This window comes from Ictidomys tridecemlineatus, chromosome 4 (genome assembly GCF_052094955.1).
Source record: "Ictidomys tridecemlineatus isolate mIctTri1 chromosome 4, mIctTri1.hap1, whole genome shotgun sequence".
Taxonomy (NCBI): domain Eukaryota; kingdom Metazoa; phylum Chordata; class Mammalia; order Rodentia; family Sciuridae; genus Ictidomys; species Ictidomys tridecemlineatus.
Window position 1 is genome coordinate 184,880,368 of NC_135480.1, and position 288,358 is coordinate 185,168,725.

Genomic DNA, 288,358 nt, shown 5'->3' on the forward strand with positions numbered 1-288,358 from the left:
CAGTCTCTCCAGGGTTCTTCTGCTGTTCTCTGTGCAAATAATGAACATTCTGGGGTGCCAGCAACCTAAAGTGACACCCAAAATTGTCATCCTTTGAGATGCTTAAAGTTCTCCTTCAGTCTTTAAAGAATTCCGACTCTTCTGAATTGCATATTAGTATATCCATAACAGCCAAGGCATGAAATCCACAGAGATATCCATAAATGAAAGAATGGATGAAGAAAATGTGGCACAAATACAATATGGAATATTATTCAGCCATAAAAAAAATAGTGAAATCTTGTCATTTGCAACAATGGATGGAACTGGAGGAACTCTTATGTTAAGTGAAGAAATCAGGCACAGAAAGACAAATATATGTGATGTACCAACGAGGGGGCTCCTGGGAATCACTGGATGAAATGAGGGCGATCTCAGGGTTCTGCATGTTCCCATTCATATGTGGAAGTTAAAAAAAAAAAAAAAAAAAAACTTATTTCACTGCCAGGCGCTATGGCACACACCTGTAATCCCAGTAGCTCTGGAGGCAGAGAAAGGAGGATCGTGAGTTCAAAGCCAGTCTTAGCAAAAAGAGAGGTGCTAAGCAAGTCAGTGAGACCCTGTCTCTAAATAAAATACAAAATAGGGCTGGGGATGTGGCTCCGTGGTCAAGTGCCCCTGAGTTCCATCCCCAGTACTCTCCCACCAAAAAAAAAGTTATTTCACAGAAGTAGAATAGTGATCACTAAAGGCTAGAAAGGGGAAGGAAGAGCAGGGATAGAGGATAACCAAATGCAGTTAAATAAGAAGAATAAGTTCTAACATTCTACAACATAGTAGGGTGACTAAAATTCACAAGAAACTATTGTATATTTTATAAAGAACTAAAAGAGTTTGGAGATTCCCAACACCAAGAAATGATAAATTTATAAGAAGAGGAAAATGATAACTATTCTCATTTGATCTTTATATGCATACATGTATTGAGTTATCACACTGTCCTCTATAAATATGTATAATCAATGTGTGTTAATTGTAAAAAAAAAAAAAAAAAAAAAAAAAAAAAAAAAAGCCTCCAGTAGATGTAAGGACTGGTTGCTGGGTTTCCACAATGAAGAACACCTCAAGCACAGCGTGAAGTTTTTGTCTATAGCACTATTGAAAATAAATATTAGCCCACTTACTCAATATGTTTTATAATACGATTGCTTTCATAACTGTTTTTTTAAATACCCTTTTGAGTTCTATGTAGAAAAAGAAAAGAATCTTTTTTTTTTTTTTTTTGGTGGTGCTGGGGATTGAACTCAGGGCTTAGATGCATGCAAGGCAAGCACTCCACCAACTGAGCCATATCCCCAGCCCAAAGATTAGGTATTCCAGACCTGGCCCACATCAACCTACTGGCCACCATATCCAATGCTGTCTACCTTATTTTAAAACATCCATTCAAAATCTCCTCTTTTGCTACACCATTCACTCCAGCAAATTAACTTAGATTCAGCAGGATTGCCCGGCTCCTTACCACCAGTAACCTGTGTGTTCACGGGCCAAACCAGCTTAGCAGACACAAATAGATTCTCATCAAAATAATATTTCAGTAGATATGACTCCATTTTGTTCTTCTAACACTTACAGGACCCTGAGATTGCCCTCATTTCACCCAGTGATTCCCAGGAGTCCCCTCAATGGTACGTCACAGGTATTCACTGCCCCATTTTGTCTTCTTCCACCAAGACTGTGCCTTGGTCCTCCCTTACGGAGTCAAAAGGCCTCCACAGTGCTCATTCCAAGCTGTATAAGGTGCTCCAACATTGGTTCAGGGCACACTGCAACACCTGTAGTGCCACAGATTTGACTAACGCTGGAGTCCTGGAGTTGCCAAAGAAACATTTTGTTTCCATAGTCTGAAATGTGCTGAAGTCAAACTATCTCTATGCAGATTTGTACTACTACTACTACAATTGTACTGAAGTTGTGTTTATTCTTCTTTGTAGCTTTCTCTGTCTCCAGAATTTAAATATGGATCCTTAGAGGGCTGATCCAAGGGAGAATTCCGGATACCATGGGTGAAGGTGAGTAGATAATCCTTACCTATGAAATCTACAGGTCTGGTGCAGGAAAAACCATGTTGAGCTCTAGAGAGTTCTTTTCCAAGAGGCTCCTCTGCATGCAAATAGAACACAGGGGCTCCTCAGGTATCCAGTAAACCTAATCCAGTCTGGCTTTTAGAGGGAATGCAGATGTGGCTCAAACCCTCACGGCCACATCTACCACTTAACAACCTTCTATATGCCCTTGTGCCGAGTTCCCTTTTGTAGTACTTTGAAGACTCCTGAGGGTGGAATATTATTTTCTCCATTTTGAAAATGAGAACAGAAGCTCATCTATTCATGATCTTCACCAGAGCTCCTCTCTGAGGCTATAGAAGTATGGACAGTGCAGGGTTCACACCAATCCAGGGCTGGATGTTGTGTTAGACAATGTGGCAGGACCCAAATATGCCCCAAGGAACTGAGATCGTAGAAGGAGAAATGAAACCAAAACACAAATCATACTATTAGATAGTACAGTGTTATCCAACTGATACAGAGTTCTGGGATATGCAGAGGTGGACATGGAAATTCTTTCATAAAAAGTGATTGCGATGGTGAATCTCAGTGTTCCTGCCTAAATGACCAAATGATACTCATTCATTTATTCAACAATAGAAATTGACTGTCTACTCTGGGCTAGAAACTATACTAACACCAAGGACATGACCATACCAGGAACAAGGAAACTCATGGTCTCCTACAAAAAGAATTAATTCCAACTGCATTGGTTTGTTAGTGCTGCCATGACAGATTACCGCAAAGTGGATGGCTTAAAACAATAGAATTATTCTTTTACTCTTCAGGAGGCCTAGAAATTCAAAATCAAGGTGTTGGTGCAAGTCTGCACCCCGTCCCCTCTGGGTGGTTGCCAGCAATCCTTGACATTCTTTGTAGCTGTGTCTCTTTAATCTCTGCCTCTACCACCATATGATCTCCTTCCTGTCTATCCTCACATCATCCCCTGCTCTTTGTGACTTCACATGGCCTTCTTATAAGGAGACGGGTCATTAGATTTAGGGTCTGTATTTCAGTATGACCCATCTTAACTAATTATGTCTGCAAAGACTGATTTCTAAATAAGGTTGTGTCCTGAGGTTCTTAATAGACATGATTTTGGAAGGAAGGACACCCTGTAATCCAGTACATATATGTTTGATGAAACTCAACAAGTGCCAAATAGGGAAATACAGAGCTGTGGGGGAATGTGAATTGAAACTCAAAAAAGGCGAGAGTTCAGAATCCAGGAAGACAGCAAGTTGGTAAATGCTCTAAAGTTCACTTGCAAGTAGACAACTTCATCTCTTCTCTCCAAAGACATGCACCAGAATCTTCTAAACGATTTCTCTAACTCATCATTTGTCAAGCCAAGCCCCTACACTACCTCCTCCATGAAGTCTTTTCTGATCTCTCTGTACAGATTAATTACTGCTCTCTCTGTACTTCTACTGCTGCCACAACAACTTTATTTAGAGGAATGGGAGCTAGCATTATAAGTGTCTTCCATGCACCGGGAATATACTAGTCACTTTCACGTATCCTGTAAAGGGGGACCCCATTTTTAGACGTGGAAAAACTGAGACTCAACAGTTAAGTGACTGAGCCAAGAAGACACAGTGCCTGGTCTGTCTGGCCCTCAAGGTCATGCATCCTGTTTCAATGCACAGGCTTCCTGAATCTAAGAGCCCCGGTATTGTCTTAGACTTCTCCTTCCCAGGCCTGCGGTGAGCTAGCTGAGAAGAGGACTGTATTTACTCCTGCAGCATGGAAGAAATGCTGTTAGAACACAGCTGAATGATCTGTCACACTGAATGCCCACAGGACTTCCGAGGGACCGTGAGCTCACCCATAGCTTTCCGCATCCTCAATGTACCTCCCTACAACCCTTCTTTCATCCGGGGAGAAAACCAGACCAGCTGGGAGTGTTTGCACCAAGAAAAAAAAAATCCATCTCAAAGCAAACATTCTTCCAGTCCCTAAGGATTCCTCATAAGAGCTTTCCACTGCACCCGCTCACAGGGCAGACAATGTGCTAAACCAGCTGTTTAACACAAGAGGCTCCCCATCCCCAGAGACCTGAGACAAGCTCCTGAGACGCGCGATACGTCTCCATTAGCCAAGCAACCAGCTTTGGGTGTACTTTCTAATTCCATATTCTCGTGTTCATTAGCTGCAAGCCTGCCAGAAACTCAGGGTACCAGCTTCCCCAAACACAAGAGGGAACTGCTTCCCTAGATTCATACAGATCTGCTTTTCCAAGGACTCCACGCCACTGAGGCTCGTCACCGCCATAACCTATATGACTTAGCTGCAGCGTGCACAGAGATGCCAAGGCTGAGTCAGCCGAGCAGGGTGAGTAAGCAGGAGCAGGCATAGCTAGGAGGGACAGGCGGATGGAGAGCCCAGCATCCAAGTCCTGATGTCCAGGGAGTGGGGGGCAAAAGAAAGAAAATATGGTACCACAGGGAAGAGCTTAGACTACACTTAGGACTGGTTTTTAATCCAGCCATTGTCACTCAGCAAATCTCTGACCTTGGATAACTTACATAACTTCTTATGCCTCAGAGACAATAAAAGAACCTCCAGATTGTTCTGCAGACAGAATGAGATAATGCTTATAAAGTTCTTAGCACATGGTCTGGTCCATGGTAAACTATAATTAATGCTCTTTGCAGGCTAATTTCAGCCTCGAAGGGAAGACAGGGGCTGGGCTGGTAGACAGTGATGTCCTATCTGAGGTGTCCTTACAGAGAATGGCAGCTCTCAGACACTGGGTTCTCTTTCCAGTCTGCAGTAATGTCCAAATTAATCAGTGTTGGGTCAAGGCCTGGATTATCCAATATAGTAGCCACTAGCTGCATTTGGCTATTGAGCTTATGCACATTGAGAAGTGGATTCAGTATAGAATCCACACTACATTTCAAAGAGTTAGCATGAAGAAAAGTGTAAGTCATCTTCATAATCTTTCTTATATCACCTACATGTTGAAATAATAATATAGTCAGCCCCTCATATCTACAGTTTCTGCATCTATGCATTAAACCAACCATGAATCAAAAATATTTTTTTAAAAAGCATCTGTTCTGAATATGTATGGACTTTTTTCTTGTCATTATGCCCTAAAGAATACAGTATAACAGTTATTTACATAGCATTTACATTGTATTAGGTATTATAAGTAATCCAGAAATGATTTAAAGTATTCAGGAGGATGTTCCTAGGTTATATGCAAATACTATGCCATTTTATATAAGGGACTGGAGCGTCCATGGATTTTGTTATCCTCAGAGAATACTAGAACCAATCCCCTGTAGATATGAAGGGATGACTATTCTTTTATTATATTGAACTAAATAAAATATATCATTAAAATGTCACCTGTTTCTTTTTACCTTCTTAAATTAGGCAACTAAAAAAAAATTAAAGTTATACTTGTGGCTCAAGGCTCATAGGTTTGGCTCCCATTATGTCCCTATTGGACCATGTTGGTTTAGGCCTGCACGTCTTCCAGCCAATGGATTGAACTGAGGGGTTACTGTAGTTGAAATGTGTGTGTCCCCTCCAAAATTCATGTTGATTCATGCTGCATTCACTCCAAAGAAGCAGTGTTTAAGAAGTGGGGCCATTAGGAGGTGATTAGGGCATGAGGATCTCTCCCTTGTGGGGGATTAAGGCCCTTATAAAAGAGGCTTCACTTAGTATTCAGTCCTTTACCCTTTACCTTTTACCACATGAGGTCACTCATCCATCCCCTCCAGAGGACACAGCATTCTGGGTACCAACATGTTAACAGAAGTCATCCAGATACTGAAACTGCTAGCACCTTGATCTTGGACTTCTAGACTTCAGAACCTTGACAGATATATTTCTGTTCTTTATAAGTTATCCATCCCCAGGTATTTTGTTATAGCAGTACTAACAGATTAAGATTGGAACCCAGCTCACATGAGTTAGGAGAGGTGGAGAATAATCAGGAAACCAAGGCAGGAAGGATTACAAGCTATCACACATGCCTGCATATACCTGGGTTCACCTGCACCCCCTGGACACAAGGATAACAATGATAGCAATGGACGCAGATGAGACCTCTCCTCTTGGTAGGGAAAAACCCCTAACTAAAGGCCAAGCCTATTCAGGGATGGCCCTATAAATGGGTGGGACTGAGCCTATAAGTTTCGGGACCTGCACCGGACAGGGCTGAGGCCTTCAGAAGTAGAGAGTCACTAAGTCTGGGATTTTTTAGAAACCTGACAACAGGTGAGCACCTTTTACTCCAGGTTTTCTCCCTTACCCATCATTAGCAGAGATAAGGAATCAAGATACCTCCCTCAAAGGAATTCACACACAGCTCAGTGCTCTGGATTGCAAGAGAAAGCCAGAAGAGAGGAGAGAAGCAGAAGAAGCCGTGGGGGGAAGACTTTCAAAATATTGAGCATGCCTTCAAGCCAGGCTAGCTACAGTCAATTTCTATCGTGGACACAAGAATAGTTCTTGGAGAACTCAGTCTCCTTGAAAACATGACTGCAGTCAGAACCATAAAAAGGTTCTACCATGTTTCAAGAAGCTCCTGGTGCCCCTTCAATCTCTTAGTCCACAACAGCCTCCGAAATGTGGTTAGATAAAATCTAAACCCACGTCTCCAAGAAGAATGACAACCAAATCTATCTATTTATTAGCTCTAAAAGTGAGAGTTTTTTCAGGAATGTGTGTGTTGTTCTTAAATGAATGAGGGTGAATGGTTTTGCCAGATAATTTCCCCAGCTTCAAAACTGATAATTTAGTATCTGACCTTGCCTCCATGAACTTGAATGAAGGAGACATATGAAAAGAACAGGACACCAAAAAAGAAAAGGTTCCTCAGCATCGAAGAGTTTAGTGATGAACTATGTTCTTGGCCTTGGCACTGAAATCAGGACTAGAATCTCACTTCTTGGCCTCATTCATCTGACATTGTCTTTGTGGACACAGTATGTATTCAGGTACAAGTGGCACGAAGAGACTCTCAGATTCAGCAAGGCAGCCTGATCCCTGAGGGTGATGTGGATTTTAAAGGATCAGATGGCTGTGACTAAAACTCACACTTTTTTTAAAAAAAAATTTTTTTTCCATTTGTTCTAATTAGTTATACATGAAAATAGAATGCACTTTGGCACATTGTACATAAATGGAGTTCAATTTCTCATTCTTCTGGCAGTACATGATGTAGAATCACCCTAGTCGTGTAGTCATATGTACATAGGGTAATAATGTCCCATTCATTATGCTATCCTTTCTAATCCCATGCCCCCTCCCCTCCCTTTACTCCCCTCTACCTAATCCAAAATAATTCTGTTCTTCCCAGCCCCACCTGCTTTATCATGAATTAGTGTCTGCATATCAGAGAAAACATTTAGTCTTTGGTAAAACTCACACTTTGGTTACTTCTACAAGATATGAAGAAGTCTTTTGAAACCTTTGTAAAGCCTTGAAGCTACCCCCGTGGCGCATCTCAACCCATCTCACAAAAACTCCATTGCAAGGCTGGGGTTGAGGCTCAATGTAGAGTGCTCGCCTAGCCCATCCAGGGTACTGGGTTTGATCCTCAGCACCACATAAAAATAAAATAAAGGTATTTAAAAAATACTCCATTGCCTTTGACAGTCTGCGCCCTGTGTGGCTTTGCCTGCTTACTGAAACAGCGTGAGTGACTCACCTCTGTAACCAGGTGTCCCACTGTCAGCCCACTTCTCATGAACAGACCGGAACCCAGACAAAGTGGAGAAGTTTCTCTGTACTCCTGAGCCCCCTGGGTTCCCTTCACCTCATGCTGCAGCCCACCTCTTTGTGTAAACTATTCATGGACTTGACTGGCTGCTACACTAGCTCACTCTTGCATGTGTCTGTCTGTTCCAGGTCACAGGACCGGACACTTCATGAATGTGTGTTAAATTAAAATAAATAAATAAATTAGTGTCTACAGCTTTGAGCTTTTCCTTTCTCACCACACCCTTGCACTCTGTTTACAGTAAGTGGTACCAAGTCATGTAGCAACTCATTTAGTGGTAAAGCTGGATTCGAGCAAGCCACTTAAGAAGCAGCCTGGGAGACAGACTCAGAAGAACAGCGAGACAGCACATCACATAGCCTTTTCACTATAAGACACGACAGTCCATGGCTTCCCACATAGAAAATGGATCATACAAGAGACAATGGAAAAAATGGGGTCAGGCCAGGTTCTGAGCAGTGTTGGTCAGGTGAATCAGACATGTCCAAGTTCAGGGCACGCTTTAAAAGATGTAGACATGATCCAGCCTTTTCCGGAAGCACTTTCATGATCATGACATCAGTGATGTTAATAACAACAACATTCCCTTATTATTTTAATACTTGTGTCTGAAGTCCCTGCAATGTTTCAGACACTGCTCTGAGTGCCCGGGGACACAGCAGTGACACAACAGCTAAGTCCTTCTTGCTCTCATGAACTCAGGGAGAGCATGTAAGGAAGCACATTTATCTGGTATGCCACACAGGAGTGGGAGTGTCGGGGGCTGCGATTCTATACAAGATGGCCAGGGAAGTTCTCAGAGATGTGGTGATATCTTAGCAGAGACCTGAGAAGAACATTCCAGAACAAACAAGTACAAGCATGCTCTGCATCGTCAGGAAGGTGTTACTGGAGCTGAGGGAACCAGGAAGAAGAGAAAAGCCCCAAATCAGAGGACGACAAGAACAAAGTGGACACCTCACTGAGCTCTTTCATTACAAGACATCCTAGATCTTTGCATTCCCACGTGGAAAAGGATAATAGCGTGCCTCATGGTTGTGTGTACAAACTTTAAAAACAACAACCCCAACAATAAAACTTGTCAGCAAAACCAGTACCTTTAGAACACTCCCTTACCAAGCCCTAGACAAAATGATAATGTCAGCAGAGTTTATTTTTGACTCTTACTAATAAGTGTATTTCCAACGTGCATGTCCCTCTTGCAAGCAAAATGCCACATTCTACAGTTTGGTCTGCATAAAGTGATGTCCAACTTTACAGCGGAGGCCCGGGTTTTATTGGCTAGTGCTGGACTGTGTCCTGCTCTTAACTATATTTGTCCACTTACATCTCACAATAGCCTTATGAGGTAGAGCTAGGGCCATACAATAAAATACGATTCAGGTGATTTTCCTCCAAAATCATAGAATTCTTTGGGCTGTTCTGTCTTTACCTCCATACAAAGAAAAGAAAGAGACTAGCAGTAGGTTCTCTAAATGAGTGCTAGGAGATTGAGAAGAAGGTTGGTCCTGTGATCTAAACCTTTAGAAAACTTGTAAGACTCATTTAGTCCTCAAGAGCCTTTGAAAATTAAGATGAGATAAAATCTTCCAAGATTACCAGGGATCAGGGAGCTGAACAAGAAAATGACCCGAATACAAGGTTTCCCAAGGCTCTTTCATTCATTTATCTTATTCATTCATTCATCTCACCCCTTTAACATTGGATGACTGCTTACTTTGCTATAGATATTTTCCTCCTGAAGTTCTAATCTCCTGTTAATAGTGTGGCCCCTGATAAATTCTAACTTTTCTAACAAAGATCACATGGAATCACACCCTCATTGGTCCATAGATTTGGGTTTGACAAAGAAAGTGGTTGTTATTTGATCATTGTACAAATTACCTAAACTGTGTCCTCAGAGGCTAGAAGAAGATAATAATATCAGTCCTTCCTCATAGTTTTTGTTACAGCGATAAGACATGGTGTCTGAAAGTATCTGTTACCCAGTTGGATTCAAGAATTGTTAGCTGAATCTGAATTTATGGGCAAAATCTCACATTAGGGTGTCCTGGTCCATTTTCTGTTGCTTTATCAAAATACCTGAGACGGAGGAATTGATAAAGAAGTGTATTTCTTACAGTTCTGGAGGTTGGATCAAGGGGTCACCTCTGTGAGGGTCTATGTGCTGTTTCAGGACAGGCCAGAAGGGACCACATGGTAAGAGAGCAGGAAAGCTCTTCCCTTTCTCATCAAGTCACTAATCCCATCATGGGGGGTCCCATCCTCATGACCTTGACTAGTCCTAATTACATTCCAGAGCCCATCTCCATATAAAGTCACCTATGAATTTAGGGATCAAGTCTCCCACATATGAACTTTTGGGGGATATAAGTCTACTGCATAAGTCTACTACTGATCTTTAGAGCAAAATCTAGAATGTGAAGGAAAAGGAAACAGAAGCTGCAGAAAGCTTGGGTAGTCTCCATTTTTCTGATTACTTGTATGGACATTTGGGAGAAATTCTGTCTTGACAGTACCACCAGGATGAGGATCACCCCCCAGAACCTTGAATATGACTGTGGCTGAGAGGAGGTGCTAAGGCTGTGACGTATTGGTGAGTGTGATAGATGTTGGAGAACCTGGACATTTCAACTCTGAAAGCAGTAGTCGATCTTTTGAGAGATGGATATTTGAAAACACTTTCAGTGTTTTCCCTTTCCTCTCCAAGCAAAGCCCACAAAAGCTGACTCATTTATGCAAATGTAATGCAAATACCTAGGCATGGTTCTTGGAAACCCGGTTTGGAATAGTTTCATTAGTCAGCCTCTAAAATGGAGATGCTCAAAAGCTGTAAGTGAGAGAAAGCAAAATTGTTTTCTATGATCTAAGCAATAGAATTTTTGTGTGCAGGGAAGTACATCAGGGTATCTTTAGGCTGAGCTGTATTTGTTCTGTCTTTCTTCTATTTCTTAAGAACTGTTTTGCTGGTTCCCAAACAAGAGCTGCTATGGTCCCAGACTGAAAAAAAAAAAGAAAAAAAGAAAAGAAAAAAAAAATAGGCAAAGCAGAAATTAAGATAGGAGACTCAAAATGCAAGCAAATTCACCAAAAAGAATTGAAACCAACTGGCTTTCCAAAGGAAGACTTAATTTCTGGCAGGTAGGCACCAAGGTAACTAAGGAAGGGTAAAGCCTGCCTTCTTTAAATAATTGCTTTCTATAGCTCAAGCAGCATTTGACCAACTCACAGTTACCTGTCCTCGTGGAGATGTGCTTGATCTTATATGAGATGTGCTCACAGAAGGATCTAGAGCCAACATACATAAGGAATATAAGAGGAGTTACCATGAGATCCCTCCTTAGACTAGAAAAAAAAATTACAAAGATGAACTGACCTTGAACTGATGAAATCCCCCAGACTGGCATATAGACATATTATGTCCATTCTTCTAAGGACACCTATCTTATCGGATGAGGTACTACCCTTAATGACCTTTTTTAACCTAAATTATGTTATACATAATGCTACATCAGGATAGAGAACACAGATTCTCAACTTTAAATATGAAAGAATGGCCAGGCATCGTGTCTGTCCCATGCCTGTAATCCCAGAGGCTCGGGAGGCTGAGGCAGGAGGATCAGGAATTCAAAGCCAGCCTCAGCAAAACAAGTGAGGCTCTAAGCAACTCAGTAAGACACTGTCTCTAAATAAAACACAAAATAAAACTGGGGATGTAGCCTGGTAGGGTCCTGTGTCCCAGAGTTTAATCCCTGGTATCTCCCCCCACCAAAAAAAAAAAAAAAATGAAAGATAACAGTAACATAGGTCTATGAATACACCAAAAAGCAATGAATGGTACACTCTGGATGGGTGATTGTATGCTATGTAGATTTTATGTTAATAAAGCTGTTGAAAAAAAATGGAAGCGATTTCTTTCATGTAGCTAAAAGGGACAGAGATAACAAAAGACACTCCTGCCCACTACTATGATATATATGCATTTCTTTATGACTCTTGGGCTTATTTGGTATCTTTGGTAAGGGCCATGAAGTTTGGGTTTAAAGGCTGGTGGAAGAGTCTGCTTTTTACAGGATGACTGGTCATGGACAAACAGAAATAGAAAACTGGACCTTATAAAGCAGGCCATAGGAAGACGAGACATTCTTCCATCACTTTGTTTCACTGTTTTAATCTTGGATATGCTGGAGTTAAGACCATGAGAGCAGAGGCGAATGGCAGGACACCAGGGCGTCAGCACAGGCAAACGTCCCTTCATAGACCCCACGCTAGAGATGCACAGAAAGATCCTGCAGACCAGGGACCTCGCCGTGACTGTGTTCTATCAGGCATCTCTGACCTTCTACTAAAGTCTTATTCGTGAGTCCTCCTCTCTTCAGCTGGTTGAATATGGGTACAAAAAAAAATAATGTTACATTTCCTCAAAACTCACCTATTCCTCCCCAGATCTTTATTAGACACTGTTAGCATTGTCGGCTCTGACTACCAGAAAAATACACAGACTAGACACACCGATTTTCCCAGAGTTCTGGAGGATAAAAGTCCCTAATCACAGAACAAACAAATCTGGTTTCCTGTGAGGGGTCTGAGATCTCTAGGGTCTCTTCCCATTCTTCTAAGGACACCTATCTTATCGGATGAGGCACTACCCTTAATGACCTTGTTTAACCTAAATTACTTCCTTAAAGTATATGGGGCACTAGGGCTTCAACATACAAATTTGGAGGAAAGGGATCCAATTTAGTCCACTACACTATTATTTTTTCCATTTGTTTTAGGTCGCTTTTTCCCTACTGTGACTAAAAGACCCAACAAGAACAATTTTAGAGGAAAAGTTTACTTGAAGGCTCATGTTTTTAGAGGTCTCAGCGTGTGGACAGCAGACTCTATTCCTTGGGGTTCGAGGTGAGGCTGAACCTCATGGCAGAAGAGGGTCAGAGGGAAGTAGGTCACATGATGATCAGGAAACAGAGAGAGACTCTATCAGATACCAAATATATACCCCAAAGCCATGCCCCCAATAACCCCCCTCCTCCAGCCACACCCTACTCACCTTCTGTTACTACTCTGTTAATCCCTTTCAGGGGATTAATTCACTGATTGGTTTAAGAGTCTCATAACCCAATCATTTCTCCTCTGAACCTTCTTGCATTGTCTCACATGTGAGCTTTTGGGGGGACACCTCACATCCAAACCAAAACACCACTCTACACCTGCCAAAACTGAAGCTCAGAAAAATGAAGCTATTTGGTCATAGACAAAAAGCTAGAGTTTAACCCAGGCTGTCTCATGGAAGAAGCACATCTTCGTGTTCTTCGTTTATGCCGTCACAGCGAGCGAATGCATTTGTGTACTTTGGCTGACATGTTCTTTGGGGAACAGGACCCTTGCCAAACTTGGAGATTCAGGGTCAGAGTTGATTAAGAGACCTACTAGTCTCATCTGCATGATACAAGAGGAAGTGAGGGGAAAGGGAAAAAAAAGGGGGGAGAAATGAATTACAGTACATGGGGTAGAGAGAGAAGATGGGAGGGGAGGGGATGGGGATAGTAGAGGATAGGAAAGGCAGCAGAATACAACAGACACTAGTATAGCAATATGTAAAACAGTGGATGTGAACTGATGTGATGCTGCAATCTGTATACGGGGTAAAAATGGGAGTTCATAACCCACTTGAATCAAAGTGTGAAATATGATACGTCAAGAACTATATAATGTTTGGAACAACCAACAATAAAAATTAAAGGAAAAAAAAAAAGAACAATGGTAATTCAGACAGTCAAGATTCCAAAGGTTTTAATGTTAATGATGGCCACATGAAAAGGGGTAAAGCTGGGAACTTCTGATCAAAGTCATCTTTACCTTTCAACACAGATAAATACCATTCAGGCCAAAGACATCACAGAGTTCCTTGCTATTACCATAAACAGACCTGCCTATCCCAGAGAGCTCCAGGCTCTACCAGACCTTTCCTCTACTCCCCTAATTTCTCCATGTCCTATTTCCTCTTCCAGACATATACTAGGGGTAAACTAATAATTTTTAAAATACCCACTGGTAATAATGGCTAACCTGTCTTCTAAGGATATTCATTCAACAACTGTTGATTGCCTTCCCTATTATAGATCAGATATTATTCTAAGCAGCAGCAACAGAGGAGTTAATGTCAGAAAGATCCTTGTCCTCAAAGAAAGACATCCTAGTAAGGCACTTATATAATTGTGAGGGTCTTAATGTTCTTAGAACATTGGAACAGGAATGGCTGTGCCTTATCACTTAAGGAGAACATCTCTACCACCAAATCCATCACAAGCAGTGTGATAAAGTACAACAGGATCCACAGCCATGATTACAGGACCTGGTTTCAAGTTCTGGCTTCACCTCTTTCATTTATTCATGTAATATCCATTCTGTCCCAGGAATTATGCTTGATGCCTATGATACAGAAATGAGACAGAGACAGACCATTGAAATGCAATGTGTGTGGGTTGGGGATATGGCTCAATTGGTAGAGTGCTTGCACAAGGCCCTGGGTTCGATCCCTAGCACCATAAAAAATAAAAGCTTGGAACTATTTGATTGTATCTCCTAGGCCTTTTCAACTCTACCAATACAATTTCATGAAATGCAATGTGTGAGTGCCACAGAAGAATCACCACACCAGTGCTTTGGAGGTTCGGTGGAGGGAACAGTTTGGTTTCTTTGCCAAAACGGAGACAGCTTCACAGAAGCCATGAAATTTAAGCTCATGATGGAGCTAGTGTTTTCCAGGTCGAGAAAGTAAGATTGCTCTAAATCACTGTATTATAAATAGAGACAGATAGCATTAGGGACACAAAATAATAATAATCATAATGTCAGCATGGCCAATGAGAATTTCAGGCAGGTGGGAGAAGTCTACAGAAGATGTATGGGCCAGATATGTCTGTATTTCTAAGATCATTTCATAAACTCAGCTCTATACCTTTGTATTTTAATAGCACAGAGAACCATAAATAAAATTTACCTCTATAAATACTTCTATTCTCAGGGTATACATACATATGTATCTAGGTGTATATTGGAGCTTATAAAATGTAATAAGATGTAACAGTACTGAGATGCTTTCTACTTGACATTTGGGTGATTGGATTTTACCAACAGGTTTTTTTTTTTTTTTAAACTTTGAATTGGGATATTACCCTCTCATCAAGACTTAAAAATTAGCCTGAAATGACATAAAATGGAACACATCTAAATTTTCATCAGGAGATTATACACTTGTACTTTTGAAATCTTCAACTCTCAGATCAGTTGCTTGAAACTCATGGTGACTATTCTTAAGCTGAAGAGCTACATTCATCCAGAAAATTCCTGTCCAACAAACCTATACCCATCCTTCATAAAGAGTTTGGAGAAATGATAAAGAATAAATGCATTATTCTGTAGCCTTAGTGCTATTTGCCCAGTAATTGAGGATTTCTGCCTTCCAGGCACATGGTAGTATAATGGTCCCTTCAAGAATGATTCTAGATTCTCTGAATCTTTTTTTTTTTTATATACCTTCTTTCAAGATGATCAATGATACTAGCTGCTTGATCAGCCTGGTTCCAGAGAAGGGACAAGGCAGATCAGATACTAAGCCACTCTGTAATGAATACACAGAGCAAGTGAATAATAAACCTTTGTTGCTATAAATCACTAAAATTGGGGGAGGGTGTTTGTTACCAGGCATAATCTAGCCTGTGCTGACTCATAAGTTTCACACAGTTGGGAGTTGAATCAACTGTATTTTAAAAGTTGACTGTTCCTGTATCAAGCACAGAACACACACCATATGCTAGAATATGCTACATAGTTTTTTTCCCCCCATGCTTAATAGAGAGGTAGGTATCACTTATAAATGATAAAACTGAGGCTCAAAACATGAATAGTAGGGTCAAAATACAAATAGTTCCTATTCCAAATTTGGCTTCCTTCATACTATACGCTATTTCTTGTCCTACCATTTCTAGGGTAAGATGTGGTCTTGGCAAATGTAACCTGGATATCCCCTGAGGCTCGACTCTCTAGACCTTGAACCCCATCTCAGCACTTTATGAAAGGTCAAATCCCTCCCCCCAAAGTTGGATTTTTTTAAAGTCTAATTTTGTAAATGCATTTTTATTGATTGATTAATTGGGACAGGATCTTGCTATGTTGCCCAAGCTGGTCTCAAATTCCCAGGCTCCAGCTTCCTGAGTAGCTGGGACCATGGGTGTTTGCCACTGTGCCTGGCTTTCCCCACAAGTTTTGCAAATTTCCAGGGAATGAATGAGTCCAAACTCTAACCTGCCTCCTGGAATCCCCAATTCCTCATTTCAATCCTGCACAATGTAAAACCAGGGTTAACACTGAGTCCCTTCCCCCTTACCACAGAAACACAACCAACCGACAGTAAATCAAAAAAAAAACAAAACAAACAAAAACCCCACCTTACTGGGACACATACATACACACAGAACATCAGGTAAAGGTGTCTGAGAGGACATCCTTAGGTCACCTCTCCCTAGTTCCTACTTCTTTAACAGTCAAACTTCTTTTAACAGTCAAACTCAGCAAGATTATAACCCTTCCTCTTAAGTGAAACTACCCACCTTATCAACTGATTGTGGTTATTTTGATTTTTTTTTTGTATAAAATTTAAAGATGTTTCTTTTCTATCTTCCCCAGTATTTGGCCTAGCTACTCCACATATGCATATGGAAACAGATTTAAGGTAAAGCCTGTTTGGTTTCCTGACTCGATGCCATCCACCATCAGCTATGTCATGAGACCTATGCCAAGCAGAGTAAGAAAGGAAAGATACTTAGCTTCTGTTTTAGTCAGCTTTTTCACTGCTGTGACTTAAAGATTCTAACCAGAACAGCTGTAGAGGAGAAAAAGTTTATTCGAGGGCTCACAGTTTCAGAGGTCTTAGTCTCTAGAAGTCTGGCTCCATCCCTCAGGGCTGAAGGTGAGGCTGAACATCATGGCGGGAGAGTGGGGCAGAGGGAAGCAGCTCCCATCTCTCTCCAACTCTCTACACCAAGTGGAGACAGAGGTCTTCCCTTGCCAGATTCAAATATGTACCCCCAAACCACGCCCCCAATTGGTTAATTGATTAATTCCTCCAGCCACACTCCACCTGCCTCCAGTTACCATTCAGTTAATCCCATCATGGTTTAATTAACTGATTGGGCTAAGGCCAACCATTTCTCCTCCAAACCTTCTTGCATTGTCTCACATGTGAGCTTTTGGGGGACTCCACATCTAAATCATAACAGCTTCAAACTGAAAATCCATGATTATTATACATAAAATTGCTTGGAAACCTCCCAAACTCTCATCTATATTGTAGTATTTGTGACAGTACCATGAATTTAATGAGGAGCTGATGTGGTCAAGTAAGGTCTCAAGGAGATGCTAGGTACTGAAATGTGCAGGATTAAATGGATACATAGGGCTTGGTAGATATAAAAGATGGGAAGGTTTAATCCAGGCAGTGGATAGGGCCTGGATTAAAGGGTATCAGCTGAGACAAACTGGTGGGGGAAGGCTTAAGCATTGCTGGAGACACTCAAGCATCTTCTAGGCCACCAGGCCTAGCAGTGTGTAGCAATTAAAAAAGTAGAATGTGATTCAAATCCAAGGGTTTGTTGTTTTGTTTTTTTTTTTTTATCCCAAACCCAAGACTCTTTCATATTCTAGTTGTTCTCACATGGTGATCCCATAAAACAGAAGTTTATCATGAGCTAGATTGAGGAGTCCTGGCTCTAAATCTGGTCTTTCTCTAATTGTTGAAGAAAAATACTAATGAATAACATTTATTGAACTTCCAGTTTCTCTTCTTTAAATTTTTTAATTCTTTTATACAAGTTTCTGTTTGTTGACAACAAAGCAATAGCAACTTAATGAAGAAAAGAAGAAGCAGTGTGCCCTTTTAGTTTTTCTGTTCGTTTGCTCTTCATGAACAAGTAGTCAAGAAAGTAGAAACCCAGGCTTTGGGGTCAACTCTGCCCAAATTCACATCTCTGCTTGGCCACCTATGAGCTGTGTGTCTTTTCCTGAGAATTTTTTTTAACCTTTTGATGCCTCAGTTTCCTAACTATAAATTTGGGGTGCTTTTAACACCACTTCACAGGGTTGATGTAATTAATTAATAAGATCTATTATGTACAATAAGTATACACTATACATAAAATGCATTAGGAACTGTTCTACCATGAACAAACCTGATAATAAAATAATAATAATTAATAATAATAATAATAATAATAATATTTAACACTTGCTAAGAACTTAGTAACTATCAGGCACTGATTTATTTTTTCAAAAAAGGTCTGTTTTTCCGTTTTGGGTTTTTTTTTTTTTTTTTTCCTGTCTCCTTGATGTTACAGTTGTTCCTAATGTATATAATGGAAAGAGATAAATCATTTCATAGTGTTCCGATGTGAGCTCCAACAACTATCATTCTCTTCAACCTGAGAATGTTTGAGAAGCCTGCATTGCTCATCAAGGAGGTTGATGTCATTCTTTCACGCAAACTTTCATAACAATAACTTTCCATCCAAATTTCAAAACAGAACATTTGCTTCCAGTTGGATGAAAATCCTTATTCAGAAGCCAACAGGCCATCCAGAATTCATTGACTGTTCTAGGGTATGCTAGATAAGGAGGAGAAGCCCTAGAGGAAATGCTGTTTGGGGGTTTCCTGATGGGGTGCAATGACATACTGATATAGTTCTTGAATGCAATACAATTCAGTGCTGGAGTCATGAGCAGAGCTTCTTCCTGTGGCTTCAAATCCTGCCACTTCTAATTACAAAATGAGTTACTATTAAAATGGGGAAAACTAAACAACAGGCATTGCATACCCATTTCTCTACTTAAACAAAATTATCTTGATGTTACCCTGAAACTGAGTACATCCTGTGTTCAAATGGTTACTTTGGACCCCAGAGTCTTTGTCAGTTATTTCTCTTCACAAAACTCATGTGCTGGGATGCTGTCATTCAATCCTCAACCAAGCAGATAGGGAACTTCCAGGAAGACATTCTCAGGCATTCTGCTTTATCTAAAGAAGGCTATAAAAGTAAATGAACAAATTATTAAAGCAGCACTTCTCCTTGAGCCATTAGTCATCGTTTAGCGATTGACATTTTACAAATAAAATCAGTGCCCTGGTAAGGCAAAGCTCACAGAGGTGTCCCTTCTGCTTCCAGATTGCAAATTTGAGAATTGATCAATGTACATATTTCAAGATTATCCTGTATATAAAAAAAAAAGCCACCAACCAACTCCTGTAAGGGTCCCACTTACTTGAAATAATGTGGTCATTTTTAATGAGCCAAGAAAAATCTTTACATCATCAATGAGGCTGTGTGATTTAGTATCTCAGAAATCAAGGACACAGCTTCACTGGGGAGTACTTCCTACAAAGCATAAAGAAACGCTTTAAAACAACTGACTTCCTAGATCAAGAAAAGCATCCATCTCAGAATCCCTACAGTTAACTTCAGATCCAACAAGCCCACCCGAGCGGCAGAGACTCACATTAAAACTCCACTCACAAAGTTAGCAGTGTGAAGTGCAAGTTCCCAAAAAAAGGCAGGTGGGGACAACTTTGGTAGATCACACTCAGCAGAATCCATCAGCTAGGAATCCAGAACATCATTTGTGGCACCCATAATTCCTCGTCATCAAGAGTTCTTGGTTATTCAAAAATAGCAAATGCCAAGAGTAAGAGCATAGATCATATTTCAAGAGTATAAGGGTATGCTTTTTAAAAATTTTTTTTTTTTTGGTACCATATATTGAACCCAGAGGCTCTCAGCCACTAATCCTCATATCCAGCCCTTTGTTTTTGTTTTGTTTTGTTTTTAGAGAGAAAGAGAATTTTTTTTAAATATTTATTTTTTAGTTTTCGGTGGACACAACATCTTTATTTTATTTTTATGTGGTGCTGAGGATCGAAACCAGCGCCCCGCACATGCCAGGTGAGCGCACTACCGCTTGGGCCACATCCCCAACCCAGCAGCCCTTTGTTTTTTTATTTTGATACAGGATCTCCCTAAGTTGCTTAGGGCCTCACTAAATTCCTGAGGCTGGCTTTGAACTTGCAGTCATCCTGCCTCAGCCTCCTGAGCCACTGGTATTATAGGCATGCACCACCATGTGCAGCTGGTAAACTGCTTTTGATAAAATCTTAATAGCAAAGTTTGCTAATTCTAAAGGCTTCAGATGAAGGGTTTTTAAACAAATATTACTTACTACTCTCATAACGACTTTGCAAGGTGAATGTCATTACCGTGTCTTACAAACAAAACAACTAAGGATTAGGAATATTGGCTAAACCAGGAAGCAAAGACAGGTTTGCCCAACACCAGGCCTAATGCATTTCCCTGCATACTGGACTACTTCCCTAATGCGTGCATGGTGCTTTTCTGTATATTAATTGCTTTATTTGTTCTAGTCAACAGTCCCCTGATTGTAGGTATTACCGAGATTCAAGAAACCAAGTGACAGCAAACGTTACACAGGGAATGTCAATTCTCTTCCAAGGACACCACAATGCACTTTCCCAAGAATTAGCGACAGAGTCCGTCACCAACCAGGAGAGAGAGATTCAAATTGAACTGAGTTGTGGGGGATTCTTAATCAGACACATTCCATTTAACTTTTTTCCAAAGTCGGTTGCCATGGTTGTTAAGACCAGCAGGCATTCCTTGAGATTACAAAAATCTCACAGCTGACGATGCTAGAAATTGTGTGGTCAGGTGTTATTACAAGAAGAGCGAAACCAAAACCTATTTTTATAATTTATAGAAATGGGTTTCAGGTCTCAAGGCAACCATTGTATTTGGGATGGTATTTAAATATTTTAGTGATGTTTACTATTATTATAAAAGAAGCGCATTATCTTTACAGGAAAAAAATTATTAAACATTATTAGAAAGAAAAGAGGGGAAATACATAATTCCACCACCCCAAGTCAACCACAACTAACAGTTCATTTTACAGTTTTGCTTTTTAAAAATAAATATAGTATTATAAAGATTTATATATTTTTTGCAAAGTTGTTATCATACTGTATATATAACCTTAGGGTGTTACCTTTTTCGTTGAACACTATAATATGGGCATAACTAGCACTGGATTGCTGGCTCTTAATAGTCTACTGAGCATAATGATTATGATTTATATACTTTTCTCAGTTTGATAGTCCTTTCTGGTTTTCCAACGATTGTTATTATAAAGAACATTGCAACAGGTCTTCATGTATGAAGTTTTCTTTTTCAATATTTAGGCTTATTTCATTTCATAGACACCCAGAAATAAGAGCAATGATCATTTTGATGGTATATATTGTCAAATTATTTTTCTAAATATATGCATTTCACACTTGTAGTGTCATTTGAACATCCCGATTTTAGTAACTTGACAGAACATTTGCCAAGATAGTCTCTGAGAAACTGTATGAGTTTGTGCCATTCATTCTGAATTTAACCATGTTACTCATTCATTCTCATGGTGGAAATTGTCTTTTGGTCCAAAGGAAATAAAAATTAGTTATTTTCAAACATAGTCACCATATCTTAAAGCCTCCAATGCCCATCTAATCATCCCCATCCCCTGGCTGCTGCCTAATAATTGGCACTGTAGAAGATGCAGCTGCGGCACCCTCTTGAGTAGCACCCACATACGGTCTCTTGGATCCCTGGCTCTGGATGTCCTGGTGGTGAGGACTTTGCAAAGCCTAGCCTTGTCCAAGTTGGTCAACAGCTGATCTGTGATGAAGCAACTGTCGCTTGTGAAAGGCCATTTCAGGTTACATGTCTTCCCTTTGGAAATTTTCTCTTCCCCATAAAATTCTCCAGTGTCAGGATCACTTGGAGGAAATATACCTCAAAAGAAATGAAACCAGGACTTTGCTGAGTCCTCCAAAAAGAGAGCTGATACAGATATCCATGGAGAGATAGAAAACTTTTTTCTCACCAGAAGCCTTGTCTGGGCTGAGGAGTAGGGAATGTTCCCAGAATAGGAGAATAGAAGCATTGTCTCGACTGAGGAAAGGAAGATGGGGGGCGGGGAGGGTCTGGGGAAGAGATCAAGAGTCAGAGACTGAATTGGAAGCAGAAAGAGGGGAAGTTTTTTCATGTCTTTGGGTAGAGGAATAATTGAAAAAAAATTAATATATTCTGCTGAATGACAAACTATAAACTTCTGGGCTTGCTCTTCAAGAAAAAATAGTAAAGACCCACCCACTTTATTTTCTAGTCTTCCAGGGCTAAATTGCAGCTGTTTGGGGTGGAGAGTGAGAATGGCAGAGGGTTGCTCTTCTGAGTCTGTTTTATGTGTCACCTGGCAGGGACAGGTCTCAAGGTGACTCATCTGTATTTAAGTTGCATAAATATTCTTCTAGCAAATCACTTTGAACTGATTCGGTCTTCAAGGTTCATGCAGTTTGGATGTTGTTAATGATCCTGTCAACTTTGGCCCTGGGTCCTCTCATATTCCACCCCTCCCTTCAGATACATTCACTTGTGGAATCTAGAATCTCTCCTGCTGTATTGACCACCATCTCCAACCTCCATCCCCATTTTTGCTCTTCCTTTTGAGATATATTCTACATGTTCCCATGGCACTGCCAGCACTGCCTGGTGACTGGTGTTAGGCTCAGACAGTTTAGCTTGACCAGGGCAATTAATGCCAGTTTATGCAGCAGAGAGAGCATACCAACCACACAACCAAGGAAAGATAAATTCATGAAAAGCTTTTCATTCCCTGATATCCTTTTCCCAAATTATAAAGCAGACATGAAAATCTAGAATCCAGGTGTTAGAACTTCAATGTCATCTGCTTAAGCTATGACATCAATATTTTACCCACCCCCACCTGGACCACTTAATAGAGGTAGAATCATATCTTATTGAAGTTTAGTTTCCAGGGGTTCAGGTTAAAAAGAAATGTACATAGTAAAAGAAAATTACTCTTGCAAATCCCTTAAGTCACCTGTAAAGTATTAAAAATATAATCTTTCAACAAGTTTAGAAGCCCAACAAACCCACTTTTTTTCTCTAGTGTTAAAACAGATCAGCAAGACTTCGATTGAGAACTAGAGAAAATCACTATCATATGGTATTGGCTATATTGTATAAAAATATAAATTGCGAAGGGAAAAGTAGAGGGAAAGGGGAAATATTGGAGAATGATATTGCCAAATTATATTTTAATGTCATATGCATGTACAAATATGTAACAACAAATCCCATCATTCTTACAAATTCTTACAAATTCATGCCATCATAACATATAATTGTAATGCACCGGAAAAAAATCGGGAAAATATACATATACAGTGTCTTGAGCTCTAGATATAGAATCAGCATGTGAGACATTGCCTCTAGAAGAGTCACATGATAAATTGGAGCCATAGGAACACCAGATTCATGGCTTCCAACTCACATTTACTCTGAGGTATATATTTCAATGAGTGAAAATAGGGACAAAAGATCTATGCATTATGGTAGCTATGATATATCTATTTCCAAAGTAAAGCAAGAACCTTCAGCCTGTTTAGAGCTATTCATTCCAGAAATACATGACACAAGCCTACTCTGTACCAAACTTCACACTGGATACTGCAGTACTTAGATAGAGGGAAGAACACATATTCTCTAGGAGCTCATTGCCTGGTGAGGAAGAGACAGACACTTGAGCTACTATTGATAAATCAGTTCACCAACACAGTATACACACCCACCGAGGTGCAGGCATGAATTTGTAAGAAGCAGTGGGAGGCCTTATTAATCTTACCTCGATGGGTGATAGTGGCAGTCACAGAAGCCTCTGAGAAGAGGTTCCTTAATGATAAATTTATAATTCTCAGAACAGAAAAAGGGAGATGCTGCCAGCTGCTGCTCTAAAAGTAAGGGACATATAATCCATGCTATGGTTTCTCCAGAAGCAAAGCTTGCCATCTTCTTAGCACTGTTTGCTCATTTGTTCACTTCCCCCTCCCCACTAAATTTTTCAAGCACTGTGCTATAGAAATTATACTACGGCTCTAGAGTTCCTGAGCCTGGGTGCCTTTTGTATATTTTTCAATTACCCAAGCACTCTAAATCTTAATTAACTCCTCTCCAAAATGTGGATAATACCTATATCTTGGGATCTTTTTTAATTAATTGAGATGATACATCCCAAGTACTTAACATAGTGCCTAAAACAGAATAAATGCTCAACAAATACACCTGTTATCAGTCACTGTGCTAAATATTTGAAGGTGACTAGGAGATTTTTTAGGGGAAAAATAGGGAAGGAAAGAGGATTTTTAGGCAGAGGGAAAATCGTATGAGAAAAAAAACAGTATTAAGAAAGCATGTTAAGATAACAAGATGATTCGGTTTGGTGATTGTGTGGAGCGTGTGATTGTGGGGAGGGACCAGTAATGAGATTGGAAAGATAAGTCGGGTCCAGATTGTGTAAGGTTTTGTAAACCATATGAACCAGCTTGAACTTTACCCTGCAGGCAAAGAGAGACAATGGAGGTTTTTAGGTAGAGAGGCACCACTGGGGCACTTATTTGTTTGTTCATTCATTCATTCATTACAGTACTGGAGATTGAACCCAGGGCCCTTTACTTCTGAGGTACACCCCCAGTCCTTTCATATTTTCTTTGAGACAAGTTTTCGCTAAATTGCTGAGTCTGGTCTCAAACTTGCAACCCTCCTGCCTCAGCTTCCCGAGTAGCTGGGATTCCAGGCATGAGCTACCACTTCTGGCTGTTTTAGGGAAAATGTTCTGGCATCAGAATGTGTGAGAGGGTGGAGAAAGGCAAATCCAGGACTGGGGTTGTGGCTCAGTGGTAGAGTGCTTACCTACCATGACTGAGGCACTGGGTTCGATCCTCAGCACCACATAAAAATAAAATAAAGACATTGTGCCCACATATAACTAAAAAATAAATAAATATAATATATATATTTATATTATATATATATATATATTAAAGAAAGGCAAATCCAGAAGCAGGGATATTAGTAGGAAATGTTTGCAATAATCTTGGCAAAAAACAAAAAACAAGGTGAGGTTATGACTGAGAACTGTATTGAAAGAATAGAATGGGGGGGGGTATTTCTTGAGTAGGATTAGCATGACAAAATGCTTGACAGGATGTGAGGAACAAGGGAAAAGGAAGATTCTAGAGTGACTCTAGCTGGAGTAAGACATGGAAAGGAGAGGCAGATGAGATTTTGTTGTTCGGGTGAACAGCATGCGTATATAAGACCTGGTGGTGAAACTGTCCAACTGGGCAGTTGGAAATTGGGTCTGGAGTTCACTGCAAGCTCTGAGCTGGAGATGTAAATTTGGGAGACAGTAGTGAGCAGGGAAAGCTCTGGGAATGGTTCCAAGAAGGGGAGTTGAACATGCTATCTTCTTGGTCTATTGCATTACTTTCCCTGGAATTCACTCTTCTGAAATGAAGTGAAGCGTAATCTGTGTCACATGGCTTCCAAAAATAATATCTCCAAGCCCTCCTAGAGCTATTCAACTTTCACCATGTTTTTTATTATACAAAATGCAACCATGCTTAAGTCACCTCATTGTCTAGTGCAGAGGAATTGTCTTATGGCATCAAATTCATCAACAGAAAAATGTTTCTTGGACCTTGGGGACTTTACTACTTCTTGATAGAAACCATGGCTATTTAGCAGTTGTTTTTTTTTTTTAATTTTGTTGTTGTTTAGTTTTTTTGGGGGTGGAGATTTTGTATGGGGATTGAACTCAGGGGTACTTAACCACTGAACCACATCCCAAGCCTAGTCTCAAACTTGCAGACAGAGTCTGGCTAAGTTGCTTAGGGCCTCACTAACTTGCTAAGGCTGGCTTTGAATTTATCTTCCTCCTGCCTCAGCCTCCCAAGCAGCTAGAATTACAGATGTACACCACTATGCCCAGCATTTTTTTTTAATTCAAGAATAAACTCATCTTCAGAAAGTAACTGCATCTAAACTAAGAAACCTATCTTTTTAATTTTTTTACAGAAATCAAAAATTTCACCACCCTTTCCAATTTGTCTTCTTCTCATGTTTAACAGGAGGAGATTAACCTACACAGGTAAGTCAAAGCCATTTATCATGTTCCACGTCCACAATGATTTACATGACTTTTCTAGGACAAGAATTAATTGCAAAACACATCTCTAAGGGGTTAAGGCTGATCCTAGTTCCATCTCAAGCATCCACTCTTTGAAAGAAATGGATGACCAAACATTCATTTTTTAACAATAGATCACCATTTATTTATCTTGGTTGACTGTAAAAGAATTTGTGAGTAAAGCATTAATAGAGAACTATTGTGTCTCATCGTTCTCAAGTTCGATGAAGGGACAAAATAAAATGCAGAATACCAAGGGTGCCCTCAATCTAACTGAATGGCAAGATCAACCAAATTGGTTTGGTGATTTCCTTACTGCTCAATTTACCATGTCTTGTTAACAATAAGATTCAGTTATACCAAATCACCAATAGATCATAAAATTACAATTTGGGGGGGTTGGGGTTGTGGCTCAGCAGTAAAGCGATCACCTTGCATGCACGGGGCCCTGGGTTCGACCCTCAGCACCACATAAAAGTAAATAGGTGAAGTAAAGATATTGTGTCCAACTACAACTAAAAAATAAATATTTTTTTGATTACAATTTGGAAAACCCAGGTTCACATCTCAGCGCTGACCTTGAATAAATCAAGCAAGTGTTCCATGGGTTCATCATCCCTATTTGTAAACCCTGAATGTAGCATTAATCTTACAAATATTTTTAAGCATGAGTGGGATAATATATATGAAAACACTCAGCAGAGTACCAAGTAAGGATTTGACCCAAATGTCAATACGGGATCAATAAAAGAGTTTGGGACATAAGATTATGGTCTGCTTATGCCAGGTGTTGAGTCTTTTCTCTAATGCCATCATGGGATAAAACTATTGAGGTCATAGATCCTGAATCACATTAGTTGGAAATCATATATGACCCATCTTTATATTGACCATCAGCAAATACATTCCTATTTGGGTGACCAGAAAATTCAGGACTTTGAAGAAGTAGTTGCTCTTCTGATTGTGATTTTTCAGGTATTCCACAAAAGCACATACATTTACCATAATGTGGAAAAAAAAAAAATCATCATCTGGTCAGACACCTGCTTAAGTGAATTTGTTGTTGTTGTTTCTGCGCTTGTGGAACTTGAGACAGAAAAGGTGGAACCTCCTTCAGATTTAGTAAAGTTTTGGGTAAAATACTAGTTGCCTCTAAGAGACTAAACTGGAGTTGTCTTGGTATTGTAACACAGCATGCGTGACCAGTATCTTGCATAATTTTAAATCTATGTCTATTTCCTATAAAATTTGACTCTAAAATTTTGTCAAGGGAAAAATTCCAAAGGAGTTTCACCGAATACAAAGAACTGAAGAGAGCAACTAGGCAAATAAACCCGTTTGCAAAAGGTCAGAGGATATTTAAGAGAACTTGCCAAGGTAAACAGCATAGATTCAAAGGTAGAAAAAAAAAAAAAAACTTATAATGGATTGCTATTTTAGAATTGGATCTCACAGCCCAATAGATGTCACTCGCCTTGTGTATTATAATAAAATAAGCATACATTTAGCAGGTACTCACCAATGGGAAATCCATTTCTGGGGCCCACCTGACATTCACACCACAGCTTGTTACTGATATAAAGAAAGATTAATGTACCTGGTCACACAGAGCCAATGGAGGAGGTTTGAGCTTGCATCTTATTCATGACCAAATCCTCTCCAGCCAACCATGCGACTTCCTGGAACCATCTGTGAGAAGCTGTGGACTTTGCCATCCTGGGCCATTTATCCAGGCATGATGTTTAATTAGTGCACACAAAGTTGATGCGAAAGGCTTGGCAGCTCATCCCCTCACCCCTGTTGGGTTCATTGCCTCATTAGAAAAGCCCTGGATGGCTGACCAGCCAGACAAAACTAACAAGCACATTTTTCACCATCTACAGTAGCAGTAACTAACATTTTTATAAAGATTTAAGATTTACAAAGTGCCCTTATATACACCATGCTCTCTATTACAGTGTAGCAGACAGAGGACCAGACCTTGGATTTGAAAGTTTCTAGTCTATGTCCCTATTCTGCCATGATGTGACCTTGGAACAAGTCTTCTCTTCTCCATGCATCTCAGTTCTCTTCCACTGCAAACAGTGTTAATAGTGCCTGCATCTCAGAGAGCTGTCTGGATTAACTGAGGTAGTATATATGAAAATAACTACCCCTCTCCAGGCATTCAGTGGTTATTGTTTTGACTCCATCTGCTTCCTTCCAACTTCTCCAACCACTTAATTTGATAATCAATCTGAAATTTGATTATCTGTACATCTGAAAAGATGGTGGCCCCAGCTAGATGCTCTGAGTAGACTGGATAGTCAATGACCATAGAAGTTAACTGAGAAGACCACAATAGGAAAGTCAGGCAGGAAAGTCAGAAGAGACACAATGTCAGCTAGGTTGACAGGTCTTCAGGTAAGATCTCATTGGCAAACCAGACCTCCTGGAAATTATTTTCCACCTAAGCATGATTCTTGTTAGTTGCTGAGCCAACATGGTTATGCTGTGTCCATGTGACCAAAAGAAACACTTTAGACAAAACACAAAAGAATGTTAAAATTGACTCTAGAGTAAAAACCTCTCGCCTCTTGTATCTTTTCTTCTTCTGTGTTTTATTTCAAAACTCCAGGAGTGGAGTCTTGAGCTCCCCCAAGTAAAGGGGGTTGGGGTTCACACAGGAACTATATTTGAAGGAAAGCAGTGATTACCTCTCCTATCTTTCACAGTCAAATAAATATTTACTAAGTAAGGACACACAGCATACATTAAAATTAATGCTTCGCGCCGCTTTGGAAATGTCTGTCATATCTGTCAATGTTTCCATAGCTCCATGACTGTGAATGGCTCTGCTGTGAGAGCTGCCATTTTCCTGATGGTGCTCAGCGGGAGGCTGGGCCTGATTACACACTCGGAGCCAGAGGACGGGCAGCTAAGCATATGAAAGCTCAAGGGAGAGAGGAAGAGCTTATAAAGTTAGCGTTCAGTGAGGTCTGTGGCCGCCCTTCAATATTTTCAGAGAGCAATTTAATGGTGATTTCAAATAAAGAAAAGGATCCGCACCTAATAGGGACTATCTGTGTTTAGAGACTATTAACAAAAGAAAACTGGGGAAAATTGACAATCATCTTCACTTGGTTAAATAGCCTATGCAGAGTTATGTCTTCGGTGTGTCAAGTTGTCACCAGCCCCAAGGGCTTAAGAAGGGGAGAGTTTGCACTTAAAAGATATTGATGTGTGTGTTTCCCCAAGTGTCATTCATCCAATGCCTGTGCAGCGTAGAGATATTTGGACTTGGATAATTTTATTTTGTTGCTCTTCCCTCCTCTAGGAACAGTGTCAGTTCCTGACACTAATCTGGCTGCTGAAATGATGGCTTCCCGTTTCATTAATGGTATATTTATGATCCCTTTAAAATGCCAGTGATCTCCTCTTCTTGGAAAATACACACAACCATTAAGAAAGCCACATTTTTCAGCTGTTGCTCTTTTCTTTGGCACATCAGGTCCTCCCGCAGCTACGGTCACCAGAAGATGGAAGGAAATGTGACTAGTTATTTTGGGACAGCAGGAGAAACAGATCTGGGGAATATGGAAATGGAGAAGGCAAGAGGTGAAGTAGAAAGAGCAAACAGAAAGGTATGTGTTACACAGTTGACTACATTTTCCCAAGTATTCAGAAATAAATTAGTGACATTCCTGAATGTGCTGGAATGTCTTGCTTCATTCCAGCTGTGTTTTCTCTGTGACTCATGCGCTAGGGTCCCATCCTTCAGCTCTAATATATGGGTAGTCTGGTTTAACATCAGGGGTAGAGTCCTAGGTGATTTTTTTTTTTGTATGTTTGCTTTTTTGTTTTTGTTTTCTTTTCTTAGAAATACACTCCAGAGACGTAGATGGAACTATCTATAGCTCAAGGGTAGAGCACTTGCCTAGGATGCACGAGGCCCTGGGTTCAATCCCTAGCATTGCAAAGAAAGAAAGACGAGAAAAGAAACACTCATTTCTTTCTGTTAGGAAGAAAGCCAGTTCTCCCTATCAATATTTTCATCAGCAGGACATGCTGTCCCTTAAGAGGTATTTTACATCATAAAAATGAGATTGGAGAATCGTCACAGAGGCCCTATCACTAATGTTTTTTGACATCACCTGGTTATTTGGAACATTTTTATTATTACAGTATAAATGGGGAAAAAAAAAAAAAGCTTGCATTATGAATTCCAGCCTTCAGAATCAACATAGGCCTTGATTAGGTTTCCCAGAGCAGAACTTGAGAGGAAGATTTTTGTATGGATGACTTACTGAAGAAACGCTCTCTAGAGAAATGGCAAAGAGTGGGGAAATCAGAATAGGAAAGGGGAAGAAGCAGGAGGGTGTATGATCAGGGGAAGTTCCAGCCTCATCTAGAACCTGTGAGGGCTTCTGGGAGATAAAGAATGCTGCCATTTGGACCATTTTCAGGCAAAAGAGCTGAGATTTCATACTGCTGTACCAGCAAACTATGGGCTCCAGGAGGTCCCTGGGGCGTGTAAACTAGCAGGCACACTGGCTCTTGGAAGGTCTAAACAAAGAATGTCCAACAGCTCAAAGATACTTCTCTCACCAAGGTCACAAGTATATATAAGCTGTGAGGAACAATGTGTCCAGGACCTGTGGGAGGGTTTCCAACAGGCTCTGCAGGGAGCACTCATAACATCCACTGTGATCTATGACCTTTATTTACTCCCTAAGTAGTTATTTAATGCCTACTATGTGCTAGCTACCAGACCAAGTGCTGGACTTTCAAAAGTGAAGAAATTATTTCCTAAAAACGTCCAACACCAAAATAAAAATATTTTCTTCAAACAAAAATATTTCACCAGGCATGGTAGCCCACACCTGTAATCCCAGCAACTTGAGAGGCTGAGGTAGGAGGATCACAAGTTCAAGGCCAACCTCAGCAAATTGGTGAGATACTGTCTCAAAAGAAAAGAAAAAAAAAAGTTAAAAAGGCTGGGAATATACTCAGTGGTAAAGTACCCCTAGAGTCAATCCCCAGGACCTCTCAAAAATAAAATAAAAAATAAATGTCAATGTTTCACCTCGAAATGAATTTAAAAAGTAACAGTGAAAAAAAGGAACAAAGGAAACGAAAAGGTCAACAACTAAAGAAATGATTACTCCTCCAGACAAAGGGGTCATTAAAAGATGATGCTTCAGTGGTCTCTTGAAGACCTGTGAAACCACAAATAAGCACAGAGCACCTAGGGGTGGGCAAGCTTCGGAGGGTGTGATCTTAAACAAGGAGAATTGCAAATCCTCCAGGAGGGAGGAAGCTCTGCTCAGACTCTGCATTACTGTGTTTTTCTGAGACATTCATTAAATATTCACCCAGGGTTTTAGTCAGCTTTTTTGCTGCTGCGACTAAAAGACCCAAAGAGCACAACTGTAGAGGAGGAAAAGTTTATTTAGAGCCTCAAGGTTTCAGAGGTCTCAGTCCGAAGGCAGCAGGCTCGATTCCTGGAAGTGAGGCTGGCCATCGTGGAGGAAGAGCGTGACCCAGGGAGAGCAGCTCACAGGATGATCAGGAAGAAGAGACAGATACAATCCAGATACAATCTATATACTCCAAAGCCACACTCCCCCCCAAAATGACCGACCTCCTCTAGTTACCACTCAGAAATCCCATAGGAGATTAATTCACTGATTGGGTTAAGGCTGTCACAACCCAATCACTTCTCCTCTGAACCTTCTTCCGTTGTCTTACATGTGAGCTTTTGGGAGACACCTCATATCCAAACCATAACACCCAGAAAACATTTTCTGAGAACCGGGTCTATCCCAGGAACAGGAACAGGCACTGGGGATACAAAGTCAAAGAACAGCCTCCACTCCCTGAGGGGCCCTCATCCTGGGAAATTCATCATCTCCCACCCTAGAAATTCAGATTCACCACCAGAAAAACAAGGTTTACAAAGCCTTGGCACCAATCTACACCCAAGAATAATAAGAACGGGGAAAAAAAAAATGAGCTCAACGGAAATGTATCCAACAATGAAATCTCAGAAGCTCCCACAACAAAACCAATGAGCATTTTCCTCCTTGAGCCACAGACTTGAACTTAACTTTTCGAATGAATATTACTTATTCCCAATGAAGGACCTAACGTGTCTTAATCTATGGCTAAGAAATGAAAAGTAAATTGATCTTAAGCTCCCTGTGATGGTGCTACAGGCACCCAAGCAAAACCACAGATGAGGAACTCTCAGAATGAAGGATGGGGACACCAGAGGTGGACCTGACAGTCAGCAGAAAATGAATAAGGAAAGGAAATAATGTGGAGGAAATCGAGTCCTAGTTCACTCTCACCTCCTATCCTCTGCCCCAGTCTACCAACTTCCTGGCCAGTCCAAATTTTGCCCAGGCTTTACCAGCTAGTCAGGTTCTACCTCTTTGATGAAAAAGTCCAACCCTTTAATAGTTCTTCTGCCAACAGTATTCATTGAGCTCTTTGAAAATCATCTGGTTAACTTAACGGTCTCTCAACCCCAATTAGCATGCAAACTCTCTGATGATAAGAATTCTTCTTTCCTCCTTTTCCATCTGTCCAGCTGAGCGCAAGGCAAATGAGAGAAGTCGGAAGTCCTACTCGCTGGTGGAGGAACCGCAGTCTCCTCCAGCTCCAGGTGTGCTCTCAAATTCTGAAGGACAAAGCAAAATGTGGGTGGGTGTAGGGAGAGATTCTAGGACGGCAGCAATGCAGATGAGTCATCAAGATTAGGAAGATTAGCACGGAAATGAAGTAGGCGATGAGGCTGAGATCAGAATCCAACTCCTGTGAAAAAGACGCCAACCCCAATCAAAGGGTTAAAAAGTGGGGTGGAGGGCCACAGGGCAGGAATCAATTCAGGGAGTAAGTCAAGATCAGAGCTGGCAGGGACTGAAAGGCAAGGAGGCAGAGCAATAAAATTTGAAAGTTGGGTCCAGGCCACACTGTGTAGAAGGCGCTCTGCTAAGGTCAGCCCCTTTTGATAATGAAGTCGCCACTCAGTAATCAGGGCTGAATTGTATTGATGGCCACCCAAGAGTTGAGAAGCTACGTGTCTCCATAGCTTATATAAAATTCCATTTTGGAGAATGAGAAATCTTAAAGACTCTATCAGCTCAGTTCTCCTATTTAACCTGCTGAAAAGATTACAGAGACTGTGAAATAACTGTGCCAAGGAGAAGGAAGGACACGTGCTTTCGGTATGTGAACAAGTTATAAAGATATTTCTTTTGCTTCAAATAAGTCTCTTTGACCCCTTCGTAGGAATAAGGGTAAAATTTGGTGGAGATAAGCTGAGAGTAGGGGACAAAATACTTAAGGACACAAAAAAGTGAATACTCAGATCAGCACCCTCTGCAGAACTGCCTGTGTGGATGGACACCTTCCCCAACTGCACTGTCCACTCACTGCCATGTCCTCGAGCCACATGTGGTTATTGAGCACTTGAGGAATGGACAGTGTAAATGAAGATGAGAAGAACCTTTTATTTCCTCTAATTCTAAATAAACGAAATAGGACCAGGTGGCTGGTGGTTTTCCAAATTGGACAGTGATGTACTAATTATCATCTTTTAAGAATGAAGAAAAGGGGGCTGGGATGTGGCTCAAGCGGTAGCGCGCTCGCCTAGCATGCGTGCGGCCCGGGTTCGATCCTCAGCAGTACCACATACCAACAAAGATGTTGTGTCCGCCGAGAACTAAGAAAAAATAAATAAATGTTAAAATTCTCTTTAAAAAAAAAAAAAAGAATGAAGAAAAAACAACAAAATAATAAGGTGGAGGGAAGAGAATAGAGCAGAAAATAATGAAAAAGAGAGAGAAAGTAATGGGAATGAGTAATAAAGTGGGTCGGCAGAAGGAAAGAGTGAACAAGATCATCAGCAAGATCTGTTTTTATTAAAGAGAAGATACAGCAGATCTAAGACCAGAGTTAAAGTCACTTAGCTAGGCGAGTTAGATGGGCAGGAGGCCTTGTCTCCAATCTGGAAGAACACTGAGCTATGAATTCCTCCCATGTTCAACTTCCAGGCTCCTAAATGAGGCCAAGTGCAGTGACTGTTCCAGTTTTAGATGAGGCCAGGACTATCTTATCACTAAGAATCACTTTATATGATGCTATTTCCCAAGGAATGGTATTCTTGTTCTTTGAAAGAAGCTCTGACTGGGTGAGTCTTAAACCTCACAAAAGAACTCTATAGAAAACAACACTCTGGAGGATTCTCTCTGTCTGTTCTACCCTCTAAAATAAGACTTCTTGCCTAGGCATTTCTCAGGTATTCAATCTTCAACTCCTCATCTTTGGTGCTGGGGATTGAACCCAGGGCCTCATGCATGTGAGGCAAGCACTCTACCAACCGAGCTATATCCCCAGCCCTGTGATCCTGGTTTTCAAGACTGCTTTCAGATGGGGGCTCATCTGGGATCTTCACGGAGAATTATCCACCTCTCAGATGACTTTACAACCTGTTCTTTCTGAACCAGACTTTTACTGTGGACCCCTTCACTGACCCACCCACAATATTCCTAAAAGGAAAACTGAAACTGCTTGCCCCGTGTCACCCCCTCTCAGCCTGAAGCAACCAGAGCAGTTATCTTCCATCTCCCCTAATAGGAGTAAGGGTTCCCTCAAATCAGAGGGGGGGATTGAGACTGGGGCATAAGGACAGTCAATATAGATAATGATTAGGTCAAGGAGATGGGAGCTATTTCAGAAGGAGATAAAATGCTACCACCTGCTGAGCACTTTCCCTTCCTCCCACCTGGTGCCCAGGGGAATTGGCCTCTGGGGAATTGTTCCTTCCAGCAGGAGTTGTTAATGAATGCCCCCTGGGTGGCTTCCTTCCTGCCTTTCTGGGCAGATATGGAAAATAGGAAAGGCACACCTGGACAGCTCTTTTCCTGCCTTTGGCCACTTGAGCAAGATAAGAGAAGAAGAAGAAAGGAAATCTAAAATCTACAAAATGGGCAGGACATCCCCACTCCCTTGGGCACCAGCTCTGGACCCTCCTCTGTGAGGGACTCCCCACTTCTACCCTTTAAATAAAACTTTTTGCTTAAAAAAAAAAAAAAGAAAGAAAGAAAGAAAGAAAAGAAAAGAAAAGAAAAAAGAAAACAAACACTCATTCCTGAGTGCATTTCCCTAATTTGTTGAATGTGTACATGTTCCTACCATTTTCTCTGTCCACATATAGAAGAGCAGATGATTTCCCAATGGTGAAATGAGGAACTCTCCCCACAGACACATAGTTCAAACAAACCCATTCACCAGTCAGAGACATTTTCTGAACAATGGAAATTCCAAAGGTGGAGAAGAACCTGCAGAAAAACAAGAAGAAGTATGCTTTCTTTTCTCATTAAACATAAGAAGCTCCTCCTAGATCAATCATTGTGTTTTCCCACACTTTCCCCTTAAGTAGGCTATGCTTATATATTACACTACCAATGCTATCCAGTGGAAGAAAGATAACTAATATCTTCACAAAGCTAAAATGTATAGGAAAATTTTCCACACCAACTATCTCTTTGATCCCCAGATCAACCTTATTTTACAGAAGAGACAACCAAGACTAAGGAGGAATGATGGTCTACACAAGGTTTCACTGAAGCTGAGTAGGAGAGGCAAGAGTAACCCGAATTTCCTTCAGCCAAACCATACATGGGAACACATAACCCAGGACCTGATTCATAGGCAATTGCTTCCTTTCTTCCTCAAGATCTTGCAATCAACAAAATCCATGTTTCTCAGACCAACAGAGAGTTTCCATTCTACAATACCTAAAAAGAACTAGCAGATAAGCAGAGAGTCTTCAGTGCATTAAGATACTGTTAGATCTGCTAGACTGTGAGATACAAATCTAGTAAATCTTAGTCAGATTCTTAAATTTCCAGAAACTGTTGGCCTCTGACATAGATACCAACACTCTTTTTATCTTATATCCAGAACAAAAAAAAAATGACTTGACCCATTAATATTTTAAATTTACTAGTTGTTATTCTCATGTAGTACTCTTTCCTCCTCCTCCTCCTTCTCCTCCTCCTCCTTCTCCTCCTCCTCCTCCTCCTCCTTCTCCTCCTCCTCTTCCTCCTCCTCCTCCTCCTCCCCCCTCCTCCTCCCCCTCCCTCCTCCTTTCAAATGCAAGGGTTTATCCTGAAAGAATTCAACACTGAAAACAGTAGTTTTCAATTTTGTTTATTTGAATGTGCATTTAAAGAATTTAAGTTTTCTCCATTCATCACAAGGAAGAACTGTGGACTGCCCTGGCCGGACATAAATTTCTGATCTTTATTCATTCCTGGCCTGCTGTTGGCAATTCTGACCCCTCCTCACAGCAAATAACACCCTGCTTCAGGCCACAATGCACAACTTGCTCAACTCAAAGTACCTTCTGACAGAAGTCACTGTAATGCATGCATGTAGTCAGCTGTAGCAAAAATAAGCCTTGCACTCGAATCAAATTTAGTAGTACACCAGGGAAGGATTCATGATATATCTGCCATTCTCAACACGACAATTGGGAAACTGATCTGGCTAAATAGATTTGTAAACAACTAATTACAGTACAGTCTGAGGGGATTCTAAAAAAGAGTCAACACAGAAGATGGAACAATTAAGTCTTCCAGAGGGGTGACCAGAGAAGGCATCTCAGAGGTGGAGACTTTTGAACTAGACCTTGAAAGGCAAGTTGAAGGCAAACCGGAGGAGAGGATTCAGGTGGAGGTGATTGAATGGGTGAAGGCACAAGTGACAAGGCACTTCCTGCTGTGCTCACAGGGAAGCTGAACACTCCTTGCAATAGATAAGAATCTCAGCCAGTTCTTGCCCAACAATGAGAAGAGGGCTTTATAAGGCTATCTACAAACTTCAAGGTAAAAATGACAATAATTATTATTCCTAGACATATAAAACACCTCAACTTTATTTATTTTTATTTTTTTACAGTACCCCAGCCCCTCCTCACACTTTAAAAAGAATTATTGAGGGCTGGGGTTGTGGTTCAGTGGTAGAGTGCTCACCTAGCACATGTGAGGCCCTGGGTTTGATCCTCAGCATCACATAAAAATAAATAAATATGAGCTGTTTGATGCAAGGCTGATATTCCACTTAGACTTTAAAAAAAAAAAGAATTATTGAATATTACAGAGCTGGTATTTATAACAACTCCTATTATTTATGTTATACTGATGAAAAAAAAATGAACTTCAGAAAGATTAGGTGTCCTGCACAGCAAATATTCTGTTTCATTTTTGAGAAAAATGTTCTTTTCATCAGAGCACCAGCATCTTCCTTTGAGTATCTCATAAACTAAAGGTCATGGGTAAATTAGTATGCATATTTACGAACAAACACAGCACAATTACTGGGTAAATCAAAAATTCGAGAAAGTATTATTTTTCCTTTCCAGCTTATATTCTTCCAAACTGTGCCCTTCTAATTTTAAAACAAAAATTAGAAACATTTTGAATGTGTTTAAGATGTAAGTGATAACAACTCTCTGAATTTTAAGATCGTTCTTTATTTTATATTGAAGAACTTTTTTTTCCCTTTCTTTCTTAACTCTAAAGTAATTTATACTCATTTCATAAAATTTGAAAGGAGAGGGCTGCGGGTGTAGCTCAGTGGTAGAATGCATGCCTAGTATATGTGAGACCATGGGTTCAACCTCAAACACCACCATAAAAAAGAAAAGAAAAAGGAGGAGGAAAAGGAGAAGGAGGAGGAGGAAGAGGAGGAGGAGGAAGAGGAGGAGGAGGACAGCAGGAAGAGAAAGAAAAAAAATTAGGGTAGAAAAGGTTCACTTTAATCCAATCTCCACTTAATATTTTGTTGTGTGATTTCTATTGTTTTATGCATATACATATTCACATATATATGTACCTTATAGGCCATCGTTTTCTTTCTCAGATTATTCATCAACAAAGGTGAAAGAAAAGACAAGTGAACCATCTGAATTATGTCAAACACTGCAAACTAAATGAGTCACAAACTAGGATCGCTAAGATTATTCCAAATTTCACTATTGGAGCAAACAGGAGAACTTGGTTGGCCCAGTTTAACTGAAGATATCTGAACACTAAGAATGAGAAGAGATTTGCTGGTCTTTCTTAAATCCAGAAATCCCAGTGGGTTATACTCATGTGAATGGTAAGGAGATTGATTTAAGACATGATCTAAAAAAGTCACAGTTTCATAGTTCCAGTAAGGACAGTTCATGAATCTAAGACTCCAAAATGTTTTAACTACCACTTGCTGGTCCCCATGACCTAATCTGAGTAATATGTCTACACAACCCAAAACATACAGCTTGTGTTAAGATATAAGTGTGAATGATGATATCTAGGACTGAGAGGATGGTTGTTGGCATGAAGAAGGGTGGTCAGTAGAAAAATTGGAAAGCAAGAAGATACTCCTAGAGTCAGCAAAAAGAGGCAGCTAACTTGCCCTCTCATCTATGCTCACTACAAAGGATAGACTCATAGAGAGTCATTCAGGACACTCTTCTGAAAGGTACATGATCATCCCTTGAAACAAATGGTAAGGTAGTCCACAAATGGTCTCATCTATCCAAATTGGATACCCCTCCCTTCACCACGCCTGGGTGGGAATGATTGCTACACATGTCCCATCTCTGTGCTTATACCACCACTGAGCATCACCTAACTTCTTCAATTAATAATACTCTCAACTTCAGGATCAGGTTCCTAATGAGTAAAGGTCAGATCCTTATTATACTTTACAGCAAAGTTCCTGGCACCAGTGGTTGCATGAGAAAAATGTTTTCATAGGATTCGTCTGTTGAGAACATTCCCCATGTTCTATAGAGGTCAGTTCTGGAATTTTAAAATTCCAGTTTTTATTCATCTGCATGTGTTATTTTCAATCACAAAATAAGCAGAAATGTCTGGATCTCCATTCTGCCAAGCATTGTGCCAAGTTCCGGGAGAAACTACAATAAAAGAAAGTGCTGGGCTAGGACTGTGACTCAGAGATCAAGCGCTCATCTAGAACGCGTGAGGCACTAGGTTCCATCCTCAGCACACATAAAGTAAAATAAAGACATTATGTTCAACTATAACTAAAAAGTAAATATAAAAAGAAAAGAAAAGAAAGTGCCATTGCTGATCTCAACACACTTGCAGTCTTATTAAGATGCACATGTAACCAGAGCCAAGTCAGGGGTCCAAGATTAAATGCTGCACAGTGGCGAGGCTGAATTTGTGATAAGAGGAGAAGACACTGAGGGCTTTGGGCAGAGTAGTCGGATGGAGAACATACTGCAGTTAGAACAAGTTCAAGTCCTGGCAACATTGCTTTGTAATGGAGTGACCTTGGCAATCTCTTGGAGCCTTTGAACTGGATGGCTTTGTCCCCTTCCTGCCATAAAGTTCTATAACCCTCCATGACTCATCCTGTGATACAATGAAGACAAAATCAACTTTGTATAGGGAGAGAGGAACAAAAGGGCGCTCAAGATATCAACAGTGTGAATTAGGGGGAAAAAATGTGGTAGATTGCATGTAGCAGGGAAGACCCTGAGGAGATGATAGCAATGCCTTTGATTGAGAGTTAAGAAAAATGGACTATTACCAAGACCAGGGTTCCCACTGCCTTCCCTCCCAACCTCAGATCCTCCCTTAATACAATAATTAAACACCAGATCTCTCTGACAGCCATCCAGAATGCTAAATAGAGAGTTCAGAAGGGCTCTACTCTGAGAACTTAAGCTTATTGCCTATAACAACTCTACTCAAACTAGGTGAAGAATTTATTGAAATAACTCAGGAGAATCCTATCAGACCCAGTTATAGAATACACCAGCCAGGCCTCATGTGACCAGGAAGGTCATCAGGCACCTATTCAATTCCATCTAACCCTCTGAACCACATGTTTGTTTGTTTTTTTGTTTTTTTCCCAAAGCTATAAGTCTGCATTGTTCTTCTCTTCCTATATAACATCTTGGTCATTCTTGCCCAATATACAATATGGCCATAGCAGGGACTCTGCCCCTAATTCTACATGAAGATAATATTTCAGTACTCGACATAGTTTTTGTGACTCATTTCAAATTCTATGGAAAGCGTGTGACTGACCAAAAACCAGTCGATGGATCTGTAAGCTCTAAAATTTCTCAGTTACCAAAAACCAACAGAACGTGTAATGCCCAGTTCTCCCCTTTCCAGGGCTAGAGTAAACAGGTTATCTAGCTAAATAGAAGAATGTATCTAGGACAAGCAAGTCACCTACTGTCTTTGCGATAGGCCACTAATGTATGATAGCTTAGATATTTTATAGCTCAAAAAGATTATGTGAGCTAAACTAGTGTTCTACCGTTTCTAACAGTGTTTAGAAGAAAACATGCACCAAGTTTTCAAGATGCTACAACTTTTGTAACAAAATCTGTTTTTTAGATTGGGGGCTATCTTCATATAGTTTCTACCAACTGACCATGATGGTGAAATAAAGGAATTGTCAGACTGTCTCAGTTTGATTCCACAAGGACGTTCCTTCATACCATAAAACCTCTAGCACTTTTGAAGTATACAAACAGATGCCTTCGTGTGGAGAACAAAGGCCAATCATCTAGAAAATCATTTACTTATAGAGTGGCAGATGAAAAGCTGAGTAGAAAGTAAGAGGACCAACCTCTACGACACTAAGGAGAACTTCAAGACGAGAAGACTAACCTTTGTTTGATGTCAATCATATGCCACAAATTATACCAAGGGATGGTGTGCATTTCCTTATTTAATTCTCATGAAATGTCAGAGGAAGATATTGCTCATCCTATTACCCAAAAGAAACTGACACTAAGGGAGGACAACTAACTTATGCAAAGGTGTGACAAAACCAATATTCAAAACAGAGTCCATCTGACTCTAAAGCACAAGCCTGCTCAAATCTCTCACTCACAATAGACAGTATAATGGTTTTGGACACAGACTCAGACCAAACTATGGATTTCTGACCATTCTTACTACAGGGGAAAAGTGATCCTGAAAAAGATGAGGGCTATTTAGAACATACCCCCAAAAAACTGTTTGAAGGATTGTGTTAACATATGTGAAGTGCTTACGAAGAACCATGACACATCTAAAGCTCCTCACCCTTCATTTCAGCATATTCAATTGGGATTCCAGCTCTTCAGATGTCTTCAGTTGAACTGGGTCAAGGTATCTTTGCCATATGCTATTTGCTCTAATAATGACATTGGGAGCAATCCTGGTTTATGGCAAGTTCAGTATGCAGAGTTTTATATAATTCAAATGATCTGCTTTGTCTTTTCTCCAGCCTCTGCTGATGAGCAATCGGAGAAAGAAATTATCAGCAAATGATGTACACGCATACCTACAAATATGTGTGAAAGCAAAAAGAACACATCAAATTTGTTATTATCACCCCCACATTATTTTGGATGCTGTGATCCATGAGCAGATGATGAATATTATGAAAGGGGAAAGTTATTTGCCTAGATCTGATTAGGGGCACACAAAAGTATTTGCAAACTACAAAACTTATCTAAATGTTGAAGGAAATGTAAAGAAATCCTGGTAAATATACTTACCTAAGGAAAAATGCTGAAAACTTATCAGCACAGACATTTTAGAAAGAAGGCGGACCAAATGCAGAAGAAGAAGTAGAAGGAGGAATAAAATATGCTATCAGAGTGATGGCCCTAGGGGAATAAACCAAGTAACCTAATAGGTGTTTTCCATCTTTGAATTCTATGACTAGAATAGCAATGAAGGTTTTAGCTCAGAATTGGGATGCTGCAGACAACTTAGGAAGTCTATAGAAAAAAGCTTTTATATTACCTACCCACACCGTCTCTGGCTTAAACTAGTACCGGCTGACTTCTATTTTCGTAAGTGCTCATTCGCCATAACAACGTTTTTTACACCCTGTGTGCGATCATCATGCACACACACATACAATTACAGCTCCAGATACATGAGCATTTGTGTGCAGATAGATTTTGAAAGGTAATGTTCATCCCAGATGCATTGGTTCTCTGATTTACATTCAATACATGGAGAATATAAGCATATTTCTTTTAGAAGGGAAAGGGGGGGAAAAACCAGTGACTGATATAGGTTGGAATTTATGGGTCAGATATTAATTCCCTGAATATTTCAGTGAGTGTTATACTTGTAACGTTCAATGCTTATCTCAAATGATAGTGGGTATTGTGGGAAAGAAACAGTGGGGGGCAGGGAGAGAAAGCCATAACTTCCTTCAGAGTTCATTACCAACATTATTTGGCCTACCATTAAAATTATTATGATTATGTCTTTAAAGGTAAAAATATGTTCATACTGATCACATTAATTTCCTGATGGTAATGAGTTTGAATTACAATGTGAAAATATTGAAACTAAATAACCACTAATGCTCTTGAAAAAGATTATTAAGAGCAGGAGATTTCTCCAGATGGTCTAGAAATAATGCCACAGTTACATAAGGTGTGGGTCAAATTCCATGATCTTAAGTTCAATTGAAGTGTGGTTTTGTGCTACTTTCTTATAACATTATATGAGTAGATGAATATAATATTAAATGATCAGATCTTATAATGTAAAATTAATAGATTATTACCTGGGGCTTTTTCATCTTTTGCAAACTGATATTTGTTTCTGAAATGGAATCTAACCCACATAAACAAATTCGTATTTATGAGTGTGAATCTGATACGGCAGAAACCCTTTCAAAGCTCCAAACCACATGTTCTTTCCATTACTAAACACTTTCAAGGATATGCACTCAGTGCATGTAGAAGTTATTTCCATTGACTATGGCATCAAATTCTAACATACGAATCTTAAACATAATGAATTATTATAAAAACTAACTGAAACTGTTGCATTTAAAGGTACTCATTGTGAAATGTATGGGCACATGGAAAAAATACCTGAATAACTATTTCAGCATGTAATTCCCTTGAACAAGAATCCTTCATGTTGAAGATGATTATTACATATGCAGCCTTTTCACTATTTCTTTTCTCATTGTCATCTAGTGACATTAAAATAACTTTCTTGCATACAGTCTCCCACCTTGGATTTTTCCCCAAGTTAAAATGCTTGAGTTTAGAAAATCACAGGGCTCTTATTACACAGAGACTCTCATTGTACAAGTTAGACCTAGATAGCATCGTCCTCTGCAGGCACCAGCCAGATACTGTGCTTAGAGTCTGTGCAACCTTTATTCATAGTACATTCCATTTTCAACTAATAGTTATTCATTGTGCCAGACACTGTTCTGAATGTTTCATGTGGCTAAAGACAGAACAGCAGTCAAGTAAGGAGTAGAGGAGAAACTTTACATTCCTGAAGCAGGTTCTGATTATACAGTACTTTCTTTGTTAACAATAATTGCTTGTTACCTTATGACACTATACTTTAATTAGAAATGCCTATACAGGGAAATGCTAACTAGGTCTTGCACCTATTATCAAATATGACATATGTCAAAATTGCAAGCAGTTGTAGAAATGCACACTGATAATAAAAATGATAATAATAATAAAATAATAATATGTGCCACTTGTTGCTTAGCATGTGCCTGACACCATGACAAATACTTTATATTTAGTCATGAGATGATCAGTTCTCCAAGATGAGGAATCATGTACATGTCCTGTTTATGGCTACCACCCCAGTATCAGGCCAATTATAAATATTCAAAAATGCTTTTGCTAAAGAAATGAATAAATGAATCTATTATTTCATTGAATGCTCAGGAGATAGGGATTGTTAACCTCTCTTTGTAGATGGTTAAACTTAAATGCAGAGAGATGAAGTATTCAGGGCAAAATTGGGATTTAAATCTAGTTCTTATTGATGCTAAGATGTGTGGATGTAACAGTACTCTGTAGTAAAGTTTCCTGCCTGGTATTTGGGGTCCTAAGTCACACTTTCTCATTAAATCAAACATATTCTTGATTAAACTATATGTGTGGTTCTCTTTTGTTTGATAAATATGCTTGATCACCTACTATGATTTCTAATCTTTCATGTCATCCTTTTAAATACTTACTCAGTGTTTATTCTGAACACTTATAATTAAATTTCAGACTAAATGTATCTTAACTCCTCTCCCTTCCACCCCCAAGATTCAATGATTTCATTACAAGAGGAAGCAGTCTCCTCAGGGATGAACATGTGATCGTAGTCATCCCAATCACCGTCTTTGCATTGATACCTGGTGTACTGTGGAGGCGGCACTGAGGGAGGCAAACCTTGGCTCAAGTTGCCATTCTCCTACTTTTCCAGCTCTGTGGCCTTAATAGGTAACTGCTGAGAGTCTAGATTCTTCAAATGCAAAATGAGAACAATTGAAAGAAATATTATAAAATTGCAAAGTTACTGACAGAGTGGCAGATTGGAGGCTCAGTCAGTAACTGATTCCTTCAGAGAACCTGTTAAAAGTATGAGAGCAACTAGAACAATCAGAAGCAGACCAACCCTCAGGTGTGTGGTAGTCATGCCTCTCCTGGAGAACACCACCAAGGAGGCAGGCAAGGGTATTCATCTGGGGGACTCTGGAGGAGGAACTGCTGCTGGCTCTGGTTTACTGAGAGTCAAACTTTTGCTCTTCTGCAGAGAAGGTGCTCAGAGGGATGATCTCTCAAATGAAATGTAGAAAGGGAGAATCACATCTTGAATCTGGGCCTGAGTGTGACTCTTCCTGGGAGGCCAACCGTCAACTCAAGTAAGGGAAGTCTCAGGAGTTGAAAACTGGTAGAGGGTCAAAGGTTTGGGATTAAATAATCTCTGAGGTTCTATCCAGCAATTGCATTTTATGATTCCAACCTCTGACCAATTTACAGGAGTAATTTATTTTTTTTTTTTTTTTTTTTTTTTTTTAAAGAGAGAGTGAGAGAGAGAGGGGGACAGAGAGAGAGAGAGAGAGAGAGAGAGAGAGAGAGAGAGAATTAACATTTATTTATTTTTTCTTAGTTCTTGGCGGACACAACATCTTTGTTGGTATGTGGTGCTACTGAGGATCGAACCCAGGCCGCACGCATGCTAGGCGAGCGCGCTACCGCTTGAGCCACATCCCCAGCCCTACAGGAGTAATTTAAATGGTCTCAAATGCCCTGTATGTGTATCAAAGCAGAACACCGTGGTGTTGAGGGAAAGAGGGAGAGAAGAGCTAGTTAGCAACACCCATTAGAGTGCAAAGCCTCTAATGCTGGTGAAATGATTTTGAAGGGAGTGAGGGAGCACAGCCAAGCAGACTTGAGAGGCACTGCTCACACCCTCTCCCCGGCATTCCGAGAGAAGAATATATTCTCCGCTTCATCAATATATGAGAGTGCGGCCTCAGATAGAATTTTTTTAAACGTGTACAGAAAAAAAAAAAATAACAAATTTCACATTGAAAAGAGAAGCCTCTTCCCTTATCTTGGCAAAACCACCAACAATATACTAAATACCTGATTTGTGCCTTTTACTGGAGAGAGATACAGAAACAAGTGAGAAAAGCTTTCTACTCTCAAATATCTTATAATAAATGAGAAAGAGGGTCTGGGGCTGGGGCTGAGCAGTAGAGCACTTGCCTTGCACGTGTGAGGCACTGGGCTCGATCCTCAGCACCACATAAAAATAAATAAACAAAATAAAGATATAAAAAAATAAAAATAAATGAGGAAGATACAATAAACATGGCTGAGTAAATTGATCTCTACACAGAGGTACAAATAATCTGTTATGGAAAAACAAAGATTCAAACTAAGATACTAAAAGAAAGTTCCATGGAGAATGTATTTTAAACTGAGCTTTGAAGAATAGCAGGATTTATAATAGGGGGAAAACTTGTAATTTAAAAATAATGGACAAAGGCCATAGAAAAACAGTTTCCTCAAAACACACCATAAATGACTAAAATAAACATTTAAAAAGGGTTCACCTTGCTAATACTAAAAAAATACAAATTAAAATCTTGCTGAATGAATTTTCATCTACCAAATTGTCAGACTTTTAAAAAATGTTAATGTCTAGTATGAGTACAAATTAGGATACTTCTTATAGTTCTTATTAGAAATCAAATGATATATACATAAATCAAGTTTTTTTTTTTTTTGAGTTTTTTCAATATTTATTTTTTAGTTCTTGGCGGACACAACATCTTTGTTGGTATGTGGTGCTGAAGATTGAACCCGGGTCGCTCGCATGGCAGGCGAGCGCGCTACCGCTTGAGCCACATCCCCAGCCCCTCAAGTTCTTTTAAAATGTTAATATATGGGAGACTAAAGCAGGAGGATCAGATTCAGAGGACCAGGTTCAAGGCCAGCCTCAGCAACTAGGTGAGGCCCTGAGCAACTTAACAAGACCTTGTCTTAAAATAAAAAGTAAAGGGGCTGGGGTTGTGGGTCAGCGGTAGAATGTTCGCCTACCACATGCGAGGCCCTGGGTTCGATCCTCAGCACCACATATAAATAAATAAATAGATGTATAGATAGATAGATAAAGGTATTATTGTGCACAACTAAAAAATAAATATTTTTTTAAAAATTTAAAAAAATAAGTAAGAAGGTTGTGGATGTTGTTCAGTGGTAAAGCACATTGAGTTCCTTTCCTAAGACCAAAAAAAAAAAGTTAGTACAATTTTACCAAGTAAATTCATATCTGATATTATATATATATATATTCATTCCAATGCATATAGTTTTAAGAATATTTAATTACATTGTAAATTTCTCATAATACACTAGGCCAAAAGAAGAGTTCTAAATATACATACATGTCTATATGTATATGTGCTTTGAAGCATAGACTAGAAAATATATCTAAAGATATAATACTATTTCTGGATTATGGGATTGCATGATTTTATTTTATACTTAGTAACCTCTATAATAGCTCAAAATTTTAATCAGAAAACATCAAGTTATTTTAAAATAATTTTTAAAATAAATTGGATTTAGATAAGTGAAGAATTGAAAAATGGCATTTTAGGCCAAAGAACAATATGAGTAAAGATAAAAAAAGTGTAAAAGGAACTTTGGGAAGAGACAGAGTGGACCAGTGAGAAAGATCAGTGCCAGTGAAACCGGAAGAGCAGTTGGAACACCCTGCTGATGGCCTGGCCCATCCTATTCATGGATGGGTCCTGTAAGCAGTGCGGCTCCTGATCCAGGGCAATTGTGGTCACGCTGGTCTGTGTGAGGACAATCCATCTGACAATTTGCAAAACAGAGGATGGATCAAAAAGGGAAAACTAGAAGCAAAGAGAAGTCATTTATAGACTCCAACTTACAAGAACCTTCCAAACTTTGTAGACTATAAGTACAATTCAAATGGTGACCCCATGCTTTCACACACATTCACACACACACACACACACACACACACACACACACACACAAATGCATGACACAATTAGCCCCACAAATAGCTAAAAAGGTTTCATGAAGGGGTAATAACCTTACCTTTTGAATGCTAATACTTTCTGTTCTGTTGGGTTCTGTTCCTTTCTACTTTATAACATTATGCATCTTTCTTTCTTTTAATGCTGGTCACCATCCACACAAATGATTTCATGACTTATACTGTGGTGCTATTTTGGGAAAAATCCAACCTTCCCTTTCCTCTTCCCAATTCTTCTCCCAACCACAGACCACACTCCAGCAGTGGGTTAAGACCGGGAACTTAGAGCTGGATCATGGCCCCCAGGAGCTGGAGATTTCAGACCAAGAAGTCGAAGGGGAGACATCTTTGATTCCATTTGGAGAAATATCTAAGGCTCTTGCTCCCTTGGCCTTCCTTTCTTGCTTGGAATGCTTCTTGGTCTTATATGTCACTTCCCATATAACCAGTGAGCTCAGACAGGCTTGAGTTTTATGCTCACCCTCTGCTCTTATCCCCAGAAGGCCAACAGAAAGCCAGGTCGGCCCAGGAGAAAGGAGCCTGCAGCAGCTGTGCATCTAGTTCAGACATGAGCAATCCTTTCAGCTGGCACGCCACCCAACCTAAAGCCTAAAATGGAAATTTGGAACAAAAGCCTCATCTATCAGAAAAGTACAGTAAATTGGTAGTCTGTCGTTGGTGTAACTTTCCCTTGGACACACATTCATAGGTAGTAGCTACGGATGGAACTTGTGTTTCTATCTATCCTGGAAGAAAATAATTCAATAATCCCAATGAAAGATGATCCAGGCCTTATCTAGAACAGAGACAGTGAGGTCAGAGAGTAGAGGATAGATGTAATAAACATCTGTGACAGAATCAGCTGAATGTGAGCCTAGCTGGGGAGGATAGGAATGCAGGGGTTGGGAGATTGGGATACTTGGGAAACTGCATTCAGACATCATTGACAGGGGGGCTGGGGCTGGGGCTCCTTGGTAGAGTACCTGCCTTGCACAGGTTGGACACTGGGTTTGATCCTCAGCACCACATAAAAATAAATCAATAGTTAAAGATATTGTGTCCATCTACAACTAAAAAAAAATAATGTTTTTTTTAAATCATTGATAGGGACAGAAAATTTGGGAAGACGAACCAGTGTATGGAGAAAATTATAAGTTATGTTTTGGTAATAGCCCAGATTAGAGAAAATTCAAAGCACAGACACAAATGTATTTGAAAGTTTCCAGTTGCTTATGGAAAAAAAGCAGAATATGAAGGTCAGTTGAATCAAATAATAAATCAATTCACTATTATAAATTTCGGGATTCAGGTCGAACCAAGATGCAAACCCTTTCACATAACAACTGCAAACAGCAACACCTAGCATTCATTTAACCAAGGTTTTGTGCTTACTTTTTCAGTTACCTCCTCATAGGAAACCTTACAACTGAGAGTTATCAGGGACATGATCTCCAGTTTGCAGATGAAAAGCCTGGTCTCCAAAGGTGTTAGAGGATTGTCTGGCTCCAGCACTTTTTATCAGTACCTGTTCTACCTATGTCCCCTGTAAACTTGGACAATGAGAAGAAATGGGAAAGCTCCAGGTGAGGCAGCTGAAGTGGAAGAATCAGCTCCAAAATGAATTTGGAATGTTCCAGAGGCCTGGAGTAAAAGACATGCCTTACTCAGATTATAAAATAGAATTAAATTGTCGAACATAAAATCCAGGTCATTGGAAAAGGTTTCCAGAATTTGATGCTAGTTATGTTATGAAATACAACTGCAATGAAATCAATCTTGCTGCTTTACGGTCGCTCAGAAAAATCATTTTAGAAAGAGGATAGTAAGGGAACTAAAGGGGCTTTTTGCTTTGAACCCCATTTTGTATTTCTTACTCAGAAAAGGGTTTCAAGCATTTTTAAGGGCGTTAATTGACACAAATCACATGTTTCAGCAATTCAGTAAGGTTAGTATGCATGAATTATATTTTTATTAACAATTGTTTAATCCTTTTAGCATAACATAATTGAGTCAGGACTCGCCTGCCGACTAGTACGGTGAAGAAAAAAAGACTCGGATTCAGAAACCAGGATTTTAATTCTGGTTCCACTCCCTACTAGTTTGGTAACTACAAACCTGGACAAGTTTTAGCAAAATTTGTCTGAGTCAAAATTTCATCACTGGGAAAAATAAAAACAATACCTACCTTACATCAGAGATGTCAGGATTAAAAGAGATTAAAATGTGTATAAAACTCTGAGTGTGATATCTGACAGAGCAGAAGTTCAACCAACAGTGGTTATGATCATGAAAGAGAATAAACAACAACAAAAACAGCATAAGCCATCATGGGAAAATGTAATAGTGTATTGAGCCCAGGGCCTCAGGCTCGCCAGCAAGCACTCTACCAGAGAGCCACATCCCCAGCCTGACTCCAAACTTTTATTAAAAGACAATATATACTTGAAAATATGTGTGTTTGCTTCTAACATTCATATTTCAGGTAACCTTGGAAAAGAAACCTTGTCTTCTCTGGCTCAAATTTTGCAAAACACCAGAGTGAAAACACCTCTGACCTTTCCAGAAATATAGTGACTATTTGCTTTTAAAAGATCAGTTATGGATGGAAGTTCCCTGTATCAGAAGTCAGACCAGCTCCTGTCTTTAGATAAGCACATACTCACGATCACACACACAACCAGACCATTTCAGGTAGATAAAAAGTGAGCCTTTGGGTCCAACCTTTCAGAAAGGGTATGTGGCCACTTTCTAGGGAATCCATCAAGGTTTTCCACCATTTGCACTGTTTGGAATTTTTTCCTTAGGAATAAACAAATGTCAATTTCCTCACGTTCTTGCCTTAGCAGAGTTGGAAAACAGTTTGTCACCCCCTGAATAAAACCTCTTTGACTATTAAAGGATTTCTTCCTCTCACTCTTCTCCAGAAAGAAGAGCCCTGATGCCTTTAACTTCTGCAGAGCAGGCTGCAAGCCCCCATTCTATTAAAGGGCTTGGCACCCCATAGACCTTAATAAAATTCTCTGGACAAAGTGGCTAATGGATTGACTTTTGCCATAGATCTTATTTCCCAAACTTCTAAACATGCCTGTAGCTTTCCTGTCCAAGTTCAAATATAGTGTATCACATCACAAGTGCTGAGGAGCAGGAAGTCCATCCCCGAATCTGGCACCACAGTCCCGAGTGGAAAATACCATGTGTTTCCTTGGCAATCTGTCCTTGGCTAAGTGGAAAAAGTGGGGAGCAAAGGGTTAACGATACTATGACAGGGCCACACTGCAACCCACAGGTAATCAGAGGATGGGGCCGAGTGGTCAATTCTACTGAAAAACAGCGGCTGGAAAGACATTAAATGCCCCCGTTGTTCAGCAGGAAGTTGGGGGAAAGGGCTAAAGGTCTCCTGATCTCATTAAGGGCTACTTCTGCTCTACAAGAAGTTTATAATCAGGAGTTGTCCTGCAGGAAGAAAAGGACAACTAATGAGAGTCACTAGCGAGCTTAGAGGCTGGAAGGCAGAAGACCTTTCCAGAACGTTAAGAGCCAAAAGAGTACCTTTTAGTGTTTGTTTTGATTATATTTCCCTGTAACCCAGCAACTGGGCCCAGATGCCAGGAGAGAAGACTGCTGATGACTGGAGAAGGAAAAGAAAAAGAATTCCCTTTGTGTCCTCACTTGGGTGGTTCTTCTCAAGGTGAGTGAAAAGAGCCCGTCAGGACCCTCTGAGGGTGTTGAGAACCCCCACTCATTTTCCTCACCAGGGTCAGAATGATTTACAACACCACATGTGCTCCTTGGTGGTTTCCTCTTTTTTATTTTTGAAGACAAGACACAAGTGGGAAATGTGAATCTTGAGCCAGAGTTAAGCTGATCTTTTAAAGCAACCAAGGGAATTTTCCAGGCACCATCCCCCCCCCACCCCGCCCCCCTGAGCTCTCCTCCCTGAGTCACTCTTTCCCCCTCCCAAGGGCAGTCTGCATATGTTCAGTGTCACTGTAAACCAGGATTTCAGGAGTTCCATGTTGCTCCATGTGTTCAGATGCTTGCACTCTACGGACGCCCCTTCTCTGTAAAGGAAAAACAAAACTAGGTGTTCAGTATACGAGATCTATGACAAAATCACACCAGAACAATGTCAAAGGGACAGCATTCTGTTGTTTCAATGCATACAGAGATATGTAGAAGAAGGAGAATATTTCTGTATTCTAACTTCATTCTTTATAATCTCGGTGACCAGGCAAGTTATTATTCAATTCAAGCTAAATCCTTTTCGAGTGTCATCTGTTTGTTTTTGTTCATAACTATGGAAATGTGTGTGTGTGTGTGTGTGTGTGTTAGGGATGGTGGTAGTTTGGTTTGGTTTAACTATCACCACTCAGATACTTGAAGATAATTATCGATGCAGCTCTTAATATCTTCTAGATGAATTAACCCAAATTCTTATGATTTTTTTTTTCCTCTACACAGGTCTTATTTGGGATCTTAGAAAGTAACTTTGAATTAAAATATTTCATTATTTCCTTTATCCAAGGACTCTTAGAATTTCTCTTGATATGTTGATTTAAGTGGGGAAATTACTAGTAAATTTCATCTGGCTGACTAGTTTGAAAAATGGGACTTTCTTATCCATACATTTTTCATACATGCAAGATTTGAAAAATTTGAAATAATATTTTTGACAATAATGCTATGTGCAACTGAACTTAACCGGTCTGACTACTCAGATGACATTTTAGAATCCTGCATGGTTTCAGTACCAGTTTTCAAGAGTCCATAATGCGACTTCACATTTGTAGCTTGAAATCAGCCATCAAGGGAGCATTTTGACCACAAAAAAACAGTAAATTTTATAAGGAGAGCCAATTGTTAAACATTTACCAGCATACCACTGGATTCTAGGTCATTATTCCAGATGTAATTATTAATTACCTATAAAATTCAAATTCTAAACTTGATACCCTTAAATATGCAATAGCATAGATCAGAGAATAAATGAATAACCAAAACATGCACATTTCATTCACAGTTAAAGTTACAAAATTGCAACCTGATTTTAATTTTCTTTGGTAATTATTTTCTAAATATTTAGAATTTTTTTAAAAAAAATCCTCCTTAAGTCAAAAATGAACAAAACAGTAATTACATACTAAAATGATAAAAATATTATTTAAAAAGACTCTTAAGTCTTACTTTAAAAGGTTCAAAATTTACTATGTTAAAAAAAATCCTTGAAAGTAAGTAAAAGATATGTAACTCAATAGAAATTTTAGTAAAGAAATACAAATAGCTAACAATGGTGTGAGGGGGTGCATATTGTAACACAAGAGTAAAAATAAAAATAAGAAGATTCAGTTTTATCTGTAAGATTAGCAAAACTTAATTTCTTAGAGCATCCAGTGTTGATATAAACAAACAAATATTCTAATACAAGTAATGAGGGTTGTAAATAGTAAAACGTTTTTGTTTGTTTGTTTGTTTGTTTGTTTGTTTTTAATGGTACTAAGGATTGAAACCAGGAATGCTCTACCACATCCCCATTCTTTTTTATTTTTTATTTCAAGACAGGTTCTCACTAAGGTTTCCAAGCTAGTCTTGAACTTGCCAGATCCCTGCTTCATCTTCACAGGGATAATATGCATGAGTCACTATATTCACCTGAGATATATATTTTAAATATTTTTTATACATTAATGGACCTTTATTTTATTCATTTATTTATATGTGGTGCTAAGGATCTAACTCAGTGCCTCAAACATGCCAGGCAAATGCTCTCCGCTGAGCCACAATCCCAGCCCCTCATCTGATATTAAACTTTCTAGAGAAGTTGGCAATGTGTGTCAAAAGCCTTAGAAATATGTATAACCCAGAAATTATCTCTCCAGGAATTTATCCTAAGAAAATAATTAAGAGTTTGGAAACCACTAACTTCAACAATAAGATTGCTAAAGTAATAAGATTATTAATTTTCCAGCTACGTTGCATTGAGTAGTTCATATAGCAGTTCACATTTATGCAAACAAGGTAAAGAACAAGAAATAAGTCTGATGCCAACAAATTAAGTTCAGGGCACATGTAAGACCAGCATAGTCAATTCATTACCCTAGATTCTTCACATAAAAAAATTAATACAATTCATCTTCACTAAGTGTTTTCATTATTAAAAACAAAATCAATTGTAATTGTGTTGTTGTTTACTAAGACAGAAAACCATGCCTTGTACCCAACTAGTGTTGAATTCTATTCTTCAACACTAGTCTTTCCTTCTATGAAGTTTCCAATCAACAATGTGTTCTTCACCCTTTTAAATGTTGTTGTTAAATGTTTCTATGGATACCGCCACGCCCACAGACAGCACTATTAACGTCTCTTGCCCATCACTGCAATAGCCTTCTGTGTTGTGTGTAATACTTTTGACACTCCACACTACAGAACCAACACTTAGTCCTCCTGAGTACTCTGTTTCTTTTCTTTTTTTTTTTTTTTTTTTGTCACCAGGGATTGAACTCAGGGGCACTCCACTTTCTTCCACTCAACCACTGAGCCACATCCCCAGCCCTATTTTGTATTTAGAGACAGGGTCTCACTGAGTTGCTTAGCGCCAAGCTTTTGATGAGGCTGGCTTTGAACTCAGGATCATCTGTCTCCGCCTCTTGAGCCCCTGGGATTGCAGGTGTGCCTGGCTTCATTTGTCTGTTTTTTTGTTTTAGAAACTCACCTTGCCCCTCTGACCATTATAAATTCTTATGAAGATTTCCTTCAGGGCCCCCTGCTAGCCTAACTTTGTGGGAATTGCAACAAAGTGTCCTTCCTTCCAGATGCCTACAAACTCAGACAGAGCCCTGGTGCTTCTCAGGCATCATTATGCCTTATTCTGTTGCTCTTAGATAAAAGGACCTGAACCTTCATGGTGACCCTGACCTGCACATGCATGGCAGCGGCAATTTAACAATGTTTCTGTGGAGTCATTTCTCTTTCCACTCCCCCAACCTCTTTCTCTCTACCCTACTAGACTCCAATCTCCGGAAAGCCAATGATACTGTCTCGACTTGCCCAACATTGCATCCCTATTGGTCTGGCACAGAAGCAGTACTTAATAAGTATTTACAAATCAGTGATTGAATCTAATCTTTCTTTTTTGTCTCTGGTTATTGTTCTTTTTTCCACGTACTCTTTGGGTTTCCATCCAGTTGCTAACCTACACACAACAATACTACATACCTTCCTAAAGGCTCCACAGGTGGCTGTCGACACCAAAATCGCTTGAGGAATGGAGATTCACCTCTGCCCTCCAGAGAGAGGCACTCTCTGTTTTCAAGGGATAGTCCACACATGCTTTGTCATTATTCAGAGTTACTTCATTCTTAATATGTACTTAATTTTAGCTTTTTCTTTTGCATTTTGAATGTGCAACTAATAATAGGATATTGGAAAGTGAAAAGGATTGATAAAAATCTCAGTTCTGCTCAGTAAATAATTACAAAGCACTTCTGAACTACCAAAAAAGGTGGGAGAGAAGGAGAGGATTTACAAAATAAATGACTAGGTCAAAATCATGCTAGGGAAAAGGAAGGCACTAAAAAATGAAGTTGAGCAATCAAACACCAGTTGTACTTGAGATTGAAGAGGGATTTGAGAGGAGCTGGAATCAGTCTTCATCCTGGCAGACTTCAAAGAAATGTCAGTCTCCATTGTTTTGGTAAATGTGAAAAGAAAAAGAAAGACAAACAACAACAACAACAAAAAAAAACAAAAAAAAACTTCATTCCAGCTTTAAGAATTAAAGGAAGTAAACACCTATGTGTCTATAAACTTTAAGTAAATATTTATAATTGCCTAAATAATTTCTCAGATTAGAGGGAGGAGGGGTATAATTTGGTGATAGAATACTTATCTAGTAGGCATGAAGCTCTGATTTTGGATCCCCAACACAGAAAAAAAAAAAAAAAGAAGAGAGAGAGAGAGAAAGAAAAAATATCTCGGATTAAAAATGAACTAATAACCAATTAAGATAGGTGGAGAAAATATAAAGCAATGAGCAAATATCGGTTTGGATACAGAAGAGGGAAAAAATGAGATTCCACTTCTTGGACTAATTGTGTAGATATAAAATTGAAATCACTGTTCTTTCCTCTTTTTCTCTTAATTGTTTTTAAAGTAGCAAGTGGGTGGATGGAACTGTTTGGGAAAAATGTTATTTCTGACCAGAAGGGGAATTTTGATTCTTTTCTACTCCTATTAGGAATACAAGGTACCTGGAGAAATTTGTAATGTTCATAGAAAATCAAGATAGAAAGAAAAAAAAAAAAAGAAAGAAGGTAGACAAATGTCAAACACATGAGTAAATTTATAAAATCAATTTAAGTTAATTAATCTAATAAATATCCCCTAATAAGTAGAGAAGTGTGAGTTAATAGGCCACTTTGGAAGATAAAGAATAATATTAAAAATAAGCCTTGTGGGCTGGAGTTGTAACTCAGTGGTAGAGTGCTATCCTGGCATGTGTGAGGCCCTGGGTTTGATCCTCAGCACCATATATAAATAAATAAAATAAAAGATCCACTAACAACTAAAAAAAAAATTGTCTGATTAAACAAGTTATAGCACATCTTTTGTTGTCAATTAAGATCATGAAGTACTTGAGTGAAAGGGAGATGAGAGATCCTATAGGCCAATCTCCCTTGATTTACATGTGTTTTATTACATCATTCACAATATACATGTTGAGCACCTGATTTGTACCCGAAACTGTGGTGAATGCTGAACATAATAAATCAAAGTCCCCGATCTCAAAGAATTCATAGTCTAGTTGGGAAGAAATATCTAGATAAAGAAATGTGCAATGTCAGATGGTGCTCACAGGGATGCACAGTGTAAGTATGTGTGCATTTGCACTGTGTGTGCATTTGTGTGTGAGGCAGGTATGATGGATTGGTAGGGGAAACATCTCTGCAAACTAATAATTGAGTAGAGATCTTGGTGAAGAAAGAAGGTCCTGGGCTGGAGTTGTAGCTCAGTGGGAAAGTGCTTTTACCTTGCATGTGTGAGGCACTGGGTTTGATCCTTAGCACCACATAAAAATAAGTAAAATAAAGGCACTGTGTCCAACTACAACTGAAAAATAAATATTTTTAAAAAATACACTCATTCTCCCCTCCTCCCTCCCTCTGTATCTCCTTCCTCTGTTCTATTGGTCTCCCTTCTGTTTCTCGGGTGCCTATTTCTCCCTCTAGCTTCTGCATATGAGAGAAAAACACTGAACCCTTGACTTTCTGATTCTGGTTTATTTCACTTAGCATGATGTTCTCCCGTTCCATCTATTTACCAGCAAATGACATAATTCTATTCTTCTTTATGGCTGAGTAAAACTTCATTGCGTATTTATACCACAGTTTCTTTATCCATTTGTCAGTTGATGGGCACCTAGGTTGCTTCTACAATGGTAGGAGATACAATCCGAAGAGTAGAGGAGATACGGTCACATCAGACTACAGCCCCAAATAATACAGGATACATTGAATTTTTATTGTTATTTCTTTGCTCTGACTTGTTTGTTTTGTTTTTTTTTGCAGCACTGGAGACTGAACTCAGGGGCATTCTTTCACTGATCTACATTGCCAGCCCTTTTTATTTTTATATTTTAAGACAGGCACTTGCTAAATTGTCCAGGCTGACTTTTAACTTGTCATGTTCTTAACCTCATCTCCTGAGCAGCTGGGATTAAAAAATGCCTGGTGAATTTTATACTGAGTTGATACACCATGGCAAATCAGTCACTTGGTCTAACTTAATGTTTTTAAAAGGTCATTCAGAATAAACTCTAAGGGGTCAGAAGAAGAAGCAGAGATTTCAGCCAGAAAGTTATTGAAATAACACAGTGAAGAGGTATGGTGTTCAGGCCCAGATTAGCCACAGAGAATTAAAGATTGCCTAGATTAAAGATTTATTTTGAAGTAGAGATATGGACTTGATGATGGGTTGAATATTGGGTGTGAGACAGTAAGGAATTAAGAGTTACTAGGGTTTTTAGGAAAATGAACAATCGTGCTCTCAGAGAAGGCTGGGCAAGTGGAAATCAAGGATCCAGCTCTGGTTATATTAAATTGGTGCCAACTAGACAATTAAATAGAATTTAATAGCACTTAGACATAAGGGTTCTAGAATTCCTGGGAGAAGATCTGATTGAAGAAGCAAAAATTTTGGAGTCCTTATATATCTATGGTACCTAAAACAAATGACTAGATGAAATCCCAGAGGGAGTGAATTTAGGTAGCCAAGAAGAGTCTGGGAATTGAACTTAGATTTCTGCAACACATAGAGGTAGGAAAATGAGGTGGGTCAGACAAAGAACACTTGAGAATGTATAGCTTATGTGATTGGAAGAAAGTCGAGAGCTCAGTTTCAGAGGTCAAGTGCAGAATGTGTTCATGAAAAAAGCAGTCAAATGAGACCTACGTCAGGAAATGAGAAGACTTGACCAGAACTCATAGATTAGGTTTTCTGGTTCTTGTTTCCATGGGTTTTTTTCCCCTAACACCAGCCTCCTTCTATTCCACTGTCACTTTGCCTGAGCTACAGACAGGACTTTCTGGGAGCTGCTAATTCATTATCAAGTTCACTGAAATTTCAGTAGCAATGGTGAATATCTCAGTTTATGTTTTTTGAAAAGGAGACCCTGAAACAAGGCTTTGACAAAAGTCGAGTGTTAATGAGCATGTTATTGTGCTGGACAATAGGCTCAGTTTCATGGAGATCTTCTGAAAAAAACATGTAGAATATACAGCAACCTTGGCAGGAGGGAGAAGGTGGGGTAGCTGTTCACAGGCTTATTGGTTGTGAGTTGCCCATCAAGGACATTAAACACTTAGCACTTCCACTGTGCCAAAGTCCCCAGGCAGAAAAACAGAAAAACAGAGAAGGAGGTGGGAAGCTGTCTATCTTCCCAACAAAGACCCGTGACAGCTGCAAGTGAACCAGATGTGGGCCGAGTGAACATGGGTATCCCCTAATGAGGCCAGTGCAGATCTGGTTGTGGTAGAACTGGCTCACCACCACTTGGTAGTGGACTGTCTGGACTTTGTTTATTTTCAAAATATGAACTAAGCCATTTGGGCAAATAATCAAGTGACATTTTTTAAGCACTTGTTAGATGGAGGGAAACTCTATACTGTGTGAGAGATTTATGTGGACAATATTTATCATGTCTTGAGAGTTATAAGACAAATATTAGAATATCCTGCTGGTATCTCTCTATCTAGAAATTTCAGAAAACTCTTCCAGTTTTTGCTGTGTAGAGAAAACCAGAAAGGATTGAAATAGGAATGGCATTCTTTCCTTTTATTTTTTTTATTGTAAGATTTATTACTTAGATTCACCAAGTACCAAAAAAAGAATTTTATCTGGCTTAAATAAATATTAGTTCTTCCTAATATGTTCTAATTGTAGACATGTCTATATGAGTATCTGATTAAAAGACAATCATTCACAAGTTCATCCAATGAACTATTGCCATGGTCTCTAGAAATGATATTTCTCTGCCTGATAACCAATGGGCCTTTGTTAAATAGATGATAGATATGTGTTTAAGTAAGTTTCTTAACTTTCTACAGGAAACTAATCCACATGTATATGCTTTTAAATGCCGGCACAAAGTATCTGAACTCTAGATTCTCCTTGGAGGTCTCAGCTATTCCAAATTAACAAAGCAAGGTGGTTGCAAGCAGTGACATTAACAGAGAACTGTAGAAAGCACAGTATTACTGGATACTCTGGGTCCTGGATGGCACAGGCTGTGGGACATGTGCTCCTGCAGATGTAGCACTTTGGTTCTTCTAAAACTGTCCTAAGCAATCAGGATTTGGTGTTATCCCCTTGATTTAGTGAGGAGCAGCAGGTGAGTTCATGGAAGTAATGGCTCTTTCAGGGTTGGCATCAGGATAAACTCTGCTTCCTATTTAAAACACAAAAACAACAGCAGCAGTAACAACAAAATGCATTTGCTTTTATCTTCTGAGCACCATGCCACATCACTTGTGATGTGTCTAACCAGTTGAGCCCACTCCAGGCATACACATAGGAGTGTATGCCTTGCATATCTGTATATTGATTTGATTGTTCTCGTTATTACTATTGTTATTATTTTTCTATCATTTTTCCTCCTTGCTCAGATTTAACTATTTTGCCTTTTACATTAAAATCATTTTATGTATTTTAATAATTTTATAGTATTTTGCAGAACTGGAAGAGATATGAAAAGAAAGGTGGGTGTTGGGAGGTAGATGAGTTGTGAGCTTTTACCAAGGAAAGCAATGCATGTTGCACCTACTGTGGGTTCACTAAGAAGAAACCAGGCCAAATTAACAAGGACAGGAAAATGTATTCTAATTTCAAGAACAAGTTTTCTTTTTCTTATAATATAGTAGATCAGATGCTAACTTAGCTAGGTGAATTCATCCCTTATTGAACAATGATAACAAAGGAGGATTGATTGAACCATGATAACAAAGAAGCATTGATTAATGAACCTATTCCAACTTGGAAAGAGGTCATTACTAGCACAATTCAAAATTTCCCTTTTTGCCTTGATCCTTCAAAGAGCACAAAAACATTGGGCCCTAAGGACTGAGGATTTCATAAAATCTGAAGAGCTATCTAATAAATTGGAAAACAATACCAACCCTGAAAAAGTTTGGCAGTCTGAAATGATTGAACATTTTTTAAAAAAAAAAATTGTATTTAACAGAGAGAGTAATAAAGGCTTGATTTAAGAATTTAAAATTCAACCAGGCCTGATGGCATGAGCTTGTAGCTCAGTGGTAGAGCATCCCTGGTTAAATCCCCAGTATTGCAAAAACAAAACAAAAGATACTTGTTCTATATATTTACATACTTAAAATATAATACAAGTGCAATAATAATGTAATATAAAAATGAAACATCTAAGAAATAAATGACACAATTTTTTCATTTAATGACATATCTTAAAATCTTTCCATGCAAATACAAATAGGTCTATCTTAATATTAATGAAAACATAAAAGTTTCCAATTGTGTAAATCCATACACTATATTTTATAAACAGTTCTATTGCTATTGCATATTTAATCAGATTTGTTTGTTTCCTGCTATTAGAAATAATATACACCTTTGTGCAGGTATTCAAATGTGTCCAATGGGTAGCATCCTGGAAGTACAGTGTCTGGGTCAAAGAGCTATGAATATTTTAAATGTTGGTAGATGTTACCCCCTCGGAGACTAAATCACTACACACACCTGTGTTTCCACAAACTCAGTACTTGTGTACTTACAGTACTGAATCTTATCAATATTTAAAATATTTGGCAATCTGATGAATAAAATGATTTTATTGTTAACAATTTTTATTTCATGTATATTAGAGATATAGTATCTCTTTAATGTGTGTTTTTGCCAATTCTATATGCCTTCCATGAACTGCTTGATGATGTCCTAACATCCATTAAAGAAAACGTAGATTTGTCTTTAATTGAATTATTGGAACACTTTATAAGGAGTATTTATTCTTTGTTGTATATGTTGAAAATATTTTTTATAGTTTCCCCACCTACAGAATTTATTGTGTAGATTAACTGGTCAGACTTCTGGACTTTATGTCATCTTAGAAACTCCTTTCACATCTAAAACTATAAAAATATTTTCTATAAATATTCTCCTATTTTATAATTTTAATCTGTCTGAAATTTATTTTTGTACCCTATGTGAAAAGAGATATAACCATTTCTTCCCCAAAGGAGGCCTTTTGTAAAATTAACTAAAATAATCATTTATGACTTATTTGAACTATCATATTTATTATGCTCTCATTATCATTTAGGAAAAGTGTAGGGTGCTTTGGGGTGTTGTATTCTGCACAGTGTTCTATTCTGTGCTCTTATATTTGTATTCTATTCTTGTGCTAGTGCCATATTATCTTCATCTCTGTATCTTTATAGTAAACATTGTGTGAGCCTAGTACGGTGGCATGTGCCTGTAGTTCCAGCTACCCAAAGCTGAGGCAGGAGGATCACTTGAGTCCATAAGTTCGGGACTATGTGGGCAACATAGCGAGACCTCATCTCAAACACAAGCAAAACAAAGTAAACCCAAACAAAACACCCTGAAATGTTATGATGTTGATGGGGAGTTAGACTATACACTAGTCTTATTTTTTTATACATGTTCTTTTCCACCTATAGATAAGCTTTATAATCAGTTATCAAGACAAGAAAAAAATGGACAATTTCATGAGGGCTGCTATGGATCTGTAGAGTATTATACAGAGAATCAACAATACCATATTGAGACTTTTCATGTGGAAACATGATGTGTTTCTATTTTTCATGCCTAATAAAGTCTTTCAGTAAAATTTCTAAATACCATCACGTAGGTCTTGTGCATTTCACTGACTGTTTGTACAGATATACTGTACTGGAAACACACACACACACTGGGATTATATATATATATATATATATGGAATATATTATATATAGGATACACACACACACACACATATACTGGGAATTGAACTTAGTGGCACTTTACATTCCCAGCTCTTTTATTTATTATTTGAGACAAATTCATGCTAAATTGCTGAGGCTGGCCTAGAACTTGCAATCTTCCTGCCTCAGCCTCCTGACTCACTGGGATTACAGGCATGCACTATGGATTATGGATATTCTAGATATTTCATGGTTTCATTTCTTTTTTTTTTTTGTCATTAGAGTATTTTGGTTTCTATCTCCATTTTTTTTTTTTTTTTGGTATAAATCTTGTATCTCCATCTTATTTCATGTAGTGTCATTCACCTTGAGTCATGTCCCAAGTGATACATGTCCCTTGCTAACAGAATCCTGCTTCTGTTTGGCAACAGTTCTGTGTCCATGCCCAGAAAATGAATCTCAGTTGCCTGGGCCAGTATGGCAGTCTAGATGACTGTATCTTTTGCTACATGTGCTACATTTCCCTGCCACATTCTCCGCCTACTTTTATGAAATGTGTGATAAGAGAAAGTCTGAGAAATTTTACTCCTTTGTAGAAGGAAAGCCCCTTTGTTCCTATCTCCATTCTTTCTTCCTATTCAATGCTGAAGAGCAGTCATTATGACTAGTTGGAATAGTTATTCCATGAGGCCACAAATATGAAGATAAAAAGGTAACAAGTAGTTGCAAGGATAGGCAGAAAAATGCAAAGTACTGAGGTTCTTGAAGACATTTATGAACCCCCGAACCTATGCATAAACTGCTTTCTTCCAAATTTCCATTTAAGGAAACAAGGTGCATACATTGGTTAATTCAGCTTCTCTAACTACAACTGAATGTGTCCAGATCTATTTAGATATTACTGGCATATGGGAATATTATTGATTTTTGTGTGTTTACCTTGTATTGAGCTCTCTGGTTGAAATCTAATGAGTTCTATTAATTTTTTTAGAGGATTATTTGAGAATTTCTAGTGTGTGTTGCAAATAATGATGGTTTGATCTCCATCCTTTTAATACTTCTTGTTAGTGTCTCTTGAACTATCTCAAAGGCTGTAATGTTAGTGAAATGTTGAATTGTGGGGCTGGGGATGTGGCTCAAGCGGTAGCGCGCTCGCCTAGCATGCGTGCGGCCCGGGTTCTATCCTCAGCAGCACCACATACCAACAAAGATGTTGTGTCCGCCAAGAACTAAGAAAAAGATAAATAAATGTTAAAATTCTCTCTCTCTCTCTCTCTCTGTCCCCCTCTGTCTCTCACTCTCTCTTTAAAAAAAAAAAAAAAAGAAATGTTGAATTGTGGCACAGATAGTACATATTATCCTTTTTTATTATGGCTGTTAATGGCAATGCTTCTATGTTTTGGGACTAAGATTTTTTCTGTGATGTCCTGGTTTAAAAAAAACCTGATAGGTTAAAGAAGTATCTTAAATAACTAAAAGTTCAGTTTTGTTTTACCTTCCTTTGTTTTTATTTTATTTTATTATTTTATTTTTTGTGGTACTGGGGATTGAACCCAGGGCTTATGCATACAAGACAAATACTCTACCAACTGAGCTATATCCCTAGCCCTTCCTGTGTTTTTAATCAGAAATAGTTATCAAAGTATATGAAATACTCATTTGGCCTCTGACAAGATAATCATAGGATCATTCTACTGTGTTCAGTTCTGTAATGAGCTATATCAATAAATTTCCTGATTTTGAGCATCCTTATTTTCTGGGATAACCTTGTTTATTCCTAAGGAATTATTTCTTTCATATGTTATTGGATTTTCATATAAAATATGTTATGCAGGAATTTTACATCTATCTGTACAAGTAATATTGCTACAGTTTTGTTTGAGTACTTGATTTGCTTTGCTGCATTGTGAGATGATAGAATAGCACTCAACATAAAAAATAAATATGAAATCTTTAAATTGCATATAACTCTTTTTTGCTGTTATGTTTACCACTTCCTGTGTTTTTTGATTTTTTCATAAATATGTATATTATGTTTATTTTTTTAAAAAAAAAAAGGGGGTTTAAAGATAAATATAGTCATGTATTTTATAAATGGAATTTAACAGTTTATGAAAGGTAGAGGAGAGTTTATCTATCACTTGTGGTGTGGGAATTGGGGATTTAATTGTTTTCATTTGATCCTGGGAGGTGAGCCCAGGGATTTGTACATTCAAAGCATATGCTTTACCACTGCACTACATTCCCAGCCCCCTATGTGGTAGTAATTGGTTTATTTTTCATTTCTTCTTGTTTTTTTTTTTTTGTATCAGGAATTGAACTCGAGGACAGCCGACCACTGAGCCACATCCTCAGCCTTTTTTTTTTTTTTTTGTATTTTTATTTAGAGACAGGGTCTCACTGAGTTGCTTACCACCTTGCTTTTTTGCTGAGACTGGCTTTGGACTCATGATCCTCCTGCCTCATCCTCCCCAGCTGCTGGGATTACAGGAATGCTCCACTATGCCCAGCTCTTCGTGAGACAAGTCTGTTTTTTATATAGATTTTTAGAAAATTATTCTTTTCACCTAGGATTTTCCAATTCACTAATATAATACTTTCATCTTTTTACTCTCCTCTGTGTCTGTAGTTATGTCTCTTTCCTTGTATTAATGTTTTATATTTGTGTTATATATTTATATTTTGAGTTTATAATTAGTTAATAAAATTTACTTATTCATTTGCATAGAATTCAAATACCTTCTATTTGATTTTTTTAATTTTTAACTCCTTTCATTAAAACAGTGCATTTATAATATTTTCTGTTTTCTAATTAATATATTTAAGAATATTAATTTTTATTTGACTATAACTGGGTCATATTATATAGATTTTGAGATGCAGGATTCTCACTATTGTTTTTGTTTAAATAGTCTTTATTTCAGGTTGGCATTCACTTAAACAAAGAGTTGTTAAAATGTATTTTTTAAATGTTTAGTATTTGTGTATTTGTGTATTTTTTTAGTTTATAGTTTTATGTATTTTTTAGTTTTGTATTTGTGTATATTTTTATATATGTTTGTGTATTTTTTAGTTTATAGTTTTATGCTTCTCTTTTTTTTTCTACTTTGGATATTTATTGAGTTTTTTTATAGTTTTAAGAGAAATTTGTTAGCTGTAGGTGTACGTAATACATTTATTTTATTTGTTTATTTTTGTATGCGATGCTGAGAATCAAACCCAATGCCTCACATGTGTTAGGCAAGTACTGTACAACTGAGCTACGACTCCAGCCCCTAGGGGTTTTTGTTTGTTTGTTTGTGACAGAGTACCTGGCCAATTTTTGTTAATTTTTATTTGTTTGGTTTTGGTTTTGCAATGCTGAGGATTGGACCTGAGACCTTGCACGTGCTATGCAAGAGCTCAACTGCTGAACCACGTCCCCAGGTCTGTAAACATTTTATGAGTACTGAAAAAGAATATCAGACACACACAATTTTCTGTGTACATCCACACATAGCTCTATAATGCTTAATGAATGTGTCATTCAATTCCTCTATATCCTTTTGTATCTGCATGTCACTTAATCTGTCACTTCTTTATGAGAGGTGTCACAAAATCTAATTATCATTGTAATTTTGTCAGTTCTTTCTTGTACATCTAAGATATCATTTGTAGATGCTATATCAGGTATAGAATGATGAATTATTTTTCTTACAAAATTAAATTTTTTTTCTTTCCCATTTTAGTGTTTTCACATTAAATTTTATGTATTTATATTCCTTTCTTTATTTGTTTGTTTACGTATTTATTTATATACATTTTTTGAAGGACTAGGGACTAAGTCAGGATCTCATGTATGCAAGGCAAGAGTCCTACCAGCCTCTTCATCTTGTATTTTATTTGGTCTGATGTGAATATAATTTCTCCTGCTTTCTTTAAAATTGTATTTGCCTGATTTCAGTTAGTCTTTTATATTTCAAAATTTTTTTTGTTCATTAAGTTTTTTTTTACTTATGACCTATTTAAACGGTTGTTAACATTTGCTTAGACTATTTTGTAGTTTACCATGCTTCATTCAGAAATTGATATGTTCTATGACAGAAAGGACATAGAGAGTTGAGTGACAATTTAATAAGCCTGATTAGAGTTTGTGATCATCTCTTGGTTTAACAGTATGACTTTCTCAAGTCTCAATTGAGAAATTTTATTACCTCACATTTTATTCTGAAAATTGATATATTAACCAAACAACTTTATTTCTGACATCTTATTCTTATTTCTGGCACGGTATTTGTTTTCCTGTCTCATGTCTTCTTGCTTGATTGTATCTTTTTTCTTTTCTTTTACTAGCTTAATTGAATTTTTTTTTGTGTGTTTTTTTTTCCTCCATGAATTTTGAAGCTATTTTTCCATTATTTGCTTTTTCAGTGAGAGGAAGCAAAGTTTATCTGTGTTCAGGAGTACACAAGATTAGATTAAGAATCCTGAATCTAACTGAATTAAGAAAATTACCAATGAAAAGTTTTGAAAGAATTTATAATCTGTTAATACGTCTGCAACTTATGTAATGATACAATTACCGTTTGGGATAGCTCATTTGAAGTAGGTACTTGTGCACATGCTGAGGCAATTTGGATTTAAAAGTTAATTGACATAAGGTCTAAAGTGTGACTCAGTGACAGGCACTTACCTGCTATTTATGTGAGGACTTGCTAGGTTCTATCCTTAGCACCAAAGAAAAATGTTGGAATAGATGGAAATTTTAGCCAAATATTTAATAAAATCTAAACAATATTCACTAATTTGATCTTTTCAGTTTAGAGGGATAAAATCTGACAACAAATGAGTAAATTAGAACCAGAAAAACAGGTTTGTTAAACAAATAAATAAAAACAAATGAATAGTCTGGAAAAATATATATATATATATATATATATATATATATTATATATATATATATATATTATATATATATATATTTTTTTTCTTTTCTCTCTCTCTTGTGGTCTACCACTGAGATACATCCCCAAACCTCTTTAATCTTTTATTCTAAGACAGGATCTTATTAAGTTTTCTTAGCAGGCCTTGAACTTGTGATCCTCCTCCTTAGCCTCCCCAGTAGCTGCAATTAGACATTTGCCACCTCACCTGAGATAAATAAAATTTTAATTTGTAATAAAAATGACATCAATTAAATGGGTAAAGGAATGACTCTTAAAAATAATGCTATAATAATAGTTAATAATTTAGAAAACAATTATGTTTGATTTCTGTATTTGTAACTATGTATCTAAACTTTTAAATTGAAAAAGTATAATAAAAATGCCAATTGTAGCTTTTTTCCTAGGTGATTTTTTTTTTCCTAGGTGATGGAATATGGGTAAACTATTCATGTTTTTCACTTTGGCTTTTGGATTTTTAAACATTTTAACAATTTATCTCTTTCAGTTAGAAAAAAAAATTTAGAACTTTCAGATAAATTTTACCAGCACAAAACTTCTCCCATATCATGAAGACTGACAAAATTAATGTCTAATTTATAAAAGAAAATTTAACTATAAGGTTCGATTTTTGTTTTTAAAAATACACTCTCTGAATCCTTGTATGTGTTTGATTTTCCTAAACAGACTTGACCTAAAGTTCTGCGTGTTAAGACAGAGCAGGCTGGTACCAAGTCAACTTGACTTTGAATCCACAAACCACCTTCCCATGACTGTAGAGGAATAAATTAAATACTTACAGAAGTAGATTTAATGTTAGTTGCTTTTCATCAGAACATGGGGTCCATATATAACTCTTTTCCTGTTTACTATAGTTTGATTTCTTTCCAAGTTGCTAAGAAGCATGTTTCACAAAAGCTACTTATTTGGTAATATTTTAGGTGTCTGGAATGTAGAACAAGTTTATTCTTTAGTATCTCCCTGATATTTATCCTGAACATTTGCTTATTCCAAAGAATAGGTTTAAAGGGTATTCATTTAGAAAAAAATAAGAGCATATTTATAGAATAAATACAAAACCAAAACTAGCAATGAACATCTCTACTCATTAGTTTTTAGCTCCTGCTTTTATTAGTAATAGCAAGGTCTTAATGTATGTTTTAATGACTCCATGCATTAGTTTCCACATCTGTAGAGGAATAAATTAAATACTTACAGAATTACTATGGGAGGATTACATAAATTTTTCATAAGGAATATAGTGGGGCTGGGAGTACAGATTAGTGTAAAGTGCTTGCCCAGTATGTGGAAGATCCTGGGTTCACTCTCCAATATCACCAGAAAAAGGAAAAGAAAAAGAAAAAAGAATATGAGATACTGTAAGTATAAATTAATGTGATCTGTGTCCTTAAATCTTTACTGTGAGACTGAACAGTTGAAGCAAGAGCCCTAAATTTGGATCATGACAGATATCTAGTGCAAAAATTAAAACCAGTGTATGTACTCATGTTTTAAAAAATCTATTTAAACAAATAAAAATGATCAACAACAATGACATAAAAATTTTAAACCACGATTACCTTTACCTGAGTTCTTCTTTTATTATTTGTTGTGTATCAATTCACTCTCTATCATTAGCTATAAATCAGCGACCAGACATGTGACAATAAGGCAAAATGTTTCTTAAAAGTTGTAAAGAAAATCTTAAAGATAAGAAATTTTGTTTATTGGGTGTCTCAAACCTAAGAAACAGTTACATGTGCTTAGAAAATCCCATACTGTGCAGGAATTGTAATAACTATCCATAAATAAACACAGCAAAAAGGAAATGTTTGATTTCACTTAATTTTTCTGTAAATTGCATAGACCACTACTGTCCATTGATCCAGCTTCTGTTCAGGAGTGTTCTGCAAAAGTACAACTTGAAAACCACTGATCTATCCCAGATGAAAAAATGATCTAAAAGAAAAGTTACATATCAAGTTATTGAAGAAGCTAAGATCCAGACTTCCTCCCTCCTCCATGGCTATTTCTACTGCATCCAAATTTCCCTGTCCTAGCAAGGGAAACTTCCTTGAGCTGGTCTTGAACCAAAAGCTTAGTTAGTTTTTCTTCTTTCTTTCCTCCTTTCTTTTCTCCCTCCGTCCCTCTCTACGGTGCACTTCCCCCTTCGTCCCTTCCTTTCTTCCCACCCAGAAATGAGATCCTATATGTGACCACTAATAATTAACAGCTTAATCAACCAATAAATAATTTTTACGTTTCTGTAAATTATTTTGATGACTGTCAGCTCATCTCATATTCTTTTTAATCTCAGAGGATTAGAGGTTCTCCATATATCAGCATATTTTCTATTCTTTGGGAATGTTCAGTGCTATCCTCCACTCCCCCAAAACCCACCCCATCTTCCAATCTAAATTGAGTTTTAGAGGCTTAGGGTCAGGAAAAAGAGGACAAAGGGGTATATGGTTTTTCACATGGAAATTTGTCATCCTGTTTTTATTTCTCATGGAGATATAAATGGAGAAACATAGCACTGTTCTGCATAGAAGGGATCATATGGAAGAAAAATTGATTCTAGTCCTTCTGCATTGACTCTGTATCATGGAGCACTCACAGAGGAATTACTTCTATTATTGAAAAAGGAGGTCGGCCAGTGTTCTCATTTGACTTACTATGGAGCATAAAATTTGAAATCAGTCAGGACTTTTTTTGATGTCATGAACATGAGATTTTTAGTATCAACTTGGTAATTAAATTAACTCTGTGGATACTGGAATTGAATGATGAAGCTTCTGACATGGAAAAAGGACAGCAATCGTGATAGTTACTACAGTTTAACTTGAGGATAGCCTTTAGTCAGGGTCTAGTAGAAGATCCTGTCCTACTTAGAGGAGATGGACAAATCTAAGGTACCCCCAGTCAGCTTTACCTGAACCACTCGGGAACATAAACCCTCCTCAGGTACGGGAATAGGGTGTTTGTACAAAAAGATGAGCAGCAATAGGGGAAATGAAACAGTGGTCCACTTTATTCTTTGAATATAGCCTTGCTGCTCTGCCACTGCAACAGATCTTTAAAATGGTCATGTTTCTTTTTCTTCCTCTCTCCCTGCTCCTTCCTAATCTCTCCCTCTCCCTAATCTCCAGGGAAACAGGATTACCTTTCTTCCCCATCCTAGGCAGAGTTATCTGTCCTTGAGTACACACCCACCATAGGAACCAAGTAATGCAGACTTTGGAGATGGTACCAGAAGATCTCAGAAATGACTATCTCCCAAATTAACAAGTGAACTACAACTCAACAGAGGGGAATGTCGCCTTTGAGTCACCTCTCTAAAAACCCCCTGGTCCTGTTGATGGGCAGAATCACAGCCTCTGGGACAGAAGTACCGTGTGTTTCTCTTTTGCTAGCAAAGAAATAAAGCTTCTTTCTCCTTTTCATCAGTAAAGAAGAAGAAGAGGAGGAGGAGGGAAAGAAAGAAAGAAAGAAAGAAAGAAAGAAAGAAAGAAAGAAAGAAAGAAAGAAAGAAAGAAAGAAAGAAAGAAGAAAGAAAGCAAAAGGAAGGAAGGAAGGAAGGAAGGAAGGAAGGAAGGAAGGAAGGAAGGAAGGAAGGAAGGAAGGAAGGAAGGAAGGAGGGGCTTTTATATTTTGAAAAACCAGGGCTCTAAGTAGTTCAGTGACTTGCCCAAGATCCATTCAATTAGTATTTAAATTCAGAATTTCATATCTGATTCCAGATAGCACTATCCTTCCTCAATGTCAAGTGTTAAACTCCCAACATAGCATAGTAATATGTTTTTAATAACATGTTATTTTTAAAATATATAATATATGTATGCGTGTGTATATATATATGTATTCTGATTATGGAAACCATATATATGGTAACAAATTAAGCAAACACAGAAAAGTCTTCTAGACAAAAAGAATCAAGGAGTTGGGGATGTAGCTCAGTAGCAGAGCACTGGCCTACCATGTGTGAAGCCCCGGGTTCAATCCTTATCACTACCAAAAGAAAGGAAAAACCAATTATAGGAGCTAAAGGCGTAGCTCAGTGGTAGAACACTTGCCTACCGATGCACAAAGCTGGGGTTCGATCTACAGCCTCTCAAGAAAGAAAAATCATATCTACTCTCAAAATACAAAGAGTTGCTATTTACTCTTTCCTCTATGTTTCTCCCTTCACGATTTGATAGTTTATGCTTTTTGCTTCTCTTTTGTTGTTATTGGTATGTATCTTCACATTGATATGTAATACCACTTTATAGATTAAGAATATTAACCTCGAGGCTAGGGATGTAGCTCAGTAGTAGAGCCCTTGCCTAGCATGTATGAGACCCTGGGTTCAATCCCCAGCACAATATTATTAGCACATATAACACCAAGTAAAATGTTTTTCTAAGTTTTGATTTGCTCGTAACTTAATAATGCTTTCCCATATATCAAAGTTCATTATTTATTTATTTGTTTTGTAGTGCCAGGGATCAAGCCCATGGCTTTGTGAATGCTAGGCAAGTACTCCACCACTAAGCTACATCCCCTGCCCCTATTAAATTGTTTTGTGTGTTTAAATTCATTGATCACTTCTTTATGCTTTCTACCTTGGTTTCTACCTTGGGTGTAATATTAGAAAACTATTAAAAACTGTAATATAACAATTATTCATCTACTTGTTTTTTTAATTAACTCTAAGATATTTATTTTCACTTTTAACTCTACCAATCTATGTAGAACTTATTTTAATATAACTATTGTTGTAGTTTGGATGTGAGGTGTCCCCCAAAGCTCACGTGTGACACGATGCAAGAGGGTTCAGGGGAGAAAGATTGGGTTGTGAGAGTCTTAACCCAATCAATGATTTAATCCCCTAATAGGGATTAATTGAGTGGTAACTGAAGTGGTAGTGTGTGGCTGGACGAGGTGGAAATCAGGGCGTGGTTCTGGGTTATATAAATTTGTATCTGGCAAGTGGAGTTCTCTCTCTCTGCTTCCTGATGTGAGCTGCTTCCCTCTTCCAGACTCTCCTGCCATGATGCTCTGCCTCACCTTGAGCCTTGAGGAATGGAGCTGGTCTTCTATGGATTAAGACCTGTGAAACTGTGAGCCCTCAAACTTTTTCTCCTCTATAGTTGTTCTAATAAAATCCTTTAGTTACAGCAGTGAAAAAGCTGTGACTAAAATAACTGTACACGTTGTTTGAAACCTGTTTATCTCTTATCATTAAAATCATGTAAATGTTTCCATGTCATTTAATATTTCTTAAGAACATTTGAGGCTATACAAATTCTTATTGCACAGATGAACAAAAGTTTTTTAGGCATTCACTTGCTATTGGGTATTGATGCCACAATAAACCACCTTGCCCATACAGTTTTGATGGGAGTCATGAATATTTCCTTACATAATTTTTCAAAAGTTAAATTTCTGGGTTAAAGACATCTTATATAACCAGAAAGACTGAAACTGTTTCCATAGTCCCACAGACCCTATAATAGAGAATTATAGGGTCTATATTCCCTTATCTTCAACAATTGGGAATTAACACCTGGAAAAGTTATAATATATATTATATAGATAATATATATTTATATATATATATATATATATATACATGTATATGTGTGTATGTATATATATATATATATATATATATATATATATATCCATATACATATTGTATTTATCTGCCTGCTAACTTTTGTGTAAAAGAGTACTGTCTTTCATTTGAAAAACTGATGAAGTTAAATTTTTCCATATTTACCATTAGTAATTTTCTTTTGCTAGTGTTTGATAATATTTTTGAAATTATAGTGGAATTACAGATTTCAAAATGTAAGAGTAGGAATTAAGAAATCTGGATTTTAGTGTTTACAACATTAGCTAATATTGGAAGACCTAACATTAAATGATTCAATCTCTTTCATCCTCAATGACTTTTTTTGGTAGAAAACAAATTCAGAATGCCCACTTAAACCTTCATTCTATTTCCCCTGTGCAAAGGAAATTAAAATATCTATGTGAGAAACAGTTACCATACCACTATTTTATTAACAGTATTAATACACTCTGAAACATATTTGTAATTACCACAATCATAAAAGTAGGCTCTATCATTTTAACTTTAAAATGTTTTTAAATACTCAAACATAATTTACAATTCGGTTCAAATAAAGCCTGTGACTCCATACAGCATATATTTATCACAAAAATATTTTTACTTATCATTATATAACTACATAACTTGCATAGTTTTATATATGTTTTACACTTTTTAAAGCTTTTTATAATGAGAAGTCAATTTACTATGAGTATGTTGCTTTTTTGTTTTCTTTTGTGTGATTTTTTTTTGGGGGGGAGTATGTACTATGAAAAAATTAAACTATGATCATAATTTTGTACCTAGGTCTTTCACCTAACAATAGGTAATTTTTCCACTTAATTAAAAACTCCTCATAAACAATTTGAAGCTGTCTAATATGTTATAATGAGGATGTGTTATTATTTACCTAACCGTTAACTATTTTCTTAATCACTTATTTTCAATTACTTGCTTTACTGCTATCATTTCGTACATAAATCTTTTCTACATTTCTGACTGTTTCCTCAGGATAGAGTCTAAGAAGAGGCATTAAAGGGACAAAAGTGTGAACATTTTAAGACTGCAAGTATGTATTTTAAATTGAGTTTAAAAGATTTGTGTTAACTTTTCTCTTTTAATCCAAAAATCTTCTAAAATATTTAATAAGGATGCATTTATTTTGATGTGCATTAAAAAATGTGTATGTGTGTATTCCATCAAACCTTGATTTCACAGATATTATTGCTTTCAATGAATTTACAATTTTTAAGAGTTGATTTAAAAATGTGTATCTGTTAAGTAATTAACAAGTACTATGGAAATATGTTAAAATATGTTGAGGGTGGTATGAAAATGATAACTTTGAAGAAACTGCCATGGAAATGCTGATTATGGGGTTGACTGTTGGTGACTAAGTTTGGTGTTCTGACCAAGTTACTTCCCCTCTCTGGGCTTCAGTTTGAATATAAGTAGCAGGAATCTGGAAATTGTGGTCTTCTGGAAAGGATACCTCTACAAATGATCAATCTTCCAAATTCCAAATTCTTTTCTTCAGAATTTTTATTCATCTAACCATACTTGATCTGAAGTCGTTCTCTCTATTTATTTATTTATTACAATGCTGGAGATAGAGGCTGGGGCTGCCCATAACAAGGCAAGCACTCTAACACTGATCTATATACCAGGTCTTTTGCATTTTAAAATTATCACTTTCAGTAAGAATTTAATGTTAAATTTGAATTAAAGCAAAATATTGGCTTTAAAATTAAAAAAAAAAAACTCCAAATAGTTTAACAAAATATCACTCCTGTGTAACTCCATTGTAGAAACAGAAGTGGTAAAATTCATCAAATTCTTCTCATTGGGCCAATTCCTGCGTTGCTTCTGAGGAAATAAAATAAATGTGAAGTTCTATAGCCAAGAAATGTGGTTTTGAAGTTAGTTCATGAAGTAGATCAAAATTTTGACTCATGGTTTGTCATTCATCTCTGAATCCCCAGTATTCAGCTCTGAGGGTGGTGTAGTGTAGGCAGATGTTAAACAAATATTCAATGGTTGAAAGATATTATGTTTCATAGTATAGTAACTGGCTTGATAGAATTGTAAATTTAACTTCTATCTATGGGACAGAGACTTCCTTTTTGAATATTAGAATAATAGTATTGAAACATCTTCTTAGATGTTTATATATACAAAGGTATATATACAAAGATTCAAACAGAGTGTGTTTAATATAAGTTGTTGCAGTCTTTCTTCCTTTGAGAGCTGTTCAGAATCAGGAATCATCTACCTTTGTCTTCCTTTAGTCCCTTCTCCCGAGGCACGGACACTAGTTAGTGACATATGTTTAAATATCTATATATCTATACATCTCTATCTATCTATCTATCTATCTATCTATCTATCTATCTATCTATTTATCTCTCTCTATATATCATAACAGTGTGCTAGTGATTTTATTTTCTTGATCCTGGGGGAAGAGTTCATAACTGTCCAACTTAAAGTTTTTAGAAAAAACCTTTTGAAGACAATAATTTCCAATAAGAGTAAAGATCTCAAGAATTCAAATCAAAACTCAAATAGTAAAAAGACAATATTGAATTGCACAGAAAAGGAATTTAAAAAAATTTTTTTTTAGTTGCTGATGGACCTTTATTTTACTTATTTATATGTGGTGTTGAGAATGGAACCCAGTATCTCACACATGCCAGTGCTACCACTGAGCCCCAGCCCCAGCCCAGAAAAGGGAAATGCAAAAAGTTAATAAGCGGTGTGTAACAATATTTTTTTTTTTTTTTTTAACCCAAGGGTGTTTACCACTGAGGTATATCCCCAGTCCCTTTTAATTTTTTTTTATTTTTGAGACAGGGTTTTGCTAAGTTGCTGAGGCTGGCCTTGAACTTACCATCCTTCTACCTGTTTTCAGGCTGATAATATGATTAAACATTTAAGGATGAAATAATTAAAACTTCTGAAAAAGGCATAATCTCTATTTCCTACTCTTTGCTTTGCTAAAATCATCAGCCTGGACAATTTTCCAGCTGGAATTTAGAAAGTAGAGCTACCAACTAGATTTCTTTTTCTTTCTTTCTTTTTTGGGATAGTTTTCAGGAAGCAAGGGGACTTTTTAAATATGAGAGAATGCAAAAATTGAAACAACGACATTAGAACATTTATACACTCTTGTTTCAGTTCAAATTTTATATTTCCAGTGGAATCTCTGGACCAACTCTTCATGTTTTTTCATGAGTCCTTCCTGAAGGTTGGGTAGAACCTCCTCTCCCCACCTCCATATATATTTTTCTTTAAGAGATTTGGGTGCCTTCCTATGTTAAGGCTTTAATAACCAAAATGATTTATAGACTATCCCTAACCTGCTGGTGTTGGGCAAGTAAATGGATCACATTTGCATGGGTCAATCTGATTATAGGACTTCAACTATTTCTTGAACTAAAATTGCAAGATTTATTATTCTATTAATGCTCATAAAGCCACTCTTTTGATGAGCCATAATTTCTCTTAATGAAGAGTCTGTATGCCAGTCACCTATGATAAGGGAGAAGAAAGTCCAGATTTCCAACCTATTCTTATTCCCTGGTACATTAATAAAGACTTGAAACCCCATATGACTCTGGGGAATAATGACATAGGGTACAGTAGCAAATGGTAGATTTCAAGGAGTCAACATGTCCCCGTGAGACTTCCTTCACATTGTTGGCCGTGTATAAAACCTACGTTTTCATTTTAATTAAAAAATGTGAACATTCATTCTCCTCATGGAGAAGATAACCCACCAACTAGGCTTGCATTATCTTTGTGAATATTCTTGGGGAATGAAATAGCAGGAGGTGTGAACTTTCTCCTGCTTATCTAAATGGTCTGCTAATGGCAAAGCATAATTACGGTTACTTAAGTGCCAAGTTTATTAAGGTTTTCACTAAAACCTTCAGCCACAGCGCTTTCCTTCTCCGTCCCATCTTTCATTTATCCAATTACTTTCCAATCATTTGAGAAACTGCCTGCCCCCAAATAAAAAGCAACAACCAAAAGCCCACTCTCCTTATGTTTTAATTTCTTTCAGTTATTTTAGTTGGCCAGTTAAGGTACTTATGGTTTCTAAAAGTCGAAAATAATATGCGTGTGGAAGCATCAATTGAAAATTTTAGCCTCGCATTCAAAAAGCAGGACTGCACGGGAGTTTTGCAATAGTTTTCTTCACAGCTTTGAGGAGTCATTTTGCTTCTAAGGCAGAAGATCGAGCTTATCTTCTAAAGATTATCCCGTGGTGCCCTATTTGGGATGGAAAATTAGCCACTGTACCCTTTCCCCCAAAGAACCCACACCAGAAGCCCGAAAGCCACCATCTCCCCATCAGTCTCCGGACCTCCTCGCTGTCTTTGTCCCTTCTAGACGTGGAAGCTTGGAGAGGAGGTTTGGTTTCCAAGGATTGGAGCGTTTGAAGGGCGGGGCCATCTCCAAGTCCATCTCCCCTTTTTGTCCTCTTCTTCTGGGACGGGAGGGTGGAGCCAGGTCCTCCCGCGGCCGGCTCGGGAGCTCTCTCTATCTCGGTCGCTCGAGGTGAGTCTGAAAGGGCGGCAGCCCGTTTAATTGTAGCGCAGGTTAATTTCTTGAGTTCACCGCAGTCGGTCCGCCAGCGGCTTCCCCGGTCTTTGCCAAGTGGGTTTACGAGGTCGGAGGCGTGTTGGGGCGCGCTCGCCTTCTCGCGAAAGGCTCCTCCCCAGGGCTTTTTCCCCGACTGCGGAAAGCCCTCTGGTGCCCCAGGAGCCTTGGAAACCCAGGGTTTCCTCTGACCTCGTCGCGTCTTCCTCCCTCCCCACCGCCCGGTTCCTACGCCCCGGGGGAAGGGCGGCCCCCATCTTAGCACTTCCGACCCCAGCCAACCCAGAAGGTACCTTCACGTCGATGAACATTTTTATCGCATCCTCAACCCCCCCACCCCACCCCCCGCAGTAATAGGAGCTTTCAGCCTGAAATACGATTGTTATTTTCTCGGTGCCGAGCTTGACAGAAAAAGTCAGCTTTTTTATTAAAGACAAAGAGGTAAATTATCAGCCGGGACACTGAAGGGACGGCGGAGACCTGGCGCGCTTCCTCTGGTTGCCACGAGGAATTTATGGGGGAGCGGCGACCAGAGCTCAGACACCCCTGGGGTCCCGGTGGGGAGGAGCTCTGGGCAGAAGGACTTCCCCAGGTCCCTCCGGTCACCTGGAAAGGGGAGTCCTCCCAATTCTGCACAAAGCCAGGATCATTTCGTGCGGAGCAGCCTCCCGGTCTTCCTCTCCTTTCTTCTTTTCTCTTTCTTTGACTCCCGTCTCCCTTTTGCCCGTGTCCTTTCTCCTCCTTGTTCTCCTCTCCCTACTTTTCCCTTCCCTCTCCTCGCCTTTCCTCCCCCCTCCTTTCTTCTCCGCCGCACGCGTAGTGTCATTTATTTATTTATTTATCACCCCCCGCCATCAACACCCTTTTAGGGCTCCAGAGCTGTTCAGTGTGAGTGGGAGGAGAAAAGGGCAGGAAGTGTTGACTGGAAGCGGGTGAAATCGTGCCTCAGGGTGAGAGAGTCTGCCCAGGAATATACAATCGGAAAATCTTGGAAAAGGACGATTTAGATCTGCTTATGAAACCCCACTATCCGATGGGAACCAACTCCGCGCGCGTCTCCTCCTCCCCCTTTATTGTATGGATTTAAGGGTATTTCTGCCCGGACCGTTTGGCTGGGCGGGGAGGGGGCGAATGTTAAGGAGGACGGTCTTGCCTAGAATCCTCAACACCGCGCTTTCACCGGATGCGCGCTCCTCAATGCAATGGAATCCAGCAACATCCCCCAATTCAGACGCGGACAAAAGAAACTTTAATTAAGGTCTCTGCCCCGCGCGCTGCGTGTTTCTCTCTCCCGAGGCTGTTGATGTCCAACTCGAGGATCTGAGAAATAGAAATGGTACAACCAGCCCATGCCCTTGAACTTCAATTGCTCCTGACTTGCTGCATTGATTTTTTGATACTGTAGTCCCCCTCACACCTCCCGCCCCCGGTCAAATTAAAGCTTTAGAAGACATTCGACCCTGGAGAAAGGAGGTGGAAACCCACTCCTTTGCAAAAAGAGATAGTTCAGAACGATTTGGGGGGAAATTACACTAAATAAAAATTCAAGGTGTGAAAGCTTCATCTTGGCTCTCTTGTCTTCAACACCATGACACCTTATCATTAGGAGCGCTGATTGTTACTTTCCAAGCCTTTAGATGATCAGCCAGAAAGTGCAAACAACGCGGGGCTGGAAGGTGTAAAGTTATTTAAGTAGGTTTTTTTTTTTTTCCCTTTCGGTGCGCCGTCAAAACATTTCACAAGTTAGGAAAAGAAAGCGGTGGTTCAGAGGCTCAGGATGATGGGTTCTTTCCCTCCCTTATTCTCCCACCCTATTCATATCAGAAATAAATAAAACGCACACCAAGCCTTTATTTCGGGGGAGAAGACTTCAAAATACGTGCCAGTAATGGACAACTTGAGCCTCTCACTGAAGATACTCAAACCGCAAACTGGAAAGGAATTAAAAAGCCCCACGTGGTTGATCTGGGTTTAGACTTGCAACCTCCAGTTCTCCATGTATGTTCTTTGCAAAGATTGGCCTCTAGATGGATGCATGTGAGGGACCCTCAGGGGCCCGGCGCCTCGGGCAGGGCTGATGGTGGGAGCGCTATGAGCTGCAGGGCAGGGTCCTCACTGGGGGCTTCCTCTGCCGGCCAGGGCTGCCAGGCGCCTCCGGGACGCGAGCGCGCAAGCCTCGGGCCCGGCGGCCGCGCTCCTTGCACCGCCTTCTCCGCAGGTCTTTATTCATCTCATCTCCCTCTTCCCCTTCTCCTCCTCCTTTGCCTCCTTCTCCTCCTCTTCCTCCTCCTCCTCCACCACCACCTCCTCCTCCGCCACCGCCACCTCCTCCTCTTGCATCTCACTGGCCTGGCTCTGTGTTGCTCTGAGTGACAAAGACAATGTCCCAGCCTTAACTTTGCAACCACCTTGCCTCCTTCTGGGGTTGGGGGGGGGGAGGGGGGACAGCAGCCGCAGCCTCAGCATCTCCTCCAGCTTCTCCTTTTGCGCTTCTCCAGCTCTTGGAGAATTCTTCCCCCCTTTCCCCCCAACCCTTTCCTCATTTCTTTCTTTCTTTTTTCCCCTTCCTCTCTCCTGCACGTTGTTGTTGTTATTAGAAAGGCTTCGCGCACCCCCTGGTGCTCCGGCGTTTTGTGTGGCAGGAGAAGATTGTCTTCCTTCTCTCTTTCTGTCTTGCTTTCTCTCTCCCTCTGGTTGCTCATTATTCAGAGAGAGACACAGAGGGAGGGAGAGAGAGAGAGAGAGAGAGAGAGCGCGAGGGAGAGGGAGGAGAGGAGAGAGAAGAGCAGAGTGAGGGGAGAGAGTGAGAGGGAGAGGGAGGGAGGGAGAGAGGGAGAGGGAGAGAGAGAGAGAGACGGATATCTCAGGTCATCTGCAGCTGCAGCGAGTCTGAGGAGCCGAGGAAGGCAGGGAAGATGGCGATCCTCCATTGCTGAGACCCGGCAGAAGCACATGAGACTCCCAAACAACTTCCACAACAATAACCCGAGCAGGAAGAGGAGAAAGAGAAAGAGGATAAGGAGGCGGTGGGGCTGGAGAACCCGAAGCACCTCCCGGCGCCGGGACGCTTCTTCTGTAAGTTACTGCAATTAACCACCACCTCCGGGTGGTCTGAGTGCTCCGGGGAGGAGAGCGCCGGGCGGTGGAGGCACAAACGCGCTCATTCATTCGGCCAAGGAGGGTTGGCGGAGCGGGGAGGAGAGGAAGTCCCCTGCATGGACTGGCTGTTGGAAGAGGAGAAGAAGCAAGAGAGAGGAGGAGGAGGAGGGGGAGGAGGGAGAGCAGGAGGGGGAGGAGGAAGAGGAGGAGGAGAAGCCAGGGAGGAAGAGGAGGAGGAGGAGGAAGAGGAGGAGAAGGTGGTGGTGGTGGCAGTGGAGGTGGCTGTGCTTTTCCTGCTGGCTGCTCCTTCTGCTGGGGGTGGGGGGAGCGGAGCGCTGTGGCTTAATTAATTTCGTGTAGTTCTATGAAGAGAAGAGAAAATGAAAGATGAGTGAGACGGGAGCTGGGGGCTCAGGACGGATGCTCCGAGTGTGGGGACAGGAGTAGGGACGGAGTGGGGGGCGGGGGGCGGGAGGCAGGAGACCTGAGCCTGAGCCAGAGGGAGCGAGCGAGGGTCAGAGGAGCGAGCGCTCGGAGCGAGCGGCCCCGACCTGAGCGGGTTGACCTCTTTCTTTCTCTGTCCCTCTCCTTCCTTTCCCCCTCTGTCTGCCTGTCCCCCGCCCGATGGCAAAGCCGTGCGGATTGGCACCCCCCTCTTCCTCAGGTATTTGGCTCTCTCTCTGTCTCTCCGAAGTTGGGATGCGGGGTCGGGATGTGTCGGGGGTGGCTGCTGCTGCTGCTGCTGCTGCTACTGCTGCTGGTGAGGACAGAGGCGAGGACCCGGGGGCCCGGGCCGGGCGGGGGGCGCAGGTTGAGGAGCAGCTGAGGAGCTGTCTCCAGGCTGGGGGTTCAGAAGCGTCTGGTGGAGGACAACGGTTTCTGGAGAGGAGAAGCCATTACACACGCTTGGCTCTCCTCTGAGGCGGGGAGAAAGGCAGGGGCCTGGGGGGGCGTCTCACTCCTGGTGCGGTTCCCAGGGGTCTGCCCTCCTTCCAGGCACGAGGGGAAGCCGCAGCCGCCCCCCATTGGAGCAGCCCCTCTCTTTCCCTTTCTTTATCTCCCTGTCCTCCATTTGCAAGCTGTCTGCTTTGGTTCCAGTCCAGACTCCAAAACACAAAGCTCCTTCTCACGTTCATTCTCCAGGCTGTTCACCATTCCTGAAGGAACCCTCATTTTCTTTTCATTGTAGCTTCTAACCTACAGGGAGGGAGGGAGGGAGGGAGGGAGGCCGCCTGGAGTTCCTTTTATATTCCTCCCCAACCCCACCAAAAAAAAAAAAAAAAAAAAGTTTCATTTTTAAGCACGCGACTGGGATGGGGAAAGACCAACCAGTTGGGGCTTTCTCCCAGGGCTCCCGGCGGCCTCTGAGTGCCTGTGTTGGCTGTTTGGTTTGCTTTGGTTTTGTTTCTGGAGGTTGCTTGCAGGTTTGGGGAGGAAGTGACTAGTTTGGTTGAGAGCTGGGAACTGAGTCAGGTAAGCCGTGTCATGGTTGTAACTCCATCAGAAAATGGAGGAGAGCGGGTTTCCAGGAGACAAAGCTGAGATGAGAAGTGTTTATGAAATTATGGATGTCTCCATTTTGAAGCTCTGTTGGTGATGGCTGGCAAGCCTCCTCCTCCTCCTCCTCCTGCTCTCCAGAGGGAAACCTGGTGGTGTTCCTCACTGTCTATTCATTATGCAAAGAAATGAGGGCTTTTAAGGGTTCCTCAGATTTTTCTCCCACCAGAGGAGTGCTTTCACAAGTTATTGAGACGTTTGTTTCCATTTTAAAGTAAACTTTTGGATTTTTTTTTTTCCCTCCTTTTGAGTGGACCTGAAGGGTTTTGACCCTCTTCAGCCAAAGCAAGGCAAAACCTGAAACCTTCCCACTGAGGTCTTCTCACAACTTTAGGCTTCTCCAGCTCTCCTTAAAGTCACCAGAAAATGTTATTTCCTCATTGTGAAGATGGTGGTGGCCCCAGGCTGAGATTTTTTTGAGTTGTGGGGCTTGGTTATCATCATGTTTGATGCATCGCAAGACTTTATTGTCTGGTATGAGTTGATTTCTGGAAAAAAAATAAAATTCCTGCAAGATCTCAGAGGAACTCTAAGACTGTCTGACTAACAGCAGTTTCTCCAGGGTCTACATTTCTCTTCAGGTTGATCCATTTGTATGTTAGGCCTTCTTTTAGTTCCTTTGTTTCCCCCTTTCCCTTTCCTTCTGCTGTTTTTTTTCCCCCCTGTGTTCTCAAGAACTGCAAGTCTTCAGGAATATCAGTTTGTCTTCTTAACAATGTCACTATGGAAACAAATCATGTCAGTGGAGAAAACCTTATGTCCAGGTATCTTCACCTTTTTTAATTGGAGGAATTTATTCATTTTGTAGGAAGACATTTTGTGAGGGTGTTTTGAAAAAAGAACCCAGTTCTACACCCCAGTCCACACTCACTGATTTGGACCTCTTCACAGATTAGTTCTAAAGAATGTGTGTAATTGACCCAAGTAAAGAACTAAACCCTGAAATGCTTCAGGAATTTAAAAAAGCCAACCATGAAGATGTTGCTTTTCCATTAGGTGAGGTAGCCATCTTGAGGATGAGGGAAGATGTTGGAAGAATTTTAGATGGACTATTGAAGATATGTGAGGGAGGGCTCCACAGTGGAAGGGAAACTTGGAGGAGATTCAGACCCAATTAATATAATCTAAGGGGGCTAATTGGACCTTGCTTTCAACTGAGGAGAGATACAGAAAGGTACCAGCTTCAACAAAAATAAGGAACACATTGGTGAGCGACTTGCACAAGCCTTTTTCTTGCTTTGCTTTCTCATTATGTATCAGATTTTTGTGTGTGAAGTTCCTTGTGTCTACAGCATTTTTGTGCATATTGAAGTGATTTTCGTTTCCAGATGTAATTATATTCTGTTGAGGAGCTGGTAACAGTGTCACTCAGTAAATGCACAGTGCTATATATGACAACATCCCATTTTTCAAACCAAACTGTTGTGTCATTAATTGAGGGTTATTGTTCTTCTGAGGGGTGTGAAAGGAGAGGGGAAATACTTGGTTCTTTAGATGATAATTGTCCATGGTCAATGAAGTAAAACCCTGTTTGTGCAGATGAAGATGTATGATTTTCAATTGATATGTATGCTCATTCAAAAATACTTCTGTTCAGATCTCTGCCTCTTTATTAAAAACCTAGAGCACTTTGGAAAAATTTTACCTGGAATCATACCCTAATTCCCTCATTTTTGAATGTTGGTTTTTGATGATATCCATTAGTTTTGTTAAGTGGAATGTTGTCACTGTTATATTTACATTTGCTAATTCACATATGGATGTTACATGTTCAAACTTGAAATTCAAATGCAATGGATAAAGACAGTTATTTGGGAAAGTAATTACACATCTAATTAACTATATTTGTTTATGAAAACATAAATACATTATATGTTGATCTTGAAGCAAACATCCTTTTTTTTTTCTTTTTTTTTAAAAAAATCATTGTTGATAGCAGGACAAGTGATTAATTTACTTATTTCAGTGGGGAAGAAAGAATGACAAAGTGCCATTTCAGCAGTTTGACTCACCACATTTTTTACTGTGCGAGCAAGTGTTTTGGTGTCTTCATAGACAGTCTTGGAGTTGAGCTTTTTTGGAGAGAAAAAGTCAGGTCTCTAAGATAAGCATTTTGAAGTTCAAGAATATGTTCTAACTGGTAACCTGAGAAACATATCCATGTCTGTTGTACTTTCTCAACATGGCAAGCACCATAATATTTAAAAGCATGGTTTCTTGAAATTTTCTAGACATAACATACTTGGATTGAGACAAGTATTTTGGATAAACCATCATGAGAGAAATAAGAAGTGTCAAATTGAACATACTCATTTGCTCTCAAAGCTCAAAGATCTTTTTTGTTTTTGAGACTTCAAGTTCACCAGGCTCATTATGCAAATTTTTGCCATAGCTTTAGTTTATCACAAAGGAAAATCATTCTGAAGAAATATTTGTGAGCTGTCATGAATACTGCCATGCAAGAGATTCTTGTTGGATCTTCATATTCCATAGTATTTCTCATATTGTTTTATATCAGTCTCATTCATTGACTGCATTCCCTGAGGACTTGATTCCCCCCAACCCCCCACTCTTGGAGTTAGACAACTTTTAAAGGAAAAAAAAAAAAACTATATCTATTCTTCCTAATGAGTCTTCCGGAAGACAGGAGAAAAAAAAATCCCACTGTACTAATGGGCTTTAGAGTACTTGTGGTCAGTTTTCTTGAAAGAAGGCAATGATAAAGTTGCCTTGGGATGGAGTCCTGTTTTACGTGTGATGGACTTTTAATAGGGTCTAGTCTGCCTTGAATTGTTTGATGTTCAGATTTCTTGGTTAAAGGTAACCTTACTTACCTTTTTTGTGGTGTGTGCCTTTTCAGACTTCAGTGTGCCATGGGATAGAGAATTGACAAAGCTATGTTGAATGTTCTAAGTTGACAACTAGAGAACAGAGATATGATTTCAAAATGCTCCAGTCACAAATTAAGAAGTATATAAATAATGAACTCAGATTGCAAAGGATCTGATGTGAATGTGAAACTGGGTGGTCTATATATGGCAACTATAGAAATTCAAAAGAAGTGGGGGAGAAGGTATTTACAGGGTCTATTGGTAAAATCCAGTGAACAGAAAGATAATTTTGTGTGTGTGTGTGTGTGTGTGTGTGTATGCATGTGTTTGTGAAGGCAAGCATCTTGTGAGATTCACATACTTAGAGAATTGATGGCTTTGAAAGAAACATTAGCTGGGTGTTGGTGACCTATTAATTGATTATGAGAAAACAGAGAAGAAAGTAGATAATGCTAAAAGAAAATTCCTCTCCTTGTGTGATATGCCAAGACATCTGGCAGATGTTATGTTGGGCCCTAAGGAATGGACAGTTTAATTTTAGCCCTAGCAAGGAAATGGGAAGTTCTAAGCTCTTTTAATAGCACAAGTCTTAGTTTGGGGAAGGTTGCTTAAAAAAATAAGAAAGAAGGGGTGGGGGTGGGTGGGAAGGGCATTTAGTGTAATATGGAAGAGCTCTAAGGAGCAGGGAGCATAAGTGGAGATTTTGGGATAATAGGCAAAATATTATTTCTGAAGTAGAAATTAACATGAAAGTCATTTTTAAAAAATGACACATGTACACTATAAGTGAGGAATATTAGGTATTTAATACTATACTATCAGGCAACTTCCAATTTAGAAGCTTTTTTTTTTTTTTCAAATGCCTAAGAGAAATAATGTACTTCAAATATCCTCCCTCCACCCTCATTTTACTGAAGAGGAAACTGGCAGAAAGACATGAAGTGACTAGTACAAGGTCAGAAAGTTCAGTTGTAACAAAGCCAGGCCTAGAACACAGGTCGGCTGACTCCAGCCCAGTGCCCTTTCCACTACCCCAACTGCATTTGATAGTGAGGTTGTGAAACAGCGGTTCTCTCCAAGGCCCAAGGCTCCCTGAGAGTCCGGCACCAGTGGGACCTGGGTGTGGATTTTCGTTAGCTGACTTGAACATGTTGGGGACCCAGGGCTGGGCAGTGTGTTTCATTCATAGATCCAGAGGCCGATTTTGTTCCTATGACTTCCAGTCAAGCTTTAGCTACTGGGTTTGTAGCTGTGCTTTCTTTTACTTTCTCCTGTTCTTTTCTCTTGTTCCATCATCCAGGACTAGAAAGTGCTTTTCAAATGCCCTTCTTTGGAAATTTGTCTGGGTCTATTGCAACTTACAAAAGTGCCCACAATTGGACTCTGAGGATCTATTTTGCAACGTGGTACAGATTTAAATTGGCTTCTTTCAGAGATGCCATTTTGTAATACTGATGAATGGCTGAGAGGGTGAAATCCAGCCTCAAACAATTACTGGTGATTTTCCAGTGTTCGGGACTCATTCAAAAATGTGCCCTCCATGTATCTTCTTGGAGCCCAATTCACTCTTGCAGACCAGTGGCTAACTCTTTCCCATTTCCTTGGTATACATGAAGTCATCATTAAAATGACTTTTAACAACACAGGCAACATTTAGCCATGAGGGTTGGGACAGCACCATAGGAAGGGTGAAACTGGGTTTCCATTTCTGTCTCCCCTTGGACAAGCAAAAATAATTTTGTAAGGAAGGATGAGTGATATTTGTAAGTTTCCACATTTTTCTAAGCTTCTTCCAAAAGAATGCATAAATTCGTACTCCAGGAGGCAGACTGGAGAAGGTGGTGCTGGAGGTGGACTTCTGGCAGAAACACAGTTAACGCTGTAAACAGTTGAACCTCAGTGTGGCACTCCTCCAAATGAGTTGACTGTCGAAAATAAAATGTTCCAGAAGAACTGGGAGAACAGGAAAGAAGTTAAAACAGCATGGTTTGCATGCCAGTGCTGAAGGAAGAAGAAAAAAAGTTTGGGGTTGGGGTGGGGGGAGTGAGGGGACATTGGAAAGAAGATAATCCTAAGTTCAACGGTCTCCTGGATTGATAAGACCCAGGAGAAGTTTCCAAGTGCAGCAAAATGGAGTTTTATGAATTTAGATTGCATTTGCAGTTTACTAGGAAGCTCTTTTGAATCTTTTTGTCCCCTTGAACTTTCTATCTGGAGAACTGCATAACTGATAAATGAGAAGTCCATTGGAAGCGATTTGGATTTACATTTTCTGCTTGGAAATGCTATCATAAAATTTATCTTCTTTCCAAGGCCTCCTGTCCTCATCAGCTGAAGCATGCATATGGTTTTTAAAGTCTCTGGCTGTGTGGCTGCAGCACAAAGTTGATTTCTCCAGGGTTTGGAAAGACAAGAGGTAGAGAGCTACGTGGTGGGAGAGGGTGCTGGTATTGTCACCTACAAATGCATTGTCTTTGCTTCTGGTGAGCAGCTTACTGGGTGTCTTCAAAGCATTCTTTCCTAATTCCTAGCTGGAGCCGATTCTTCTTGAGTTATTCTTGGAGGGAAAGTGTCTTTGCATGCCAGGTCATGGGTATTTTGGTATTGATTTCCTTGCTTTCATGTGTTTGCTTGTTCAGTTCACTTCATGTTGCTTCTGGAGTATTAATCAAATGCTTATGCTGAGCCTGTCCACATCTACCTTTGACTTCATTCAAAAGGTAGAACCTGCTCATTGGGGTGAAGGGAGGGCTGGTAGGTTCTTATTTGTTAAAAAATAAATACCTGAAGATGAAGAGTGTATAATTCATGAAGTTATTTGCTAGGCCTTCAAGTAGTAGTCTTTTAACAAAGACCCTGCAAGGGAAGGTGGGGGAAATGCTACTAGGAACCAATGGATCTTGATTAAAAAGTTTTAGGATCACTTAGTAGGAAATTAAGCATTTGCCCAAGGTGAGTGAGCAGAGACTTACCTTTGGATTCAGATTGGTTGGAGCACAAAAGGAGCTGGAGGCCCAGGCAGGACAACTGTGTCAGAAGTAATTAAGCCCAGGATTTGTGGAGAGGCTTATCCGCCACAGAGCCCAGCTGGGGAAGGCCAAACTCGCTCCCTAAGCCCTTGTCTGGCCAGTTGAACCAGAGCACAAGCGAAGGCCCTCGAATTTTTGGATTCTACTCTTTCCTATTCAGACGGAAGAAGGAAAAGCCATTATTCTTCATGTTTGCTCATGTCTGCCGACTGCTTCTCTCTCAAGCTGGGAAATGCCAGAGGTGGGGGGGCAAAGCTGATTTCCTCTGAGGGAACCTTCTCCCTGTTAACACTGCAAATGTGCCTCTAACATTGTACTTATTACTCAGAAAATAATTGTGCAGAAGCACAATGTGGGATACTTGAAAGATGTTTGCTGCACAAAGGTTCCAATACTCACCTGCAGATTAAGAAATGGGTTTCTAAACCATCTCATTTCTGTTGCTAATGAAAAGCTTTGGAAGGCACCTGTGAATTAGAGCTCCAGCTGCTATCATGGTAGGGGAAGTCAGGCCTTGAAAGGATACATGGATTAGCCCGTCAGAAAAGCAAACAGTAGCATCAGCACAAGTAGAAAATAGACAGGGTTGTTAAGCTAACAGAAAAGTAGGCTAAAGCATTGCTGTAATTATACGGTGGAAATTTGCTGGAAGGAGGGATTGCTTGAATGGGAAAAGGAAAAGAAGAAGAGAGGCAAGGAAATAATTGACAAGTCGGAATAGAGGAGGTCTGTCCACTGGGAAGAGCCTCCAGGAAGAAGTAAGGCATTGCTCTTAAGAAAACAATAAAGCAAGTAGAAAAGGACCTTGTAATTTGGTACCTATTGCATGTGAAATATGAAGACCAGCTCAGACCCACATTCTTTGGTAAGCTTCTATTGTAAAAAATAGAATTGAGCTTGAAAGACTATTTGTATGACTTCTGTGTTACAAATGCAGTCCTTCTGATAAAGGAAAGATGGAAACTTGAGGGAACTGGTTAAGTAGGCCTACATGGAGATTTTCCTGGAAAATGAACTTAGTAGAGAATAGAGCACAGTAGAAAATAGCTGCATTATTAATGGGCAGAAAATGTGATAGTCCTCTCTAAGGTTATCCATAGAGCTTCTCTACCTATGCTCTGGGTATTAGAAGAAAGAACAAAGACTGCTTATTTCAGAGAGGAAAGGAGTGGATCGTGACTACTACCTGGTGTCCAGTGTGGGATTAAGCCAGGTGCTGGAGCCAAACGTCACAGGCTGGTCTGTCAATCCACTCCCAGCATTTTAAAATCCAAAATAACGCCATTGCGGTGCAGAATGTTTAGCCTTTCTAATCCCTAATTACATCATCCCTCTGTGTTATGATCAGTTAGTCAGCAACTGAGCCCCACTCACTCTTATCTAGATTGTCACGGTCCTAATCTAGGAGTCCTTCCTTTGGGACAAAATCTGTACCCTGGGTTGCAGTCTAAAGATGGCCAGAGATGGATGCCAGCCACAGATCTGTGAAGGTTTCCGTTCAACAAGTACATACCACCCAGACTTCTCTTCAGTGGTTTCAATCTTCAATAGTCTTCTCTGAATGAAGCCTGTTGGTTTTCTTTAGTAGTGCTAACTGGAAAGAGGCTCTGTGTGGAGACCATTTTCATTTGAATGTCAGAGTTCAGCTGCAAAAACTTACCCTTTCTGCTGTCAGTGAATATTGTCTGGCTTAATAATAGGTAAGAACAATAGAGGATAAATATGATCGCTCCATCATAAAATTCTGCCAACTTCAGAGTAGGAATGTCACAGACCTACCATGAAATGCTATTTCCCCTCTTGGGATTGACTCAGTTAATATTCATACTAGGTAACGTTTGTTTAACATTTAGTATGAACCAGGGACTGTTCATATGATAGAGGAAACTGAGGGTTAGGGAGGTAAAGTAATATACCCAAGGTCATGGTACTAGCAAGTAGAAGAGCTGGGATTCACATGAATGGCGACTGCCTCCAGAGCCCTGGCTCTCTGCTGGTAGAACCTGGCCTTGGTTATTACTTAGTGTGCTAATAGCTTATGTTCCTGATGGTTTATCTCTCCAGTTGCCAGGACTTTATCCTTGGTGTTCTGGAAGGAAATCTGCACATAATGGAACATTAATTATAATATATTGGTTGGTATGAGAGATACAACTGATTGCAATAGCCTGACAAAAGTTGTGTTTTACTGCATAGTACCCTCTTTTTGTTCTTCTGAGTTATTTAAAAGGTGATAGGAAAAACAAAACTTTAGAGAAAAAAAAATAATTTAAATTATGTCAAACTCAATAAACTATACACATGGTTTTTGTTTTTAGTTTTTTGTAGTTGTAGATGGACAGAATGCCTTTTTAAAATTTGTTTATTTTTATGTGGTGCGAAGGATGGAACCCAGTGCCTCACACCTGCAAGGCAAATGCTCTGCCACTGAGCTACAGCCCCAGCCCACCCATGGGTTTTTAAAAAAAGCACCTATCTGTTATGGCAGAAAGATACTCGGTGTGACTTTATTTATTTATTTTTAAGTAGAAAAGTGTTTTGCTTTTTTTCTTAGGGGCTTTTTTGAAAGTTTCAGTGCTCTAAATTGGCTTTGGTTATTATAAGCCTGAAAAATGTCTGCAGAAGCCACACAGACATTTGAAAATTGGTTCCAATATCTAATGGTCATTTGTGGAACATGGGACAGATTATGTTGAAAGTGTGGTGCTGTCACCCCACCCCTTTAGTGATCCCCATGTACTCTGTAGATCCTGGGACTTGATGAATGTTTTGGTCTTATTTGCCTCTCCCTGAATCACTGTGGTAACCGTAAGAAAGCTGCTATTGATGGATGACCAAATGGCCTTAAGAGCAATAAGCTGTTCTGAGGGGTAGGTCCAAATACTCCTAAGATATCCAGGATGGTCACTTCTGTCAGATGAGCACTTAGGCATTAAATGCTGACTAGATTCTTCAGCCAGGAGGCAAATAGTGTTGGTTTTATAAAATCTTTGCTGTGCTGTTCATCTGTTCAGTTGATCTCTGGTTCCCCGACAGATCCATAACCAAAACCTTGTAGGGGGATAAACGTGTCCTGTTCGTAATGTGTACCAGTGGAGGCCATATCCATTTTCACCGCATGCCTATCATTGTCTACTAAACTTACCAAAGCTCTTGTTTTCTTAGATGAAATAACTTTAATGGGGTAAAGTCTCAGGAAAACAATAACTCTATAGTTTAAGAGTATAAAGTGAACTGTACCAAAGTATGTGATTCTCTGGGGGGGAATTTCTAATTTAGAGGAATAGGGGAGACTCTGTTTAGCCCCATGGAGCATAAACTGCGACCCTCATCAGTAGTGCCTAGCCTTCTAAAAACAACCCTCACACCTGACTTTCCCAAAGATTAGTCTTCAACTTGTTTCTTCAATCTTTTTCCAAATTCGTTGAAGAGAAACCCACCCAGGTTGCCCTCCGGAACTGCTTTGCAGAAGGCCAGGTGAATTGTGTCAACATGTCATTGTCGATGTAGTGACATCAGGGCATAGGACATTGAATTTGAGAGCACGGCCAGCGTGAGAGGCACTGTAGGTGAGGCAGCCTTGGAACATGTCGCAAGGAGGCAAACTTACGAAGATCATGTATGTAAGACTGGCAGAGGATTCATCCATTATCTTGACAGGAAGAGAAAAGCGCATTTTCAAAGATAGATTCTTTGGTTATTGTATAAAAGCACAGTCTATAGATCACATAAAGCAGCAGGCATTTTAGAAAGCAGAACTGCACCCTTCCGCTTGCATGGAAGTTCTGTTTACTCCATCTTCTCCATGACTTTGCCTCCAATTAGTAATTTGAAGGGGCTGAGAGGTGAAGGGGTGTTCAAGAACAGGTGTCGACTGTCCCTGGAGTTCATGCCTACCCATGGTTGAGTGTTTCATGTTAATAAAGAGTGAACATCACCCATAGGTCCTGAAATTAGCAAGTGTTAAATGTTATGCGATTATTAGGGGGAAACAAGATAATCTAGTCAGTGGGCTTAATTAGGTTGTGATTGCCCGATTGCTGCTTCATGATAATTATATTCATAACCCCGTTTCTAGACGTCAACTACAATTATCAAAATTGACCCTAGTGCAGGTAAATGTTAGTGATCTTATTTGAAGCAGCTCTGAAACAGTGAACATCTGATGTTTCCAAAGTGCTCTTGCCTGTTTCTTCTTCCCCTCTGGCCACCTTCCCATGATCTTGTCCTTACCTTGGTAGGAAGATCTGTGGCAGTGTTATCTTATCCATGACCATGCGTGAACTGTCTACCTCTTGTTGGTTTCTGCAGAAACATAGATTCTTAAGTTTTAGGCTTCAAGTATGCACCGAAAAAGCATTAGTACATTAGCAGATAAAAATCTCGAAGCATAAGAATCCAAAATTGTCTAGCTTTTTTTCCTCAGCACATGGAGCTTTTCCAGTAGTTTTAATGTGATTCATTTGAATCGATCTTTTACTTTATAAGGTATAATCTTAAAGTGAAAAAAAGAATCATTTGTGTTTAAGATAGTGGCTTATAAACATGATCATTAAGGTCTGAGAACTGTGAAGTGAGAACTTTCTGTATTACCCCCAGATTGATGAAATGTATTCACAGCCTCTTCTAGCACAAAGAGAACAGGTCATTGCTTGGGATGTTGTTTACTGTTATCTTTAATGGAGGCAGCGGTTTCTAGGAAATACAGACAACAACCTGTGTCAGAAGTGGATGTGTCAGTGTGACACTAGGAATCGTTGGGCCACATTGTCATTTGGCTGCCTTCCCTCTTGGATGTGCAATTATATAGGAAAATAATGCACTTAAAATTTACACACCCTAGCAAACTTCAGGGTAGTTGATCTGACTGAAGAACAACTAGGAATTCAGGTGTGTGTGTGTGTGTGTGTGTGTGTGTGTGTGTGTGTAGAGAGGTTATCTCTGGGCACTCGTTTTTTTTTTTTTTTTTTTTGCTAGAACATCAAGAGTGCAGATTTCTACTTGTAGTTGTCTCTTTGAATTTCTGGGTATAAATGCAGTCTATGTTGGGATCTTCATTAAGAGAGTGGGCCAAGGGTTGGCCCAAGTGCAGGTTTATCTCTGTCCCTTCCTAGCTGGGAGGCCCTGTATAAGTCACTCAATTTCTTTGTCCCCATGATTTCCTACCCAATAAAATGTGAATGATAGTAATATAACTCTATAGAAATGAAAGGGTTACAAAATGTTGTGTGTTTAAGGGTCCTGGTTTATAATGGACACTCAAAATGATAGTTTCTTTTTCCTCACTGATGGAGAAACTGAGGAAGAGACCTTTCTCCAGGACTTTGACACATTCATCCACAGTTAGTATATTAATTATTTTGGCCTTGTTCTTGAACTCAGTTTTTGAATTCTGCCAGTTGGAGTGCCTGCCTTTACTGATGAGCAGTCTTTGCTGCTGTTGCCCATCACAGATAGATGTGGCTATAGCCCGAGCTGCTGTTCTATTTGCTTGTGGACCCAGCAGTGTTCACTAGGAATTTGTAAACGACCTGAGAATGGTGCTGTTTCCCTCTTGGAAAATTGCATTTACATGCTAACAATGTTGCCTATCCACACCTTGCAGAGATATTCCCTGGAGTGTTGTAGGGGAACAATTTTTAATAAATGTGAAGTTCTTTGAGCTTTTTGGAAGAAAGATGTTATTACTGTTCTTATTGTTTGGTATCATTCTGGAAAAGAAATGATTTGTCTAAGACAACAGTATTTTTTTATTGCAAGGAAAATCCTGGTTGTGTTTTATATAAAAGTTGGATACCTCTGTTGCTTCACTCATATAAGGTATTTCTGAGCCAGTTTGAGGATTGTCCTGGACCCTTGCTTAGAAATGCTTTGGTTTTCTTTGTGCAGATATATATTTTAGCAGTCTATGTCCACTTGGTCTTACTAACACACTGTAATATCAGATGCACTGAGATCTCAGGAGTAAGGAGGCTAATTTTAGAATGTCTTAAGGGTAGATGGTATTTCAAATGTGGAGAATGTGGAATGGTGTTGGTAGGACCTAACAGGACTTACTTTACCTTGTTGGCTTTGGCTAAAGAACATTAATTGGTGGCTTCATTGGTGGCAGAATGATGGTGATTGGTATGTTGATTAAAAAGATGAAGAACATATAAGTGATTCTTTGGTAAAAATGCTACTTATTTTTCACCTTTAAAAGCAAATCACCCATGAAGTGGTGGTGTTATTGTTTAACATTTTGGAAATTTTCAGATATATTAAGGTGTCAGTAGAATTTTTTTTTAATGAAAACTTTACAGTTATCATTTAAAAAATTATGTCCAGAGCTGTTTGAGGAGGAGAGAAAAACTGACCATGCAACTGTGTACTTTATTTACTGGTGTTTAAATCTCTAGGATTCTCCCAAGTGAGAGATTTTTAGTCTCAGAGGGTGGACCCCAAATGAAAAGAGTGGAGATGTAGCCATGGGCGTGGTAGCAATTATTATAACACAGAATGCCCTCAATATAATGAGAAATATGAGATGAAACAGTAGAACCAGAAGCCTGGAGTAGCTAGGACATCTTTTTTTTTTTAAATTTAAATTTGTTATATATGACAGCAGAGTGCATTACAATTCATATTACACATATAGAGCACAATTTTTCATATCTCTGGTTGTACACCCTAGGACATCTTAAGGACTAGGAGTGGGAAGGTTTTCCACTTGAGCCTTTAGGTTAGGGACTTCACCTTCATATATGTTCAATTCTTTACCTGTGGTAAGATTGTTTCTTACCTGTGACTACAGAGAAAATCAGTTGGCTTTGGAATCAGAATTAAATTCACACCCTTACCTCCCACTTACCTCCCAGCTCTGTGAACTTGGGTTAAGCTCCTAATTGCTCCTAGTGGCTAGTTTCCTATCTTTAGAATGGAATTCTTTCTGGAGGAGGCTAAGAGGCTAATATATGTAAAACACCCAGCACCCAGCCAGGTGCCCAGTAAATAGCCACCTCTGGTTCATTTGCAATGATGAATTAGTGGCCACCCAATGCCTCTGGTGCAGATGGCTTGCTCCTTGCCATTCATCTGATGCCTGGTTTTGCATGCCTAGTTAGCAGTTGTGGCTTGATGATAGAGTTGGAAAGCATTTAATGTCTTCATTGTCATAAGATGTATTTTATGGATGCTGTTATAGTTAAGAAAAATGTGCCTGTTCATCTCTTCATTCATTATACATTTTTGAGCACCTTTGGAGGTCAGGCACACCTGCAGTGTGTGCCTAGGTGGTCAAAGGCAGGGGAAGTGGGATCTCTCTACCAGAGTTGTGTTAGGCTCTTTGTTTTGGTAATTGAAGTGATTATGATGGAGATGGATGTCCTCACCCACATTAAAATAGCCTGGAGTCAGGGGAGTGGTGAACAGATTCCTGTTTAGATGCATTCACTTCTGCATCTTTGTGTGTATGTATTTAGGATATAATTTGCTAACCATGTAGTCTGTGCTGCTGTGGTTCATAATCTGGCAGATATTTTAAATATTTACTCCAAAATATCTTGTTCTCTGTTGGTGTGAAGTAGAGTTTCCAGTTATTTTTAGGTCATTTTCATCTTAGCAACCCTGTTGGAGATGAACCAGACACGCTGCTGTAAACTGTCCCCACATTTGGATAGAATTTAATAAAGTAAAGTTTAATGGTTTGGTCCCAAGAGGCAAACAGACCATCTGGTTAGCAGAAGGTTAGGTCAAGTATTGCATGGCTGCTAAGAGGGCCACAAACCAGCCCCGACGCACTGGTAATGTGTCCAGTTGCTGAATGCATTAAGCATTGAAATGGTGCTCTCAGGTCTGCCGAGCCAGCAGTTCTGTTACCACCGCTGTGACGCAGGAGATAATTCAGCTGGGCAAGCGGCAGCATGGGGGTGGATCTACAGTACAGGATGTGTAATGTCAACATGAAGGATTGGAGCTGGCAGAAGGAAGGGAAGCAGTCATTTCATGCCAATGCAGGAAGCCTAGAGAGATGCTTTCCACCCCCCTTGCCTCTTGTCCTCTTCTGGAGCTTTCACATTATGTGTTAAATGATTACCTTGTGCATGGTCCATGGCAAAACTTCAGCTGATTTTCTGCCTCTTTTGGAACCTGTCAGCATAAACAGAGTAAACCACATTCCACACACTTGTAGGGCGGGCAGAGGGAAGAGTCTGCTGCACAGACTGGGAGGAGGAGAAAGGGCTTCATTAGGCAGGAACATCTTTGTGCTTGAGATGGAATCCCATTGTATGTCCCTTTGTGCTCAGCTTTGAGACCGGCCATCCATTCACAGGCTGCAATCATCTCAGAACATTGGGCTGCAGCTGTAGTTGGTAAGAAGCTGCGGAATGGTTCCCGTGATTCTGCAGAAGCTTAGCAATTACATAATTGCTATGTAACTGGAGAGAGCCATCAGGGTTGTCTAGTTCTCCTGGAAAGAAAGCTTCTACAATTTGAGGGGTAGATTGTTTTCCTTTGTTAAACCCGAAAGCTGATGAGCAAGTACAACGAGCCACCAGGCTGAAACAGGTCTTCTCACTGGCTTGAGCGGGAAGAAGTTGACAAGTACACTTAGCTCCACACTCTGCAGGCTTCGTGGTGGTATTAAGGGGAGAGAGAGCAACCCACAGAATCTCGGAATACCAACTGAACACGATATTTGATTGTTTCTAATATCAGAGACTATGTTCTGTATGCAGTCAGAGCGTGGAGTCTTCCAGAGCTTCCCTAGGAATGGGACCAGCGAGTTGTCCGTAATCATCAAGTGCCCTCGGCATTTCTGCTGTCTGCTGGGAAGCCTTTCGCATCCTCTCTTGAACCATTACGTGCTTCTGAGGCTGCTACAGAGCCTGACCATGGGGAGATGTTCCTGAGCGCTCACATCCTCTCAGCATCAACCCCTGGTGCAGCCCCACCAGCCCAGGGCCTGGAGCCGACTGCACAGTCTGTCTGGGAGGACCTCACAGCGCAGGAATGAATTCCTTCTTTCAGCTGCTTCACCACTTGTTTTCCATAGCTGAGAAAACTTTGAGGTGGAGTTGGTCAAATGTAGGTGCGAGGGTTCCATTAAACCTGTGAGAGGTCCAGGCTCCGATTCATCTGAAGGAAAACAGTCGTCTAAAATTAGCCACCTCTCCTCACCCCAGTGTGGACTCTGTGTTTGTTTATGTTAAGTAGCTCTGCATTTCAGCTATCCCACCTTTCTTGCGTGGGTTTTGTGGAGCTGCTGGAATAGAAAGAGTGGTTGTCGGGGTACATTTTTATGAATGGCAAAAGATGGGCCTTTCATAACTGTGGTACTTACCTGTGCTTCTCTATTTAAATGTGTCAGTAGTCAGAACTTCAGACTGATGGGAAAAAAAAAAAAAAAGCATTTGGATTCCTTTGTGAGTTAAAAAGGACTGCCCAGTGGGCAGAGTGGAGGATGTGGATGCCAGGATGGTTTGGGTCCACAGATTCTGAGACCTTTAACCTTTAGACCTCCTTGGTTTAACTCTGAGGTTGATGGATGCAGCTAGTTTAAGAATTTTGATTCCTATGAAGCAATATTGGCAGGTTTTCAAGAAGCAGCCTGTCTCAGCACCGAGCTTTTATTTCATAGCAAGCTGGAGGGGTATAGGATCAGCTATGGTGACCCTTTCCTGCATCATTCCAGGCAGGCCTTGGCATGCTTCTGCAGATGAATAAGGATGAGAGCAATTGGCACGAGGACCCACTGACTTCATCTTGCTCTGTATCTTAAGAGTCTGAACTGGCCTGACCTATGCCATCGGCAGTGTGTGCACTCTGAGAACCACTAGACCATCTTTCAAGGGTCTTGAGATTATGATGTGAGCAGTGTGCACTCATATGAGGGAGGAACCCATGACTCCCTCGCATGAGGGAGGCCCCGAGTAAGGGAATCCTTTGCAATCAGGGTTGGTAGGCCAGTGAAGGCCTTGCAGCAGGGGCTGTTGAACATGGTGCAAGGATCCTAGACCTCAGAGCTATTGAGTAGCTGAGTGACCTTGAGAGAGGCCTGTAATCTCTGATCCTAGTTTCCTTATCTGGGAAAAGAAATCTGCTTTGTAAGGTTCTTGTGGGGAATAAATGAGATCATGAATATAAATCTCTGTTTCAGAGCCTGACATAGAGTGGGCATATAAAAAAATATTAATTCCCTTTCCTCTCATCCTTACGTTTTTATAAAATTATGGGCAGAGCAGCGTTAAACAGTGACTTTCTGATCTGGGGGTCAGAATACCCTTGAGATTTTCGTGATATCCCCAGTAGGGGACTCTTTGAAGCTTGCACTGTTGGGATTGACAAATGTTTTGTTTCCTGGCTATTGGGGCTGAGCAGTATCTTTTATTATATAGTGAATTCTAAAAGCCGGTGTGTCCCTCTGTGAAGCGTGGCTCCAAAATCTGGTGAAGGAGAAAAAAAGTACCTTAACCTCTGTTTGCACTATCTTGAACATTCTGTAATAGATTATTTATTAAATTCCTTAGATGAGGTTCTGGTTTTTTTTGTTTTTTTTTGTTTTGACTATGCTACACAATCAACTCCTTTAAAAGAAAACCTGAAATTTTCCAAGAATAGCACAGAAGTAAGACATGTAGTTATCCAAAATTCAAAAGACGTAACAATTTTAATGTCTCTGAGAGTTCTCTTTTTCTTTGACCTCTAGCCCAGTGTACTAGCTTCTAGTATGTTGGTGCTCAATGAAAACCTGATGGCTGTTTTCAGAGAAAAAGACCTTAACCAGTTAAAATTTGGCCAAATGAACTTTGAAGGCCAACCACTGGTTTGTTTCATGTCAGTTACTGAACAGACATGAGACTGGAAGCCACAGAAAGGCAGGCCCAGGGTCCCCCTGTTCACCTGTATCTTGTGCCTTGCTTAGTGTCTAGAAAAGATGTCTCAAAAGACATATGTTGGTTCAGTAAACCAAACCTAGCATTTTTTAAAAGGTGACATTGCTTCTAAATATTTCTCTTTCCTAAATATTCCTAGATTTCTGAAACAAAATGAGCAGTGATTGCTACTCCAAACATCATTAGACAAACACTCTTAATTGCTGGTGAGTGAATATTTGGCCCTGATTCTAATTTAAAGATGAGAGTTTAATGTTAAGTTTCCATTCAAAGGAAACTGCCCAGCTCTACAAGTCCATATTACATACATTTTGGTAGTAAGAATGTCCAGATGGCAATCTAGGTTGAAGAAGCCATGCAGAGTTGGTTTGTTGGTAATTTTGGAAGGATTTTAATTTGAGAATGGCAGTTTACTATTATGATCCTCATTGACACTTCTGTGCATTTTAAAGGTGGACTTTGTAGAATCGAGTCTGAAACATTGGAGATTCAAACCCAAGAGTAGTCAATGATTCAAGGCTGTTGTTCATGGAGGAAACACATTTATAGTTTTATATGAAACTAAGAGTGAATTGGACCTATTAAGTCCAAATGGATTGTGGCATATATTTCATAGAGTAAATTGGTGATATGGAAGCCTCGAGGAATATAGAGAAAAATGTTATGGAAAGAAAAGATGAGGATGCAGTGTTTCCTATCAATGTAACAGAATTGGAAGAATGAAGCCATAGAACCAGGATAATAGTCAATGTACTTTGAGGACAGTCAGGCGGATTCAGAAAACATCCTTCTTCACCTTTGACTTTTTAGTTCTTGAACATTTCAATTGAATGATTTAGACCATTGAAAGTCTAGTATGTGCAGAAGCCTTCTAGGTATTAGGTGACCTTGCAGCATTAAAGAAACCCATGGATCCTGTTAGTTCCAACCTCACTGAAGGACATATTCTGAAGAGCCAGCTCATTAAGCAAGCTTTTGAAGGGTGTGCGCTGCAGAGCAGTTTCCTGTTATTTGGTTAATGGTTGACCTAGTTCTATTGCCATATGCTTCCTGGAACGCATTCTAATATAAAGTATGTGTTAAAGCAAGACTAGGATAATAGCAGGAAAGTCAAAGCCTTTCTGAAGCTGAGACCATATTAATGCTGGCCCAGTGAAGGCAGAATAGTGTATGGATGGAAAAATGAAAAGACTTTGCTCCTCATGGCCATGTTTCCTAGTTTTGATTTTAATCCTCATGTTTCATCCCAGTTCATTCTGAGGAGTTGAGTCTTCCCAGAAGCCCTTGCACACAGGCCTGTACCATGAATTCATTTATGGTGCACGGGAGGCCGAGTTTGGTGTTCAACACCCCAAGTAAAATTTTCATTACAAGGAAGGATTAGATTAGATGTGGCTAATGGCAGGTGGTTGTGTTTTTGTATTATTATTTTTATATTGTATGCAAGGGATTAGTAAATCTTTTTGTCTGCAGTTTGGATAGAGTCCAGAGCTAAGACTGAGGCTCCTTTGACTTATTTATCATTTCACCTGGAATCAGCAGCTCTGGCTCATTCATTTAGATGGATGGGAAGCCCACACAAGTCATAGGGGCTGGTGAGCAAACTTTGCACCAGACACACAGTGTTTGTTTTAGCAGCTTCAGAATGTGAAGAATCTGTGGGTCTAGCCTGCTAATTGCTGGATATTTGGGTGGCGGTGGAGGAAGTTGTTCTGTTCTCTTCATTGCTCATAAAAAAAGTGTTTGAGGAACCTCAAGTGTTTGTGTGGCGGCAGGAGGGTGGACATCCCCTTTTAAAAATGACTGTAAAACTGTGGTATGGGCAGTGATTTCTAAACCTGGTTGATCTTCCAGAATTAATTCTGAGAACTTAGAAACAAAAAGGGACTTATTAAAAATGGACTTTTAAGTTCCACCACAGGAGAGGGATTCCTTAGGTTTAGGGTGGGAGCTTAGAAGGTGTGTTTTCAGAAGCCAGATGTAGGAGCCACTGGCCTTGAGTACAGTGTCATTAAGCAAGGGAGGAAGAAGCAGCCCCATTCAGGAAGGAGGAAAGGGAAGAGTTGCTGTCAGAACTTGATATTTGCAGCTGGTAATAATTGGAGCTACGGAATAGGCTTTCCTCTTTTCTTCCCCAGGAATTTAGTACCTTTAGGGTACCTTAAGGGTACTGTATACTGAGTGATTTAAATTTGGGAAATGTCATCTCAGTGGCAGGCTACTTACTGTGCTCTACTACCACTACCCCCATCCTTCTCTGCCCTGTCCCTTGTCTCCTACAGTAGAGGCAATGTCAGCAGAATGTCTGTCACTCATCAATTAGATTGGATGCAATTTTTTTTTCAAATCAATACATTTGACAAAAATAAAGGGAAGTTGTATTATGTCGGCTTCTAAATATAAAGAAATTGCTACTGACGCCAAGTAAAAAAAAATTTTTTTTTCTATTAATGATAAGGAGATGCACTTGTTGACCAGGCTCACTCCACATGGCTTCCTGCATGGCCTGGTTTGAAGCTGTTGCCTCTGATATTAGGCCATTGCTAACTGACCTATTTTTTAATCAGAGGGACCATCGCTACAGGATCAACACTAGCCAGGGACTAATAAATTTGCTTGGTAGGTAGTTGTGTTGGTTAGTGCACTGAATGGCCATCTGAACCAGCTCGGTAGAACTTTCCCCAGAGGTTAAGAAGTAACTTGGAAAGATGAAGATTTCAGCTTCAAAGCAGTAGTTGTGGTCAACATACCTTTCTAGGTTGTGTTCTGCATTAATCTCAACAAAAAGGAAAATGACCCTGTTGCAACATTGAACAGGTCAGACACTTTGACTTCCTGAGAGAAGGCAGGGAATTGTTTCTATATTATTACCTATCCCTGAAGTAACTACCACTACTGCCATAAACCACCCTTCTGGCACCGCAGAGAGGAGTGTATAGAGTACACATTACTAAGAGAATTTGATCTTTCTCCTCATTTTATTTCAACTGTAAAGGTCTCACCAGGCAAGAAGGTTATTTTAGAAGTGAAAGAGGAGAAGTGAATGAGTAGAAAGAATAAAGCAAGTTGAGGAAATTTGTCTGATTGCCAGTAATTTTTTAGTAACAGAAAACAGTGATCATGGCCCAAGAACTCATGTCCTTGGCATGCTTAGAAGCTCCAAGAAGGGAGTATAGTCTCTTTAAAGTTATTTTAAGGAGTTGGACACTACCTACTAGGCTCTAATGCTTACCCAAGTTAAGAGGTTGAAGTGCCTCCAAGGCTTTAAGTAGCAGCTGACCATGTGGTCTTGTTAACTCTGAGATGTTGCTGAGTGACTCAGAGCACTGTGGCGAACGATTTCTGTCCTGTTCCAGCTGCCCCAGCAGAAATCGGCATTAGGTCACTGTTTGGGCAGATGGTGCAGAGCCCATGCCACCATCAGGACTTTCTAAAGGACAACCTGAAATCACTGTCCTGCACATGGGATGACGTGGAGGACCCGCCTGCTGCCTAAGCGTCCATTTCTTACCTCCACCTTATCCCCTGTCCTCACACCAACCACTTGGAGAGGAGAAGACTCATGTTCTCATAATCATTTGCTCTTTGGATCTTTTCTCATCTGGATGGACGGAGGCTTTTGTTTTCTGCAGGAAAAGGTAAAGTGTGCTCAAGGTAGCCTAAAAAGTGTGTAACGCAAGAGGTAACTAGTACCCAAGAGGTGGGTTTGCTGACCTTTAGCATGATGGAGGTAGCAGCTGCCTAGTGACTCATGAGCACTACTGGTTGAGTGAAAAATGGGGTGCGGGTGGGGTGGTCAGAAGGTGGTTGGGATTGTTGCCTCACTAGACCACTCTCTAAACTTTCTCTGTCTTTTCATGACTCCAGCATGTTTATGTGAATCCAAAATTATTTTGAAGCTTGAAGTGTCTTTCTGTTCAGTCGTGTGAATGTGCTGCCTATTTCGAAAGTTGATAATGACTCAAGGGTATCCAGCTCTCAGGATTCAAGCCACTGCATGTTGGCAATGATACTGGATCCTGGTTTTAAAAATAAAATGCCGGGATGCCGCCTCGAGGATCCAGACATAGACTGTGAGCACATTCTAAATCTTGATCCCCAAATACACAGCAGTGTCAGCTACAGAAAAAGTGGAAGGAAAGGCGTTACTGTCCTCTGCAAAGTCGGTCTTTATGGACCCTTGAAATCCTCCCACCCAACCCCTTGGTTCTGCAGCTCTGGAAAGGCTTAAGTGATTTGTCCAAAGTCCATAATGTAGGAAGTGAGTTAGGGAGACCTGAAATGGAATCCCAGCTTCCTGCCTTGGCGATCCATGCTTATTCCACTACAGCCGTGCTGGCAGATCGCTTCTATTTTTTGTGCCAATTTTGATTGATTGGTGGAGACTGCCTGGAGCTCCACTTTGAGGATTCTGGGCCTTGTCTAGGCTTGTTGGAAGAGAGTGTGGAGATCAAGCAGAGAAGCCTGCAGTAGGCGGGAGAGGGTAAGTGACAGGCGATGGCACTTCCCCATACTTGCTGTCCCTTACAATTATGTGATTTAAAATCACAGATTTACTCCCTACCAAAGCACTTTCTCACTTAGTGTTCATGAAGACATCCTCTCCCCAAACGGTTTCAGATAAAGTCATGAGTCAGAGAGAATCTTCTTTAGAATAGCTGAGCCAGGTGACTTCTCCAGGGCAACTGGGCGTTAAGTCGTGGTTTGGACCAGTGTTGGGGTTCCAGCCTGGGCTTTGTTGGGGAGCCCGAAGAGCTCTCTGTGCACAGTTGCTGAGGGTCCCACATGTCCCTGTTGCACATGCCATTCCTGCTGAGTTGTCCACTTTGCTTTTCACCACCTGCACCCCTGTCTCCACAGATGGAGTAAGAAGAGGTTCACAGAGGTCAGAATTGCTCAGGGGAACACAGGGCCACACTGGAACCCTGGTGCCCTGATTATCACCAATCCAAGGCATTTCCCGAGCGGTTCCCTATCTGTGACCATGATTGTGAAACTAGAAACAATACTGGAGGTTATTAAATCTCCTTTTATATCCAGGGAAATTGAAACCAAGAACATTTAAGGGATTTGCCCAAGGTGACTAAGTTGTTAGGTTTCACAAAACACTCTCTTGGATCTTGCCAAGCCCATATTGTACATTTTTCCCCCCTCTTTCCTTTCTCTCTTTTCCTTATTTATTGTGATGAGACAGATGAACTGTTGCTCATCAAGAAATTCACAGGGAGTATGATTGCCTTGCAACATATTGGGATTTATAGATTTCATACTGTCAGAACGACGCAACTGTCACTGAGAACTTTTTGGGTTATTCTTAACATACTTTAGTAAATTTAGAAGGAAAATCTTTGGTTATAAATTTTCTTGTAACATGACCCTCACAAGGTGTTAAGTGTAATTTTGGAACCCTTTCTGTTTCCAGAGAGGAGCTGTTGCGACAATAAACGTAGAGGGTGAATGTGCTAGACTGGGCTGTGAATTTGTTTGCCTAGCGCAATGATAGGTACCTCATAGTTGGGTCAATGGGGACTTCCTGTGTCTTTGGGGATAGAAGCACCTTCCACCAGAACTCTGCCCTGCTTATCTTCTCATAGGAACCCACAATATTCTGCCCTGAGTAAGGTTTGTGTTTAGCAGGGAGGGAGCTATGTTTCACAGGTAGAGCAATCTGCTAATGTCTAATTTGAGATGAGTGCTATTGATAACAACAGAAAAAGCCACTGTCATTTCCCATTCAGATGCCTCCATTTGTCCCTCTTGACTGGTCTGGAGAACAGAATTGGGGCTCTTTTTTTTTTTTTGTTTGTTTGTTTTTGCCATCCCGAGCTTTAGACAGCTCCCCTTAGACAAAGTGCTATGTTTCTTTGCAATGGCTGCTTCCTGTCTATGGTTTTCCCCCACCTTATTAGTCAACAAGGAGGGAGAGTTACCTGGATTTCTTTTTCTTAATTATTAAATTATTTATTCTAATTTGTTGTCCATGCTACACACATAGAAGACAATTTTTCAAGTCACTGATGGTACACAAAGTATTTTCACACCATTCGTGTCTTCATACAAGTACTTAGGGTAATGATGTCTAATTCATACCTGGATTTCTAAGTGATCTTGGTCAAGAGAGTGTGAATCAGGCTCTTAGAAAGTAGGCGAGGGGGGCCACCTTGGAGCTGGTGCTCTCTAATGGAACACTGCCTTTTGATAGTGCCTCCAATTACAAAATCATCAATAAAAATGTTTCCCTTGTTCCTTCTGGAAACTCCGTCTAACCATGAGCCTTTGTTTTGGACAAAACTGGGTACAAACTATTCTTAATTCCCTTTTCCTCCTAGTCACGTTGTTGCAGCAGAATGATCTCCTCTCACTTTAACAAAAAGATTCTCTTTCTAGCTTAAAATATTCCGGATATGCTTTAACTTGCCTTGGGGTCATAGCACTTGTCTTCCAGGACTGATGAGTCTTGTCAGTTGCCCCAGGGTGAGAACTTTAATAAGCAAATTGCACACACCTGGTTTTGCAAAATATTGGCCTAATGGGGCACATCCATTACCTGTGTACACACCCTTTCTCCCCACCCCTTTTTAAAGGGAGGCCTCAGAAATTGCTGCCCCCCCCCCCATTTAGCTTGTAAAACTTTCCTGTCTCCTTGCTCCCCTATGCTCTGATGGCTCAGAGGGTTGTGATCATTAACGAGCTCAGGTTGTTGCTGTCGCTGCTGCTGTCTTTTAGATTTGAAAGCAATGCCAGTGATGGGATGTGGTGAATGTGCGGGGGAGTCTGGTTAAAAGCGAACAGGGCTGGCGAACTCTCTTTGTCAGACTGTGCATTCCCCTGCCCTTCTCTTTGATTCGTGGCTACCACTGGTGTTTATACAACTTGCTCAGGTTCTTCTTGGTTTAAGAAAAAAAAACAAAAACAAAACCAAAAATAACCTGTTTCCCTGTTATTGAATGCAGGACACCAGGATTATTTGTATTTTTACTTCTATTCATTCATTCAACCATTTATTGAGGGATTGGAGTTTGAAAGTAGGTCCTTGTGCATGCTAGGCAAATGTTCTGCCACTGAGCTACAGCCCAAGCCTTCGCAAACGTTAATTGAGCATTTGACTACTTCTGAGGCTTTGTGCTAAATTCGGCTTTGGGAATGAAAGACCTAGATCCCACTTTCCAGAGGCTCGTAATCTAACATTGACCTTGGCATATGTCAGCAAGTGTGACCTATCCCCACACCTGGAAGTGCTGTGTTGTAATGAATTTCCTTTGGCCTCTGAGCTCTCTCTGATTGCTCAAGATCCCACCCTCCCCCACCAAAACTATTGGTATGTCTTTCTTGTCACCTGGTTTTCCCAGACCTGATGATTTATCTAGGTGATCAGGATATAGGATGGCCACCTTAAGAAGCTGAAGGCCACCTTGACACATATGCATATCCAGGCCAATTAATGGGTTGTGTTTGATGCTCGGGAATGTTTCATGCTTGCAACTAGAGCTTGATTCCACATTGATCTCAGATTCCATCTATCATCCTGCTAACATGCCCACAGGATTCCTGAACTGGACTTTTCTCCATTGGTTAACTCCTGTGTCCCCTTGGATGATATTCTGCCTGAAAGTTTATAAATTTTGGTGATAGAATTTAGCCCCTCCCCCCTTTTTGGCTATTCATTTATTTATTTATGGTACCAAGGATTGAACTCAAAGGCATTTAATCCCCGAGCCACATCCCCAGACTTTTTTTTTTTTTTTTTTTTATTTTGAGACAGGGTCTCACTAAGTTGCTTAGGGCCTCGATAAATTGCTGAGGCTGGCTTTGAACTTGTGATCCTCCTGCCTCAGCTTCCTGACCTTCTGGGATTATAGGCGTGTGCCACCATGCCTAGCTGGAATTTAGTTGTTTTGGCGATAAATAGTTATAGGCTCTCTTGGTCTTGACTAAGTTATGTGTGACTTCACTCTCCAAATCCGTTGTCAGCCTACCACTTGTTCATGGACGGACCTCCAGTTATAAACCCAGCAACACCTGAAGTACCCTTGCCAGGGACACTGGTTTGATGTTTCCCAGACATCTTTAGAAAAACTCCTTCCTGTCCTCCTAGAGTTCTTTTGGGCATATACAAAGTCAACATCTCTCTGCAGTCCTTTATGCCCACAGCTGTAGTTTTTACCTTTGTATCCTGGAGCGGGGCTTACATCCATTTACGGTGAGGAATACTTGAGTCGGATCCCCACTCATACCGATGTGCTTAGGCATAGCAGGGAGGAACATCAGGTTAGCCCACTGTGGCGAGGTCAGAGGGCATATGCTGTGATAAGGAACTCTAGAGGTCATTCCCTGCCTTGGTCTTCTGCACTGAAGCTCATGTCACTTGCATCATGCTGTGACAAGAAACAATATTGCTTCGGAGGGAGTGCCTGAGGGACTCCAGTTGTTCATTACCCTGAGATTACTGCCTTCTCTTGCCTGGAAATTTGCCAGCCATGGTGAACAAAGAGGTGACCCAAGCAACTTTCTCACTTTCATTCTTGAGGACTAAATGGCATCCTCAATATCTGATGGTTTCCTCTGTACCCCTGTGGTTAAGTAGAGTGTAAAGACAGGCTTTCTTATTTCTTTTTTCTTTTCTTTCTTTTTGTGTTTTTTTTTTTTTGAAAAAATGTTTTTAATGATGAATATGGTTAATACAGGAAATCAAGAAGATTTTTAGCCAATTTTGTGAGAATTGGTAAAAAGTCAAAGGTGGGACAGAAAATACATCTGGCTGAAGAGATGATGATTGATTTCTAGGAAGCGGGAGATTGTTGGGTATACTCACAGTATTGAAGAAGAGTTCTTCCTGGAATAAAAGTACAAAAAAAAAAAAAAAAAAAGAAGGCAAAGAGGAAAATGCATTTCCCTACTCCACACACCATGAGGCTCGTGCTCTGGTCGTTAGAAATTCTGAACATTTCTTGAATTCTCAGACTTTCTTGATTTTCAAAATCTAACACTTAATTCCAAAATAATCTTTATCCATCTCTGTGTCCCCCCTCTCTCGGTTATCTGTGTCCCCTGAAAGTTTGAAAACAAGTGACTTTTTTCTCATCTCTGTTGGCGGACACACACGGTGGGCCTTTCGCCTTCTCTGTGGAAAGAATGGAAACAGAGCAAGCAGCCAGAGGACCTCCATACAGACTGACATTCCTCGCTTCTGCTTTTGAAGTTAAGATGGTCACGGGAGAGAAAAATATTTTCGGTTCCAAGCCTAAGAAAAGGACATTCCTTTTAGTCTTGGCGCTCTTGTTTTTCATGGTGTTGATTTATTTTAGAATCATCCTCAGTCCCATTAATAAATCACATCTGAAAATCAAATCACTTTTGCAAGTTCTTCCCCTCTCCATGCCCTTGATTATAGAAAAGGTGGCGTTTCCTCAGATTCCTCTGAAGTAGCTTAGGGTATATTTTCCTGGCATTTTTTCCCCCTTCTGGATGGATTCCCATTGTTGATCAAGCACATTCAAGAAAGTTTTCCAAAGAGTCCTGGGAGACCCATCCATGCATTCTGTTCTGTTAAACAAAGCAAAAATTAAAAAAAAAAAATACACACAAAAATTAAAAAAAAAAAAAAGAAGTTTAGCTTTTCACCTTGCTGTGGAGAAGGAAATCTCAGAGGGATCATTTTCCTTTCAGGAAAATTGGGGTTTTTAGGTTAAATTCCACATTATACAAATCCCCTTATGACTTGAGAACCTATGCAATCAACCATGTGTCTTCAAAATGTATTTCTCTGTTGAAAGAAAAGGGAGTTCCATTTGAGGTGGTTGATTAAGACATGAAGACAAGGTCTGAAATTGGTGGTGGCCCAAGGTCACTGGTAGAACTAATGGGCCATTTGAAAATTATTAGCAGCTGGTTTAATAGAGTTTTAATAACTACAGCTGCGTCAGAGAATCCAAGCACAAGGCATCCAGAATGTTCCCCTTGAGGTCCTTTCCCTGATAATCCTGGCATCCTTTGAACAAAGGTGCAACTTGGATTGAAGATTAGGTAGCAGAATACATGAGCATGTAACAGAAGCTTTATTAGCTTCAGGTTCTTGACCTTTAAAAAAAAAAAAAAAATTCTGGTAGCATTAAACTTCACCCACCACCTTGTGTACTTCCCTGTGTCCCAACTAGTAACACTGCAACCTCGATGTCTTACAATGTTGGAGAATTTCCGTGTCTTCTCTTTCTTTTCACCTAAGTTTTAATCATATCTAAGGATTTGTGAGGTTTAATTTGCCATACTCTGAGGCTGTGGAGAAAAAGACAACTGGAAGAAATACCAATTAAGTCAAGATTCTGATTTCATATCATATAATAGAAGAGTAATTTGCTTAGATCTTTACCTTCATATCTGGAGGTTCGAGTGCGCGCGCACACACACGCACACGCACTCGTACACGCAGGTATATATAAATAATTTTTGGTCTGCAAAGAAATAGGCCTGTTTCCTTCATCTGTCATCTGTACCTTGCTAACCCAGAGGCTTGACGAGGAGGAGAAATGCGGAGAGCATTCCACTGTTAATGGATTCCACAGCCATGAGTCACCCTGGCCTCAGGCTTCTCCCCTTGGCCTCATCCTATTCCTGCTCTCAAAGTCAGAGGTCTGGATCTCCAGTTACTGACTTTTTGAAAGTGAGAAAGAAGGGGGAAGATGACACAGGTGACATAAAGCAAGAATCTTCTTGTATATTTCTAAGCAAATTCCTAAAATACACTATCAAAGCATAAAAGTAGTAGAGGTCAGGTTTAGAGAAATCCACACCTTACATTGATTTGCAAAACACTTTATCAACTAAACCAGGGACTTTCTGTATGCATTCTATAAATTTATGCTCCTCAACAACCCCAAGAAGCGGAATCATCTCTGTGACCCACAGAGATCAAGCTACTTCCCCCAAATCATGGCTGGTTCTGTGCCAGGACAGACACCCAAACCTTGTCTGCTGAGCAGCCCTTTCCAGTACACCACGGATGACTCACCTACAAATGACAAATGTTCGTAGGCTTTTCAAGGAAGTTGAGGATATTAGGGGACATCCTCTGACCTTGTGAGGATGTATCATCATGGAAGGAAATCACCATGGTCTTCATTAGAATCGTCCTTGGAGCTAGTGCTCAGATGGCTTGCAATGGCTGTGTAGAAAGGACTTTCGTGATGTCTAAGGATGTAAAGGTTTGCAAAGATAACCATTGCGCAGTGCAATTGTGAACAGTCCTGTCAATTGTTTCCTTGTGCTGTTACTTCAGATGTAACTCATCCCCAGACTAATAGGTTTAAAGCACCAGGTTTAAACCAGGTTTAAAGCTCTGATGGAGAAGGGCAAGGGGCCATGCTAGTGGTACTCAGGAGGGGGCAGAAACTGTATTTTCTAACTGTATGTTTAATCTTCACCATGTTGTGCGGTGGATCCAATTTTATTGTTTTTCCTGTTTAGCATATGAGAACTGTTATTCCTATTTAGCCTAATAGAGAACACAGGCTTAGTCGGGTTGAGTGGCTTGCACATGCTTGCAGATGTGCGTAGTGTCAAGACAGGGCTGTGAATGCAGGTCAGTTGGGCTTTCCTTTGTGCAGTGCTCTTTGAGATGATTAAGAAACCTACTACTGTTATTTCTGGAGGACCAAAAAAGTCCTGAAAACAGAGGTTAAGAATTATTGGTGAGACTGTGTGCCAAAATAGTTTTCATGTATTAAGTTTAATCTTTACTTTGATCCTATGAAATAGTAACCATTTTTTAACCACTTTACAGGGGAGGGAGTGGAAGCATGGAAAGGTTATACATTTAACCAAGATGGCACAATTGTTTTGTGGTAAAGACTGGATTCACCCTCAGGCAGGTGAGCTCTGTTATGGTTTGGATGTGGTGTCCCCCAAAAGCTCACATATGTGACAATGCAAGAAGGTTCAGAGGAGAAATGATTGGGTTGTTAGAGTTTTAACCCAATCAGTGATTTAATCCCTCCGGGGTAAGGACTAATTGAGTGGCAGCCGGAAGCGGTAGGGTGTGGTCAGAGGAGGCGGGGAATTATGTCTGACTCAGGGGTATATATATTTGTATCTGGCAAGTGGAGACCTCTCTCTCTCTGCACCTGGGTGTGAGCTGCTTCCCTCTGCCACACGCTTCGCCATGATGTTCAGCCTCATCTCAAGCCCCAGGAAATGAAGCTGGCTTTCTAGGGACTAAGATCTGAAACCGTGAGCCCTCAAATAAATTTTTCCTTCTCTATAGTTGTTCTGGTAGGATCCTTGAGTCACAGCTCCCAAAAAGCTGGCTAAAACAGGCTCCAAGCCCATTCTCTTGACTGCCTTGTTAGGCAGCCCAAGTGCCCACGTGCCAAATTCAACACAGCCTTCATTGGTTGAACGTGTTTTCCCACCTGGTCCACTCTGGGGTTTGGTGTATTCTGAAAATGATCCGTTTCACAGTGGTGGGTAATTGAGGCATTGTGCTTTGAGAAGGACCTTTTCTCTCAAAAGAAAGAGAAGATGTAAAGTTATGACTTCCAATTGTTCTGAAAGTCAATATGCAGACTTCTTTTTTGAATGAGAGGGATCCCTAACTTGTTGGTCTTCATCTTAGAAAATGTAAAGGTATTACGGGGCTATAAGCACATCACCGGATGGGATTAGGTTGCCTATTTAAATCCTTCACTCCAGATGTTCAGCTGCCTTAGGTGGCTACCTCAAGGTCACAGCCAGTGAAAACTCTTGGACAGTCCTTTGTTCAAAGGATCCTTCAAGGTTGTCAAGGTTTATGCTAACACCAGAGCCCTGCACTTCAAGTGGCTTTTGAGTACTTGAAATGTGCCTAGTCCATATAGATAATGTTGTTCTAATTCTAAAATACATTGAATTTTCAAACTTCTTAGAAAAAGAATGAAAAATATCTTACCAAATGAGTTTTTATATCGATTGTTCAAATTATATTTTTGGATATATTAGGCAAGATACATTATTGGAAATACCTACAACCTGTTCCTGGCTGCTAGAAAATTTAAAAATCACATATATGGCTGACGTTATATTTCTGTCTGACAGTGCTGATCTGGGTAATTTCCTTGATATCTAGTTAAATAGAAAATACATGGGAATGCAATTATCACGGGCTAAGCACCATCACTGAGCACCATCTGCTTCAACTATTCCAACCTAAGGAATTATTGCTACTTAGGTGATATTCTACACCTTTGTTGGCAGTGTTCTTTTTAAAATCCAGTTAAGAGTTTTTTTGTGTGTTTTTTTTTTTTTTTTTAAGTTTTCATCTATCCCCAAGAATAGACTGCTTTTAACATAGGTTTAAAAATCAAACTTAGACCACATTGCTTTAGTTCCTCTGGATGAGTCAGAGTATTGAGCTGGTTATTAGATGGAGTCCATTGAGAGGGAACGTCTGTTCTTTCTTCCTTCCAGTATCCTGGAGGTTTAACCCTCCTCTTCACCCCCAGCTGTGTTCCTGGCCAAGGCCTACAGCCTCTCATCCCTGGACACCTTCTCGGTTGCTGTATTAGTAGCCTGTGTCTCATTTGCCCTCCCTGCCCCCAGAAGCCCTTCATAGTGCTGCCAAAATAATCTTCAGAAGGACACAGCTTTCATTATACCACATTCCCCTGATTAAGGATGATAAAAGTTCCAGGTTGCTCTCCAGAGGAAGAGAGGGAGGGGAGAGTTTGACATTGGAAACTCCCTAGATGTTATCTTCTTTAAGGCCTTTGAGTTGGATATTTTCTAGTCCCCTTCTGTGGGTCTGGAAGGAGTTTGGATCTTGCCTGAGGTCAGGTGGTAAACTGCTGGAGCTGGATCTCATCTTTAGGGTGATGTCCTCTTAGCTCTCTTTGCTAAAACTTAGGCCTGGTTGCCTAACTTTCAAGAACATTCATTGCGAAACCCACACTGTCTTATCTTAAATCACGTCCTTTCTTTTCCCACCTGCTTTGGTTATCATAGCTCTCTCCACCTGTGCCCTCAGAAACTCCACCATAACAATCATCATAGATGGTTTGGGATTCTTTATTGGCTAATTTTTTGATGCAGTCTTGTCTAACTATATTTTAACTTCAAAGAGAAAGGCCATCCCACTTGTCCCCCTCAGAGTGTTTTGTTTATCTCCCACGTCTGATGGGCACTCAAATGTCCAGTAAGTACATGGTGCTGGCACATGGCAACTGCCCATAAATATTTTGTCTCAATTGAAAAGGCTTTTTTGTTGTTGTTGTTGTTTGTTTTTTAACCGAGGCAAGTCAGTGATTTCCTTCATCCCTAGTCTAATTATGAGATGGAGTGGATTCTTGGCATTGACAAGGAACTTCTAAGTCAGACTTTACCTCATTGAGTCACCTAATCTCAGGATCTTGACTGTGGCATGAGGGCGACATAGCTGGTATCCCATATATGTCTGGAGAGTAATGGAGCATATTGATTCTTGCATTTCCTGCAGAGACATTTAAGACACTTCTATATGTTTGGGGGTTAAGGTTAAATATATGCCCCCATGAGGACAGTGCCTGTACCCTCTATAGCGCTTCACGGAACAAAACTGAACATTAGATGGAATGGTCAGTGGGTTGAGGGATTGATTGAAGTTTGTCTTCAGATAAGTGTTCCTGCTGAACCTTCTTTGTCTAGTGGGACATCCCTGCTGCTGTCTGAAGTTTATGACCATCACAAGCAAGTCATTGACATTTGGTCCGTTTGTTCCTAGGCAGTTAGTGTTCTGTGGTCTGTCTTGGCTGTTGCTGCCTCTTGTTCACTTGCCCACAGTAACGTGTGGACTCGTATTCATTATTTAAACACCAAAGTGATCACACCCACTTGTTCCCTAAAATGTGGGCTGACTTGTTGGCCATCCACTTGTAGACTTGGGGATTTTTTTAAGAGACAATTGAGCTTCTCTGATTTCTCTGAAAACACTTAAAGTTTAAAAATAATTTCCAGTTTGTAAAACCCACATACATATAAAAAAATATACAAACGTTATAGAAGCTGGATTTCAGACAAAGTAGAAGTTCTTTTCAACTCCACGTTCAATGACGACTTCGGTCTTCATGGTTTGGGGCATACAGCTTCCAGTTGTTTTCCTGTATTTAGATAATAGCATTTTATCACCATTTGATCAGACTCTGCACTCTGTTTGCACTTAAGTTTCCCCAGGAGAAGGCTGGGTTTTGGTACGCAGGCACGGGAGCTGGATGTTTGAGGCTCTTTGTGGTGACAGGAGAATTTCGTCTGTACTGTGTTGAATTTTGGCCATCTGTGACCTCGTTCTCTTTAATATGTGGCTCTTTAAAGACTTATTTTTTAAAGTAAATCCACAGAAATAAACTGTTCGGAGACCAGTTCGTTCCTTTCAATACTGATATTTCTCATCTTCAAAATACACCAGTCTTCTGGAATGCAGTAGTGTTTTATGAGTGTAAGTTGCATTTCATAAAGACACTCTTTGTCTGAAATGTCATTGTCACAGGCAGCAACAGCCTAAGGAGCATGGTAATGCGCACAAGGATATGAGTACAGGAGGATGAAGGCAGAACTTACCATTAAGTGCCCAACCGCTAAACCTGCCTGGAATCCTTAGGATGGCATTGGGATGAAGGGAGATGACCTGTGCTTGAGAACAGAGAGGACAAGTCCTGCAGAAGGGCCCCGCTCATCTGCCCTGGAATAGCCTCCAGCCACAAGCCAGGCCTCTGCTTTGTGGCCAGATGGGACTGAGGCTAAAGCCTTTTTCTAATTCTGATCCTCAGCGTCTCCACCAGCCCCCGCTCTGCGCCTCTCCTCCACATACACGCAAACACATCAGCCCATCAGTTCAGCAGTATTATTAATGTTTGATTCTTTATTTCCTCAGTGCTAAGACATTTCCCCCTACATTCATACATTTCTTAAAAGGGAGACTTGTTAAAATCAAAGTTGATATTGAGTGTGCATGAAGTTTACCCTTCAATCTATTATTAAACTGGATCTTATAATAAACTTGTTTCCAAATGGTGGAAGAACAACATATAGGTTCTGGACTCTGGCTACAGCTGGGGTTGAACAGTGCACAGTCTCAGCTTCAAGGACCTAATAATGCAGTGTGGGAGATAAGCAGATAGTTGTGTGAATAATGCTTGGGAAGTTCAGAGGTACTTAGGAGATGTCTTAGGGGTGCAGCAAGGCTTGGTAGAGAAGGTGGTACTCAACTGGGGATACTTTTGCCTCACCAGGGGGCATTTTGCAATACCTTTGGAGAAACCAGTTAAGACACTGTTGGGCTATCACTGCTGGGGTCAGGGGAAGATGCTACTGGCATCTAGTGGGTGGCCAAGGACTGGAATGATGCTAAAGTATCCTACAGTGCCCAGGACAGTCCCCACAGCAAATAGTTATCTGGCTCCAAATGTCAGTGGTGCTGAGGATGAGAAACACTGGTCTAAATTGAGACTGAAGGGTGAATGCTCATTGATAGTGCTGGGGGAGTGGGTCAGGATGAAGGGAGTTATAGGATTCCAGGGAAAATGTGTGCTGTAGTGAAGAATGGCACGTAAATAGTGGCTAAGTAAGGTTTCAAAGTAAAAGTTTCCTATAATTGGTTCTTAAGAAGTTTGTTTCTGACTTTGGCGAATTTGTTTTAGCAGAATTTGTTTTAATTACAAAAGGCAAGATGTGAAGGATCCAGAAAGGAAGGCGTTTCAGTGAAGGCAGTTTGCGCAAAGGAGGAATTCATGATAATTATATGTGCCAGAAAGTATGGCAAATGTTGCTGTATGTTCATTATCCAGAGTATTCCATACAACAACCCTGTGGAATATGGGTTACTTTGCATAGATGAGGAAATAGAGGGCTTAGAGAACTTAAATATTTTGGCAAGGGTTCATATAGTTCATAAGTCATGGAGTTGGAATTCAACCCAAGGTATATTTGACTCCACCTGAACCTGTATTGCAGAAAAGAAGATAGTCCAGAGAGGCTCGTGTGTGTGTGTGTGTGTGTGTGTGTGTGTGTGTGTGTGTGTGTGTTTCCTGGATGGAGCAGAGTTTAAGGTGGGAATGACTGAAGTAGCCAAAGAGAAATTGAAAATACAGAGGGGATAACTATAAGGTGGGCTCCCTAGTACAGAACTGGATCAAGAGCCCAATTTAAAGCCTCAGACTTAGATGCTGGTATGTAGGAGTATGCCTTCCATTATGAGAGATGGTCTACAAGAGGGAAATGATAGGTATCTGTGGAGATGAGGAACGGAACACCAGACAGTAAGTGAAACCTCTTAGACACAACAGAAAATGGGCGACAGTTAACTATGTGAATGTCAGATTACTAAGTAGAGGTGAAACTGAATCTGTGGAGGTACCTATCTAAGGATGTACAAAGAAAATTTGGTAGAAAGCACTCATTGAAGATGGGTCTAGGGTTGAGATTTTTTTCAAATGGTCTGAGGGAAAATTAATAAGTTGAATTTCATAATATGAACTCAGATTTCCTTCCACTTGCTTTAGTTCCTTTAAGGAAGGAGAACTTAGAATGTAGCTTTTCTTTCCATAGAAATTTAAAGACTCTTAAATGTTGGAGTAGAGCAACTTACTGATTGAGAATTATTGATAGACAGTGATAGGGTTTGGATGTGAGGTCTCCCCTAAAGGCTCACATTTGAGACAATGCAAGAAGGTTCAGAGGAGAAATGATTGGGTTTTAAGAGTCTTAACCCAATCAGTGATTTAATCCCCTGGTAGGGATTAACAGTGGTAACTGAAGTGGTAGGGTGTGGCTGGAGGAGGTGGGAATTGGGTATGTATTTGTATCTGTTGAGTAGAGTCTCTCTCTGCTTCCTGATCACCATGATGTGAGCTGCTTTCCTCCACCACCCTCTCCTGCCATGTTGTTCAGCTTCACCTTGAACCCCAAGGAATGGAGCCTGCTGTCTATGGATGGAGATCTCTGAAACTGTGAGCCCTTAAAAAAAAAAAAGAAAACCTTTCCTCCTCTATAATTGTGCTGGTTGGGTCTTTAAGTCACAGCAGTGAGAAAGCTGACTAGAACAGACATATATAATCAATTAAATATTATCTTCATTAACTTAGGGATAGACAGATATAATCAATTAAATATTATCTTCATTAACTTAGGGATAGACAGATATAATCAATTAAATATTGTCTTCATGAAGTTAGGGCTGGAGTCTTAAAAATCAGTGGATATAGATCATCTGAGATCATTTACTTAAGAACACCAAAAGGAATGTCATGGTATGCAGAACAGTCAGAATTCTTTGTGACCTGAAGTGAGGAAGTAAAATTCATTGATGACCAGTCTCTTGTCAAATCACTCTTGTCCAATCAAATTGCTTTTTACTTGGTGATTATTTTTTTTTTAATGTTAAAGTCGTAAAATCTTGTTGAAAAAATTTCAAAACATTAGGTAGAAGATTAGTCATTGATCTGTACCTATACCCAGATAATCTCTTTTCCAATACTTAACTTTTTTTTTTCTTGTATAAATGCATTGGCTAGCATTTCCGCAATAATGCTAACAGTGATTATTCTCATCTGCTTTTTATTTTAGTTTTTCTAGTTTTATCATTATGATGCTTAGTTTATCTTAAATTTTCATCAAATGCTGTTCAGGCTCTTTGTTATTGATCCATTTTTTTTCCTTTTGATCTCTGTTTTCTTGTGTTGAAATTTTTGCTTCAGAATTTGTAAGTAACATTGGTGTTCTCCTCCTCATTCTCCTCCTCCTCCTCCTCCTCCTCCTCCTCCTCCTCCTCTATTGTTTAGAAGTAATTGATATCTGTGTTATATTCTTTTGAAACATATTTGTAATAGTCTTATACTTTAGGCTAGACAGCTTAAAAAGCATCTGGTTGACTAGTTCCTTGAAGTCTTTTAAAACTCTGTTGTGGTTAGGTTAGCTTTTTTCCCTAGTCTTCCTTTTTTTTTTTTTTTTTTCTCTCCTTGGATTAATTTTGGCAATACATGTTTCTGGGCAATTATTCATTACATTAAAGCTTTGTAAATATTGCCACACTAGGTGTAGTAATTTAACAATATATCTCCTTTCTGTTTCATTTATGGATATTTTCTGCTTATTCTTAACTTTCTGTATTTGTGTCTTTCCTTTTTTCCTTAATTAAGCTAGCTAGTTATTTGTATTAGTTTACATATTATTTTAAAAGATTACTATAATCTTTAAAATATAATGGTAGCTGAGTCAGTTTTGTTACTATTTGATATTTTGATTCCTGATTTTTTTAAAATACTTTTTTTTTAGTTGTAGTTGGACACAATACCTTTATTTTATTTATTTTTTATGTGGTGCTGAGGATTGAACCCAGTGGCTCACACTAGGGTTTGCTAGGCAAACGCTCTACCATTGAGCCACAAGCCCAGCCCAATTCCTGATTTTTTTTTTTTTAAATCGTTATTGTTGATACCAGGGATTGAACCCAGGGGCACTTAGGAATGTCAGGTATGCAGAATAGTCAGAATTCTTTGTGAGGAAGTAAACTTCATTGATGACCAGTTTCTTGTCAAATCACTCTTGTCCAATCAAGTTGCTTTTTACTTGGTGATTATTTTTAAATGTTAAAGTCGTAAAATCTTGTTGAAAAAATTTCAAATCATTAGGTAGAAGATTAGTCATTGATCTTTACCTATACCCAGATAATCTCTTTTCCAATACTTAACTTTTTTTTTTTTTTTCCTTGTATAAATGCATTGGCCCACATCCACATAGTCTCACTAAGTTGCTTAGGGCCTTGCTAAATTGCTGAGGCTGGCTTTGAATTCAAGATCCTCCTGCCTCACCTTCCCATGACCCTGGGATTACAGGCATGGGTCACCATGTCCCCCTCTGATCATAATTAAATCCTCTTTTCTTTATACTTAAGTTAGATGTTTTGATTCACTTAATCATTTCTTGGTCATTCTTGATGAGTTATTTTTTGATTCACAATTTTCATAGAGCTATGGAATTTCCTCTAAGTACCACTTTTATCAAAAAAGTTACATTCTTTTGTAACTTTTTTTTTCTTCTTCTTTTTATTTTTATTGGTATTGGAGAAGATTGAACCTAGGGGTGCTCTACCACTGGGCTGTATCCCCATCCCTTCTTACTTTTGAGACTCTTTGGCAGAGAATCCCAGGCTGACCTTGAACTTCATCCTCCTAACTCGGCCTCCTGTGCCATTTGGATTATAGGTGTGAACCACTGGGCTTGGCTAATATGTAATATTTTAAAAATTATGTTCTGCAATTGAATTTTTGTGATTATCCCAGAAATCATTTATAATTTTCCAAGTGTTTGGAAATTTGTTTCTCTTTTCCTCTAGCTTTATTGAATTGTGAGTAGAAATTATAGACATTTTTCCACTTGTAATTTATTGTCTCTTAATTCTGTCATTAAAGACTTTTGTAAACCTCCATGGGTACTTAACAACCTTTGTAAATATCTCACAGATGCTTGAAAAAAATGAAAGTATGTGAGCTGGGGATGTGTGGCTCAGTGGTAGAGCGCTTGCCTAGCATGTGTGAGGTACTGTGTTCAATTCTCAGTGCCACATAAAAAATGCATAAATTAAAATTAAGGTATTGGTTCCATCTACAACTAAAAAAGAAAAAAAGAAAAAAATTTAAAAAATACAAAGTATATTTTCTATTTCAGGGATATAAAATTTGAAATGTAGCTCTTGACTTGACTTTATTAATTATATTAATTGTATCTTCAGTTCTCTTTTCTTCATTTAGTCTGGTAAATGCTTATGCCTGATTCTTGTATCTGTTACTATTTTTTCCCTGTATTTATTTAGTGCCATTAGGGGTGTATAAACATTTGTAATAAATCTTCATTGTGAGTTGTACACTTTTTGTTATTAAGTGTTCATCTTCATCATCTTAAAAGCTTTTGTATCTTGAATTTTAACCGTGAATAATATTAATCATGAGCCCTACTTTCTCTTGCTTGATATATCTTTGGCCACATTAATATATTCAAACTTTTTGTGTCATTTGACTATATGTGTGTCTCATAAACAAAATGCAATTAGAGTTTTCTTTTTAATCCACTCTGGGGATATTTTCCGGAGGAGGAGTTATCCAATTCACATTTATTGAGATAACGTATACACTTGGTTGTAATTAATTTTATGCATTCTCTTTTATATTTCTGTGTAATTTCCTTTCTCTTCTGCCTTTTACTACACGATCTGCATTTTCTTTGATTTCCTTGCTCTAGCAATTAAAAAGCTGTATAGTCTGTTTTTTTGTTTTATTACTAATTAAATTTTTAACTTTAATTAATGTGTGTATCCCTCTGTTTGGGGTTTTATTGACTTCAGGAATGAAACAATGCCGAGTGTTTATCATGTCCTGCTATAGAGGTCGGGACATCTGCCCACGTGCTGTTTTCTTCACCCCACCTCTTAATTTTGTTGTTATGCTGGACAGTTTTTTCCCAATTCTATAGACTTTTATGATGACTATGAATTTATTATTGAAATGATTTCACTCAGGATTATAATTTTGTTTTGCAAGTAATATGAATTGTTCGATCTTAGTTCTGAGGGTAAGTGGTTTTGGTACACAAGGCTCGTTTGCTTCCCTGAAAATTCTGTCTGTGCTCCTGAGTTTGAGCCTTCTAGGTTGGATCTGTCATGCACCAATGAGTAGATTTGAAGAAAGTTACTTAGGAGCTGCATTCCTTGACTGTGCCAGTTGGAAATTGCTCTTTTCTTACTTCTATGCGTGGTTGGGAATTTAGTTGGGTCTTATCCTCTCTTTCTCAGTCCTGTGTAGATACTGCTTCACTGTTTTCTGTCACTGAATGTGACTGTGAAAAACTCGGAGGCCACCTAACTTCCCCCTGGGATCGAATGATTTTTAAATGCCTTAATGTTAATTGAATCCAGGGTTTGTCCTTGAAATCCTGTAACTTCACCAAAGATGTTTCCGTTTTGAGGATTCTGTATTACTTCTCCGTGGGACGTCAGCTACGCCAGCCTTTCAGATATTTGCCATCATGGATTTGAGCCTGTTTTGTTTTGCTTTGTTTTGCCTTGCTGTCTACATCGAGAAGACTTTTATCTGTGAGCTGGATCTCTGCCTTGAGACCTCATCTGTCATCTTCTCTACCTGCTTTCATCTTCTTGTCCGTTTCCCTCTGCATTCTGTGCCGTTTTTGAAGACTGTTTTCCACATCATCAACTTTGTTTTCTTGGTTTGTGGATTGTGCCTCTCCTAACTTTAATCTATTTATTAGTTCTACAGTGATACTATTTTTGTCATCAGTTTCTTTCTTCCACTGCCTGCTCCCCTTTCATCTGATTCTGATGTCTAATCATCTCATCTTTGATCTCTTCTTCCACAGCATCTCGGTTAATTGTTGTATATAATCTCTTTCTGTGTCCCGTTCTTTCAAAATTGATGGCTCCCCGGTCTTTTCCATGTCTTTCCCCGAGTGTCTTTCTTCCCATCTTGTCTCTGGGATAGAACAGTTGGAACTTTCTCTCAGCCCCCTGATAATGAAGGTGATTCTCTCTGGACATCTGCTCCTCTAGGCCACTCTGTTCTCCCTCTGAAACCTGGGTTTGAGTCTCGGTGGCTTGTCTTGTGTTCCTGGGTGGGATGTGGTGAATTTTATCTCTGAACTCTGTGAATATGATTTTAAGTTCTGTGTTTGGTTTGAGGACCATTGAGTTCTGTTGATGGGGGGGGGCAAACTTTTTTATTTTCTCTCTCTTTTTTCTTTTTTTCCTTCCTATTTTTCTCTTCTTTCCTTCAGCCAAGCCTTTGCTTACAGTTTGAGACAATTAGCCACCATTGTTTTCTGGAAGTTCTTCCTTAACTTAAAGCATATACGCTGCTTTTGAGGGATTTTCAAATACCTTTGTGTATTCAGTTGTTGGTCTTCACTCGGCGTTTAACTCTGCACCTTAGCTTTAGTGCAGCAATCAGATGACCAGAAGTGTTTTGTAATAAGATTTTATTTATCACAAAATCTTCTTGACGTGGAACATTCCAGGATCCTGAGGATTTAACCACCTCTTAGCATCTTCTGTATAAAATTTTCTAATTCTTTCCTCTGTAGACGGCCATATCCTACTTTAGAACTCTCAAGGACACCATGGCATGACCATTATGAAGTTGTTTTATTTTATTTTTTTTCCAGAGTTATACTGTAGAGTTTATATACTCATCTCATGACTGAATATTCTTTTGTTTTTTGATTTTTTTACAGTAATTTGTTTTAATTAGTTATACGTGACAGTAGAATGCATTTTGACACATCATACATAAATGGAGTATAACTTCTCACTCTTTTGGTTGTACTGTTGTAGAATCATACTGGTCCTGTAATCATATATACATACAGGGTTATAAAGTCCAATTCATTCTACTATCTTTCCTATTCCCATATCCCCTCCCCTATCTCTACTCCTTGCTGACCAATTCAGAGTACCTCTGTTTTTCCCTAGCCCCTGCCCTCTATTGTGGATTAGCATCTGCATATCAGAGAAAATATCCAGCTTTTGTTTTTTGGGGATTGGCTCATTTCACTTATGATATTCTCCAGCTTCATCCATTTACCTGCAAATGCCATAATTTCATTCCTCTTTAAGGCTGAGTAATATTCCATTGTGTATATATACACCACATTTTCTTTTTCCACTAATCTGTTTAAGGGCATCTAGGTTATTTCCATAGCTTGGCTATTGTGAATTGAGCTGCTATAAACATTGATGTGGCTGCCTCACTGTAGTATGCTGATTTTAAGTCCTTTGGGTATAAACTGAGGAGTGGGATAGCTGGGCCAAGTGGTGGTTCCATTCCAAGTTTTCTGAGGAGTTTCCATACTGTTTTCCAGAGTGGTGGCACCAATTTGCAGTCCTACCAGCCATGTAGGAGTGTGCCTTTTCCCCCACATCCTTGCCAACATTTACTTGTATAATTGATATCAGCATTGGTTGGGCCCTGACATTTGTTCTTTTAAGGACAGTGATTGTCTTTTTTGAGTGTGTATTCTTACTTGCTTCTGATGATGGATCTGCAACTTAGTATTTTTCCATTAATTGCTGAATAAGAAGTTAAATATTTCCAAATATTAGTTCTGTTATGCTCTCTTGTGGTTTGAATGTGAGGTGTCCCCCAAAATCTCACGTTCGAGACAATGCAAGAAGGTTCTGAGGAGAAATGTTTGGGTTATAAGAGTCTTAACCCCTGATAAGAATTAACTGGGTGGTAATTGAAGTGGCAGGGTGTGGCTGGAGGAGGTGGGAAATGGGGTGTGGCTTTGGTTATATATTTGTATCTGGTGAGTGGAGTCTCTCTCTGCTCTCTGATCATCATGTGAGCTGGTTCCCTCTGCTACACTCTTCTGCCATGTTGTTCTGCCTCACTTTGAGCCCCAAGGAATGGAGCCAGCTTTCTATCGACTAAGACCTCTGAAACCATGAGCCCTCCAATAAACCTAGCCTCCTCTATAATTGGTGCTGGTTAGTCACATCATGCTCTTCAAGGACTGCTTTGCTGTTATTTTGCTCATTCAATCAACGTCAATTGACGTAGGGCTCCTGAGCAGTCGAGAGGGGATGCCCTGGTAGCTGGTGGTCTGTTTCATCCTGGAAGAAAAACTCGAGCTTGGGTATAAAACATCGTGAGCATTGGATTTGCTGTGAGGGTGTGTTAGAACAGATCCTTGGCCTCCCCTCTGGAGTTTCTGATTCAAGCCTTGGGCAGAACCTGAGAATTTGCCTTCTTCCCAAATTCTTGGATAAAGCAGATGCCATTCATCCAGGGAACAGACTTTGAGAACCTCTGCCTTCATGCATGGGGGTAATAAGTTAGATGTGCAGAATGTCAGTAAACATTGTCCATGGAGGAAGAACGTGAACCAATGTGCAAATCGCAGTATCTTCTCACTAGAACGATGGTCAACTTTTGTAGGAGACCTGTATGAAAGTATTTAATAAGTTGATCTCAGATGTTCTGATATTTTTACCAGTTTTTTTTTTTTATGTCTACCAGATGGGTATTTAAAAAACCACTAGGAATCAAGACAGATAAATAAAGGGTAGAGTAGTGTGGGTCAATAAAGAAAAGTATTCTAAGTTGCAGTTGGTTTGATGGCAGTGTATAGTTTGAATTGAAATTTGCTATCAGCAAGGTTCTGGTATCATTGGTCTGAGCCCCTTCTAGATGTGCCACAGGGAGGTTGGCTTTCTTGCCAGGCCTCCGTCGGACCGACTGCACTTTCCCTACCTTTTTTAACGTGGAACTGACCCTGATATTTTCAGTTACCCTTAAGGCTTGTTCAGCCAGTCTCTCTTCACTGATTCGTTGGCAGTGCACATTTTCCATAAGAAACAAGACGATGTTTCTCGTGGGGTAGATTTGGCAGGCGTAAAGCTACTCCATAACCTTGTTCTCATTCCATGAGGTTGGATTCTGAAGAAAGATAATTCAGTGTTATAGCTCTTGTTTTTTCTTTGCATACCTTTGTCAGCAACTTTCCGTCTTCCAAATGTGTTTCCAAAGTATGAACGCACGGCTTGCATACCTAAGTAGCTCTTTGAACAGTCAGACTGCAGACAATGTATTTTGCACCTTTTCAGTTAATCTCCTGAGTGTGAATTCAGGGCAGAGGAGAAACTGGGGGGGTGGGGGTGGGGGGGCGGATTATTCTGGAATCTGCCTCCCCAGTGAAGAAAGATGCTTGTTACTGAGAATATATTGAGAATACGTGAATCGTTGCTGGCAAACTGAATAATACTTAGGGAGTCTCCCTACTGCTGGATTCCTTTCTCAGTTTAGGGAATTCGTCACCAGAGAATGTTCCAGAAGGATAGGCAGGTTCCTTTTCTTGAGACCTCAGTTTCACTATTTTAAAAATGAAGATGTTGGACCAGCTTGGACTATCTGGTCTTTAAGATCTCCTCTCCAGTGAACATGATGGCCTTATGGGTGATTAACTTTTATAGTGGGCTCTTCTCTTTGACTTAAGGAGAGCACAAGTAATATATTGTTTCGATGTTTTCCAGGGATACTAAGGAGAGAAAACTCCTACCTGAATGGGTTACACTGCCTGCCACTGAAAATGTTCTTACAGTTTTGATATGTAGGGGGAGAATTGTTCCTCGTTCTTTCCAGAATACTTTGCAAACAAAAATTAAAAGGATTTGGGGAGGAAAGGTGACCCGATGGTCTCAAGTAGAGATACAGGTGGTGCCCCAGGTGTCATATCAGCTGGGGCTGCTTAGTATTGTGATATATTTGTGGGTGGACTGGACCAATGTAGAGGGATGAGGAGGAAGAGGAAGATGGCCACTTAAATATCAAGCACAGATGAGGACTTTCTGGTATCCTGGTAGTCAGCTAATCACTGTGGTGTGGCTTCCTGAGTTGGGAGTTGTGTAACACTAAGTGTTCATTTTTCTCATCTATTAGAGGCTTTCTGGAAGTGCTCACGTTCCTAAACATTGGTATGAGTTGATTCCACTGGTCAATTTCTCCAGGAAGCAGGCATGCACATAGGTAGTCATTCATACCACAGATCTCATTAGGGCCAGACCTGTGCTGGGCTCTGGGGATATAAGAGCAAAGAAGAACACATTATTCGTTCTCTGAAGAGTGATTTTGAGTAGCCTAGGGGCCCATCACTTTGAAAGAAGATAATTTTACACATTGGGGAGAAGAAAATATGCCTTGTGTTTTTTGCAGAAATTTTTAGTTGGAGGCCACTTGCTAAATGTAGAACTGGACCATTTTTTCATGACATTGGCCTTTATTCCCAAAGCCCACAGGATTGTCAATGGCACAAGGGCCTTTCCACTAAAGAAAGATACTCCAAATAGTCATATCCCTTAATCTTGGATTCTCCTTGGAAAAATTTTGGCAAAATTCCAAAACCAGGAAAATAGAAAAAACTCATGATATCATTTGGCTGCTGAGATCAATTAGAGCCACAGAGTTGTAAATCTTAGAGCTGGGAGAAAAGGTATCGATTTTACTGGGCCAGAAACTGGCCAGCCGGGACCCAGGAAGGGCTTGTAAAATCAGGTGGATTAGATGCAGAGACTGAAAATACGTAGGGATCACTTGTGAGAGGGTGTCCAGTCTCAGCACCATTGACATTTTGGATAAAAGAATTCTTTCTTAGGAGAGTTTCCCTGTGCATCCTAGAGTGCTTAGCAGTGTCCCTAGCCTCTACCCACTAGATGCTGGCAACACCCTTCCAACTGTGGTAGCTAAAACTATCGGCAGATATTGTCAGATATCCCTGTGTTGGGGGCAATGGAAAATTTCCCTGATCACTACTTTGATAATATAGGATTAGTAGAAGAATTCAGTTCTCATTACCAGTCTTTTTCTTGTTGTGGTCAGTTAGAATCTTATCATTCAAAAGCTCTGACTCATTTTTTTTTTTAATTCACTCCTTCATTCATTCAACTCATATTTGCAGAGTACCTATTGGGTACACGGAGTATCCTGTAGATAGTAATGTGAACAAGTCAGACAGACAACCCACTCTTGGGTACTATGTTCCAGTGGGAGGGACAGACTACAGAAAAACAAGTGCCATGTCCACAGGAAGGAAACAAAGTGTCCCAATGTGGTAGAGAGGAACTGTGGGTGTCATTGTGGGAAGGGGGCTCACATTCACTAGAGAAATGGTGGCAAATGTGAGAGGGAGTTGTCAGGGCAACCCCCTTGAAAGATAGACCTTTAGAGCCTCGTCTTGAATTTTGAAGGTAGCGCATGGAGATTGGCATTTGTGCGTCTCTGAATAATCATAAAAAGTAAGGGAATGAATTTAATAAGGAAAAAAGTCTTAAAATATGAGAAGGAAACTTGTATAACCATCCCTTAGACAAAAAGGTTGAACACCCTGGTCTAATCTCTTCATTTAGCAAAATGATCAAAGTAAGGGCCTCAAAAGAATCGCTCAAGGTAAAGATGGCAGGCGGAGACATCACACCTACTGTCACTTTTTGGTTTCAGTGACCCGAGAACAAATTCTTTAATTGGCTGGATAAAGCATTTCTGCGTGGCTTTTTTTTGAACAGCCCAGGAGTGAACAAGCTGAAACTCCTAATCTGCTTGGATGAAAGTGGGTGTTTTTTCCTGTCGTACCCCCTGCTGGGGATTGGTCCCAGGGCCTCACATATGCTAGGCAAGTGTTCTACTCTTGAGCTGCATCCTCAGCCCCTAGAGTGGGATTTCTTCATTAAGGATTTATGGGATGTGGGGCTTGGCCAAGTACCTGAACACTAGTGTTTTCACGTGGTGATGAAGTCTGCAGTTGTGTTGACAGATAAGTGTCTAAGCTTTTTTTTTTTTCTTTTAAGAATAAACTTACATGGTGAAAGTAGATTGGCGACTGTAAGAAAAAAATTTTCTTAGCTGTTCTTTTTTCAAAATCCTAATTCTTGGGTATCTGCCAGGCCTATACTGTCAGAATCTATTAATTTATTGAAGCAAGGGTGGGAACACCAATGGATCTGCATAAGCCAGTTGGTTAGTTTGATAAGCAGAAAGGACGGCTTTCCAATGGCTTCTGCTACAGGTAGAGGCTAAGAGGAGGGGAAATACAATCAGTCTCCTGTTGTAGGAGGACTTGAATGTGTTTGTAGTCTGTGTAGACCTAGCCACCGTTTGCCTTTCTGGAAAGCAGGCTGCTTAGGACTTTCATCCCGACAGGGTGATGAGATGAAGAGCCACGATTTGGAAAGAGACAGGAAGCCCCCCAGGTGCCAGGCTTAGGTAATCAATATTGTGTGACATAAGGAATTTGACTGGAAGAATCGTCGTACCGGGGCTCACCCTTTTTACCTGCCGACTCTGGTCATTCTCATCTAAAGGAAGTGACTTGTCGGAATTTTTTTTTTTTAATTAAAAAATTTTGTGCTAACATAGTATATTTTTAATTGACTCGTAGTTATGTGCATATTTATGGAGTGCAGTGTGGCATTTCAATGCCCGTAGATAATGTGTGGTGATCATATTGGAGTCATGGCGTATCCAGCACTCTGTCATTTCTTTGTGTTAGCAACGTTTAAAATCTTCCCTGTTAACTATTTGGAAATATTCAATTACATGTCACCCACAGTAATCCCACTGCACAGTGTAGTATTATAAATCATTCCTCCTAGTGGCTAGTCTCAGCTTGCCTATCACATACAAGGTGCTGGGTTCAATCCCCACCACCCCCAAAATAATAATAATAATAGTAGTAGTAATAATAATAATAATAATAATAGTAATAGTAATGTGATTTCCCCTGTCCAGTTTCAACCCTATACCCATTAGCCACCCTCCCTGCATCCTTCTCACTCCACACTCTTCCCAGGCTATAATTACTGCTATTCTGTTTTCTTGGAGATCAGCTTCAGCTTTCACATATAAGTTTAAACACATGGTATTTATCTTTCTATGCCTGACTTATCTCACTTAACATCATGTCCTTCTGCTCTGTCCATGTTGCTGTAAATGGACTTGTCTGAATTTTTTCGAACAATCCATGAGTGAGCAAGCCTCCCAAGAGATCAGACTGGGATTTTTGTGGGCTTTCCCCCAAATAAGAGAAGTTCCTTTGGCAAAACTTTCTCACACCCTCTTAAGTCAGCAGCTGTCCAACGGTTTTCTTCAGCTACTCCTAGAGAGCAAGGTAAGTTGTTGAAAAGTTTTCTGAATCCACCGTAGAATGGAGGCGTGGTGGGTGTGGCTGGAGCTTATGGGCCAGGAGTGGTTTTAGCCAGGAAGGTGCGTCCACCACCTGAGTTGGGTGAGGCTGAGGGCCTACAGGGAGAGAGCCAGTGCAGTGCCAGCCTCTGTTGAGGTGGAAGAGGCCTCTTTCTGCAGCTTCTGCTTACTGTGCGTCTTAATCAGTTCTGTAATGAAGACCCAGCAGCATATCTGCAACTTCCCTTCAATTTTACAATTTTTATAATGAGAGTCCTTGTAGTGTGGAAAGTGCCTGTAGAAACCCAGCCAGCATTCTGAAGAGTCTATAAAGGAACACCGTGATTTTCTGTCTCTGTCGTTAGGGTGAGGTTTGGCTCTGAAGGAGAGAAGTCAGTTATCCCTGGCTCTCAATGCTCGGGCAAGAGTGGCTTCAAAGTTTCCAAGGAACTTCCTGGTGAACTCATGGCATTTCAGAGAATTCCTCTGGACTTATCGTTTCTCATTTATTCATTCCACACCGACTGATTTCCCATTATTTGAAAGAACATCATGAACTGGACTCTCATTTGTCATGGTTGCGTTTTGAGAATTTTGCTGTGGGAGAGGAGTCTTCGTTCTGTCTAACCCACGTCTTGAGAACGTCGTCCAGACACTTCTCAGAATGAGAGTTATCTGGTGAACTGCAGGTTCCCCTTTATAGACAATGAGGTCTGAAGCCACCGAGATACCACCCTGCTTCCTCCCTTTCTTTTCTTGTCCCTTCTCTCCTTTTATCTCCTTGCTCAAATCACACGCTTCCTTTTCTAAGGACGGGAGAGCTGGCAGACTGCCTACTGGCCTGTTGGCCTCAATTAGCCTTATATCATTGCAAAGGAATGCAGGAATTCTCCAGAAGGTCTGTAGTATCTCTTTCTGTATTAGACTCTCACTACCTGCTTTCATAACAGGTCACTTAGCCAGAATCACTTCTTCCTTGCATATCTGACATTTTCTAGCCACTTGGATTACATCCCTAGATGCTCATCTCATTTTAATGATGATCCCAAAGGTATCTGCTATGAAATATTACTCCAGTGTAATACTTTAATACTTGAAAACTTTTCTTTAGGAGAGCAAACCTAGCCTAAGAGATAACCTCAAGACTAGCATCCTTACCTAGAAGGTGACTGGGTTATTAATCTGCAAATTGCCTGCTTCAGACTTTGTGCTGGTATACAAGTTCCCACAGATGGACCAGGCCAGCCATATACAACAGAGACCACTCACATTGGCAGGACTTGGTCTCATGGTATTTCCCTGCTACTATTTAAATTCGGTCTCATATTGGGGGTTACATATGTGATTGCAAATTAATCCTTTCTCTTCTGAAAATTTGGTTTTGAAGAACAGCTGTGTCTCCCTTCTGAATTCCTTAATTATTTATCCTCCCTGATATGTTAAACCTTTCATTAGTGTGGTGAATTGCCAAGTGTACACAGAACTGCTTAGATCATGTAGCAAACAGTATAAACATTTGATAGGACATTTGAAGACACCACATGGTGAGCCAGGATCTATAGTCATACCAAATGCTGTGGGATCGATGAAGGTAGCTTGCTGTTGGAAGTTCTTTGTTAGTTTATTTTTTTCTTAAACTATAAAATGGGGAGAGTACATGTCATTTGAACTTATTCAGAAAAGGACTGATTCGCACTAGTTCTTGTTAAATTTGTAGTACACAGGTCCATATCCGAGTTAGTCAAGAAATACTATCTACCTACCTACCTACCTACCAACCTACCTACTTACTTAGATTTTCTATATTGGCATTTGTGGATTTGATTTTCTCTGTTCCTGAGATTTTATCTCAGTTTCTCAGTCCAATGCTGTTTACAAAGACACTTTAAATGGTTTTTAAATTGTCAGAACTTCACTTTGGCTGTGACAAGAATAAATGATTAATGGTGGTCTAGAACAACCCTTGTGGTAAGGAATAGTACCTCAACATTCCCAAGTTTGTTAATTAGTGTTTGTCCCCCATTTTTTAATCCTTTGGTCCTGGGGCTTGCAATTAGAAATATTAGCCTCCCAATATACCCCACAACTGAGCTCGTTGTAACAACAGCTTTTGGTCTGTAAATACATTTTCAAGAATGGTCTTTAGGTTCCTGATTTTTCTGTATTTTTGTTTCTGTTCCAACATGTATGTGTGCTGTCACCTGTCCCCGGGTAATTAGTATTTCCATTCACAGGAAAGGAAAGTCAGAAAAGGGCAAACAACAGGTGCTAACTAAAGCCCTTGGTTAGACTGAGGAGAACTGGGGAGCTCAGTGTCTTGTAAATGAAAGTAGGTTTCTGGAGTGGCCAGAGGAAGAGCACCTTATGGTGTATCTGGATCCATTTCTCAAAGGCTTTGAAGGTTATAATTAGTTGCCACTGGATCACATGGCTGTGGGCTTCTCGGCTTTATTTCTGGTCTGCAGGCCTTTGGTCAGAGAACAGGTCAGATCCAGGCAAGGACCGTGCATTTTAATTTGGTCGCTTCCTGGAGGCATTTGGGGTTTTGACTTGAGGACCACGTTCTGCTCTTGGCCATCAAGCTCAAAGAGAGAGCAGTGCTTGCCAAGCTGACCTGGACGAGGCTGGACGGCGGCAGGCTTGCCAGAAGGCTGGGAAACGTCAAGGACGCCTCCCCTCTCCAGTTACATCTGAGCAGTGAGTTGGAAGGACACAGGATCAGGCTGCAGCAGTCTGCTTTCTTCTTCCCAGGTGAAAAATGGAGGCACATGCACCTCTGGAATTCCGAGCATAGATGGTGGGCGGACAGCTGGTACCAATGGAAGCTGGTGTTCTTGAGACCGAGAAAGATCAGCCTGTGTCCACCGTGTCCCTGTCCCCATTCCAGTGTGTACATCCCACATCTTTAATGGGGATCTCTGGAGGCTCTCTAATGACTTCAGGTGTTTGTCAGAATGGATGACTGATTCTGGAGTTTCCCATCAAAACTCCACATTTTGTAATTTGCAAACCACAAGTGGAAACCAAACAAACCAGCCACCCAAAATGAGAAGTTTGAAGAACAACAAATAATTAGGATTGTCTAGGGTTTTCATGTCAGGAGGACCAGTCACACCAGGTGTTGGAGAATGAATCTGGATTCACTTTGCAGGCATCCAGCAGGGGTGGTGTTTAAAGATGGATGCTCCTAAAGGAAGCCTGTTTGGGCCTTCAGGGGCCTGGAGATCCTGCATTGGGAGTCGGAGGTAGAGGGGGCAGTGCTTGTTGGATTTGTAGATTGATCTCATGACCTTCCAAATAGTGTTTCTTTTCCTTTAGTTCAGAAAGCTTCCTTTTCTGCTTTTTGATTTTTCTGATTTGGTGAGAAAAAAAAAATATCGCTAATCTCATAATCGCAGTGTTATAAAGCGAAGTAGGTGGATTTGAGGTCAAGGCTTTTAAGTTGGAATCATAATTTTGTGGACTCTTAGGTTAGCTCCTTAAGGGTCACCACTCTTCTGAGTTGATGGAATAGTCACATGCACGGGGCTTCACTTCTGATCTTTTTTTCTAGAAGATCACCGTCTGCTCCAAAAAAACCCCATATGCTGGTTGACAGATGGGCAGGTCATCCTCAGGTTCAGTTTTCTTTGTCTGTCCTTCCTTCCTCATTTCTTCTCCTACTCTTGCCTTTTGCTCGAGTCAACATCTACAGTCTCATAAACATATCAAGTTTCTGTTTCTTTGATTGTTTGGGCCATGCCAGCAATTTCTGTTTGCTTCTTCTGTCAGCATCTTCAGGAGAAATGTGTACACAAAGGCAAAGAGGCTCTCAAAGTAGGCTGCATCCTCATTTCCGTCTTGGTGCAGACATCAAATTGAAGGCCATTCGGCTCTACCTGCCGCCAGTTCTCTCAGCAGCCTGGAGATTAACCTCTTCTAAGGCTCTGAGCTATTTTTGAGGTCGGGACTGCAACAACATTAAAGCTAGAACCCATTAGAAAATCACTTTCATCATCTCTTCTTTTTCCAAATCAGTGGCCCTTTTTTTTTCTGATCTCATTACCCTTTAATCTCCTTTGTAGCAGAACAAGGAGACTGTTGGTTTGTGTTTGTAGCCAGTGAGGTTAGCATCCTTGATAACAGCTTCAGAAGACACCAAGATATTAAGAGAGCTGCACCAAGAGAGATGAATTCCATCTCTGGGTGGATGAGTTAATGCTGTAGGTGCGGTGCTTTCCTTGTGCGGAGCCGTCATTTTTGTTGATGTTGTGCAAAGTGGGCTCAAACTTTCCAAAAGACACACAGCAGAAAGCCTTTTGTTGCATTATTTCTAAAGGCTTGAAGTTTTGAAGGGAAGAGATTTTGTTTTCCTCTCCGCTACACAATGGAGCTTTCAGAGAACCTCTTTTAAAAGGAATAGCTACAGCCTTTGTGTTGAAGGGTGTGTCTGTTGGCAGGGTCTGCTGATGCAGACAGACTGGCTGGTGATTAACAAAGGTCATTAGACTTTGGAATCTGGCAAGCCCCATTGGATGGTATGTCTTCTGTGCGTGGAAGGACGACTCCCAAGAAGCCAAGGCGTTGTGGAGGTCCCCCCCCCCCCAGGGTACCCCCAGACCCTGCTGTAGAAGAGGGTCTGGTCCTGGTTTGTCCTGTTCTAGCCCGTGCTCAGCTAGGACTCACAAGCCAGCATATCAATCATGGAATAAAAGAACCTTTGGAGATCTTGGTGAATGACATTTGAGGAGGAGAAAGGTGCTGCTTTTCGGGAAGAAATGAAAACAGTTAATTCTTTGTTGGGAAGAGAAGAGCAGAGGAGGAGCCCAGCCTGCCCTTGTAGCATTCACTGGTGATTGTCAGCCTAGCAGGATCCAGAAGCCATGTTGTGCACGGAGGAGAAGCTCTGAGCTAAAATGGCTGCTTCTAAAGCTCAGAGGACTAGGGCAGCTTAGTGAGTCTTAGAGCTCCAGTGACGCAGGAGCTCCTATCTCTTGAAAGTGTGATAAACACATTCAGCAGAGCTGTGGCTTGTTTGGCTGAGATGAAAGGACTAAGCCGGGGGGATGGGGAGTGCGCACTGGATGATCTGCTTTTTTCTGTGAAGTGTTCTAAATGCAGGAGTCGTCCGCACCATGGAAAAATTTGTTTTCAGGTCTAATGGACTGTGCAAAGGAGAAGTGGGGTGGGGCCTCTGACTGCTGTAATTTGATCCAGAGCTGATAGCAACCTCTTCCACACAATTTGGGTTGGTGCTTAGACATAAAAGCTTGTGGATCTGGAATATTGAGACTTAGTTAGCTGAAAAGACTCTGGTGCACAGTTCAATGTTTATTGAAAAAGGATAAATGGCTGGGTGAAAGAAGAGGAGGTAAATATCTGCGTCTCACTCTGCAAGCTCAGTGTGTCCAGAGCTGGACTTGCCAGAAGTTATTTTAGCAGGCTATCAGGAGGAGCATTCTTTCAGAGAAAATCCTCATGCGACGGCTCCTTGTACTACATTGACATATTATTACTGGACTTTGTTCCTCCTGCAGAAATCATTTATCTTTTATTAGAAAAGTAACAGAAAAAAATTGCATCATAAAATAGTTTTGGCCTCAGCTTTAGTTCTTGGACATCTGGTTCTAGATTACAATGACTCAGTAGAGTTTGTGAGCTTAATGAAGTAACTCATTAAGATGATAACTGGCTATCTCGAGGTAGGATATAGATTTGGATAGGCAGGATGACACCTTTGTAATACATTTTTTGACTTCTTGAGGGTGGGACTCTTCATTGAGTTAGTGTGAAGTTTTCTGTACACTTCAGTCCTATCATAACTAGCAGAGAAGGTGGCTGGGCAGGTTTTGCTTTATTCCACACCAGGTTCACAGCTTTTGCATCCAAGTATGCACTTCACATTTGTAAAGGAGAGATGAGGAAATAGACAAAATCAGGACTTAGGAAGCCCTTCTTCAAAACTGCAAGCTTCTCTTGTCTTAATGTCGATCGAGTTGCCAAGGTGCAACTTTAAACTAGAAACTGGATTGTCATCTAAAGCCGGTTGTTTGAAAACCCCATGAGAAATATTTTATGACCTAATTAGATTGGAGTAGCTGTCAGGTTTTAATTGGTAGGTGGCAAAAGAGCAAATAACCGTTTAACTCATGGACGAGGAAAAAAAAAACTAAACTATTTGGCAAACAGGTGGGCCCCAATATCAGTGAGGATATAAAAATAGTACATATGAGAATAGAATCCACCACTCCCAAGATTTCAATACTGTTCCACCGTTTTGTGATAAAACACCCATGTAATAACATTAAAACGGCTCTTGGAGATTGAGATTTGCCCTTTCTCCCGTGTGGACAGCCTCCGGTACTTCTAAGAAGACTCTAGTTCCAAAAGAAAAATCAGTCTGAGGCAGAACCAAAGTCAATATTAAGTTACCAAGAAATTTGAATTTAGTGGAGAAACTCGGAAACTGCTAAAACTTGTGAAGTGTTAAGGGTTTCCTTGACAAATGACATTTGAAGATCTATCAAATCCCCCAAAACATTTATCTGGGTTTTCTTTTCTTCTTTGAAGTTATGAAGTCAAGGACATCGTCTCTATTATGTCTGATTGCCTGTCTTTGGCCAGGGTTCCGGCTGGCAAAGCTGAATAAGAACAATGTACCGATGACATTGGAATTTTCTCCATGAACAGCCCTCGGCTTGAGGTGTGGGATTGGTGCCTTCCTTACAATGCTTTCTTCTGACTTCTCTGCAGGTTCCTAATGTGAGAGAGTAGACCCGGATCATGGAGGTGCTTCAGTGTGATGGCTGTGATTTCAGAGCCCCATCTTATGAAGATCTCAAGGCACACATTCAGGATGTCCACACAGCATTTCTGCAGCCAACTGATGTTGCTGAGGACAATGATGATGAGCCACGATCCGGGTCCATGAATGCCAGTAATCAGACGGAGGTGGAGTTTTCTTCTATAAAGGATGAGTTTGCGATTGCCGAGGATTTATCAGGTAACTCGATACTAAACTCAGCCTATCTGGTGTATTCTAATTGCTCTCATTTATTTTTAGCCTGCAGCCACAGTTCTGGATATGTGTGGCTTCTATGGAGTTTCTTGCTCTTTGCGGGCCATTTCTGTTGGCTTGTGCATCACTTTTCTCTCCTAGAGGGGCCTAGGTTTTGGTCCTTCTAGCTTCCTCCTGTCTCCTACTCTTTAGTTTTGAGAACAAAAGTTCTAGAATAAATATTGTAGATTATGAAATTGTTACTTTTCTAGCTCTGTGGCTCATTTCTGGAGATGAAGAGAGAGCAGTAACTAGAGCCGTTCACTGCATCTTCATCTGGGAGAAAGGGCCATGCATGTCTGTTCATTAGTGCTCTGTGAAATCTCTTCATGAAAGCATCTTGAGGCACAAGGCCTTCCAAATGGGATGTTTATTAATGAAGAATAATTGAAATGATACTGATTTGCATGATTGAATTTCTTAACTCTCTTTTCTCACTTTGCTTATATGTTCATTCTCTCTAGGTCAAAATGCAACTGCATTGGGGACCGGAAGTTACTATGGCCACAGTCCAGGATATTATGGTCAGCATATTTCCCCTAATCCCAAACCAACAAACAAGTTTTTTCAATGCAAGTTCTGCGTACGCTACTTCAGGTCAAAAACCCTCCTCATAGAACACACTAGGAAGGTCCATGGGGCTCAAGCTGAAGGGAGTTCAGCAGGACCTCCCGTCCCAGGATCCTTAAATTATAATATCATGATGCACGAGGGATTTGGAAAGGTCTTCTCTTGCCAGTTTTGCACATATAAGTCACCAAGGAGGGCAAGAATAATTAAGCATCAGAAGATGTACCACAAAAACAACCTGAAGGAGAGCACAGCTCCTCCACCTGCTCCCGTCCCCTTGCCAGACCCCGTGGTTCCTCCTGTGTCCCTGCAGGACCCCTGCAAGGAACTGCCAGCAGAGGTTGTGGAGCGTAGCATCTTAGAATCCATGGTGAAGCCTTTGACCAAGTCTCGAGGCAACTTCTGTTGTGAGTGGTGCAGCTACCAGACACCTCGCCGAGAACGCTGGTGTGACCACATGATGAAGAAGCACCGCAGCATGGTCAAGATCCTTTCCAGCCTCCGACAGCAACAAGAAGGGACTAATCTTCCTGAAGTGCAGAACAAGAATGCCCCCAGTCCCCCATCCAACTCCACTTATCTGTCCATGAATGCTGCAAGCCGGGAGATACCCAACACCAACGTCTCCAACTATAGGGGCTCCATCGGCAACTCCATCATGAGACCCAATTCTTCAGCTTCCAAGTATTCGCCCATGTCTTACCCTCAGATGAAGCCGAAGTCGCCTCATAATTCTGGCCTTGTTAACTTGGCAGAGAGATCCCGTTATGGAATGAGTGACATGACCAATTCTTCTGCTGACCTGGAAACTAACAGCATGCTAAATGACTCTAGTTCTGATGAAGAGTTAAATGAAATAGACAGTGAGAATGGCTTAAATGCCATGGATCACCAGGCATCAGGCCTGTCTGCAGAGCAGCTGATGGGCTCCGATGGCAACAAATTATTGGAGACCAAGGGGATTCCGTTTAGAAGATTCATGAATAGGTTCCAGTGCCCCTTTTGTCCTTTCCTTACCATGCATCGACGTAGCATCTCCCGTCACATAGAAAACATCCACTTATCGGGAAAGACAGCTGTCTACAAATGTGACGAATGTCCGTTTACTTGCAAGAGCTCCTTAAAACTTGGGGCTCATAAACAGTGTCACACGGGTACTGTGTCAGATTGGGATGCTATGAACTCCCAGAGCGAAAGCATTTCCTCCTCGCTGAATGAAGGCGTGGTGTCCTATGAGAGCCCCAGCATCAATGGTAGGAAGTCGGGAGCCATGTTGGATCCCTTGCCGCAGCAACAGCCCCCCCAGCCACCACCGCCACCCCCACCGCCACCACCACCGTCACAGCCACTCCAGCAGCCACAGCCACCGCAGCTCCAGCCGCCACATCAGGTGCCACCCCAGCCACAGCCGCCACCCACGCAGCCGCCACCACCTCCCACACAAGCCCCGCCCCTGCACCCCTACAAATGCACCATGTGCAATTACTCCACCACCACCCTGAAAGGGCTAAGAGTCCATCAGCAGCACAAACACTCGTTCTGTGACAACTTGCCAAAATTTGAGGGGCAGCCCTCAAGCCTACCACTGGAAAACGAGACCGACAGCCACCCCTCTTCCAGCAGCACTGTGAAGAAAAGTCAGACCTCAATTCTTGGGTTGTCCTCCAAGAACAATTTTGTAGCTAAGGCCTCTAGGAAGCTCGCTAATGACTTTCCTCTCGATTTATCGCCCGTGAAGAAGAGAACTAGGATCGACGAGATAGCAAGCAACCTGCAGAGCAAGATTAACCAAACCAAACAGCAGGAAGATGCCGTGATCAATGTGGAGGACGACGAGGAGGAAGAGGAAGACAACGAAGTGGAGATAGAGGTGGAGCTGGACAGGGAAGAGGAGCCCACAGAACCGCTCATGGAGGTTCCCACTTCCTTTTCAGCCCAGCAGATTTGGGCCCGAGATGCCAGTGAGCCCCAGAAGGAGCCCAGTTTCCGCAGCATCACCCACGACTATAACGCTACCAACGGGGCTGAGATTGAGCTCACCCTTTCCGAGGACGAAGAGGATTATTATGGTTCCTCAACAAACATGAAAGATCATCAGGTTTCCAGTGCAGCTCTGCTGAACACCCAAACTCCTATCTATGGAACTGAGCACAACAATGAAAACACAGACTTTGGTGACTCGGGAAGACTTTACTATTGCAAACACTGTGACTTTAACAACAAATCGGCCCGGAGTGTTAGCACCCACTACCAACGAATGCACCCCTATATTAAATTCAGCTTTAGGTACATCTTGGATCCTAATGATCACAGTGCAGTATACAGGTGCCTGGAGTGCTATATCGATTACACCAACTTCGAAGATCTCCAGCAGCATTATGGTGAGCACCACCCAGAAGCCATGAATGTACTCAACTTTGACCATTCGGATCTGATCTACCGGTGTCGGTTTTGTTCTTACACGAGCCCCAATGTTAGAAGCCTGATGCCCCATTACCAAAGAATGCATCCCACCGTGAAGATCAACAATGCGATGATCTTTTCCAGCTATGTCGTGGAACAGCAGGAAGGTCTGAATACCGAATCCCAGACCCTGAGGGAGATTCTGAACTCGGCTCCCAAGAACCTGGCGACGTCCACTCCTGTGGCTCGTGGTGGTGGTATGCCTGCTGCGTTTGGTAAGAATACTCCTTCGAAGACGTTTACTCCAGAATGTGAAAATCAGAAGGACCCTTCGGTCAACACCGTGGTCGTTTACGATTGTGACGTTTGCTCATTCGCAAGCCCCAACATGCATTCTGTCTTGGTCCATTATCAGAAGAAACACCCTGAAGAAAAGGCTTCCTACTTTAGGATCCAGAAAACCATGCGCATGGTGTCTGTGGACAGGGGCTCTGCCCTTGCTCAGTTGTCATTTGAGGTGGGTGCTCCAATGTCTCCCAAAATGTCCAACATGGGTTCCCCACCCCCCCCACCACCCCCGCCACCAGACCTCAGTACTGAGCTTTACTACTGCAAACACTGTTCCTACAGCAATCGGTCAGTTGTGGGAGTGCTTGTTCACTACCAGAAAAGACACCCAGAAATAAAGGTTACTGCCAAATATATCAGGCAGGCTCCTCCCACAGCTGCAATGATGAGAGGGGCCGAAGGGCCCCAAGGCTCCCCTCGGCCTCCTGCCCCCATGCAACCGCTGAACCGAAGCAGCGCTGAGAGAGATGGCCCTCCTGTGGAGAATGAGATGTTCTTTTGCCAGCACTGTGATTATGGGAACCGGACGGTCAAAGGTGTACTCATTCATTATCAGAAGAAGCACCGAGACTTCAAGGCCAATGCAGATGTGATCCGGCAGCACACGGCCACCATCCGAAGCCTCTGCGACCGAAACCAGAAGAAACCTGCTAGCTGTATGCTTCTCCCCTCCTCTGGCATGGAGCGGGACAAAACTAAACTCCGAGCGCTCAAATGTAGGCAGTGCTCATATACCTCGCCCTACTTCTATGCACTGAGGAAGCATATCAAGAAGGACCACCCTGCCCTGAAGGCCACGGTCACGTCCATCATGCGATGGGCGTTTCTGGATGGTTTGATAGAAGCTGGCTACCACTGTGAGTGGTGCATCTATTCCCACACAGAGCCCAATGGTTTGCTCCTGCATTACCAAAGGAGGCATCCAGAGCACTATGTGGATTATACTTACATGGCTACCAAACTCTGGGCAGGGCCAGATCCATCCCCATCCTCTCTCACCATGCCAGCTGAAGCCAAAACATACAGATGCAGGGACTGTGTTTTTGAAGCCATCTCCATCTGGGACATCACCAATCATTACCAAGCATTCCACCCCTGGGCCATGAATGGCGATGAGTCGGTACTGTTAGATATCATCAAGGAGAAAGACACCGTGGAGAAGCCCATCCTTGGGCCCGAAGAGCTGGCAGGTCCTGTGAATTGTGAAAACAGCATGCCCACCCCGCTCCCCGAGCAGGAAGCCGAATGCCCAGAGGATGCAAGACTTTCCCCAGAGAAAAGCATGCATCTTGCTTCAGCCAACCCCGCCATCTCCTCCACCCCCTACCAGTGCACGGTGTGCCAGTCAGAGTATAACAACTTGCACGGCCTCCTCACCCATTATGGGAAGAAGCACCCCGGCATGAAGGTGAAGGCTGCTGACTTCGCCCAGGACATCGACATCAACCCAGGTGCCGTCTACAAATGCAGGCATTGTCCCTACATCAACACTCGCATCCACGGTGTCCTGACCCACTACCAGAAGAGACACCCGGCCATCAAGGTGACCGCGGAGGACTTTGTGCACGACGTGGAGCAGTCTGCGGACATAACCCAGAACGACATGGAGGAGACGAGCAGGATTTTCAAGCAAGGGTACGGTGCCTACCGGTGCAAACTCTGTCCGTACACGCACGGCACTTTGGAGAAACTCAAAATCCATTACGAGAAGTACCACAACCAGCCCGAATTCGATGTCTTTTCCCCATCCCCCCCGAAGCTGCCAGTCTCCCTCGAGCCTGAGATAACCACTGAAGTGAGCCCCTCCCAAGTCTCCATCACCGAGGAGGAGGTGGGAGAGGAGCCCGTGTCCACGTCTCACTTCTCTACCTCGCACCTGGTCTCCCACACTGTGTTCCGGTGCCAGCTCTGCAAGTACTTCTGCTCGACGAGGAAGGGGATCGCCAGGCACTACCGCATCAAGCACAACAACGTCCGCGCCCAGCCGGAGGGCAAGAACAACCTCTTCAAGTGTGCCCTGTGTGCCTACACCAACCCCATCCGCAAAGGGCTGGCGGCCCATTACCAGAAGCGCCACGACATCGACGCGTATTACACCCACTGCCTGGCAGCCTCCCGGACCATCAGCGACAAGCCCAACAAGGTGATCATCCCGTCCCCGCCCAAGGACGACTCCCCTCAGCTGAGCGAGGAACTCCGGAGGGCAGTGGAGAAGAAAAAGTGCTCCTTGTGCTCCTTCCAGTCGTTCAGCAAGAAGGGCATCGTGTCCCATTACATGAAGCGCCACCCGGGGGTGTTCCCAAAGAAGCAGCACGCCAGCAAGTTGGGGGGCTACTTCACGGCCGTCTACGCGGATGAACACGAGAAGCCCACGGTGATGGAAGAGGAGGAGAGAGGCAGCTTTGAGAAAGCCGAGGTGGAGGGCGAAGCCCAGGAGATCGAGTGGCTCCCGTTCCGCTGCATCAAGTGCTTCAAGCTGTCCTTCAGCACCGCGGAGCTGCTGTGCATGCATTACACTGACCACCACAGCCGGGACCTGAAGAGGGACTTCGTCATCCTAGGCAACGGCCCCCGCTTGCAGAGCTCCACCTACCAGTGCAAGCACTGTGATAGCAAGTTGCAAAGCACAGCCGAGCTGACCTCACACTTGAACATTCACAACGAGGAATTCCAGAAGCGTGCCAAACGTCAGGAGAGGAGGAAACAGCTTTTGAGCAAGCAGAAATATGCAGATGGTGCTTTTGCAGATTTCAAACAAGAGAGGGTAAGGATATGTTTTGATTCCCCTTCCCCCAGGAGGCCTCTCATCACTGGTGCTCACATGCACTACTTCTTCGTTGCCAGCCAAGCTGCTGCAGGCTTCCTAGTGACTTAGCTTGCCAGAGAGCTCAATAAGTCAATTAAACATTTCGAGCTTGATATCCCCTGTTCTATGCTCACCCCTCTCCACGGTCCTGTCCCCCTCCCTCTCTCCCTCTGACTCCTCCCATGGCTCCCCAGGGGGAGGTTTGGGGTGGTTTCTGTGTATGTCTTTCTGCCAAGTAGCCTAATCTGAAGCCTAGTTATACAACAGTGCTCGTTCTTTCCTAAGGCCGTGGTGGGCTGTCTCTTGGTACCATTAGCACTTCTCAGCCATGTCTTGGTCTTCAGTGTTTGCTCCAGCCACCTAACACCTCAAGGAGTAGATTAAAAAAAAAAAAAAATCAAGACGTTCATTCATGGCGCAGCTGTGCAACGCTTCACCTGCGTAGTTGAAACTGGTTTGAAAACCAGATAACTTAGTGGCAGTGACGATGAGCTTCCTGCATAGAAATCTTCTCCACTCACAAGCCGTAACATATTTGGGTTCCAGAGACTGTGTCTAGTAGGCAGTGTGCCATGACTGAAAGAAGTTTGTTATATAAAAATACTCGCCTATGTCTCCCTTGGTGTTTAACCTGCTAATCTGCTTTAAAATAAAAATATGCCAGTAAACTACAAGAATAAATGCCTGCCATTGAGGGAGGGCTTGGAGTACTGATGGCTACCACTGTATTTTACCAGCCTTTTGGCCACTTAGAAGAGGTGCCAAAGATCAAGGAGAGGAAAGTGGTGGGCTACAAATGTAAATTCTGTGTGGAAGTGCACCCAACGCTCCGAGCCATCTGCAATCACCTGCGGAAGCACGTCCAGTATGGCAATGTCCCGGCCGTGTCCGCCGCCGTGAAGGTGAGAATGGAAAGTTCTGGATGCGTGTTCTTGCGTGTGAGCGGCTCGTGGTACCTATTAACCCATTGCTTAAAGCAGCACGGGAGAGAGCATCTCAGAGCGCGGGCACTCCCGGGAGTGGTGCTCCCCTCGGTTTGGCTTGCTTTGATTTCTTTGCAGGTTGGACCTTCATCATCTTTCTGTTAGGGGAAAGGTCGAGTTTTGATCTGGTTTCCTCCCGTGTGGATAGTTTGTGGACACAGAAGGTCCTGGATTCTCGGTACAGGAGGTTGTGGGTCGTCCTTCAGTTCTGTGTTAGTGCCATTAGGTTCTTGCTCTTCGAAGCGGCCTGAGCTCTTACGAGGAATCAAGTGGGTTCTGTTTCCATCATCTGCTCCTCCTGCTGCCTGAATCTTACTATTCTCTTCTGGAGGAGGATTCAGAAAGCCCAGGAGACCCTGTCCTTTGCTTCTTATCTTGGGTCCTTGGGGGAATGTGAAGGGTATTAATTAAACCCAAAGCCAAAAGCCTTGGAGTTGTACTTGACCCTCAGAGCCCTTTGACCTGGCTTATCTCTTCCATCCCTTCTCCCCGTGTGCTGCCAAGTGTCCTCCCTCCTCCCCTGACTTTTCACGAGGCAACCTGCTTTGAACATCATAATCCAAAGAGCAACCACAGTTTCCATTCCACACCTCCATCCCTGCTTTGCAGAACACTGTTGCTGAGCACATGTCATTTTTGAACACGGAAGTAAACTCAGGTCTCTGCCCTTTCTCTCTGGATACATGAATGTATTTGTGTCATCTGCCCTTCTTGATCTTGCATCCTGTTTTTGCCAATTTAGCACAAAGGTAAAGCTTCTACTTCATTGAAGACTGAAGCCTTCTGTCTTTGGACAGAACAATGGCAACCCAGGGACAGCAGCAGGTGGCTTCCTCTACATACCACTGCAGCGTGCCCCAGGATTGTTTCCTGGAATCAATGCAAGAGAAAATCAGATCCAACGAACTACCTCGAAAAATGGGTGACTTAAAACCAGGCTGCTCCTTAACTCTTGGGATGAATTATGCAGCCACCTGCAGATAAGGGGTGAGGGTAAAGTCACTGTCTGCGGGTGGGAGGCAGAGAGCGGGGTCTTTTGCTTTGCCTCACCTCAAATAATGGCCCAAGTCTCCTTGATGGTCAGACCGCTTTGCTGTTTCTCATCTTGCTTTTCTTTTCTCTGAACTATAACCCTAACCAAATTTTAATGTCGGTCTAGATGAGCAAATAGTTGAAATTTTCTTTGAAAGATGGGCAATCAAGTGAACTGTCTTCAGACTGGGATAATGCCTCTCACATTTCCCAGGCAGTGGCGACCATTGTCCGGATATGTTGCCTTAAATCCACCATGGCATGAAGAACGTCAGTCAGGCTTGCCCTCCCTCCAGGGGGAGCCAGAGAGGCAGGGGAGGAACCTTTAACCGGAAATGCCGATGAGCTTGGGAGATGAAGGGAGCAGAGGAAAGCTGGGGGCAATGACGATGGATATTTATTTTGTTGGTGGGGCATGTGTGTGTGTGTGGTTCTCTTAGCAGGAGGCTGACGACCCTTCCCACTTGTTCCTGGATGGATTGGAAGCGGCCAAAGATGCCAGTGGCGCCCTGGTGGGCCGGGTGGATGGTGGACACTGCTTGCTTGATGGAATGTTGGAGGATGAAACCCGGCCGGGGGGATACCATTGCAGTCAATGTGACAGAGTCCTGATGTCCATGCAGGGGCTGCGTTCTCATGAGAGGAGCCACCTGGCCCTGGCCATGTTTACCCGCGAGGACAAGTACAGCTGCCAGTATTGCTCCTTTGTCTCTGCCTTCAGGCACAAGTAAGTACTATTGGGTGGTCCTTAGTGGTTCCTGGGAGAAGATTTTGTAGTTGGAGGCAGCTAAAGCTGCAGTAGGAGAAACCAGGATGAGCGAGAAGGCCCCACTCAGCCTGGTTTACCTGCCCTCATGCTGCCTGAGCCTTAGGCTTCTCAGCTGTAAAATGGCACTAAGAATAGGAATGCTCGTATGGCATTGGATTTGGCAAACGCAGGCATTTTAAAAAATAGGGGGTGAATGAGTTTATGGATCTGCCAGATATTCAGCCACAGATTAGGAAACAGAGTTCCATTTGGAAAGCTGAATTGCTAAAGAGGGAGGGAGAATGAGGACTATTAAACCATGTGACCAAAGAACCAATCACTGCTTGTGATTTTAAAAGAGACCTTTTGAAGTATAAATTTGGGGTAGGCGTGCAATGCTTCATGGGGTGGTGGGAAGTAAGTTTTGAAAAGCAAACTTTTGTTATATAGCAGAGAGGTAAATGTTCAGTCGTGCATTTTCATATTCTTGGAGGAGGATAACTGATAGTGGGTGCTCTTTATTTTTGAAAACATTGAAATTAAGTGATGGGATGTTTGTTTCTTTAAAAAGATAAAGTGCTACTTGGTGGTTGCTGAAAATAGGGGGAAGCTGTGTTTCTGCCGAGGTTAGGATAGGTCACAAACCTTTTATTATTATACAGGGCCTCATATCTGATCTTTGCCGTTAGATCCCCACTCCCTTCAGTTCACAAGTATTTACTGAATAGCACCTGCCAGGTTGTCCGGCACATAGTGGAACCCCAGCAAATACTTGTAAACAAGGAAGACCCCCTCACACACACACTAGCCCCTGAACCTTGGGGGCACATAAATGAACAGCACAGGGTCTGTAACTTAAGGGCTGGGTTATAAAACAAACAAAGAAAGGGCTTGGCAAATTCAGGTCCGTTTCTTTAGAGAAATAACATTAAATGCCACGAAGTTCAACAAAGGAAAGTGTTATATCCACTTTGGAAGCATCAGGAAAGTTTTATGGGGTGTGGGGTACTCGAGTCGAGTCTTGAAGTTAGGAAGCTAGGACGTGGATAGTTGGGAAAGGAGGTTAAGTGTGGAGGACAAGATGAGTGGCCAAGCCAAGGAGGATGGTGGCTCCCTGGGCCCAGATGGGGGTAGGGGCGGGTTTCAGTTTAACTGGTTCTTAGGTTACATGTAAAGGACCAGTGGAAGATAAGGTGTGAATATTTGATAAGAGACCAGATTTGGAGTCTCAATGCCAGGAATGAACACTTTACAAGTTTTATTACTGGTAAAAGGAAGAGTTGGGTATGAGTAAAGTAGCCATAACTGATAATTGTCCCTCACTATATAAGCAAATTCTAGTATTACCTTTTTACATTCTCAAAATCTCTCTTTACACGAGGGATGTTCCTATTATTATCTCCATTTTATGGGTAAGAAAAATGAGACCTGCATGCTGGGTGTGGTGGTGCACACCTGTAATCCCAACGGCTTAGGAGGCTGAGGCAGGAGGATCCTGAGTTCAAAGCCAGCCTCAGCAAAAAGCAAGGCACTAAGCAACTCAGTGAGACCCTGTCTCTAAATAAAATACAAAATAGGGCTGGGGATGTGGCTCAGTGGTTAAGTTCCTCTGAGTTCAATTCCTGGTAACAAAAAATAAAAAGAGTAAAAAAAGAAAGAAAAGTGAGACCTGCAGAAAGTAAGTAGCTTGCCCAAGTTCACATGGCTTACAAGTAATCATTGAGATTTTATCCCAGCCAGCCTGACTCTTATAACTCCTGCTCTTGAGTTGAAAAGATAGAGATTATTTTGGAAGTGGTAACAGTAGTTGACATTTGGGAATGGTTGAGGGAATGGACCTGCATTCTGTTAAATGGTAAGCAGTAGCATTCCTGTGTGGGCCATTTAGAATGGCATTTAGTTCTCTGGGGTACTGACACAAATTAGAACTTTCCCCCTTACTTTGTTTGGTAGATTTATTATTTTTTAGACTCCTATTTATCGTAAAGTATGGGGGTTTCTTCTAATTAATGTCCTCGTAAGTTGCTTCTGGAAGACTGATGTGCCACAGATGTGGCTGGGTTTATTACAGGGGGGTGACTAGCGCCCTTGATCACATGACTCCTTCAAACTCATTGCACTGTGCCTCCATACTCCCGTAGATGCTGGAACAGATCAGCCCACTGCAAGCAGGACAGCCACTTTGAAAACTCCCTTCTCTACTCCAGTGTTCACCCTGCAAATAGAATTACAATTTAAAAATACAGCCCTTTTAAATGCTAAATCTAATTTCCATTTTTATTTTGGATTAGTTAAGTGGATTACTCTCACCTCCTGGGCAGAAAATATGAATTCACTGACCTTGGTTATACCTTCTTTTTCTGGATGCCCTCTTTAAGTTATGGGACTTGAAGAAGAAAAATAAGGATTTCCCATGACTTGTTGCCACTAGCCACATCTCTTACCCCAAAAAGATCTCTTCCTCTCTTTCTTTAGGTTTCCCTCCTCTTTGAGCGAGTCCAACAACTCTTGCTTAGTTGTTGATTTATTTGTATGGCAAGGGCCCTCTTTAGAAAGTAGATGAAGGGATTTTGAACAGCTTGGAAGTGGGATGTGTAAAAAGTGGAGAAAATGTTGAATGTAGTTTTTAACTTGTTTCCCTTTCTTTCCTTTCCACACATCAAGTTTGGATCGCCATATGCAAACCCACCATGGACACCATAAACCATTCCGATGCAAACTCTGCTCCTTCAAGTCCTCGTATAACAGCCGGCTGAAAACACACATACTCAAAGCTCATGCTGGTGAGTTGGTGTTTGTGGTGCACAAGTTCTTTAGCATGCTCTGAGTTCACAACCCAACCGTCTTTATTAAGTGAAATTTTCATTCTCTTTCCCCATGCATGAGCATAAGCTATTCCTGAAATGGTTACAGGTTTGGTTTTATTTTTATCTGTTAAAGAAAACTGGAAACAAAATCAGAATAATATTTTTAAGAATTAAAAGTCAAAATAATCACCCATGTCATGTTTAATTCATCCTACCAACTAGAATTAGACTGTTCTGCTTCTTAAAAGATATTTCTGAATTACCTAACCTTTCCAGTGGAATCACAGAGAATTGTTATATCCACTAAAGAGAATTCCCCCCGCCCCTCACCCCCGCAAATAAAGGTGTAATCTAAAGGAAGTTGGATGTACCAAAGAGAACTCAAAGTGTGTGAGATTTCTCAAGATGGGCTCATGGGTCAGTCGTTTCCTTTCTCTTTGGGGGTTGCAACTGTGTAGTAACTGTGCTGTCTCTCTCAATGCTTATCTCATTGGGTCAACCTGGTGAACACCTGTTACCTATTAAGATTCTGCACTGAGCATGTTATAGGTATCATCCTATTCAGTCTTCATGGTAGTCCTACAGGGTAGGTGCTGTGTGGCTTCCTGTGTGCCTTGTGTAACACTTTATAACATTTTGAAAACTATTATAAAAACTACCCCAAACCAGGGTCCTTCATTTTTGCCATGTTTGTATTCCGTGTCTCTTTGCTATCTCCAGAGTAGTGGGCCCATTGAACTGGCTTATTACCACAAAACTACTCAAGCCTTCTGGCTGCTCTGAGCCCCACTGGGGTTTAGGGATGGGACAGGGAGATTAGCTACATGGGCCTGTTTCTATCTTTTGGGGTTTTTATGTCTCCAGGAAACTCTCCTAAAGTTCAAGGTGTAAGTGGCTTCAGAGTTCAACCCCAGTCTCTTCTAATTTGTGCATATTGTAAATTATTGAGCTGGGACAGCATTCTGGTGCATTTTCCCCATAGGCCTCAAGCTTTGTCAAAAGTTCTGGGAGCTGGGTAAGTGGTTGGACCTGTGGGAAGGACTCTGAAGAGTGTTCGAGACTGCGCACTGACTCCAGGGCACTAAACTGGAGACTGTTTTGGGGGCTGACCAAGCTGACTGGCTTTCTTCTGCTCACTGGCTAGCAGGAAGGAAGCATCCAGAAAGAGAGAATAGGAGCAATATAATTCCACCAGGTCTCCATGGCATGGCTCTGAGTCACTGAGAGAAGCTTGACTTGGAAAAAGCCACTACATTTTCTAAAGGTCTCTCTATTTGTCTATTCTAGGTGGATTATTTTATAATATTTTAAAGGGTAAGCAGTGGTATGACCCAAACAAATAATCTGGACTTGAATTCTTTGTCATGTGGTGGGACTCAAAGCCACCCAGCATGATTTATGCAACAGAGCTTGCATTTAAGGAAACAAACAAGTAGTGTTAGGGCAGTAACCTTGCCTATAATAGTATACACAAGCAAACAGCATTGTCTGCTGCCCAACATTGTTGCCTAACTCCTAGGCAGTGGTCAAGAGGCCAGGTGATTTGTGTTCTTGTCTGGGTGTCTGAATCTTTGAACTTTTTTTTTTTTTTTTTTTTTTTTGCTGTGTAGTGCCATGTAAATTAAGGTTTTCTGTAGTTCTCTTCAGGACCTCTTGGAAATGCAAGCTCTGGAGGTCATCAGTGGTGAGAAGATTTAATTGCAAAACTTGATGCTGAGCTCTCTTTGCATATAAAACCAGTTAGTAGTTTTCAGAATGATAGGAATGAAACAAAATCTCAGCCAGCTAAAAGCAAGGGCAGGCCGACCCTCCATTCCTCTTCTTCCTCTTCCTCTGTAGACCCACAGCACTGCCCATTCATTTGTACTGACTTGCAAAACTTATATTACCAATGATCCTGTCTTCTTTTCTTTTCCTCCAATTTTAAATTTTCATCTCAAAAATTAAATTTTTAAAATGCATGTTTATTAGAAATAAAATTGAAAATGAGGCTGGGTATGTAGCTCAGTGTTAAAATGCTTTCCTAACATGCATGAGGTTCTGGGTTCAATCCCTCACACTACCAAAAAGTAAAATTAAAAAAAAAATTTAAAAAAGAATAATTGTAAATGCAAAGAAATATGCTCAGTCATCTATAGTCTTATTATCTAAAGACCGCTGTTCTTAACATTTGATGTTTTCCTTTTAACCATTTTTTCCTGTAATTGTGTTTAATTATTGTGGTTATAATATAATCAAAATATATTTTGTCTTTCTATTTATTTCCAGTTTGTCATGCTATTATAAACTCAAAAAATCTATTTTAATGATAGTTTATCGGGCTGGGGATGTGGCTCAGGCGGTAGCGCGCTCGCCTGCCATGCGTGCGACCCGGGTTCGATCCTCAGCACCACATACCAACAAAGATGTTGTGTCCGCCGAGAACTAAACAATAAATATTGAAAATTCTCTCTCTCTCTCTCTCCTTTCGCTCTCTCTTTAAAAAAAAAAAAAAAAAATGATAGTTTATCAAGAGGGTATGCCCACATTTGTTTAATCATTTCTTTGTGTTTAAAATTTTGGGTGGTTTCATACCTTTTTCAGACAGTAATGTAAATTTCTAAATAAAATTTTCTCTAAATTTAATTATATTTTCTTTATAGAGACTCTCGGAAAGGAGTAGGCTTATTGGGTTGGGGGCTTGAGTGCTTTTGTTGTTACCAGAAGCAAAATTGCTTTCTGAATTGATCATACTAGTGTACATTTGCCCAATAACATAAACATGCCCACTTCATTCTTAAAATGTAATTAGTTGAAAAGTTGACTTATGGTAAAGATAAGCCTCACTCTTGTCTTAATATGGTCCTGATGATCTGTGTGGTATTTCAGTTTTAATGTCCTGGTTGTTGAAGAATATTAGTGAGACATATAACCCCCACGTGTTTACATACACAGCTCTTCAGTCAAAGAAATGATCTATTTTTACTCATTTCTGCTCTGTTGGTTTGGATAGGAAAATGGAATTTTATGATGAGGTTTGTGAGCTGATTAAAAAAAAAAAAAAATGTGTGTCCATACTTTGAGGGGGTGTATAGTTAGTCAGGAAATGAAAATTGGGACTCGCATTGTAGAGCTGGCTTGGAGTGACTGTGTGTTTGGGAAGCCACTGGTAGAGGGTTAGGTTAAGAAGGAAGCATATTTGTTTCTATGGTTGACTGAAACATGACATGGTCAATTCTGGTATGGAGAGGGAGGACGAGGGATGGGGAAACCTTTCTGAAGGAGATAAGAAAGATGGTTGGTTTCTCTTCCTACTGTGGAGTCATCCCAAAGTCTCACCTCATCTAGAAGGACACGACATGAACCAGTGACCAGGCCACTTGCTTATGGAGAGCATGGAAGAGTTTCATCCCCAAGGAATCTTGGGGGCAGGGGGTTGGCCTGGAAGGGTTCTTAGACCCTGAAGCTTGGGAAGCACATCTCTAGGATGAATTAACTGTGTTGGTTTGTTCTCTGCCCTGCCTTCTCCCCTCCCACTCCATTTCCCGTCTGTCCCTCACCGCCCTCTCCTTCCAGGTGAACATGCCTACAAGTGCTCTTGGTGCTCATTTTCCACCATGACAATCAGCCAGTTGAAGGAACACTCCCTCAAGGTCCACGGAAAAGCCCTGACCCTCCCACGGCCACGGATTGTCAGTCTTCTCTCCTCACATGCCCACCACTCCTCCCAAAAGACGACCCCCACGGAAGAGGTGGAAGACTCCAACGGTAAAAACGGTGGGCTGGGATTCCTTGCCACTCGTTCTTTCTAGAGGAAACTCCTACATGAAGGCTTAACAGTTCAAGTGAAGGAAGAAATATGGGGAGGTTGAGTCGATCTAGAAATTGGAGTTGGGAGGGGTGCGATCTCTTTAAGAAGAGCATAGTGCTCTGGTAAAACAGCGGTGGGTACTCACGGGAGCATTGCCCGGGAAGGAGCTTGCTGGCTGGGATGGGTCAGGGCGGGATTCTTCTGTGTGGGTTTGAGCAAGACCAGAATGGAATATCCAGCAGTTTTTTTGTTTTGTTGTTGTTTGCTCATTTTTTCTTATATCCTCTATTACCAATAAACACTATATATATATATATATATATATATATATATATATATATATATATATATATATGTATGTATATAAATGTCCAGTGAGCTGTTTGAGGTGACAGTTATGAAAGTTAATTCAAAGTAGCAAGCGAGAGGGAGCATGAGTGAGTATTTCTGAGCAGGCCACATGGTATATCAAGGGCACCATAGTGAATTCTTATAGCTGAAGGATGTTGGAGAAGCAATAATTGGGAGGAGGGTTCGGTTTTGGAGAAAAAAAAGAAAACAGGAAGCTGTGGAAAAGATCCTCTCACTGGTCATGTGAGCAAGGCTAGATGAGGACAGAAAGAGAGTCCAGTCTTGGAGCTTGCAGGCGTGGCATAGTGAACCCAGGGATAATGTAAAGTGTGGGCCAGAACAGGAAACAGACCTGTGTTGACCACTCTGCTCACCTCAGACAACTGCTGAATCAGACACTTGGGAGAGAAGGAGGGAAGTCTGTGGATCCTGGAGGTACAGGGGAGCTGCTCTCCTCCAACCCCTTCAAATGCTTGGATCCCTTCTTCAGTGTCTCCCAGCCGCTAACTGCCACTGGCTTGCATAGTTCCAAACCCAGGGACTGTGCTGTTCCCTAAGGTGGACTCCTGCATTCCTGGGCAGAGCTTCGTAGACAGGAAAGAAAGTGGAACTAAGGCCTGGATCAGAGTCTCACTTCTTTCAATGCTAGTGGTGTTTCCCCAGGTGATCTTAGTTTCCTGGATAATGAGACCTGCCTTCACAGGTTGTCTGGAGAGTAATGAGAAAAGGTGCACCTGTAAAGTACCCAATACAATATGTGACATATAAGAAGTCTGTCCTTTTATGGGTCGTCATTTTATTTCTTTTTTTTTTTTTTCCCATCTTTTGACTGCTTTTCTGGCCTTTGGGACCATTTATAGCAAGTATGAATTTGGGGTTATTTTTAATGTAGGGTTTAAAATAGAAGACTCTTCCATTGACCTGATGATCTAAGGGCTCAACTTGTCAACCTGGTCTAATTCTCAGATTACCAGAACAGTACGAGGTAATCTTTATTCATGAGGTCTGTGAGTGGGAGGAAATGAACAGGTAAGTCCCAAGACCAAAAAAAAAAAAAAAAAAAAGATCTTTATTGAGTTGTAGGGCTTGGTGTCCTGTCCTCTGCAAATCATTAGGCAGTGTGTTAAACACTGTAGTTCCTTACTGGTATCCCTGTGTTAAGGCACTGCTGTTTAACAAAGAAGGCAGATTTGTTTGTTTTTTTTTAGGGGGTACTGGGATTGAACCCAGGACCTCATATATGCTATGCAATAATTCCACACTTCTAGCTCATTAAGGCTTCTTAAGATGCTATGGCTTGGAGCACATGAGCTACTCAATTGTACAGTAGTTTAAAATGCAGGAGAATGTCTATGGTGTTGACTTGTTTTTTCCTTCCCAGAAAAACTTGAGAGTCTCAAACTTGGGACCTGGAGAGAGGACATGTGAAAGGTTAAAGAAAATGCCCTTTTTGTATCTTGAGATTCAACTCATTGGAAAACATTGGTATTTTGCAACCAGAGGGCAAAATCTAATTTGACCCAAATTGTAGATCTTTATTAACTTTTTTTTTTTTTTTTTGGTGACACTGGGGATCTAACCCAGGGCCTTGAGTGTGTGAGGCAAGTGCTCTACCACTGAGTTACACCCCCCAGCCCATTAACGTGCTTTTTATCTAATTGTTTTTGTCTGAAATGGAAGCCACACCCCGGGAGCCTTTTGGTTGAAATTGGTCCATCCAAACACCATTCTCAGCAAAAGCTTTTCTTGGGCAGTTTCTCTCAGTGTCCAATCTTTTTCCATTGTCCTTTTTCCATGAAAGATGGCTTTCTTATCAAGACCAGGATCTCTTATAGATAGATGTCCCACTGCATGGACCATGTTTCTCTACATAAGCTAAGAAGAGTTGAGTTATGTCAGCTTCCTGAGCCTGTCTTCTCTACCAAGAGGTTGGCCAGGGACAGAAGAGTCAAACATGAATACAATACTGTTCTAGACCTCCAAAAGCTTAAAATCAAATGCTTCGAAGACATTATCAGCACTTGAATCTGAGCTAACCACAACCCCACACCTGAGGCCTGACCTTTTTTCGGGGTGATGTCAGAGTCATAGATGCTGGGCAGAGGGGAGGGCTGGTATCACAAGAAACGTTGCAATATGATATTAGGTAATTGTGCAATACAGACAGCCCAGCTTTGCCCAGCTACGGGAAGGCAATTTCCTATATATAAAAGCGATTTTCCTTTCCTTCTTAAGAAACAGTACAGTAACTGAAAGCTCTAGGTGGTAACCATTTAGTCAGGCCTACACAAAAGGCATTGGACCTGTGCTGTTTTTAAGGTATATAAATAGCCCATATCAAAGGACCAGGGGTGATTAGTTTAATTAAATGACAAAAAGTTGATTAGAAGGCGGGGTGGACAGAAAGAAGGCATCAAATGGGCTGTTCTCATGAAGGAACAATTCCGTGGAAAGAATAAATAATGGCTCCTCCTCCCCTTGTTTTCTTGAAGCCTTTGGTTTTGCTGTAGGTTTTGCATGGTTCTGAGTGGCCGTGAGTGACTGAGGCGGCCTACACTCGGAGGACTGTTTGCCAGGGATCTGGATGGTGGATTCCTAGAAACAGCTCAGTCTGGAGGATGGAAAAACAGCTGTGGGGCTAGACAGTAGCCTGTAAATCATGCTTTGAATGGTGTTTAAAACACACATGTGAAATCCAATTGCACATTTTAATAGGCAGAAGCTGTGGGGCTATTGGCTCTCAGTTAAGGTTTCCCACACTGCAGATGCCAGGACACTGTGAACACACGAACCAAAAATGTGTTGCAGGCCTGGGGGGAGTCAAGATCCATAAAACCAGGGAAATCACCAGTGTGTCCTTGGCTTTCTGAATCCCTAGCGGAGGGATGTGAATAAAACGAGTTGACATGCTCACTGCTCTTTGCAGTGGTCAGATGCTTGCTGTCTTGAGAGCAAGCCAGTCCTCTCTGGCAGAGGGAAACAGCCCAAATGGGAGGTTGTTCCTTCTCTCTCTGACCCAGAGGAAAGCGTTGCAAGGGAGGGAGGCGAGAATGGAGAAAGTGGAGGGTGGCCTCTCACCCCAGCTGCCAGGCCACACACCTGTTCTGTGCTTAAACAGTGCTCTTGGGCCAAGCTGTCAATCTTGACGTGTTTCACCAGCACCCGAATCCTCCATGTCTTCTTCATGATCAGTTTTTTGGATAGCAGAGCAAAGGCTGTATGGTATTGGTTTTGTGTATAGGATAATGGGAAATGACACATAATTGCTATTCAAAACAACACATTAAGGGGAGACAATAAGTTTGTCAACAGAGCAAAGTGCTGTGCTGTGTTTGTGTTGACTGTGTTCCTTCTCCTGCCATATAAAATATAGGACTGGCTTTTATCAGGCTGTTTCCTAGTCTCTGTTTTCAGCATAGAAAAATACACAGACATTCACAGCTAGAAAATAACAAAGAAACGAGGCCAGCATAGTTTAGCCATGAGATCTGTTTGTGTCTGAGAAGCTGCACAAGGCATGGGCAATGGATGTGTAATTTAAAATTCGGCTATATCCTTTATAAGATGTCAAGCCAATGATGCCATTTCATCTTTTTTATCCCATGAATTTCCCCCAATGAAAAATTTAAGAAAGAAGAACTTTTTCTGTCCAGTTATGCTGTATGGAATCGCTTGCTTTGGGAAATGCAATTAGGATACATTTGAAATAAAACAGGAATCAGGTACTAAGATAGGTACACAATGAATAAGGTGAATGAGGGTAGCATGGTGTTTTTTTGCCCATGCCCTGGTTAGCAATCTAGAAAGAACACAAAAATCTCCTGGTCCTGATACCTGGCCCTTTATAATTAAATCTCCAGAGAGTCCACCCACAGAGAAGTCTTTGATGTTGTAGATTAATTGAAAAGGTTTGGAAGGAGCGATATGACTTTTCTGCCTCAATTTTCAGTTGCCTTTTCTACTCTAAACTTAATTTCATAAACACTATTTTATTCAGACTTTTTTTTTTTTTTTTTTGGTACTGGGGATTGAACCCAAGGGCACTTAATCACTTAGCCACATCCCCAGCCTTTTTTTGTATTTTATTTAGGGATAGGGTCTCTCCGAGTTGCTTAGGGCCTTTCTAATTAGCTGAGGCTGGCGTTGAACTTGCGATCCTCCTGCCTCAGCCTTCTGAGCCACTGGGATTATAGGCCTGTGCCACCACACCTGCCCAAGAGACTTTTTAGACACCACAGGTCCTTTTTACTGTCACAGCGTCCTCTGCACTGCATTCAAAGTTTACCATTTCATCACTCTTTTCCCACTTAAGTGGTCTGGCTAACACCTGCTGATGTTCCCTGTCACCTCTGTGCTACTCTCAGCTTCTAATACCTTCACCTGTGTTTGTACCCCATTGATTAAATCCTGCTGGGTCTTAGAACGGTTTGGTACCCCCCTTGCTTCTTTGTATATGCTTATGACTTTTGCATCTTTTAAAGACGTTGTTGTTGCTGTACTGGGGATTGAATCCAGGGCATTATGCATATGAGTCAAGGACTCTACCAACCAAGCTACATTCCCAGCTCTAAAGATGGATTTTTATTGTCCCCAATCTTACTGGATTACTCTTCCGTCACTCTTGCTTTATTTGTACTGGTAGATATGCTGTTGGTTCTGCCCCCTGATTTTCTGGTGGAGACAATTAGATAAATACTGCATTCCTTTGACCGAACAGCGGTTTGTTAGAGGCATCCCAGTTTTGAATTCAGCTAATTGTACTTAGTTCCCCAAATTATCTAACTCCACAGAAGCAATTTATACAAGGGCAAGTTTATTTCCCTTTCATGTAAGAGGTGGGCTCACAGGTAAATAATCTGAAGATGAAGCCTTAGGGACTGCTCTCCCAGAAACTTTCTGATGGAATTATTCTGCCAAGATGAAAAGAGTTTCCTTGATGTAGAGTTTTAAATGTTGTCCTTGTCTCTGCTTTTTGAGACCTTCTATGGAGGTGGAAATCTGAAGGTATAAATCCCACAGGTGTAAGTGTGGTGGAGCTCCAGACATGGACATTGCTGGTCTGGTCACCAGATAGCAGAGCCGCTTCTTGGAGCCAGTGCACACAGTCATCAACCCTGGAGAGGGCCAGCGAGTTCTCTGTGTGTCTCAAAGGAAAACCAACAAAACTTTTCAATGAGTGGAACCTTTTAATCTACCTGAGAAATTTTCCCACTGGGCTTTTCATATAAAACAAATATATGGGTTAGAAGAGACTCATTTTGTGAGACTCATGTGGGTCAGTTTCTTTCAAACTATTAGGGAAAATTTGTCGGATTTCTTCTGCAAAGGGCCAGACAGAAAATATTTTCAACTTTGTGAGTCATGTAGTCTCGGTCAGCACTGCTCAGCCCTCATACATGAAAGCAAACATGGACAATGTATAAACCAATGGACATGTTTGAATAAAACTTTATGAACAAAGACAAAGGGGAGGCCAGATGGCCTATGGAGGATACTATACAGGCCCTTGCTGTAGATGAAAAACTGCAGCCATACCCATGAAACAAATCCTGTCTTTAACAAATGCAATTCTAGATCATTATGTTTAACACATGAACTATCCCTAGATGTCTTATAACATGGAACTCGACCTAAATAGAGCCTTTGTTGCTTATATGAAATGTAAGGTATTGGGTAAAGCTTTAAAAATATTAGTGCATGAATTACATGTACGCTTAAAAGGAGACTCTTTCTCCAAGAATTGTGTTGGGTCTAGCTCCAATCTATCAACTCATTTAACCTTGACTGCAGCAGTACTTGACACTTAAAAATTAAGATCTGAGATGCCTGCTTTTCTGAGAGGAGCTTTTCAGATCTCTAAATAGGTCAGACATAAAATTCAACCTTTAAGGGGATCCAATTAGTTGCTAGGGCATCAGACCTTCCACGCAGGTTCCAATTGCAATCAGATTTCTCTTGGGGTGAAAGAAAAAAAGAGGTGGTTTCTTAAAAAATGACAATAATGAAATGGAGACTCTCGAGTGAATAATTGTAAAGTACAAAGATTTACATCATTTAGAGTCCATGGGCTATAAAGCATAATTTTATTGGCTTATCTATAATTTTTAATAGGGTCTGCTAGTCTCAAAATTATCTGACCAGATACTACTAACCTTCCCTTTTTCATACCAGAATTTCTACATTAATCTAGAGTTTGTTTTAATGTCTAGTATAAAGAATGACACTTTTTTTTTACTTAGAGGTCTTCAACTCTCATGGAACCAAGTAGCCCTGAAGATTCTGGATTCTGTTAAACACCCAGATATCCATAGGGGATAACTATTAGAACTTGGCCTCAATGGCAAATATGAACCCTCCAAAGCGATCATCCTCCTGGATTTGAAGATTAGGCAATACAGACCCTTCCCAAGAAACCCACCTGCCTGGGATTTGTGACTTTTTGAATTAGCCACAGTTTTATGTGCCAAGGATTAAAAAACATTTCAAGTGTAGACTTCCCATGTCCTGGGAACTTAGTCAACTAACCCATCTCCCTCTTCCCATGCCAACAAAAACATTTGGTCACCAGAAATACAAGCATTTACTACCAAACTTATTCAGAGCTGGTCCCTAGCAACACCAGAGTTTGCTTCGAAGTTCCACATCTGGCTTTTGCATCTCTTGGTGCACTGCTTGGAGATTACCTTATGTCCTTTAGAACCTCAGTCGTGGGAGTGTCTGAAGAAGAAGAAGAAATCTATTTTCTTCTCTGGCAGGAAGTATACATTTAATTATTAGTCAGATCATCTAAATTGACTCATCTCGGTTTGTTTTTGCATTTTTTTTCATGAAAGAATTTTCCCTTATCACTGTCCACCTTGAATTTCTTTCCTGCTAGATATTTTAACCCAATTTTATTTTAACAAAAATCCCTCAAAACTGTCTTTTTGAGATTTCTATGACTCATAGGTCCTCTCTTCCCTTTCGAATACTGCTCTGCGTGAGAGAATTTTACTCAGGCCAAAAGGAAGGGTATTGGATTGGGAGGAGAAACATGAGTGAGCCATGATTCATAGGTAGAGATCCTGGTAAGCCTTGCTGGAGCAAAGGTGATGTCCTGGGAAAGATGGGTGTATGGAAAAAAATTTTTTTTTTAAATGCAGAGATGAAAATGAGATAACAGAAATATAGCTTTTTTTTTTTAAAGAAACAATTACTATTTTTAAAAAAATATTTTATAAACTTTGATGGTATGGCCAGAAAAACATGTCCACATCTTATGTTTTTAATTTGCTCTTTTTAGATATACATGACGGTAGAGTGTATTTTGTCATTTCTTAATACAGTCACAATCCTACATAATATTCTATAGAAGACTCCCAGTGATGGTGGTTAAACAAAAAATGGCGAGATAAAGATGGCCAAGGTGACGTGAAAGGCAGGTGCTCAGATAGGAGGACCTGCTTGCTTTTGTAGATTCATTCCCTTGCTGTGTATGCGCAGGAAGGGGTGAGTTCCTGCCATGAGGCTCTTCTCCTTTGCAAGCTCAACCCAAGGAGGTGCTTGGCTGGGAGTGCAAGGCCCAGCTAAGGTTTCATGTACCAGCACACTGCTCTTGGACAAGTTATTCTAGCACTAAGTTCTGCAGCTTCCTCGGGGACACAAAACATTCTTAGACGACTGGCTGCAAGTCACTCCCCTTAGGTCATTTTTTATTTTCACATACTACGAGTTGTCCGCCAGAACTGCAATAGTTGCCACATTGAGCAGCGCAGGACCTTTCAAACCCTTAGCGTGATTCTTAATTTTTTTAGCATGGTCAGTTATTATTTCCCCTTGGCCAGTTTGAAAGTCATCCATTCTGGTTTATATAAGGGTTTTGCACGTCTTCTTGCTGAATTCCTGAATGATAAAAATAACCATATTTTTAATAATTTATTTAATTCTGCTGATAGCCTTAAATTTGTTATCTCTTACTATGTCTAATCAGTCAAGATCATTGTCACTTTATGAAGAAGGAATGAAAAGGTGAGTCCTACTCAAAAAAAAATTGTGCGCAAGGGAGTTGGGTTTTATTCACTGACTCCGAAGTCTGTGTCCTTGACCTTTGTACCTCACTGAAGTCTAACATCAAAAATACACATCCAAGAAATGATCCAAAGTGGCTAAGGGACAGCCTTTTCTTACAGGTTTGGGATGGGATGTGTGGTCTGGAATCTCCCAAAGAAAACTAGAGGCAATTTTTTTTTTTGGTATTTTTTTTTTTAAACTATGGATATTTAGAGCTTAAGTTAATAGGTATACAGATAGCATTAAGTTTAAGGACCAGAATATAATGGAGTAGACATTGTGCATATAGATTTTAATGACTAACAGTGGAAAGACAAGGAATTTGATGAGCCACAGATGGCTTCATGGAAGAGTGAGGCTCGGGCTGTGCCAGAAGGGTGAGTAGATTTAAACAGGCAGAGAGAAGTCAGTTTCCAGGGAGAGGAGTTTCAGAAATGAACAAGCATGTGGATGAGAGGCTCTCGGGACTACAAGGAGACCAGGCCAGCTCAGGTGGATGGTGAGGTTAGTGGGAATGTAGAGGTGGTGCCAGACCATAGGGGCACTTAATTCCAGGAAGAGGACTTTGGAGTTGTTAAGAAACAGACTGAACAGGGAAGACCAGCAGCAAGGGGCCTTTTCCCTGTGGAGGTAGCAGGGTTCCTTGGAGCTGTGGCTGCATTCAAGTGCATCTACGGGTCTTCAGGAATAGGTGTGTATTAAAAATAGTCAGGAGTAATCATATGGCTGCATAGATTTTTTTCATTCTGATTACAAAAGCTATGTCTCCTCATGATTAAAGGACAACTTGATGGCAATTCATGGCATAAAATGTAAGAGTCACCCATAATGCAAGCCCCTGCCCCCCCCATAATAGTCTGAACAAACAGTTTGCTAGAGAGTCATCTCAATATTTGTTTTATTAATGGACATAGTTTGTTTGGCAATTTTAATTATTTTTACAAAGCTAGGATCATACTACACAAACTATTTTTCTTTCACACATTTTTGCTCTCAGTTGACAGATTCTATCACTTGACTTACTATAGGTTTGAAATTTGATGGTAGGTTTCCTTAAAACAAATAAATAAAAACTATTCTGTTCAAATAATAAATGTTGACTATTTAAAGCCTTCAAGTATTTAACTTGAAAAAAAAATGTGATATATATATTTAAGGTGAACTTCTCAAAATTATAAAAGGCCTTTGAGATTTTGCCAATCAAAAATCCCATTAATTTCATTTTAAGGCTCACTCATCTCAAAACTGAAGTATATCCTCTCTCCCTACTATTTCCTTGAGACCTAATACGTTTTAAATACCAGTAAATGGTCAATAAATTAAATGACCAAGTCAAGATTACAGGCTGTCTAGACTGTTCATAGTAAAGGTCTGAAAATGAGACTTGGCGAGGGATAAATACAAAGTCTGTTGGTAGCTTCTGACCCTTGTATTTACTTCCATTTCTGGAGTTGCCTCACATCCATGTGATTATCAGTTACTGTATCTGCTCCCCACTATAAACTGTGTGCTCTCTTGGGGTCAAAGGCTGCTTCCTATTCACTCTCTGAGCCCTGGTGGTTGGCAGGCCATTTGATAAATATTTCTTAAACTGATTTGAATTTGGGTTGGAAGTTATTTTTTCCCCCAAAACATATACAAGGAAGGCCAATAAAAAAAAGGTTTATGTGTGGAAAAAGCCTGGGAATGTTATTGACTGCAAGTTCAGTTGTGTTACGTGATGTTTGGAAAAAGCGAATGGAATCCAGCTACCTGTGTGCCAGAATGTGCTCTCCTGCATAGCTCCTCCCTCCTGGAGGTGACACCTGCTGCCCTCATCAACAGCACCCTATCCCTTTAACTCCCTGCCGCCCAGGTGACACCTCTTTGGGCAGCTGAGAAGAGAAGGGGCTGCACCTCTTAAATATTTTTGCCTTTTGCAACCTCTTGAATATTTCCGCTTCCTTATTTAATAGTCCCATTTCCTGCTGGCTTTCTGTGTGTTTTCTTCTTCCAGAATGTTATTTCTCCTTCCTCCACAATTTTGTTGTGATGCTTGCAGCCTGCCTTTTCTGCTCCGGTTGGAACTGTCATGGTATGGAATTTGGATAGACGAGACTCCAGGGAGTAACTCAGACAACTCAGCGAGGGAGGTTTACTTCCGTTCCAACTCTAGTCCTACTGCCCATCCGTGGCAGGACTCACTATAACTGCTCCATCACCAGGGTCTCAGACTCTTAAATGTTCTCTGACTAGCTGCTCTGAGATGTCCTTCCCTCCCTGACCCAACCACGCAGGTTCTAGGGTTGACCACTTCAGAGCAGCTTTCTCTGACATCCTGGTCTCTAGACTTGTCAGAACCCAGACCTGAATAGCCCTCGCTCTCTTGCATCCTCTGATGGTGGTCAGTCTTCCAGTCTGTTTTCCAGGTTATCTTTGTTAAGCACAGATCTGATTACTTTTAAGAAATCCACATGAGCTTCTTGAGATTTATCCCTGTACAGTGTCAATTAACCTGTAAGTATTCCAGGGTATTTTCTTGCAAAGAGATAGGCATTGAGTCACAACAGTGTTCTAGAAGTTGCAGACAGCTGCAGTCTTTCTCTTGCCTGTGCTGGAGTCAGTGGAGTGAGCAGCTGCATGCTTAATAGCTGTGGCAATCACAAATTATTGTACTTGTAAGTTGTGATTTTATTATTACTCTGATTTTACAGTATTTTAAAATTTTGCCCATGGGTAGGTTTTTAATTAGGAATACAGAGAAAAAAAAGATGAGGAAATTCACATCTACCTTGCATGCAAGTAAGACTGATGCCACCAACACTTCTGTTAGAAGAAATGCAGCAATTATGATAACGGAACCACAGGCAGACAGTGAATTGTGAGTGAAATTCCCAACAAACACATTTAAAATCGGTATATTCGATATGTTGTTATGGTAACAATAAAATAAGATCAGTTTTGCTGATACATTTGCAGTATACTTTTGCATCTTGGTTAAGTCATCTCCATAATGGAGGTTTGGGGGAAAAAAATAACTTTAAAAAAAAAGAAGTTGAACATTTAAATGAAAGATTTATTTTTTTTAGTCTTTTAAAATACTGGTTTTTCAGTTACTTTTTGATTAGTTTTATTAATACATGCCTCTTTCACTATAGCTCTTTAATTTTTGACAGTAATTTCTAACTCACAGGGTCTGAGTATGGCAAGTACATGGATGTCACTCACTGTGGGTGGCCAGAGCAAAAAAGAACTTGAGAACTGAGGACAGAGAAGCAGTGATGCTGTGTGAATGAAGGACAGATTTATTTATTTGTTATTATTTTTTCTAAATTCAGATAAAGTTAATACAGTGTAAGAGAAAGAAGCTTTATAAACTATGATAAGTTGTACCCATTGGTAGTGATTTTTATACTCACCTTCATCCCAATAAAAGGAGGTGACCCTACTAGGGCAGGCCATGTAAAGCAACTGTTAAGAAAATCTTGAGACCAGCTGAGCCACTGAGCCTCAGGTCTTCTTGCAGACCAGGTGGAGCAGCTCTTATTGTGCTCCTGGATCCAGAAGTGGAGTGAGGGTTATTGACAGAAATAGATCTGCAGCATTTGAGTATAACACAAGCCAGTTCGAGTTCCACCCCGGGCATTCTTGGTTGATGTGGCTCTAGTCAGGACATTCTTGCTCTGGGGAACCACCCTAACGTTCCATGGAACCTCTTCCCTAACTCATAACAGTTGCTTTTCAGTGGGATTTTGAAGTCATGCTGCAGTACTGGCATCGAGTACGATTCTTGCTGTGTATCACTGGGTTCATTTTGATTGAGCAAATGCCAGAAAGGATCATTTTCACCCAACTGGAGCTAATGAAAATTAGGGGCAAATGATCTTTTTAAAACCAGCTCTCTGCATAGATCATCTTTTCTTTGTAGTCTTCAGATCACCATAGGATGCTGGACTCCTGAGTCTGAGGACCAGCTGGCAGACTGCTGCAGGTTCAAGTCCAGGAAACACGTTTGTGTTGTAATGGAGCATGCAGGCTTAGGCAGGCGATGTTCTGACTAGCTCCATATCAGATACAAGTATCCCTGGATAAATCATTTACCTCCTCTGAGCCTTGATTTTCTAATACATAAAATAGTTATATCTATGTTACAGCATTATTTTAAGGATCAAATGAGATAACATGGAAATGCTATCATATTCTATATCACTACCAGAAAACTAGGTATTATTAAAATTGTATGGTAGAAGCAAATTTCTTATCAATTTATGATAATTTGTCATTAGCCAGAGATTGGTGAGGTGGTTGTTATTTTGCTTGTGTGTGTGTGATGACAAAGGAAAAAAATTCATATCTTGCCTTGGAAGCTGAATGAAGTTCCTGTACATTGTGATCTTTCTTGGGAGTCCGTAGCAATTCAGTGTTTGGAAAGTGGTGCTTAATCTGGAGCCCTGTTGATATAAACTTGAACTTCAGCACTTAATTGAAACCAAACCACCTACGCAAGAAACTCCTTAGCCCTTGATCCCTGGTGGAAAGCATTGATAAGTCCTGTGTCAGACAGCATTCCCATCATTATTTTATCAATGAATATTTTTAATGAATGGTAACTTTCATTTATTGCACGTCTTATAACAGAGTACTTTACAAACACTGTTTTATTTCACTTCATGCATATAACAATTCCATGTGACAAGAACTTATGTGACCAGCTAGCTCCCTGCTGATTTAGGAGAAAGGAAAATAAATAGACACTTTAAGAAAGTTAGTGGTGTGCCCACTATCATCTGGCAGAGTTGGGGCTCTTGTGCTGCTGCCCTGACACCAGGGCTGTTCTGTCTAGTTCCTTCAACCTCATTCTTGGACATGCCTGTTTTTACCCTACAAAGTCTAAGAAGTCCATAGAAGTCCTAGGAATGTGCTCTGCTTTAGATATGAGAGCCATCCTTGGATCTGACCTCCTGTAAGTTTATTTGAGCAAACTGCAGTCTCATCCTCCAGGTCTCTTGACAGAGTGAATATCCCCAGCTGGGCCTCCTCTCCTCACTCACTCTGAGCTGGTGGAGTCTGGGTTTGTCTGTCAGCGTTTTGCTGATACCCTCTGGTGACGTGATCCTGTTGGCTCACTCCAGGGACATTTTGTCTGGGAAAGGGTTGTTCCTTCTTGCTGTTTATTCCTGCTGCCACCTCTGTTTCCTCCTGACGAGGGTCATCAGGGAGTCCGGGCAGAGGAGCCCCATGGCCTCTGCTCTTGCCTAATCCTTCTTTTTTTGTCTGTGGCCTTTAAAACTGCTGAGCTTCCCTGGGCAGATCCTCCTGTCTTGGTTTGGGGCTGCTCTCTATCTTGGGCTCTCCTCCGGCCTGAGGACACCCTTCCCTATGCCTCCTCTTCACCACTATTCCTGCTGTGACCATCGCTTACCCCTGGGTCCGCTCCTCCTCCTCTCTGTGTTCCCACTTCCAAAACCATGGAATGGGCTCCTACTCTCCCACTCCTCCACCTCCAGCTCCAACCTCAGGGCAAGCCCCTCTTCCCTGTCTGCTCCTCCCTTTCTCCACCTGGATCTCTCATTCAGCCTCCTCAAAGGTTCTCAAAGGGAACTCATCAACTCCTTCCCACACTTCCCCTCTGCCTGACCTTGGAAGACCCCAGCAATCCTCGGCCCCTTCAGGTTGTCTTGGACCCCTTCCATCAGCCAGTCTGTTGCCTGCCCAGTCCTGGGGTTTACCTTTCTTAACCCTCACCTGCCGCACACCCTCCTTCCCATTGCCATCTCTTACCTAAACAGTCCTAAGCAAGGGTCAGTTCCTGTGGTCCCCCATCAGCTCTCCATGGCCTGTTTTCAAAACAGTTGGCACCCAGCATTCCCCACGCTGTACCCAGCCTCTCCTCCTGTTAGCTGCCTGCTCCCAGGTTCTTTCCGCCCAAATGGAATAGCATCTCTTCCCACCCCTTTGCCTCTCTTTGTGTTTCATTCTCTTTCTTCCAAATCTACGCCTCCAGATCCTACTTGTCCTTTGAGCCTGGTGCAAATTCCTTCATTTCGGTGAGGTTCCCAGGTGTGAAACCCAAGGCACTGTGCCTTTCCTCTCTTGAGGATGCCAACCCCACAGTACTGCCAGGAGGCAGCTTGTTAGGGGCAGAGTGTTTGTCACCTTTCTATTCTAAACCCTGGCACAGAGTTTAGGGCTTCCCACCTAGAGTAGATGTCCTGTGACTGTGAAGTGAAAGTTGGTCGTGTCCCATAAGTAGTCATTACAGGAGTTTAAAGCACTAAATCAAGATTTGAATTTTTTTTTTTTTTCCTGACTGTAGAGTCCCGCTGTCTTCTAGCTACACTGCTAACAGCAGATAACGGGCTCCCATGGGTGTCTGTTCCGTCCTCGGAGCGCTCACTCATTTTAATGTGTGTTGTAGTACTCTCCCTAACCACCTGAGAGCTCTTGAGATAGGAGGGCTGATTATCTGTGTCTCTATCAACTGTCTAGCTGATAGTAGACATACTTGTTATGAATCAGGAAGCCATTCACAAAGAGCTGGTGAATCCAGGAGAACGTCGCATCGCTTCGCAAAATGATTTTTTTGACCATAGAGTTGAGCCTAATGAGCCCAGGACATATACGTATGAAGTGTCCTTGGATGACGCTTGGATATTAAAACTAAGGAGTAAAATGGAGATCTTGAAACATTTGGGTGTTGCTGAGACTCAGTATCCAGGAAAGAGACCAGAGGGTCTTGGCCGATGACCAGTAGGTGATGGTTTGCATCGGGTGGATGTGCCACTTGGTTGCCTGTGCTCCCTGTTGCTTTGCACGTGAAGGGATGACAGAGAGCAGCCAAAGAGACGGCTGAGTTTCCTTCTTTCTTTTGCATAGGTAGGGACCGTAATCGACTCCAGATGTGAGTGTAACTAGAAACAGTAGGAACTGAATTTTAAGTAACAATTCCAACGCACTAGTAAAATCCAGAGGGGAAGAGTGTTTTCTACTTAACAAAGTATGGAACCCTCGCGGGCTCCTGACGGCACTCCATCCTCTACAGGGAATGGCTGCCAGTGGGTTTTTCTCCATGTGGGAAACCGTTTAAACCGAGCTGCCTTCCCCATCTGAGGAGCATTTGGTCAGGGCTGTGGGAACAATTTATAGACATCGAAAAGGTAAAGATGCAAGGCCTCTATTTCACCTGTTCCCTGCTTACAGTCCTTCACTGGCTGTCTCCTTTGCCTTCAAAATAAATCCCAAGCCGGCATGGGAAGCTCTTCTTGGCACCCGACATGCTCTCTGGGATCTCTCCTGCACCCTGAACTGCAGATGTGCTGAACATCTTGTAGACTCCACGGAGTCATGCTGCAGGCCCTGATCCTCCTTCCTGGCATGCCCTCTGACACACACTTGTCTTTCCACTTGTTTTGCAACCTACAGTGGAAAGAAAGTAGGACACAGCTTGGGGCATGCACACCCCTAGGTTTCTCAGATCGAGTCACAGGCCAGCAGACCTAAGGCATCACCCCTGCTCGGCAGAACCAGGTGTTCCCAGGGAAGCCAAGATGCCCTCATTAGTCATGAAATAAAATCCAAAAATCCATGCAAGTTTGGAACCAAATCCTTCCATTATAGCAGGGAGAGCTAGACAGTCCACCCATACATAGCTCTGTAGGTGAGTTAGCAAAACAGTACTATCAAGAAAGGAGATGAGGATCGGGAGTAGAAAGGATCAGGGTTGAAGTGTCAGGCAGGGCGTCTGGGGAGGGCATTAGGGGGGACAGGGAATGGTTGGTGCCACACCTATAAGTTAGACACCAAGAATTTTGCTCAAAGATGGAGGCAATCTTGAAAAAAAATTTTAAAAAGAAAATGACCCCCAAATGGTTGTCAGGCAGGTCAGTTCGGTTTGGGAATTCAATTTTCTCTGACAGGTCTTTTTGCAGTAAGGTGATCTATGACCACTGTGTTGTTATCTAACAAAATGGGGGTTAATCCTTCCGTCTGTGGCATTATTTAGGTCAAGCCCACCTTTGAGCTGAATCCAGTCCCACAGTCAATCCCCGACCCTTTCCCCACTTCAGCCATCTCCATCTACAACTTCAGCAGGTGGGCTGCTGCCCACAGTAGCCTTGGTTTTGGTTTTTCTCAGAATCAACCAGTCAGAAAGTAGCTGCAGAGGATGTACCTTGTGCCTAGATCTGAGATGAGTATTGTACTGTTGACAGCAATGTCAGAGAGCTTCGCTGACCCTGCAGTCCAGTTAAGAAGACCACATTCTTTCATCTGTTGTAAACTTTAATTCAGGGCAAAATTTATATGATACAGGCTTGACTGCTGTGGAACTCTGGGCCTTGCAAGGGCTCCCTGTGTGCCAGGCCCGGTTCTTCACACATGGTTCTCACATAAAGTGAACAGTGTCATCTTTTCCACTTGACCAGTGAGGAACCAGACAGAGGTTAGCTTGGTTGGGAGTCTCAGCAGGACTACGAGGAGGCGTAAAAACCCGTTCTAGAGAGCTGAAGATGATCTGATTCCCACTTGCCTCCTCAGTTTCCCTGTCTATGAAATAGGAGGCAGTAATTCCATAAGGATGTGGTGAAGGTCAACGACAGGAGATTTTATCAAAAGCATCCAACACGGTTGCTAGAGGCAAAGTCAGCTGAGACGGTGCAAAGTGAGGCCTGGGTGCCCTGCCTGATCCTTGCAGCTTCCCGAAAGCTGACGCCCTGCCCCTGAGCCCAGCATCACGGAGCAGTGTTCCTGTGGGTGAGTCTGGAATGGGCGGAGGAACTCTCCTGAGGAAGAACCTAGCACTTTAATGGTGATGAAAAATATAGCTTAACCCAGAGTGAGGATTTTCTTACACTGCATGGAAATAGGTGAAAATAAAAGAAAAAAAAGGGTAAGAAACCCACTGGGTTTGTTGGTTCAGAGACTCCAGCTCGGGGACAATTTTAGAATAGCTTTGTGCTTTGAAGTGTGGCTGCTCATTCCTGTCCTGACCCACCATCGCCTCTCTCCCCTGATTTCCATACCGTCACCTAGAGCTCTCTGTGCATCTAAATATATATTCTTATACCCAGATGTGCTCTTTCTTCCTGATTCATCCTTTAAGAAATCTCCACAATGGTTTCCCGTCTGGGCTGTGACAGCCCGGTTCGTCGCCAGCCGTCCATTGTGACCAACTCCTTGAAGTCAGTAGGCGTCTTCCCTGCACTCGGGTCTTGAGGAGGACGCACCATGGCTTTGCGTGCGGCCTGTGAGCTCTGAATGCCGTCTGAGGTTACTCTCACGCTCTGTGGTGGAGGCCAAGTCACTTAATATAAAGAAGCTTTTGTAGTCGTCGCTTTTCGTTGGATTCTTGCAGTGTGGTAAAGACATCTATATGATCTCCACGAACAGCAGGAAACATTACTTCCTCATCACACAATTCAAAAGAGTCACAGGTGAATTATGCATCTGGTATTGTAAGAGCTTCTCAATTAACAATGGCAGATGCCACCCAGAGGTTCCTGGGGGAAAAGGCTCCTTCCCCACACAGTCGTTTGTTTCTTCTGCATATTTCCAGCCTGTTTCAAGGAAGGTTTTTAAAAATACAGACTTTGGGTCACTCATACAGCTTAGTGAAGAAGGAACACCTGTAATGTTTCCTGATGGCACTGGCAGAAAAAGAACATGTTTTTGAAACTGGGGCATTCGGGAGCCCCGGGTTATGTCCCTGTTTCTCCATCGACTGGATAACATGAAGCTCTCTCTGCTTTTCTGAGCCACCACAAAATCCTTGTGCAAAACGAATAGTCTCTATGTTACCCGTCTGAGATGAGAGTGTGTTCCTAATGTGGGATAATGGGTAAAACGTCTTATACAGAGAAAATATACTAAACACCTGAAAATAATCCAAGAATATCTTCTTGTCAGTTGTCCAGGGCTCTCTTTGCATGGTCTTGGCTTTGGAAAAGTCATGGTGTACTGAATGCTTCCTACTGTATTACGCCTGAGCATCTCAAAAATACCTATGTCTACCAATGGATGCAGAAAGGGAGGGAGAAAGAGCAGATTGTCTGCATGTGAAATCGTCTAAAGTATCTTCCAGATTTCCTGAGGTCATCTGTTTCATCAGAGTGTTGTTGACTCAGATCTGGCTGGTTTAGGGTCACAACCAGAAATTAATCCCTTTGGCTTCTTGGGATGGCCATGGATTCTGAATTTCTTTGCTTTTGAATTCCAGTGTTAAGATGCCATTGTCTAGATACTTAAAAATGATCTAGGCTGGTTTTAGTAAAAGTGGGTCAGTGTTTCAGTGGGAAAGTTCTATTAAAACTTAGCATCTGAAAAAGAGTGGCATTTGGTCAATTGGATTTTCCTTTGAAATCAGGTTTTCAGACCACTGTTGTCAGTTTGAACTCTTTGGATGTCTACAACATTGTTTATTGAGCACTCATTTTAGGACATGCCTTAGGCTAAATTCTGGGGGATGTCAACTTCCAAAAAAGACAAAAAGTCATAGATAGATGGATGCATGCTTGGGTCGCCTCCTATCAAAGAGATCGTAGTCTAATGGGGGTGAAACAATCTCCATATAGCATGATGGATACTATATGAGAGACCCAGAGCAGGAATTGGGTAAGTGCATCCAGAAGAATTGAGGAAAATATCACAGTGATAGCAAATTTAAATTGAGTGCCCTCTGATGGATTAATTAGAGTATCTCAGACTGAAAAGACTAAGGTTATCGTAAGTGAATATTATAAACGGCCGCTAGTGTGGGGACAGTGTGGTTGCCGGTTAGAATAGATCTGGGGAGTTGAAGGAAGGCTGAGCACCATTGGTCAGTGTGGGCTTTTTCCTGTAAGATCCTGGTATCAGGATCACACTTGCATTTTAGAACAGAAAAGAACCTTAGAGGGAAACGAAAATGGAATATAGGAAACCAGTTAGGAACATGAAGAGCTGTGAGGACCTGGACATGTGCAATGGTAGTGGACTAGTGAGTGGACCACAGAGAGACCTTTCTAGAAGGTTGCCCAGCAGATCTTTCTGACTTGTGGAATGTGTAGAAAGGAGGAGGGAAATGCATCTGGAATTTCCTCTGATCTTTGTTGACTGGGTAGGAGTGACATTGAAGAGGTAGACACAGAAAGGTGAATGGATTCTTCAAGGCCTAGGAGACCAGTTATGATGGTGCACACTTGTAATCCCACTGACGCAGGAGCCTGAGGTGGGAGGATTGCTAGTTCTAGCCTAGCCTAGGCAATTTAGCAAGATTCTGTCTCAAAAAAAAAAAAAAAAAAAGACCTAGCAAATCCAAAGTCTAGCCGTTCTTGGTGTCTTGTGTCGGGGGGGGGTTTCCCTTGAAATCCAGAGTGACATGAAGTTACATGTGAAATTAGGCCTTTGAGAGACTTTCAATGAATTTAAGTATGATGGGAAACAAAGGAAAAGAGTGGCCTTTTTTTGGTACATTTTCGTAGTTTTGAAGACTAATATTCTTGGTGGTTGTTTTTTTTTTTCCTTACCTACTCCCTGATCATATTTCAAGGTTTTGTTTTTACTCATCAGAACGACAGGAAGTTTTCAGTGTGTGTTTCCTTCACGTTTGGCCTCAGCCTTATTTTCAGGATTAGAGGCTTGTTTTTCCGTTTGCCTCCATGACAACCAAGCTGAGAATTCCTATATATAGTCATCCAGGGTCCATTGTCCCCAGGCCATTGTGTCATAATCTTGTGCATCCAGGCCCGAGAACTCCCATTGATAGCAGAAGACAAGAAGGTGCCAGAGTCTTTGGCCTGGAGAGCGTTTCAGGGCATAATCAAAAGAAGGAAATAAAAGAGTGTCAGTGTCTCTAGAGAGTCCTGTTCCTCTCCAGACATTGTCCAGAATGGACATGGTTTGTTTCTAAATGTTAAGTTTTAAATGCAGTTTCCTTTGGGAGAGGTCCATAGACAGAGGATGTGTTTGAGGTTCTTCAAAGGAAATAATGGCATCAGCAGCCAGTCGCTCTGGAGATGCATAGGTGTCCTGGATGCTGGATTTCACTCTGCTCATGGCAGAGTGAGCAGTGAGTCTCTCGAGAAGGAAAGAGAGTTGAATCAAGGTGCAGAGGTATCAGATAGATCCTAAGACATCTTTTTAAGTAAGTAGACTCAGTGAATCATCTTGACAGCTCTCTGCTACGTACTGTTTTAGTAACTCTAAATATGTGTAGTAACTACACATACATATGGTTGTGAGAGCTGTCCACACATTTAACCCAGCAGACATTTTCTTAAGTGCCTTTCCACCACTTAGAAGCACTTGAAATACATCAGTGAAAAAAGCATCAAGAATCTTGGCCCTTGCGGCGCTTACATTACAATTTATAGGCAGAAACAATACCTCATGTGCCTTCCTAGCCACAGTGGTCCGCAAATTCAATCCAGCGCACATTTCCGTAAGTACCTTAATTAAGTAATTATGATGATAATTAAACTGTATTAAATTTGTAAAGAACCTGACATATTATCTTGTCTAAAGGCACTGAAAAAAAATTATGTGGTTAAAAAAAATGGAAGATGAAATTTACCCTCTTAACTAAATTTTAAATATACCTTCAAGTCTTGTTAACTACATATAAGCACACTGTTGTGCAGCAGACCTCTAGAATTGTTTTTTCATCTTGCAGGACTATAATTCTATACCCATTGCACAACAGTGCCTCATTTTCTTTAGCTTCTAGCCAGCGGCTATCCCCATTCTACTTTCTGTCTCTGTGAGTTTGACTATTCTAGGCAAGGTCCCTTCACAGAATGGAATTGAGCAAATTTTGTCCCTTACTTCTGGCATATTGTCATCCACTTTTATCCATTTTGTGAGCATATGACCAGATTTTCTTCTTTTTTTAAGGTTGAATAATACTCCATTGTATGTGTGCGTTTTCTTTTTCCATTGATCTGTGGGCAGACATTTGGGTTGTTCCCACCTCCTGGATATTGTGAATAATGTCGTACTGAGCATGGAGTGCCATTATCTCTTCCAGATTCTAATTTCCGAACTTTTGAATAAATGGACAGAAGTAGGATTGCTGGATCATATCGTAGTTCTGTCTTCCATTATTCAAGGAACCTCCATGCTGATTTCCATAGTGGCCACCCATTTTCATTTCCAACAACAATGGCGCACCAAGTTTCTGGTTTCTCCACATCCTTGCCAACACTTTCCTTCTGTTTTTTGTTTGTTGGGATACTGCCATTCTGACCAGGGCATCTTTTCTTGAAAGCACATTAAGCATTTTATTTTCACTGTTGAAAGTATATTCCTTCTCCAGGAGGATGGAGGGTCCCACCCGTGCATTTGAAGCTAAGTGCTTGGGCAAGAGTCCTGCTTTTTCTCCAGTGTGAACCCCTCTCTAATTCATTGCATCATGTGCTGTTTCCAGTTTCAGTTTCGTTTGGGTGGAACGAGAATTTAGAACTTGTAGATTTTTATGTTTTCAGTCTTCTATAGATGCTCTCACCAAAATGTGTTTTGACAATATTTTTTTTTTAGCAACTTTATCGAGTCTTTTCAGAGCATTCAATGTAGCTGTCGTAGAAATAAGTTTACACCTATATTTCATCATCTCCTAAGATATTAATTATATTGAATAAACACAGTAATATAATGGGGATAAAGAAATTTAGGAACAAATACAAGTGATTGTTGATTGCATTAACTCATCTGCTAGATCAGAATGGATGGGCCTGCTGGAGAATGGTGCACCACGCCAGCTCAGACTCCATAGTGGCTCTGGGTCTTCCTCAGTCAGATGTCTTAAGGTATGGGTCATTGGGCTGGCCAAGTGTTTTGAGGAGATTCTTAAGAAGACTCGTAAATGTATATAAGAGGTATAATGAGATCAAGGTTAGAATCACGATGTGTATGTGTTAGAAACATAGAGGATAACAAAGAGTTCTGTTCGGATTATTGTAAAAAAGTCTTCACAAAAGAGGTGGCTTTTTAGCTGAGGAATTTGCCAGAGTAGAGAAAGAGGAAGAACAGTAAATAGTCATGACCAAGGACCCTGTGATGAAATATGCAATATGTGTAGGGCCAGAAGTGAGCCAGGCATGTGGCTGCAGACCTGGGCTGGACCAGCTAAAGAGCTATAGTACCAGGAATGACGGAGGCATTATTGGCAATAATGTATCATTATAGCATAATCATATAAGTGGTATGTTGTTACGTCTGTGGTATGTATGCTGACCTAACTAGAATAGACCTTAACAGAAGGAAAACCGAGTAGGAGGTTTTAAGAGCTGCCCATGTATGACGTGAGAACCCAGAGGAACAATGGGTGGGGAAGGCCAGGAAGTCAAGAGGAAAATGAGCCATGGTGGGTCATGAGCTAGGTCTCCAGCACATGGTTAGATGTACTGCCACCGGAATCAGAGAAGTCTGACAGCTCAAAGAACCTCAGTTTAAGCCGGGCCTGGTGATGCATGCCTATAATCCCAGTGGCTCAGGAGGCAGAGGCACAGCAGGATTGCAAGTTCAAAGCCAGTCTCAGCAATTTAGCAAGGCGCTAAGCAACTCAGTGAGACCCTGTCTCTAAATAAAATACAAAACGGGGCTGGGGATGTGGATCAGTGGTCAAGTGCCCCGAGTTCAATCCCTAGCTCCTCCCGCAAGAAAAAAAAAAGAAAACCTCAGTTTGAGTTTGAACAAACAGGTGAGCTATCCTCTAACGTTGAGAATACACAAGGGGATGTTGGGAATGATGGCAGTTCTCAACGTGGTGGAGGGTTTGGGGAGTCCATCAGACCCACATCTTGAAACAGCTTTCAGCTTTAGATGGAAGAAAAGGATCATCACATTCAGTGAGTTCCCACTGCAGCAGAATTCTCTGTTCGCTACAGCTGCCTGGGCCGCTGTCACATACACAGAAATATGTATAAGACTATCTTTGTCCTTTGCCTAAGTTTATCAGCAGTTGTATGATAGAGGCTGCGTGCCATTTTCAATGTTTCATGGCTGTTAACTGAAGTAGGTCTTTAGCTGCTCTTTAGTGATTGTAGTGTACCTTTCTCAAATTTTCTATAGTTTCTTCACTAGAGATGTAGTGTTCTATATTTCCTGCTTATGTGAGTTCCACTCCTCCAATTTACTTTGGGCATCTGCAATATTTTTGATTCAGTTGCCTATAGGAAACATTCTATTTCTGGTTGCTTATGCTGCCAATCTTTAGTTGCTAAATAGTCTGCTTTTCTGAAGAAAACGACAACCTATGGATCATTTTGAGCTTTCTACACAATTTTAGAACATGGGGGTTTTAAGCAGTGCTGCTCACCATTTACCCCACTCTCCCCATGCATATGTTTTTCTGTTTAGATTCATTCTCTTCTACCCCTAATCTTCATTTCTTTGTCCTAGGGAGATTAAGTCACTCTTGTCATTGTTATAAGAGCGTACATGGTTACGTGTTTAGTTTCCCATTAGTTTCTACAAAATGTACGACTTAAGGTTCAAGTGTAGTGAATCGAGCTTTTCGGTTTCTGCGGTTTGCTGTCATTAACAGTCATTAATACCATTTATTAATGGGACTTGGGGTTCTCTGCACTTCCTTTCCCCTTCTTCACTCCCACATTCTGTCAGTCACCACATACTGATGATTTTCCCTTCATCCCCTACAATTCATTTTTTACATGGTATATAATCAATTATTTTCATGTCTTTCTGACTCAGTGAGTTGCTGGAGGGCAGGGATCAAGCATTACTGTCCCAGAACAGGCTCTCCTATTTACTTAGATGCTCAATAAATATTTGCTGAATGAGTGGGTGTACTGTCATCATTTGCCCCTGGCCACTTCTAAAATCTGCTTGTCTAAAATTCTTTTGTCTTTTTTTTTTTCTTTTTCCCTAATACTTGATTCATACTGTCTTCCAAATCTGTCCCCAAAATGAAGCTCAAATGTAATTGAATGTGGTCACTGGCTTGGGTACTCCTGCTCCCCCTCGGGTACCTTGCTCCCTTTCCCCTTCCTTTGTGGCCTCAAGGCAAAGCAGCAGAAATTCAAGAACTGGCCTTGGGTATGGCTTCCTTTTTGTTCTCCTCTGAGGCTCCCACAATTTACTGCCCAATTGATTCTCACTCTTCCTGGTGTCTTCCTTAATCTTCCCGTAGTTATATTTGCCTGTTACTGTTCATTTGTTCTCTTTGCCTCTTTTGTTCCTTCAATCAATGAAAGTTTGCTAAACAGAAAGAAGGCCTGAATTTTCCTAACAAGCAACTGCTTGGCTCCCCCCTGCCCTCCACAGGTTCTGAGTTCTCCCAGGCACTGCTCACCTCTTCTTTGACCTTGACTCTCTGAGTCAGCACATGGCCTGGCACAGAGACAGTGGTAACCCACACTTGTGGATACCCGGAAATCCTCATTCTCTCAAGCTTTTTGTTCTTCTAGGTTGACTTTTCTGTCTTTGCTTTTAGAAAGTTCAGATTTCTTAGGATTGTTTCTGCAGTGGAGGAAAAGAAAAAAATCTTATTGATACTCACCTGAGTTTGGCTGGTATTTTGGGGATCTGGAATTAGCAAAAAATCTCCCATTTCTGTAGGAAGGGTTGGGAGAGCCCATCTGGAATTCAGCCCTATCCTGGTAAAATCCCAGGCTGGGCTAGAGCCACCCAAAGCACTCATGTCCCATTTGTGTCCTTGACATTCCCAGCTAAATCCCATCTGAGGAATTCCAGAGGATTATTATTCAAGGACCATCCATCAAGCATCTACCTAAAGCATGGCATTGAGACAGTTCTGGGTGTTTTGAAAGCCTTCAAGCACAGTGTGCTTCTAGAAATGTCACCTGTGTTGTTTTTATAAAGCATTTTGAGATTTTTAGATATTTTTTTTCCCACAAATATTGCTGGGTTTATTTTTTCCCTACCTATTCCACCATGTTTATGTCCATGTTTTCTTTTGCATTGAGTTTTAATGTTGTGGTCTGTTCTCATTCATATCTAGCCTAATATTATTTTCTTAACTATGTCAGCCTCCCCATGACTTTGCCCTTCTTATCTCTGCTGCATCTTTGTTGCTGAGAGAGCTCACATGATCTTTGTCCTGGGTCCCTAGAGGTCGCCTTCAGATACAGATGCCTAATAGCCAGAGCTCAGGTTCTGTAGTTAAACGGATCTTTGTTCAGGTCCTCCCTCTGAATCATGGTAGATCCAGCCATCCTCAGCTTCAGCTGTCTCTTGGGTAAAACGGGCATGGGGATCCGATTATATTGCATACCATCATTATGAGAATCAATTGCTGGCTATGCAGTAAATTTCTAATGTTATAGGCACTGTGACGTAGTCCATACTAAAATTATACTTTGATCCTGATTGTGTAAAGTATAACTCTTATTATTGACAATTTACAAAATAGGTGTGTGTGTATGTGTGTATGTATACATATACATATATAACGAAAGTAAATGTAATTTACAAAACTTTGTATATAAATAAAGTCACAAGTCAGGGCACTGAACTTTTCTCAGACTGTAGGTCTCTGGGCTAGTGGGGTGGAGATGTGTGTTACACTAAGCCATGATCTGTTTTTAAAGGTGAACCACCTTTATCTTAGGCTTTGCTGTCAGCTGTAGTTTAGATACCACAGGTCACTTGAGTGACCCCACTGTTGGGTGCAGAATCTCCCACTGAATTCACGACCGAGTGCTTCAGCTGCTGCATTTCCCAGAAGTTTGTCTCTCCCAACACACTTTTCTTTCCCTAAGCTCGGAATAAAAGGAAATAGTCTTAATGATGATTTTTAACTTATGTGACATGCCCTTGTTGCTAACAATCTGTTTGCCTTCCTAACCTGGGTACAGAATGACCCTTTTCCTGCTTGTGAGGCTATGCCTCACGAAAAAGATAGAATTTTATGTTGCTTAGCAAGTGGGCTTTTTTAAGATCAGCGGAATCATACACACTCACATCTTTGTCACTTTAGTGCCCAAAGTGCTAAAATCGTACATTATTCACAAACTCTAAGTGAGAGAGAGGACTGAGAATATTGGCACCAGAGAGCAGAGTGGAGTTCAGAGAAGCCCCACAGTGCCCTGCCCTGGCCATTATCACAGCTGTATCACAAATGGTAGGGTTTGCTGCTTTTTCTAAATACAACTGTCCACCTGATTTTAACCAGGAGGAAAATACAAGTTTCTGGTGTAGAGGCACACAGCTGTTCCTTTTGCATTGCCATTTAAGGGAGGTGAAACTCCTTTCTTGGAAGGCTTTGCCTGAGACCTCCTGCATTTTATTCTCAAGTTTTCTGTAACATATAAATACTGGCGTTAAAACGTAGAACTTTTGTTTTTTGAGACGGATAGATTAATAGGCAGTAGACCCTAAAGACAAGGAAAACATACCAACTGAAAGAAGAGACGCTTCTCCCGGAGGGGTCTGCCTAAGAGATGACTGCATGATCTGGGTCAGGGATGGGTGACAGGGAAGGGGACATCAACTCACCTGGCTTGCTGTCTAACTGGGAGCAGTTCATTTCTTCATAGCTCTGCTGGGAAGGGATGGGAGCTGCCAGGTGCCTGTTGTCTGAGGTGTGAGCCAGCGTCCACGCTGACTTGGGAGGCTCCCTGAGGCGCGTGCCATGTCACAGAGGGAGCATGTTGAGAAGTAGACCTTTCCGTGGGATGTTTGATTTGGTTCCCAGGTAGATTTGTGGATGGTGGACAGACCCCGAGCCGCAGGACCTGGCTTTGGCCTTGCTGATGACAGGGTTGCTGTTCTGCAGTGCTGAGTGCAGAGTGGGACCCATGCTACTGAGGGAAGAGAGGCTTTCTAGGAAGGGCCGCGGGCAGTCAGTGCTCCACCTGCACCAGAGAGGTGGGGTGTGCTTTGTGCTTCACTGTGCGTGTGTTTTGAGCCGAATCTGGTCTTGAGGGTTTAAATAGAAAACATTCCCGAGCAGTCCATGAAATGGTAAACAAACCTGCTATTGAAAAAGAGAGAATGAGGAGTTGACAGTTGCATTGTTGTGATCCTGAGTGGGTTCATCAGAGAGGGTAGAGGAATAAAGAAGGAGGAGATAAAGGAACCGGGGAAAATGAATTCCATGTGTCATCCCTTTCTTTCTTTGTCTTCCGTTTACACCTGGTAATGAACCCATGGAGGCTTGGAGAGATGTTCAAGTTTCCTTTTGTTTTATTTTTTGTGTGTGTGTGGCGGGTTTGTTTACAATTTCCAAAGGGGTTTTTCATGATCTTAAGGAATATGAATTGAGGTGTGTGTTGGGGGGCAGGAGAACGAGAAGGGAAGGTGTTTGAGTGTTTTGAAGACAGGAGGTGGCCCACCATCGGAGAGGCTGCTCTGCCTCTGTCCTTCTTCTCTCTGTCCTTCCCCACGAGGCGGAGGGGATGGATGCTTCTGGTTTCATCAAGTATGAGTTTACAGAGTCCTTCCGTGTCCCGCCTCGGGGAATCATGCTTTGGAAAATTAAGTGTCCATCAAATCAGGAGGAGACTTGTACGGGTTTCCGTCCCCTTTCCCCCTTGCTTTTTTGAAGGGCTTAAGAAAAGAGCCCTTTGTTTTCTTTTCAGGGAAACTTACACTGAAATTCTTCTGTGTGGTACTCACAGGCTTCATCTGTGTCTTTCCTGGGCAGCTGCAGGTTGCGCAGGACAATGTGGAATTCCGAACCTTCACTTTCACAGCTGAGCCATGCGGAAAGGCTCAAGATTGTTCTTTTACTTTCTCTCTCTCTCTCTCTTAAATTTTTTAAAATTTTTATTTCTCCCTCTTTCTCTCTCTTCTCTCCTCTCTCCCTTCCTCCCTCTCTCCATCTCTCTTTTTGTAGCAGCTCTGAGCTTTCCCCTCCTCCATCCGGATCAGGTTTCCCCACCACGTGCCGCTGAAGCTCCTCGGGTTGAGATGTGTGCCTGTCGTTTCCGACATGTTCCTCGGAATTGCAGACTTGAAAATATCTTTCAGAGAAACTTGTTTGGAATTTCATTTTAATGGGATTTATGAATAAATCTCCATCTTAATGCTGACTAAGCTTTAAACATCTATTCCAGGAGAACACTATCGGATTTTTATATTTTAAAATTTAAATCACTTCACTGTGAAGACATAAAGCATTTTTATACTTGCATGAGTGCCATGTGCTTGAGCATTTCTGTTTAGAGACTGGATTTTTTTTTTTTTTTTAATCTGGTGGGCATGAATAATTCTCAGCTGCGGTGGAGGAGGAGCTGTTGCTCTGTCCCCTGTCCCTGCCCCTGTGTGCATTGCATGGGTTTATTTATCTCACCCACTGGAACGGGTATTCTGTGGCAACCCGTTGCCATTCAGCAATTTCCTTTAGAAAAAAAAAAAAAAAAACCAACAGTTTACTTTCTTCCTTCACTTTGAAACCTTTAACCTCAGAATTTTATTTTTAAATACCGGGGGCCCTCAAAGTCAGATTCAAAAGAGGAGTCACTTCCTCCATACACACATTTCCCAGATCTGTCGTAGAGTTTAGACAACCAACGGCAGCAAGAGATGGGATCCTAGCCATTGCGCTCAGATTAAGGCTCAGAGCTAATCAGATGATGCTGACGGAGGGTGAAGACTTTCAGTTAGAAGACGAGCTAGTTCTGGGGGTCTGTGGTGCTGCAGCAGGTGACTGCGGTTCATAGCAAGGCATCCTGTACTCGAGATGTGCTGAGGTCTTCAGGCTGATCTGCACACACCAGAAAATGGCAACCAGAGGAGGAGATGGATGTGTCAATTAACTGGATTGTGGTCCTCATTTCACAGTGCATATGTGTATCGCATGCCCTAAGTATATGCATGTTTAGCTTGTCAGTTACACCTCCGTTAACCAGGGGGAAACTCCAGGTTGTGGGTGTCCAAGCTCCAGCCTCGACCGCGTGCTCCGTGCCCGTGTCATTCTCCCTGTCTCTCCACAGACTCCTCGTACTCAGAGCCCCCAGACGTTCAGCAGCAGTTGAACCACTATCAGTCAGCCGCCCTGGCGAGGAACAACAGCCGTGTTAGCCCTGTGCCTCTGTCTGGGGCCTCTGCTGGCACCGAGCAGAAAACGGAGGCTGTTCTTCACTGCGAATTCTGTGAATTCTCTTCTGGCTACATCCAGAGTATCAGGCGCCATTACCGGGACAAACATGGTGGAAAGAAGCTTTTCAAGTGCAAAGACTGCTCCTTTTACACAGGCTTTAAGTAAGTGGCATGAAAACCACTGTGAAAAGCACAGTGGCTGCCCTGGCTCCACCCCCCAGCGCCTTCTTCCCTTACCAACCTGGAGCTCAGGGAAGGCCCCACCCACTAGATGATGTGGAGGTTGGGTTCAGTCTTTACCCACGGAAGCTAGTTTCAGAAGACGGCCTTGGATTTACCAAGGGAGGAAAAGCTACGTCAAAACGAATTTGTTTAAAAATCAAAGCAAATGGGCTCCTGAATAGTAGGAGCTTGCAACAAAGGATTTCACTGGCCCAGTGCATAGAGAAGTAAGTGTTTTTCTTTCATGGAACAACCTCTGCACCCCCCCTTTTGGGGGGTGGGATAAATTATATATGTATTTTATATGTATAGAATATTTATTTATATATAATTAACATATATAATATATATATATATAAATTTTGAAACAAAACTAAAGTCAGGATAAACATCCATCTTTGCTCCCCTCATAGAACATTTCTTATTTAAGATGGTAGCATTTTGCCAAGTATGGTGATGCACACCTGTAATCCCAGCAGCTCAGGAGGCTGAGGCAGGAGGATCATGAATTCAGAGCCAGCCTCAGCAAAAGCAAGGCACTAAGCAACTCAGTGAGACCCTGTCTCTAAATAAAATACGAAAGAGGGCTGGGGATGTGGCTCTTTCGTATGCCCCTGAGTTCAATCCCTAGCACCAAAAAAAGAAAGATGGTAGTATTTTAAGATACGTAGAGAATCGAGACCCCAGCACAAGGAAAAGTAGACCTGAGCAATCATAGAAAGAGTGTTCCAATCTAGAAAAAGAGACTCCAAGTCACCTTGCTGCTGTGTATAACAGAACTGGCAAACTCAAGGAAAGGATGTAATGCTTCCTATCACGTAATCTAAACCTCTCCTGTGATTTAATCTCATCCTGTGAGCTCATGTGTAGGTTGTGGCCACAGGTGCAGAGTGCAGAGCCTCACTGCCTGAGTTTGAATCCCAGCTTTACCACTTAGTGGCTGTGTGACCTTAGACAAGTCGCTCAGCCTCTCTGTCTCCCATTCCCTTACGTGTAAATTAAAGATAATAATCGTACCTACTTCTGAAGGCTCTTAAAAGCAGCAAAAGAACCAGTGCATCTGAAATGTTTAAAATGTGCCTTATAGTAGCATGGATAGAAAGCCGTCTGATAGTAGAGCATCAGTCCTGTATTACAGATACAAAGCTGCCCTAGGAAATCAGGACCTGAACCTCAGATCACTTCAATGCAGTCTGCACACAGAGAGGATGCAGAAATTAGACTTCATGTCCCAAGAAAGGGCTGGACCGGATGAGGAAGAAGTCTTTTCCCCACCAACAGTTTAGTTGCTGGGCTTTGGTGGGCACTGCTGGGTCTCTGTTCATTTGGTGCAGCTATGTTTCAGATAAATATGTTTGTGATTGAGACCGTAAGGGGCCCCTCACAAGGCGTGTTCAGAGAGAAGCCCTCAGGTCGACAAGGGGGTCTTGCCATTAGACCCTTGGCTTCATCCATTTGTAGGAGACATTTTAGGGCCTCACCAGTTTGGAAGACTTGGAAAGGATGGAGGAAGAGAACCGTCCCAGCCTCACGCTGGGACCACCCTCTGAGTGTGCCCCGTGGGTCCCTCTTCATGACCTCCCAAGTGACACCCCCCGCACTGATGGCACCGGTGAGCTCGCTGGCAGCTGTGGGGTGACGTGGCCTCTGGTCTCACCTGCCTTTCCCTCCGCCTCTCTCCTAGATCTGCTTTTACTATGCACGTGGAAGCTGGGCATTCGGCGGTGCCTGAGGAGGGCCCCAAAGATCTGCGCTGTCCCCTCTGCCTCTATCACACCAAATACAAACGCAACATGATCGACCACATCGTGCTCCACCGAGGTAACCTTCCTGCTTGCCCTCCTGGGTGCTGGCAGGAGCAGGTCTCTCAGGACCACCACAGCACCCTTTTCCTGGTCACTTGCTCCTTCAGGCAAGGGACCACACTGCTGGCCATGGTGCCAGCCAACAGGATAGAAATCCCTCCCTCTGGAAAGCGTTTCTCCCTTCCTCCACCCAGAGGGAGGCATAGGGGATGGATTCTATGGGGAACACGTCCTTAGGGCTTCCCGGAGTGAGGGATCTCTACATCCTGAGGCCTCCGCTGCCCACAGTTTGCTCAGAACGCACCCTAGGCAGGAGGGGACGAGGGACAACCTGGTGGGTGAGGGTGGATGTACAATTGGAAGACCTGCATGGTTGTGAGTACCTATTTGGGGAAAGGCCAAAGTAATGATTTCCAAAGCAGAATGAGCTGTTTCCCCTGAAGTGGGCAGGAAGAGAGATTCTCAGAACCCAAAGTGGCCTGATACTTCCTAGGAAACCCATTGAACGGGCATTGGATTTAAAAAGTGATGATTATGCCCAGGAGATAATGGGTGGTTATTCCATGCTGTTCCCTAATGGGTACGGCATGGTCAGTCCATAAAGGTCGGTTCCTGCTGATAATCCGGGACACTTCTGTTCAGTCCATGTTGACTTTTCATCGAGTCAGGTTTCCTCTTAGTCCAAACATTGGAAAGCCAAGGCTTCCTTGGCGTTGGAGGGAAAGAGATGCTTGTGTGGAACCCGCTTTGTCCTCACAGGGCTGAGGCTGCAGGGGGTGGGAGATGAATGGAGTCTCTTTGCCAGGTGCTTCTAGTCTTCCTCTCTTCTTCAGTCCTTCCCCTCTTCCCTCCTCTTATTCCTTACCATCTTTTCTAAGCCTTTAACCTTGAAGAGGTTTTTGACACTTGCCATACATGCCCCTATACCAACGAGTGTCCTGCGGAGATGTCCCTCCATCGGAGATGCTGGGTGTTTGGAAGACATCTGTAAAGCATCCCGTGTTTTCCCCGAGCGCCTGCATTTGGCCGGTACATTTTGTGACATACCCACATCTGCTGCAGCCTGCGTGGAAGGCTCGCCATTTAGCATTCTCAGATTTCCCTCCTCCCCTCGCTCTCTAATGAGACGTGAGATCGCTGCTGGCTAGGACGTCCACCTGCAAGCTGGGAGAAGCAGCGTAGCAACACTTAGGCAGAAATTCTTGGCCCGAGTGGTCCCGCCTGGTGTTCCGCCTCAGTCACCTGGCTTCCGGTCCCCTCGCCCATGTGTCGCGGTGGCTCGGTGCCCCATCTCGGCTTGGGCAGGGGCCATCCGTGGTGCTGCTGCTGCCCAGCAAGCAGAGGCAGCGAGCGAGTCCTCACGTTCTGCCGTCGCCCCTCTTCTTCTCCCATATTGCTGCCCGGCGGGATCAGAGCTTTAGTGCCTAACGAGCTCAATGACTTTCCTGAGCTGAGACTTCTTCGAGAAAGGGAGAGGCAGAGAGATGGAGCACGGAGGCCTTGAACGCTTGGCAGGGAGCTGCCTAGAGTCACTTCATCTCCCACCGTTGGGAGCAGTGGTGCTGTTACTGACACTCTCACTTTACATACAGGAAACTTGAGGCTGAGGGAAGAGTCCGTTTTGTGCTTTGTTTTGTTTTGTTAATTTCAACACCATATTTGTGGCCTACTTCATTTCACAAGGGATTTATGTTTGCTTAAAGATATTCCTGCAGGTCAAAAACAAATGAGGTAGCTGGGGCAAATGCAAAATAAAGCGTAACTGGTAGGAAATACAACTGAGTACGAAGAACGTAGCCAGGCGTTTGGAGATTCCGCAGATGCCATGAGGTGCTGTTCATTTGTTAGCAGGGCACTGCAGGTTTGGCTCTGGGATTCCAGCTTACCACGAGAGTGAAGAAGACGGTCAAGGAGGCTTAGGATATTTGTTAAATTTTTAAAAAAATTTTTTTGGGGTGGTTTTAGAGGAGATTTGTAGGAATTATAGACACTGAAAATCAAAATTTCTCCAGGAGGTTCCCAGAAAGGGACAGTGGATGCAACCGTGCCCACCATCCATACAGCACAGGCTGAGTGTCCCTTAACCAAAATGCTTGGGACCAGGAGTGTTTCAGATGGAGACATTTTTTCAGATTTTGAAATATTTGCATCAACTTTACTGGTGGAGCCTACCTAATCCAAACATCCAACATCCTGTGTACCCAAATCCCAGACAGAGCATCATTGCTGCTGATGGTGTTGGATTTCAGATTTGATGATCAGCCTAGAGGTGTTCTACCTATACTAAAGGCCAGGAGACCTGGAGTAGCTTAGCAGATCACCCAACCAGGACGCAGTAACACTGTGATCCAATCCCAGTCTTTTGATCCCATCTTCCATCTGGTTACCTGTCCCTGGTTTTTTATGCTATCTTCTGTTTGCTGATGGAGGTAATTTTCTAAGTGTCTTAAGTATTGTCCTCCTGAGGGTCAGAAGGCACCAACCTGAAATGAACACAAGCATTTGAGGATTCATAATAAGATCAGCGGTGGCTCCCACTAGTGAAGCTCGCCAGGTAATAGGCACTGTATGAAGTGCCCTCCCTGTGTCATTGTGTAGAATGCTCACAAAACCCAATGTGGAGCATGTGACCATTATCCTCAGTGACAAGGGAAAGCAAGTTCAGAAAGCTAAGCCACTCTGAGCCTTAAGAAGGTTGAGGACTCTTGCATAACCCAGCTGGGATCTGAGCCCAGGTGTGTCTGACCCTTGGCTTTAACCACAGGCATCACTGTTTCCCCTTGGGAAGGTGGTGTCACTCTGTGGAATCTTCTAGTGGCAGCTGGGTTTGAGGACAGAATTATCTGTGGGGCTGGAGATCAGAAATGGGGGTCACTGATCCACAGACGGCAGAGGGCTCCAAAAGGGCAGAGCCTGCCATCTGTGTCCTGGCCTGGCTCTGGTGTCCATCTCAGCTCAAAATGGCAGCTCAGTGGGAAGCTGGTCTTGACATGTCAGGAGACGGGATTGGATGTCTGCCTTGCAATTTTGCACCGGGGCTAGTCACAGGGCAGCAAGACGAGGCTCCTTCTGCACCTGTGCACTTCCCACTCTGTGGATGAATAAACATCTTTGGTCTCTGGGGTCCACAGATCTTTCTAAAGCCTTAGTGAATTAAAAAACCCAGGACAAAAGGCAAGATAAACAACTTCTGGACTGGCCTTGGGACAGAGCGACTGCTAGCAAGAATGGAGTTTCTGTCACTGTTTGTCCAGATGCATAGATTTATTTAAGTAGTTAAAAAGGGGGATGAGAATGTGTTTCCCTCATGGGAGATCTGAATGAGAACTCATCAGAGACTTGTTGATTGTGGCAAGAGAGAGAGATCATCCTGTTTGTTCACGCATTCAGCGAATGTCCATTATTTGTGACACGTCATGCTGTGCTTGGTTGTCTGGTCATGAAGGGGTATATAGGGCCCAGTACCTGCTCTCCTCAAGGAAATGAACACGTGCACAGCGTGTCCAAGATGGTGACAGGTGTCTAGGAGTCGTGTTTCTGTTTCGATAGAGAAAGGTGGTAGATGAGGGTGGCTTTCAGCCTGAGGCATTGATATCATTCCAGGAGGCTTAGAAGATCTCTCATGGGGTATATTCATTTCCCAGGTAGGGGGACCCTACCTTGTGTACAACCAAAGAAGTGAAAATTTGTGCTCCATTTGTGTACAATGAATCAAAGAGCTGTCATTCTGCTGTCATGTGTAACTGATTAGAAAAGATAAAACAAAAATGTTTTTTTAAATTGCACCCCCAAAAAAGGACTCCCAGTGGGGTGTCTGAAGACAGTGTATTCTCTCCCGGTTTGGAATCTAGGAGTGTGAACCTGGGGTGTGGCAGGGCCATCTTCCTCTGAAGGCTCTAGAGAAGAAACCTTCAGGCCTTGTCCTAGCTTCTTAGGGTTCCCAGCAACCCTGGGCATCCTAGGCTTTCTCTAGCAACACTGTAACCTCTGTTTCTTTCTTTTTGGGGCCTCATTCTGTGTGTGTCTCTCTGTACCTTTTCCTGAGAACACCAGTCATTGGATTTAGGGCCCACCCTAATCCAGTAGGACCTCACCTAACTAATTACATCTGCGAAGGCCCTGGGTCCCATCCTCTGAAGTCCCATTCTGAAGTTCCAGGTGAACACAAATTCCGTCCCATTTCTTGGGAGAAGGAACAATTTAATGAACCCCTGAGGCCAGTGGGAGGAAGCAAGACGTGTTTGCAGAATGCTCACAGATGCTCTGGGTACCTGAGGAGACTCTAAGGCCTTGCTTAGGAAACAGGATGGAAAGCCAGGATAAATTTTGATCTGAGTCACCTGTGAAATACAAATTTAACATGGGTTGAGACCTGTCTCTTTCAGGACTTAGGTCAGATCAACATTTGGTGCTATTGGCTATGATTTGATGGGTTTCTAGGAAAAAAATTAAGCCCCATGACTTTGATGGTGGTAGGGCTTTTGGTGGATATTCATTTACTTGAGAAATAAATACTTGTTGAACACCCTCTATATGCTAGCAATGTTTTAAGGTGTAGGGACGCAGCCATGAAGAGCAGGGCAAGGTTTGTACGCTGGGAGACGGTATGCAAGTGAATCAATAGTTCTGGAATGCAGAACTATTTGAGTTTTGAGTTTGTTGCCCTTGGAAATGTAGTGCCTTATGTGTAGCTTTGCCCATATGTACGGTATTCCCCGGTATTGTTCCTGAAACGTTGGGCACAGATTGAATTTTAGGGACAAAAACACGGTTTTGCCAAATATTGACATTGTGATTACATGGCGGTACACTCACTGCGCTGGGCTCTGGTGGGCATGTTAGCTTAGTGTTTCTGTTTCCCAATGGATAGATAAATGCTGCATGTAACTGAACCCTGCCGGTGGGAGTTGAGAATGGAAGTTATCTCTCCTGCTTTATCTGATCAGTGTTATTTTGACAAGAAAGAGAAAAAAAAATCTACAGTGAGATTACTAATTTTTTTTTTCTATTTAATGAAATTACATGTTCATTAAATGTTTTTTTAAATTGCCACCCCCACCCCCACCCCATGCCTGTGCCATTAGAATTAGAGGTGCCCTTCTCCACTCTTTCTAGCTGGGGCATGGCAGCACATCTTAATACTTCTTTCCCAGGTGCTGATTTGCTTGTGTGTACATGTGTCTATGGATGATTTTATTTTAAGATGATTTTTTTTTTTTAGATCATAATTTTTTTTAAAAAATGACTTTTTCTAGTTCTCAACATTTCCCACTAGTTTGGCGAAGAAAGAGTAAATGGTGGGTCTTTGATTTGGCTGAAAGGGGCACTCAGTCCTTCGGGATGGCAATTTGTAGACAAAGTTTGTGGGCAGGAAGGACTTCCCAATCTATTCCTGCTTCCTTTAGACACGGTGCATTCTGAGAAGAAACCCTGTGTGTGTGTTGTGGTCTGCCTTTCAGGAAGAATTTTTACTTGGTGACTCTGGACTCCACAGTGTCATGCTTTTTTTTTTTTTGCAGATTTGAGCAGAATAACCCCTCTGTGGTTGCAATTCTGCAGATATTTCCACCGAGCTCCATGGCAGCTTGACAGCACATGCCTCTCAGGGGCTCTTGGCAGATCTTGGCACACAGGTGCTCCGGTGAGGCCTTGCTTTGGGTCTAGCCTCTTGGGTTTTACATCCCAATGCAGCCCCAGGCATCTTTTGAGTAGGAGGAGAGGAGAGACACAATCCATCTTGTCCTCGAACTGGTGAAGTCATAATATTTTTGCAGCCAGTGCTGGAAGCTGAGTCACAATGAGTGTGATTCAGGCTGTGATTTCTTACCCAAGGTAATTTTGAGAGGTGTGAAGTCAAAAGAGACCCACAGTTGTCACTGCCCCCGTGGAAAACCCGCCCCGGGCTCTGATCTTCTGTAGCCAAGACAGGGCTCCATCCAAACCTGAAAACTGTTCAGTCTTTAACTTCATGTCCCTCACTTACTTGCCTGGGCAATGAATACCCTCTTTCAGAAAATACTGTGGGTCATTTGCCCACCTTTCAAAGTTTGTCTTTTTTTTTTTTAAATCTTGTTTATGTTAGCCATGTTTTTAGAAAGAAGGAAAAGTTAACTATTTTCTATAATTAATACCTTAGTAAAAATCCCTGTAAGTGAGAGACTTGGAACATTGGTAACAACTTAGCTTAGAAATGGGAAGTCTCAAGTTTCAGAGGAAGCAAGCAGGGAAATGACCCGTTAGCAGATACTGGAAAGACATGCAGACATAAGCGGTCACCTTAGGAATCTGTAGCTTTTTGCATGTTTGAGAACATTGGAATGAAAGGTTGATTAGCACAGTGCATGCAGGTCAGAGGTTCCAGAAGATTCTTAGCAGGGAAAAAGGAGGTAGGCATTGACTGAGGTCAGATTTGGGACCCCAGGTTATGACTTTGTAGGGTTATGAGGATAAAAGTCACAGGGAGGGCAGAACACCTAACGGAGGCTTAAGACAGCAGTCACTTAATAAATTGTAGTGTCATCTACATTAATCATTATTGTTTGAACTCCAGGGCAACATTCTGTGTGCTCGTGACTTGGTGTAAAATTCACTTAGATATACATAGCGGAATCGGAAACTGCAAAGAAAACTAACATGGCAATAGAGGAATTGAAAAAAAAGGACGTATAAAAAAGTCTAGAAGAACCAGTTGGGAGTGGGAAGTGGAGACTGAAGGGTGACTGAATGATCGTCCTCAAGGTGTTTGGGCATCGTATGGAAAATTTTCCCCGGCTGTTCTCCATCTCCCCGGAGGTGGACAGAATCAGGGCAGACAGGACAGGACAGAGCCAAAGAACAAAAGAGGAAGCAGCAGAGATGACAAGATATAAATCAGGAGCAAACAGAGACAGCAAAGGGGTTGTAGCCTCAAGGGAGGGGCAGGAAAGTTTGCTTTCCCAGTATGCGAATGTCCCTGTCTCATGCCGTGGGTACCAGCTTGCTCACGGGCCATGTCCAGGGCTGCCTTAATTGGAGCAGTTGCAGTTCCTGCTTGGCACTTTGCTTGGAGAAGTCCTCAGCTGGGGTCCACATTGTCTCCCCAGGATACATTAATCTGCAGGCACTCTGGGGATGTCACAACTGCGGGGAGAAAGGGTGCTGGTGGCATCCAGTGGATGGAGGCCAGGGCTGCTGACAAACATCCTACAATGCACAGGACAGTCCCTACACCACGACAAAGAATTGTCTGGCCCCCAAATGTCAATCATGCTGCTATTGAGAAACCCTGGGTTAGAGGAGTCAAATATCCTAGCATGGGCTCCCTAAAGCTCACTAGTTGACGCCAAAGCATTTTTCCTCCGTTTACACCAAACCGTGGAACTGAATGGTTAGAAGACTGTTAAACATTTGCTATTCTAAGAAAATGTGTGGATTACATTATAATCATGTGTTTCTTAGCTGTCTGCTATACTTTGGTTTAAAAATATTTATATTTCTAAATAAGCAACTGACTCTTTGTATAGGGAAAATAACATATGCATTAGAGCTCCAGGGAGTGCTGCAGACACCACCCTCTACGCTTCCCCTGCCCGGCGTTTGGCTGGCCAATTATTCGCTGTATTCAAGGACTCCCAAGGCAGCCACTGCCCTACAGTTAGAATGTTGTGGTTGAGACTAAGGCATGATGTTGGGTGGGGGAAATTCCCCAGGGGCAGAACACAGGCCAACAACAAAGGGAAGAATGGAGGGAGCCCGTCACATCAGTGTGCAAAATACTGACGCTCTGGAAGCCAGGCTACTCGGTGGCTCTGGGAATAAATCATGCTTTCTTGACTTAATAACACATTGCTGTTTCTAAATAACGTAAGTATATGTTGTGTGCGTCCATTTGTAAACTTTCAGAGTCTTCTGAAATCCAGACACAGCATGAAAACGCGCTATATTTGATTCTTGCATAAATAGCACAGATTTTAATTTTATCCCAGTTATGGATATCTGGCGCGTGCGCTGGTACTCTGGGCAGACTGGTGTGAAATTTAATTTGAGCAGTTAAACACAAGGGTGAGAGAGTGCAAAGCAAACAAGCACACGCATTTCCAGCCCTACAGCATTTGGTGTGTCAACGGGAAAAGCACCCAAATCCTCTCCTGCGCTCCCTCTTAGCTTTTTCCATTGTGACAATTGGATCACAGATCTTCTGAAAAGGCACGAATACTCCAGGTGTCTTATGTGACCCCACCTCCCCCTCGATGTTGCCTGCAGCCTTCATTTGTGAGCTCTTTGGAGTTGGAGTCAGAGTTTTGGTGAATGAAAGTGAGCAGGTTTCTTTGTTTTCAGATTTGCGGTTAATTAGGGATTCCCCCCTGGTTGCAGGGCAAGGGAAGAGTCTCCTTGAGAACATCTTCAAAGGGGGATACAGGAGTGGGATTGGAAATAGTGGCCACAGTGGATTTGCAGGCCTGAGCTCACGTCTCAGCTTTGCCAGTTACAACTCTGTGTGAGCTTTGGAGAGTTCCTCATTTTACTTACTGTAAATATGTAAATATAGGAGTAACTCTAGCCTTGTAGAGGTGTTGGGAGCAAGGCAGGTGCTGACCCAGTGGTAGCATACAGATGCCAGCTAATGTCACTTCTTGCCTCTTATAAGGAGACATCTGTAAATGCAACTTCAATACCATTTGCTGAGGAAGGAGGTTGTTGTCAATAATTAATGGTGGTAAATACAGCAGCCACTTCCATTCCTGCCCTTGCCTCAGTTACCTCCATTCAGGCATTAGCAAGCCCCCTTCAGCCTGACCCACCTCTATTTATAGGCCATTCTAGGTATTAAGCATCAAGAGCTTTTGGTCTTCAAAACACCCACTTGTCCCAGAGGAATGTGTTATTCGAGGCTGGAGGAGGGACAGTGTGTGTGCAGTTCACCCCCCGGGAGAAGTAGCAGAACTGAATGGGTGAGTCTCTTGTTGTATTCCAGAGAAAGAACATCTGCTGGCCATTGGTAACAATGCCCATCTTCCATTCCGCTTGTTTCCACAGAAGAGCGGGTTGTCCCCATTGAAGTGTGCCGTTCCAAGCTGTCCAGGTACTTGCAGGGAGTGGTTTTCCGCTGTGATAAGTGCACCTTCACGTGCTCCAGCGACGAGAGCCTCCAGCAGCACATAGAAAAGCACAACGAACTGAAGCCCTACAAGTGCCAGCTCTGCTACTATGAGACCAAGCACACGGAGGAGCTGGACAGTCACCTTCGGGATGAGCATAAGGTACTTGCCCGGGGGCCTCCTGCCTCCCTACATTTGGAATCTCTTTCCTAGAATCACTTTCTTTATTTTCTATAATTCTGATTATACTATAAATGAATATTGTATATTGCTGTTTGTTTTTATCCTGACAAGAGTATTTTTCAATATTATTTTAAATGTGTTATCACAAGGATTGGCCAATATTTTTAAAAAAGGGACAGAGAGTAAAAGTTTTAGTGGCACTTGTTAGTTTCAGTGGCACTTGCTCAAATCTGCCACCGTAGCAAGAAAGCAGATATAGGTAATATATAAACGAGTGGACACCATTGTGTTCCAGTAAAACTTAATTTACAAAAATAGTCAACGAGCAGTCGGCCCCGTAGTTGGTGACCCCTAATGTGTCCGATAGACATTCCATCTTGTCCTTAATCATGTAGATTGTTTACAATATTTTCCAACTACCAGGATCTTCAAAGGCGTCAACACACATAGCCAAACTCGTAGAGGCTGTAAACTGTATGTTTTATTTAGGGAGGGGAATTGATTTGAAAAAGATTAGCACAGGACATAAAATAAGAGGGTTTGTAGGAAAAAAATTCTCTTCCCCAAGGTTTGCTGCTCAGAGAATCAAAGTCATGCAGGGTGGCTCCTTTCCTCTGCACAAGGTGTATTTGGTGTATCATGAACTGAGGTGATTATTTCTGGGTTTGTGTATTTGCCCCAAGCACAGGAGGAGCTGATTGGTGTTTGCTTAATAAAAGCAGGCCATCAGTCCTTTCTAATCAGCCTGCTCCAGAACATCTATTAAGTGTTCACTTAAGACACTCTGTATCCTCATCAGTGAAAATACAGCTTCTCTTCTCTGGCCCTACAAACCTAAATTATAGAGATTTTAATCAATCATCTTTCTCCAAGGGATATAATTTTTCTATGGGATATTGAGAAAGGGGAGTCTAAGCTTTGTCTCCTGTCCACAATTTAATGGTTTTATGGAAACTTCTGCTTTGGAATATATTCACACCCCAGCACTACCCCAAAAGTGAATGCAGGGAGGAAAAGCCCGAGTTACAGTATCATTTCTTATTCCACCTTCCTGGAAATTTCTAACCCAAACTTAAAGAAAAATCATTCATCTGCTTTAAACCAAGCTTCCTGTATTAATTCCCATATGTCTTGTTTATGCGACACCTTTTTTACTACAGGGTTCAAGGTTTCAAGTTCATAATGTGGAGCAGAGCAAATCAGGGAGATAAATTCTTCCCCGGTGGTTGCACAGTAACTTGTAAATCAGTAGGGGAAATCCAGAGAAGGTTAGAAACCATGCCAGGCATGAAACCAGAGGCTTGCTAAACAGTGGGTAGAAGTCTAAGGCTTCAGGATATAGGTCAGGGAAATGGGTTGCTCGGGAAAGTAGGGACCCAATGTAGAGCTTTTGGAGCTAGAAGACTTGGGTTTTAATCTTGTCTCCACTTTTTATTGTACATGCTTTGGGAAGGTACTTAAGTTAGAGGTCTTTTTTTCTGATTGGTTAATGCAAATTGTTATGCCACTCTCAGAAATTGTGTAAGATAAATGAAGTCCTTGTTTTCCCTCACCTTGAGACTTAATATGTTCCATAGAATATTTGGAATTGAATTGTACTAGAATATAACAATAGTTAGATACCAGAAAAGCAGTTGTGTTCTCAAGGACTATATTATAAAATCATAATTATACCTTGAATTTTAGGGAGTCTTTGATATCATGTTTTCACTGTCGTATTACGTTTTTAGTTTTTTTCTCTTTCTCACTGGTTGACAAACTTTTTAAATCCAATGAGCACCTAAGGCTAAAGAATTGCCATTTGCAGCATGCCTAATGATTTTCACCTTTGGCTCAATTGTCTTTAAGTTTATGAGATTTGTGCTTATTATAGCAGTTCTTTCTTTTTTTGTTGACTATTCTTTCTCCCCGCCCCCCAAATGATGAGGATAAAAAATGCAGTTAAAGATCTTTAAGTAATTGTCCGAACACTTTTGAAACTGGATTTTCAGCTAATGGATAGTGGCACTGTGTGTTAGCTAAAAATGATCATTCATGAGGCAAAAGATATAAAAAAATCTAACTTCAGTGTTTATGAAAGGGGTTATAGGACTGACAATATACTAAAGAGAAGTTTGCTGATAGTTTAAATAGAAAAATCAAGAATAATAGGCAAAAACAAGGAATTGAATTCAGAAGAGTTGGGAAGAAATAGAAATGATTTTATTATCAGACAGTGTGATCTTTATACTTAGAAAATCCTGAAATATCTACATAAAGCTACTAGGACATTAGTGAGTTGGACAAGGTTGCAGGATATAAGTTTAATATATAGAAATCAATTATATATTTCTATTTACTAGTAATAGCAGTACAACCTGAAAATGAAATTTTAGAAATATCAATTCCATGTACAAATAATATCAAAAAGAACAATGTACTTAAGAATAAATTTAACCTAAGAACTACACTCTGAAAATGCAAAGTGATACTGAGAGAAATAAAAGAACTAAATTATTGCAATGCATACCATGTCTGTAGATTAGAAAATTCAGTATTGGTGATTCTTCCCAGACTGGTCTACAGATCCAAAAAACTCTTAAGCAAAACAACAGAAAGATTTTATGTTGATAGAAATTGGCAAGGTGAGCCTAAGATTCATATGGAAATTCAGGTGATTAGGATAGTCTAAACTGTGGAAAAGGAGTAAGTTGGAGGACTCATCCTTCTTACTTTCAAACTTATTGTAAAGCTATAATAATCAAGAGTGGGGTATTGGCATAAGAGTAGATGCATAGCTCAGTAGAGCAGAAGAGAAAGTCCATATATGTCATACATGTGGCAAATTGATTTTCATCAAAGGTGTCAAGGTAGTAGGAAAGCAATTTTTTTCTTCAAAAATGGTGCCAAAATAATTAGATTTACACATGCAAATTGTCACCCAGGATTCTTATACTACTATTTACACAAAAATTCAATCAAAAATGGATCATAAATATATGAACTCAAAACTATAAAACTTATAGAAAAATAGTGAAAAACTATGTGATCTTGAATTAGGAAAAAGAATTCTTAGGTACAATACAAAAAGCTATGAACATTAAATGAAAAAATATTAATACATTGGGTGACATCAAAATTAAATGTTTACTCTTCCAAAGATACCATTAAGAAAATGGAAAGGCAGGCAGCAAAGCAAATATTAGTCAAGTAATTATATAACAAAGGATTTTAACTGAAATATGCAAAGAACTCTTACAACTCAATAAGAAGATAAGGCACTCAATTAAGGATGAGCAAAAGATTTGAGTCAACAGTTTACCAAATAAGCATATGAAAAGATGTTCAATATGATTGATCACTAGAAAAATGTAAATTAAACCAAAAGTAAGATTTTACCATCTACCTTCTAGGTTAGGAACCACCACAGTAATTGGCAAGGATTTTGGAGCAATTTGGCCCATTTGTTTAAAAGTCAAATATTCTTTACTCTCTGACCCAGCAATCCCACCAGTGGAATACTACTCATCAATTTAAAAAAAAAAAAAAAAAAGACTGAGCTGCTAGCATATTAGCAATATGACAAATCTATTAAGTGGATAAAAGCCAGACACCAAAGACTACCTGTGGTATGATTGTGTTCATGTGGAATCTCCAGAAAAAGCAAAATGACAGCAATAGCCTGGGACTGGAGATCACAGTGGGGTGGAGGGTACTTCTCAGAATGATAAAATGTTCTTAAACTGATGGGAGGGTGAGGCTTGCACAAATTATGAATTTAATAAAAATCACTGACTTGTTTGCTAAAAATAGATAAATTTGAAAGCAACTAAATTATATCTCAGTATCCCAAACCCAAGCACATAATGGGTCCTTAACACATGTTAACATCCTGCAGTCTTTTCTTACAAAGTTGATCATTGGGACGATAGATCAATGGGATGCTCAAGATCCAGATTAATGTATGGACTGCCAAAAATAAAATGTGGAAAAAACATAGCAGTTGGTTCTAAGCTAAGGCTGACTGTGAGACTTAGGTGCATTACACTCTAATATGAATAGCATTAGGTGATTTTTTTGAATAGTGGAGAGTATTTATAGAAGAAACTATAAGACACTGTAGGATGTCTTTTTCAAAGTACTTCATTAAACAGAGCTGGATATTCAAAACTGGAACCTGAGTTCTGCTTGCAAAAGTTGTAAACCTCAGGAGCATCTCTAAAGATATCAGACTGTGTATTTGTAGGCTGCATGGAATCCTGGTAACAACAGCAGGACGGGTCCTTGAAGTCATATCTATCCATTTAGGAACCAAAATGTCAAGTGCCCTTGATAGAGGCTGCCCTGTATATCTCCTCAGAAACCAGCATGTTGCAGAGAAGGGGAGACATCAGAACCCTCGTTTTGTAGGTAACACACGGAATCTTGTTCTCCTGGACCTTTATCTTTGTGCCATTGAACGGGGACTCACTTATAATCTCTTGGGATCCAAAGTAAACACTGCAGGTGGTTTTATTTTATCATCCTTTGACCCCCCTGTCTTTTTCTGGTCTCGCTGTTCCTCTAGAAGGCTATTTTATATTTTCTTTTCTTTTTCAGTGTCTCCTTCCTTCCTTCCCTCTTCATTCTTCCACGCACCCCCCGCCATAGACATGCATGCATGCACATACTATGAAATAGCTGTCAATAATGCCACTTATTAGAAGCTCTGATGAAAGATGAAGACATAACATTTCTAGAAACCTTGAAGTCTTGGGGGGAAAAAAACAAACCTTGCACTTCTCACATTTAGAAAACACATACTTTTTTTTTTCTTTCTTTTAAAGAAAATTTTAGTATATTCGATACCTTGTTTAGTGTTCTTTATAGTTCTAAAGTCTCTTTGCTAGTTTAAGGAACATAAAAATATATTATCTCTAACTTGGTTTGCTCATAAAATTGTCATGTTCGGTATATTAAATTTAGAAGGATAGTCTATTCAGGCAATACACATTCACTAATTGAATTTACTTTGAAATGTTTTTAATTTTTTATATAAATGGAACCTCAGGCAGCTGAACTCTAAGAAACTCATATCTTTTATTTTTTTTCTAGTTTTGGGGGAAGCAGCAGAACATTAAATCTAGAAGGAATCAACATATAAAATTGCTCATCTTTCTGGACTAGTGAAATTCACAGTGTTAAAAAAAAAAAAATCACACAGAACATTGGTTTCCAGAAGATGAGAATAAGTAAAATGATAAAAGAACCTTCCCCACTCTAAATCATAAAACACACCTTTGGCCACTTTTTTCTTTTTTTCTTCTTTTTTTTTTTTTTTTTTTTTTTGCATTTAATTTCTGAACTAAGTACTATCAGCTTGAGCTTTATCAGCTCAAAACATTTCTCTAAGTGACAAGGTTCCTCTAGAAGTTGATGTCATTTTGCTGTTCCTTTCCCTCATGTTAGCTTTGCCTGTTGTTTTCTCAATGATCCTTTTTTTTGGTCAATGTATTTTTGAAGCCAAAGAAACCAGAATTAAATAAGCAGGAAGGGATGTGTGTGTCAGAACTTTAGACATATTTCTCAAGCAGACATTAGAAGATGTTCTTTACTTGTAAGCTTTGAAATTGTCTTCTAAGATTTCACAAGACATTTCTTTTTCCTTCTTTAAGGCACCTTCCTCTCTTTCCTTCCAAAATCTAACATAGTATCTAACATGCAATGAGGCTCGGCTTGTTTAAAAATCTAATAAATGGATTCACTGTGAAGATATGAAATTTTAAGTATCCTGCTTGTTTAAATAAGCAAAATGTGGCAGCACCATCAGAACCTTTGCCCTTGTTCATTTCGGGTCCAGGAGAATGACAACTGCTCAACTGACCAGAAACGAAACTCTGAGACACTTAATGACACCTTTCACATGGTTTCTTGACAGTCTGTGTCTGGAGGCTTACCAAGATTCTCCAAAGGAATTGACTGTTTCTAGACTTTGGCCAAGAAAGGTGTTTTCTAATTCTGACTCAAGAAAGTAGATACGCTTCTTGACTTCTGTGTTCCTTTTCCTTCTGGGTACTTCATGATCCTTTTATTCTCACTGTTCTTAGGCAGGTTTTTACTTTGAAGAAAACTTTTCATATTTTGTGAGTAAATTTGCATTTCTACAGTTGATTTGCATTGTAATAGGAAAAGCTTGAGCTGTGTTATCTGAAGATATGAGTATGAATCCTGGCTTTAATCATGTACTTGTTTTGTGTACTGTTTTCTTTTTCTACAAATATGGAAGTTAACATGTATCTTAGTGGTCTTAATGGCTAAGTGATACATTGTTAGCACATATCAGATATTTTGTTAATATTGAAACAAATTCATGGGTCAACTACATGACTGATCTTCCTCTCTGCACTGAGCTATTGTAGAGCTAAATAAGAAATATTTGCTACCCTGAAAGAGTTTATAAACAAGGAGGCAAGACAAAGACTCACCACCCTATGTGCTTAGTGCATGATAAAGGTGACTATAAAATAAGAGGACAGCATAGTACAGAGCAAATATGGTTTCACGGCTAATCTTCCAAAGAACTTTAATGCTGCCCAGGGGATTTGTTTGGCTGAATATCCCCCACCCCCAGCTTTACTAAGGCATATTTGACACATAAAATTGTATATGTTTAAGGTGCACAATGTGATGTTTGATGTATGTGGAGAAGGCAGGGGACCCTTGTGTTCTGTTGTTGAGAATGTAAATTATTACAGTCATTATGGAAAAAGGTATGCATGTTCCTGAAGAAAGTAAAAATAGAGCTGTTATATGATTCAGCAGTCCCACTTCTGGGTATGTAAAGGAAACAAAATGAGTGTCTTGAAGAGATTCTGCATTTCCATGTTCACTGCAGTATCACTTACAGTAGCCAAGACAGGGAAACAACCTAAGTATCCACTGGTTACTAGATGATTAAATAGAATGTGGCTTATATATGCAATGGAACATTCAGCCACAAAAACGAAGGGCATCCTGACATTCATGTCCTTTCTTAAAACTCCAACTGAAATGCTCATATCTGAAAACTGAAAATTGTTCTTACCTGTACCCTCAACTGTCTTCCTGTAAGAAGTCATACAGATGATACTTGGGTGAACTTCTCTTCCTCTGAATTCTTTACTGCATCCCATTCTGGTTTTCAAAGATAGGCAAAGAAGATCTGGATATACCACCTGATACTGTAAGTGTTTTGCAAACCATGGACCATAGGCTCAAATAACCCATTTTTTTTTTTAATGGCCTATTTAAGAATGATATTGACATTTTAAAATGTCTTTTAAAAACAAGTGAAAGAAATACTTTTCTGACAAGTGCAGTTATATGAAATTCAAAATTTGGTTTCTACAAATAGTTTATTGGAATACAGCCTCACTCATCCATTTATGTATTGCTTATGGCAGCTTTTGAACTACAACAGCAATTGAGTAGTTTTGAAGAGACTATATGGTCCAGAAAGCTTAAAATATTTACTTATCTGGCTCTTTTCAGAAAAAGTTTGTTGGCCTGTGTTGTAAGTCATTCAAATTCTTCAGAGCACTGCACATTCTCAGTCTGTGACTAATGGGCTCTACTGATACAATAGGCAGGTCAGTGTTTTCCATGTTCTTCGGTGTCACTTTTTCTAGAAATAAAAAGTTCATTTTGGCTTTCCTTTTTAACAGTATTAAATGAATGCAGTATTAGGCAATATGAGCATTCTAACTGGGTGTCTCCTTTTAATGTATAGATTGTTCCATAACAGGAGGGGGGTCTAGACTCTGGAAGTAAGTGGCCTTGTTTCCTCAGAGGCTCTGCTACCTGTTGCCTGCAATGCCACGTGAAGACAGGGTGTGCGGTTCCATTCTGTTAAGAACAAGCATGGTCACATCCGTCTCTCCTATAAGGCTGGACTTGCCACCCTAGCACAGTATAAAAATGCATGTTCAACTTTAATATTTGTAAATCATAAAGTTCTTAGACTAAGCCGAGAACGTATGGAAATATATGCCAAGAACAGATCTAAAACGTTTTGCTAAATGGTTAAAAAACGACAAGTAGAAAAACAAAGCTGTGAAGGTTGAACATTAGCTGAGCACGGAAGGGGTTTTATACAGTCTTATTTCAGTAATCAGGGTCAGCATTTGCTGGTCAAGGGCACTTCATCTCAGTCTTCCTAAACAACTGACTTCCAGACACTAGGCTAGTGGCCTTCACAGTGGACTTTGGGTTAGTGGCATTCACAGGTGACTTTCACTGGATGTAAGGAATGATTGCATATCTGAACACTGACCATATGCGGCAGGCTGGGGCTGTAACTCAGTGATAGAGTGCTTGCCTGGCATGCACAAGGCCCTGGGTTCAATCCCCAGTGCTGCACAAAAAAAGAACATATATGGCTGCTTTCACCTGCGGAAGGCTGCAAAGGATCCACCCAAGTTTGTTCTCTCTTTATTGTGGACCTTTTGGGAAAACATGGTAAAAAATTGCTTTTCATCTCCAGAGAAAAAAGTGAATCGCCCTCAATATGTGCTCTGTACCATCAGGAAGTTAGTCAGTTACCTACAGATCACCAGGTCTGGGAAGTAGTGCAATCAATTCAGAGGCCAACTGGGAAATATTGGAACTTTAATAAAGTCTATACTATTTGGTTTTGACCCTTTAGTTTCACATCTGGAAATTTCACTTATAAAATTGAAATTTACCATGAAAGCAAGGCTTACTTACATACAGTAAGATTTATTACTCAATTTTTATAGTGAAAAGCCAGAAATAACTCGATGTAAATTCATAGGGGAATAGTGAAGTAAACTATAGCATATCCACATGATATGTGATTCAGTGATTAAAGTTATGTTTATTCAGAGAACAATGTGTAGGCCATTTGAGGTGGCAATAAAGCAAGTGGCACACTGGCATGTTTTAATATGATATAGAAATGAAAATAATCTATGTCTGTTAGGAAAACATTAATGTAGTTATTTATATATATTATATATATATATATATATTGTTATAGTTTTTATATATAGGTCATCAGGCTCTAAGTTGGTTCTTTTCTATTTTCCAAATTTTCTATGTGAGCCTTAAAATGAAAGAAAAAGATAAAGTGAAGATACCCAGTCGCTAGAAAGAGAGAACAACATTCACTGTGATCTAGACACTTTGCGGGCCTTCTGTGTAAAATGCAGAAAAATCTGTCCTCAGAGCATGGAGCTCTGAGGAGGAGAGGTGGGACATCAACAATTACCTAGTGTGGTATGTTCTCAAAGGAATGTGTCGGTACAGTGGAATCATAGAGCAAGGACATTTACCTAGGAGCCAGGTTGGGGAGGCCAGGCTGGAAGAGGGAGCCAACACAGGAAGGGCATGATTGAGAGTTAAAGACCGAAGTAATGGCAGGTGCAGAAGCCCAAAGTCAAGAAAAAATGTGAATTTTTATCCTCAGGACAAGCCGAGACATTTATAAAGGGATTTAAACATTTTTTTTCAAGATGGCTTTGACCACACTAGAGAACGGCTACAAGAAGAAGCAAGAATGGAAGCTGGTAAACCAGCCAGGGGGGAGCTGGGGTTGCAAAACCCCAGGTAAAAATCATGATGGGCTCCGAGTGCAGAGCAAGAAGGGAGTCTTCCTTTCGTGTTCAGATGAATATTTGGATGGTTGGCTTAGGGATTTCAAATATAGTAATAACACTATAAAGGGTTTTGATTTTTTAAAATCTTCTAATTACATAGCAAAAATTTTATATTTTACTTTTAAATTTTTTAAATTTGCCTCACAAAAATTGTAGAAATCTTCAGGACAAGTAAATCCTGGGTTATCCCAGGATGAGCATCCTCCCATGGAAATGTCATGTACTATTTTAAAATTGTGCAGAATCCAAAATGTTAACAGTTTTCTAGTAAAGGGGATGATGGCTATGGGAAAATGGACAAATACAGTTCTTTAAAAAAAAAAAAAAAAAAACAGAAGGAGGGGGAAAATAACATTTGGTTTGGTGACAGATCTCCTTCTGTCACTGTGAGCTCCATGAAAAATGGGAGCTCCAGTAAGGACCAGGGCCTGCTCAGCCCTTGGGGAGTCCTTGATGGATGGATGCATGAATGAATGAATGAATGAATGAATGAATGCAAACAGCTGAATTAAAGAAGATGGGTAAAGGTTGTTTCTTGACTTTCTTTTTTCATCCTTTTTGTTGTCTGGCAACTCCCCATCCCTCCTCTCCAGGTACAGATTTACAGTGTCCCTGGTTACTAAAGGTGGGAAGTAAGTGAGAAAGTGGTCTAAAAAAGGCTGTCTTCTAAGTACTTACTAGTCACTTAAAAATAGTTTTCTTCAAACATAGTTCAAAATTTGGTGAATTGGAACCTTGCCTACTTTACTTGAAAAACTAACAAGCTCGGAAACTTTTATTGAAATATTTGTCATAAATGCTATTTGGTGAAAATGTAGACTTTGTGGCCAAACATGACTTCATAAATATGCATTTACAATGGTTATTATAAGCATTTCCAAATGCCAAAATTGGAAAAGACCCATTTTCCCAGAAAGGGGAAAGAAATTACATTTGGGGAGGACTATTGTGTTTCAGGTACAGTGCTAACTTTGGAAATGTAGTTAATGGCTAACCCTGAGCTTGAACTCACGTCTGTCTGACTTCATAAGTCATGTCCCTTATGCCAATTCTTTTTGCTTTTATGTGAGAAAAATAAAAATTCATAGAGGTTCATATGGGTGAGACATAGTGGATAAATCTTTAGTTAGCAAGATGCAAAAGACCTCAGAGACTGTTTCTGTGAACTTAGAAGAAAGTGAAGTAAAGGTTCTGAGCTTGACATCTTCTTCCTCCTTCTCAACTTAGCCTATTATTAAAAAAAATAATATATACACACACACACACACACAGACATACACATATATACATATATGAAAGAGGAAAACAAGAAATTGCCTTCTCTATGTGTTTTAATGGATTGATAAAGACATCTGGTCTTTTTGACTTGTTTTCAAAGTCGACTTCATGAATTCCATTCTTATAGTAGATCTGTGTATTGTTTCTCCTGTTTTAAAGAAGCTTTGTCTCTGAGTTTTCTTGCTCCTTTTTGATGTACCTGTCTCCCCTGTCTGTTGGTCTCAATTCCCTCCCTCCCTCCCTCCCTCCCCCTCTCTCTCTCTCTCTCTCTCTCTCTCTCTCTCTCTCTCTCTCATTTGTCACAGTCAGTGATGATGTTCCCATCTGCCAGACATATGGAATTGATGGTGCTCAGCAAATCTTTGTTCCAATCTGGTCCCAGAGAATATTTTGAAATTGTCTTGTAAATTCTCTCTTTTCCTCTTCTGTGCCCTCATTACACTCTGTCTCTACTGTGGCAACCGAGAAAATCTGCCTTGTGATCTAATTAATGATGTCTGCCTTCCCTCTTGAACTGAACTGTGAGCCTCTGGAGGCCAGATCCAAGTCTTGTTGATCTTTGTCGTGCCCCCTCCCCTAGCCTCCAATAAGGGGCGCTTACACAGAGAAGTGGCTATGACTGGTTATTGACTGGAGCTGAGGCTGGGCATTGGCATGAGTCCTGTGCCACCTTTTCATTCCTAACAGTCTCACACATACCACTGGAGAGGTTCCGGAAGTAATTAATGAAGAAGGTGAATTTTGTACCACCATTGATCTAAGAACCCAAAACAAACAAACAAACAAAAATCATTCAAGACTTTTCTTATATGGATTTCTGTTTCCCTTGAATGATATTTTGAAGATGGCTTAGATTCCCATATTATTCCAACCACATTTTATATGAATAGGAACCATAGTTAACTCTTTGAAAGGACTTTTAATAAGTTAGTTGTTGGGCTGGGCTTGTGGCTCAGCAGTAGAGCACTTCCTATCATGTGCGAGGCCCTGGATTTTATCCTCAGCACCACATATAAATAAATAAAATAAAGGTATTGTATCCGCCTACAACTAAAAAACATACATTTAAAAAGAAATTAGTTGTCTACATTTTTCTCAGATAATCCCAGCCTTGATAAATAGGCTCTGGGTCAGCTTCAAGTATAACAGCTAAACCAGTAATCATAAAATTGTCTTCCCATCTAATTCAAGAGTTCAGAGTTCAGTCATTTGTCTTCTGGCCAAAGCTGGACCAGCCTACAACCCCCAGTTGATGGGACCATGGCAAAAAAGGGTCTGGTTCTCAATGCTAGATGTTTGCCCTGCTTCTTTACCTCTGAAGTGTTTGAACCTTAGGTAGTTAATGAAAGTCACACCTTGGAATTCAACTCAAAATGTTGACTTATTGAATGCCGCTTACTCTCTACTCTGTACTCGATGGTGCAGCTCGCCTTCTGCTCTCTGTACTCATGTTTCTTAAGAAAACAAGTGTGGTGAGTAAAGTCTGGTGTTGACAGTCGCAGTGAAAACAGTGCAAGGTGGAAGCAAAGGACAGAATCACAGTAAAGAAAAGGACTTCTGGGGCATCTGGGTTGTTGGGTCCTGGTTTTAAAAGCACTGTCACAGGAGAATGATGTCGGCGAGGTCTCCCCCAGGGAGAACCCGTGCGGTCTGTGCGGTTCATTGTTCCCTCGTCTGTTTGGACCTTTTTCAGGTAAGCCGTAACTTTGAGCTGGTTGGACGGGTTAACTTGGATCAGCTGGAACAGATGAAGGAAAAAATGGAGAGCTCCAGCAGTGATGATGAGGACAAGGAAGAGGAGATGAACAGCAAGGCTGAAGACCGAGGTTAGTCTCGCCCTGCGCTCTCAGTCCCAGATGGCACCCGGCGCGTCCATGGTGAGGACAGAAGGGAGGCAGGAGGTTGCCGAGAGAGTAACAGAAGGAATGATCCCTCTTAGTTAAGCAGCAGAACAGACTGCCTCCAAGAGCAGGGGCCGTGTCTCTGTAAACCATTACCAGCTCTAGAAACTCCAAGGAAAACAGACCCGGGCTCCCGAATCGTACATAGGTGGGGGGGGGGGGTCGGTGGTCTGTGGTTTGTTTTTAACAGGGAAAAGTAGTGTCTGAGGATCTTCAGAATGAGGACAGGCAGGCAGCATGATGAATGACATTGTCAGGCTATCAAGAAACCCAGTGAACATGGAATTCATCATTTCATTCTGCAAAACAAACAAACAAAAATACCTGGGCCCTCTTTTTGCATCCCTCTGCTGGGCCCATCTCTTAACCCCCTTGGAGCTGTTTCCACTTTTGTAAGAGGGAGAGAGACCACATCTTTCATTCCATCGGGCATTTACAGAATGAACTGGGGAAGATACCACTGGACACTGAACCTCTGTTTCCAACTTCCTGCCAAGCTCTAATTATTCCAAAATAAAAAGGTTTCCAAAGTATATTTAGTTGTAGATACAATTTGTGGTCTAGAGTGTTGTTTTTCTCTGTTGTTCATCATAGACGGTTGTAGAAATCCCCAGACGACACATGTAAGAATATGGGTTGGAATGTGTTACTTTAGTTATTATAATCAAAAGCATATGGATAACATAAATATGAGAAATAATTATTAGAAATCTCATCCCAGGAGTGAGAATAGTATTGGTTGCCGTGACTGAGCATCATTACATGCCAAGTTCAGTGTAGGGGATTGTGTTCAACCTTTACACTTTTTAACTTTAAAACTGTAGGTGTTAGCCTTTGATATTGTATTTTAACTATTCATTTAAATTTTTATTTATTTTTCGATTGTGAAATAAAAATTATAGACATTTATGGCATACAGCATGCTGTTTTGAACTACATATATATGGTGGAATGGCTAAACCAAGCTAATAACTTACACATTTAAGTTCTTAAATTTTTGTAATGATAACATTTAAAGTCCATTCTTAGCAATTTTCAAGTATACAATAGGTTGTGTTTCATTGTAGTCATCATGTTGCTCATTAGCTTTCTCAAACTTATTTTTCCTCACTGAAATGGTGTATGTTGGGACCAACATCTTCCTGGTTCCCCGTCCCTTCCCCTTGGTAACCACCATTCTTCTATGAGTTTGACCTTTTTAGATTCCACGTAGAAGCGAGTTGATTCAATGTTTGTCTTTGTGCCTGGCTTTTTTCCCTTATGTAATATCCTCTGGGTTCATCTCATGTTGTCTCAAATGACAAGACTTCCTTCCTTGTTAAACTGACGTGGGTGTATGCATCACATTGTCTTTATTCATCCACCGATGGACACGTAGGTTGGTCTTGTATCTTGGCTTTTGTGAACATGCTGCCGTGAACGTTGGAACACCTCTTGCACATTCTTGTCTCATTTTCTTTGGCTACAGACCCAGCAATCCCACTGGGACTGTTCCTTTTTTTTTTTTTTTTTCCTACGTCCTCTCCAGCATTTGTTATCTTTCCTCTTTTTGATACGGGCCATTCTCCCAGGTGTGGGATGATGTCTTGTTGTGTTCTCAGTTTGCATTTCCCTTGTGATTAGTGATGTTGAACATTTCCATAGAGGTTGTCTTTTCACTCTTGTTTCTTTGGCTGGGCAGAAGCTTTTAGTTTGATATAATCCCATTTATCTTTTTTGGTTTTGCCTGTACTTTGGAGGTCATATCCAAAAAAAATCCTTGCCCAGTCCAGTGCCTTGAACGGCTTCCCCTACACTTTCTTCTGGAAGTTCTATAGCTTCAGGTCTTGTGTTTACATCTTATCCATTTTGAATTATTTTCTAATCTCACGTGAGATAAGGTTCTAGTTTCATTCTTCCGCAGGTGGATATCTAGTTGTTCCATTTACAAAGGGACTGTTCTTTTCCCATTCTGTTTTCTTGGCAACTTTCTTGAAAATCAGGCTATAAACGTCTAGACTCTATGCTGTTACGCTGGGCTATGTGTCTGCTTTTATGCCAGTACCGTGCCATTTTGATCATCTTAGTTTTGCAGTAGATTTGGAAAACTGGGAGTGTGATGCTTCTGTCATACTCTGTTTGTTCAACCCTGATTTGGCTATCTGGGGTCTTTTGTGGCTCTGTAGGTAGTTGTAAAGATTAAATAAGGGCTGGGTGCAGCTCCGTGGTAGAGTACGTGCGTGGGATGCACAAAGTCCTGGGTTCAAGTCCTAGCAACGGAAAAAAATAAATGGGATAACACCCAAGACCTTAGCTTATTAGCTCAGTACCTAGAACATAGTAATCACCTAATAAATAATAACATTGCGTATTATTACAAACAGGACAATGAAGTTCTCAAAAATTTAAGAGCTTGTCCAAAGTGTCTCCCTTTCTCTCTGTGTGTGTCTCTCTCTCTCTCACACACACACACACACACACACACACACACACACACACACACATTACATAGTTGAATTGGGTCTTTAGCCCCAAAGGCAAGACTTTTTATAATATCTACCACTTGCCCAATCCCTTGGGCAGTAAAGTGTTCTCTATTGAAGGGACTGTGGCCGTGACATTTGTGGCCCACAGGGCCTTGTCCAAGGTCTACTTGTGCAGGGTGCCTCTGTTTTTCTAGCTCGGTCAGTCTGCAAGCTTGAGGAAGCCTATTTCCTTCTCCCCTTTCCTGTTCCTCCCCTGCTCCCACCCACCCTCCAGGTAACCAGAGGACCATGGTTTTGCAAAAGAGGGGGTTCCGTTTGGCCTTTGAACCTCCAACCTCCTGTCATCATCCAGGTGACAGAGACTGACAGCCCAGGTGTGCCAGACTGTGAAAAGCCCCAAGCCTCTGGTCAACCTGGAAAGTACACGAACAAAGAAAACCAATCCTCACCATCGAGGCCGGTGGTTCTTGGGAGGTTCACCACTTCTATTAGGAGAGGCTGGGTTCACCCGTCCTCTCAAGGGAAATGGTGGTGACCTGAGAAGCAGGCCTTTCTTCTCCTCTTCTTCTTTTTTTAAACCTTTCACCCGTCTGTTCTTCACAATGAATCCTTCACATCTGTGCACTCTAAGGAGAACACTCTGGGAGAGGATGCTACTGACAGAGGGTATAAAGGCTTCTTGTACTTCATGATGCTGTGGGGCCCTGCCACTCTTCTTCAGGAAATAAATCATTCCTCATTGGATATTAGGACTCCTCCTGGTGTCCAGAACTGTGCACATGCGCACATTATTTTAGAGGTGATAAGCGTTACAGAGACAAAACCCCTTCTAGCCCTTCCTTTCCCCGTGGCTCATAAATAAATAAATGGAAATTAGAAGAAATGACAGTTGGGATGCCTGTGGGACAACCAGGCTCATTGTCCCTGCTTATCCAGCTTGGTTGCCCCTTTTTCATTCGACTCTGTAGCATCAGACAACAGATTGACTTACCTTGAAAAGTGTGGTGTCCACATTCACAAACCTTAACCACTGGCGGGGAAAAGTCCTGGGGTAGAGAAACAAGTATTCCTCCAGAGGTGGGCAGACTTTCCTAAGTGACTTCCAGCCCTGTCAATGGGAATGACAAGCCTAATCCTTCCCTTGCCTCTCACCCACCCTGTGAGAGCAGCCTTCTTTATCCCGTCACCTTTGAATAGACCTAGAATCAATTTCCCACCTTCACTGCAGATTCTTGCCCCTCAGACAGTAGCCTCGGGGTGTCTTTGCCAGACGTTCTGGGTTGCAGGAGCAGAGGGCGGGAGGTGGTGGTAGTGGAGCTCTCAGGCTGAGGGAGAGCTATTTGAAGTGTGACAGGTAATGAGTGGCCTCCTCCTTTGAGGATGGAACTTAGCATTTGCCTTTGGAGAGAACAGATGAGTGGCTTCATGTTTCCTGAGGGTGAAGGAGCAAATGCACCGAGAGCATTTTCCTCGGTGGCAATTTAGCCTTTCATCAGATACCCTCAATTTAGGGAGTTCACTGCCTCCTCGCTCGCTACCCATTCCCAACCTTCTTTCCAAACACTGAGAGAGGACTGAACCGGTGGGCCTGCCCAGGGTGCAGGGAGGGAATTGGAAAGAGGGGAGACGGGGCATGAAGAAATCAAAATGAACCTCCCGCCCCGCCCCCTCTCATTATGCAGCCGGGGAGGAGTCAGGAAGGCATTCTGTTGATTTCTTGCCCAAGATAATCCCTGCTAAGGAATTAATGCGCAGAGCAGATGGTGCTGTCTCATTTCCAATGAAAAGAATCAAGGAAGATAGTCTGTGCAATTATTTTTAATGGCTTGTGTGGTGATCTTCTTAATTTGTGAGAAAATGTTTCATCTTTTGTGAAAACCGGCCCCGTTCACACAGCTCTTTGTGCTGGAGATTAAGGCATCTCGGAGCTCCTATCCTGTTAACATCGTCCTGAGGATTTTGTGAGATGGGTTATTTCTACCAGGAGACGGCTTCCTATGACATCTCGTGTGTGTGTGTGTGTGTGTGTGTGTGTGTGTGTGTGTGTGTGTGTGTGTGTGTGTGTGTGTGCCCAGCGTGGTCAGGTAGGGAGAGAGGATCAGCATTTCCACACACAGCTCTCACTTTGCCGTCTGGCTCAGAACCATCTCGTCCTGCTGTTTATTAGTCCCCTGTGAAGAGGTGGCCTTGTATGCTACAATGAAACACAAGTACAGGCTTGGAACTTACGAGAGCCTGAAAGCCGTAGAAGCTGTCGTCTCTGAGTGTGCCAGGATGTGTGGCCTGGAAACAGCCAGCTGGTTACGTTCATCAGACCCTAACATGTGCGCAGCACCGTGAAAGAAACAGAACGACTCGTATCTGGTGTTTACAGACAGACCTGTCCAGACCTTTCCAAAAAGATCTGTAGAGCACCCCATTCATGAATGTCACTGAGGATAGATGGCAGTCAGATGCCCAGGACCCTGGAAAGCCTGGCTGGGGACATGCTTTCTTCCCCTTTCTGGCCCCAGGTTGTCTGGATTCGTGGTCATACCAGGTTCTTCCCTCGCCGATCTCATTCAGGACCCCCAGCCACCCTGTGAGGTGTTCCTGATGCTCTCCATGACAGGTGCCCGTAAGGCATGAGGCTCTGGCCTCATGGGGAACAGGGGAAAGCCCTTGAGGTCTACAGCCGTGACCAAGTTGAGTACTTTGGGTCGTCTCTATTCATTTTAGTAAGCAAAGATAAACCTGTGTCAGGTGGAAAATGAATAGGTGCACACGCTGGGGCCTGATGCGGAGCCTACATAGGAGGCTAAAGAGAAGAGAATGCTCAGGTGCCTTTGGAATGGGCAGAGAGGACACTTCTGGCAAGAAATCCCTGGACTATTTGTAATGGAAGCTGCTGGGGTGGGTGTGAGAGAAGATGGGGAGGCTTGGGGCCCAGAGCCAGTAGCAGTTCCAGAAAGCTGTTCAAGAAATGCCCCCCTGGGAAACCAGGGTGAGGAGCTTGGGGAGTGCTTTCACCGAATGGCCTTCCAGGCCAGGGGGAGGTGTTCCCAGGGAACGGAGACCCACCTTGACGTCCCCCACCTCCCATAAGACACTGGTGGCACGAATGCTTTCTCTTTGCAGAGCTGATGAGATTTGGTGACTGTGGGACTCCGATCAACACTGAGAAGCGTTTTCCATGTGAATTCTGTGGACGGGCATTTTCACAGGGCTCCGAGTGGGAGAGACACGTGCTGAGACACGGCATGTAAGTGGAGACAGGGTAGGAGGGAGGCCGGGCTCGCTCGTGCATTCCCTCCCTCCTTCCCTCCTTCCCTCCCTCCCTCCTTCCCTTCTTCCCTTCTTCCCTTCCTCCTTCCCTTTCTCCCTCCCATGATCTCCCAACACAATGTTGATCCCTCCTTGTCAACTTTCTAGGTCATGGGAGGAGAGGCGGTTGTGAAGAAGGGACCGGGTTTTTTGAGTGGCTACCCAGGCACAAGTCAGGGGAGGGAGAACCATCATTATGAACGACACACCCCATGCCAGCCCACAGGCACAAGTCTGGTGTTTGCTCCGGCCAGCATCCCTTTAGTGTGAATGGGGATGTAGACATCTGGCTTTTGTTCCTGCCTCTGTGACTGGCCATTCCCTGAGTGCCTGGAACTTGCCTTTGCCCTGCCTCAAGGTCAAAACCAGCTTCTGCCTTCCTCCCAGGTCCTGGAGAGCACACCTGTCCGATATTTCTAAGATCCATAGTCTTAAAGTTGTCCCCTCTCCAAGGTACCTCTAGTTCACCAAACAGAGAAGCTGAGATTTGGTCCTTTCCTGAGGGGGAGCGGAGCCCCAAAACATTGAGTTTGGCAACTTAACAGAGAATTTATCTAGCTTCCCAAGATGTATGTGGGTTCCAACTTCAAGTTTTTATTTTTTGGTTATTTCAGCTGTTTGTTACTGTTTGTCCCGTTCAGTAAATCTTTTAGTACCTTTTTGTCTTAATAAATATAGTCAATCTCCAAGTTTCTGGGTTTACCTGATAGATGTGAGCATGCGACAGTTCTTGCTGTTTTACCACTTCTGACTTTGTAGAAGAGATAACCTAAAATGATTATGTTCATCTGGAAACAAAACATGGTGTAATTGAAACACAGTACAATAGTGGATATTAATGTAAGTTCAGATCTTAAGAAAGTAGTTGACCTCAGTATTACAGATAGCAAGGCCCTTCTTTGGCAATGTAGTTATATATTGATAGCCCTATTCAAAGGAAACCCCAAAGGCTTTTTAGGTTGGTGGAAATAGAGACATGAGGGTTTTTTTTTTTTTATATTTAATTAGGAAAAGCCTATATACTCATCTGTCTCTTCCATGTGTGTTTCCCCCACCCCCTGCCCCAGGGCATTGAATGACACCAAGCAAGTGAGCCGAGAAGACATCCTCCCGAAGGAGATAGTGGAGGACAGTGTCAAGATGCCCTCCATAGAGGAAAAGGAAGATGACGACGAGCCAGTTGGAATAGACTTTTCCCTAAAGAGTGAAACAGTAGCCATCTGTGTAGTAGCTGCCGACAAATCTCTCCTAGAGAATGCCGAGGCCAAAAACGAATAAGAGTTTGGTGAAATTCTTAATCAAACCTTACTTGAACCGTGATGAAAAAGTGGGAGGGCCGGCGTGGGCTTGAGAAGGGGGGGACAGACAAAAGAGAAGACAGAACAAAGCTGCTTTTTAGGACTGAACAATCTATTTTCAAAGCACTGGTACCTGTGTGAGTGAGTATGTAAATTAAAGTTATTTAAATGGTTGGAATATGTGGCTCCTTTTCCATCACTCCATCTTTTTCTTCGGGATCTTCACCATGGAAGTTGTATTCATGGCGGATATGGAAGCACCTTCGTGGGCACGGTGCACTCCATGGCGGTCTTGGACAGTGTGTGCAAACAAGCTCCGGAGACAGTACAAGACTTCTCATAGGGAACAACTTTTTGACGCACAACTTTCGGTGCGTTTTTCTAGTTTTAATACCTTAAGCTTTTTCAAGACCTAACTGCAGCCGCTTTGGGAAAAAAAAAAAAATAATAATAATAATAATAAAACAACAAAAAACAAAAACAGAAAACAAAAAAAAACTGCTTTGCATAAAACAGTCACCTGTTTCCTAGTACCTCAAACTTAACCAAGGGAATTCTCTGCATTTGTCAGTACTACCTGTCGTCCTTGTGGTTAAATGTAGAGAGAACTGCTGGGCAAGATGGTGAATGGAGAAAAAAAAAAAAAAAGAGTTTTAAAGAAAGGAACACAAATTGTGCTTAAAATCCCCACGTGGGTTTTATTTCTTAAAATACTGTGATTTTTTTAATTATTTTAGTAAAAAACAAAACAAAAAAAAAAGAAACAGACTTTAATTATTAGATAACTGTTTGTGAATTGTCATCCTTTATTCCAGGTAAGCTGTTTATTAGTGTTCGACTATAATTTAGCATTTGGTAGATCCATGTGAGCTGATTTTTAAAGTGCTCGAGCCGTTTCGTTCGCCACGTTTATTTCCTATCAAGTTGAGTGTTACAAACACAGCACAATTCAGTTTTTTTCATATAAATTGTTTCTTTTTGTGTGTGTGTTGTTATTGTTGTTTTAATTGAGGGGGGCAAGGGAGATTTAGTTTTTTTGTGAATAGGAATGTTTTTATTTTAAACATGAAAATAACAAAGAAGTTAACTTTTTTTGTTGTTGTTCGTTTTTTTTTTTGTTTTTTTGTTTTTTTTTTTTTATTTAACTAAAGAACCAAACTTTCGGCACAGCTATGCAGCTCGTGGGCCAGAGAAGAGGTCCTCTTCACCCTTCTGTTGCTTGTCAAATTAACACATTATCCGTCTCACACCAATAATTTCTGTTAGAATGGGCTGGCTTTTGTGTGTGATTTTTAAAAAATCTGTGTTTTTGTGTCTTGGGGGGTTCTCATTTATTGGGGGGGGGAAACGAGGGGATGTGCTGGAATCCCATCCCTTTGCCGAGAGTGGACAAGAAATGACATGTATCCTACAAGGAGCCTGGAGAACTACTTTTTTTTTTTTTTTTTTTTAAATCTAGCTGCCAGCTGCTGTTTCCCCATATTAGCGTCTTCTGGAGGGAGCAGCTTAGACTAAATCTAAGTCTACATTTATGATATGTTCTGATGGTGAACAAAGGGTTTCGTTCCAAAAAGTAGAGAAGAATTTTTCTTGAAGCCTAGGTTTGTAGAAGCCCATGTGTGTGTTAGCTTGGTTGTGCATGGATGCGTGCGAGCGAGCGTGTGTGTGTGTATGTGCGTGTACACACGTGTGTGCGTGAGTCTTGGTTTTCATGTTTTTGTTTTTGTTTTTGATTTTTTTTTTAAAACTTGGAAGGGTTGGGGGAGGGGGGGAGGGAAGAAAGGGAAGGGGGATTGCTGAGACGACAGTGTCCCACACAGCTTCAAATGAAATCCATGGAAAGATGTTGCATTTGTGGAATAAGTGCTTACTTGAAAAGCATGTTCTTCTTTTATTTTCTTGCTGTTAAAAAAATTTTTATTTGTAGGACTTTAATTTAATTTTTTTTTTTTTAGGGATGGGGGCCATCATGTGGAAACCAGAAAATGGGGAAAGTGTGGACTCTCTAGACAAAGATTCATTTTGTGTCTATATTTGTTTTTAATTGGCCTCATTTCAAATGTATTGAACAGTTCCATACCTGGATTGGGTGTTTGTAATGATTACCAAAAAACAAACAAAAACAAAAAAAAAAAAAAGGAAGAAAAAGGAAAAAAAGAAAATAATTGTGACATGCTTTTATCACTACTTTATTTTTCAAATAACATGTAAATATTGTAATCCATTGGATTTTGTTTTGCTAACCTGTTAATAAAAATATGGGACCATTATCCTTTTAACAAGGCTAGAATGTCATTTTTTTTTCTTTTTCAAACATATACCTGATATTTTGTGGCCGCACATTTTGGATGCATTATTATAATTCTGTTGACTGTAATGACATAGAATTTACAACATTTTTTTGTTGTTGTTGTTTAATTTATACAGAGGACATTTTTTTTCAGAGCTTGAGAGAAGAAAATAAATAGCAGAATGATAACCTATTGACTACAATAATCAGTGTTTCCCGATACTTGGTAAAAGATGAGGGAGATTCTGAGTCCTTGAAGCCAAGGGTTTAAAAACAAAAACAAAAAACAAAAAAAAAACCACAAGTAGGTTATTCAAGTTGTTTGCAACATACATTTTGTAATGAAATGTGAGAAATTAATAAAGAATTTTTTTCACATGTGTTTATGTCATCTGTTGTAAATCATTTGTGGATAGGAATTCCTTCCTTCAGCTAGCAAGTGTAGAAATGATACAGCATTGCCTTTCAAAGCTTATGCACGAGAGGTATTTCAACCTGCTGAATCTACACAAGTGTGAACAGCAGAGGTAAAATTAAAGTCAGGTGTGGGCTAGAATTCTGAAATGCTAGCATTTCCACATCAGGTATCCTCACAGAATGGGAGAATATTATGGAGGGAATGTTTTCCATCAAAATTGTGAGTCAGAGTGATGTATGAAGCTTCCAAGGAACAACCAGTGCTGAGGCGAGTTTATAAGCATAGTCATTTTCAAGTAACTGCAAGTCACAGCCACTTGGAGGATTCATGTCATCACAGTGTTGTCACCCTTAACAGGAAAGCTTCAGTCACTATCTGACTATGCATCCTGCACCAAATTATTACCATTCACTTATTTTTTTGAGCTACTGTGTTGTAAAGCAAAGAAAAGAGCAGTTATGAAACCTAGAAGAGCACATTAAAAACAACAGTGTCCGCTGTTGCACTCAGAGCCACCCAACGCTCTGCCTCCACCCGTGTCCTAAGAATGGCTGGCAATTTGTGCAGAGTTCATTCTAAAAACTTGGTTCTCACCCTTCCTCATTCTTGGTGTCTTTTTCACTAGGGGAGAGCTAAAAGACAAGACTATAAAGGTGACCCCCAAAATTTGATAAGTCAGGGCCCAGAGGGAAAAATGATTCAGTGGCAAAGACGATGGGTGCAAATGGAAAAAAATGCATTCCGTGAGGGCCACGTAAGCCACAGATGTGGCTGAGCTTGTCTACCAGGCAAGGCAAGGAAAATAAAAGGATCAATCAATGATTACAACTTATTATTAAATGCTCAAGAGAGCGCCTGTTCTAGGAATGCTAGCTGAAGTCTCTCCCGTTTCCATAAAGGAGAGAAGGTGAGTCAGTTGCTGAGATCTTGGGGGTGTTCTACCCATCACTCAAATGCCTCAACTAGGAAGCGGCACACCTCACCAGAGTTGGTCGGAGCTGACAAATAAAGGCCATCTCTCTATAGGAGAGAGAGGCAAAACAGGCTTTGGTTCTGGGATTTTTATGGGGGAAGTTCAGGAACCACAGCTGGGTGGGTCCTAATGCAGGTGGTTAAGGGTGGTATTGGTAAGAGGGAGTGGTGAGCCTTTCTCAGAAAGGCTCTTGGGCAGAAAAGGGAAACTTTTTCCTTAAAATGGCAGCTGTCAATTGAGATGGACATCCAGATGCTACGAAAGGAACTTATACTTGGGAAACCACAAGATGCTGGTCTTATGCACTTTGTCAATACCTTTTAGCAAGTCTTTGGTGCTGGCTCCTGTATAACAACAAGCAGGGCAGACATACGTAAGTGCGTGTGTCTTGACAAATAGGATGAGGATGGAGACGGAGAGAAGGGACCACCACAAGGTGCTGGGTCTTGCTGGATGCTTTGGTCCTTCTTGTGACACTTTGACTGCAATGCTGTGTTGACAGTGACAACCCTGGGGGAAGCAAGCTGTTGATGGTGAGTGTGGGTTTTCTGTCCACCTAGGGGAACACTGGATTCAGGGAGGCATATATGAAATCGGCCACTCACACATCGTCTTTAGTTCTAAGCTCAGCCAAAATTCCTGTAGGATAAGTTCTTCCCTTGTGGCTCTCCTTATTCACTATGATGTCACACTATTATGTCACAGCTCTCAGAGGAATAAGCTTAGCATAATACCTCTCTTTTCCTCTGCACAGATGAACCAGATGATGGAGTTTTAAGGGTCGGCCAAGCATTGACCTTAAGAATTTATTTTTTTTAATGTATGCTTAAAATTATTCATGTGACAGTTTTAGAGGAAACATCAAAGTCCCTCTACTATCTCCCACATTCTAATCCAGGGATGTTTTCTACTCCTTTCATTCCTGGACACCTTTTGCAATGCCTGTAATCATGGTCAACAATTTCATAACATGCTCTTTTTCACTTCTTATTACAAATATTTCCCATGTTGCTATAGAATCTTCACAACTAAAAAACTACACAGAGCTCCATAACACATTGGATAGAAATACATAAGAATAATTTATAACTCCAGAATGTTATTGAACATTCAGGTTCTTAAATTTTTTGCAATATTATAAATAATCATTCAGTCCAATCTTGCCTGTGTATTTCTCACCTACCCTGACTGTAGATCATTTCACTAAAATGAATCCTCAGAGGTGCAATTAACTTTCAAAAAGGCATTATCCATTTGTACAACACCCGCCACGGATGGAATAACTTAATCATGATCTTGGACTTTCGAAAGGAAAGGAGAATGTGTAACATGGTCATGACTGAGGAGTCTAAAGTCAGACCACTTAGACTCAGATTTCCCCCACTGACCCACTTAGTGTGTGATCTCAGGCAAGTTATTTAAAGCCCTTTGTACCTTCGTTTCCTTATTTGTGAAAATATCACAATATTCAACCTTGCATCTTGCTTTTGTTGCTATTTTTGTAATTGATACGTATTTCAGCACAGTCAAGTTATTCATATCTGAGAAGCCAGACTTGGAGATTCAGCTGTCTTTAAAACAATGTAGAATCTTTAAAAGAGTCTGCTTAATCAGAGGGGAAGATGTCTTACCCAGTTTGATCTGGCCCAGGACCTGACCTTGAGCTATCATGCCCAAACTGATGGCAAGCACCAAAGATAAATTGTCAATGTGGACTCCACTTGGAGTTTACAGGATGATTTACAAAACCATAAAGTGATTTAGAAATATGGAGGAGAGAAGGGACTGGCTGCCTCAGGGATTGGCGACACATGCAGTGGAGAAGCAGGTCCACTGAACAAGGTCTTAGTGACTGGTGTGGAGCCTCTGCCAACAAGAAAAAGGGAGGGGAAGGGGACATTTCAGACAGAGAAAGGGACATTAGAGATGAAACATGTCAAACTGGTATCTTAAGTGTGGCAGGTGGCATTGGGTGACCAGATTAAGGAATACCAAAGAAGGTTCATCAGGGAGTTCATGAGGGTCTTGAATGCTAAGCCAAATAGTTTCAGTATAAAGGCGTGAAGAAGCCTCTAAGTATCGTAAACTCAATGAGGGATTTTAAGCAAGGGGTCTACACGCATCAGATTTCAGATTAACAAAGAATGTATTTGTGAGGTTGTTGGTCGCCCTGCCCAATATTGATCATTTCCATTTTTCTCATGAACCCAGTGGAAGCCTAATTTTAATTGGAATGGTAATGTACCCAGTTTTTCAAAACACATTTCTTAACTGCCCTTGCAACTAGGAGTACCATGAGTCACAGTTCTGGCCTATGAAATGCAAGTGGAAGTCTATTGAAATTCTCTGAGATTTTTTTTTTCTTTCCAGTTTAGATTCCAGCTCTTCCTTCATGTTTCTTTCTTCTCCCCTCCACCACCCATCTCTCCCACCCACCCCCACCCCCCCCCCGGAATTTCTTCTGGAATATTGAGCAGCCAACTTGCAACTACAGATCAAGAAGAACAGGGAATTGAGAGGCTTTCACACATACCATTAGGTGGATCAGCAAATTGATTGAAGGAGGACAGGTCTCTAAGTGCATTGTGGGTGAGATCTGGGAGCCTGGATTCACCAGCCCTGAACTTCTTGTCCTGAGCTGGGGATGGGAGAGGGAAAGGTATTTGCTTAAGCCTCTGCTGTTTGGGTTTTCCTGTTATTTGCAATGTAAAGCAGTTTGTAACTGCTGCAAAGCTGTCTCCAGCTGGAGTAAGGACGTGCTCACCGAGAGAGCCTCCAGGGTGAAAAGATCCCACAAAAGTAAGAAGAAGATTCTGCTCTGTATTGGCTGAGCTCAAGCTGGTAATTTCTTGCTGCCTTTGGAAGGACTTCAACCCCGGCTGTCACATTATGTCAGGGGAGCTATATGATAAGGCCCACTTACAGGCCGAAAATAAAAGGAGCTGCAGTGTTCTTTCTCACCTCCCGCTCTCCTCTATCAACCTCAAGTGCAGAAGAGATAGGAAATGAGAGAGAAAGTGTTAGTGAGAAGGTCCCCCAATCTCATGCCCACGGTGGCGTAAGGAACAGCGCTCCATCACAGGGGCCACGAGGTGCCTCCAAGTATCAAGCTCATTATCTCCTGAAAATGTCAGTCGCTTCCCTTTCTCCCTCTTTCTGCTTCCTGGTCATGCATGAACTGAGCACTTACACTCTGCTATGGCTTTTCCGCCAGGATGTTCTTCCTCTTCTTGGACTCAGAGCAATGGAGCCAGCTGACCATAAACTGAACTTTCTGGAACCATGAGCCAAAATAAACTTCTTCTGCTCTAAGTTGTTCTTGTCAGGTGTTTTAGTCACAGTAATTAAAACTGACTAGCGCCCTTGGCATAAGGATTCATCACTCCAATTTCTCCCTTTGACTTGAAACCATCACCTTCTCTATCTTCCTTTTCCCCTTCTCTTCTTCTCTAAAGATACCAGTTATTGGATTTAGGAACCGCCCTAATCCATGAGGATCTCATCTCATGATCCTTAATCACATTTGCAAAGAGTCTTTCGGAATAAGTTCATATTCACAGATTCCAGGTGGACATATCTCTGGGGTAGGGGAATTACACTTCAACCCACTATAACCCTAATTAACATCTGAAGTCACCACTACTGTTAGTCCCATTTGACAGATGAGAAGGCTGGGTGAAAGGTTAGATCAATGCCAGGAGTCATAGCTCAGGTGAGATGGAGCCTTGCAAGATGGAGCCAACCTGCATCCTCGTAACTGCCACCCCTTGTGCTTCCCTTTGTCTTCCTCGGTTTTCGTCTCCCTAGCACCATGCACAGAACCTGGCCCTGAATCAGGACTCAGTAAACGTCTGTGGAAGAGATGGATGGATGGATGATGAAATGTTCTCCTCTCCCCTACCCCCCACCCAGCTCAGGCTTTCGGGAGCTGAGACACATTGCTGTCAGATGCAGCTAGCCTTTTTAAATTCAAATATATTCCTGTTGATACCAAGTGTTAGTTCTCATCTGATTTGGCATCGATGTTACATTTTCTTTCGGAGCTTGATATTGCTTTTTTAAATATCTAAGTAAAAATATGCAGCTTGGTAGATGAAAAATGTCTTTGTCTACAATTCTAGGCTCTCTGAGAAAACGCACAGAGAACCGAACACCAGCACCCCTCCAAAAGTCACCTTGACCCTTCTCCTCCTCTCTTGCTCAGAGGTGGAAAGCAAAGGGATGGAGAGATCTCCCGGGTCTAAAAATCAGACAGCAGCGTGGCTGAAACCAGGATCGTCTGTGGTGGGTGTGCAAATGTAGGGTGGACTTGTAGGGTGGACGGTGTCAACATTCTCACTTGTGAAAGAAATGAGGCAAGAGTGGACCAGGAACTTGGGAGAGACAGGGCCAAGGACTTTTTTTTTTTTTTTAATAGAAATGATTTGGACATGTTGATTACCCAGGAGGGAAGGAGCTGGAGAACACATGGTGTGTCTCAGGGTACCACAGGGCCATGGCTCTGGAGATGGGGTGGGGGTATGAGGGAGTGTTAACAGGAAAGGAAACATGCTGTCCCTGCACATTGGAGGTGGGAGGTACAGGACCTGATGAGCCTTGTCTTAGAGGTGGGATCCCAGGTGGGAGGTGGGGGACCCCTCGTAGAGAGGTTACCAGTCAAAGAGAACCGAAAAAAGTTGGCTACCACTCTGTTCTCCATACAACAGAACAAGCTCACTCAGAGGGGTGGGGCTTAGACCTTTTGTTAGGACTTCCTTCCCAACACCCCTCCACAAACACCACCACCACCACCTAATAAAAGAGAGACAAGAGAGTCCCTCTAGGAGTCTGAAGGGACACTTCCTTTCCCCGCCTACTTAATTATCTGGCTTTTTGCATTAGGGCTGCAAAGCAAACTTGCCTTGTTCCTATTCGCCATTTCTCTCTTGAGCTTGCTCCCATTAATGAAACAGCTTAGTTTGATTTAGCTAACTGCATGCATGACTTCCAAAAAACCACATCACAATGCAGGAGGAATGCAGCTACAGCAGCTTAACCACATTGTTTAAAGAGAGGAGCCGGCAGCCGCAGCGCCTCCGAAATCCATTTAAGATGTGTGAAAACATGAGATTGAAATTCTGACCTTTTCCCTGAAGCTGAAAGAGCCTGTTCCAGAAAGCTGCTTGGGAGACTGCAGCTCCAGGCCTGGGCCCATCCCCACTCCCAGGGCTCTACCTCCCGGGCGGCCCTTGGAGGAGGGAAGTCCTGCCTCTGTCTGTCCTCTCCTGACAGGGAATCTGCCTAGAGGCAGCTGGGCATTTTGGAAGGAGAGGTACTGTTTAGGGAAGGGTCACCAAGGCCAGAGGAGGACAGGGCTCATCAAAGGGCCAAGAGCAGAAAAGAGAAAACCCTCCCCAGGACTGGGGGGGCCTGGGTCTGTCATCGTCCACCGCCTTTACAGACGTGGGCCAGGAAAGGCTTTCCACCCTGCTGCACTTTCTGAGGCCAACCCGGATGCCAGGATTCAGATTGACCTGACTCAGTTTCTATCCCATGTCGTGCCCACAGACTGTAGAGAATCCAATCTGACCCTGGGAAAGAGAAAGGCGCCTGGACCAGGTAGCCTTAGTTAAATCCTGACTGCTCCACTTACATGTGGAAGCCGAGCAATTAGCCCGGTCCCCTCACCCCTCAGTTTCTCCATCTGTGTTATTGGCATAGGAGTTCCTGGCCTGAGAGTAGTCATGTAGAGTCAGCCCCCTGTGTCCATGGGTTCTACAGCCAGAGTCAAGCAGCCATCTATGGGAAATGTTTGGAAAAAAGAAAATTGCATCTCATCGAATGTGCAGATATTTTTTTTTCTTGTCATTGTTCCCGGAGTAATATAGTACAATGGGGATTTACATAGCGTTTACCTTTGTATGAGGAATTTTAAGTAGTCTAGAGATGATTGAGAACATTCAGGAGGATGTGCATAGGTAGTATCAACCACTATGCCCTTTTATATAAGAGACTTGCGCACCCATGGATTTGGGCATCCACAGGGAGTCCTGGCACCAACCTCCAACAGATACTGAGCACAACTGTATGTTACAGGGGCATTGAACATAGGAATTCCCTCATAGTCTATGCTCAGTTGATTCATTTGATCAGCCTTCTGCTCATTATTATTGTGCCTGATTTTTCATTGACTCGAAACCGTTGCTTCCCCATCTGTAGAGAAGGGACAACAGGTCTCCACCCTTAAGGAGGCTTAAGATAAAAATAGATTAGGGCAGCAGAGATGCATGGTCAATGGAAGGCACCTGATATGTGGCCACTGGCTTAATACATCACCTACCACATTTACAGATTTTTTCACTTGTTGAGCCTTGCAAAAATGTAATGGCCTGGATTTCTTCAATGAAAAGTGGGTGATACAAGGTCAAGATCGATAGAGCTTCTAGGGCGGGCTCTAGGGTCAGGCAGATCTGGGCTGGGGTATCATATCATCTTCTTACTAGCTTTGAGACCTTGGATGGGTTACTCAGCCTTTCTGTGCCTGGCTTTTTCATCTATAAAAGGAGACGTAATAGTCTCTACTATGAAAGTGCCATGGGAAAAAGGTAGTATCCAGGCCAGAGGAGGGCGGGCCACAGAGTCTGAAACAAATGTTGCTTGTTGGCCCCTTGTTATACTCCTACACTGTGAGCACACCTGGCCTCTTCCAAGGATGCTCAGTGAGTGTTTGCAGGTTGACTCACCAAAAAATGAGGGAGAAGAACATCAACACTGATTTCTGAAAGGAGTCATGCTCAAGGGGACCTCATGGTTTCACTTTGGTATTCTTGGTGAAGCAGGTAGCACCCTCAAAAATTAATGTTTTTTTCTTAATGCAATTCTCTTTGAGTCTTTTAAAAAACAGAAGTATTGTTCTACAAAATGCTTTCTTGCAGGTGCAGAAGTTTCTCGTTCTTTCAAAGTTCTAGCCAGTTACCCTGCATCTCATATCTACTGCCCACCACTACCAGGAAAGAAACTTCCCCCAAACCCAGGGGACGGATGGCTGTAGTTTGGCCAAAGCAGCAGTGGGAAGATGTCTTGTTTCTATTAATTATCCCAAATCAGTTATTCATTCTGACTCTAGGCAGAAATAAAGTCAGTATCCTGGTCTAAATAAACGTTGCAGGATTCTTGCTTATAAACCTGGTAAAGAGGTTAGATCTGAATTGGTCTCCATATCAGACTTAGAGAGCCCTTGGCAACAAAAGTTCCAAGCCATTTGATAATTAAAAACAACTGCAATACCTGGACACAGTGACATATGCCTGTAATCCCAGCAACTCAGGAGGCTGAGGCAGGAGGATTGAAAGTTCAAAGCCAGCTGCAGCAACTTAGTGAAGCCCTGAGCCACTTCATGAGACCTCATCTCAAAATGAAAAATAAAAAGGACTGGGGATGTGGCTCAGTGGTTTAACACCCCTGGGTTCAATTCCTGGTACCCCAAAGAAAAAAGAACTGCAACAATAATGATGATAGGTGCTAATATCAATTGAGCATGTGCTAGGTGTCAGGGTGTATATCCATAATCTCAGCTATTTGGGAAGCTGAGGCAGGAGGATCACAAGTTCAAAGCCAGCCTAGACAACTTAGAGAGACTCTTTATCAAAATAAAAATATAAAAAGGGCTGGATGTGTAACTCAGTGGCAGAATGCCCGGGGGTTCAATCCCCAGTACTGTAAAAAAAAAAAAAAAAAAAAAATTATCAACTGAGCAGAGAGTATGGGAAAAACTAGGTGCTTTACAAATATTATTTTACTCAATCCTCAGAACATGTATGTGACTAGAAAAAGGACTTTCCTCCCTAAGATTTATTAACCAAGCACATACTGAGTGTCTAGCCCTATGTCTTCTGGGAACCAATCTGCATGCACCTTTGAGGATAGAACATTCTCCACTCCAGAGTCTGCAAGAGGGATCTTTCTAAAATTTATATCTGAGCCTGTTTCTCAGGCTCAAAGCACATATCTCTCCTCCAACAGATCTCCTTACACTTCATCTCTTAGCCTAAATACCACCTCCTCTAGGAAGTGTTCCTCTCCCCAGGTCTGAATGAACCTGCCTCCCAGGTGTTTCTGTAGCCTTCGGGCTGACTGAGATCCTTGCACCGATTACTCAGAACTGAAATGTTCTGCGCACTTGCGTGCCTCCCTCACACCACGGTGAGCAAAGACTGTGTCTCATTGACTGCGTTCCCAGGGCCTGGCACTGTGCCTGGAACAAAGGAGTCATTGATGTAGTCAGGATGCTTTGTGCTGTGAGCACAGTAATAGACAATCCCAGCTCAGATTCAAACTGGCTCACACAATGAGGGAAGGCACGATTTCAAAAAGTCAGAAAAAAAAAGTCCAGATCTACCGCGCAGTAGGATCAGTGGCTCCAGGATGTCATCGGGGGTTTGGATTCTGACCTTCTGCTCTGTCAGCTGCACCCTAACGTTGGTTCCCCTATGGTCACAGCATGACCCTCAGTGCTCCCGCTGTAGTGCTTTATCGTGCTCATCTAGAAGGGAAGAGAGAGGAAGCTCTCTCTCCCATAACGTCTATGGGACCTTCCTTATAATCTAGATGGGTCGATTATATCGGTCCCTCTGCAGCCTCAGCTAGTTGACTGCCATCATTGGATTGTTCTGGACAAATGGGGATTTCTATCTGGAACAGGAAAGGGATAGGAAGAAAAAAAAATCTAGGTTCAATGAAGGAGGAGGAAAGACGGTGCTCTCTGGTGATGAGAACCCTTCACATAGGTGCTGAAGATCTGTTCAGTGAAGGAATGATAAAACTCAGCTTGGATGGGTGCTCGGAGGAATTACGGCCAACTGGAAGGGCTGAGGCTGGTGGGATGCTCCCCTGGGATCTTCTACGTGAGAACCTGTCACTGATTTAGGCAGAACAGGGTCTTTCCCACCTAAAGTTTGTCTTCTCATTAATCCTCTGGCTCAGGAGGAATAATGACAAGCTTCTCTGGCCAAAGTGAGAGGGTCTCTATCTGTATCTCTTTGACTCAAGTCACTTCCTTGACTCTAAGGTGGTGCTTCACAGAGCTGCTGCTCTCCTTTTGGGGACCCAACCCCATCAGTGCTCATTATTTTTCAAGAAATAGAAGTATCTGTTTGGAAACAAGAAGAGGATTGGCAGCGTCTCTTCCAAGTCTGTGTCCTCCAATCTATCCAGCCCCCTTCTCAGGGAGGTGGCCAGGGCAGGTGGAAATGGGGGGGGGGCTTTCTGGAACTGCCCGGATCTGAAATACCAGCTCCACTACTGACTTGAAATGGGTCCAAGAGAACAAGACTTACCTAACTATGTCTCTTCTTTTTCCTTTCCTGTGAAGTAGGATGTTCATAATTAAGGCACTGCCTTCCCTCCCTCAAAGGGAAAGGGTTTTCCCTAAATCCTCATACCCCTTGGAGAAGGAGAATAGGAGTTTGGAGAAATTAAGCACTTAACAGAGAAGAGAGGGTGAAATGGGGGCCACATTAGTGATAAACCTAGGAAAAGTCTCGTGACGACAATTTTCAAATTATTTTTGTAAAACAGAGATAGGAAATGTCGATGACATTTAACATTAAGTCAATAAACACTGAGAGGAGGATCCCATTAATTGCTATTTACCACCTTGTGCTTAGAAGAACACCAAGGTCCTCTTCTCCATAGTTTTCAGGAAGATACTGAAAATTCAGATGGCAGATAAGAGGCAGGATGAGAGGTGGGTGCTGTTTGGCTGTGGTTCCTGCCTTCGGGTCTCCACCCACATCTCATTGTCTTTCTGTGGGGTTTGGTGGGCGTGTTTTCTCCTGTTCCCTGGAGACCCAGACTCGAGGCACATCAAAGAAGAAACGCCATGCACCATCTGTCTGCACCAGGCGGGCTCCTCCCCTGGCTCCCAGCCTCAGGGAAACACCATCATTTACCCAGTCACCCAGGAGAAACCGCTTGGCCCCAACTCCTGCCTCACACTAGCCCCTCAACTCCAATAGGTCCCCAGTTCCGACTGTCCATCAGCCTGTGTCCATAAGTCCGTCAGCCTCTGTTTTCACTCACTCCTATGCTGTAACTTCATTGTTGATCAAGACCTACCCCAACCACTTCCTGTTTGGTTTTCTCTGATCTAATCAGACCACACAAGGCAGCCCAGGGGAGGAAAATCTGACTCCATCACTCCCTGTCTCCTAACATCTCAAGACCTTCCATCTACATCTCCCGCAAAGGTCCTGCCAATCTAGGTGCCAAGTCAAACAAACCTGCGACCCCCCCCCCACCACCATTATCCCTCAGGTCCTGTATATTTTCCTTGCCTTTCCACATATCCTGCTGGGATTGCTTGAAACACTTCCCTCCACCTCTAACCTAGCTAATTCCTCTTTGCCTTTGAATAACTCACATTTAACCACTTTGTGCCTTAGGGTTTCTTCTTCCATAAAATGAGAATAATAACAGTACCTGCCTTGCAGGTGCTAGAAGAAATAAATGAGTTAATCTATATAAGGCATGAAGAACTGTGCCTGGCAGTTCAATAGATGTTAGCTATTATCCTTTCCAGGTAACTTTATCCCTGAACCACACTCTCTCTGGTTCTGAGCTTCTATAGTGTCCCATACTTCTCTCATCATGACCCTTAACAAACAACTCAGATTGGATCACTAGAATTTGCATTGCTTGAGAGCATACACATGTACCTATCTCTGGAGGGCTGGAAGACTTCTAGAAGGGACATAGTGACTTCTAGTTGAAGGGAATAAATGGTCAGGGTAAGAAACCCTTTTACCACTACCTGAAGGTCATCTATGTTAGTCAGCTTTTCATTGCTGTGACCCAAATACCTGACAAGTACAACTTAGATGATGAAAAGTGTGTATTTTTGGCTCACGTTTCAAAGATTCAGTCCATGGTTGGCTGACTCCATTGGTCTGGGCCTGAGGTGAGGTAGAACATCATGGCGGAAGAGCATGGTGGAGGAAAACTACTCAGCCCATGGTAGCCAGGAAGCAGAGAGTGGCAGGAGTTAGGGGACAAGATACAATCTCCAAGGACACACCCCCATAGACTATTTCCTTCAGCCATGACCCCACCTGTCTACAGTTACCACCCAGTACAGTAGCCCTTTCAAATTATGAATCCATTAAATGGATTAATCCACTGATTAGTTCACAGCTCTCACAATCTAATTATTTCACTTCCTACATTGTCTCACATATGAGCTTTCGTAGTCAAACCACAGTGTCACTCCAGATAAATTACGGAAACTCTCTAGAGTTTCTGGCAAAATACCCCCAACATGTCTGGGCTTCTGCGATGGCTCCCACTATCCAGAGACAACCCCAACAACTCTCTGGATTAGTGGCACAACAGGCAGAGCTACTTTCTCCTTCATTTAAAAAGGAGAGAGAAAAAAATCATGAAGAGGAAAATTACTTAGTCATCAATGTCAATCTTGGCAAATAAACATGGCTATTACCTACTCCAGAACTCAAGCAGCAGCACATAATTAGGCACAGGTTCAATCAGCAGCGAGATGCAGGTTAGGTGAGGGTGTGAGTGTCTCATTTGCACTGCAGAAGAGGAGGGGATGTTGATTTTCATGAAAACACTGTCTCAAAGGTTCCCATGAAATGAGCACATTAGTATTTTTCAGGCTCAACCTAGGCAAAATGCTCTTTTTTTTTTTTTTCTGGAAAAAGGGTAGAGAAGTTGTAAAGCTATGTTTCTGAGTGATGGTTGCAGATTTATTAGGATTTTATTTGTTTTCTGTTTATAAAAGTAATATATGTGCATGGTGAATACCTTGGAAAAATATAGAAAACAATCAGGAAGAAAATAAAATCTATAACGATCTTACAGATATAATCCTATCACCCACTTGATTCATTCTCTATCTACATTTTGTAACTCAGTAAATTATCTCATCCAGTCCTGGGGATTTAAATGCTGTCTTTATACTCATGATTCTCAAATTAATATCTGTAGTCCTATCCTCTCCATGAAGCTCCAGACTAGATGTCAAAGAGACAGAGCCTGGTGGATATTTGATGGCATCAATAAATCTCTTGCTTTCTACTCTTTCCTCCTCTGATCTTCTTGATATTAGTAAATGCCACCATTATCCACCCAGTAGTTTGAGCCCCAAATTAGAAGCCATACCCTTAACCTTCTTACACCTAAATCCGGTAGAGTCTTAACTCCACTTCCCAAAGACATCATAGCTTCACGTCACCCAAAGTGCAAGAGGCCAATCTTTACTGCTCAGAATATTGTATGGCCAATCCCCTCCCCATTTCTTTTCTGTCTCTATTCTTTATACAGCAGTCAGAATGATACCTGGCTGTTTTCTTTAGTCTGATCCTCAAAGCAGGCTTGCAAAAATGTCAATAACCTAGGGTTCTTGATTGTACATGTACATATATACCCAGGTTGATTTACAGAAATCACCTTCCAATACTGACTGCCCCAACAGTGTCTGAGTGTCTGGATTTTAAGATAGCATTCCCAGTTGTACCATGTACTTGGCCAAGAGCAAGCTTGAATCTTTTTGTAGGTATGTATTTTTATCTCTCCTACTGACTGAAGCCATAAGTACTCCTTTGATCATTTCATATTTACATAGCAGTTTGAATTTCCAATCAATGGTGCAAGTGAATAAAAAATGTAACTTTCAAAAATGCTTCTTTTCCCCCCTGGTAACTGAACTCAGTGTCTACTTAGAGCCTTTGTGTTGTCTAGTGGCAGATAACCAGATCTACTTAATTCTGGAAAACTCAGTTACTTTTCCCTGTCACTTTGAGTTTAAATTCAGTCAATTTGGGGTTTCTTCACCCCTTCCTCAGGCTCAGGACCTGAGATTTGTCTGTATTGACAGAGGTGGTGGGACTTGGAATGCTTTTATGGAACCCAGGCTCAGGCAGAAAAGGAGAGGGGGCGTGGTCTACAACTGTCATGGAGCCTAGCTAGGACCTAAGAACTTGGCTCTATGGGACCTTTGGTTAATCCCACTTTTGTCAGCTCACTGATGTCCTCTGACTCTCCGCCAAATCCAGGTGTCCGTGGTCCTTCATGCCCACTCTCTTGCAGTTACAGGAAACTTTCGCTCAGACTGGGGCCGTGGAAGACTGGAAAACCTATTTGGGACCCTCTACGCATCTTACCATTTTCTTTCTACTTCTATGCTTCTCTTGGCCACCCTGGGGAAGTTCAGCACAGGTCTATTCTTCAGGTTTTCCAAATGTCAATGTTCTATTAACCCCCCGGGCCTGAGATGAAGCTCAGCGAGGAGGAGAGAATTGGGATGGCAGGCTGCTCCCCAGATCCCTCCTTATGCTCAGCTACAGGAACTGAGGACTGCTAGCGGATGGTCTCCAGCTATCAGCTCCTTCTAGATGCACAAAGCCACCATGCCCAAGCCCTACCTTCCTCTGGGTGAGGTATGGGATGAGGTCCAGACTGTTTTTGCTCTACAGCCCCCTGCTGCCCAAGGCTTCATCAGGCCCACATCACAATTCCACTTCTCCTTCTGCCCAGTCCTGCTTTCTTGTCCTCCCTTTCTTAGGCATTAATTGCTAATCAGTATTTTGCACCTAAACCTGGTTTCAGAGTGTCACTTACAGGTTCCCTTCTCAGGAGGATTCGGTCTCCTTGGACCCCTCCCCTCAGCTCAGTCCTTGGAAACTCTGCAGACTTTATACAATTGGATCATGAGCTTTTACATATCATCATCGATGTCCTCCAATCTTTTGGTATAAAAAAAGCCACACTTTTGAAACTCAAAAAAACATTTCCTATCCACCTGTTTTCCTTGCCAGGACTTTGAAAAGGCTCTTTTGAAACTCAGATTGAGAACCGATGCCTTTGTTCTCTTTGTTTGGCTGTGGCCCTCCTTCCTTGAGGCGATGAGCTTGAATGGCCTAGCAGCTGCTGGACAGAAGCAGAAGCTTCTCTTGGTACATAGTGCGGAGGTGAGTGTGTAGAGCATGGGAGGGACTGGTGTTTACAGTCTTCTTCTAGCTTATCTGCCAAATACCTGATGCCAATAAAAACAGCACTCATCTGAATGAGACAGAGTAGCATTCAAAAGAATAGGGTTCGCCTCTAATGTCAGCAAATATATCACTCAGATGATGAAGGTGCTGGACAGGGAGATGCACACCCATGATCCCAGTGACTTGGGAGGCTAAGGCAGGAGGACCGCAAGTTTGAGGCTAGCCTCATCAACTTAGTGAGACCTTGTCTCAAAATAAAAAAAATTAAAAAGGGTGGGGATGTGGTTCAGCAATTAAGTGGCCTTGAATTCAATCCCTGGTACCAAAACAAAAACAAAACAAATGAAACAGATGATGAAGGCAATATCAGGACTCTCAGAAACAGATATGGGCAGTCCTGTTGGAAACTTCTTTCCCATTGTATAAATCAGTATGTGCAAAATGTTTGTGGCATTCTGTTACAGTGGTGTCAATGAACCACACTTCATTAGTTCTTTCACTTGCATCTGTGCTGGTCATGTGGCATGCCTTAATTAATAGACTGCAGAGGAAGTGATGTTGTGCCAGTTCTTGGCATAGCCTTTACACTGAGCAGCTTCTACTTTTAGGCTCTAAGGAGACCTGGTCTCCACGTTAGGATCAGGGCAGGTCTGCTGGAGAGTCTTCCTAGAAAAGCCATATGGAGAGAGAGGTTTTAAGATTGTATGGAAAGCTGCAAGAACCAGCTGTCCCAGCTGTCCCAGAATGCCAACAGAGCCCAGCCCCTGCTGACCTGCCAAGTAACCACCACCAAGAGCAGTAAAGACCATCAGCGAAGCCCAGCCAAGTTTACAGAATTGTAAGAAAGAATGTAACATTTTCTCTTTGAAGATACTAAGTTTTGTGGGGGTTTGTGATGCAGCTTTAGATGACCTCGAGGAGGTTGGAGCTTCCAGACTGCAGGTCTCAGGACAAGCCCATCACGGGATGGTTCCTCTGAGATCCTGGGGTAATGGCATTACACATTCAATCCCCCCTCCGTGTTCATTGCAGGTTCACCTAAGAACCTTCTGCTTTTCCCTGCCCCCAGCTGCTTCCCAGCAATGTAGTTGACTTAAGAGAAAGAAGGCCCTTTGTGAAAGACTTCAATAATATTTTCCTTTAGGATTTTTAAATTTTTCCTTTAGGATTTCACTTAGATAAATGACCAGATCTTACGGTTCTATGAATATAATTTCATATATTCTGTAAATACATACACCCTGTAACTCATACCCCTAATAAAATATAAATACCTCCAAAACTCCAGAAGGTTCTCTTGTGCTTTTATCAATCCTAGTACCTGCAGGGTGACCCTTGCCGGGGTCATCTTCTTTAGGGATTAATTTTGACCATCCTTGAACTTCCCATAAGTGGCATCCTTTATGTCTGGCTTCTTTTACTCGTCATCATGTCTGTGAAATTTATTTGTGTCACACCATGAATGGATAGGCATTGCTTTTCATAGTTCACTTGTATCCCGTTATATGGATGTAGGGTTCTCTGATCATTGGATTTCTAAAGTTATTTCCAGTTTTCGGCTATCAAGAAAATATACAAATACAACAGTAAGTTTGTAAGTGGGCATTCGATATCATTAGTCATCACAGAAATGCAGATTAAAATCCTAGTGACATACCACTTCACATCAATTAGCTTAGCTAAAGATAAAAAGCTTGAAAAGACGAAATGTTGGGGATAAGAAACTGGGGTTCTTGTAATTGGTGGTGGAATTGTAAAGCAGTACGATCACTCTGAAAAGTTGCTTAGCAATATTTTATAAAGTTAAATGTAATCCTATCTACAGCCCCTGACATTCCACTCTCAATTATTACCCAAGAGGAATGAAAACACAAGCCCCAAATGATTTTATTTTAAATTAATAAACTGATTTTCTGGAGTTACACATTTTTTTTTTGATTAATATAAGTTCACCTCAGAGAGATCCTGCTACTTTTTGGTGTTGATAAAAATCAAATTTTTGAGACTGTAGCTCCAAGAAGCAGATATCAGACAGTAGGAGTCGTGTGAAGATAAGGAAGCCATGGGGTGGGGGAGTAGCGCCTCAGCTCCACAGCAATATCTTTGTGTTGTGGAATTTCTAGAAGGAAGAAGAGAGCAGCAGTGGAAGACAGCATCGTGGCAAATGGCTGGAAGAGTTAAGAGCAGGACAGAGAAGATTAGTGTTAGGGAAATCAGACGAGAGGATCTAAAAGGGGGGACTTGAGAGTATAAGAGGTGGTCAAGAGGTGAATCTTTTTTTTTTTTTATTGGTTGTTCAAAACATTACAAAGCTCTTGACATATCATATTTCATACATTTGATTCAAGTGGGTTAAGAACTCCCATTTTTACCCCGTATACAGATTGCAGCATCACATCAGTTACACATCCACCTTTTTACATACTGCCATACTAGTGTCTGTTGTATTCTGCTGCCTTTCCTATCCTCTACTATCCCCCCTCCCCTCCCATCTTCTCTCTCTACCCCCTCTACTGTAATTCATTTCTCTCCCTTGTTTTTTTTTTCCTTTTCCCCTCACTTCCTCTTGTATGTAATTTTGTGTAACATTGAGGGTCTCCTTCCATTTCCATGCAATTTCCCTTCTCTCTCCCTTTCCCTCCCACCTCTCATCCCTGTTTAATGTTAATCTTTTTCTCATGCTCTTCCTCCCTGCTCTGTTTTTAGTTGCTCTCCTATATCAAAGAAAACATTTGGCATTTGTTTTTTAGGGATTGGCTAGCTTCACTTAGCATAATCTGCTCTAATGCCATCCATTTCCCTGCAAATTCCATGATTTTGTCATTTTTTAGTGCTGAAAAATACTCCACTGTGTATAAATGCCACATTTTTAATCCATTCATCTATTGAAGGGCATCTAAGTTGGTTCCACAGTCTAGCTATTGTGAATTGTGCTGCTAAGAATATCGATGTAGCAGTGTCCCTGTAGTACGCTCTTTTAAGGTCTTTAGGGAATAGTCCAAGAAGGGCAATAGCTGGGTCAAATGGTGGTTCCATTCCCAGCTTTCCCAGGAATCTCCATACTGCTTTCCAAATTGGCCTCACCAATTTGCAGTCCCACCAGCAGTGTACAAGTGTACCCTTTTCCCCACATCCTCGCCAGCACTTGTTGTTGTTTGACTTCATAATGGCTGCCAATCTTACTGGAGTGAGATGGTATCTTAGGGTGGTTTTGATTTGCATTTCTCTGATTGCTAGAGATGGTGAGCATTTTTTCATGTACTTGTTGATTGATTGTATGTCCTCCTCTGAGAAGTGTCTGTTCAGGTCTTTGGCCCATTTGTTGATTGGGTTATTTGTTTTCTTATTGTTTAATTTTTTGAGTTCTTTGTAGACTCTGGATATTAGGGCTCTATCTGAAGTGTGAGGAGTAAAGATTTGTTCCCAGGATGTAGGCTCCCTATTTACCTCTCTTATTGTTTCTTTTGCTGAGAAAAAACTTTTTAGTTTGAGTAAGTCCCATTTGTTGATTCTAGTTATTAACTCTTGTGCTATGGGTATCCTATTGAGGAATTTGGAGCCCGACCCCACAATATGTAGATCGGAGCCAACTTTTTCTTCTATCAGACACAGAGTCTCTGATTTGATATCAAGCTCCTTGATCCATTTTGAGTTAACTTTTGTGCATGGCGAGAGAAACGGATTCAGTTTCATTTTGTTGCATATGGATTTCCAGTTTTCCCAGCACCATTTGTTGAAGACGCTATTCTTCCTCCATTGCATGCTTTTAGCCCCTTTATCGAATATAAGATAGTTGTAATTTTGTGGATTGGTTTCTGTGTCCTCTATTCTGTACCATTGGTTCACCCGCCTGTTTTGGTACCAGTACCATGCTGTTTTTGTTACTATTGCTCTGTAGTACAATTTGAAATCTGGTATCGCTATACCTCCTGATTCACACTTCCTGCTTAGAATTGCTTTTTCTATTCTGGGTCTTTTATTTTTCCATATGAATTTCATGTTTGCTTTATCTATTTCTACAAGAAATGCCATTGGGACTTTGATTGACATTGCATTGAACCTATAGAGAACTTTTGTTAATATCGCCATTTTGATGATGTTAGTTCTGCCTATCCATGAACAGGGTATATTTTTCCATCTTCTAAGATCTTCTTCTACTTCTCTCTTTAGGGTTCTGTAATTTTCATTGTATAAATCTTAAGAGGTGAATCTTGAAATCCGGGACAGGCCAATGGATTTACCCACAGAAAACCTGCAGTCAGACAGAAGTGATGGAAGGAAGAACCAGAGTTCTCTGTGCTGAGGACTGAAAGGAAGAAAGGGATCGGAACTTGAGATCCTGGATGATCCCTCAGAGATGAGGAGATAGCAAAGGAGAAAGATTTTCATGTGAGGATCTTGATCATGTCTCTAGTTTGAGGGGAAGGAAAATGTTAAAGAGATAGAGGTTGAGACAGAAGCTGGGGTTGGATGGAGCAAGAATTCACAAGAGGGAGAAGTCAAAATCTTGACTACACTAAAGGAAAGAAAAAGAATGATCTGCTTCAGTTCCCAAGTATCTGGGATTACGGGTATGCATGACCACACCTAGCAACACTTTGGTTTTGGTACTTGCATTTAAGATAGTCAAATAGAGGCACACCTGTAATCCCAGTTACTTGAGAGGCTACGGCAGGAGAATTGCAAGTTTGAGGCCAACCTGAGCGATTTAGTGAGACTTTTTGCAAGATAAAAAAAATTAAAAGGGCTAGGGAGAAAGGAAAAAAGAAAGAGGAATTATCTTAAGTTGACGTAGAAGGACTAACCTTGGCAGGAAGAAAAGCTATCTCTTTTTTTTCCACTTTTTTTTCTTGTTATTTTTGTTATACATGACACATACATGGAGTATAACTTCCCACTCTTGTGGTTGCACATGACGTGGAGTTACACTGGAGTTACACTGTTCACATATGAACATGGGAAGTTTATGTCTGATTCATTCTACTGTCTTTCCCATTCCCATCCAACCTCCCTTCCCCCCATCTCCCCCTGTCCAATCCAGTGCACCTCCACTCCTCCCTCCCCCCACCTATTGTGAGTCAGCACCTGCATACCAGAGAGAACATTCGGCCTTTGGTGTTTGGGGACTGGCTTATTTCACTTAGCATAATAACCTCCAGTTCCATCCATTTACCCACATACACCATAATCTCATTCTTCTTGACAAGCCATGTCTTTTTTTGTGTGTGATAGGAGAAAAAGAGGGAAGGATGCACGGATGGGGACACTCATCAGATCATTCAGAATGTGGGGAGGAGAGTTGGGAAAACTCCCGTCAAAAGTGCCCATGGATGAGTGTGACCTGGAAGTGGTGGGGGCAGGAGGAGAGAAGGGACATTGGGAATAGTGCAGGGAGAAACAGGAGCAGGAGCAGGAGCAGCCCAGACAGTGAAAGCCTTGGCAGGGAGGGTCAAGGTTCCTGTGGCAAGCGGAGGCATGGATTGAAATGAAGCTAATCCAGAGCAGAGCTGTGCACTTTAATTTGAGAGCAATCAATAAATAGTCCAGGAGCGGGAGCAAAGAAAGAAGAATGGTGGATTTACTCAGGGCAAGAGAAGATCGTGTGTGTCTGTGGGTGGGGTTGAGAGAGTGAGATGCTTGTGGAATTCAGGCTAAGTTAGGAAGGTAGCGAAAAACAGGATGAGATTTAAGGGGAGAAAAATTTCTATGGATTCAGAAACAATGGAATAAAAGTAAAGAGAGGACTTAGGAGCACCTGAAGAACAGGCTCTCATTTCACAAAGATTAGCAGAGGCTCATGTGTCCATTTACGCCTCAACCTGACGGAGCTGGGGTTGGTGGCTACTTGCTCCCGCTCACGTGGCCTCTGCTTCTTCCCCTGGGTTGGACTCCAAGCTGCCACCCTCAACTGTTGGATCCTTTTCATTACACAGCCATAGAGATCATCACCACTTCATCCAGCTTCTAAACTGTATCTATAAAGAGTAACTTCTCAAGAAAGCATCACTCTTGAGAATTTCACAAGTCGAAGAGATACCTTCCTTTAGCAGAGAGAGACGATTAGTTGAGGTGTTGGTGACATGATGATGACCTGTGGGGGTTGGGAGAGTGCTCCTTGGATTATCCCCAATCAGGGTCACAATCCTGGTGTCGTTTAGATGCCAGAGCTCTGCCACTCCTAGATATGTGGCCTGGGGTAAGTGAATTCACTTTCCCCACTCTGTTTCTTCATTGTGGAAAAGATTTCCTTCCAGGGCTGTCGTGTGGGCAGAATGAGATCATGCATCTGAAGTACCGCCAGCGTTAGTCATTGATTATTTTGTCGTAGTGCCCGGCTCTATAGGTTTCTTTGAGATCTTTCGAAGAGGAGACTTACCTTAAAGAAAGATCTGAGATAGGTCTCGCATTTTAAATAAAGTTCCTATGCCCCTATTCAGGTCCATTAAGGAAAACTTGGTTTGATGGTGAGTCAAAAGCTTGGAACCCCTGTCAGAAGTAGCTCCTTCGTCTACAGCAGCCGTCCACTAGCCTCTGAGTCACTTGGAAGGCTCCTTAAAATGCAGGTGGTTGTGCCCCACCCCCAGAATTTCTGACTCAGCAGGTAGGGAATGGGGACCAAGAATTTCCATTTCTGACAGGTTCCCAGCTACAGCTGCAGGGGCTTGCTGTCCAGGAGGCCACACTTTGAGAAACACTGAAAGGACTACAGATCTGGCACAGCAGCCACTCCCCACAGCCCCCCTTCCCAAGTAGAGCCAATACCCATGCCCTGTTATTTCACAAACGAGCGAGGATTCTTATTCTTGCTTTCCCAATCAGCACTCAGGAATGAAAGTCCCTGGGTCTTTGTGATTAAACCCTAGAGCTGAGCTGTCCAGTCGTTGGGGCAGAGAGTTTAACCGCACGTCTGAATGAATGGGTTTGATCAATAATTAAGTGAGCTGTTTCTAGAATGTGTGACGACGAAGCCGTGGTTGAGCCACGGGACGAAGGAAGAGGTTGGAACGGCTTTGCTCATTCATGTGGTGTTCCAGAGGGTTTCAGGGAGCAAGAAACTGAGCCAAATAGAGTCAACGTAATTGTCAGACAGGGAAATCATCACCACTTCATCCAGCTTCTAAACCTCTGTGTTAGTCAGCTTTGTGTCACTGTGACCAAAATACCTGACAAGAATACCTTAGAGGAGAGAAAGTTTATTTTGGCTCACAGTTTCAGTGGATCCGTTCATGGTCCGCCAAATTCATGGATCTGGGCCCCAAATGAGGCAGAACATCATGGCAGAAGGGCAGCAGAAAAAGAGAGAAAGGGGCAGAGGCTTTGGGGGAGATGCACCCTTCCTGGGTGTACTCTCAGTGATCCACTCCCCCAGGCATGCCACCTGCCTACAGGTACCACTCAGTTAGTCCATTCAAACTAGGCTGGACTGATTAGGATGCAGCTTTCTTAATCCGGTCATTTAACCTCTGATTATTCCTGCATCAACATAGGAGCTTTGGGGGGTATCTCATATCCAAACCATAACAACCTCCTTCTCGTGCCTGGGAATTACCATACTTGTGAAATCGAGTCCAGCACCCACAAAAGCAACCAAGAATGCCAGGCATTTGCCTCGTGTGCATTTAGGGACTTGATGCAGATTCTGCCCGTCCATGTTCAAACTCGAGACTCCCCTGACAGTTAAAAAACCAAAAAGCAGAGATGACTGAGAATCAGCCCCCCCCCCCTGCAGTGGGTAGAGCAACTCTACTGAGTTTCTGGAAGCTTCTGGGGCTACAGTCCCAGGAACAGAATAAGACATGTTGATGGCTTCAGGTATGTATGCTCCGGCATCTGATGCCAGAGTAGGCTGCGCTGGTGCCTTTTCCAGACCAGTGCTGGGCCTGGAGTAGTGGTGGCATTCTTGGCATCCAAATCTCAAAGACTAGAGTGTCAGAGAGGTTTTGCTTGCACCTGAGAACCCTGCTCAATCCAGAGTCAGTCCAAAATAAACTCTGAAATCTAAAAACCTAATTTTTAATCCTGTTTTTTTTTTTTTTTTTGGTCATTTTGAGCAAATCTCAGCCTACCTGAGCCTTAGTTTGTTAAGCAGTAAGTAGGGAAGGGGAATTTCTATGCAAAGCTAATGGGGAATACAATGGGACGGATATATGGAAAACGTCAACCATATTGCACAATAAAAGTTGGAGTTACTATTTTTATACAGATATAGACTAACACGTGTGGCCTTTCTATAACGGAGGTTTTCCTTTGGGCTCTTCCTCAAAATTAGTGAGCCTTCCTCTTTCTGTGCTCATCAGTAGCTCAAAGTGTTCCTACTCAGGGCATTTTCACAGTACATTTTAAGTATTGCTTAGTAATCTGTCTCTCCTACGAGATTGTGAGTTCCTCAAGGGTAGAGTCTTGCTGAGGGTTTATTTCCCCTCTAAATATCTACTGGTGTCGATGGTAGGTTCACAGCAACAGTCAGCTGGTTGAAAGAATCTGATTTCAAAGTTCCCAGTTTGGATGCAACTCTTGCTTTCTTCCTTTGCGACATATTTTTTTTTTTTTTTTTTGGCTCTGCAGCAACACAACCCAATGGACAAGGCAGTGTTCTGATGGAAAACGCTCCTGGTGAGAGTCGTGGCGTCCTACAGGAGCAGTGGTAGAAATGCATCTTAATTGATGGCATGAAAAACATCTCCCAGGTGCTATGTTGGTTGTAAGTGCCATCTGTCCTGCCACAGAGGATTAAAGGGAAGGACACCTTTGTCGGAATCCTGGGGACAGTGTAGGCATCACGATGAGCTGTTGAGAGTAACTCGTCGGTGCTCCACCTGGCTAATTGCAGGCAAGGGACTCTGCCTTGGGTTTCCAGTCTGAAAGCGAGCGGATGATGCCTGGCAGGTCTCTCGATCCCATGTGTTTGGTTGCATTTGTTGAAGGGAATTCTAGGGAGGATGAGAATTAAACATTTTTTGGCCTCTCCTGGAAGGTTTTAACGTCAATATACTGCACTGTTTGATGTCTGATCTCCCAGTGGCAGAAGAAATAAAATGGGCTGCTTCGTTCTGGCTCCACGTTCTCTTACAGGTCCTCTTTCACTTGGCTTATTCACTTCACATGACCAAGTCCCTCTGCCGTGCAGTGGGGACACAAAGGAAGACAGGGCATTGTATCTGAAGTCTGGAAATTCACTGTCCTGAGTGGGAGGTGGGGGGAGAGAGTCAGACCTGTAAACAAAATGCAATAAAATATGATGAATAGTAAAATAAAGGTGCGTGTAAAGAGTTGTGAGGGAAGGGAGGAGAGAAGAGAGAACCAGAAAAGGGAAAGAAGAGACCCTTGGCTTTTCCAGTGTCCTGCCGTCCCTGTCTGTCGCATTTTCTGTGCCTCCCCCATTGTCGAGTTGCAAGACCCCCCTCTCCTCCCATCACAGTCTTTCTCCATTGTCCAGAGGAAAGTCACATGTTCATGGCCAACTGTGTCACCCCATCTTTCTGACCTCCGTGACAGGTACAAAAGACACGGCATAATAAAGAATGGTCAAAGAAGGTCTCTTCGTGAGACTGGGTATTAGGGTGCTGAGAAACGGAGGGCGGCTTCTCCACTAAAGCTGTGATCTGTACCCGTCAATACTGGACTGATGAAGGCCTTCAGTACTGGGATGGGCCAGACTTTGTTGGGGTCATTCTCTCCAAATCTTAGTGACCATAACAGCAGTGCATGCCTGTTCATTCTGCCAGTCCACTGAGGGTCGGTCACCTGAAAGCCCTATTCTAAAGTTCCCTACTTGGGACCAGAGCTCATCATGCAAACACTGATACAAATGCTGCTGGTAATTATGGCAGAGGAAAAAAGTTGACTGCCAATTAAACGCTCTAGCTCAGAAGTGATGCGTGTCACCTCTGCTTCTAACTCCCCGACCAGAGCTAGTCATATGACCCTACCCCATCTTGAGGATTGGGAATCACAAGTTTTCTGTGTTCCCAGAAGGGGGATAATCAGAACTATTTGGAGGACAGCAAAACCAGAATGTAGGAGCATATGTGTGTCTATCGGTAAACATGTATATGTCCACTGTCTATGGATGCTTATGTATATTTGTATACGAGAGAGACAGAGATGGAGAGAGAGACAGAAAGAGGCCCCATGTGGCATTATTAGCTAAAAGATCTCTGGAACTTCCAGTGACTTTGCTCAAGACATTCCTTCTGAATACCTTTCCGTCTAAGCTAGCTTACTTTTGGATTCAAGCATACAAATGACGACTAACACAGGAGCCATATAAGATGTTCAGATATAGCAGCATTTCAGCTGAGGTCATTCATGTAAAGGAGGCCTGGGTGCTCCAGAGAGAATGGCACCTTCCATGCCACAAGAACAAGGCATGTTTGATACTCTGATCACAGAGTCCAGGTGATCCTTAAACTGCAAGAGTTTGAGAACCTCTGTTTCACACTGCATCCAACTAACCCCATCTCAAGGGCTTCCTGGCTTTCTTCCTTCATCAAAGCAGATACTCTCGAAGCATCATACCTGTAATCCATTATACTGACCCATGGAAATGAAAGCCTTATATCTTGGACTTTCAGTGGTTGTCAATTTCTTGGGGGCAAATAAAATGGCTAAACTAATAATGTATCTAATTATCTTTCCTAAAATATAAGAATTTCTTTTCTGAGACAAATACTTATTTCTGTGGCTGGGATGAGGTTTCTCCCTGACCAAGCATATGAAGAGTCAGCGATGAATCGATATGCAACACCAATGCAACTGCCTGGGTGGGCTTGGGGGAGGGGAACTTTGCATACAGCCTGTATATTAAGATGTCACACACCTTTGCTTACTCCATGTGTGACCTTCACACCTCACGCTGCAGGAAGTCGAGGATGATGAGCAGTGCCCATCTTTCAATAACAGTAATAAAAAATCATCAATATCATGCACTTATTTTATAACTTCTCTGTGTCCATTACTGTGCTGGGGACCATATATGTCTTCCAATTGTTTTCAGAACAGCCTAAAATGGTCACCCCCATCTTATAGATAAAGACACAGAGGCCCAGAGAGTTCAAAATAAGTTGCCTATAGTTACTAAGGGTCAGGATCAGGATCCAGAAGCGTCTTTTATACCGTATTCATCTCTCTGCCTTTTCAGTTCCCTAATTCTCTCTAGTGCGAAATCCACTTCTCAGTATGCACTTCTGGGGGAGGGAGTTTCTGGCCCTCTCAGCGTCTTCCGTGGGAGAGGAGCCTCTGGCATGAAGTTGTGGAGGAGGACAGAATGCCATCAGGATGTCCCAAGGGACAAGGCTGCAGAAATTGGAAGTGTCTCCTGCAGAGGAGAGAATAGGAGGAAGGCATGGTCACTCTCTCCCAAGGACCCGATTCTCCATCGAGAAGACAATGGGTGGAAATATCAGTAAGAATCTTCTAGCAGCAGAGATTAGCAGAATGAATAGGCCAAACAGAGCAAAGGCCATTCAGGGTGTCCAGACATAGCCTGGAAGGAGGCAGGCCATGGGGAGGTGGATGGACACACTCTGGGGTCAGATGGACTGGGGTGGAGCCACTCTGCCTCCTGCGAGCTCTGTGACATTGACGGATTGCTTAGACTGTGCCTATCTTTCCTCATTGTCAATGGAGCCTAATGACACCTATTCTTCAGGCTTATTATGAGAATTAGAGGAAATGTACAGAACTGCCATGAGGCGATGGAAATAATGAAACTGGAACCATTGTCTCAGCCTGGACATCTCCCTGGGCATAGCAGCTTTGGATTCCAGAACCAAATGGTGGTGGCGGGGGGGCAGCGCTGAACTGTACTCTCGGTGGGTCCCACAGGGGAAAAGCTGTTCACGAAGCACAACTTTCCAAAATGTGGACATTTCCCTCATAATTCCAGGACATCACTTTTTTGCTTTCTTTTCCTTTCTATTTATTTATTTATTTTTGTGGGTGCTGGGGTTGGAACCCAGGACCTGGCAGAGCTAAGTAGGCAGGCGGCCTCCCCCTGAGCCGCATTCCCAGCACCAGGACTATACTTTTGAGAGCAGCCCTGATGACGGATATAGGTGGTGGTAGTCTTGTGACAGGAATTGTGTTCTCGGAGCGTTGGTGGAGGGGGCGGGAACTTCCCCATAGTGTGTGGGCTTCGTCTCCAATAAGGAATAAGTTACTCTCTTTGACTTAACCGCAGCAAGACTGTTATCTACCCTCTATCTCTGCAAAATTCTCACCACCGAGTTTACAGTTGATTGATTGTTCCTTCCACATCCTATAATTGCTTCATTAGAGGCTTCAGATGGTTCATTGTGTTGGCAACTTCCTGTAAAAACTGTCTGCATGATCAGGGCCAGACACATGCCATTCGAGGCATCGGGGATGGGAGTGTGTGTGTGCATGTGTGTGTGTGTGTGTGTGTGTGTGTGTGTGTGTGTGTGTGTATTCAAAGGCAGAATACTGTGCAGCATTTAGTCCCATGGCTGGCAGGGGGAGGAGCAACATGCAGGCAAATAGGAGCTGTCCCCCAGTGATCTCGGTGACTCTAGGGGTCAGGCACCATCCATGTGTTAATGACTCCCTGATTTCTAACTCCAGCTCAGCTCTCAACTTCAGACTGACAAGTCAACTACCACCAGACAGCACTTCCTCTTGGACCATACCACCGGACTCTCCAGCTCAGCACCCACAATTCTAAACTCAGGATTCCTACTCTCCTCACTCCTCACACCCATATCCTCTCTCTTTCCTTGTCTCAGTGAATGGCACCACCGTCCATGCAGCTGCACAGACAGATCTCTGCTCACCATCTGTGTGTTCTCCTTTATGCCTGATACCCAGTTACCAAGCCCTACACATTCCTCTTTCTCCTATTTATCCTCTCTCAGTCCAGTCCCTTGTCTCTAGGGCCATTTCTTGGTCTAAGCTACCACTCTTGTCTTCCATGAACCACAGTGACAGCTTCTTCCATCCAAGCTCCCCCCAGGTCACAGGAACCAGAGTCATCATTTTTTATAAACAAGTTTGATAATGTCACTTCTGACTGAAAACCCTTCCAAAACTTCCCAACGTCCACAACAAGAAGTCACTAAGACTTTATGAGGCTAAATCATACTTTTCCTTTAGTACCTTCTTCTTCTTCTTTTACAAATGTCCTTCTTTCTCATAACACACTTTACACCTTGACATCAAGGGTCCTGTCTTTCATATTTACCACTGTGTACCTCCATGGTGAGCAGGCTGATAGCTACGGAGAAGTGTCCACTGACCTGTGGCCATGAAAGAACAGTACAAGGTCAAGTTGTCTTGGTCAGCTGGCTTTACATCTCCTATTCTAAATGACCTCAGGGACAGAAACTGGAACGCTTCAAATCTCTAATTGGTAAGAGTTAGCCCGTCGCCTACATTAAGTAAGGATGGGACACTCTGCCTTCCAGATGTGTGCCTCTCCAGACCCTTGTGTGCCAACCCTCTGCTCTCCCCCCAGCTGCCGGTGACGAGAATGTCCACTCCATCCCCAAACACCCAGTGCTCGCCCACGTCACCCTTGTTTTTGTGCATGCTACCTCTTGTCTTTTCCTTCTTTCCCCACCTGGGAAAACTATTTTTCATCTGAAGTCAGCCCAGTGATCACTTCTCTGGCTTCCCCAGGTAAGGACTGTGGCTCCTCCATTGTATTAGCCAGTCCAGGCCGCCATGATATCATGGCCTTTATTTTAGTTAACTCCCACAGATATCCTAAGAGAACAAGTACTTACCTGTCCCTAGAAATGAGGAAACAGTCTCAAAGTGGGGAGTCTCTTTGCCCAGCCCCACCTAAGCCTACAATCAGGGGCTCCAGGTTTTAAACCCCCACTCTCATATGGCCTAGACCAGGAATCGGTGATTCTTTCGTGTAAAGAGCCAAATTGCAAATCTTTCGGTCTTTTCAGACCATGTGTTCTTGCTCATAACTACTCACCTCCATACCTATAGCACAAAAGGAGCCATAGAAAATATACAACCGAACAAGCGTGTCTTTGCCCCCAGTGAAGCTTTATTTATGGCCCCTGAAATTTGAACTTCATGTAGTTTTCATGTGTCACAAAATAATTTTCTTTGGAATTTCTTCCCCAACCATTTAAAAATGTAAAAACCAGTCTCAGCTCATAGGCAGTATAGAAACCCACAGCTTGCTGACCCCTGGCCTAAACAACCAGAGTGAACTGAGAGGAGTGAACATTTTTTCAACATGGTTCTGTTTTCTAGTTCCTTCTGACCTTCACAAGCAGGGACCTGCAGGCCTCCTCATGGATCTTCAACAGCCACTTAACACTCTCCACCTCAGGGCTCTGCATTCATTCCTACTGTGTTCTCCCGACAGCTCAGAGCTTCTCCCTCACCTCCTTCAGGTCCTGACTCAAACTCCCCAAGGCTGGCCCTGGCTGCCCTCTCTAATGCTGGGGCAGCCTCTTCTGTCACTCCTACTCTTTGCTGGATGGGTCTCTTTAGCATGAATCACCATCCAAACAAGTACATATTTTCTCCATTTATCTTGTTTCTTGTTTTACCCCCATTAGAATGTTAGGGACACGCAGGCAAAGCCTTCTCTTTTGTTTACCAGGGTAAACCCATAATCTAGAAGACTTCATAGCACTTTATAAAAGCCAAATAAATATTTGATTAATTAACCCATTCCCTCCCCTATGTCGTTTAAAAGCACCTAACACGGAGGAGTTGATTCTCAACAGGAGAAGGTTCAGGTGAATAGCTAGGCGGGGTGTGCACCGTGTTTCTCCTAAGATCTTGCTGTCTTGGGTTTGTAGAAAATCTTTCCCGTTTTCCATGGAGTTTGGACAGGGCAGAAAGAGGCTCTTGCCTTTTCTCTCTGGGCTCCCAGAGAGAGCATGGATCTGTGCTGAGGTTTCTTTGAGGTGTGAACTCCTGACCCCACTCCTTCTGGAATGCTGAGCCAGAGCCTCTTGGGGAGGAGGCAGGAATGAGGAGGGCACCAGGGATCAGCCTCAGACAGGAGCAGCAGATGGAGCTGGGGACAGCTTGGAGAGGGAGGCCTGGAATCCTGGCAGAAAAGGGAAAAGGTATGTGCCAAGGCTCCTGGGCGAGCTGGCAGAGGGGGCCCCTGGCTTCTTGTTCTGTTAATTGAGGTAATTTTTGCTGCCACCTTTTGGATAGTAACAAAATTCTCCTTCCTCCAGCCACGGATCATCTCTCTGCCTCCTGCCACATTCCATTGTACAGAGGCAGAGCTCTAAATTTAGCTACATTTATTTAGCTATTCCTTAAAACTTTGTCACTTAAAAAAATAATTATAGGATTTCTCTGACAGACCGCAATACATGGAGTGCACCAAATTACAGGTATATCTGGGGACCCAACTGGGATCACCAAATAAAATTGACAGCAGTGGCCTAATTCCAGAATAATCCATGTGGCACTGGAGAGACCCTGTTCCTTAGCCCCCTTTTTTAATGTGCCTATTGATCCAAGGTCAATGGAACCAAGGAAACTAGAGGAAGATGCTCTAGGCCAAGGACTGGACTCCGGGGAAGGTTAGCCTTCCTCCACTCGGCAGAATTGGGCAACCCGGAGGCCCCAAGAAGGCCAGGTGAACTCTTCCAAGTGCGGAGAATTAGCCTGTCCTCCTGCCTAGCCAAGCGCCTGGCCAGGTGAGCTCTAGAAGAGGATGGTTTCATTTAAAATTTTTAATTAAAAAAAATTTAAAAATTGATTTTGTGTTTTCTCTGATGGTAATTTGGAGAAAACAAGGTCTGTCCCCTCAGGAAAAACACAATGGCAAGAACAGAACAGGTTCTCTGGGAAATGAAGACCCCCCTCAGCAGAGCTGAGGTGGGCAGATGGCCACAGAGAGATGAGTAATGCTGTTGCTGATTCATTCCATAAACAGGGCTGAGCTTTTGCTTTCATAGAGAGCCTAGGGATACAAGCAAATCAGAGTGGTAAGGGAGATCCACCCAGCCTAGAACCTTCTGCAGATGCCACAGGAGAAGGTTCCAGAAGGGGGTGGGAGTGCTGCTGGTGGAAGCTGCAGAGAGGAGAGAGGCAGGGACCTGGCAAGGACGTTGGCACTGCCCTGATGGTGACCCTCCATGTCTGTGGATTCCTCCCTCCTCCCCTCAGACAGTTCATCGTGGCTTAGGGGCAAGAGTACAGGACTCCCTAACAAGGGCTCTTCCCCTGGAGTCTGGGTGATGTCTAGAGACTCTCTTCAAAGTTGACCCTGATGAAGTTAACCTGGAAACAGCTGGTGGCCCAGAGCACCGGCAGCTTTAATCCATTCTCTCAATTTGGAAGCGAGTTTCATTTCTCCGTCTCCAGCTCCATGTTACCAACCAAGCAGTTAAGTCACTTGTCACAGGCCTCAGAGCAAGATTGGGCCCAAGTCTTGAGAGAAGTCAACTCTCCCGGCTCACAGTCTGGGGCTTATTTTATTTTTTGGTACCAGGGATTGAACCCAGAAGTGCTCAACCACGGAGCCACACCCCCAGCTCTTTTTTATTTTATATTTTGAGATAGGGTCTTGCTGGGTTATTTAGGGCCTCGCTAAATAGCTGAGGCTGGCTTTGAACTTGTGATCCTTCTGGCTTAGCCTCCTGAGTTGCTGGTGTGTGCTGTACACTCCTGGTCAGTGTTACTATTTTTAAAGCAGTTCCCAGGCCAGCAGGAGCTAGCCGAGGCTTCTGAGCTAGATGCCTTTGGATTTGAATCCAGGGCCTACACTAATCCTAAGGTTTGGGTAAATATCTCAAAGTCATTTCCTCATCTATAAAATGGGCCTCCTGCACTGTGCAGTTATAAGCATCAAAAGACCCAACTCTGTAAATGTTGAAGGGGGGAATGAAATTGGCTGGATGTCATTGTCTTCTGTAGCTCAGCTCCCAAAGTGGCCCAATTTTCCAACTTCAGCCCTCACCAGAACAGCAGAAGAGCATAATACAGCATAGGAACAGTAGCCTAGGGACCAGAGCAGCTAGCAGGCAGAGGGCAGGCCCTGGCACCTCCTTGTTGAGCATCATTCCCTTTGTCCCCTTCTCTCTCCCTCCATCCAGGTAGAGGGAGCTGCAAATCTGTTCCCTTCACACAGTAGCTTGGAGGCCATTGCTATGCAAGAGCCTGGAGACAGATCTTGAGCAATTGACTAGTTCCTTCCAGCTGGTGTGAAGATCCCAATGGGTGGCCCATTGCCCAAGACACCAGAGGTTACCTTGTAGTCTAGAAGGTGTTCCAGCTGCCTTGAAGGGCCTCAGACTGGGCTGGCTGGCTGATAGTTAGCCACTGGCCTCAGCCCTTGACCACTGCTTCAGCGATCTGTGAAACTATAACCACCATCCCCATTGGGGTGTGCTACAGAAATCTCAGGACCTTCCACGGTCACCAGTTCTTCTACAACATGAGGGAGCCGAAGGCTGACTCCAGCTGCCCCTGCAGACAGTCTTGCTAAGCAGTGATCACCTCTGAATGAAGCCTCCTGCACCAAGACCCAAAGATCATATTCACTGAGCACCTCCATGCCAGGGACCTTCCCATGCCTGATGGCATTAGCTCTCCCAGAGCTGCTGAGCAAGAAGCTAACACCTTTGTTTTATGAATGAGGAAATGAGAGTGCAGGTTGTGAAATTTGCCCAAGGTCATGCAGCTAACCACAACATTACTAATTGCAACAATGGGTGCTTTCAATTGTCACCTTTTCACTAGCACCTACAATAACCCTCAGGGGTAACTTCTCTCTCTGCCTCAGACGAGAAGGTAAGAGTGTGGAAACCGTTGATGATTTATTTGCCCCCATCACACAGAGAATCAGTGATCTGGAGTCAAGGTCATATCCTGCTCCTGTGGCCTCCCACTCAGATAGGCTGCAGCTAGATGAAGACCTCCTCTGGCTCCTCATGCCACGCCGGGTATTCATGGCACAACCCGGGACATTCAGAATCCTCACCACAGGATCACCGAGGGAGCTTTGTCAAAGTGTAGATTCTCAGGTTGCAGGATCTGGTTCAGCAGATCTGGGAAGGGCTTGCATGGCTGTGCTAGTAACGTGCTTCCCAGGTACTTCCCGTGCTCAGCCAGGCTTGAGAAGCACAAGATCTTTTTGCTGCCTCCCTAATTGCCAAGGTCTCCAACAGCCCAGCCAGCCTTGTGGGTTTCTATCATCTCTCCTCCACTTCCATCCTCACCACAGCTGGTGCTGCCCTGGCCTCCATCACCCACAACATCTCTTCCTTGTAAATCCAGGGGCCACCTTTAGATTGGCCTTGATTGGCCTCTCAGTGGCCACCAGCACCTCTGACCACTCTTTCAAGAGATTCTCTCCCTAACCTCCAGTTTTCCTCCTATCACTCTGGCCTCTTCCTTCAATTAAGTTATCTAAGTTATCCTTTTGATCTTGCTGCTCCCAGGCCTTTGTGTTCAGCTATTATTTTTGGCCATTTTATTTGCCCTGAGTGACCTCATCTACTTCGAGGATTTCATTGGTCTGTTTTTTTTTTTTTTTGTTTTTCTTTTTTTGAGCCACCAAGGAAGGGAGGCCCAGATGTCTCTGATCATGTCCACCTGGCACCTCCAAAGCAGCCTGCCCACCATTTTCACCTGCTCCTCTTGGGGGCCTTGTCTCTGTGAAGGATCTTTCAGGGGGTATTGAAGATAGAACAGGGAGAGTACATCCCCAACTCCCCATGGGTTTTGTTATTACCAAATACAAGAAGTTCTAGCTTCCCGTCTCCCAGAAGCACCTCACTTTCCCCAGGCCTATGGCCACCATCCCTGTTCTTCCTCCCTTCAGGGCCCTGCTGGATTCCTGCCAAGTCTTCCCACCCATCCACTTTCCTCCCAGGCGCCCATCAATCAGATCATGCCATGTGACTACAGAATACCAGACAGGATCTCCCTTCTGCCTACAGGGTCAAATCAAAACCTTTGATCTTTTGCTCAGAGCACTTCCAGAGGAGCCAAACTTTCCTTTCTAGCCCTGTCCCCTGCATCTCTCCGTCAAATAGCCCAACCCAGTCTCCAGGTACTTGCACCTATGCACAGCTCTGGGAAAGCTTCAGGTGTTTTGCTGTTTTTGCAGTGCTGTTTCCTCTGACCTTTGCTGCCTTCTGCAGGTAACACTTTCTCCTTTCCAATGTTTCTTCTTCAAGTCACCCTGAGGAGCCACCTCCTCCCAAGGTCCTCTCTGACCGTGGGGTTTGGGTAGGTGTCCCACCCACACCTCCCAGGAGCCTCTGCTTACCCTTTCCCAGATTTCATCCACACCAGCCCTGAGCCATCGCTGCCCACTCTGCCTCTCCCACTAGATCACCTGCCAATTCCTGACTTGTTCTCTTCCTCTCCAGGCCCTGAACGGTTCCAGTGAAACTTCATAAATGTCTGTAGACTAGATACTGAAAATAACAGCATATATTTATTGAGACTGCCACATGCCATATTGATTATAAAACGTTGCATCATTTATCCCATCCAGCAACCCCATAAGGAAACGAATACTTATTCCCATTTATAGATGAGAGAACCAAGGCAGGGAGATATTAAATAATAATTGTCAAAACTCACATATTTATGGAGCAACACAGAGGGGAGCAGAGCCCATAGCCCAATCAAATTAATGAATGAAAGAAGAAATTGTGACTCTGACCCCCAGTGTCTGGACACCTCTGTTCTGAATTTAAGCAGGACCACACTTCAGTAGTGATATTTAATTGTATCACCTTGAGTAAAAACCACTGGGAAATAAACCGTGAATCCACCATGGGAAAGAGAAGACCTTTAGCTCTTTTACCAATCAGCCTACAACTCTGAGAGAAATTCCTAAGAAAAGCAAAATGAGAAAGATTTTCCTCTTTAGTCTCCCTGTTCCCCATCCCACCCTCCCTTATCCTCACACCGTCCACCCACAATTCCCAGCGCCTCCTGGCTTCCCTGGCAGCCAAAAGGAGTGAGCAGAGAACCACAAACTCCATCTCTCCCTTCCATCACCCCCAATTCCCAGCCATACCAGGAATGCACAAGGGCAGGAAAACGGCTTGAAATCTGTATGCATGCGGGAGAGGCTGGGAAGGTTGAAGAGAGCAATTTTTGTTTCACATCATTCCTTTGTATAATGTTGTATCCTTCTGACAAGTCCGCATAATACAGCTTAACTTCACCAATTGCTGCCTTAAGAGAAAACAGTGAAGACCTATCTTTAATGTCAAATGAACAATGGGCGTCCTTCCAGAGGAGGAAAATGACTTGCTTTGAAAGAGTTGGAGAAGAAAAGTGCAAAATGTTCCAAGCTGAATGTGAGGGGGGACGAACATGAGCAGCTGTGTGTTGGCATGTGGGCTCCCGACTGCAAGATGGGGTGGCCGCCGCCAGCCTATCTGTGGGACCAGCAGGCTGAGCAAGGAGCCTCTGAGCTTGGGTGGGGACTGATAGGGGTGTTTGTGTGAGGGCAAAGCTGGGCCATCTCCCCTCAGCTCTGGGGTGTCCGTGGGCGTGTGCTGAATGGCCACAGTTCCAAATCCTTGAAATGTGCTTTCCTTTCACAAACAATAGAGACGCCAGTGCTCACGTGGGGCCCCCTGGGAACTCCAGCAACTGGCTGTCCTTCTGCAGGAAGAGCATTGTGTGTGCACCTGAGTCTCCCCATGTGCGAGCCCTCCCCACTAGGCATTGAGGTGGACAGAGATTCTGACCAATCTGGGTACAAAGGCTCAGTGCACTAAACAGTACCTGAGGCATAGGGACTCATGGGGCCACCCCTTTGGTTTCAGATTACACTCAGCTTCTCACCGTTTCCTGATTGAGCAACTTCCTGTGACGGGCTCTCTACTCCCGGGCTTTTGCACATGTTGTTCTCTCCGTCTGAATTGCCCCTAGAAAGTTCTTCCCTGTAAGACTTAGCTGAAATGTTTCCTCCTTCTTGAATCCTACCAGAGCTCCCCAGTGAGCTTACCCCTGCGCCTTCCTTTGGGCCCCACAGCAGTCATCAGCCTGCAGGGAATTTCTTGATGTATATGACTTCTCCCCAACTGGCTGACGATTATATTAGAAACAGTGGTTTCGTGTTATTCATGAAAATGCAGATGTAGAGATACTTGTAAGATGTAGATGTAGACATATGTCAACCCCTGGACCTAGCTTAGCACTTAGCACATACTATGCACTCAGTAAAAACTTACTGGGTTAGAGGATCTTAACCTGAGGTCATCAAACCTGGCTACAAATTAGAATTGTATGGAGGAATATTTATAGATAGACAGGTGATAAATAGATATAGACATGATAAATGGATATAGATATATCAATAGTAAGTCATATATATGTACGTATGGATGGATGTGTATCAATGATAGGTCCTCCTCCTAAGTTGAATAGAATCTTTGGATTTGGGCCCTGTAGTTTGAATCACCTTGGGAGGCATATTAAAGCCCAAGTGACTGAGACCCATAAGTTTTTAATCCAGTTGATCTGGCAAAGCCCTTAGAATTTGCATACTTTTTCTAACAAGTTCTGAGGTGATATGTATGCTGCAGCAGCTAGGAACCACAGGCTGAGAACCTCTGTCAAGGTCATGGGCTTCGCCATGTCAATTTCAGTCAACATGAATCTGCTGAGCTCTTCACACATATCCTGCATTGGCTAAGTGCGGTGAGTAGGAAGACAGCCATCTCTGCATGTCCTAAGCAAACTTTGGAGAACCCCTTCTCAAACTTTAATGTGCATGGGTCACCTGGTATCTGTTAAACTACTGAGCCTGATCCAGTAGACCTGAGATTCTCCATTTCTAACAAGTTGCTAGGTCATCTTGAGGTTCTACAGCAGAAACTGGCCAACTTTCTATACAAGACAGGATAATAAATATTTTCTGAGTCATGGGTCATAGAGTCTGTGTTGTAAACACTCAATCCTGCCATTAACCCGAAAACAGCCACAGGCAACACGTAAACGTGTTTCAATAAAACTTTATTTGCAAAAATAGGTTGGGAGGGCAACCAACCTATTTTTTTCCTATGGATCATTGTTTGCCAATTCTGATTCTAGAGATTTGAAAGAGTAAAAAATATTGCATTTTCCATGACAAAGTAAAGTGCAAGAGATAAAAGAGGAGGAAAAGAACGAATTTGGTTTAAGGTTTTTAAATGAACTGAGCTCTCAATAGAGAAAGGAGAAGAGAGAGGACATTGTGGGCAGGGCACGTACTGCACAAAGGCCCAGAGGAAGGACTGAGAACCTTGTAGCATCAACGAAAAGACCAGAGTATGGGCAATTAGACTGCTTTAGCCTCAAAGTGACCCCTTAACTCTCTTCCTTTACCCTGTCCTCATGCCAGAATTAAAAATCTACTTTAGGACATTTATCAGAGCACTGTATCCCAGGAAGTAAAAGATCAGGCAGGGACTACGCAGTGCATGAGTTGAATCCTTTGTTGGTCTTACCACTGTTGAACTCCTGGGTCCGATAGCAGGAGCAGCATCAGTGAGAAGTCCTGTGACTTCTAACCCCCCATTATGTGATCAGCATTGTTCTGGTGCTCGATTTACATCATCACATTCATGCTGTCACCTGTGTGCAGGATGTATAGTACCCCGTGTTAAAGGGGCCAAGGGTGAGGGTGGGGGCATTTGACTGAACCCACACAGACCCAAAAGATGATTCTCTGAGAAAATAAGTATTCTGTTACCAGAAGGACACAGTACACATTCCATCTATTTCACTGCCCAGCATACATACATAAAATTTCCAAAATGCCCCCACTTAACACAGTAAAAATATCGCATCTAAAACTAAAAGCACACTCATACATATTCTGAAGGGAATGTCACACAAATAATAAAAACAGCTGACATTTGTTAAGCTCTTAATTCATGCCAGTCAACATTATAATTTCTTTACATGTATTTACTTCTATAATTCTCACAAGAATGTGATGGGTCAGATATTACAATTTTATCCCCACGTTTCCTGATGAAGAACCTGACGCCCAGAGGATGATACAAACTGCCCAGAGTCGCACAGTTACTGAGTCAACAGAGGAATAATCCTGATACTAACCTAAGCAATCTGACTGCAGAACCTCACAATCCCTCTGACTGCAGATTAGTTCTACTGCATCAACTAGTTCTACTGCATCTCCAAGGACAGGTTTTCTGTGATGAGAGTTCTAGCCTGGTGTGGAGGAAGACCTCTGTGTCTAGAAACTCATGGTCAGATAGCATTCACTTGCTCCTTCCCCAACACGTCTGACACAGAATGGGGAGAAAGAAGAAAAATAAAATAACTACAATGAAAAGTTTCCTCTTGGGAAAAGAGAGAAGGGACAAGAGTATGCTCCCTATTATAGAACATGTTCCCTGGGGACAATAGCATGGTGGGTAGGGGTCACCTGGATGCCTTTGCCCTGGAATGGAGGGTGGCCCTTGGCTTCCCTTGGTTCTACTCTCTGGCAGGAACTCTTATCTATTTTGACCCTGTGGCCAGAGCTAAGAGGGACCATGAGAGACTCAGGGCTGCTGACTTTGTCCCTGAAGAGTTCACAGGCCTGGGTCCACCCAGTTGTTGACCACATGTGGCAGATGGGTATTTTCAGGATCCATGTCTTTCAGGCATGTGGCTTCCTTAAACCTGGGCATTTGGCCAAACCCAAAGGTAGAGCGCTGCGGTCCTTGGGTCTAGACCACTGTCTGAAGGCGTCTCTGCCTTGGCAACAGGTCTTCTTGTCCTGTTTGTCATGCTAACTATACCCTGGAGGCGGGGGCAAGACTAAATCACCTCTTGCCTTTCTCTGCAACCCAGAAAATGGGTTTTTATGGAAGAAAGAACAGCATTTGCAAGGTGTTGGAAAATCGGGCTACTCCCAGGTTCTGAGCTTTTCTTCCTCTGTGTTTTCAGCCAAGTGTCGCCTGGGGTAGAGAATGTGGCTTTTCTAATTCCTTTCAGCCATCCTGGACAGCTGACGGCTATGGGCTGGGCTTCTTTGAGAGGGATATGGATTTCTTCCCACTCAGCCTGCTTCAGCCTTATAGGACATTACCGAAGGCCATAAGAAGTAACCAATTCTCTCCAACATAATGATATTTTCTATCTCCAGAACATGGTTTGAGCCTTAAGATATTATATGTAACAGTTGACCCAGCTGCCATCTTAGACATGAGTGGGTTTTCTGATTTCCCAGCCAGTAATAGAGGAATTCTTCATGCTATGCAGCCCCTATTTTTCATCTGAAGATGTCACTTACAAAATCCCACTTCCAGGAGCCAGCATTATTATTATTTAGGACTTATATCATTGCAAGTGAAAGAAACCCATCTTAGAATGGCTTAAGAAGAAAAAAGGGAAATGTATTGGCTCATCTGAATGGGGAATCCAGGGCTTCTGTTCGCTTGTTATTTTGTGGCTATTTCTAAGGCCAAAAATTATGCCGTCCGTCTACTCTTGTTCTCTCAAGATTTCAGCTCTTTCTTCTTTTGTATTGATTTCATTCTCTGCCAGTAGCTCCAGATTTTATATTTAACCAGCAGAAAGAAAGCATCTCTTAAAAAAAAAAAAGAAAGAAAGAAAGAAAGAAAAACTAGCTTCAATAAAATTCCTATGGCTGACTCACATCTGTCCAACTCAAGCTACATGTCCATCCCTTAGCCAGCTACTCTGGCTGTGGAGGATGCCATATAGTGACCAGTCATACCTGACCATGTGCCCCAACTCAAAGTCAGGAGGTAAAAATTAGCCCATCCCAAAACACACAGTCTGGGAGGGAAGGATATTTTCTCAAGAGAAAAGAGTGGTTCTATTCTGTTAGGAGAGAAGATGCTCATTAAACTAGTAAGAAAAGTCCACTTTGAAGACCAAGACTGTTTGTCCTAAGTATCGTGTCCCCAGGACTTAGTGTCCCCAATGCCTGCCATGTGGGGCATACTTTATCAGGGTTCATTGAATGAATGAATAAGTGAATAAATTCAGAGATTACAATTATATTCCAAACAATCTGTGGGGAAACCCAAAGGAAGATGCACTCTCCAAGAGCTACCATGAGTTCAAGTGTATAGTCTAATTTTGCTGACTCCCGGATTTTCTGAGTTGGAGAAATAGTTCTCTTCTCTCCATAGGGATCCTTCTTCCCAACGTCATCACCAGAAGGGAAAACTGGCAACTTACCTGCTCTCCTGCTCCAAATTAAAAACACAACAGAAATTTTCTCTGAAGCTACAAAGTTATACATTCAGTCTCTGTGCAATCCATTAATTCTGTACACATTTACACAGTGTTCATTGTATACCAGGCATATACTAGGAAATATGCAGGAAAGGACCTAATTTCTTACTTTAAGAAGATGAAGCCTAGTAGAGAGAGGAAAAAGTAATTAAAAAAATTGAGGAAACTTATGGAGTAAAAGGTTATGAACTTTGGTATGATTTGAGTTTGAAATCTGGCTTCCTTACTTTTTGTTTTGTGTACCAACGAAACACTGGGAGAGATATTAACCTCTTCAAGCTTCTTTCTTTTTATCAATAAAATTAGTTATAATTATTGTTGTGGATTAGATATAAAATGTTCCCCCAAAAACTCATATGTGAAACAATGAAAGAACTTTCAAAGGTGAACTGATTAGGTTATGAGAGCCTTTACCTCATAAGTGAATTAATCCACTGATGTGGATTGGCTGGGCAGTAACCATAAGAAGTAGGGCTCTGAAGGTGTGCCTTTGGGGTTTATATTTGGTCCCTGATGAGCTACCTGGTGCCTATCCTGAGCCTCTTTCCTGTGCCGTGCCCTTCCACCATGATGTTCTGTCTCATCTCAGGCCCAGAATCATGGAGTCAACCCTCAATGGACTGAGACCCCTGAAATGGTGAGTAAAAATAAACTTTTCCTCCTCTACATTGTTCTTGTCAGATCTTTTGGTCACAGTAACCAAAAAAGCTGAATAAAAGGTTATATTATCAACTTTACAGGTGAATTAAATAAGACATGCATCTAGACCATTGCTAGAGTCTGATACAAATAGTAGCTCTTCTATTGGAGGCTGTGGAAGTTTAGAGGAAAGAACAACTAACCCAGCCTATAGAAGTTAAAAAAAAAAAATTGATGGAAGACATGAGATTTGCACTTGTTCTTAAGGATCAACAGAAGATCACAAATAGAGGGTGGTGTGGGTGGAGAGGAGCATTCTGACAGAGGAAACACTTTATTCAAAGCTTTCAAAGCCTGAAGAAAATTGGTACATTTAGAGAACAGCAAACACTTCCAGATGCCTGAGTACTGGGGGGATCGTGATTGGGAATGCAAATATGTGACTGCCAACATTGAGAGAAAGAATTAAGATTCTGGGATTTCTCTGTCCAGTGGGAATAAAGGGCACCTGGGAAGCCCCACACAAAGCCATAAATCATTGGTCTTGCAGGCAACCGGATGTCTGAAGAGCCATTATTTCTCCCGTACATGCATTAAAGTGGCACCTTTCAGAAGGATAGAGAAGCTGAAGGTCCATTTGCAATTCCTTCCAAATGACTTGCATTACATCACAATATTTATTATTCAGCATTTGGTTTGAATGGGGCAGGGATTGTGAGTTGGGGGAATTTAATGAGAGAATATCCACAAAGCACTTTGATCTCCCCGAGGCAATATGCTTTTGCTCTTTCTCAGTGATTCTGCAAGATCTAGGGAGATAATGTTTCTGAGTAGAAATACCAGATTGCAGGAATGCCAGACAGAACAGAGATGGGTTGGGGGAAGGACTTTCTATCCTTTAAGTCATCTCCCTCATCAGCACCATGGCTAAGACCATCCATCACATCAAACACAAAGAAAGGCCAGTTTGACAGCCAGGGGCCTTTGGTCCAGATGCTCTGGCCTGCGTGGCACTCTTTACCAAGGAAGAATCCACCCTGGTCCACCTGAGCCATACACCACTCCCACCTCAAACAAACTGTCAGGGCTCCAGAACTTCATTCACAGCTCGTTCCTGAATGTTTCTCAGGAACCCACCTTATACCCCACTTCCCAACCTGATGCAGATTAACAGTTATGATAGACGGAAAGCAGACTGGGATACAGAATTCCAAATTCCTGGCCAGCTGTTTCCTGATGCCACAGGCCCCTCATGGGTGCATATGTGAAAAGAACATATATACTATACATACTCTGACTGCTACCAGGCGGGGAGCTGGGCTAGATATGCAGGTAGATCTTTGTTTGTCCATACTCAGTTCTTCCTTTATTCTGGATTGTTCCTTTATTCCTATCTGGCATTACACCCAAAGATGGAAGTCCCAGTCCTAAGGGTGAAGCATTCTAGAGTGAAACAGTAAAAGATTGTTCACACAGGAGACTTTAATTCTATTTGTCCTCTATCCAAACTTGCCTCTCTTCACTGTGGCCCAGATTTTTGTCTGTGTTTGAATATGATCCATTTTAGGATTCCTTCTCCTTCCGTATTTGTTTTTGTTTGTTTGTTTGTTTTGTTTTGGACCAGGGATCAAACCCAGGGGCACTTTACCACTGAGCCACATCTTCAGGTCTCACTGCATTGCTTAGGGCCTCGATAAATTGCTGAGGCTGGCTTTGAACTTGCAACCCTCCTATCTCAGCCTCCCCAGCCGCTGGGATTATGGGTGTGCACCATCACGCCTGGCCACATTTGTATTTGTTAGGATGAAACTAACTATTGTAACAAACTCTAAGCTTTCTGTGGCTTTACTGTCTGGAAAGCTTGTTTTTAAATTCATGGTCTGTATGCAGGTTTCTGTTCAGTCACGGGGAACACACAAGGGAACAGGGAGAGAGGGGCTGGTGTTCGTGATTCAGGATGACAGCCTATATCATCTTCATTCAGAAGCAGGAGGCGCAGAGCATGAAGGATTTGGGCTGGGACATAGCTGTGGGTCAGGTGGCAGCGGGGCTTGCTTCACCTCCACTCATTGAGTAGACTATGATCACATGGCTCCACTTACCTGCAGGAAATGTCATCCTGCTGCCTAAGCAGGAGCAAGAGTGAATGGGTTTGATGACCATCTAGCCAGTTCACCATGAGACGGATCTGCAAGGTCAGAATGGGAGAATCTGGCTACCAGGGTGCAGAGTTGTGTGTTGGAAGGAGCAGAAGTATCTGCAGTCCCTCGCAGATCAGTGGAAACCCGTGGAGGGCATGATGAGGGAGACCAGATGTATCCCCTCTACTTCTGGAGATGCTGCTTGCAGGAACCTTGGAGCTGGCAAGTGGGACCCAGAGCTGAGGACTGAGAGGCCCTGGGGTAATGGGAAGATGGGTACATATGACCGTCACAAAGTCCAGCCAGTGAGACAGGTTCAGGGATAAACAAGAGAATTCATTGAAGAGCTCATCCTTGGCAGATGCTAAGTCTTTGGGGAAGATGACTGATGCGTGGGAGGAGAGGAAGTCTGTGAATAACGTACAAAAAAAATCCCCTATGGTGGAAGGGAAGTGGCACAGAGGTTGGTAAGTAATATCAGTAGAGTTAGAAAAAGGATTTGCCTAAGGAGATGCAGAGAGAGAGGCAGATGAGATTCTGAAAGGTGGAGGATCCCCGCTCCACCATGTGGTTCTGAGGTGGAAGGTTGGGAGGGGCAGAGAAGCCTTGCTCTGAGGAGGCTTAGTCTGCTGCTTTCACAGAATACCACACACTGGGCAGCTTACAAGCAGCCGAAATTTATGTCTCCCAGTATGGTGGCTGGGAAATCCAAGATCAGAGTGCCCTACCTCAGGGGCCTCTTCTTATAAGGGCACAAATCCCATTCATAAGGGCTCCACCCTCATGACCTTATCTCTTCCCAAAGGACCTACCTCCAGGGAATAGCCCACTGGGACTCAGTTGGTTTCCACGTGTGAACTGTGGAAGAGGGCCACAAACATTGCAGCCATGGAAGACGCAGTAAGATCAGATGCCACCAGGTCTCGGTTCAGGGGTGGTGGAGAGAACATACCAGGGGAACTTTAAGGACAAACAGGAATTTTACAGACTCCGCATGCAGAGGCGCCCTGTTCTCAGAGAACAGCTCAGGAGCAGGCCAAGGCTGTTCTGGATGAGACCTTGAAAAAATTGGACAGAACAGACAAGATAGACCTTGGGCTGAGAAAGAGAGTGAGCCTCCTCATGATCAGTGCTTTTCCTCGTATGTCAATTACACCCCACTTTTAAAAAATAAAAAATAAAAGCCCAAGAGAGTAATTTGGAAAATGATGTAAATTACATGGAAAATGATCAACCATTTCCAAACCCAAATGAAGAGGCTTGGGTTCTTCGACTCTTTTTTTTTTTTTTTTTTTTAAGGCTTAGAGTATGTTAGCAAATGATTTTGCTGCTGTTTTCCTCACTGCCACGAGACGGATCTGAGCTGGGAAATGTTTCAACTCAGGTTGGAAACGCCTGACAGAGAAGTGGAAAGTTAGTTTCCTTGGGAAGAAAAAAAAAAAAAAAAGGATGAATTCCACTCTAAAGGTTAAATTTCGATCTGGGAGCTATAACAGCACTGTCAAATAATTATTATTGTTATTTTTACAAATCTACTTCACTTTAAAACAAGTTGGGAAATTTCTGACTTAGTTTAAATGAGACCTCAATTCTCCCAGGCCTGATCTGCCACCTGAGGCAGGACCTCCCGCTGAAAAAGTGCTGCGCTGAGTCATTAAAATGGCAGCTCCCACTGAGAGAAATAACGCAGCCAGATTCTCACAGCAGAGCTGCTCAACAGTAGGGGGAGGGAGGGAGGGAGGAAAGCTAATTTCTGCAGGCAGATCCAAACGCTTCTTTTTCCTAGGCACTCTTAGTCAATATTTATCTAGTTATTCAAAGAATTATAACCAATCATTTATCTCTTTTTTTCCTTTCCTTTGTATGTCTCTGCCTCTTCGTGGTGCAATGAACTTGGGCAACAGAACAAAGTTCTAGCTTCTTCATTCTAGGCCTTATGCAGTAAAACTTGTGACAGAGGTATTTCCAAATTGCGAAGCTTAGACAATTGGTGCAAGACCTATAGGAAAAAAAAAAAAAGGCGTATGTGCCCCCCTTCTGGGTTGATTAGAGGAAGTTTGGTATGCTTTATTTTTCTAGAGTGTTTGTTATGGTATCACTTAGGGGTGGGGTTCACTAACCCCATCCTGAGTTGCTGCCTTGTCTGACTTAGGATGTTAGAACAGTTCTCCTGGGAGATGAAATCTTGTCTGCACTTGGAAGTGCAGTGGAACACATGGGAGACGCCATCTTTAATGTAAAAGATCCCAATTTCATGTCTATAGAGGAGAGCCAAAGAGGAGCCAAAGCTTTGCTGACTGTTTTAGTCAGCTTTCATGCTGCTGTGACAAAAAGACCCGACAAGAACAATTTTAGAGGAGGAAAAGTTTATTTGGGGTTCTCACAGTTTCAGAGCTCACAGTCCATAGAGGGCCGACCATTCCTCAGGGCCCAAGGTGAGGCAGAATATCATGGTGGAAGAGTGTGGTGGAGGAAAGCGGCTCATGACATGGAACTGGGAAGCAGAGAGAGAGAGAGAGCGCTCCACTCTCCAGAGACAAAATATATACCTCAGAAGCACACCCCCAAAGACCCACCTTCTCTAGCCACACCACCCAGTTAATCCATATCAGGGGTCTGCACTGGTGAGGTTAAGGCTCTCACAACCTAATCACTTCATCTCTAAACTTTCCTGCATTGTCTTACACATGAGCTTTTGGAGGATACCTCACATCTAAACCATAATGCTGGCCCTCCACCCACTCTATTATTTGGGCATCTGATCCAAGTCCACAGAGGTCAAGAAGTTAGGGAATAAGAAGTCAGAGGTCAAGTTCACTGGGAAATATGTATGTGTGCTTATGAACACCTGTCAGGAAGTGAAGAAGCAGGATCAGGTAGAGTTGAACGGTATTTGAAGTGGGCTGCATTTCCAACAGACCCCAGGGGAGCTCTGAGCTCAGGAGACTCTTCAGAGATGTTCAAAAATGAGGCAAGAGGATTAGGCCTTGGCATCCCCACAACAACCAGTGACAGGATGGAGGCTGTCCCTGGGAGGGCCTGCTGAGGGAGGAGCACCCTTCATCCAGGGACACGGCTCGGACAGCGAGCAGTCAACATATCATGCATCCGGGAAGAGAGTGCCTTAGTTCTGAAGGGGACCAGAGTGGCACATCTCAGCCCCCACCTTGGGCCACTCTATACGATTTGCTGCTGAAGCCCTTCTTGAATGCTGAAAGGTGACTCTTCTCTATCAGTTGTCTCTGGATTTATCATTGGCATGAACCTTGCACATCTATCGCCTGGTCTCGTAAATCGTAACAAAATGCTACACGGGAAGGATCATGATCTAATCCAAATCCCGCAACTAAAAAATAGAGAAACTTGGCCCAGAATAATAGAAAAAAAAAAGATGGAGAAAGTAAGGCCAAGATAATAGGAATAATTTCCTGAAGGTCTTCTTGTCAGTGATAGCCTTGGGCTTGAAACTGACTTCAAAACTCCTAAACTTCTCCCATCACACCCATTGCTGCCGCTTTAGTTTTTCAATGACCCCAGGAAACAGGGAGCGAAGGTGCATTTTATTTATATTTATACAAAGATGAAGTGAACGGATGAAGCTCACTAAGCTGGACATTGGCAGGATTCCCACTCAGGTCTGTTGGAGAGCAAAGCTGCTGCTTGGCCAACCACATGCACCTCCGGTTTCACGTGTTGAGCATCTGTACACTGTGCTGGGACTGGACAAGGTGAAGACTCGTTAGACACACATCAACTTTCAATGACCTCATCCCATCTAAGAAAAGGACAGATCAGTTAACCGCTATGTGATAAATGTTCTCAAGGACTGACCAATGACCCAGCTTAGGAGGATCCCATGCAACCCGAGGGCTTCCTGCAGGAGGTAATGCCTCAAGGCGTCCACATTTGAACAAGAGCCCCAGTGCCTTATTCTCCCTGTGCACCACCATCTGGTCCTCCAAGGCGCCCCGCTAGCAGAGGCAGGGGCTCCGCCAGAGCAGGCACCTGTAAGAGGTGACCCGAGCAAGGCTTTCCTGCCCCTGACCCACAGCAACTCACCCATCACGGAGGATTCATTAAGTGCTTCCAAATCTGAGGCTTGTTCTCTTCCCCTCCCCCGCCTGTGACGCAGTTTACATGTTGAGATTTCTGAACTGGATGAGCAAAAAAACGTCTCCTATTTAGTCTTCCTGTCCCTCCCCAATTTTGCTTCACGCTCTCCTTTCTAATCTAATCCATCTTTATACTGGGCAAATATGACTCTGCCCATTTTGTTAAAAATCCTCCATGTCCCTATCCGACTTTCTCCTGATAGAAAGGTCTCGACACTTCTGTGGATTCAGATGCTGCTCATCTGTCGGCAAAGCCCTTAATTGAATCCCCTTGGAATCCTGCTAACTCTTGCTCTTTTTTAAAAACTCAGTCTGTTACTGCTGTTGACCGGTGACGAGTTCTTGCTCCCCAATGTTGAAGAATAACACCAAAGAAGCACGCCGAGGCAAGGTCAGAGTAGAAATTAGAAGTTTATTAAAGGACAGCAGAAAAGACTTCTCCCGGAGGAAGAAGGGGACCCAAGAGGTGGAATCCGTGGAAGTGCAGTTGTCTCCCCTTTTTTTAGTTTTGGTGATGGAATGTAGGTTGGAAGGCCCGAGGGGTGGGACACAGGTGGGCCAAAGAAGTAGTCTGAGCAGGAAGGACTTCATTATCACTTCTTTGTGATGGGCTATCTTCAAATCTGCTGGGGGCTATTCATTAATACTTCTTCCAGGTGGACTTTGGCCTAGGGCCTCTTTGGGACTTCATTAACATTCCATGAGTTGTCCTGTGTTTTCCCTGAGTCATTCCCAGCATGGCCTCCATTTTAGATTTCACTCGATATTAGACCCGATTTACCTAGATTTACCTAACTACACTAACTACCTAACTTTAAATCTGGCTTCTAGTCCACCACCTCTTCCAGGTAACCTTCCCTAGTATCTGTCTGATGTAGATGTGCCCAGTGACCGTTGAGTTCAAGCTAAGTGATCTATTACCTCAAAACTCTCTACTCATTGATACAGGTGTGTGTCTCTCCCACTAAGCTACACTGTTAAGTAGCATAGAGCAAACTTTTCCCATAAAAGACTAGATAGGAAATACTTTAGGATTTTAGGCCAAGAGACAAAATCAGAGATAATTGTGTTGGTACTTGTATAACCATTTAGCTTGTGTCTGTTCAAAGATGTAAAAGACATTTTTAGCTTATGGTACTTAAGGGCCAAATGTGACCCATGGCTTAATGCAAAAGTTAAATAGATAGAGTCCACACGGTCTGCAGAGATAAGCACTGGCCTGGTCATGGAGAGCTATTATGGCAGGTGGATGATTTAGGGCTTGGTGCCATGATTAATGGTGAGACACTGAAGGATTTTTAGCAGGGAAGCAACATGATCTAATGGTGTTTTATAAGGGCATAGCTAGCTGCAGAGGAGAGACTTTGTTTATCTGAGCTGGCGAAACTATATCCATCCAGTTACCATCTTCTGACCCTAACATGTGAGCATCACAGATGGATTCTAACTTCATCTCTTTCCACAGCGAGGAACTTCTGGAAAGAGATAGCACTCAGGAACCACAACATCTTCCATCTTTCTACAGGAAACAGGGGCCTTGGACTCCGGAGAGCATTCCTGAGGGAAAACTTTCCTTATTCCTTCCAAGGATAATGAAAGGGTCATTTGGAACCAGTGGAACAAACCCATGAAGAACATTCTCTGTGGATCTGCAGATCCTTTTCTGCCTGGGTCTCCTCATGACAAAGACAATCTGACCTTTACTTCCACTTCAACCCAACTCCCACACTTAATTCCAAAACAAGTCTTAAATCACTCAGGAGCCAAGCCAAGCCAGGCTGAAGAGGAAGTAACCTTGGCCAGGCCAGTGTTCCAGTACTCTCTGTCGACATCAAAACAAAGACGGGGTGCAGTCCAGCAAAATCTCCCACAAACAATGGAAGCAGCACATCTTCTGGAAGGATTGGTCCAAATTAAGATCCTAATATCTGGGAACAAAATATACAACAGAGTCAGAAGGCTTTGGGGTACGCTGGGGGGGTCTCAGCAGATAAACCAGATAATGAGAACTACTGGCTATTATGCATTTGTGCATGAGATAAATGGGTGTCTGCTTTTGGTTCCTGTTTTTACTCAGTGAACGATTCACTTAACACTGATGCCTGGGTGCCCACACCCACTTAATGCCCACATTAACTCTCCCCTTCTCTCCAGGAAAGCAACCTTGAACCTGACTCTAGTGACTGGCTCGGGGAGTGGTAATCGTACTTCACCACTGTCATGCTGGTTCTACATTCTTACTCCACTTCCTTGAAGAGGAAATAGGCTTCAGGGCAGCTGTGAGAGCCAATCTGTCAGCTCCTGGCCATGGTGAGACCAAATTAGTCATTCCAGTGCAGAGACTCCATTGGAAGAGCTCTGCCTCTCCCACACCACAGCACTTGATTCAGGCACCATGTGGTATGGTCCTCTTCCTCCATGCTGGGCAGTAGCAGCCATGTGGTCGTGAGGGTGAGCCACTGATAATCTACTGGGTGGTTAAGCTATGACATTTGATAGGATGAATAAAACGCATTTTAATTTAGGATGTCTTCAACTTATAGTGGGTTTATTAAGACATCATTCCTGCATAAGTCAAGGAGTATCTGCAAAGATATATCTGCTCTGAGGGCCTAAGATTACACCATAGGGAAAAAAGGGAGAAGAAATAAAGCCTGCAACTCTCACTCTCAAAGGTGTGTGGTAGGAGAGACCAGGTCCCCAATCCACAAGTCAGAACTGCCAGCCTCAAGTGAGCAATCATTGGCAAGTTTGGGGAACATGTCTAGGGAGTTCCTGGGCCCTGGGCGTGCCAGTTTCAAGGAGGAACCATGTTGGTTCACACATCAAAGAGCAATCTGACAACCATCTGCTTACACATCCATTGGCCAGTAGAAGCAAGGAGCCCATGCCCAGGAATCACTCGAGTGGTGACTAAATGCTTCGCCCACTATGCTAGGCTGGTCCCACCATCTAGAGTCACCCAGATGATAGGAGGGAGGTATTTTTAGTATGTGGGTTCCCTGCTGGAATTCTCCCAGATGACAGAGAAAGTCTGAGTAGCCTGCTGTGGGAAGGCCCCAAACAAACCGGAGCGTAGAAGTCCCGTAAAACCCCCAATGGAGCTTGTGCATGGACGCTTCTGGTTCCCTCAATGAGGCAGGTGCTACATGCATCCAGTTCTTCTTGCAGAGTGACTCGCTTTTGTCTTCTTCTCAGCAGATGCAACAGTGGCAAGCCATCCTCCTGGGATGATTATTTCATGAATCTCCATGACTTCCCTGGGCCACCCACTCCCTGCACCTTTTACACACAAGGGCTCCTCTCTCAGGTGAGCTGGAGAGTCGTGGATGGTCAGGTGCTTGCTATGGGAACCTCAACTCTGCAGTAGCACCTTACAGACATTTCCTGGTGCTACCACCTGGATGAGGAGCATCGCCAAACTCTGCTGGCCTAAGGCACCAGCCCAGCTCCACAGACTGGCCAGGCCAGACTGGTCCAGTTTTATAAATAGAGCATCCTTTAGCTTTGTGGCTTTTCCTTCCCCTGGATGGGTGCTGTCCACACCCAACCTGCATTTCTACATCTTGCAGGACAGAAATCTAGCCTTTGCCTGAGGGGTCTTCCCAGCAACCAACCCCGACCCCACTCAAAAACTTATCAAGGGACACTGCATGATCTCTCCATGTGGGAAAGAAGTTGAACTTTAAAACTGGACAGACTCATGTGAACTTAGGGTGGAGGGAGTGGACACATCTTTGACACTCCACGAACGTGAGAAGGTGAGGGGAGTTTGGGGTTCTGATATTTAACAGTAGTGGCAAGCACCTATCAAGGGTCAACGCTGTGGCAGGCCTTGTCCAGGCTTCTTGCTCGCATCAAGTCATTTAGGCCTCCCGACAGCTAGCCATGTTTCTGCTCCTATTTTTTTCATATAAGAAAAGCAAGGCATAGAGAAGTAATGGGGGTAGGAAGTAGTCACCTGGAGTGTCCAACCCAGGCTGCTGGCTCCTGACCACTAGCCCCTTCCTGGGACCATATTTCACATTCTATCATTTCATCTCCCAATATACTCTGAGAGCTTTACTGGCCCATATTATAGATTAGAAGTTGAGCCCAGAATAGCCGCACACACCTGTAATCCTAGAGACTCAGGAGGCTGGGACAGGAGGATCTCTAGTTTGAAGCCAGCCTCAGCAATTTAAAGGGGCTCTCAGCAACTTAGTGAGCTCCTGTGTCAAAACAAATTAAAAATTCAGCTGGTGATACAGCTCAGTGGTAGAGGGCCCTTGGGTTAAGTGGAGATTCAGAGAGGTTACATGGTTTTTCCAAAAATCACAGTTAGTAGCCAAGTGGAGATATCAATCCCTGCCTCCAAGGCCCAGACTTTTCTCTATACAGTATACACAGTAAGGTTCATTTTCCAGAAGTTTTGAAACCTATGAAAAAGGGAGGGGAAAGGAGGATGTGAGAGAGGAATTCAGAAGGGAGAGGAATAAAATGAATATTTAGGGAACAAGTCAATTAACGAAGCATTCGTTTTTCATACGTGGTATTGATCTGAAGTTACAGTCTAGGAGGACTGGAACACAAAATATATATTATGTTTCACTCAGTTTGCAAATAAAACATCCATGTCTTGTTCATTTAATGATATGAAAACCGAGAGGAGGTTTTTAAAAAATAAATATAAAGCAAGACCCTTAGAGAGTTTTAAATTTAAAAAGATTGACGGGACTTTTCCTCTTTGCTTATGATAAAGCTCTGCAGCAGTCACGTACAATTTGCAGTTGACCATCAGGGAGGGAGAATTTGGGCCCAATGGTGCAGCTCCCTGGCCCATCCACAAAGGTGCCACACTCAGAGACCCGCTGCCATTCATCAAATGGCACCGCTTTTAGATTCAGCTTTTAGAGCCACCCCACGGGGAAGAGCGATTGTTCCTTGTGGTCCCAAGGGAAGACATCAGTTTGGCTGTGACAGTCCCCGAATCGAATGCATAATTGTTCTGGGGGAAGTATTATAGGACCAACAAAAAGAAATCTGTGCTGTATTATTTTGCAGGTTCCAACTGGTTGAATGTAAAACAAAACAAAAAAGAAATTACATACTTGATGCAAAATTAGAGCATTTAACATTTCTATTTCTTTTAGACATTTTAATCTATTCCTCCATGAGGATAGCTAATGGTTGTCTAAAAGCTTTTGCCACTTTTCTACCGCATTTTAGATGCCTATTTTCTTTAGCGAGTCCTTCTCACAAAACCGTGTTCATTTTGTTCTTAGGATTTATTTCCAAGGATACAATTCTTAGAGTAATTTAGGAATTATCCAAAGAATTATTAAAGGATTTAAATCTCAATATAACAGTATTCATTTACCAAGGAATCCTTCAAGACATTTATTTGAATGTCTGATGTTGAGAAAAATCTTACGAAAAAATAGTGAAGCCATAGTCATCCAAATAATTAATAAAAAGAGAGATGGATAAATAAAACACACTGTTAGAAAAGAAGTATATTAATATATTAAATGTAAATGTGTGTGTATTACATTTATTTATGTCAGGCAGATTCCCACAGGGGTGTTGAGCTTGTATTTTTTCCCCAAAATACATTCTGTTTTTTCTACCCCTATGAAAAGAACCATGTTGTGCCAGCTGATCTGCTGGAAGGGCCACCATGCTTGTTGATGAATGTTTTTTCTATTCATTGTTCTTTTCCTGAAGCTAATTATATTGTTCTTTGATCTGAGGCTTAATAATAGCTCTTTGGGCTTCAAAAGTCATATTTAATATCAGAAAACCAGTCCTTTAAATATTTCTTTGTGATAGTTACCACTGAATGAACCAGATGGTCTTAACTGAACAACCCACCTTGACACAGAAGCACACACAAGAGCCCCACCAGTGGCTTTGCATATTAACATCAGGCTTTGTCCACAGCATATAAGGTGGGGCATCTTCTTTGCCCATATATCATCTCTATTCTTTTCCATCAAGTATTTCTATAAGTTGGGGGAAAATGCCATGAAAGGTTTATATGCGGGAGAAAGGGTTCAAAACACACGTTCAAGTGCAAAAGGGGGATCTTCATTGCTTTCTAAGGAGGAGGGTCTTAACTGGCTGGACTTTTTTTTTTTTTTTTTTCCACAAGGGAGTATTTGGGAATTAGCCACTGGGGCAGATCTGCACTGTGGGAAAGGGAAAATGGTAACCTCTCCATGAGTGCAAAAGATGAGAAAGAAGGGCCCCTGGAGGTTGGGCAAAAGAAAATGGACCTAGAAAAATGGAAAGGTCTGAACTTGGGATTCCAAGCTGAACACTGTGGATGGGCACACCCTCTACTCTGTCCTTATACAACCTGTAGCAAAGTCCACCATTGATGTTGTGTAAATCCATTCTATAAGTAGGTTCAGGGAGAGGGCAGAGAAGAATGGATGTCCCTGGTAGTCTCATGGAACCAGTACAAGTATCATGACTCCAAAATCTACAGTCTTGAAAGTCAGTAGGAGTTGTGAATGGTGCCTTGCTTTTAAAAGGGAATGGTGGAGTACGGAACTCTAAATTCTTTCTGTGTAATGCAAAATAAATAAATAAATAAATAAATAAAATTTAAAAAGTCTATTTTAGAGTAAAAGAAAATAATAATAATAATAATAGCACTGTAAATACTCGGGTTCTCAAATAAATGATCTATGTTAGACTTCAACAAGTTAGTGGACATGGGCCCATAAGCAAATCTCTTCATCTCACTGGAATTCAGTTTTCCAGGTACACAAAAAAGGGTTTTACCTAAGCCTGCAATGATCAACCTTGAATGCATGCGGCTCACATAAGTAAACATACAATCAGAATTGTATATTAATTTATGATAACCTAATATCATCTTTGATCTAAAATAAACATGAAGTTAGAATTTAGAAAGCTGCTTTGTCACAATTCCTACAAAATCCATAGAAATTAATATTTCAGTAACTAATGGGCAGTATAAAAAAATTTTTTTTTTTTTATTGAGCCCAGGGCTACTTGACCACTGAGCCACATCCCCAGCTCTTTTTTGTATTTTATTTCGACACAGGGTCTCACTGGGTTGCTTAGAGCTCACTTTTGCTGAGGCTGGCTTTGAACTTGTGATCCTCCTGCCTCAGCCTTCTGAGCTGCTGGGATTAAGGGTGTGTGCCACTGCACCTGGCAATACAAAAAATTTTTAATCAGTGCTTTTCTATTTATGGTATAACAAGTAACAAATTGTTTGCATGTATATTTATTTCTGCACAGGAGACAATAAAGCTATTTCTCTTTTCATTTTGACGGATAGAAAGTTTGCATATTTTTTGGTGGGGTTAGGATTTAATGCAAAACAAAAATTTGCAACTACTGGATAGAATATTACTAAGTCTTTTGAAGATTAATGACTATGGCTCCTCAGTGGAGTTTCAGGTGGTTTGTAGATAATAAATCTCAATTAGCCTATAGTAATTCTGTATTATAGCTAGAAATCAGGGACTCCTGACCAAGTCCCTTGGTACAATTGTGCTTCCTACATTGTGTGAACTGTAAAATAATGGCAAAATAAATGAATCAGCAATTTCCCTGACATGGGTTGATTACTATTCAGAGTAACAGGAAGAGGGGAATGGGGGCAGCTGGCAAAAACTTTCTTTTTTGTTCTAACTCCATTTTTTAAGATGGTCTCTTGCTCTGTGAACTTTATAGATTCTAAGCCTCATGTATAATTAAATCTAAAAAAAAAAAAAAAACAACAAACCAGAGTGAAAATCAACATGTTGTCACCCTAGGAAATATAACTGGTTTAATAAGAACGCATTTCTCATTGTCCTCCCTGTGTCCATGCTTTCCCATCCCCAATTTGTACTAAACACAGCCACCATGATCCTTTACCCGAAGCCCAGCTCTGATTAAATTACTCTCCTGCTCCGAAATCTTCAAAGTTTACCCAACATCTGCAAGAGCCAACCCAAGAGCTTGGGCACGGCCTTTGAAGCCTCCTCCTGCCTTCGTGGAAGGAATGATCTCATTAAACGTCATTGCTCCTTGATGTCCACCTTTTCTGCATTTCATTCGTCTCTCCCAACTGGATGTTTCTCTCTGCCCCCAGTGTCCCCAGAGAGTCAGTAAAGATCCCTCCTTTTCTGGAAAGTTTCCTGGAGAGCAATAATCGCATGCACTCCTGGGATATTTTGCATCTCTTATTCTGTCTTTTAATAGATTTAATTACTAGGATCTTATTACCCTTCCAAGACTATAAGCTTCCTAAAGCATGGAAGCAGGACTTAGTCATCTGACTCCCAAACCCACTTTCTTCCTGCTGCTTCAAACTGCTTTGTTCCTCTGGAGAAGCAGCTAAACCCTCGATGGTGGGGCGCCTCCTTCAGATGGGATTGGTGCTGTCACTGCTTTGACACATAGGTAGCCTTGTGTCCCCTGTCACTCAGAAAAGAAGAACTCTGAGTCACCATGACAAGACCCCCTCCCTACACACACACACACACACACACACACACACACACACACACACACATGCACCCTGGCAGCCCTTCCTCTTTGGCATTGTGTTCTTCTGCAGGGTGGCAGGGAGGCTTCAGCTGAGACAGTCTGCAGCACCATGAACAATGTCACTCTGTAGCTAGCTCTGTGATCACTGAGGGTATGGGAAGGTTGGGTTGAGCTGAACTGTGTCCCTGATGAAGATATGCTGAGGTCCACGTGTCTGGTACCTACAAATGCAAACTTTTTATGAAACAAATGCATTTGCAGCCCAGGAAGGAATGGAGGGGATCCCCTTCTTGCTGGCATCTGTACTAGTTTCTTGGAGTTGCTGTAACAAAGGACCACAAACTGAGTAATTCACAACAGTGAAAAAGGCCAAAATTCAAAATCAAGATGTCACCCTGCTCTCTTCTACATGGCTTCCTCTGAGACTGCCGGTCCCCCTCAGCACCTGCTGAATGGAAAGAGCACCCCTCCAGCCCCATCCTCCCCTGGTGCTCTTCCTTGTGACTCCTTTCTCTGTTCTCTCTTTTATAAGGACTCCAGTCATATTGGATTAAGGCCAATCTCAACCCAGTATGACCTCATTTTAACTTGAGTACCTCTGCAAAAGTCTCTGTTTCGAAAAAAACTTTGCATTTGTAGGTACCAGACACGTGGACCTCAGCATATCTTCATCAGGGACACAGTTCAGCTCAACACAACCTTCCCATACCCTCAGTGATCACAGAGCTAGCTACAGAGTGTCATTGTTCATGGTGCTGCAGACTGTCTCAGCTGAGGCCTCCCTGCCACCCTGCAGAAGAACACAGTGCCTCAAAACCCAATTAGAACACGTAGGTCAAAATACACTTTACTGTCGTATAAAAGAACAAAGAACAAAGCAATAAAATAAAATAATTTTACAAATCTATAATTTTTAAAAATCATTACTGTTAGTTATGGTAGTATATATATATGTATTTATATATAAATCATAGGATTCACCGGGTAACTATCTTTAAGTGTACAGCTCCATGGCATTAAGTTCACACTAAGATTCACATTGTTGTGCAATCGCCACCATCCACCTTCACCTCTTCATCTTGCAAAATTGAAACTTCAACATACATGTATGTTGGTTAGAAGTGAAAACAGTAGGATTGGTGATAAAGTCTTCACTCTGGATAAGTGTGATAAGCTAGTCTGGTGCAATTGAGAAGAGCTGTATATTGCTTGCCCCAGAATGTGACCCAATTCCCTCATTTGACTGATGAAATTGTTGCCTAAGCAAAAGTGACGGGTCCCCCCCTTGGGGAGGTTTGCGATGAATCCTCATGGGAAGATGTTCCTGGCCCATTTAAAAGTGCATTCAAATCAGTGCTGCAAACTTTCGTCCCTAGCTGTTACCTGCACCTGACATTGCTGTAAGTAATGAGATGCAGAAATAAATCGGCCCAGCCCCAGCACTCAAGAGCTCAAGTCTATGTTAGATGTAAGGATTTAATATCAGGAAATGTCTCTGAAAATTCATCTTTTCTTGAAAATAAAAATACAGTTGTATGAATACACCACCAAGGAAACTCCATAAGAATGACATCCTAATTAGAATAAGCTATACTCCATGTATGTATAATATGTCACTCTATTGTCATGTAGTCTAAAAAGAATAAATTTTAAAAAAATAAATAAAAACACTGCTTTTCTATCCTTGTACAGTTTTTTTACAGGAGGATGGTATAACCTGCAGTTGGTCAACATCGTCCTTGTCTTCATTCCTCCATTTAGTTAGTCCCCAATTCCTGGCATTGCACATTCTAGATATTTTTCGATGGCTTTGCAAGGAAGGATGAGATGCTTGTGGGCATTGAGGAGATACTCAATACAGGTCTATAGAGCTCAGGAGAGCTCTATGTTGCAGAGAGAGCTGAGAACAATCGGAGTGGAAGGGGTCAGAGGAGATGGGCTCGCTATTGTTCCTCAAGAGGGTCACATCTGGTGCTTCTGCATCACCTTCCAGTTTTCCCCGAGCTGAAGAAGTAGCTGTGCTTCTTCATGAAAGCATATTGCCCAGAAAGAAGTGGTACACGCTTTTCCAGGAAGCTCTTGAATAGCTGGAGTCTCCTCCTTCTCTACCGTTCTTAAATGCTGTCTGAGATCTTCTTCTGTGGTCCTTTCTATTGTTTCCTGGGATCATCTCATAACACGATGACTCAAATTATGTTTACCAAACAAACTTCATTATTTCAACCTTAAAATCATATATCCAACGGTCTGCTAGACATTTCCACATAGATGTTTTTCTGGAATTTTCTTTAAGTATGTCCAATAGTTAATTCTCTTTCACTTAAAACTCTTTTCTTCATTGCATGTTTGCACTCTCCCCACCCCCTTCTCTCTCTCCTCCCTCCCTCCCTCTCTCTCTCTCTCCCTAAAGAGATACACTAATGTCCACCCATTTTTTTTTCTCTCCATCACTGACAAGGCAATGGGAGCAACATAGATCATGACTGCAAGATTTTCAATGCTTTGGGAATTTGGTTGCCTGAACTTGGAGATGGGTAAGGACCTATTAAAGATTAACAGCATGATCTCCAACTCCCATGACCCATTGTTGTGTGATAAGATCTTCTTGGGGAGAAGCCATGTCTAAGACTTTGGGACAGACTTCAGAAATTAAGAGTCCACTACACAGTGCTTGTCACCTGGGGAATGGACCACTAGTGGGAAGAAGCATTGGGCCACCTGAGCTTAAGGGGTGAATCAAAGAGGAAAATGGAGAGCTCTGACATCTCTGTCAAGGGCATTGAAACTTTAGAGTAAATTTGTACTGGGTAAGGAGGAACCATGGTGAGCACTTTAGCAACTAGTACTGCCTACTACAGGAAGCACTATCTTCACCTGCAGAAGGGCATAAAGTTACCCCAAGAACTTGATTTTTTTTTTCTTAACTGGAGATGGGTAAGGACCATCTTTAAAAAAAGTAGATTTCATGAGGACAGGAGCCTTACAGGTTGTGTTCATTGCTCCATCCTTGATGCCTGGCACGAGAAGGCACTCAAAGATTATTTGCTGCTTTAAAGAATGGATGAGGAGGCACAGGCAGGTGGGGCATGCCTGTCATCCCAGTGACTCGGGAGGTTGAGACAGGAGGATCGCAAGTTCAAAGCCAGTCTCAGCAAAAGTGAGGTGCTAAGCAACTCAGTGAGACCCTGTCTCTAAAAAAAATACAAAATAGGGCTGGGCATGTGGCTCAGTGGTCGAGTGCCCCTGAGTTCAATTTCTGGTACAAAGAAAAAAACAATAAGGTAAGAAAAACTGGAAGAGGAAGCAAGAAAGGAGTGCAGGGCTGGACTGGGTGAGATTCTGTGAGTGATCAGCACTGTCTGCCAGGAGTGCAGACCAGCACAGGGTGGCGTAAGGACAGCAGTATGTGGATAAAGGTTTAATAACTAGCTCCCGGGATTGGAGGCAGAGGGGAGGTGCCATCCTATTTGTAGTGTTTATTAATTTAGGTGATGTAAACATTTCCACCACGGCTGGTTTCAAGAAACCAACAAGTTGTAAACTGGCTCATAAAATTTCCGAGCATCTAATAATCAGCTCTCTGTGTCGGTATGAGCCAGTTCCAGTGCACTGCTGGGAGGGGTGACAGGTATCTACTGCTGCCCCTGACATTGCCCTCCGCTTTCTGTTTCCCTATTCCTTTTTCTTTCACAGAAAGAGGAGGGGGAAAATGGATCAGGATTACACAGCAGGCTGCAGCAGGCCAGCTCCTCATTCAAAGGACATTTATTATTTGTTTGTTTTTTGTAAAGACCTTCAGATGCTGTCAAAAGGGAAGCTACCAAGAGGCACCCAACCCATTTCTGCCTCGAAAAAATTTATTAAGAGTCTGTGCCGTGAATGCTTCTGGCGGCACCCTGAGCAGGTAGACAGAGTTCTTGCTGGGAGCTTGACCAGCTGCAGGACTTTCCAAGGTTCCAACCCTGGAGTTTTGCTTGGAGAGTCCTCTGCTGTAAATGGTCAGGGTCCTCCTGAACCACAGGTGCTTCTTCCCGCCACGTGGACCTGAACAAACAGCTCAGGAGCTGGTGACCCCATTCAAATTTTATGTCTCAAGGAGTCAAATGAAGGGATGCCTGCAAATTTGTTTTTTTGTTATTTCAAACTGAATTTGAGAATTTAAATGAATATCTACAGAACACACACACACACACACACACACACACACACACACACACACACACACATACACACACACACACACATCCTAGGTGGGAGGGGACTTGGAGACCACATTTACCTCCATGCTCCTCATTGGGTTACACCCCCTCCTGTTCTAAAACTGAACATGCTGTATTCCTGCCCCAGAGATGTTCCTGCAGTAGCTGACCCCTTTGAAGGCTGGGAAATTTTCTTATTTATCTTTGTTTCTTTTCCAGTGTGAACTCTCAAAACCTCTCAAATGTCTCACACAGCCCGACTTGCTACTCTGAGAAACATGGAATCCTCCTGGCACGCAGAAAGGAACAGGAGACAGAAGGTCTGAGTGGAGCCCAGCTGGCTGGCGGAGGGCCTGCCACTCAGGAGAACCATTTCCTTAGCGGAAGTCTCAGTCTTCTCATCTGTAAAATAAGGCAAGTTGGACACAGAATCACTAAGGACTCTCTCTCTCTCTCTCTCTTCTGTCTCTAGAAATTTCTGACTATCCAACAGTTTCAAATTGCTTTATGACAGCCTGGGGATATATACTCTAATTCTGTGTATACTTAGATCTTTTAGATAGAGTAGCTAAAAATTGAGTCAATATGATTTTTGTTTCCTTTTGTGTTGAGACATAAGGCCATTAACTATTCTTTTTCTTAAATTTTTTCCTAAAAGCAAAACAAGTGGGATATTTCAGAATGCAGCCCCATTCATACTTTTAAAAACTGAATAATTACATCTGTGTAATCTGTCTTTGAAACCTGGTAGAATGGTAGTTACTTTGGCTCTCCTTCCTTGCTGTGCAACACGAAGCAAACTACCTCACCTCTCTGAGCTTTGCGTTCCTATTTATGAAGAGAGACTGTTAATATTTTTTGGAGTTATGTGAGGTGTAGATAAAGAACAATCCTGAAGTGCCCAGCATCTAGGAGGCAGATCACAAATTTTCATTTCTTGTCTACCTCCCTTTCTTCCTCCACATTCAATTTAAGAATTTATACGTAAGCAAAAAAAGAGATCACTGAAATATTTTTGAGTAAATTACATCTAACATTTGGGTTGGACTTACATAAGATAAAGATAACAGAAATTCCTTCAATATGGCATAGAAGTTTGCAAGACTGCCAAGCCATATTCTCTTGAATGCTGAAACTGATTTGTTAACAAATTTGTCAACAGTCGGCACTTCCACCCAGACAGGCTCTTCTGTGAAATGGAAAGGTCTGAGCTTAAGAAGGAGGGAAGGGAGGAAGGAACGAAAGCAAGTGGATAGTGGTTGCCGATGGCTGCAGCTGTCTCCTTTGAGTAGGGTCGATGTGTGGGAAACAGTAGAACTAAGCAGCCCCTCTTACTTGAGCAGAATCTGGTCTCTTGTACAATTTGCTTCAAACCAGCAGCAAGAGATTCCATTTAGAATCAGAAGGGTGTTGTTTTTTTTTTTTTTAAATTCTGAGATTCTGTTGCATGGAATTTTAAAATTATTATGTAATTCGCTATTATAAATTATAGAAAGAGGAGAAGATTGAAAGGAAAAACGACAACAAAATATTATATTTGCCTAAAATATTATATGTGCTTAACATGTTAATATTTGCTTACACTTTTCACCATGCATTTATGTAGCATCACATTTATATCAATAGGACACAATCGAGACAAGAATTAATAACTTGCCTTTCTTCAGTTAATAATTTTTAATTAATTGATTGATTTTATTTGTTCTAATTAATTATGCACAGCAGTAGAATGCATTTTGACATATCCTACATAAACGGAGTATAACTTTTCATTTTTCTGGTTGTATATGATGTAGAGTTTTTCTTCGTTTAATTATGAACAAGTATTCCCAGGTGAATAGATATCAACATCATCAAAAAATTTTGGTTACTTAGCATTATGTTGTAAGGGTCCATATATATTTTTTTATTTATCCAACCTCCATCATTGGTCATTTTTTAGAACTGTACAAACCCACAGACCTTGAAAGCAGAAAGAAGGAGATAACAATGGAATCAACTCTGGAACTCCGTTTTTCTAAGCCATGGTACTCCTCCTAATTGTAATGTAAGTGAGAGAATGGCTAAGGGGATTTCTGCTGCTGCTAAAAATTCTGCAAAATACCTCTAATTTTGTTGATTGTACTCTTCCCCGTTTTGATGCCATTGACCAAGGGTTGGCCAAGTCCAACCCACCATCTGCTCTTGTACAATCTGGGAGCAAGAATGACTATTACATGTTTAAGTGGTTGAAAAAAATCAGAAGAATACTACTTCCTGACATGTCAATTATATGAAATTCAGATTTCAGTGTTCATAAATAATAAAGTTTTATTAGAACACAACTATGCTCATTCATTTACATATTGCCTATGACTGATTTGGTGCCCCAATGGGAGGGTTGAGTAGTTGTGCAAATACCATATGGCACATAGTGGCTAAGATATTTATCTGGCTTTTTTTTTTTTTGTACTGGGGATTGAACTCAGGAGCACTCAACTACTGAGCCACATCCCCAGCACTATTTTGTATTTTATTTAGAGACAAGGTCTCCCTGAGTTGTTTAGCATCTCACTTTTGCAGAGGCTGACTTTGAACTTGTGATCTTCCTCCCTCAGCCTCCTGAGCTGCTGGGATTACAGGCGTGGGCCATCACGCCAGGCTGGATTTTTAATATAAAAAAATTGGCCAAATTCTACCAGGGATTATTGACCAGGGACTATTTTGACTATTTTCTAGTCAAAATTAATATTTCTTGTGTTTACAGTTTTTATTTACCTCGTTGTTGATCCTGGGGACTAATAATAATTTTTAGGCTTGGGTCAATGTTGTTTCATTGTTAACGAAATAAACATCTATCACTGATGACCCTGTGTGACTTGTTTTCCTCTCTGAGCTAAGTTTCCTAATCTGTAAAGTAGGTAGGTTGTGCTAGATCTCCAAAGCACTCCATTAGTCTGTAAGGCAAATACATCCTTAGTGCCCACTGCACGCCAGGCTCATGGCTTACTCTGGAATGGACTGACAATATGTAAAACTGGGGACAATATTGTGCATTTCACTAAATGTAAAACACTTCTGAAAAGAAAAGAAAGCATTAATATCTATTGGTAAAAACTCACAAGAGTCCCCAGAAACAAGTGCAGGAGAATGACTTTCCCCCTCAAATTAAACTCAGAATCTTAGGGCTTTGCAGATCCCATAACTTCTCCTGCAGGACACTTGAAGGAGGAATAGCTGCATCTTGTGTCAGTACCTTCTCCTCCTTTCACCCTCCTTCCATTCCAATCTCCTAGAAGAGCCTTTCCTGTATGTATATATAGAATGGAATATTGTTTAGCCATAAAAAGAATGAGATCTTGCCATTGGTAGCAATGGGAATAAACCCAGAAGACATTGTGTTAAGTGAAATAAATCCAAACAGAAAGACAAATATCACAGGGTCTCACTTACGTGTGGAATCTAAACAAGAAAAACAGATAGAGGTAAAATGCAGAGTGGTGGATACCAGGGGCAGGGGCAGGGGCTTGGGAAGATAATGGTGGGAAAACACCAAATTTTAGTCAACCAAGAAGAAAAAATTCAAGAGAACTATTGTGTATCATGGAGACTAGAGGTAATAATACTGGATTGTAAGCTTAAAAATTGCTAGGAGAGTAGATTTACTGTGTTCTTTACACACACACACACACACACACACACACACACACACATACACACACACACATACACACACAATTATGTGAGGTAATACAGATGCATAACAGCCAATTAGCTACTTCACAATGGTATATATATTTTTAAAACATGTTTTACACTATAAACATATATAATTTTTATTGTTAATGAAATAAATAAAAAACAATTGTAAGACATCACACAACTCAAAGGGCACCTCTTTATTTGACAGGTGGGGTGTCTGAGGGACAGGGAGGGGCCACAGCACCCTCCGTTCATCAAGGTTTCAGATCTCCCTCACTTTTTATTTTATTTTTATTTTATTTTCATGTGGTGCTGAGGATTGAACCCAGGACCTTGCACATGCTAGGCGAGCACTCTACCACTGAGCCACAACCCCAGCCCTTCCCCCTCACTTTTTGACGCAGTCTTCACCAACCCATGGTCCAAGGTGTCTGGTGTCTGGTGGGTGGGGAGATTCCTGGTGAGACTTCAAAGCCTAAAGTTCTGGCACTTCTCTAGCCAATGGTGCAGCTCCCAAAGGGCCCTCCTCAGTGGTCAACAGCTCAGGTGGGCTTCCTCTCCCTGCCCCAGGCCTTACCTTTTCTGATCTCTCTGACGTGTAAACCACGGAGCCATCTGAAGCTGTGAATGCATCTCTACAATTTTTTTTTTATCAATGATCACAAATCTTTATCAAACCCCTTGTTCTAGGCTCCACATTAAGTATATGATACACATGATTACATTCTGTCCTCATAATAACCCCAAAGACAAAGGTTACTCATTCATTTTCACACAAGGAAACCAAAGCTTGTTAATTTGTTGAATGCCATTCTCATTCTAGAGCCAGCATTAGAACGCAGAGCTGCCTGACGCCAAAGTCTTTGTTCTTGATAGGACACAGCACTACATTTTGATGCTCCTCTTTGATTTCAATGTAAATCCTCCCATTTCCACAATTTGAATTTTTAACTCAACTAATATTTCAATTTCTATCGTAGTTTCCAATAAACAGCTCACCTTAAATCACTTAATAATTTTCTGCTAAGCCCCTTTATGTTCACTCAATTAAAGATTCACACGAAAATGTTCTTAACTCTGCTCTAGCGTCTCATGTCCACTAGATTCTGTGCTCCCTAACATCCAGGGCCGTCATAGTTTTTCTCTACCCCACAGGGCTTGTCCTGTAGCAAGCATTCTGGAGAAGTAAATCCTATCATGGTCACATCCTGAGCTCTGCCTATGGTCCCTGCCCTTCCCATGGCCCCCACTGGGGTTCAGCCCCAGGTGGCCATGTTTTGTGGGGTGATTCCCTGCTTTTTTTAAGCACTTGGCCTAAGAGCAGACAATGCATGCCGATCAACCTTGATAATCAGAGTGTCAAAAACTAAAACCAGAGAATACAGATTCACCTAATAGGCAACAGAAACTCCAGCTGTAAAATTCCAAGGAAGAGAAGTACTGGGTATTGAGAATGAGCCAAAGGTATTAATAGACAAAAATACACCAGGCAGAAGGGGTATGCAGGGTGGGGGAGGGGTATGGAGTATAACCACGCCGGTGAGTAGTGGTCCCCCTGAGACGACCTGGGCCAGGCCTATGACCCTTGCACCCTGGATTCTCCAGGAGCTCACAGATAGGTTTCAAAGCAGAGATAATTCTTGGTGAATCTCGAGCTTCAAGTCCTGCCACATGTCTTTTTGTTGAACTTAAGTGTCTGGAAGAAGTCGTCTGCAATCCCAGAGACCTGAGTAACACAGGAGATGTCAAAAACCATTGGCTGATTGGCTGCCTGAACAATGGAAAAATGGACTATGTTAGTCAGCTTTTTTTTTTGCTGCTCTGACCAAAAGACCTGACGAGAATAATTAGAGGAAGAAAAGTCACAGTTTCAGAGGTCTCCATTTGCAGATGGCCAGCTCCATTCCCTGGGGCCTGAGGTGAGGCAGCACATCATGGTGGAAGAGTGTGGTGCAGGAAAGCAGCTCAGGACTTCACACCAGGAAGCAGAGAGAGAGAGCTCTCTTCACCAGGGCAAAATATAAACCCTAAAGACACACCCCAGGGACCCACCTGCTCCAGTCATACCATGCCTGCCTACAGTTACCACTCAGTCAATCCCTATCAGGAGGTTAATGCACTGGTTAGGTTAAACCTCTTATAACCCAATCATTTCATCCCCTAAAATTTCTTGCATTGTCTCAAACATGAGCTTTTTTGGGAGGGACATCTAATCTAAACCATAACATGGACTTTCAGTTGTCTGCGGTTCCTTACATTAGCCTTTCTGGGGACATGATATTTCCTAGCTGAATGCATCATTGGTACTAGAATCCTTGGGCATCAGGCATTCTAGAAAGCCTGTGGGTTAGCTACGGACCTTTGAGCGGGAACTACCTGCAGTTCTGCAACAAGATCAACAGGGGCATTACACACCAGGCCAGGGAGTCCAGATTCCATCCCGTCAGCTTTGAAATTGCCAAGAAAATATTGAGAATTCCCTAGAGAAATGGAGACCCATGATCAGCAGCTTCTTCACTAATAGTTACTGTGCTGAAGAGTCTTCCATGGTTTGCATTTGAAAACTAGGGCCCTTATTGTGACATTCCCAGGATGACAGAAGAGCAGGGCTGATACAATTTCAGGAAAACATCAATCTTGAAGCAAGGATGAGCTTTCATAAGCCACAGGGTCCTCTGTGAGTTGGTGGTCTCTGCAGCTGGACATTGTTCTATTTCCTCTACTGAGCTCCTGTTCTTATTAGAAGCCAGCAAATAACAGCCCCAAGCCTTTCATTTCCATCCATTCCTGACTGCCTGACACAGTGTGAAATGTGAGGTGAACCAGCTTTGTGAGGACTGACCCAACTGGAAAGTCAGTCTGTCACCAGAGAACTCTTTTCATAAACTGTTGGCTGCTTCCCATGATCCTCTCAGAGCTCCAGTAGAGATAGCTAATCGATTTTATCTCTTATGTGGACTCCACTAAAAACAATTTGCCACCCTTCTCTGAAATGCTGTATAGAGAATTCTTGGTTTGGGACCAGCTCAGTGGAGGAGAGTGCTGTTTTCAATTAGTAATGTCTGTCTGCTGTTTTCAATTAGTAATGTCTGTCAGGGATGCAAGAGCAGACGTAGCAGTGCCAAGGACAAAGATGAGCGCCCTTTCTTCCAAAAGAACAATCAGTTCCTGCCCATGTCAACTTACCGATCTGAGTCACCTAAGATCAAGATGTTTGAGCCTTTCAAGGACAGCTTGTTACTTTCCTCAATTTTTAATTATGGGAAAAAGTGAAAGGAAAAACTGGTTGAGTCTCTATTCAGTTAACCTATAGCAACACCTTGATCTTGGAAGAATTAATTGAATCTCTGCTCACCCACAGTGCTGAGATTTGCCCTTTACTGCCCGGGCTGCCTTCAAAAATATAACTTAATCTATAAAAGTTTCATTTTTTTTTTCCAATTAGAAAAATGGAGAGATTATGGCTCACATTATTAGCTGCCTACTTAACGGCCGTTCCCATTTCCTTTCTTCCTGGCTGGTAAAGCTGTCCTCCCATGATAGAGACTCAAGAAGGGCAAATATTAAAATTTTCACCTCCCTTGTAGCTAAACTAAGGCCTGGCACTTGGTGACAGCCTCTGAAATCTAAGAAGCTTGGAGAATGGGCTGCAAAGATGGTAAGAGAGAAGTGCACGAGATATAACCCCGTATCTCCTTCCTGTGTGTAGATGGCTTCCTGGGAATCCTGGATGCACAGAGCTGTGTGGCCATCTGGAAACCCTGAGAAGACAGCCAAAAAGCTGGCCCAGGGTTGACATCATGAAGCCATAAGTCACCCTCGAACCTCTTGCTTTCTGACTGCCTGATACATGAGAAAAATAAGTGTCCATTGTTTAAATCACTCTGGTCAGGTGTCCTATTACTTGCAGCCAAAATCTGTCCTGATACTTACATAGGGAGAAGAGGATCTACCACACAGAGTGTTTCCATTAACAGTACTTAGAAGAAACCACCCCAAACATAGTAAAAAATACAGCCATTTCTTCATGTCCATGGATTCTGTGAATGCCTGACCCCATTACGTCCAGTCTCTCAGATGGTAGATAGCCAGAAACTAGCATAATCTCAGGTCTTGTTCCCTTACATGTCTAGTGAGTTCAGCTAGGACCCAGCTGGGACTATTGGCTGGAACACTTACATTTAACTTCTCTGGGTGGCTGCTTGAACTTCATCACAGCATGGTGGCTGAGTTCCAAGCTCAAGCATCTAAACCCATGGAGAAGCTATATTTCCTTCTAGGACCTAGTCGTGCAAATCATATAGCTCACTCTGCTATGGCCACAAGCCTACCCATTGTCAAGGAGGGAGGAATATAAGCCCTCATGAGAAGTGTCACAGGCACAAGGAACGGGAGGCATTTTTACAGCCATTTTTGGAACAAATAACTACTCACATGATCATTATAAGGAAGTAATAAGAACATACATAAAGTGCCACCAGGGTTTATTGTGTCTTATCTGCTGATCTGGGTGTAATCATCCATGTCTGTCTTCCTGGCCCTTCTCCATACCACACCTATTTATTTCCCTGTCAGTCTCATTTTTAAACATAAAGGCAAAGCCTCCCCAAAATTAGTTGTGGCAGTCAAACTATTAGGTGGCTCTTATTAAATTTGAAGTCAAAGAAAATGGTCAGATATGTTCTTAACTTCCTATAATGGTTTCTTTTTTTCCTTAAACTAGAGGCAAGACTATATCAATTCCAAGGAAGTTTTTATCCAGTTAGTGATCCATTTTTTTCCAGATGACTTTGGATTCAGATTTTGCTCCCAGGAAGCAGGACCTATAGTTTCATTCTTTTCTTTTCTTCTTCCTCCCACCTCCCCCACCTCTTTTTGTAGAGCATTATAGTTAGACATAGTAGTTGGGTTCATTTTGACAAAATCATTACATGCATGGAGTTTGATTTACTCCCTTTCAATCCCACTTCCTCTCCTTTCAATCCCACTCCCTCCCCCTTTCCTTCCTCCCTCCCCCATTCTCCTTCCTTTACTCCACTGATCTTCCTTTTGCTCTTTTATTTATTTCTTTTTATTGGTGCTTTCTACATACACATAAAGGTAAAATTCCTTTTGGTATATTTATATATGCACATAACTTGACTCTCTCCTTCTGCATTTCCTCCTCTTAACTAACCCTCTCCCTTCCCTCTTGCTCACCTTCTTCTACTCTGCTGATTTATCTATATCTTTATGATATCCACTCCCACCCCCACCCCCCCACCCCACCCACAGCCCTTCTTTCCCTCATTTTGCTCTAGCTTCCACATGTAAGAGAAAGCATTTGACCATTGGTTTTCTGAGTCTGGCTTTTTTCATTCAGCATGGTATTCTTCATTTCCATGCATTCACTGGCAGATGCCATGATTTCATTCTTCTTTATAGTTGAGTAAAACTCGTGTGTGTGTGTGTGTGTGTGTGTGTGTGTGTGTATCTCACATTTTTTTCATCCATTCATCCATTGATAGACATCTGGATTGACTCCATAAGTTTGCCATTGTGTGCTGTAAACATTGAAGTGATTGTACTGCTAAGGTATGTTGATTTTAGTTCTTTCAGATAAATACCGAGGAGTGGGATAGTTGGGTCATATGGTCGTTACATTCCTAGGGTTTTTGAGAAACTCTATATGGTTTCCAGAGTGGCTATACTAATTTGTAGTCCCCGCTGTATGAGTGTACCATTTCCCCCACACCCTCACCATCCTTTATTATTATTTGCATTCTGGATAATTGCCATTCTGATAGAGGGAGATGAAATCCTTGTGGAGACATTAAAATTTTTTCATATGTCTGTTGGCCATTTGTGTTTCTTCTTTTGAGAAATGTCTGATTAATTCTTTTCCCCAAATATTGATTGGCTTATTTGGTGTGGTTGGGATTTTTTTTTGTAGGGTGGGGGGTACCAAGGATTGAACTCAGGTGCACTTGATCACTGAGCCACATCCCCAGCCCTATTTTGTATTTCATTTAGAGACAGGGTCTCACTGAGTTGCTCAGCACCTCACTTCCCTGAGGCTGACTTTGAACTCGTGATCCTCCTGCCTCAGCCTCCCAAATAGCTGGGATTACAGATGTGTGCCACAACACTCGGCGTGTTTGGGACTTTTTATGTTTAATTTTTTGAGTTCTTTGTATATTTTGAACATTAATTCCTTGTCAGAAGAGTAGGCAGCAAAGATTTCTCTCTCATTCTATAGGCCCTTCCTCACATTCTTAACCATTTCCTTTGCTGTCCAGAGCTTTTAAATTTGATGGTATCCTACTCATTGATTCTTGTTTTTATTTCTTAAGGGTCTTATTGAGGAAGTTTGTGCCTGTACCAAATATGATGGAGTGTTGACCCTATGTTTTCTTCTAGCACATGTAAAGTTTCTGGCCTAATTTCTAACTCTTGATCCATTTTTATTTAATTTTTGTGGAGAGTGACATATCAATAGCCATATAGAATGCAAATGCTCTAAATATACAAATTAAAGGAACAAAATTGATAGACTTATCTAAATAACATGATCTACTTATATGCTACCTATAAGAAACTCACTCAAATATAACATAGATTTAAAGTAAAAGAATGCAAATTTTAGTCAAAAGAAAGCAAGAATTGCAATATTTATATTAGGTAAAGTAGGCTTTAGAACAAAGAAAATTACCAGAGACAGAATAGGGCTTTATTTGATATTAAAAGGTCAATCCACCAAGAAGACAAAGCGACTCAAATATACCAGAAGGAGAGAGAATGAGGAAAAGGAGGAGGGGAGGAAACAGCATCAAAACACATGAATCTTGGGCTGGGGATGTGGCTCAAGCGGTAGCGCGCTCATCTGGCATGCGTGCAGCCTGGGTTCGATCTTCAGCACCACATACAAATAAAGATGTTGTGTCCACTGAAAACTAAAAAATAAATATTAAAATTCTCTCTCTCTCTCTCTCTCTCTCTCTCTCTCTCTCTCTCTCTCTTTAAAAAAGGAAAAAAAAAAAAAACCTTAATCAAAGGCTGGGGTTGTGGCTCAGGGGTAAAGTGCTCACCTAGAACGTGCCAGGCCCTGGGTTCAATCCTCAGCACCACATAAATGTAAAATAAAGATATTGTGTCCACCTAAAACCAAAAAATAAATATAAAAAAAAAACTCGTGAATCAAAAATGGACAAAACTGAAAAGAGAAATAGACACATGTACAAGTGTAATTGAAAACTTCAAAACCATTCTCTTTATAATTAATGGAAATATTATATGGAAAATCAGAAAGGTTAGAGAACTTAAAAACACCATGAACCCAAAGGATCTACCAAAAACAAAAGAATATATACTCTTTCCAAATGCCCATGTGGCATATTCCAAAATAGACCATATCCTGGGCCATAAAATAGACCTCAACAAATTTATATTAATTGAAATAATACAGACTGTGTTTCCTGACCACAATGGAATCAAACTAGAAATTAATAGCAGAAATATGATTACAAAATCTCCAGACACTTGGAACTAAACAACACATTTCTAAATAACCCATGGATCAAAGAAGTCTTGAGAGCAATTTTTAAAAATACATTGAACTTGGGGCTGGGGATGTGGCTCAAGTGGTAGCCCCCTCGTCTGGCATGCGCGTGGCCCGGGTTCGATCCTTAGCACCACATACAAAGATGTTGTGTCTGCCGAAAACTGAAAAATAAATATTAAAATTCTAAAAAAAAAAATACATTTAACTGAATGAAAATGAAAATAAACATATCAATATGTGTGAGACAAATGAAAGCAGCCATGAGGAAGAAATTAACAGCCCTACATGCTTATCTTAGAAAAGAAGAAGACTCTTAAGACTCTTAGCCTTTACCTGAAGATTTAAGGAAAAAGAATAAAAAATTCAAAACAAGCAGAAAGAAATAAATAAAAAAAAGTAAGGGGGCTGGGGATGTGGCTCAAGCGGTAGCGCGCTGGCCTGACATGTGTGGGGCGCTGGGTTCGATCCTCAGCACCACATACAAATAAAATAAAGATGTTGTGTCCATCGAAAACTAAAAAATAAATATTAAAAAATTCTCTCTCTCTCTCTCTCTCTCTAAAAAAATTATAAAAAAATAAGCAACCAGAAAAATAATGGAGAAAATTGACAAAACAAAGCTAATTCTGTTAAAAGAACAATCAATACACAAACCTCTGACAAGATTGATAGTAGGACAAAAAAAAAAAAAAAAAGACAAATTTCCAGTATCAGGTTAAAGATTACAGACCTAAAGACACCAAGATGATTAAAAATGAATAATATAAATAGCTATACATACATAAAAATTTCAATTTAAATGAACTTTTGTGGAAAACATGAATCTGCACAAGTTCCTCAATATGAGATAGTTTGAATAGTCCTATAATTCTTAAGGAAATTGAATTAATAATAATTATAAACATTCTCAATAAAGAAATTTCCTGGCCTAGATAGTTTCATGGGAAAGTCTCACAACTTTTTTTAAAAAAAATTAGCACCAATTTTATACAATCTCTTCCAGAAAATAGATGAGAAGATACACCACTATTCATTTTATGAAGCAATTATTGCCCTGATACCAAAATTAGGCAAGGATAATACAAGAAAGAAAATTAGAGACCAGTATTCCTCATGAATATACATGCACAAGTCCTTAATAAAATATTAACAAATAGTAATTTAGAAAGAGAATTATGCACAATAAACAAGTGGAATTTATTCCAAGGAATGTAAGGCTGGCTCAATATTCAAGAATCAGTAAAGGCATTCCACCATATGAACAGGCTAAAGAAGAAAATCATGTGACTGCATCAAAGAAAGCAGAAAAGAACTGGACAATGTCTGACTCACATCCATTCATGATTAAAAAATAAAAGCATTTAACAAACCTGGAATGAAGGGGAATTTCCTCAATTTTATAGAATGCCTACAGAAATGTACAGTTAACATTACATTTAATGTTGAAAGACTGAACATTTTTCTTCCGAGATAAAGAAATCTCACTCCTTTTCAATATATTGCTAAAAGTTCTAGCCAGTGCAATAAGTCAAGAAAAAGAATTGATACATACAAAAGGCAGGAGGAAGAAATAAACTATATGGATTTTCAGATGACATGCTTGTTCACGCAGAACATCTCAAATAATTAACCCACAATCCAAGAATTAAGTGAATTAAGAAAGGCACCAAATGCAAAATTCACATACAAAATCAATTACAAGAAATGCAATTTGATTGCAAATGAACACATAGACACTTAACTTAAAAATACAATACTACATATAATTGCTTAGAAATATTTAGTTGTAAATCTAACAAAACATGCACAGAACTTGAATACTGAAACTACGTTTTATATCAAAGAAGTTTTAAATAAATGAAGAGACATAACAGGTTCATGGATTGGAAGTCTTGACAGAGTTAAGATGACAGATCTTCCCAAATTGATATGCAGATTAATCACAATTCTTATAAAAATCTCAGCAAGCTTTTTTTTTTTGTGTGTGTGTGTGAATACAGAAAATCAAAAAAATATATATATGAAAAGTCAAAAGAACCAAAAGAGCTAAAACAACTTTGAGGGGAAAAAAAATAAAGAATAAAGTGGGAGAAACAAATCCATCTGGTCAAAATTTACTATAAGTGCTAACGATTGAACAGCGGGTAGGCTCGCTGTGGTGGTGGGATGACACACAGATCAATGGAACAGAGCAGAGACCCTCCAGCAGAACCACACAAATTTGTCCAGCTGATTTTTGGCAGAGGCAATAGAGGAAAAGCAGGTTTTTCAATAAATGTGGAAGCAATTGGGCATCCATGGAACAAAAATAAAATAAACAAGCCTAAGTCTCAAAAGACATTATAGCACACTCAACTCAAAATGGATCCTAGACATAAATGTAGAATATAAAGCTACAAAATTTTTAGGAAAAAAAAATAAGGGACAAATCTTTGTGGTTGAGGATTAGGCAACAAGATTTTAGATTGAGAGCAAAAGCACAATCCATAAAATAAAAAATGAATAAGTTGAACTTGATCAAAATTAAAAATTTTAGCTCTAAAACATCCTAACAGGAAGAAAACCCAAGGTACAGAATGAGAGAAAATATTAGGGGGAAAATCACATATCTGACAAAGTACTAGTATCTAGAATATTCAACAATCAACTGCAAAAGAAAAAAACAATCCAATTGGAAAATTGGCAACTCATCAAAAGATTTTTCACCAGACTGGATATGCAGATGAAGATGAAGCACGTGGGAAGATGCTCAACACCATTAGCTACTAGGGAAATGTAGATTAAAACCACAGCGAGGTACCACACTACTCACGGGTATCAGAACGGTTACAATAAAAAACAGTGTGGACAGCAAATGCTAGCATAGATTTGGGGAAATAGGCACTTCTGGTGGAAGTACAAAAGGGCACAGCTCCCTGGGCAAGTCTGGTAGTTTTTCAAGGAAATGGAAACAGCTACTCCCATATGTCCCAGCAATTGTGTTCTTGGGCAGTTAGCCCAGAGAAATGCGACGTAAGTTCATAAGTCATAATAACCAGAAATTGGGAACAACTTACGTGTCCTTCAATGGTTAAATAAACTGTGGTCTTTTATATTGTGCAATACTACCCAGAAATAAGAGGAATGAACTATTGATATGTGCTACCACCTGGATGGATCTCCAGAGAATGATGCTTAGTGGAAAAAAAAAAAAACAACTTGTAAAGTTAAATATTGTTTGATTCCATTTATGCAAGAGTTGAAATGACAAAGGTGAAGGAGCAGAGAACAGTTGGGTGGTTGCCCAAAGTCAGGATGAGGAAGGAAGGTGTGCATGTTTACCAAAGGGTGATGTGAGGGGTCCTCTGGGGGTGGGCGTGAGATGCACCTTGACTCGGTCAACGTCAATATCCTAGTATTGGAGTTTGTGGGATTTTGCCATTGAAGGAAACTAAATAAAAGATACATGGGCTCTTTCTGCATTTTTTTTTTCAATTGCTTCAGAGCAAAACCGTATAAAAATAAAAATTTCAATCTTAAAAAGGAAGCTGAAGAACTCTGCCAGTTCCACCCAGGAATTTCACAGTTGAAGAAATTGAAGCTCTGAAGGGGTCGAGATGAACTCAGCTCTTTGGCCACCCACTGGCCAGTTTTTACTGAGG

General features: G+C 41.8%; 1 protein-coding gene across 13 annotated transcripts; it reads left to right on the plus strand.

Annotated features, from left to right (window-relative positions):
• The first annotated feature begins 76,876 nt into the window (after nt 1-76,876).
• Znf462 (zinc finger protein 462) lies at nt 76,877-213,721 on the plus strand. Of its 13 annotated transcripts, XR_002484464.3 has the most exons (14): nt 79,748-80,017; nt 134,737-134,986; nt 135,505-141,125; nt 141,905-142,069; nt 143,623-143,909; nt 146,595-146,713; nt 150,293-150,493; nt 179,798-180,065; nt 181,810-181,946; nt 190,946-191,169; nt 203,776-203,908; nt 209,566-209,689; nt 210,819-211,864; nt 213,005-213,721. XR_002484464.3 is itself a non-coding variant. In XM_040286132.2 (13 exons), exons 2-13 carry the CDS (start codon nt 134,767-134,769, stop codon nt 211,027-211,029), a joined length of 7,710 nt encoding a protein of 2,569 aa, XP_040142066.2. In that variant the 5' UTR covers nt 76,877-76,900; nt 134,737-134,766; the 3' UTR covers nt 211,030-213,721. The 13 variants fall into 13 exon arrangements, 12 of the variants coding, with proteins under 12 accessions (XP_040142066.2, XP_077904041.1, XP_021585060.2 ...); XM_040286132.2 differs by lacking the exon at nt 79,748-80,017 and adding an exon at nt 76,877-76,900 and having other exon boundaries at nt 210,819-213,721; XM_021729385.3 differs by having other exon boundaries at nt 210,819-213,721.
• The last annotated feature ends 74,637 nt before the right edge of the window (nt 213,722-288,358 follow it).

What these genes read in the sequence shown, in the direction of transcription:
- Znf462 (XM_040286132.2), top strand. Translation starts at nt 134,767, where the DNA reads ATGGAGGTGCTTCAGTGTGATGGCTGTGATTTCAGAGCCCCATCTTAT. An exon ending in GATTGCCGAGGATTTATCAG is followed by an intron (nt 134,987 to 135,504) that starts GTAACTCGATAC and finishes CATTCTCTCTAG; the next exon opens with GTCAAAATGCAACTGCATTG. An exon ending in TCCTTTTACACAGGCTTTAA is followed by an intron (nt 180,066 to 181,809) that starts GTAAGTGGCATG and finishes CCTCTCTCCTAG; the next exon opens with ATCTGCTTTTACTATGCACG.